This window comes from Chanodichthys erythropterus, chromosome 15 (assembly GCF_024489055.1).
Source record: "Chanodichthys erythropterus isolate Z2021 chromosome 15, ASM2448905v1, whole genome shotgun sequence".
NCBI classification, from domain to species: Eukaryota; Metazoa; Chordata; class Actinopteri; order Cypriniformes; family Xenocyprididae; genus Chanodichthys; species Chanodichthys erythropterus.
Genome location: NC_090235.1, coordinates 24296208 through 24523646, shown reverse-complemented (window position 1 = coordinate 24523646; position 227439 = coordinate 24296208). Strand labels below are relative to the sequence as shown.

General features: G+C 37.3%; 4 protein-coding genes across 10 annotated transcripts; all 4 read right to left on the bottom strand.

Annotated features, from left to right (window-relative positions):
• Nucleotides 1–1201: 1201 nt before the first annotated feature.
• Nucleotides 1202–18182, bottom strand: anln (anillin, actin binding protein). Of its 3 annotated transcripts, none has more exons than XM_067412047.1 (25): nucleotides 15971–18182; nucleotides 14633–14783; nucleotides 12872–13285; nucleotides 11576–11883; nucleotides 10992–11382; nucleotides 10705–10904; nucleotides 10513–10617; nucleotides 9854–9962; nucleotides 9585–9671; nucleotides 7900–8111; nucleotides 7655–7809; nucleotides 7409–7553; nucleotides 7008–7143; nucleotides 6729–6917; nucleotides 6513–6639; nucleotides 6379–6427; nucleotides 6015–6068; nucleotides 5580–5612; nucleotides 4960–4981; nucleotides 4758–4870; nucleotides 4462–4515; nucleotides 4108–4194; nucleotides 3020–3127; nucleotides 2774–2946; nucleotides 1202–2692 (listed from the first exon to the last, which is right to left on the bottom strand). In XM_067412047.1, the coding sequence occupies exons 1-25, from the start codon at nucleotides 15986–15988 to the stop codon at nucleotides 2578–2580; spliced, it is 3555 nt and encodes a 1184-aa protein (XP_067268148.1). In that variant the 5' UTR covers nucleotides 15989–18182; the 3' UTR covers nucleotides 1202–2577. The 3 variants fall into 3 exon arrangements, with proteins under 3 accessions (XP_067268148.1, XP_067268149.1, XP_067268150.1); XM_067412048.1 differs by having other exon boundaries at nucleotides 14654–14783; XM_067412049.1 differs by lacking the exon at nucleotides 4462–4515.
• A 147-nt stretch (nucleotides 18183–18329) lies between these two features.
• Nucleotides 18330–52485, bottom strand: ptp4a2b (protein tyrosine phosphatase 4A2b). 4 transcript variants are annotated; one of them, XM_067412050.1, is made up of 7 exons: nucleotides 52370–52485; nucleotides 28463–28739; nucleotides 28063–28171; nucleotides 27869–27961; nucleotides 24753–24883; nucleotides 22073–22147; nucleotides 18330–18892 (listed from the first exon to the last, which is right to left on the bottom strand). In XM_067412050.1, the coding sequence occupies exons 2-7, from the start codon at nucleotides 28465–28467 to the stop codon at nucleotides 18781–18783; spliced, it is 525 nt and encodes a 174-aa protein (XP_067268151.1). In that variant the 5' UTR covers nucleotides 28468–28739; nucleotides 52370–52485; the 3' UTR covers nucleotides 18330–18780. The 4 variants fall into 4 exon arrangements, with proteins under 4 accessions (XP_067268151.1, XP_067268155.1, XP_067268152.1 ...); XM_067412054.1 differs by having other exon boundaries at nucleotides 28579–28739; XM_067412051.1 differs by lacking the exon at nucleotides 52370–52485 and adding an exon at nucleotides 51163–51289.
• A 3186-nt stretch (nucleotides 52486–55671) lies between these two features.
• col8a2 (collagen, type VIII, alpha 2) lies at nucleotides 55672–131749 on the bottom strand. 2 transcript variants are annotated; one of them, XM_067411857.1, is made up of 3 exons: nucleotides 131681–131749; nucleotides 61275–61455; nucleotides 55672–58091 (listed from the first exon to the last, which is right to left on the bottom strand). In XM_067411857.1, exons 2-3 carry the CDS (start codon nucleotides 61429–61431, stop codon nucleotides 56179–56181), a joined length of 2070 nt encoding a protein of 689 aa, XP_067267958.1. In that variant the 5' UTR covers nucleotides 61432–61455; nucleotides 131681–131749; the 3' UTR covers nucleotides 55672–56178. The 2 variants fall into 2 exon arrangements, with proteins under 2 accessions (XP_067267958.1, XP_067267957.1); XM_067411856.1 differs by lacking the exon at nucleotides 131681–131749 and adding an exon at nucleotides 122388–122594.
• A 69101-nt stretch (nucleotides 131750–200850) lies between these two features.
• Nucleotides 200851–213022, bottom strand: trappc3 (trafficking protein particle complex subunit 3). The gene is made up of 5 exons (XM_067361452.1): nucleotides 212856–213022; nucleotides 211177–211274; nucleotides 207289–207388; nucleotides 204591–204773; nucleotides 200851–204504 (listed from the first exon to the last, which is right to left on the bottom strand). The coding sequence occupies exons 1-5, from the start codon at nucleotides 212895–212897 to the stop codon at nucleotides 204385–204387; spliced, it is 543 nt and encodes a 180-aa protein (XP_067217553.1). The 5' UTR covers nucleotides 212898–213022; the 3' UTR covers nucleotides 200851–204384.
• Nucleotides 213023–227439: the final 14417 nt, after the last annotated feature.

The window sequence follows — 227439 nt, the reverse complement described above, 5'->3', positions numbered from 1 at the left end:
ATGACTGAAATTATGAACTAATAGAACTTTTCTTTTAACAGGTCTTTGTTCAGTTGTATTATTTATAAACTATTTTCAATAGTTTAATAGAATTATATACATACTATTTTAGTATTATTTATGTACTGTTACTTATAGCATCTATAAATATTTTGAATTAGTTTGTATTTTTATATTTTCAGTTTGTATATTAAGTATTTTTTTAATATATATTTCTATTTAGCTTAAATCTTTATTAGTTTTAGTGATTTTTACTTAAACTTAAATTTCAGTTTGCTGACAAGGTATTTCTAATGTTTGTTCCAGTTGAAGTTCATGTAATATTTATTTTAGCTTTATTTCAAGTTACAAAAACTCTTTTAAATAGTTTGTTTTAATTCACAATAACTGCTGAATATGTCATTGTATTCATAAATAATGCAAATGCTTTTGAGTAATGACAAGCACTTAGCATGTTACTCATTCCGTATTTAACAAGATATTAATTCTAAACATTTCTAATCTAACAAAATACACTGAGATGACAATGAGGCCAACTGAAAGACAAAATAAGATGGAAAATCAGCATCAAGATTAACTTGCAAAGGTATAAAATGGGCATGTCTCTTAAAGTCCCCTGTAGTCAATTTTATCCCTTAAAACTCATTGATCACCAAAAGAACTAATGAATATGCTAATTAGCCCCGCCTCCACTCACTATTACGAGCTCCGGTATCCACTCGGTCAACTTACTGAAGTAAACGCTGCACAATGGTATTGCGCTTTACAACGTCTGACACATAACGGTAATATAATTAGCCATTTGCTTGACTATATCAAACAGCTAATAATGTATTGCTAATGTTACATGACTTCCTTGCTTCAGAGCGGTCATAGTTAATGATATGCTAAAGTCTGCCAGCACGTTGACGTGATTGGTTACAAGGTAGTTTGTGACATCAGAAACACCAGCGATTTCGGTTCCGCGTTTTTGAAACTGTCTTTAGATCACTGCAGTTTTAAAGAAAAAATACTCAGCAATGGCGTTGACTTATGAATTTGAACATGGTTTGTCTTAAAACATTAAAAACAACACAGACATATAAACATTAAAAACTTGATTTTCACCACAAGGGTACTTTAAAATAAAATATCTTTCTAGTTCAACAATAGTGACAAAAAAACAAAAAACAGTAAGAAACAGATGACATGTATGTTGTCAAAAGCTTGTTTTATTTAAACTGCAGCTCTGTGTGATACATGGAAGCCACATTTGGAGTGTTTAAGATACCATAACACACAAAACAGCCAATTTAAGCCATAACACTAAAGTGCCTTAAGATTACTACAGTAATAGGAGCTGCATTTTGATATTGTGCATCACAAGGTTAAGAAATTTGTTTTAGTCAAGGCAATGACATTTAGTGTCAATTAAAAAAGCTTTTGTAAATGTCACTTATTCAACACATTTGGATACAAGTTAATATAGTAAGTTATAACAATGTAAAAAGTTATAAAATGTTCATATAAAATTAAAACAAAAATATACATGTGGGTGTAGAGAGCTCAGAAAATAGGGGATGTGCATGATAAATATTTTAGCTCACAAATACTGTCAAGTCATCTAGCAAAGGAAAAAAAAATGTCGGGGCATTTTTTTATTTTCAATAAAGGAATATATGTATGGCAAATGCAGTCTGCATGCATTCTTTTGAAGGCTCATATAGTGATATTGCAGAAACTTAGCTGAAGAGCTTTTGTGATACAGGGAAAGGATCTAATTGTGTTTTGAATTGTCTGCAGTGTTTGAACCACAATGCCCATAAATGTAGTAAAAAAAAAAAAAAACCCTATTCCCTTTGGTTATCAAAGTGTGCTCTCCACTATGTACTTAAAGTAAACAAAAAGATATATAAATATACATTTCTCAATTCAAGCTAATTTGTAGAACTCCATAATCCTACTAAACCCTTTAGTTATTGAAATAAAATTCCCATGACTGACCAGCAAAAAATTAAAGTCATCCCTATGACATCCAATATACCTTGCTTACAAAATATAAAACAGATCATGGGTTTCTGAAGTTGAACTTAGTATAGGAATCAAATGTGTCACCACAAAGCAGTGACATGAAGTGTGTGGTTCATTCAAAAATTTAGGAATCTGCATCCTGTCTTGCTCGACTTGAATATTCGGAAAAATCTGAATACAGCAGGTATTCTCAGCAGACAGCAGTCATGCAAAAGACATTTAAATATACATATAAAAATCAACAGTCTAACAAAGCAAACAAACTTTCATTAGTCTTTAAGGAAGCCATGCTAATTTACACACATAAAATACCTAGAATATACCTGAATACCCTTGTAAGGCAAAACATTTTGTTCTTTAATTGAAACGTCTTTTCATTTATGGCTTTATTGATTCTTTTATGTATATACATTTAACTTTTGTCAAATTTATAATGAAGAACTTGTAAAATCTGTAAACGCTCTGTAACTGTGATGTCATATTGCACTTCCAAATCAGATATGTATGCAGTCAATGTAAAAGTCAGACCAGGATACGTTTGGTCCTTGGTGCCAGATGAGAGCAGGCTCACATGGGTTTGTAGCATGAATCTGGCTGCCACATGCGCAGGTCCACCAAGATCTGGTTGAGCTTCTGCATCCACAGATTCCTCTCATCCTTAGTGTCGGCACTCAGCCAGTTCCTGCACATTACAAAGGCATGTTTGATTTAGAACTTGATCTTCATCAAAGCAGATGAATTCACATTGTTAATTGGGTCTTACTTTGTAACACACAGTGTGTCCTTGCACTGGCTGACCAGGGTCTCTCTGTCATCTTCTCTCTGTGGTCTCACAGTGATGAGCTCAAAGGTATTGGGCCGAGCACAGAACTCTCTGTTTGCTGGCTCCACTTTACGGCTGGTACAGTTGGCAAGGTTAATGCGACCAATTGGATTCTGCAGGAGGAACAACCTGTTAATTATAATGCCATGTAAAAGAGAATCTTAAAAACCATTATAGTAGGCCTACCTTCCGTTTTTCATCATCAGGGTAGGTCCAATAAGAGATGCAGTATCCTGAAAGAACACACCACCTCCTGTGCCAGGCTCCAAATCCACTGACATCCTCAAACATAGTCTGCAAATAAAAGATAACGTCACTAACATCACACAAAACCATCTACTGGCTTAACTCCAGGGTCCAGTTGTTCAAAAAGTTTAATCTGGATCAAACTTATCTAGATTTGAAAAACCCATGTTTTGCCATCCAAGATTAGGTAATCCAGGTTACTTTTGTGCCAATTTTTCAAAGCAAAATAGGGCTGAATCACCCTGATCCAGACACTCACTTTTTCAGATTACTAATGTTCCAAATGGGGTAACATTTCAGAATGTAGGCTGCTAGCTATGTAAACAACAACAGTTAAAAGAGTCAATGTGGGGTCACTTTATGTGGTTTATTTGAAGAATAAACAATCAGGCCCATCTGGAGACACTCTAAGGGACATAGTGATAGGGGGGTGGGGATGAAATGGGAGAAAAACTAAATTTTGCATTCCCAAGAAATGTTGCATTTATTTGCAAAAAAAAAAAAAAAAAAAAAAAAGTTTTGATAGTGAATGCATTTTTATGGTGTCAAAATCTTTTTTTTTTTTTTTTTTTACTGTACTGAAAGGCTTAATAGGTAGCCTAATGTCTACTTCTACTTTATTACCTTAACAATTAAACTAATCAAGAGAGAAATACAAAAAAAATATATATAAAATCTATGTACAAATAGAAGTATAGATTTTTTACCCGTTTTAAAGTTATTACACTTTTGTTCCTGAAATCCACCCTTCTGCTGGGGTCATAATCCTGATTTTCTGGATCAAAAGATAGCACTACAAACGGACAATCAAAACCAAGATTGGATTTTGTGATCTAAATCGTTTTCAGAATCCTTTTTTTTCCCTTATGAACAAACCATTTAAGATTTGATCCAATCCGATCAAATGCTTTTGGACAACTGGGCTCTGGTTATCTACTGATCCAGATTATCCAGCAATGACTGGATATTTAGTGGAAAGATGAGAATTATGTTTTACTATTCTGTAGACTTTCATAATAAAGACTCACCAGGAAGCCCCTTTCCTCTATCCGTGAGCCAACTTCACAATGCATTTTCAGGTAAACATGTCCCTCCAAAGGACAAAGGAAAGGTACCTGTAGCGAGATAGGACACTAAGAACTGGAGCACATCAGCATATCCATTAAGCATAAGCATTATTTACAGCGAGAGAGAGATACATTTAGGGGCCACACATTTGCCTGAAAGAATACACCCAAATACAAAGGCATTGATGTGCACACAGAATTGTAAGTAAGCAGCTTAAAGTGACAATTAGTATTACTGAAAAGACACCAAGCCTTGTTAGCCAAATACTCGGACACATAACAACCCGTGTTACTAAACACAGCAAATATAGCAACCTTGTCATGAAACATGTCACTGAGCAGCTCTCTTTCACTCCTTTCATATTTGATCTAAAAGAGAGAAATGACTGCATGTGAAAGAGTCTGGCGTATGCAAAAGTCAGCACTGTGCAAGAAAAACAAGAGTAGTGTTAACTGTATTTGGCTGGTGTTAACATTAGTGCTGTGGTTAAACCTCTCGCTCTCTGACGCCCACAAGCATTACATTCAGAGTGTTTCACTAGTGGTGTTAGTATCATGTCATTTGTGCAAGAGTTGATGATATAGAGAAGGATGCAAAGTGAGGAAAGTACCTTCTCCAACGGGAATTTGTTTTTCCCAATGGAGGCTAGAGTTAGCTTGTGTGAGCCAACGAGTACAAAGCTACTGGTGCGCACTGCATTTGGACCACCGGGGCTAGCCATAACTGAAAATAAACAAAATAAATCATTTAATAATAACGGTTAAAAACCTTTAGTTTAATTGAACTGCCTTTAAATGCTAATTAATACTCACCAGGTGTTTGGAGGTTGCTCTTCTATAATAGATAAATGGAGAGGGCAAAAATGATATAATTGTTTAAAACAAAATGACATGGCACTGCAATATCACATGTTGAACAAAGGACAAATCATGCAAGTTGTGAAATGATTGTTTACAGATAGATGAGGAACTGCAGGCTTATACAAACAGTTACAGATTCTTCGGTTTCATTATTTATATGTTTTATATTTTGCAAAGGGAGAAGAATTTTATAAGGTAAACTTTGAGATTTGGTGCAGTCTAGGTTGCAGAGATTGAATCCCTTAAAATCCCCCCCCCCCACGGAATTTTTTTTTCCCCCAGAGTGAGAATGAATTTGGCCTTGAAAACAGATTTGATAGTTTTACAACAGTCTACCATTTTTGCTGATTATTGGCCAATGCATTTAAAACATGGTTCTCATTTTCTTTTGAGCAACATTTTCTCCTCTAAACAAAGACAGAGTTTCTTTGTATAATCACAGTGTAACTGTAGTGGTATATGGAATAATGGAGACTATATAAAGTTAACATTCATGGCATTTACTTTACACTTACACTTCCATTTAAAAAGTTTAGGGTTTGGTGTGAGGTTTAAGCAAATAGGCTACTTACAGAGATGGCGAGGAACCTCTTTGGTGTGATAGCCTGGGGAGATAAGTTTATATCAGTGTAAAATATAGTGAACAATATTTATGAGAGCTTATTATACACAAACATGGCTATAATGTAATATTGAAACTGAGACAAAAGGCCTTTTTAGTTAACGAATTAATAAAAATACCCTTCACCGTGCACTGCGTTTAGACTGACTAAGCCAGACATTAAAAATGTTTGTTTAAATCTAATCCACTGCCTGCACACCAGCAAGTGATGATTTAGAAACAGCATACCAACAAGCATGCTTCCATGTCATGGAAATGCCTCAGGAGAATCTGGACACGCTGACTGCTGCTCTTTAGAGTAGCGTTCATTAAAACTTAGTAAGCTGTTAAAGTTTTACACACTACACTTCCATGTCACTGTAATATAGTACGGCTAAGAGTCTACCTTTGACTTGTTGGGCTTTTTCCTCTTGTCAGAGTTCAGCTCCCGTTTCTGAACCTAAGAGAAAAACAAACATTTACTAAATCTTTCTGATAAAGGTTTAATTTGTATTCAAACTAGGGCTGGGCGATATATCGAATGCTTTTGTCACGTGCATTTCGTCAGTAAAGCCGGTTCCCCGATTACCGCTAAATCGCCATCACCTGCTTTCAAATGAAGCGGCATTTAATGGACAGAGCCGTAGTTCACTGATAAGCCACGCAATATCACGTTCAATATTCGAAAAACAAAAGCATCCGATATATCGCCCAGCCCTAATTCAAACACATGCATTTCACTTGAAAGTACATGAAAAAGCTGTACTTACAAAACAGTAGACCTCAATATCGATCTCAAAGTCATTAGAGACATCAGACCTGCACATTGTGGAAAATAATATGAAAAACAATACACTGAGGTGACAGGGATGTCAAAAATGGTTTGATAGGAAAGGACACTTACAAAGTGAATTTGGTGGTGAAGGTCAAAGCATCGCCACTTAGACCAGTGCGTGTGCTTGCTAGAGGAGTCGCCACTGTGTTCTCGGCTCCAGCACGAATCATCACAAAGAAGTAATGGTTTCCACAATCTTGCATCAAATTTATGACACGAATAAGTGATTGAGCATGAATATACAAAACAAAAAGTAGCTATATATAAACACAGAAACTTTCCTACCAGGCTTGTTGGCGGAAGAACAGATAAAGTCAGCCTTCAGAGGGAGTCGCAGCTCCAGTAGTGAGATAGACCCTTTAGAAGCAGGTATACCCATATCCACCTGGGCACTGCTTGTGCTTTTCTTCTGGGCAGTTGGACCCTCTGCTTTTATTCGGTCCAGCTCAGCCTTGAGGGCGACCCTCCTTTCAGCTGAGGCCAAACAAAAGAAGAGATTACTCCAAGTCTAAGAAATAATTCTGATATTCACTTGTGTAGTGCAAAAAGGAAAGTATTCCTTACTGGCAATAAGCAGCAGTCTTTCAGCCTCAGCCTCCACCTGAGATCCTTTCCCATGTTCTTCATCTGTGCAGCAGTTGAGAGCCTGGCTAGCCTGATGGATGACAGTCTGCTGCAGGTTCATCTCATTGGTCAACATCTGAGAACACAAGATGGAATCATATATTCCCTTTAAATCAAACAGCTTCTAAATGAGGCAAGTCAAACTACCAGATTCCAGCACATAATATATACATTTCAAGTCTGTTTCTACATATACAAAAGCTTTTTTTCTAGCCTTCTAATAAACCAGCCACTGCATATTACAAATATTGCTGGCTCTCTGACAAATTGCTTATGTTCTCCTATTTGCTTTGGATAAAAGGATCTGCTACATTCAGTAATAAGCGAACTACTGAACGGACCTTCATTTTCTGCTTGATGTTGATATGACTGGAGCTCCCATTCGCCTCCATCCTCTGAGAAACATCCTCTTTTCTCACGATCACCTGTTTAACATGAGGTCTCTCAGACTCAGTCTTGACCCTTGTGGATCTGTAGGCATCAATGCTGAAATCAAACAACCACTCATTAAACAACTGGTTATACAAATAATACTGAACAAATCATTTTGAATGTTGCTTGAAGAGAGACAATAAGCAGATGCGCACCTGTAGAGAAGATTCTGGTTTTGCTGCTCATCTATGACATCGATGCTGTCAGATGATCCAGCTCGTAACACGCGTGTCCTTTGGAACTTACCGAGCCTGGAACCATTCTCAGGGGTGGAACTCTTTTCAATGAATGAGCTGGCAGGAGTCGATGTCTGGACCAAAATAAATTTAAATTGTGAAATTTAACTATTTAGCAGATTATTTGTTGCCATCACTGTTTAACTAATAACTTAAGGGCACACCATAGGTTTTCTTTCTGGGCTCTTGACCACAGCTGCTACGGTCTCTGCAAGCGGAGCAAGGAGAGACATGGAGGAGATATTCAGAGCATCTTCATCCTCTTCATCACTTTGGTCCTCACTTTCCTCCAGGACTCCATCAAACAGCTCGTTTATCACCTCAGAGTTAACAGAACCATCCACGTTCATCTCAATCTCATGCACTTCCTCTACTTCTGCAATGACAACAAGAATGTACATTATCAAAAACTTGTAATGGGAATATATACAATTTTCACAATATATTTATTCACAATGATTTCAGAGGTAATAGAATTAAGAATGACAATATATATAAAACTAGATAAAGACAAATATATGAAGAGTTTGGTTCCAAAACACAATAACTCCATTTTGATTAATTTGAGTAAAAAGGTGTTTTCTTTACCAAGAAAGTGGCAAGATGAAAACCACTATTTTCTGTTTCAAACTTTCACATAGCATCTTTTGGTTATAATTCAAATCTCCATTTTGATCTTAAAAAGTTTATTATAAAAACTTATTTTTTTCCCAAAATGCAATAAATCCATGACTTTTTTTTTTTCCCCAAAATGCAATTAATCCATCAATATAAAAGTTATTTTTCAAATTGAAAATACACAAAGCAAGTTAATTCACATATATGACTGAGTCTAAACTTTGCCAACATTTATTTTATATACAGGCATTTTACTAAAAATACATTCAGCCGTTGCTCCCAAAATGAATTCAACGGATCATCTTGTTAATGTTATAAATTATTTGTCATCACCGATTAAAGAGTATCTGGCGCCACCGCACGGTTAAATAAACACATTTGCCGAGTACATTGGTATTAAAACGGCTTTTTAAAAAAGCCTTCAATGTTTACAGTGGGTGGAATGGTGCGCTGTGATTGGTTGAGCGGATATATCACGTTTTGCAGAAAAAGACTGGCGTTTGTCGCGTTTTGGAAAGAAAGGGAGAAAACATGACAGAATAACATGACGGATATCACATTTTGCGCAAAATTGATAAATGACTTTTCAATACCGACCAGATACAATACTGATTTTGGCGGAAACTAATTTTTTTTGAAAATGGCATTTATCGCGTTTTGGAACCAAACTCTTCATATACTTACTTGTGTTCATTTGAACATGAAAATATAATTAAATGGTTTGTCTTACTGACACATACATCTGGAGATATGTATATTGAATATCTTGTATATGTGTATTGAATCTCAAAATGCACATGCACACTTTTTGGTCAGTGGTAATAATGCGATTAAGGAGTTTACATGCCTTTTTATTGTGATTAAAATTGGCATACACTGCATAGTTTAATGCGATTATGAGCTTAATCACATTCCTTTGATCGAAGTATTGCGTTTACACAAGGTAAAGTTTAATCGCAATACTGCCATCCCACAAATCCCACTATAAATCGCATTATGAGGGAGCATGTAAATGCACTCTATCACCCAGTCCTACATATTTTTTCAGTGACAACTGGATGTAGAAATAATAATAATAATCATAATAATAATAATAATGTAAAATAAAAACCAAATAATTCGTTTTGTCACTAAAATGATAAAAACAAAAGTTTAAATTGTTAAAGCAAATCTCTTAATATGAAGAAAACAGCATAATCTACAATCCATTACATCTGTCTTTTAGACATACCTTTCACTTCCTCTTGCTCTTTCATTGTAGGCATCTCTTCTGTGAATTCAACTTTCTTTACAGGACTTGGAAGAGCACACTCATTTTCTAAAAGAGGACAGAATCTGTTTGACTACTCACATTCCAATAAACAGTGTTACAGCAAACCAAACCGCTTTCATCAAGCCAATGAAAACACAGCAGAGGTAATTAATTGTAAACTTAACAGTGGACTGATGCTTTAGACGAACACAGCATTAAATTATTAGATGGTTTATATGATAAAATACCTTTTCCACTAGATTTAGAAGGGCTGTTGAGTACTTCGGCCACTGGTAAAGAAGGCTCATCATCATGCAGTGGCACAGAAGTCTCACTCTGTACAGACAGTTCAATTTCCTGAGGATAAGAAATGGAAACATTAAGTTCTCTGGCCTCCCATCCATTGCTTAAAATTAAGTACTAGGTTTATAAAGTACAGAGGCTCAATGGTTTCTGGAAAAATCAATAGCTCAAACAAAGTGATCATTTATATCTCAAAAAGCCTGTTGTATTCAATATTGCTCTTCAATATCAGCGTATATTTATTTGGTTCTATGCCATGTCAGCTATATGCCTATTTTTATAGCAGGAACAGGGTAAAAATCAGTAAAAATAAATAAATTAATAAACATTAAAGAGATAGCTAACCCAAAAATGAAAATTACCCCATAATTTACTCACCCTCAAGCCATCCTAGGTGTATATGACTTTCTTCATTGTTATGGGGGTGAGTTATGGGGTAATTTTAATTTTTGGTTGAACTATCCCTTTAAATAGAGATAAGACAAGAAGACTGTGATATTAAAAACATTTCATATTTCTACAACTTTTTTTTTAACAATATATATTACACATCATTATGTACTAATCTCAGATTGTCTCAGCAGCAGCAAACATGACAGCAAACCTTGTTTTCAGGGTCATTCTTGACCTCACTGAGATCCTCTTTACTCCTGAAAATGTTGCCTTTTTGAAATCTATTACGAATTTGCGCCAGTTCTGCCTCTCGCTCCTAATAACAAAAAATAAAATAAATAAACAGTGCTAATGTTTAATACACAATTCTACAAACGTGCACTTAAAAATAATTACTGCATACCATTTTCTGCTTCTGAGTGAGGACAGCTGTGGTGGAGGTGGCCTGGGCGCCCCCCAGCCTGTCCTGGAGAAGCCTGGATTTAGAGGTGGCAGAGGGAGTAGCAGCCGGTGTGTGACCTTGACTTCCTAATGTGCAGGGAGAGTTCTGGTTACGCTCCTGGCACCTTTCTCCAAAACGCTCCAAAAATGATTTGACACCTCCTAAAGGTCAACATAAGCAAACAAAGTTCATAAGTCATTTGAGTCAGTGTAAACAACAACAACGAGTAGAAGAAGAACTTCACTGACCGGAAGCTCCAGCTGGGCCTCTGTGCTGTAAGGGTGTTGTGTCCTTGGTAAACCTCTCATGACCCTGAGGTACCACAGCAGCATCAGCAGTAGAAGTGGGTTTAGGTGTTAAAATTGGTTTTGCAGGGCTTGAATTAAGTGCTGCTCCAGAAATCAACTTAGATGGGCCCTGGTTCTTCAGGGGGCTCTGAGAGATGTAACCTCTATGGGGACTAGAAGAAGATGCTGTCAAAGATTTAAGTGGGCTCGAGGGCTGGGTGGAAGAGTAAGTCTTCACTGGGCTGGAAACAGGAGAGGGAACTGCTTGAGCCAGTCTGGGCTGAGGCAACTCAGTCTTCTGAGGACTAGGGGGAACCAATCTGGTTGACTTGACTGGAGAATAAACTGTTGGCTAAAAAAAAAAAAAAAAAAAAAAAGTCTCATTATACCTTTTTACCTATGTGAAAACACCTAAAACACCATAATACACTGATATTGATACACAGCCTTAGAATTTTTTTTTTTTAATTCAGACAATTGTCAACCAAAATAAAACCTTACACAATGAAAAGCATAAAGTAGAATCTGTTGTTGGCGTGACCCACCTGCTGGCCGCTGTCAACAGACTTGTGTGGAGCTGGCCGGGCAGACTGAAGTCGTTCACTGTTACTCGACACTGTACTGACTGGTGGGCGCACAGAGGTTGTGCTAGGCTGTGCTTGTGTATTGTCCCGGCGAGTGGGTGGGTGTGCAAGGTCATCTTCCCAGGAGCCGATTGTGGCGGCAAGGTTTGCAAGCCTACCCTTTCTTCCAACGGGGAGCTCAGACATTGTTGGAGTAGCAGGAGGGAGATCCACTTTCTGAGACTTCAAAGGAGATAAGACTACGCTCTCTGGGACTGTTTCTGAGGTCCCTGAAAGCACAATTTAAATGGTTAATATCTTATCCCGAGAGTCATTATTATATATTATGATCACATATTGTCTAGATTTACATCTTTTGGAGGAATGAACCTTATTTGTTTTTGCACATCATGCAAACATGTTTGAGCTTCCGTTGGCTTACCACAACTGATGTGTGAGAGTTGATAAATGTTTATGTGAATAAAAGACTAAATTCAGTCTGTTCATCATATGAAGCGATCGTTTCTCTTTAGAAAATTTTGGATTAAAACAGCTCAATTCATATGAATTCGTTTTACGGTCTCTACATGAAGCGTCTAAGTTTCAGTTGTCTATGGAAGGACATACATCACTCAGATTTCATCAAAAATATCTTCATTTGTGTTCTGAAGTTGAAAGAAAGTCTTACGGGTTTGGAATGACATGAGGGTGGGTAATAAATGCAATTTTCATTTTTGGGTGAACTAACCCTTTAACTGTGTACTTGCACTTTATCTAGATGTTAAAATATTATCTGTTCCAAACCTGCATACATTTCTTTGTTCTGCTGAACACAAAGGAAGATATTTGGAAGAATGTTTGTTATATTGGTTCAGGATGATTAAAGGGACAGTTCACCCAAAAATGAAAATTCGGTCGCCATTTACTACCCCTCAAGTTGTTCCAAACCTGTATACATTTTTGTTCATTTGGAAGAACCAAGCAGATCTCACCCCCAATTGACTATCAAAGTAGGAAAAAAATAAATAAAAAAATACTATGGCAGTCAATGGGGGCGAGATCTGCTTGGTTCTTCCAAATGAACAAAAATGTATACAGGTTTGGAACAACTTGAGGGGTAGTAAATGACGACCGAATTTTCATTTTTGGGTGAACTGTCCCTTTAATCATCCTGAACCAATATATTTGGCAAATCACATTTAACTCATTATTACGAATAGTGTATATAAATCTGTAACTAGGTTCTATGCATTCAGGTGGTCAGAGAGAGTTGCCTACCCTCTGAGTCCCAGTACTGCCTCTGTTCAGCCAGTCTCTGCAGACGAGATCTCATGTTGGTTGGGACTGGGGTTGGTGTATCTTTCTGAGTCTCTCTGGCTCCATCTAGAGCAGTGTGCTTCATTGCAGTATCTGTGCTTTTTGCTGGAGACTGTGGAGGGCACACCACCATCTTTTCAGTGTCTGGAGGAGGTCGAGTGGGCAGCACCTCTGGTTCTGGTGTAAAACGAGCAGACCTATGCTCCACAGGCACAGGACGAACACTGCTTGGTGCCAGGGGTGGCTTCTTGTCTGTCATAGGCTCAGAAGCTGTTGACTGCAGGGTCACCGGTTGCTTGTTTTCTTCTCCAGTAAGGAGAGTATTTTCATCTGAACAGCGACGCTTTGAGGGGGACGGCTTGGAGGAGGGAAGTACTGTCCAAAAATGAGGGAAAACACATTTAGGATATAGAGCACAAGTAATGTAACATCTGTGATCAGGGTTCCTACACATTTTCCATTTCAAAATCACACTTTTCTTTTTTTGCGTGCTTACGCATTACAATTTCATTCTCAATTTCTTTGTACTACAGTCATTTAAGAGGCAAATGCTTTAGTGCTGTGGTTTCCTACATAGATTATGCATTAGAAATCTACTTAATACAATTAGTCGCACATCTGACTCTTCATATTACAGACTCCAGTGGATTATGTCTGCAGGTGTAGAGATGGAAGTAAATAGGTCATTTCCCTACTTCCTGTGGATTTTCTACCATGTGACCGATTTAAATATTTTTAAAGTTTAGTCATCCTCCATCTGCACTATCACTCTTCACATTAGAAATGTCCTTTAGGTGCATGAGTCACAGATCAGCCAGGACCGTTCTGGACAGAAATCCTGGTGTGGAAAAGCCTCATGGAGTCAAATGAGTAACATTTAGTTTGCTTTTAATTGACTGCTGAAAGTCCTTCATACTGGGTCATTTGCTGTCTGAAGAGAAACATACATCTTTTTGTCCCTTTTTTTCCCCAGACTTTTTTTTTGCATGCTTAAGCATTACAATTTTCAGTTTTATATATATTACACTAGAACCTATTTCCTTTGTGCATCACTACCATCTTACTATGAAGAAAACAAGAGAATGGATGCACAAGAATTAAGAGATTGAAAAATTGGCTTTCCTTAAGGTAGTACCCTCTAATATCAAAGTCGAATTGTGCGTCAGCCCTTTTTGTGTCATGATTTTCAGAGGATGTGTTAAATTGGACAGTGTGAATTGCCCTATTTGCCAAGTTCATGGGTCTATAAAAAAAACTGGTACTGTAAAAAAAAAAAAAAAAAAAGTGTTCAAAATTTGGCATTTGTTAGGGTAGTACATCATATTTCAAAGTCTTTGGTTTGCTTTTAAAACTTACTCTGTGGCGACCAAGAAACTATACCGTGAAATGGCCTGTGCGAAAGTCTGTATATTTTTTATTTCTGCAAAGGAAATAGAGGCTTTGTAATACAGTGCAAAGAATATCACAAGAAGAAACCCAATACGCAAAAGTGCACCTTAAATTCATTCAGTCATGTTTGACAATAAATTCTTGATTTTCTATTATAGAAAACTAAATGTGGGCAATAGTCTGGAAATGCAAATATTTTTATATCCATAATCTGCTTTCCATACATTTCCAGACCTGGAAATTACTCAAATTCCATACTTTTCCAAACTGTGTAGGAACCCTGTGTGATGTGCATCTGTCAATACAAGGGAGCAAAGATCAACAAAATTAAACCTTTTTCAATGGTGGGCTCACTTATGACACTGTTTGTATCTGCAAGTGGCTCCCTCGTCCTTTTTGTCATTGGACGGTTGGCTGCCGTTGGTCTCTCTGCCATCTTCCTCTGCAAATTCTCTCTACGAGCACGTGTGCGCTCTAACAGTTTCTGAGAGAGCAAAATTACATATTAGCAATAAAATAAAATGATTCATATTACTATAACCCATTTGACAGTGCATATATATATATACAAAAACAAAGAAACAGACCACTTAAAACACATAAAATTGAAGTATGCATTAACAACTAATTTCATGTCAAAATGTCTACATGATACGCAGGTCATAAAGGCAAAAAAAAGCATTCAAGAATCAACAGTTTCAGATCCCTTTTTCATGCACAAGCCACATTTATCTGCACTCTTCATCCAAGTGTGAACAAACCAGTGGCTCATTCTAGCAGAACATCTCACACACATGATTAACAGCACTGCTGCAAGACCAAACACATTCCTGGAGTGTGGCTGTTGGTTGGCCGTCTCCCAGGGAATGAGTGGAAATTTCAGTTGGTGAGGATTTCATGTCCATGGAATTTTGTCATGTGACCCAGCAGATCAATCCCATTGGCTTGAGTCAAACCATTCTTCCTGTATTCAACCAAGTTATGGGCACAGCCCTGACAGCTATTCTTTATTTCCTTATTCAAAAACATGATATATTATAAAGCAAGGTATCTAAATGCATAAAGATATTAAATGCAAATATCATAAAGACTGAAAGTACAGTCCTTATTCAGAGCCTGTTTAGCATTTTGATACGAAAATGTTTAAACAATAGGTAAGTTACAGCACTGACATTTACAGTCAGTTAACATCGGATCTGTGGATACAGAAGAAACTGTACTCAAATAAATTAGACAAAACAACAAGACGTAACAGATGTTGAGAGATTTAAAGTCACACACTTGTCTCTGAATTTTACTTTTGTAATGTATGACAATACAAAAAAAGAATAAAAGATCATCACAATGCACATTTTTCAGCAAAAGTTTAAATTATTTTGCAAGCCGGTAAAAGCAATGCTGGCTTTATTAACGTTATATGCTAGGTAGATTATGACCGAGTAGTAGAGAAGCGTTAGCTTCACACAAATGTTACAACGTAAACAAAACTGCAAAACGACGTTATAGGCTACAACGTGATTTATTTAGTAAATAAAATATTAAGTAACGACAGAAGAAAGAACTTTATTGCTAAATAAAGGTAAAAATAATGGCAGTTGGTGCGGACTATTTTATATCAATACCCTCCCTTATCATCCAACGATCAAATAAGCTGTCACAAAGGGCACTCACCTCAGTGAATGGGTCCATCCTGATATACGCTACAACAAGCTTAAATTAAAGCACAATCCTCTCTGTTTTTCTTCTTTATTTGTCTGGTGAGCGAGTCTCTCCGCTCTCTCTTTCTTTCACACACGCCACGCGCTCCTCAGCTGTTTGAAAATTTTGAATTTAGCGCTTGCTCACTTCGCTGTAGCCAACGGTCGCGACACGTCACTGAACACGAGATAAACCAATGAGAGCCTAGTCCGTTAGCGCAGCCACGCCCACCCGCTCTCTAGCGCCACCAGCCTAGACTCGACACAACGGCACGCTCCCATTTATAATCAACGAAGCTAGCTCTCGTTTTAATTAAATAACTTGACGCTTTTTTGTATTAATTTTAGGTAGTGGCCTTTCTTTTGTGGCGCTGTTTGGTAACATGTAGGGTTAATTTAATTAAACGTACGTTGTAACCTACGTTAGCTGCATGCGATTTGTTTTGGTTACCACATAGATGGTATAATGTACATTATATCACGTCCATAACAATGAAGTAAAAGAGTTTATTCATTTTATTTTTCATATACATCAATTAAAACATCTCATACAAAATGCTGTGGCTTAGAACCCATACACGTTTTTAAAGCTTATCCAATTTCAGAAACGCAAGAAAGCCTAGAAAAACACGTATATATCGAATGATATATCTGATATATTTTTGCCTTCATTTTCCAGTGAAAAGCTGTTTAATAAAAGCTACAAAAAGCTTGCATTTTAACATACAATTACATACAGATTTACAATACACTTTATCAACATAAATTGACTTATGCAAGTTAGTAGATTTTATATCTAAGGATCCTGTATTTAAATTTTGTGGTCAATTTAATGTTACTCTCATTAAAATGAAAGAAGTGTACACAGGTTTGGAACAACTTGATGGCGAGTAAATGATTTTTTGGGGTTAACTATCCCTTTAAATGCAATCCTAACTTGTCTACTCCCCATCCTCAACATCTTCCCAGCACACAAGCTGATCCAGCAGATGGCACTGCAGATGAAGACAAACCAGTCCAGACTTGTGCAATCTGGAAAATCTGACTTCCATCTTTGTACTACAGTCATTTAAGAGGCAAATGCTTTAGTGCTGTGGTTTCCTACATAGATTATGCATTAGAAATCGACTTGATTAGTCGCACATCTGACTCTTCATATTACAGACTCCAGTGGATTATGTCTGCAGGTGTAGAGATGGAAGTAAATAGGTCATTTCCCAACTTCCTGTGGATTTTCGACCATGTGACTGATTTAAATATTTCAAGAGTTTAGTCATCCTCCATCTGCACTATCACTCTTCACATTAGAAATGTCCTTTACGTGCATGAGTCACAGATCAACCAGGACCGTTCTGGACAGAAATCCTGGTGTGGAAAAGTCAAATGAGTCACATTTAGTTTGCCTTTAATTGACTGCTGAAAGTCCTTCATACTGGGTCATTCGCTGTCTGAAGAGAAACATACATCTTTGGGTCCCTTTTTATAGGATAGCAATCACAAGATTGATTTATTTCTTTCAGTTGCAGGTGACCGCATGTTGTTTTCACCAAATTACTTCTCACATTATCTTTCGCCATAATTTCGGATGTTATCTTGAAGGTGGCCATAAAAATCAGTCATCGCGTAGTGACTCATCCACCAAGAACAGTAAATAGCTAACATATTACAGGAAGGAACACACAATGAAAATAGGCCAGAATCAATTTCAATTCATTTATTTGTCTTAAAACCAAGATGAAGTGGGGGTGTTTCCAAAATGGGCACAATGATTAAAAATAAAATAAAATAAACCCAGAGCTGACCAGTCTCCCGCCTCTCACTTCCTTCAGTGTGTCTGTGGGCTGAACGGTAGGGTGACAGATAAAGTGTACACATTGTGTGTGCGTGTCACAGCCAGGTCTACAGTAAAGCTTTTTACTGACCAGCCAGCGAAGAGCAGCTTTAGAAAGTGAGTACCTAAGACAAGCCAAGTGTCCTCCTGCGTTTGAATTTGGATGTAGGACGGTCCTAAGGGTGAGGGCTTTTCTAAGCTGGACTGAATATTGCACTCCCCAGAGATTACGAAAACAAGAGAAAATAACATGGCTCCATGAAAGAAAGAAAGAAAGAAAGAAAAGTGTCCTAACCCCACCCACACTCCTGACAAGACACTAATTATAGTGAATAAATACAGCTGACGTAATTAAAACCTAGGCTAACCCTAAATTAAAAGTGATTTCAAGGGGGCAATTGCTGCATTGGAAAGAAACTTCTTAATTTTGTTTTGTGCAAAAATATCTAAAGCCTACTTTAGAGTTGTTTCTGTAACAAAATTGGCTATTGTCTGTGGAAATAATAATAATAATAATAATAATAATAATAAAAGAAATGATAAAAGGAACATGCCCAACAATAAAAGTCTTAATAAAAATCAACAATGACAGCATTTTACAACTGTAAATCTTTTCATCATGGTTCAAAGTACTCGTTTCTGAAATAACACAAAATAAAAAGTCATCCCATGATTGTAAATTTGGGAAAATCAGGGGAACTTGTGTATATTCTTGCCCGTTGACTGTTAACGCTGGTTAACCAACCAGGTTACGGGCTCATCTGTGTGCTTTGACCCTTCGCATTGATACTGCTGGTGAATCCATAGATCAGCTTTCATTCATTACATCTCTGTGATCGATTAGCCATGATTCATTTGAGAAAAATCACCACAATTATAACCCACAGCTTTTGCTCCCCTCTACCCTGGTTGAAATTCCCACTGTTGTTTTGTATGACTGACAGAATGACGCACTACTGGACACAGCAGTTGTGACCGTTGGCATCCTTGAACCGCAGACGCATCTTGGGTCTGTATTTTTCAAGGTAAAGAAGCTGTTTGGAGTTGAAGGCTCCACGTCTCTTCCTAAAAAAAAAACAAAAAAATAAAAACAAAAAAGTTATGAGAGTGCAGTTTAAAATCTACTTAAAGGCTGGAATATACAACTTTAGCCCAAACTTTTTCCCTCCTAGTTTTGCTAGATGCCAAAAGTCGGAGCCAGTCCGCAGATACTGGACAGCTGGAGTTGACAGATTGTGCAGTGTATGATGGGCACAGGCTTCGATTTTTAAGCTTCAGACTAGGGCTGGGCGAATTTATTTATTCAAATGTAATGTTTTGCCTCAATATTTCTTAAATGTTGTGATTAGACAATACCGCAATGACAACCGCTGAGAAGAAAACGACCTGAACACATGATGGCGCGCCTGATTATCCGCTCTCGTGTGACGCTTTATGAACGTAGAACACAGATAGTTCTACACGAACACTGGTATTTTCAAAACCGCAGCCTTTTCTATGCGGTTTGGCCGTTTGTCCACACGTAAACGCAGTACACGAACACTAAAACTGAACTTTTTTGAAAAATCCTGCCAGGGTGAAGATTTTTAGAAACTCCGGTTGCAGTGTTGTCGTGTAGATGGTGAAACCAGAGATTTTGGCTTGTGACGACGGAACCGGAACCGGTAATAACCTTTTTTCTAGTCTTCTGATTGGCCAACATGGCTTTACGGTAAGGGTTATAACAAAGACTATAGAATAACACAAGACGTGTCACTCGTATTGTTTTGAATAGGAGAAAGTGTAATGCGCAATATGGCGGAATAAGTCCAGCCTTCTAAATAAGAGCCAATCGCCGACTGGTAAAGGCATCGTGTCACCGTTAGAATCACCGGTTTCTATAGCCTCCTGGGACCCAGGAATAGACTTCTGTCCTCTGTAGTGGACATTATATTTTAGTGGTTTTCTCTGACATCATACATGTCACAATTTTAAGTCTGGATGTCCTGTAAAGAGCACATTCAGGGCTTTGCAGAGATACCAGATTTTTAGAGGTTTCCCCATTACAACAACAACTTCTTGGTCTTTAAATATGACTAAAAAAATTAAAATTAGCACTCTTATGGAAATATAATAATATTTTGTGATTATTTAAATCGGATTAATTTTCAAATTGTTTATTATAAATCAACATCTCAGGAAAATGTTATGGGGTTTCAAATCAAAATGTGACTTTCTGTTATGAAACAAAGTAAAATGGTATATCAATTAATTCCATTATATGTTTCATAACATAGTTGAGAATCATCTTTATACAAAGTTTGGTTAAAAACAATATTGAAGCCTAAAAATTGATTGGTGATTAAAAAAAAAATCCCATTGTTTTTGCCTATACATGTCATTTCATGTCATTTTATTTTTTAAACAACTTAGTCCTGGTGTCCACTACAGAGGACATAGCATAACATATGAATAAAATATAATTTTTTAAAATGTTATTTTTTCATTTGTTTCTTATGCTCTAAACAATATAATGACGTGAAAAAATACTAAATTAAAAAACAAAAAACATTTGGGGGTCTCAGGAGGATATAAACAGTCAGACGCGCGCCTCTCGAAAGAGGCGCATTTAGGTCTACGCATGCGCATTAGCTTGATCCAGCCTGAAAAATACAGTTTTTGTGTCATGATTCGAGCGTTTAGAAACTAAATTTATGAGCCGGTTGTTGTTAGATTTCATTGGTGATTTCAAATATGAAATGTAATCGTAAGGTTGGCGAACAGTTTTGGAGAATTTGATGTTTCCCCATTCAAAGAGATAGGGCATGATGCCCAGGATGCCCAAGAGGCGTTTCAAAGATGGCCGCCGAGTGAAATGACTTGTCTTAAAGGGACTTGTTATAATCACCACCTGTTTGTTTGGCATGCTCTTGACAGCGCTTCATAGCTTGTTTTTCATTTTCATTTTTTTTTTTTTTTTTTTTTAAATGAAGGTGGAAAAACCTGTGTACATGTGAACTAGGCCTTAAGCGGCTGTTCACTCAGAAATGCGTTATTGCTTTGAGAAAAAAGAAAAGAAAAGAAAAAAAAAAACTAGTCGTGGGCAGTGGAACAGGGAAAAAAGCAAAGTTATTAAATGCAAGTTTATTTTTTTATTTTTTTTTTAACTTGAATGCTGCGTTTTTAGAAAGCCGTTTCATGGGTGAGACGCTGCAAAAGCCGCAAGACACGAGTGCAACAGCCAAACACATCCACCAAACATAAAAACAATAGAAAAAAGGGTGCAATGGAATGCAAAAAACCTGTAAAGAACTACTACTGTATGTTTGATATTTCATGTTTGCATGATGGTGTTAATTTCTGTTTTTACAAAGCATTTGCTGTTAATAATAGCCTATAACTGGTGTTATTCACTGCTATTACTTTTTGGCTAAGAAATATTTAGCATTTTTTTAAAAAAATATATATATATTTCTGAGTATATAGGATATGTTTAAGATAAGTTTAGTTCTGTTTTTAAGTTGATTGACTTTTCCGGTAATACAATGTGCTATTCACGACGCAACGCTGATGATTGAAAAAGAAGGCATGGTTTTGAGCGTGAGACGCAGCGCAATCGTCAGATGTCAATCTAGCACGTTTACAAAGAAAAATAATTAAAAGCAGCAGAGCTTTCTGTAAACACACCTGACAGGGATTTATGATAAAGCAAATTTCTTAGTTCAGCATGTCCTGCCCTCATTCTTATCATACCGGTAATCATCCTCTTTGTTCTCACATAGTATCATACCGGGAATTTACTGGTAATGTTCCAATTTCTCATTCCGGAAAATTGCCACAACTGATTTAGGGTTATTTTTGAAAAGGTCCTGTTCACACATGATCTCTAAACAGTAATTTACCAGTAAAGACTGAATGTGTGAAAGGAGTATTTGACTCCATCCAGGCAAAGGATATCAAACTTGTTTGATATTTTGGTTAGTTTTTAGAACATATTGTTTCCATCTATCATGCGTCTCCTAGCAAAGAATAGCATGTTTCTGTGTTCAGAATGACTTTGGAAAGTCTGGTAGTGTCTGATCCTCAGCTTTTTAGTGTATGATGCTCAGTATTTTTTCTGTAACCATTTACAAAGTTGTCAAGTGTATGATGCCTAGTGTTTTAAAATGGGTTCCGATGCTTAAAAAGTACTGTAGTATACAACCTTAAAGCAGAAGTTAGAATGTCAAAATGAATGATCAAAGACAAATCATCCAAACTACTTACTGTCTTATAAACTGCACCGCATCTTCATACTTCATTCCACTCTCAATTAAGGCTAAAGCCACCAGCACAGGTGCTCTATGAAAACAAGACAAAACATATGTTCAATACAATGCAAGGCTTCACTCAACTTGAAAACCTGTAGAAAAAAAAAAAAAAAACAACTCAAAAATATCAATTTTCAGGTCATGAATTTTGCACCTGCATCAACAACGACCAAATCAGAGTGTACCATCTTTGTGAGCTCAAAGACAACAAGTGTGCTTGTGTTCACAGAGAGAACTGTATTCTGAGCTGTTTGTGTACGCAAAGAGGTCAAGAGCTGAGAAGGCAGTCTGTAGTCGAGTTCTCAAAAAAAAAAAAAAAAAAAAAGATGCTGAACAAACAACAACAAAAACACTTCAACGCTGGGAGAGTAGCACAACCACAGGCTCGTTTTAAATGGTGCTGCTGTTTGTCCCTAAAAGAACTGGTGTAAACTGAGCTCAGGAAAATGAATGCGAGAGTACAGAGTGCACTGTACTGCCCACAATGTTGGTTACACCATACTAACACCAGCAGGTCACAGACGCTTACCTTCTCAAGTTGAGACTGGTTTTTAGTGTGTTTGTGTGTATGTGTCAGCGGGTTTATACGTAGGTGATAGAGGCCAAGTGTTAAATATGCAGAAGTTTCAAAGTGTTTGAAGAAAACACAAGTGGGTCTCAACTACGTATTTTTGACTAGTCATGGGTAGCTTAAGCAACCAATCAACTGAGTCATAAGCAACTTATCAACTCAGTCTTAACTGGATGTCCAGTAAAATTATGCAGGTTTCAGGTTCGCCTGATTTTTTACATAAGCCACATTCTGGTGTCAATTTAAATGATTGACTATTTGGACATTACCCATCCCTAGTATGCAAAGAGTGGATCCAGTACACCGTGTGAATGTTTGTATTTCTCGCTGCTTTCAACAATCCAAATGGTGAATTGCCATTCATCTTGTTATATTGCTATGTGTGACTTTTCTTTTCAAATGTAAAGAAACTCCATGGCTAATCTTTAGAAAAAAAAAGAATAAAAAATGCTATGCCATACACTCTGTATTTACACTACAGTTTAAAAGTTTGTGTTAAGTTATATATACATTTTAAGAAATTAGGATGTATTAAAGGATGCATTAAATTGATCAGAAGTAACAATAAAGTTTAGGGGTGTAACGGTACACAAAACTGATGGTTCGGTACGTACCTTGGTTTTGAAGTCACAGTACGGTTTGGTACAGCAGGGGGAGAAAACTAAACAATTGCTTTTTTTTTTTTTTTAATTAAACAGTAGATTACTGAATAAACTGTGTCTTTGCCTTTAAATGAATTCAATTATAATTAAAAGTTTAAGGATAAAAAATTTTTTTTATCTCTGCTAATGCAGTAAACTATATAGGGAGCACTTTCTTGAACATTACTATAATAATAAAGATTCAGAGCCCAAACTATTAGCCTAAATTCAGTTGCTATTTATTTTTATATAATAATCAACACTCAAATAACATTGTATGCAAACTTGTACATAATAAAATTAAAATAAAATTAAAGTATTAAATATTAAAGTAAAATGTTTTTACTCCAATTAGTTGTTGAAATTTAATCATTTACACAGTGGCTGTCATTCATGACAAATTTATTTAAAAATACATTAAATAAGACATCATTAACAAGTTAAGTAATAAATAATGAATATATAGGCTAATATAGAGCATATATTTAGTGAAAGAACTAATTTCTCTGGCTGTGGACTCAACACAGGTAAATGCTACATGACAAAGTATTTATAAGCTGTTTTATCGTCTTTTTGCAGTTGAAACACTGATTAAACCATTACATGATATTTCATTAAGTTGTACTGTATCTTTCTTCAGATGTTCATTCATGTTTATTCTGTAACTAGTATTAAAAGAGAAAGAGATGATCACATTCACTCACTATAGGAGCCTCTACAGTGATCTATGACACCACTTTAAAGGGCGTCAAAATGGAATTTTTTTGTTTGAATTTCAAGATAAAATGCACAGAATTTGAAAGATGACACTGTTTCTTATCAAAAGTAACAAAACGTGGTGCTTATTTTGATTATTGGTGGTTACGGATACAACGCTGTATTCGTCGTGTAGACCCAATGGACTAGGGCTGGGCGAGGCAGCAGGGGGCGGGGCGCATTTGCTACGCCATGAGAGTATCGTGGTATGTACCGTGGGTGGTTTATCACGTTTTTTCAGTTTGGTTTGAATATCGTTACACCCCTAATAAAGAAGATTTCTATTTCAAATAAATTAACTCATTATTCAAAAGAATTTTGAAAAAAAAATAAAATAAAAAATAAAATGTATTATGGTTTCCATAATCTATAGGAAAAAAATATTATCCAGCACCGTTTTCATTTATAATAATAAGAAATGTATCTTAAGCACAAAATCAGCATATCATCATGTGACACTGCAGACTGAAGTAATGGCATCAAAGAAATAAATTACATTTTAAAATGGTAAAATAGAAATAATTCACAAAATAATAATTGTGAAATAATAATATTTCACAATATTACCGTTTTTTGTTGTTGTTTTTTTTTGCATATTCAATTTCACTGTTATTTTATCAAATAAATGCAGATATTTCAAGAAGCACATTGACAACTACATGACTGACCGGCCCAACCCCGCAACACAGTGTACGGCGACGCAGCATCCTGGCTCCTCTCGGAACTTAGTCTTCAGCAGGTTCAACCAATCATCTACAATCTGGGTGGGGGGCGGAGCTCCATCATCAAAGGGCCAGTCCTGCAGCAGTGAAAAAAAACAAACAAATAAACAGCAGTTTAGATTTTGACTAAATGCTTTAATGTCTTGTGTATATTTCTAGAGCATTAGAGGGAACATTTCCGAGGTGAAACAGCTGAAGAACTTGAGATGTTTCACATTAAGCCTTGCAGAACGTGCTTGTGGAGCAGAGCACTGTGGAAGAACGTTCTCATGAATTGTTTTTTGGGCAGAAGGCCACAGAGATCTGGACTCCTCCCAGCCAAACCACACAACTAGCGAGAAAGGCCTGAGAAGAGAGAGATATGCAGAGACAAAAGAAGAGAGGAAGGACGGACCGACCTGGGAGATTGAGATATAATGTGAATCTGGAAAAATAAGATCAATAAGGAGAGCCGTCAGGAGGAGTGGAGAGGACAGAGAGGAGTTTGTGGCAAGATATCGGGTTCACCAAAATGACGCACAAGCCTAATATCATCCTAAGGGAGTATGGTGGTTTTCTGGTAGATCCATTTGCATCACTAAACACAGCTTTGGACAGCATTAATTATCAGCAGTTTTATGTAGTTATCTAGGTCTGCTTTCCATTTCCTCTTTGAATATCCCAAGATCTGAGCGTGTGAGAAGTTTTGATGCTTGGGAATGTCAAAGAGAAAGGGTGTGTGGGCGAGAATGACAGATAATGGAAACAGACTGGCTGGCAGCTCTGTGTCTGTGCAGCTGTCTGGGCCGCTGCGCTCCTGCTGACCCACAGACATGCTTCTTATACTTGTTCCCAATCAAACCTTGTTCTTTCTTTATTCAGCTATTCCTGAGTGAGCCACTTCCAAAGAAAAATGGACGAGGTGCACAGTCTTGAATATCAGGGACATAAATTAGTGCTGTCAAAATTAGCAAGTAAATGCATGATACATTTTTTTAGTTTAACACATATTTAACGCAGCATCCGTTTTTTCAACATAATTTGGATAACGTTACATTATATGATCACGCTCTTATTCACGCGAATGCTTTTAAACCATTCAAGAGCCACAACTAAAACGAGAACATGCTGTCTGTGAATGTCGTGTAAGTGTGACACACAGAAGACGTGCACCAGCATAGAGTTCTCTTTTGCACTTAAAACACAGAATTATGCCAAAATGCCTAATTTGTCGAATATCCTCATAAAAGCAGTCTTAAAAAACGTCTTAAATTAACTTAAAGAGTTGAGATAAATGAGATGCGTGTCAGATCTGCATCATGTTCAGCAGCGGCAGCTCTTCAGCAGTCACAGCAGCCTAATATAAATCTTTTCTCAGGTATTGGGTTAAAGCTGTAGTTAGACAGATGCAATGGGCCATACAGTATATCTCACACACACTGTATGCTGACTGTTGCCACCCTACCGTGACTGTAGAGTTTGAACTGCTCTTTACCTTCTCTTTAAGGAAGTAAAGATATTGTTCCCCTTCAAACTCCTTTCCTCCCTTATTATTTTCAAATAACCTTCTGTAGGAGGAAAATGATCAAATACATAAAATGGAACAAAGGCAGGGGTGGAAATTTCCTCTTTTACAGGAGTAATGTTTGGCTTGACTTAATCCTCAGATACAGCAGAGATAGAGCTGCTTTTAAAACATTTGTAGCTGTCAAAATATCTTTTGTTTACCTACCTAGCATGCAGAGTACAGGTGATCAGAGATGGTAAATAAACTGGGAGGGCTATCTAGGCTTTTCCAGCAGGGTCAGAATGAGATAATGTCAAGTATAAATAAAGACTCAATACTCCGAGTAAGATTTCTCTTTCAAAGGACACCAAGAATGTGTTTTTATTACACACACCCACATACAGCACTTGTTAGTGACATCAGTAGGGCTCTGGGTGAAACGACCTACATGATCCGGAGAGGAAAATGAGTATGTGAAGTTTCGCTTGTTCACTCACCCTTTTGAGAAGAGATCACAGAAAAGACCATTGCACACAGGACAAAGCAATCACAATCATTGCACAGTTACCACAATGCTCTGCATGCAAAGTGTTTGAGATAAAGCGACACTGAAATTGCTGTGGTTACAGTTAATTTACATTTCTTTTGCCAGTGTAATTAAGTTAATCTAGTAAATAATTCTACAATTATAAAAGCATGATAAATTAAACAATTCATTATACAGTAGAGATCAATTAACCCTCACTGCAACCTATATCCAATAGTGATCCGTGAACGTGAATATCCTGGCTATTTGATAAAGACAACTACTGCATATTTTCACTATGCAAAATAAAATAGCAAGATGTTACAGCAGAAATTGTTTGCAATTTCATGGGAAAATTTGTAAGAAGTTTAAACTTCAAGTTGAATTTGGTTTAAAATTAAGTGCTTTCTGCACACCTGAAAATTAAAAGAAGAGAGAATAGCTTTATGCAGTTCTCACTAATACTACCATTCAAAAGTTTGGGGTCGGCAAGATTTCATAATATTTTTTAAAAGAAGTTTCTTATGCTCACCAAAGCTGCATTTATTTGATAAAAAAATACAGTAACCATAATACTGTGAAAATGATTACATATTAAAATAGCAGTTTTCTATGGAAACTTGTTTCCACCATGAAATAAAAAAAAGTTGGTGAATAAAAAAACGTGGCGCGGCGCTAAGCTTTGCATCCGGTGTGCGACCCCCTTGAAACAAACAGTCAGAATTATGAGATAAAAAGTAACAAGCTTCCATAGTTTTCTGGTTTAATACATTTTAAAATGTACTTTATTAGAATGATTACATTCTTCCTGTAAATTTGCAATATACAATTTTGGACCAGTTAATGCAACAATTAATTGCCCTTTAGGGCCAGTGAATTACTACTGGGAGTCTGCAAGAGTGTAGCATAGGCATACATGTGCCTTTTTATCAACCAGAGGCAGCTGATCTTGCAGAAAAGCACTGTCATTCAGTGTGACAAAATGAGCACCTTTTCTTTTCTTCCTCCCTTTAAACACTGTTCTTCAAATCTTCAATTAGATTTACTCACCAGGACCTGGATGCCCTCCTTCTCCACTGGTGCCTTGTCATAGGTGGCTTCACATACTCTCACCAGTGTGTTCACCCCAAACTTCTTCAGCTCCTAAGGTGGGAGTGGGAGTGAAATGTGTAAGAGAAGATATTTGGGTTTTCCTGTTTGTCACAAGCTCATTCACAAAAGGAGGATCTACACATCTTCCTTACCTCAGTGAACTTGTTGAGAGTGGAGTTGGTGGGGTTGTGTGTGATGAGGAATCTCATGCAGTCATAGGAAATCTCAACAGCGGCAGGGCGGTTCATGTTGGCAAGACGTCTTTAAAACAATTACAATGAAGTACTTATAACTCCTGTTCCTTTAAAAAAAATCTTTGGCTCAGATCTCAGCAGTATGAAAAAATAAATACAGACAAAAAAAAATATATATTGGGTGCAATGGTGAGTGGACACTAGACTACTAGAAGTACAAACAAAAGCCAAAAGGAGGGTGAACTAGTCCACGATGTTCAAAGGATGTATAAAAAAAAAGGGATGAGAAACTTGAAAGGAAAACTAAAGAAAAAGGGAGACTATCCTTCAGTCATCCAATTGAGACAATTGAGATTACCCCATTCAGGAGAAGAGTTTATGATTGGCTACAGGGAGAAAAAGCTGTAGGGAGGAAGTGAGGCGGGCGTGCTCGAGGACTACACGGGATCCCAAAAGGGTATAGAAGAGACAGACTGGACCCAGTGTGCTGGCTGTCAGGGAGGCTTCTGGGTAGCGTAGTCCCTCGGGCGGCTAAGAATTCACTTGTCCACAAAGGTGAGGTGCTGAGCCTGGCAGAACTCTCCACAGACGGTCACAAACGCCATATATGTGTGATCCGAATCAACACAGAAACACTGTAGAGAGGGAGAAAGAAGACACAGTTATCTTCAGTTTCTTCTTATTAACATCTTAAGAGTAGTACTGCTCAGCTCTGACTGATGATGATGATGATGATGATTCACCCTTGCTGCTGCGTAAGCCAGTGACTCGTCTCAATGAGAAAGGCAATTTGAAGCAGACAGGTGATAACAGCAAGTCTACGACATCAAGACACCTACTTCCTTATATGGTAAAGAGCACAATGTCCTGTTTCATGCAAATGCCAGGTTTGCCTCTAAATGCAGTCTCTCTCAAATCAAAAGTAGTACACATGGGGGAAAAAAAAAAAAACAGAAGGGTAGAGAGTGAAAGAGAAAGGCTGACATGAAAAAAGGCACAAAAAGGACAATACAAGGAGGACTTGTTCCTGAGTTTCTGAAAACTCAAAGGCAGTCGCAAGGATTAAAGTCAGGCAAAGCTTCAAACAGCCTCAACTGTTCCACAGTCCCACGCTTCTCTACTCGACTCGCCACCCCCATCTACAATAAAAGGACACCCATCAAAGTAACCAAGTCATCTTGGCTCCCTGATCTGCAACAGATTGAATTACCACATTAAGAAAAAAAGAAAAAAACAGCACACACAATAAGAGTCTTCACGATGTGAGACTTGGACATGTTGAGACAGACACGATTTCAAAAAAAGGAACATCAGAAGACTTGGACTGTCAACAAGTTGCAATTCTCAGAGGGAAAGAGGCAGTCTCAAACGCTATATACAACAGATGAGGCTAAAAAGATGGCACAAAAAAGTGAAAGTAGCCTCTTTAAAAGAGAAAAAGCAGCAAGACTAGGAATGTGAGTAATCTTATCAAAAGAGGAGCAGAGCTGAAAGCTTGCTCAGGACTAGAACACCACAAATGCTTTTTATTTAAAACCTTCTCCAGGGGCCAGATAGTAAACCAATGGTTCAGACAGGATAATTGAGCTGCACAAGGAAACCACCACACAAAGGATGGCTATTGTGACACTGAGGTGCTTCATTGCCTTGTAGCAAACGAGACAATGACACCGTTTACACCTGATATTAATATCAGTCTTGCCTGATCTGATCATAACTACATGTTTCTGTGGCCACATCTGTGACTACATTAATATACCGATTTGAAGAGCAAGATTCATGAGAAACACAGCTCTTGGAGTTTGAGCTTATATAGATGGCCTGTTTCTTCATTATTGAACTGTTGGACATGATATGAATGAACAAATTAATAACAATAAACACCTATATAATATCAGGAGGAAAATTATTGCTATATAAAAGCATTGCTTTTTATTACAAATCCTTTGTTTAAGTGTTGATTGATATTTGGGTAGATTGTTATCAGGGATGCATCGGAACACATTCATGTTTACACTACAAATATGACTTGGACATATTCATTCCATCCTCTAAACCTTTGACTTTAGACCAAATATTTTGGACAATATTTACATCTATATTCAGTATATACATTTCATGACTCTTTGGGTTTATGGACATTGAATGGCTTTTCTGAGGTATAGTACCTGTCAAAAAGTTTGAAAACTACATTTAAAAAAAGTGAGTCTCTTTTGCTCACCAAGGCTGCATTTATTTAATCAACAAATATTGTAAAAACAGTAATATTGTGAAATATTATTCCTGAGATGCAAAGCAATTTTCAGCAGCCATCACTCCAGTCTTCAGTGTCACATGATCCATCAGAAATCATTCTAATATTTAGCCACGATGCTTAGGTTTGGTGCTTAGGTAACATTTCTTATTATTATTATCAATGTTGAAAACAGTTGTGGTGATACCTTTTTTTCCCCCAGGATTCTTTGATAAATAGAAAGTTTAATGAATAGCACTTATTACATTTATTTATTAAATTCATTAAAGCATATATAAAATAGAAATCTTTTGTAACATGATAAATGTCTTCATTTTTTATCAACTTTAATGCATCCTTGATGGAAAAAGTGTTAATTTCACTTTTTTTTAATCTTACCACAAATGTTTGAATACTAATAGCATCTGTTTCCACAAAAATGTCAAGCAGCAAAAACTGTTTTCAATGATTTGTTACAATTTATTGGATGTGAGACGCACAAGCACACTTTGTTCATTCATCAACTGAAAACCGCATAGACTGAAATATCGATTCTTGATATTTAAATATCGATATTGGTTCTTTAAAATAAGAATTGATTAAAATCAAGAAAGCTAAGCCCTAGCATTCAGTGCTATGCACTGCTGATAAGATCTCCCAAAATGCATACACATGCCAAAGGTAAACGACACCAATAAAACGCTCTATGAGAAGCTACACAATCAGGGATGCAGCTGTGTGAAATGGCGTTCCTATAAAGGCTCTACTTCCTCCTGCTCTACTTTTACCAGGAACTCATGCAAATCATACAACCGCATTTGCAAGCCACTCCTGTAATTGCTACTACCAGAACAGATGGGGAAGAAATGAGTGCAATGTAACAGTGAGACAGGAAGAGACAGAGAGAAAAGAAAAGGCAGATGGGTCGGGGAAAAAAAAAAGAAAAAGTTTTGAATGCAGATCACAAGGACCTTTGCGCCTTTAAGTCGCTAGGTAATCACACAGCCGGCAATAATACACTACTCACAATCTTCTCTCACAAGACAAATCTAGCGTTTAGAGGTCACACGTTTGAACTAGGCAGAACTGGAACTGTCTGGTAAGACATTCAGTTTCTCTTTAACACCGGAGGCGAGCTAGTGTGAAGCCTCTGCTGTGTCACACATACACCCTGTTCAGTTCCCCTGCCGCTTACACAAACACTCACACACATCAGCTGCCCTGTGCATGAACGAACAGAGTAGTGGAAAAAAGGAAGACTTCTCAGAAATGACAGTTTCATGTTGCCCACTGTTTTGTGAAATACTGCTGCTTGTTATCAAGAGGAGAGGTTACTGGGTACAGAGCTCTGTCTGTCTCTCTCCATTTACTCTTCCACGAGCCCTCTTTCACTCTATCTGAACCCTCCTTTCCCTAACCCTACACAGCTGGGAAAGTTTGAGAGGCCATACGTCTGCTCTTGTCATAATCTACGAGTGTAGTGTACATAGTGATAATGAAAGCTCTATCTGGGAACACAGCAGCCCAAACAGGTGATAGAGGCTGTACGGACTGTTTTACGTAGCGTGACTGAGCACATCCCATACTGTAAGAGCAGGGCGAGAATCTATGAATTATGAATGAATTCTAGGGATTTAGCAATACTACGAAATGCATTTGCAAGATTTTAACAGTTGCAGGAAAAGTAGGACTCATGTTATGATGTAAACACTAGTGTAATAGAGGTCTAATGTGTACATATAACTTTAACTATTTGTGGCTTCCAAATAGGGGCTAGGGATAACAAAAACATCTAAAAGCTGCATCTGAGAACATGCTAACCCTGCCAACATCGTCTGGATGCTCCTCAGCCAGTGAAACAGATTACAGGGATTTTGAATGGCTAATATGCCAACAGCAAAGCAATGATCCTTCTCAGATCCCTCTGATTTGAGTAACAAATCCAGCTGGGACACTGAGGCGGTGTTTTCATCCTCCATGATAAATCCAGTCAGAAACCTGCTCTAGATATGGGCCAAAGGGTCTGTGTGCGGATGCATTGCACAGCATGTCAGAACACACAGAACTAGGCCAAGATTAAAGCAACAAACTGACTCACTCATGAGAAAAGAGTCATTTAACAGAAAACAAAAATGTGAAAATGGAGTAATTCATTAATTTATTTCACTGGTCAATTATTTCTAATTATTAAACACCCCTGTTTTATCCTAGAGTTCAGTCTGAACTACTGACTCAAAGTTTGACCTGTGTCAGAGTCAGTTGCAAGGCCTTCCTCTCTCCTTCACAACTGTTGGGGAATGAGTGTGAGATCACAGGCCTTGGGTTGAGGGACGTAGAGAGTGATGCAGAGAAAACCAACGATAAGAGCTGTGCCAACTCACGCTCTGCTCAAACCTCTAGCTATAAACACACATTAGGGTTGTATTAACAAGTACCCTTAAGTTAAGTACCCTTAACAATAAGTGCCCTTATTGGGGATGTCAACTTACGATCATTCCCATGATCGATTGTCGTTTAAATTAACAATAAATTGATTAATCATTAACCTTAATACTGCAAGATGTGTATACAGTGGTGATCAGAATTATTGGCACCCTTGGTAAATATGATCAAAGATGACTATAAAAATAAATCTGCATTGTTTATTCTTTTGATCTTTAATTCATAAAATTAGCAAAAATCGAATCTTTCATTGAAGGAAAATAATTGAAAGTGGGGGGGGGGGGGGACATTTATGAAATAAATGGTTTTCTCCAAAACACGTTGGCCACAATTATTGGCACAGTTTTATTCAGTACTTTTTGCAACGTCCTTTTGCCAAGGTAACAGCTCTGAGAGATCAGAGACCATTCCTTCATACAGAATCTCTCCAGATGCTTCAGATTCCCAGCTCCATGTTGGTGCTTCTTCTCTTCAGTTCACTTCACTTCACTCATTTTCTTTATGGTTCAGGTCAGGGGACTGGGATGGCCATGGCAGAAGCTTCATTTTGTGCTCAGTGACACATTTGTGTGTTGGTTTTGGATCATTGTCCTGTTGGAAACTCCAACCATGGCCCATTATTAGATTTCTAGCAGAAGCGGCCAGGATTAGATTTTTTTTTTATCTGTTGGCATTTCATAGAATCCATGAAGCCACGTATCTAAACAAGATGTCCAGGACCTCCAGCAGAAAAATAGGCCCACAACATTAAAGATCCAACAGTATATTTAACCGTGGGCATGGGGTACTTTTTATCCATGTGTGCACCAAACCCATCTGGTGGGTTTGCTGCCAAAAAGCTCTTTTTTAGTTTCATCTGACCATAGAAGCCGGTCCCATTTGAAGTTCCAGTCTTGCCTAATAAACTGAATATGCTGGAGACTAATTCTGGATGAGAGCAGAGGATTTTTCTTGAAACCCTCCCGAGCAACTTGTGGGGATGTAGGTGCTGTTTGACCATTTTTTTTTAGGCTTTCTGAGACTCAAGACTTAACTAATCTCTGCAATTCTCCAGCTGTGATCCTTGGAGAGTCTTTGGCCACTCAAACTTTCCTTTTATTAATTAAAGATTAAAAGGATAAACAATGCAGATTTATTTTTACAGTCATCTTTGATCATATTTGCCAATAATTCTGATCACCACTGTACTGTAATGACAGTAACCAGCATAACAGAATGTGTTAATGGTCAAAAAGCCAGCTTCCTCATCTGAATGGAAAGTTTTTTTAATCTACATGTAAATATAAGGCTAGTAGTAGGATTGTAAAAAGAATCAATGTGATTATGATCATTTGATAAAATGATGCAAGAGTGCCTTAGTTATGTTGTTTGGGATGACTGAGTTTGTAATTAACATTATTGTAATTTAAAGTAAAATTTTCCCAAAAGTAACTACAGCACATAGAGCTGTGGCCATCAGTGTGACTACTGCTACCACCAGCTGTGGTATGACAAAACACATTTTTGCACATATGATTTTTTTTTTTTTTTTTATGTGAATATGTTGACATGAACAAAATTTCATTTACAAGAGAAATAATTGGTAAGCAGGCAAATGTTACATCGAGACCATAGAACATTTGGATTCAGGCTGAATGAGAGGTACGTGAGCCCATGAATTTGAATTCAGCCATAAGCGGCTTTGTGTTCTGTTTTGCGGTTTGCTCACTCAAATTTCCATGAATTTAACAATATTCTGTGAGGTATTCATGCAATCTTGTTTCTTTTTCCCAAATCCATACCATTTACCCTCTATTTTTGAATGGAAACATAGATCGTGGCCATGAAGAATACGTTCCCACAACTTATTAATTAATTCCCTCAATTTTAGTGATTTTAGTATCCTTAGTTTTAATTTGATGAGGGAACAAATAAATCAAACATGGACAAAGAAATTAATAAGTCACAGGAATGATTTTTTTTTTTTTTTTTTTTTTTTTTTAGCATGTCACCCTATAATATAGAGCATTTCACAAGAGCCAGTATTCAGTTTTGCTTTTCCCGGCAGCGCAACATCCAATTTAAATGTATTGCTCATGTGTATAATTTGCTTTTCTGTCAGTGTCAGTAGCTTTGGAATATTGGGAGACATTGTGTCCCAAACCCCTCCTCAAACTGCAGAACCCAATATATGATGAAATACTTATTTTTGTGGGAAAGTATAATTAAACTTGACTTAGTTACTACATTTCTATTGATTTCCATGTCCAAGGACTTTGTATTGTTTCTATTTTAAAGCACCTTTAAAGTTTAGAACATAATTTGTACATTGTGAATGTGAATTATTTGAGCAAAAGGATCCAGCCCCATCACTGTCACAGCCCTTAGTTTTATTGATTAAATTATTATTGAATGTAAACCTGTTGGAGACTCCCAAAACAATATTAGGAACCTTAAAAATATAATATAGGCACTTTAAAGCAATGTGATGCAATGTTTACTTATTTGAGATATACTTGAAGGCTTCAAGTATATCTCAAATAAGTAAACATTGCACCACATTTTTTTCCAGTAGTAAGAAATTACTGTCACTGGACAATTTAATGCAAGTGAAAACAATGTAATTGTACACAAAATTACATTGTAATTTAATGTAATTTAAGCACAAAATCAGCATATAGGCATAAAATCTAATTTTAAAATGATAAATTAGTAAATGTTATTTTACACTGTAAACAGATTTCACAATACAACAGCTTTTACTGTATTTATCATCAAATAAATGCAACCTTCTTTAATAATAATCATAATTAAAACTGCAAGCAGCATTTACGGGGCCAAGCACAAAGGCAGCCCAACAAGCCCGCCAACATGGCTGTGAGCATTAGACCAACTGCAACAGTGAGCAATTAAAGACATGTTCAGATCATTTTAGGCAAGAGTGTTGGGGGGAAAAAAAAAAAAAAAAAAAAAAAAAAATATCACAAATACAGTTAATAATAAAGATTTATTGGTTTATTACATTCGCAAAATTTGGTGTCATATGTCAAAGCATTGCAGAGATACAGTCATTTTGACAGCAAGCCTCAAATTCGTTGCTGTGGTATACGAAAATGGTTTCATCTATCAACACGAAATCCATAACTTTTTACCAATATGGTCTGAACATGATACGATTTTGGTGAAAATTGGACCAACGGTCTAGGAGTAGTTAGAAAAAGTATGTTTTTAAGGAAAATCAAACTGGCGGACAGGAAGTTTGGCTAACTATGGCAAAATTGGAATCAATGTTCTCAGCATGACCCACGGAATCTAATAAGACCAGTCTCATTACATATATAGGCCAAATTTATATAAAAATAATAGCATTTTTAAAAAATGTTATTACAAGGTTTGACCACAAAGTGCCGCTGTCTCGAAACCATTTGAGAACCTCCAGAGCATTGTGCCGACGACAGCGAGTTTCGTAATGGTACACCAAATCATTCATATAATATAGCATTTTATATCATAATGCTGTGTTGTAATTAATGGCAATTTCATGTTTTGTTCAATTACAGCGCCACCAAGAGGCACAATCCCACCGCTTTTTTTTAATGTGTCCTCAGAGTGAGCTCATACATCTGTCAAATTTGGTGAAAATCATTTCATTTGAGTTATAGACATATGTTTGAGAACATAAAATGACCCATGGATGACTTTGTTTAGATGTTTTTGCCACTTCCTATCAAAATTTTGACATTTGGGTATTAGCATATAGTTAACCAGCTAAGGTTCCATGTTTCCTACGGTGGTTTCGTCTCGAAATTTTGTCTCATGACCCGATGACTCACTCATAAAAACAGTGACTTGCTGCCACCTACTGGCGGTTTTAGTTTAATATTTAAAATGTTTACTATCATTGCATATTTCTCTATTGAACTTTTTTTTTATTTAAAACATTAATTTTTTTTTTAATAAAGTTATTCATAAAGCAAAAAAAATGCACTGGAAATTCAATTTAACGGGCAAATACTGTCGCTTAATGGTAAAGGTGTGACTGCAGTCTAAGTGGAAGAGAGGGGGTACGCAGAAAGATGGTAATCCCTTCAGGGGGTACTCCAAGCTAAAAAGTTTGGGAACCACTGCACTAATGCGTTCATAAAATGCAGCATTTTAGCAAAAAATTCAAAACGGCTGATATGGGAAAATTGGATATCATTCAACTCAGCATGATGCCCCGAATCCGATGAGACCAATTTTAAGATTTCTGGACAAACCCATCAGAAGTTATAAACAAAAATAGCCATTTTTTTGTATCTCCGGACCAGTAGGTGGCGTGGCACCGAAACGCAACATGTAGCCTCTGGTCATGCTTGGGATGATATATACCAAGTTTGGTCTGAATATGATAAAGTGTTGCGGAGATATAGCTTTGAGTCTGCTCTGGGGTGCTCCACAATTTTATTTGCGCGTTATTCAAGAATGGTTGAGATTATCAGAAAGCTTTTAATAACTTTTGCCTCTTATATTTTTGTTTAAAAGGGACCTGAGCTGTCAGAACTTTTTTTTTTCCTTTTTTTTTTTTAATAAAGAAAAATACAAATCAGAAAACCTAACAGGATTTGTTTGAATGGTAGAACTTCTCTACACTACACTCACTCACTCACTCACTCAATCACTCCCAAATATATTTGTCAACAATAACCGATATGGGACAAAGCACAGAATAAATACATGACAACAGATCAGTGTTAATTTTGACAGCAAATGTTTATTTAGTTTTAGTCATAGTCTTTTGACTAAAATTCCATTCAGTTTTAATCATGTTTTAGTCATTTGAATTGTTTTAGTAGATGACTAAATAATCACAAGATTTTAGCTGACTAAATCTAACAGGTTTAGTTAAATTGTAATGCATTAAGAATTTCTCTAAAATTTCCAAACCCATTATATACTCCTGGAGAAAACATATACTGTATTAACCCATTAATATGAATAATATTAAAATTTGAACATGCAATACAGACACAGATTTAACTGCTGTGACATAAAAAAATATGATCTTATAATTCAATAAAACCACTTCTCCTAAAGAAGAACACAATGTCTTCTTTTTAATGAATGATATATACATTCTTTATAACAACTTGCATACAACATTCCTTATGGATTAAATAAAATTAGTATATAATAAATCCTTATTAAAGCTAAAGAGCAGTGAGTGATTTTCTCTGTCTTTTGTTGTTTTATTAATATTAACCCTTTTGAGCGTGAGTTTAAAATAGTTTTTTTTTAAGGCGACCGTTATTTTAGAACGTTTGCCTTTAATGTTTCCATAGCGACGCGTCTTGCGTGTCACGAGGGCTGAACGCAACCACAATAACACTGTATGACAGATGGATCGCTATTATTTAGTTTTTCCTTGTTTATTTAAAATATTCACAAACTTGCTTACTCTCCGATGGTCTTTCCTCTACCTCCGCTCTGCTATTTATCTATTTATTTTTGCTCCGCTCTGCTTTGCGCTTTTTTATACTCAAACATCTCCGCGTCTTATGGAGAGGCGTAATAGTCGCGCGACAACGAATCAATAATGAAATTTGTTGCCAACTCTTTTAATCATCGAATTTTATCGATTCGTTGTTGCAGCCCTACTGTTATCACTGTTTTCCATGTTTGTGAGGTAAATAAGTTTACACGGCTTTTTAGAAATGCAGGGTGACGGTGTTTGACCAATCAACATACACTCACATCACTGATAGTTCCTATAGAGCTGGTTTAGACTCTACTCTGAAGTAGGAGCTAATTTAGCTCCCCCAAAAGGAGTTCCTAGAACTAAAATAGTAGTAGTAGTAGTAGTAGTAGTAGTAGTAGTAGTAGTAGTAGTAGTAGTAGTAGTAGTAGTAGTAGTAGTAGTAGTAGTAGTAGTAGTAGTAGTAGAAGAAGAAGAAGCATTATGAAATCTTTCCACTTTCCAAACTTGTTCTTTGCTTCAGCACAGACAGTGTCTTTTTTAACTGCAAGTATCCCATCAATACACAGTGTTAACATAATTGGCACACGCATTATGTACTCCACCCTGCTGAGAGCAAACATCCACCCATGCATTGACAATTCACAGAAAAACTCCCCCGACAGCACTGACGCATGCTATTCCCACCCCAAAAACACAGAACGGATGTATTTGAGTACAAGAAAAATGTTCCTCAGGTGACAAGGATTCTTTGGAGATTTGCCATTGATTGCTACTTCAGTCTGCTTGCCATTAGGGGCGAACAGCAGAATACTTCTCTGTGAATCCTGCATGAGAACATGAGTGTTTAAGTGTTGATACTTGCGGCACTTTACCACAAAAGTGCAAATGCTTCACTTGTCATCTCACGCTTACCAGAACTTCCGCTGCTTCAAACATGCACCACTGTTACACACTCTCTACTCCTTACAAAGTATGCGGAAGAAACCAAGCAGTGAGGGAGCGAAACGTGAGGATACACCTGTTCAGATCTGCCTGACTTCTTGTCATGACCATGCTGTACTGCCTTGGTGGAAGCCACGTGAGAAAGTGCAGCGGCAACTAAAAACAAGAGCAAACGCCTGAATGCTCCATCTAGATAAGATAAGCCCAAGTCTATCCTAAGCAGGACAGGAAAGATTTGAAGCCATTCAACAAATACCACAAGCAGTAAACGTTACACCAGCTCCAGAAAGGTTCATACGCAGTCACACAGGTTTCCACAGGTCATGCCATAAGCAATCATATAACACCTCCCAAGATGCTTGGAACATAAGAGAAAAAGCAAGCTGGATCAAGTTGGGCCACCACAAATGCATATCTGAGAAAGGAGGTATACATTCCTTTACCGATTACTGCAATAAGCAACAACTGCTTCTGCATTAAACTCCCTGAATAGAAAACACCACAAAGTTTGACAGTTTTGTTTGCTGCATTCCAGGACATTACAGATGAAAAGGTGAGTCTGTTGACAATCTTGTGAGATCAGAAAAAGAGGTTTGGCTGGGCATGTGTAACTGTATCTCCAGCACTGCCATAAAGAGTTTCACGTTGTTTAACAAGTAGTAAACGGAACATTGTTCAGCTGATAACGTACAGGTAGGGCTGAGCGATACACCGAATATTCACAATGATTTGGCCGGGGATATAAAAATGAGTGACATTTGGCCAAATAGGTAGTTAACTCGTTATCTCGTAACATTACTACATAATAAAAATGTGTGGAAAAAAGGTTTTGGTTCTCGTGTTAAACATTTTGAATCTACATGCAACAATGGTTGTTGAAGAGGATGGAGGAAAAAACAAAACAAAACAAAAAACTAGGCTACCCTTTAAACCATTTCTGAGTAAACATATTGGGAAATGGCAGAAAACCATCAAGTCATGATGTAAAAGAAGTAGCAGCAAATATTTTCTTATCTATTACGACAAACAGATTATCGAAAAAATGTAGGTCGTGGACGAGTTCTATCCATCGTTTGTCGACTGGATGGAAGCAAATCTGAATGTGAGTTTTGAAGTCAATTGTAAGAAAGATACGGGGTTTGGAAAAGACTTGTTTCTCAGGAAGAAGTTATGATAATTTCATTTAAAATTATGTGTTTTTTTTTAAATGTATACATGGATTAATTATTTAGAATAAGATAATTAACATGCCATTAGAAACATTTTAATCTCATGCCGATTTTAAGGTGTGATTTACAGGTCTATATTAACAGAGCTCTACACACAGCCAAAGAGCTGGGTTGAAATATTACTCTTTTCCTTTAAACACTGAATGGCTCCTCGGGTAAATATCTAACCAAGAACTGACAAAAACCACTAGGATTTTACACCTAATGTCACCAGAAGGTGATGAAGTCATGTTACACGTTACACTAGAAAACCAGACACGTAGAGGATGAACTTCGCTCCTTCTGCTTGCCAGAGTGGAGGCACTCCAGAGTGTGAATTCTGGGTATTAATAAACATTAAAGAGGCCACCAGTGCCATTCTCAGAAAAGGAGAGGAAATATGGGTCCTGCTATGAGACAGGATAACACAGTGTAAGAATGAATTTTCCATCTCTCCAGGTGTTGTTTTAAGTTGCTAAGAAGAAAAAGTTTAGCATAAACATGCCTGAATTACACCATGCAGACAGTAACAAAAGACAAAGGGCATCAAATAACCAATGGACCATAGGGTCATCAAGTTAAAGTAGCTATTTAGAGGTTTAAATAGGACTACCAGTTTAGAACGTGGCACACTTTATCTCATAAAGGCCAGAAATAAAAATCTGTGTAAAGCATATTTAGTGGCCTATAAATACACCTGAGGTACACACTGAATGCCACACACATTCTTGAGGCCCGTCTGTCTGCATTCCTCACCAGTCTCTCAGCAGAGTGCTGGAGAAGAACTCACTGAATCATAGATTAATTTACCAACCATGGATAAAATTTTTTGCATCTATGGCAGTGACATTCGGCCAGCCCATAGTAACAAAAAAGAAACTCCCTTTACAAAGAAATGTCTTTTATCATGCCCAGTCTTGACTACTGAGCAAAGCCTGATAAACTATGTTCAAAGTCTGCCGACAAAAAGGAAAGGATTGTACTTTGAAGTCATCTAGCCATGACAGACAAAATCAGCAGTTCTTTTTTAATAAATAAATAAACAAAACAAACAAACAATGATGATGATAATAATTGTGAAAGCCTTTAGGAACATTCTTGGCATCTGGTTAACTGACCTGCTACAAAGTTCTAATTATTGTCAGACACTCCTTATAAAACGTTATATATACATATAGCAACATATTTAAAAAAAAATTTCTGAACCAAGTTTATAAAAAAGTTAAAAAGATTTCTGATTTTGTTATTTTAGCCACTTGACAAAATAGCATTGTCTCTGAGGCATGGTACAAAACATTTCTGGTGGTAAATCAAGAAAACAAGAGATTCAAACAATAAGACTAACCGTGTTGAACTAGGGTTGTGCCGATAGACGTAGTATTGTGTATCGACGATAGTCAGAGATATCTCCGATGGTTAATGCCTTTTACAATATCAAGATGATTATTGGCTAGATGTCTAATGAATGTGTTAAATTATCATTATCATCATCATCTACATTTTAAATAATGAATTTAAGCGCACAAAAGAAAAACTATGAACTGCGAATGTTGACCTGTGAATTTTATTCCTGCATGTCATGTGTGGGTGCTCCTTATGATGAGCCTACAGGAAAGGTTGAGAAAGCACTCCAGGTACATTTTGAAATGTACCAGGTTTATAAGTTGATAAGCATTTAAATGTGTCAGCTTACACACAAAGAAAAGTTTAAGCTTTTGATAAGTATAAGAATAAAATGTTTAATTTACTTAAAATGTTAAATTTACAGATTTTTTTGTTCTGTTTAACAGTTTGAACTTGAATAAAGAGAGAAAACCTGCACTTAAAGGATTAGTTCATTTTAAAATGAAAATTACCACAAGCTTTTCTCACGCTCAAGTAGGGTTGGGCGATGTCCCCTAAATTGGCAGTTGACGATGTTTACAGTAAAACATCGCAATGGACGATGATATCGTCGTGTGGGGGTAATTTTAATTATTTTTAATTTAAATACATATAAGTACAAACAAAACAATACATTTAGAGTTTGTAAAATACACACTGATGTATATAGAAGCGGCAATAACAATTCTTTCCATTATAATTAGAGGACACGTTTTATTCTTATCAGATACACATTGTGTAGGTAACTTTAAACTCTACTCTATTCTTCCCCAGTTCACCGCTTACTTACTTTGGGAGGATTGGATGAATTCACATGTTGTAAATCCAACAGAACCTGTGGCACAAACTAACATGGCGGCGCCCATAACGTGTATAGCTCAACTAATGCAATCATTATAAAGGTGCTCATATTTGACAATCGGAATATCAGATATTTAATGTTATAGTTAACAAATTTGTGAATATTTTTAATAAAAAAGGAAATCATCAGTCATACAGCGCTGCGGTGTGTGACATGACAAGCAATGACACGTCACCATGGAAACAATAAAGTGATACGTTCTAAATAGCGGTCGCCAGAATATTTTAAACTTACGTGCGAAAGGGTCATTTTATTTCCCAACTAATGACTCATCCGGGCTTTCCAATAGGTATGCCTGACACAGTATTTTCACAGACTAACACACGTCACGTCTCCTGCAAAGATTTTAGGTTAACTATAGTCTATAGAAGAGAGTGTGTCGACTCACAAGACTCGCAGCGGAGGGGGACGGGGCGTGGCATCACGATGGGGTCTCTCCATCGTGATGTTGGTCAGCCGGCCCAACCCTACGCTCAAGCCATCCTAGGTGTATATGACTTTCTTCTCTCAGATGAAAACAGTCGGAGTTATTTTAATAAATATCCTGACGAGTATGAAGCTCAAGAAAGTGCATCCATACATCAAACGTACTCCACACAGCTCCGGGGGTTAATTAAAGTTAACAAGTTATAAAGTAAAATATCTAGCTTCTACCAGACCACCTTCTGTATTCAACTTGTGAAAAAAGCTTAACTGACGTCACGCCAAGATTCAGCTCTCATCAGGCCTGAGAGGATTTACAGTGGGGATCGAAAGTTTGGGAACCCCTTTCAGAATCTGTGAAAATGTGAACATTTTTAACAAAACAAGAGAGATCATACAAAATGCATGTTATTTTTTGTTTAGCACTGTCCTGAGTAAGATATTTTACATAAAAGTGTTTACATATAGTCCACAAGACAAAAAAATTGCTGAATTTATTAAAATAACCCCGTTCAAAAGTTTGGGAACCCTTGGATCTTAATACTGTGTGTGGTTACCTGATGATCCACGACTGTTTTTATGTTTTGTGATGGTTGTTCATGAGTCTCTTGTTTGTCCTGAGCAGTTAAACTGATTTCCGCTCTTCAGAAAAATCCTCCAGGTCCTGCAAATTCTTCAATTTTCCAGCATCTTTTGCATATTTTAACCCTTTCCAGCAGTGGCTGTATGATTTTGAGATTCAACTTTTCATGCTGAGGACAACTGAGGGGCTGAAACGCAACTATTAAAAAAGGTTTAAACATTCACTGATGCTCCAGAAGGAAACACGATGCAATAAGATCTGGGGGGCGATGCTCCTTCTTGTGCATAAAGTGAATAATCCATTTCATGACTGAAAGACTGTTTGTTTTATATTTAATACTGTAAAGCTGTTTGCTTTAAAGTAGTCTATTGTATAAAGTGCTATTTAAACTACTGAACTGCAGAGCTGGTGCAACCGTATCCACATTGCTATGATCAGATCAGATTAAATGTATTTCCCGAGTATTGGATTTTAACTTGGCCTATTTTGCAAACAAAATGACTCTTGTCTATTTTCCTTAGTGGATTCTTTATAGCTAATGTAGTTTGCTAATGCTAACACTAGCGATGCACGCACCTTCACCTTGTGCTTCTCCGGCTCTGCGTCAGTTTACATTCTGAGATAACACAGCCACCTAGCGGTTGGGTTTTATACAGTCTGTGGTTTAAATCGAACATGAATCTTGGATGTAAATAAATATATACATATCGATACAGCGTTTTTTGAGAATCAATACAGTATCGGCAAATATAATATTGCAATTTTCACATGTATCGATATTTTCTTACACCCCTACAGGTGATGCAATGACACGGGACATTACACTGGTAAAACAGCCGATTTCTCTGGATTTAAACATAGTTAGAAACTAGTGTTGTCACGGTAACAAAATTCCAGTAGTCGGTACCGATACCATGAAAATTTTACGGTTCTCGGTACCAATTTCGGTACCACAGCAAAATCTGTTGGAACTATTTTACTATTTTATATAGCCTATTTTAAAAACAATAAATATGATTTGAAGTGTGTGTGTGTGTTTGTTTGTGTGTATATATAGGCTCTCTCAATGAAATAAATTTTGAAATATAAATAAATAAATGCTCAAACATCCATTTTGTACTGTTGAAAAAAACAGCATATGCTGGTAAGGTAGGTTTTGAAGCTGTATGCTGGTCAAGTGCTGGTCCTAAACTGGTCCTGCTGGTCCATGCTAGTCCTAAGCAGGTCCTGGACCAGCATAAACCAGCTCAAACCAGCATACCAGCTTCAAAACCTACCTTACCAGCATCTGCTGGTTTTTTCAACAGGGGTAACAGACGTGCATGTTTATTTTGGCTATTTCGTCAGTGAAACAACACACTACAGCCTGTAAAACTATGAAATAAATATCGGTAAATAATGGTAACCTAAATAATAAGAAAGCTAAATATTATTTCAAAAAGCATTCGTTTTTTTATTTCCACACAAAGATGCGTCATATAGCCAAAGTCCCAATATTATAGTCTTTGATATAATCTAACGCTCTACGCTTTGAGAGGGATGTGGGACACGAGCAGGAAAGAGACCATTTCTCTTTAATAATATCTTCATGTTATCTCCTGATGTTACAAGCAACTGACACTTGTTGTAAAAGGTCTGAAGAGCGAGTTTTATCTTCAGACATTCAGACTATGTTTGATTTTGCGCTGCCAGACAAAGCGAAAGTAAAAATCACCAGCGTGTGTGAAACGCACTATACAAATAAACTTGACGCGCCTTATAAAGTCTAATAACAAGCGCAAACTGTGTTAAATAGAAATTGATGTGCAAGCAAAAAGGTTTCTGCCTTACGGTGATAATAACTTTACCACAGTAAAGAATGCGAATAGCCTATAATAGGCCTAAATGCGAACGAAAGAAAGAAACGTTTAAATCCCCTGCATGAGTGAAGATTTGGGAAAAGAAACAGAGATTCCATTTGGAATAACTAAATGAATATTGTTAAATTCTCTGCTAATCAGGTGACCAGATCGCGATTCGCAAAACAGAATACAAAGCTTAATTGTATGGACTCGCACACCTCTCTCATTCGGCATTAACCAATATGTTTCCATGGCTGCGATGTCACATTTAATTTCTAACCTATTATTTCTTCTGTAAACACAGCTTTGTGCTTCACTCGTGTCATATTCACGTAAATACTGCCACAGTCCTATCAGTGGGTACCGAATATACCCGGATTCTCGGTACTACCGTTACTACAGAAATGCTGGTATCATCACATTTTCAAAATTTCAGTACCGACTTGGTACCGAAGTACCGGTACTTTTGACAACACTATTAGGAACATTTGGGATAATATAAGTTTTAGTGGTTTTTGGATATTTTAATCCAAAATTCTTACATATTGTGCCTTTAAAAAAATCTGTGGCTATTTAAAAGTCAGTCAGGAACAGGACCTCATTTGTGAATTTACATGCTTTAACACAGGTATAACAAAACTGATGGGTCAACATGATTGCAACACCATGCAATCACTCAAATTATATTGTTACAAAACATTGTGTTGTTTCTGAGCTATTTGATAAGCCATAATATCCTGTTCCAAATCTAATCATTTTTGTGGTCAGTTCCCTGCACCAGATCCAAGGAAGAGGTCAACCAATTTTATGCCAAAAGCAATTGGTATGAAAATGTGCATCAAAAAGACAACAGCGTACTAGAATAGGAAAAATCTGCAGCCAAACTCAGGGGCTCAGCGCAGCACTAATCTCACTCTACAGACAAGGCAAAAAGGTACAGCCAAAAGCCAACATCATCCTTGTGCTGTGCTTTGCCATAATCACAATGTTCCTCAAATAAAAGGATGCCATTTTAAAAGAGAATGAATTCAATAAGGCATGCTATGTTTCATGCACCTGCTGCTTTTATCTTCCCAGTCAGATGTCAAACAATTAGATTTTTAAAAAAATGGCCAAGAGATAGGAGTGATGCTTTAGAAACCATAAAAAAGAATGAGAAGTCAAAATGCACTTTGCAAGCTGCCTGTGGTCAAGTTAGAGATGTGCTTGAAATTACTAAATTAGGTAGTATCACCACCTAAGCGCTTCTGCATTAGCCAAAACCACGCTCTTCAGTAACTTTACAAAATGTTTGTTTAAAGTTAGTCATGAAAAAATTGCTAGTGCAATTTAGCTGTAAAAACTAATGTGAAAAATAAGGTAAAACTTAGCTATCTACCACACTATTGTATTGAAATGCTGAGGGAAGACGAGACGTAGTTCACTGGAAACTCCGCTAAGAGGGTGGGGACTCTTGTAAATGCTGCCACAAACCTGCCCACTTCCTGTCAAGTTGAAGCATACAGCACAGTGACTGTAAATCTAATAGAATGACTCAAACAACGAGGCAGACAGTTCATGTTATTCAACACAGAAATCTTGAAGATTGACTGTCTTTTCAAAGGCCACATCATGCAGCTTGTATCGAAGGCATGCAGAGGGAGCAGATGTCTGTCAGGCCAGGATGAGACTCTGGTGAGCACCGCGCTCATTCATCAAGGGTTAGCAGCGCTCCTGCTGGGCTTGCAATGCTGGCTCAAAGGGTACAACAACTCCTTCAATATTTAAGCAGACAAGCTGAAAAGACAGTGGGAGGAATGAGAGTCATGCTGTTGCCAGTTGTGTAGATGTTCTAAGAGAGCCTGCTGTGAGGCACAACTCGATCCATGTTTGTTAACAAGCTGTGAACTACTGCTACCAGTGACATTTAACATGCTGCCCAGTAAGAGTGGCTACTGACAGCTCCGTTCATCCAAAATGCCAAACAAGCTATAAATATGGTCCAGACAATCCTCAAAAAAGACATGTTTGTACTTTAGAGTTTTGAAAGGTTATCAGGCCTTCATATGACACAGTCTTTATGCCAAAAGTCTCTGGAGCAAAGCAGCATCTTCTGGGAGTAGCATAAATTCTACTTAAGTACTGCAACCAACAAGTCATGATGATGCATTCAATGATAATATGGGACAGAGAGGTGTGGGAGTACAAAGCACATCAAGGTCAGAAGTCATCACAGAGAGGATCAACTGTCCTGACTGAACACAGGACAGAAACGAGGCCATAAAAGATCAGCAGTCATTAAGAAAATAGAATAAGGATGAAATTCACACACAGTTCCAGTTAATTGTGGAATGAACAAACATCTCAATTTAGGCAAATATCTTACTCACTTTTCCAAATTACTTTGGAAAACAAAGTAAAGGCAAATCTTTAGATTGCCTCAAGCTTAAGACATGAAAGTGTTACTGAAACTGAATCTACATCTGCAAATTAAACAGGTGATACAGCAAAACTGCCAGAGTCACGTGATTGCAGTAAACAAGGCTTCTTTACGTGATAAGTGTTTCGAAATTTCAATGGTTCACCACTGAAGCGGTGTTTTGAAATTGCCCATTACTAGATACTGTTGAATAAAGTCATTGTTTCATTTTTTGGTGCATAAAAAGTATTCTTGTCACTTCATAACATTAAGGTTGAACCACTGTAGTCACATGATGAACTGTTTTAAATATGTCCTTAATAGCTTTCTGGGCACTGCAAGTGTTAATAGGTTGTTTGCACATGACGTCACAGCAGCAGCGCGAATGAGTCTGGAGGGCAGGGAGTGTATTTTCTATATAGGAATTCTATCGAAAACTCAAAATTCGCATGTTTATGGTTGCTCAAATCGATAAAATCGAGAACCCAGAGGGTGTTTATATCGTTTACAATAACTTATACCGTTTTTTATAACTTATTTCGTTTTTTAACTTTAAAAGTTGTCGCCTTTTATAGCGTTTTGCGTCTGCTGATACGCAAATGAATATGGATACCTGCTTACCTTTTTGATTTGGTTAAATATTCACATTCGTCATGCTGTCGTTTGCAGGGAGGAGAAGCTATTTTATCCTATTTAATTATAATTTGGTATTTTCACTTCAGTTTTGTAGTATTCTGTTCACAATGTTGATCTGGTTACCATGAGAACAGTGTCACGCGCTGCTGCTTCAGCCATCGTATGGTAGAAAATGTCCAAATAAAAAAAAAAAGTTCAACAAGCTGACAGAAGTCAATCCATTTATTTGTTGGAAGCGTGTAAATGTAACTAGTTTTAATGTTGTTTTTGTAAATATTCACTTTCCCATATGACCACGGAGGAGAATCGGAGGGTCACGTTCAGGACACAGACACACTGTATTTCTGTATTTATTTCAACAAATGACAACCAAAATCAAACCCATAGAAGCTCGTGAACAGTTTTGAAGTGTCTGTGTGCAAGTTATACTCATTCACAAGCCGAGTGATCATATTCTAAAACATAATGTTAATTATTACAGAAACCAAATACAAAACTCAGCAAAGTAGGCCTATGTGATTATTTTGAGTGAAAGGCAGTGGGTTTATTTAGTGACATATTACATTTGCTAGTCGTCTTCCCTCACCTTCTCAACCAAGGCGAAAATTGTATTACCGTCCATTTTTTTTCCCCACGAACGATATCGTGAGTTCCTATTACAATTCTCGATTCAGCATAAATTACCTACAATGGCGACATTTTTCACGACAGAAAATCAAAATACTGCTCTAACTTCACTAGTAGAAACGCAGCGCGATATAAACAAACCCAGACTAGAACTGAACGCGGCGTGACGGCAGCTTCACATCCTCTATATCTACCTCTAATCTAATTCAGCGGAAAAGTCGCTCCTCTTCATAACATAAGGATCGCGTCCAACATATGTTGTGATTTTCTGTTTATACCTTTCTAAACCAGCAAAGAAAGGACTTTTCCCCATCTCTTCCATTCTAATTTTCACTACTTGCCCTCCACCGGAATTTTGCGCGTCACCAGAACCACGTGATTGCAAACAACCTATTGGCTTGCTGGCAATGGAGGCCTCACTGAGCCATCAGATTTCATCAAAATTATCTTTATTTGTGTTCCGAAGATGAACGAAGGTCTTACGGGTGTAGTACGACATGAGGGTGAGTAATTAATGACAGAATTTTCATTTTTGGGCGAACTAACCCTTTAATGTGTAGCCTAGTTTTAAGTTTTTTTGTTTTTTGTTTTTTGTAATGAAATGATGTGTATGCAGATAGATGGATAGACAGATAAAAATATGGTCAGAACTTCAGAACTAACTTAGTGGGCCATTAAGAAAATGCAGAATGCTCTAAATAAAATAGGCTACATGAAATCTTTCCAACATCTCATGTTTACTGAAGTTATATTTTCTCACATTTATTTAAAGGTGCAGTATGTAATAATTCTGTCCGCTAGAAGCCTATTCAAAACAAAGGCGTAGCTTGATGATACCACGTTTGAGAGCGGAATCTTGGGACATGTGGTCTCCACCTCAACGGACGGTGCAAAAGAATAGGGATTGGACTCGGGAACAAATCATGTTCATGGATGTGATTATTAACGTTACTGTAGTATGAAGCAGAGCAGGACGAGTGTTGTGGGAGCTGAACGAGGCCACTAGAGCGACTGCACAACACACGCCGCGAGCAGCGGAACTTTTATTATGACAAGTTGCGTCCCAAATGACGCACTATGCACTTATACACTATGCACTTATACACTATGCACTCGTGCACTATGCACTCATCCATGTAGAGCGTGAATTATATAAGGTTATTTTGTCATGAGTGCACGAAGTGTCCAACATTCCACACTTCGTTTTTTCCGTTAATTTAGTGCATCATCCAGGTATTTAAAGTGCACTTTTTCTTTTTGGAATTTTCTGTGTGAACACACTACTTGCACTATTTATACTTAAAAACGTCATAGAATAGTGCATAAGTACGTGAATTGGGACGCACCTACAGTCGCCGGCGCCGCTTCCGCTATTCCGGTCATGAGTATGGGGCAACGCAGCTCTGTTTATCATATTAGATACATTTGAGTGTGTTGAAAATTATGTTATAACGTTACTCTGTGAAAATCAGATTTAAACAATAAGACTAAATGTGTTGAGCTATGTAACAATAATTAGTTTTCTGTTTATAAATATATAAAGCGTATTTGGTGTTTCCATGGTTTCTACAAAATAATACCTGAAATCAAGGGTAACGCGGGTATGACGCAATTGACAGGCGACTCCTCACACGTCCTGGAGCTATGGTTAAAATTGCAATTTTCTCACGATTTACAAATAGAAACATTTGGGATATTTTAAGTACTCAAGCGAACAAAATATATAACACTGGCCTGGTGGTTTTTGGATATTTTACTGCAAAAATATTACATATTGCATCTTTAAAATTGTCCCAATGTAGCAAACACACAAATTCCACCAAACTACCAATGAAATGCCCATATAGGTATAATAACGGTGATTAAATTGTGAAAAGATTGCAGGGCTATATTCAGAGGCCTGTAAGTTACCTGTCCAATAAATCTGCAGATAATGTAAATGTAGATAAGACAAAGTCAAAGCAATAAAAAGCAACCTTGTCACAGTTTCAGGACTTCAAACGACAAACAAAAGAACCTTGTCATGTTAGTGAAATATCTCACCTTATATAATGCATACCTCAAGCTCTAAAACATGTCCTGACTTGTTCCCACTTGGCAATTTTACAACTTCCATCCGATTTTGGCAAGAATGTCTGCATGTCCCTTTCCCAAAGACAAGGCATACACCACTAACCTAGACCTGTACAGTTTCGTTGTATTAATTACACAGAAGCAGGATGAGAACAGGTGGAGCATGAAGCCAGGTGACTCATCATATACTACACATGATGGCACCTGAATACAACATCTGGGATCATGTCATCAATCAGCATAATTCCCGTAAGTGAACCGGTTTAAGTCAGATTCCCTCATACGTCATCTTACCTGCTCTACAAGCATGGCATTTAAAAACTATCGGCTTACCAGCTAGTTTACTACGCAGTTCAGATCTCATGCTGGGTCATCCGCTTACAGTTTAACCACGCTCTGTATACGGTAATGATCAAAGACACGGGTCGGCTTTAACGGGTTACCATATGTCATTTTCACATTTAAAATAAAGCAAACGTGAATACGAAAGAACACGCACGTGAATTGGCAAGGTTTGTGGTACAGTAAAAAGAATATACAATAAAGGACTCTAATCTTACACGCTTTCCATAACCATTGAGCCACTGAAATCAGGAACATTCTGGAGTTTACGATAAAGTGTTATCTGACTGAACTGACAGTTAATAACATTAGCTCGCTGGCTAACAATTCAATCTCACCCTCTCTGACCCTCACAGCCGGTCAAATAGTGATAAATGACCAAGTCATTATTATGTCTTATGTTCAGACACATAATTGACCATATATATAAATATACAATTAAAAGTGTAGCGGCAAATAAACTGTCTGAGTAACTTCTTGGTCTCTGGCTGATGATGAGACCGCTAGCAAGCGGCTAACCAGCGCAGTACAAGGCAGAACAGCCTGAGGAGAACTCCAGACCCTTCATAAATCAACGAATATAGGAATGAGCGACAAACCGTCCCTGACACGGTTAAAATAGTCCAGCCGTTAAAACAAATAAAAGACGATTATGTAGTTTCCGTTCAAACGTACGCGGGCAAATGGCTGCCACACTCGCGAGCTCCTTCACCGGCTGAACGCGAGCTTTCACAGCTACACTAGAAACAGTCAAACAAACGTCTCATGTAATCGTTTTTAACACCTTTCTGCCATATTAAGAGACAGGAGGCGAGTGGTAACAGGGAATACTTACAAAGAACGGGCCAAACATTGAAATCCCTTGGCAATCTCCGGAGAAAGTGCACGTAGAGCCGTAACCGCTTAGGGGGTGAAGTCGTATTTGTCGTCCTCAGTGAAAACTGAATTGAGATGAACTGAAGGGGAGGAGCCAGTGACTGCGTCATCTTTGCGCAAGAGCCTGTTGACGTTTTAAGGGGACTTGTGGATTTTATTTACACATTACTTTACAATAAACATCACTTTGTAAAATGTAACGGTGATATTGATTTTAATACGCATTTTTTGTGACAGCTGCCCTGGTTGATTTGTTTTGGTACTGCCCATTTGTAAGATCGTTTTTGCAAAATGTTTGTGATTTTTTACAATGAACATTGATGGTCAGTTTGTGTTGTTATGGTATATATATTTTTTGGACTCTTGGAGAACTGTACAGACAAGCCAAAGCGCGGTCAATTTTATATAATACATTTTATTATTATAATGGAACAATTTCATGTTCACAAATGTAACATTTTTCCTGTAAAAAAAAAACAAAAAAACAGTTTTTATGTATTTCAAGAACTGTAGTCTTATATTGACTCAATTCGATTTTCTATTAAGAAAAAAACAGTTTGAAAAAACTTTGAAAATTTCTAAACGCTTTAATATTTTTATATAGACATTAAGCTCCCTTTATTGTGCAATTGTTTGACATTTATGATGTCTATATGTAACATTATTTTTTAAAGGGAACTTTATTCAAATACTTTATGAAAAATTAAATATTGTTTATTTAATCCAAGAATTGTATATATATATATATATATATATATATATATATATATATATATATATATATATATATATATATATATATATATATATACATATCCAAGAATCATATATTTGTATAATTATATATATATATATATATATATATATATATATTACATAAACATTAAATAAAATAATTATGAACTCTTTATTCCAATTCTTTGTGAACATTAAATATTGCTTATATATATATATATATATATATATATATATATATATATATATATATATATATATATATATATATATATATATATATATATATATAAAGCAAAATTCTCTTGGATTAATTAAACAATATTTAATGGGGTTTATATATATATATATATATATATATATATATATATATATATATATATATATATATTTAATAAACACTGTATTAAACAAATTCATAACTGTGCTTATTGATGTATGTAATTCAGATGTTTTTGGATTTATGCTTATAGATGTGATATTTTGAGATGTCTATCACAAGTGATCCTTCTTCTTGTAAGCGACACTCAAATGGATGTAAACTCCCCCTAGTGTTAGTCACATATTTTCTTTAGGAAGGTGGATGTCTGAAGCAGAATGTTTTTGAATATAATGAATGTGCTGATTAAATTGTGATTGTGTAATAAAGCTTTGTTCATTGTAAATATGTGGGCTCAAGTATTATTGCATAAACTCTGCCTCTGGGAATGATTTTATGATGAGGTTTTAGCCTACTTGAAGGGGTTTACCCTGGCCCATCTCATGTATATGAACTATAAACATTCCATCTCTGAATACTAGCTCCTTTTGTGTTATTAGGGAGAAAAACCAAAAACATTCTTGATCAAGAAAGTCTTTATTGATGATGCATCTGTACTGTCAAGTACTTGCAGATTTTGTACGAGCTGACAAAATATGTTCAATCAAAGAGTGCATTTAATACCCAAAATGGATTGCATAAAGTGAATGCAATAAGACAAAAATGCTATAGATTGATAGATACATTATAAAAGAAAGAAAGAAAAACATTGCTAGTGTGTATTACAAACTCCTCGATGCTGTTAAATAGAAGGTTACTTGTACGTTCAGGGTTTCGGTGGTTGGACATTCCTTATTGGACTATCACAAATGTATAAATATGCCTTCATTAAGTTCATGTGCAAATGGGATTGGTTGTTTCTTTTAATTTGATTGATAATGAACAAATATCCCGTGGAACAGAATCAAGGCTTTTTTCCTAGTTTGTTTTGAATGACAAAAGGAAGACACATAGTCTAAGCAGATTTGAGATATTGCAGCACAATTTTTTTTTTAAAATATTCAATCCATTGCACACAAATAATATACACTCATCATAGAAAATAATGGTCACAGTGTTAATATACTGTACAATAAAAAGGTCATCAAATACATGCTGAAATATGAAAGATCTGGTGCCAAGAACGTCATTCCAAAATGAATAATCTCCATTTGGAGCGACAAATGTCATATAACCGTGTACGGAAAGGATAAGTTCAGTGAGCGAGTGTGTTTAAGTACTGATACTCCTTTAGTCTGATTCAGGTTTCATCATCCTACATATTGGTCGAACAAACGGAAGCAAGAGAATTTCTTTCAAGAGGGACTTCACGCCTCCTTTGCAATTTTTCAGTCACTTCAGTAAATGGAACAAGGAACAATTTCTTTGTTTGAGGATGTTCATATTGTAACCTTTCATAAACGCCACATAAGCAGTGCTATCAGTGTGATGTATCCAAATCATGTAATGTATCAACTTTTGTCAAAACGTAAAAGATTAGGACATGCATTGATTCATGTTAGTGTCAATCATACAAGTCTTGTATCGCAATGAATATGATACAAAACAATCAGTCAAATGTGTCATTGTTAAAGCAGCAATTAGAAAAGAGAATGTAAAAAGTTTAGAGTACACAACGCAGTAGTTTGGATTTGTGGTGGAAAATTGATTACAAAAAATTCAGAATTATATTTTCATACTATATACTAGATTTTTTTTAGTAGTCCCTTACTCACCAATGTACTGTAGGCTATCCTAAGGATTTGATGAGAAGCTATACATTATGTATTAGCTTTGACATGATTTTTTAAAGTATGAAATTAGTGTCACAGAAATTGCATTTGTTTTTGTTTTGTTTTGTTTTTTAATGCAGGCACTGTCATACAGCTGTCCTCTTGAGGCCTTCAGGATCGCTACCGATTCAAACCTGGCATGTCTTGAGCAATGAACTCTTTAAATCAAGTAATTTTCTTCTTAAAGACTCTTAAACACACAACGTAGTTGTCGCAGAAACAGACAGATTAGCACATAATTTTTGCTTTAACACAGTAAAATCGAACAAAACATATATACCTAATGACTAAAGCAGATAGATATTCACCTGTCTGCATTAAAAAGAAAAAAAAAACAATATGGAACTGAGGATTATTCTTTAAATTACGGATGTATTTAAACATACAAATACAATAACAATGTTGTATAGAATGTCTGCATTCTAAAATCTGCAATGTGGCACGAATCAAGTAGCCTGTGTTATATGAAGGAAAAGATATAGGTGAATTTGACTGCAACCAGGGGAACATACAACCCCAGAGTCAACGTGATGGAGCTCAATGGGAGTCAGAACATTTGGCAATGTGTGCAGTCACACGGGTAAGTCTTTAAATGGTTACCTACACATTGCAAAGTACTTAATAGTCTGATTGTGATAAACAACAACAACTACAACAACATCAATAAAATAACACCATTATATCAACATCGACAAAAATAGCATAACAGTTATAATAAAATTATCATATAGGCAGAAAATAACAACACTTAAAAGTAAAACAATGATCAAATCAGACATTTGAAAGAGAGGGTTAAAACAGAGACACAGCGTGAATTCTCCTTCCTCTGCTTCGAATTCAGCCTCTCCGTCATTCAGTAAGTCTTTCTTGTCATCTAGTTGCTGTTATTACAGATGTTTCTGCAGGGCACTTGAGCAAGCAACTCTCCGCTGAGACGGACCGTTATGTGTGGCACAGGAGGAACCCTGAGAAGGACGAATGGATGTACTCAGTGGAGTAGAGCCCGTTTGCTTGGTCAGAGGGCATTTGCACCCAAACCTGGTCATTCTCCTTCAGCTCCAGTACCGCACTACCTGATGCCTGGTCCATATAGCCCTTTTTGTATTCATCATAGGTGTATGTGGCCGGCACATTGTTTTTATACAGTGCCACCCACAGGCTGGTTCCCTTTACATGTACATGATAAGCAAAATAGTAAACTCCAGGCACTGGGCTTGTGAAGATGCCTGTGGCAGGGTTGTAAGCATTTTGCCCATTGTACAGAGTTCTGTCAAATTTGATTGGCATTCCAGATGGAGGAAATGGTGTTGTCAAAATGGCGGTAAAAGCAGGAGCCACGGAGGCAGAGAGCTCGGCCTGACCATAATTTGGCTTCTCACCATTCGGTCTTGAAATTGATTCTCCTACGATATTTGGCCCTTGAACTGCTAATTGATTAAAATCACCGTTAGAGGGGCCGGGGGGCCCAGGAGGACCAGGTGGACCCGGAGGGCCCTGAATACCATTAAGTCCAGGGGAGCCAGGTTTTCCTGGAGGTCCCTGTGGACCAGGCATCCCCTTGTCTCCAGGCTTTCCAATTCCTTGGGGCCCTGGTGGACCTTGTTCGCCTTTCAACCCTGGAACACCCTGAGGTCCCATATGACCAGTGGGGCCTGGGAGTCCAGGAATCCCTGAATTGCCACGTGGCCCAGGGGGGCCTGGAAACCCATTCTCACCTTTTGGACCTGGTCCACCAATCAAACCAGGGTTACCTGGCAGACCGATGTGACCCGGTTCACCCTTAGGTCCAGGTTTGCCTGTGGCCCCGTTGAGACCAGGAGGGCCCTTATCCCCTGGGAAGCCAGGCTTTCCTGCAAGCCCACTGGGACCCTGATCTCCTCTAAGCCCTGGCAAGCCTGGAGGTCCTTGTGGGCCATTTTCTCCCTTTACACCAGGCATCCCATGTTTTCCTGGAAGACCCATAGGACCTTGCAGACCTGGAAGGCCTGGCTGTCCAGTTGGCCCTAAATCTCCTGGAAGACCTTCCATCCCAGGTTCCCCTTTGTCACCAGGGGCTCCTTGTAATCCAGCAGGACCTCTGTCTCCTTTCTGTCCAACAAGTCCTGGTTTACCATAGCCAGGGGGTCCAGGAAACCCAGGAGTTCCTCTGGGGCCAGCATCACCTTTTTGGCCCACTGAGCCTGGAATACCTGGAACACCATCAAGTCCAGGTTTTCCCAATCCAGGTGCCCCTGGCTGCCCTTGTAGGCCAGGGGGACCAGATTCCCCTGGGAGACCGTGATCTCCTGAAGCTCCTTTATCTCCTTTTGGCCCCAATGGCCCGGGCAGCCCATCAATCCCTGGTTTACCCAACCCAGGGGCACCTGGAGTTCCTGGAGGTCCTGGAAGGCCACTGGGTCCCCTGGGACCTATTGGACCCGGCTTTCCATTGCCATTTTCCCCTTTAAGTCCTTGTTCACCAGGAATACCTCGTCCACCTTTAGGCCCTGGCTCACCTCTTGACCCTGGTGGGCCTCTTGTCCCAGGTAAACCTGGTTTACCATTCAACGACAGACCTGCTGGCCCAGGTGGTCCTGGCTGACCTGGAAGTCCCCGTAGACCTGGCTCTCCCCGAGGCCCAACCTCGCCATTGAGTCCTGGAAGTCCTTTAGGTCCTAATTTTCCTGGTAAACCTGGTAGTCCCGGTTTTCCAATCCCAGGGAATCCTGGAGGCCCTTGAGGACCTGTCTGACCATTGATACCGGGTTTTCCTAAACCTGGTTTCCCTGGTAATCCAGGAGGCCCAGGTGGTCCCCTTGGTCCTGGTTTCCCTTGAGGACCTGGCTCTCCTTTTACGTCCATCACGGGTGGAAATTCTGCAATAAAAAAAATAGGGGCCATGATTAAACTTCATACCTAAGATCCAAGAAGAAAACTTTGACAACATGAGAATTTATTGTCAATGACTCTTTACCATCATACAAATTATTGACTGGTTTCATGTAGAGGGAACCCTAAAGTACTAGCAGGACTACAAATATGCATTGTGCTTTACTCCACATCATGCTCAAGTGTCTGCTCAATAGCAGCTATGCAGGTGTGCAATGAAGGCCTACAGGAAAATGAATGTGTTTATGGACAAAACATAAACAAAGCACAAGGACAAAATACTCAACAGCATTTGACCTCACAGGAATTTCAGGAAGGGAACTGCAGTGACGATATTTGCCAGCCATGTTTGAACTAAGAACCACCAAACTATGCATGTCAGGAAAACACTAGTAAAGTTGCATTCACTTCAGTTCTCAACAAAAGTTTTGAAAAAGGAGTTCAGATTTAACAGTACATTAAATTTAGCCAGTAAAATGGTTCATTCCACTGGTCTTGCAGTGTCCTGACATATTCAAAGGTCCATGTGACTTAATTCTGAGAGAGAGAGAGAGAGAGAGAGAGAGAGAAATCTTTTATCTAATCTTTAGCCAAACTGGACAATGTGCCTTTATTATTTTAACTTCAGAAACTATAACACACAAATACAAACTGTTGGACTACTAGTATGTCATTTCTGAAGTAATTTGTGTACAGAATGTGTTTAAAATATATTTCATTTAATTTTACTAACTGTCTAACATAATTATCTCATAGATGTTATGGCTCTTGAGTTGTGTTCCATCCAAGCATCCATACACTTCCCTATTATTTTGTTTTTTACATCCTCATCTGTAAGAGTATTAGAAATGTGTACTCTAATTGTGAAGCGCCCTCAAGTGGTACAATAATTTATAGCACAGGCCTAGGCATTCAGCACAATGAGCTCAACAGGTTAGGAGGACTGATTAAGTTCATTACACTTTACATAAATATACATTATTTTGTTTATGTAAATTCTATTTACTTACTACATTTACTTACTGTAGGTCTCACTCTAACTCTGTTCCACAATTACACCCTTTTATTTCCTATTAGTTATCCATACCCAGGAGCATGTTTTATTTAGGAAGGATTTTTTTAAATACTTTATTTATTTAATGAAAATTGCTTCAGGTTTCAACTGGATAAGCACTACGTAATATGACAGACACTTCTCAAAACAAACTCCTTGTTTCATTCTTCCATTGTCCACTAGATGGTAGTGAGCACACAGCTTTTCTTTAGAGATTTCTTGAGTCCTTATTGATCATGTAGGTCTCCTAGACACATCACTTTAGTTTGTTTCAATTCTCCAAACTTTAAGTACATTAATTGCAGTTTTCATTACATGTTCCTCCTTGATGAAGTGCAAAAGCATGGAAGTTATTTAACAGAACTGTAGTACAATGATACATGTCCAAATATCATGGCAAATGTGGGTACTTTTTAAGGAAAACTGTAAAAACTGTAACTTGCACTATGTAAGTCAAATACACAGATGCAAAAAACATGACTTTTTAAACATTCAAAAAGTTACCATATGCTGAGAGAACCAATTCTTCCAAAAAGGCCAATCACAAGCAATCTTTATCAGTATACCACAGACATGCCAAGACCTCACTAACAAACAGCAGACAAATGTACAGACAACACTGTCTATATCTATAATCACATTTAGTTCACTGATTTTTATCATTTTATAGCACATTAGATTTTTTTTTTTTAAAGTTTGTCTGATAGATACTACCAGTCAGTATACTTATAAAAGTCCTTTGAAGAGTATGAAAATTGACCATGTAAATCAGACAGGTGAGTCCAGAACTATCCCACCTGACCTTAAATGGATAGTTCACCCAAGAATAAAAATTCTGTCATAATTTACTTACCCTCATGTCAATCCAAACATGTATGACTATTCTTTTTGAGAAACACAAAAGAGAATAAAGATTTTGCCCACTGGACCCCACTGACTTTCATTACCATATATGGATAAAAACACATTCTTCAAAATATCTTCTTTTGTGTTCCAAACAACATGAGGGTGAGTAAATGATGACCAAATTTTCCTCTTTGGGTAAACTCACCCAAAGAGCTGAATTAGCAGTTAGCCAAATACAACGATCTTACTTTATACTCTTTTCTTTACTGTATTTTATCCTTCTCCATTTACCTGTGAATCTTTAGCACATCAAAACAAAGAGCTTTCCATCTGACACCTACCCTGGATTTCTCATCAGCCCAAGGCTCTCTTGACCCCTCCTACTTGTTTCTGACACTGTTTTGACACTCCCTTTGATTCCCTTCAGGTTTGGACTATATGGATCTGTGATAAACTGCTCCGAAGGGAGGTGACTTCACCCCACCCTGTCCCTCTTTCTCCTCTTCTTTCACCTCCTTTGACACACTCACAATGCCCTCTGGTATATCATAGAGTGTAGAGAAGTCACTGAACGGCATACGGTTCTTGTCCTCTCTCATTGTTCATCTCCAATGCTCTCAGTCTGACAAATTTCTGGCTCAACTCCCTGACTCTTTTTATGCCTGAAGAATCTCAGTCATCCAGGACTTAAAAAAGTGAATACACTAAACTGCTATATATTTCAGCTTTTAAAAAAAATTAAATGTTATTTCAATGCAAAACAATGTCTCCTGAAAACCTCCTGAAAAACAGCTTAAACAGCCAAATTCATTCAAGAACGAAACAAGCGTCTTTATGAGTGAGTCATCTGAATAAATCACATGAATATGACTCACTCATAAAAGACAGTCACTTGTTTTGTTCATGAATAAATCAGTATTTTTTAACAAATCAGTCTTATGAATGATTGGTTGAACACTTGGCGCCACCTACTGGTGTAATGATGTAACCTGCTGAAAGAGTAACTGAAAAATTCCCACAAATGAACAGACTGACAGTCTGCCCAGAACTAACACAATTACGCCGAGTGATACAAACAGTAAAAACTCATTGGTGTCTGACCAGAACTCATCTTTCATAAAAAAAAGATTCATACACTTTAAAAGTATGGGGTCAGTATGATTATTATTATTATTTTTTTTAAACAGACATTGAATAAATTGGTGGATGGGGAATCTAGACTGATGCAATAATAGATAGATAGATGATTTTGTTAATTAACAACACTTACCAAGATATTGGCCCTTGCCTTCTCTGAAGGGTGGCCCAACAGGCCCTTTCATCATGGGCTGCACATATTTCATCTGAGGCATGGGGGCGTAACCTCCACCCAGGACATGATTCCCCAGCATTAGCAGGATGCAGAGCACTGTCAGCATTGTCATCATCCTCTTAGATCACGAGCTTCCAAACTGTAAAGAAACAAAGATCATTGATTCACTGATTTGGGATCAAACAACATATTTACATCAGTCTTCTACCTCACAATCCTTTCAAAAAACTTGTTTGAAAGGATTTATTTTTGTTTTTGCCCACAAAAAGTATTCTCATCACTTCGTAAAATTAAGGTTGAACCACTGTAGTCACGTTGACTATTTTAACAATGTCTTTAGTACATTTCTGGACCTTGAAAGTCCAGTTAAATTGCTGTCTATGGAGGAGTCATACAGCTCTTGGATTTCATCAAAAATTACGAAGACGAACAAAGGTCTTACGGCTTTGGAACAACATGAGGGTGAGTAATTAATGACAGAATTTTCATTTTTGGATGAACTAACCCTTTAAGGGTCTGATATACATCAAGCAAAATCGTAAAATGAACTGGTGTGACGTCATTTCAAACAAAATCAAGCCAAAGCGAAGTTCGTTTCAGGAGTTTGAAAGAAGCTTGTCAAAGCCAGCTGGTAAACACCTTTGAACTACTATTGACCCATGTCGATTATGTAATAGGTAGGTGTGCTTTTAGGCTCTGCCTTGTTTGAGATGGAAATCCTCTCTGGTTCATTTCTTCTGTTCAGGCCGAAAACATGAACACTGGAGAGCTGCTTTATAGTAGAAACTGAAGTTGTAATTCTAATTGAAACAGACAGTTTTTCAGGTTTAATACCATAAAGCTGTTTGCTTTTAAACAATCTATTGTATAAATTGCTATATAAATAAACATGACATGACTTTACTGGAGAGTTCATGCAAACTTATCCACATCACTATGATCAGATGCTTTCTTAATTGCTCTTTTCTCACTGCTGTCATTTTTGTTATGCGTTTATTTTGTTAGAGAAGGGAAAGGACGCACCATATATTCATTTAAATGCCACTCTCAGCAGCGTGGGCGGTGCAGGATGTTCGTTAATGCTAACAATATACTTCTTTTTACCCTTAAGCGAAGAACGGAAAAGAACTAGCCTATTCATTGCATAATGTTTTCATCTCCTCTTATAGACCGAGATCTTTACTCGATGTTCTACTTATTTTTGGACACCTGATTGAGCATTCAGTTTCTCTTCACACTCCCGTTTATGTTGGCTTTACCAATGTGCTCGATTGAATTTCAAAGTCTTACGCCAGTCAGCATTACTGCCAGTAAGTGTAATACTGAGTGACAGTGGCATACATAAACAGCTCTCCATGTGCTAGCCTGTTCAGTGATGCCTGGCAAAGGACATAGCACATGAAAGTTCTTCTCAGCTACCACATGGGCTACAAAACACTGAGAAAATAACCCCTAACACCGGTCCAAAACTGAAAAAGCAAAAGTAAAGCCCCTCATGTTAAACTTTAGAAGTGAAATGTTATTGTAGGCCTTGTTTCAGTACTTTGTGGAAAAATCACAGAATCGGTTTTGGGTTCAGTTTTTGGGTTTAGACAAGCAGCCTTGTCAGAGGTACATGGTCTCAGTCAAGGGCCTGTGGAGATGCTTACAATAAGAGCCAGGAAGATCTTCCTACATGGCTGGCTGTCGGACGGGTCACTGGATAGAGTTATTGACCCCATACAAGTTACACCTGGGCGATGAGGTACGGATGCCAAAGCCTAGGTAGGGCTCAGTGCCTCAGCATTTGTTTAACCAGTCATTCCCCAAGACAGCTGCAGCTGTTTGCTTTAATTTACTGCAGGAAGGAATGATAATTTCATCCTCATGTTACTCGCACCAAATATTTACACAGGTTTGATCAGGTGCATGGGAGAGACTGGCTGGGAGAAGAGGGTGCTGATGGCATCATGTTGGGTTTTAACAGTGGGGATATTGAGGATGTCAGATTATTTCAGTCTGTCTGCTGTCTGCTTACATTCTCTTGATACGGTCTGAGATTTGGAACAGGGGGTTGATTCATGAAACATTCTTAAAATCTGACATCAATGACATAAAAATGTCGTTCCAAACCTGTATGACTTTCTTTCTTCTGTGGAACATGAAAGAAAATGTTGCAATTTTCTGTTCTTCATACAATGAAAGTAACCCCTGACTTTCATTGCATGGACAAAACAATCTCCTTTTTTGTTCCAGAAAGAAAAAAAAAAAAAGTTATATAGGTTTAATAAACTAAATATTACATTTACTTTCTTATTTTTTTAATAGCATATGAGCAGTGTTGGTATTTCTAAATGTCTAAATACAGCTTATTTTTAATGAATCTTCTATAAATATTAAATATGTAATCTAATTAAATATATAATCTGGCACAAAAAAAATCCTGGTTACCACAGAAATACAGGTTTGGAATGACATGACAGAATTTAATTTTGGGGAAAATAAAATAAATAAATACAATTGTTAAATGATATTCATATTTTCTAACTTAAGGAAAATAAAGTTGCAACATACAAATATTTGTGTTCCAAAGAATACTGATATTGATTTTACTTTTTTAGGACAAAAAAAACAAAAAAACAAAAACAAACTTTATTGCTTGTTTAATATGAACCCAAAGTTTAATAAATGAACATTTATTAATAAGTTTAATTAATAATAATTAATTAACATATATTCAATTGCTTATTAATAAAAGTTCATCTTTTGATTATTATTGTTGCCTCTAGTAATTATGTATTTTGGGTTCATTTTAAGCAAGCAATACAGTAATTTTTAAACAATAGTTGGGTTTAATAAAACTGCCCAGCACATTGGGCAAACATTTAACCCAACTGCTGGGTTTGTCCAATTTCAACCCAACTTGGGTCGATTTAACCCAGCATTTTTTAGAGTGTATAGTTGCTTATTAGCACACATATTACTAGGATATTGACTGTATTATTTATTATTAGTACTTTGATATTATTAGTACTTATAATGCACATATTAATACCTTATTCTGCACGACCATCCATTATACCCAATACCCAAACTTAACAACTACCTTACTAACTATTAATAAGCAGTAATTAGGAGTTTATTGAGACAGAAGTCATGGTTAACAGTTAGTTGAGAATTGCACCCTAAACTAAAGTGTGACCAAACCTTTATTTGTATAATCTGGCAAGTAAATTCTCCTGTGATAGTTAATGCCCTTAGACTATTTATATAAAGAATCTGACCTCAGACATATTTATGAACAGTTGTGGTTCACTAGACTATACAACACACCTGGATGAACTGTCCTGTGCTCTGATTAAATGTGGCAGGTAGTTTATTGATTGAAATGTCTCCCAATCCTTCACTTTTGTACAGTTTGTTCTCTCAAGAGTACTTAACCTGTGAAGCTTGTGGGACAGAAGAGTTTAAAGTCTGCTGATCTTAAATTCTGTCCAAAAGCACATGGACATCCTATCCGTGGCCTTCACAGTTCACAGGTTTTGGTTTGCCGTTCTCAGTGGACCTGGCCAAGCCAAGACACATTCATAACCTACCTCACTTCCTATTTCAATGTGCTGTGACAGCTGAACTCTCTCTCGTAACCGCAGGTTTGAACACAGAAACTCACTAGTCAGCCCGACTGCATCGGCAAGCATGAGACCCACAGGTCAGCTCAACTTTCTCCATAGTGCCACAGCTCAGCAAGAACCTCTTTAAATTCTAACCAAAGGTTAATGGTGCCCCTTTCTCAAATATAAACCATTTCCACAGTTTAAACAGTAAGAGGCTCCTGTAAGGATCATGTCAAATACTGTGGACATTTGAGGCACTTTCTATGAGGGTATAAAATCATGTCTCAAAGTATTTTTTCTTTTCAACAAATGGTCAGTGAAAGAAGGTGCGCATGCTAGTTGATGAGGTGAATCAACTCCACAGCAACTACATAAATGTATCCACTAACCGTTCAGAAATGTCCAGATACATTCTAAAAGTTAGTAATTTCTTCCTGAATCTCTCCGTCAGTGTCCGACTCTGGTTTGAACAATGTAAGGCTGAACACAGTTACTGACAATCATCATTTTGGCTGTGTGAGATTCTCCATCTTTGTTGTTGTTGAGCAACCAAAGCGTGAGATGTTAAAGCTCCACCCTCTTTTGGAAAGTGGGCCGGGTGCAGCAGCTTATTTGCATTTAAAGGGACACACACAAAAACGCCGTGTTTTTTGTTCACACCCAAATAGGGGCAAATTTGACAAGCTATAATAAATGACCTGTGGAGTATTTTGAGCTGAAACTTCAAAGACACATTCTGGGGACATCAGAGACTTATATTACATCTTGTAAAAGGGGAATTATAGGTCCTCGTTAAATAGTAGTATATCTATAATATCGAGCAGTTCTAAAATCAATCATTCAATAAAGGAAGACCAAAGTTGTGTATTGTGAAAAGTGTCTTATCAAGACAGATACTCAAAATGCCTCTGATGACCTACAAAGGCAGCATTCAAATGGAAAGTTAACAACATGTAGTCTGTACCTGTGTTGCATCAGTGGAAATCAAAAAAGAAAAGTATGGCAAAGCACATGTCCATGTTAAACCACATCTGCAGGGAACCTGGTCCAACTGCAGCTCCTGTACTAGCTGGCCAGAGAGATGAGAAAAAAGCCAGACATGGTCAGACTCGCTGTGTTTTCCCAATCAGCAAGACTCCAAACGGGGCACTCTGCGCCTGTTTGCTTTGCCTAATTCACTGTGGTTCACTGGCGTTTCCCTCTTTTATCATTTTCGATTTTCGTTTTTATTGTTATTCTTACTGGAATTTCGGTTCAGGGCTCTGCTGGGCTCCGGCAAGACAATTTGGGGCTTTGCTCTGGCCTTGAAGCCCTCCTACAGTGTGCAACATAATTTGATGCTTTTTTGCCACCGTGAGCGCCATACGGAGCTGTGGTTGCCATCTTATTTTACTGCCATGTAAGGATGTGCAGTCCCAAAAACGATGAGCGAGCCTGTGTAATTAGTCACGTCTGTGTGAGCATCTGTATTTCTGCTCGCTAAAAAACTTGCTTCCTCCTAGTTCTCACATGTAGCCATTTCCCCCTCCAGGAAAAACATGATCACAAGTCAAAGTCACAAGGAAAGGAGGGAAGCCAAGTGTAAGAAAGAGAGAGTCAGACAAACAGAAATGGGCAAAAGCAGAAAGCGACTGAGAGCATTGGTGGTATAAAGCCAACTTGGTTAGTTGTTGAATAGTTGGCTGTCATTGGTGGTGGTAGGGGGGCGGACGGCTGAGCCTTTCTTGGGGGTTGTGGTATTATGGGAAGGATAATTTAGACATTCTTAACCATGTGCCTCGCTCTGAGCAGGCGTCTTAACACTCAAAACCATCACAATCAGACATTACCCCTGTTCCACAGGCCGGTACAATCTGTTTATCTAATGTTTTTCTTGAAAAGCTCAGCAGACGCAGTAAAAAAGTCTCACGCAATCTGTCTGGCCAAGCGCTCCGCCATGTATGCGCACACTCTGTGTTTACAGTGCACAGCTGAGGTCTAAAACATAGATATGCACATAACGATGGGCGACTGCCAAATGTCTACAACACAAAAAGTAAGGAGCTTCTGAATAACTAAAGCCAGTCACAACCATTGAAGGCAAAACCATACGAAAGGACAATAAAAAAGGAGAAATTTGGCAAAAGGTGGTGATGGTTTATCTAAAACAGATTTATAAAGAATCACTGAAGTCAGTTTCACATTAGAATTTACGGTAACAGCTACCAAAATTCAAAACAGAAATCGTTTTAATAGCAGAAAGAGAAATAAGGAAGCATTTGTCCCAGACATTACAAACTTTATGGCTTTCCCATAGCGAGTCGGCCTCCAAATCAGAAAATAACAGAATAATAATTCACCAAGACCAAAAATGAGCTTTAAAAGCATATCCATGTAATTCACCTCTAATCGGTCTTGTGAAACTCAATCAGAAAGTTGACTGTTCTCATACAGGTCCTTGTACGAAAACAGGAAAATAAGAAAAACACAGAACACATTACTTTTCGCTATACCACTTATTCTTACTCTTACTTATTAGGCAAAACACTGCAGGGGCCAAAACCTACTCGCAGTAATCTCTAAAAACAACATGGCAGCTCAGGTGGTAACCAAGACACCAAAACTGAGTGAGCCACAAGTAAATAGCTCACAAGAAAGCTATTCCCACTATTCATCACCTTAAACAGATGTCTCTTTCCATGATGTCTGAGAAATGTACACTTTAGTTCTGAACTAAAACCCACAAATGGTGTGTTTTGACGTAGAACCTGGAAGCGCTGCACTGCGTCTACAAAAGGAAGAGAAAAAAAATGTTGAATAAAGTCATTATTTTTGCGCACAAAAAGTATTCTCGTCATAACATTAAGGTTGAACGACTGTAGTCTCATGGGCTATTTTAACAATGTCTTTACTAACTTTCTGGGCCTTGAAAGGTACAATGATGTTGCTACCTGTGTGTGGTTCAGATACCTCTCGGATTTCATCAAAAATATCTTAATGTGTGTTCCGAAGATGAATGTCTTACTGTTTGACACAAGGCTAAGTACTTAATGACAAAAATGTGATTTTTTGGGTAAACTAACCCTTTAACATGCATTTCTCTCTATAGGTGCATCCATTACACTGCAGAGATGATGAGTCAGCGTCATCAGCTTCATCTTTGCAGCCAGTACTGACTAAGGGCCCTATTTTAACGATCTAAACGCAAAGTGTAAAGCGCACGGCGCAGGTGCACTCAGGGCGTGTCCAAATCCACTTTTGCTATTTTAACGACGGAAAAACGGTCCGTGCGCCGGGGCGCATTTTTGAAATGGGTTGTCCCTATTCTCTTAATGAGTAATGGGTGTAACGTTCAATAAACCGATCAGAGCGTCATCTCCCATTCCCTTTAAGAGCGAGATGCGCTCGCGCCATGGAGGATTGCTATTTACATGGTGGAATTTGTTGGCGGAAAAGCTGAACGCTTTTCAAGCGAAGAAACCGATCTGCTCGTGCGCGAAGTTAAACGTTTAGTTAGAAGGTAAACGAAGTTACATTTTTATATTTATGTAGCCTACACAATAATATTCTTTTACACTGTAATCCTTTTGTTTTTAATATTTAAAGTTTGCTATGGATATGCTTTACCAGAGTCAAATACCGCCTTGCTTTAGTAGGAAATACTTCTTAGCAAACGTTTAGTTATAATAGTGTCACCTTGTATTGTTCCTGGATGCAAGAATTCAAGGAGTAAATGTTTAGTGGGAGTGAATATTTTTTAGTTTCCAGTGAAGGATCCAGCATGTTATATACAGTGGCTAAAGGCTGCAAATAATCATAAATATGGAGAGAACGGTGTAACGGAAAATCTGAAAAACCTCAGTTCTTTGTAGTCAACATTTCAAACTGGATGACCACGAACACAGTGTTTTATCCTTAACGGAAAGGAAAAACTAAAAGAAACTGCCATTCTGTCAGTTCTACCTGAAGCAAAACACCATTGTGTACAGGCAAGAAAGCTGCGGCTGTTGTGTTCAATTTTTGCCGTTTAAAAAGTGATAAACCTACCTTTACATATACCATTTGCATATACTACCAACACTGCAACAATACAAAGCGGGTTGAAAACATTAGACAACATTAGACTTTTTACACTAATAAATTAAAATGTTCAGACAGTCTCCTTTCTATTTTTCTGACACATTCATAAATCTTACTTTTGTCAGTGCACTGCGGTAAACTTCATGTGTGCGTTTGAATGCTTAATTTGCATTTTAAAGGCTCATTATTATGGTTTAGTATTTCTCTGAAATGTAGCACAATATTAGCGATGTTGATATTCTTTCTCAGCCCTGAAACTCAACCACTTTCTGATACCACCTACAGCATATATTTAAGCAATTAAATTAATATCATAAACATGTAACTAGTCGACTAATAGCTTAAATGAACCACTATTAACATTAGTTTTATTGTTTTCAAATAGTAATTATAATGTACAAATACATACTTTTCAAGAGTTTTATTCATTTTATGTGCCATTATATAATGTAGAAATCAAAACAGGCTCATATAATTTGTGTAGTCAAGAATATATGAATTGCATTTTTAATGCATTCATGACACTGTCTCAAACCAACACATATAGTGTTTTAGTGTTCTATGAACTTAGAGGCGTGTGAACGTAAATTAATTTGTGTCTGTGTGTGGCATGCAAGAGAGCATGTGTGTTTTCACAGTACAGGCACATGTCTGTTTGATAGGCACCATGCTTATGGAGTCAGTGAGAAAGGCGGAAATTGGGTCGGAGAGTTTTATTCCATAAATCAACTTTTCACCACGAGTTAAATCTCAGGAGGGACCGAACGGTGCTTAAACTGTAAAGGCCTCCCCGTCTGCCAATCATACATCACTCCTTTCCTACCCCCCCCCCTTATATACACTATGTAAACGGCTACCTTAGTAACCATACAGCACTGCATAAACATTTAGGAACGCGGTGCTCATTTTCAACACATTGCACATCTCTGATTGCATGGCATATTAGCGGTCACCGTGACCTTCGCCCAGTGTGGATATTAAAATGGAGGTTTGGCTAAACTGGCTCTCAGAGAGCATTTCTCAGACACACTGACCTACAGAGCAAGTCTCAAAAGCAGACGGTTAATATGCAGCCGCTCCCCCGTCCTGACAACATTTAACAGAATCGGTCTATAAATCATCTATTTAATGCTGTCAGGGTCCTGCTGAGGTGTGACTTAAGCTGCCATTTTGTTCCTCGCCCCTATCCTTTTTTCCATCAACGGGGCCTCCAAGCCTGCCCTTGGGCCCCATAGACATTATGCAATGGCTCTAAAGTCAATGCTCCTGTCAAGTTAAGTGACAGATAAACAGTGAATTGAAGAGCCGCACTTCTACTGTTTAACAACTTTAAACGGGGTTTGTGGATACTGTGGGAACATGTTTTTCTCAGGTAGTTCAGATGAAGCTCCCTCTATCGTGCCCCTGAGGAAATGTTCTCTTAGACACAGTAAATAACAGACACTGTTCATCTTAGCTGTCTCGACTTCTTGGCTCTGTGAATGATGCACATACCTTTCGCAGCCTCGGGAATTTCTTGGGTTCCTCTGGTTTTCTTGCACATGCCTTCTCAGACACACGCAAGTAACATACACAAGAAGTGAGTGTTTAGGTTACACCAGCTGGACCATTAGCACAGGTGCTCCTATAGGTTAGTATGGAGAAATTACTTCCTGTTTGGGTTTTTAATCAGAAATTAGCCACTAGGGTGTCTGGGGTGCTGTGTCTGAGACCATACTGAACATATGTTGTACTGCTATCCCTACTTCACTGTACTCTTTATTGCTCATTCTTTTCAGATTTAAAGCTTTATTAGCATGATAAACAAGGGGCAGCATTGGTAAAGTCTTACATACACAAACACATTCACACCAAAACTTTAACTTGTAGTTAGTCTGAATTTTGTGTAAATTCTGTGCATATATACAATACTTTTTGATCTAGATTTTAATCCTGGAAAACACTAGCAGCTTGCTGCGCTACAAGCATACACTAGAAGAAGTAGGCTATTAAAGGGGTCCTTGAATATGATTTCACTTTAGTTAGCATAAACAACGTCTGCAAAGTTACGACACTCAAAGCAAAGGGAGATATTTTCTTTTACAGAAACGCTTTTTAAGGACTACAACAAGCTTCTTCCCGGGTTGGTGACATCACAAACCCCAAAATTTACATAAACCCTGCCCCTGGGAAAATGTAAAAAAGGGGGTGAGGGCATGTTGTTACCATGCCGTCATTTTGCACCGGACTGCTTCACAAACGAGGATCAATTCAACGCACAAAAGATTAACATGACAGCACATGCTAGTCAATGAGTTGAATTAACTCCACAGCAACTACATAAATTTATCCACTAAACATTCAGAAATGTCCAGATACATTCTAAAAGTAGTAAATTCTTCCTGAGTCTCTCCATCAGTGGCTCCATCCGACTCCAGTTTGAACAATGTAAGTCTGAACACCGTTACTGACAATCATCATTTTGGCTGCGTGAGATTCTCCAGCTTTGTTGTTGAGCAACCAAAGTGCGAGCTGTTAAAGTTCTGCCCTCTTTTGGAAAGCGGGCCAGGAGCAGCAGCTCATTTGCATTTAAAGACACACACACACACACAAAAAAAAAAAAAAAAAAAAAACGGCATGTTTTGCTCACACCCAAATAATTTGACAAGCTATAATAAATGATCTGTGGGGAATTTTGAGCTGAAACTTCACAGACACATTCTGGAGACACCAGAGGCTTATATTACATCTTGTAAAAAGGGCATTATAGGTCCCCTTTAAAGCTACCATCAAGCAACACTTTAATAAATTAGCTAGCTAAACTACAAGCTATTAACAAGAAATATTAAAATCTAAATACTAATAAACTTAAAAAGACAGTATATAACAATAGATAATGTGATATACAACAGCATTTGACTAAGTGGCAAATAATGGCAAAAAAAGTGATGACATGCTACTGATGAAAAAAACTGAATTGAAATATTATAAATATTTTAAATATTAAATATTTGAAATATTATAAACATAATAAATATTTTGAAAGTGACAGGCCTGTCTTCCTTTCCTAGCTAGGTGTGTCCGTTTTTGACAATGTCCAATAAGTGGTGCTAAAGAGCATTTAGTTTTATCCAAAACCAATGAATCGAAACTAATCACATTTGAAAATAATGTACCACAAAAATACGTTTTATAAGTATATACATAAAAGTAGAGGCACATTTCTCTAATAAGCCTAGGTTGCCTCTGTTAGACCCAAGTAGCCCCTGCTGGTCGATGCTCTAACTAGCATAACCTGATATTGCCAAGTTCAACATGTTCCTGGGTCAACATTTTTGTTGATGCTGGAACAACATTCAAATCAACCAATCAGATTTGAGGAACAAGTTTACAGATTATGTCAAGTTTAGGCTTAAAATCATGAATTGGTGCTTCTACATCAGTGTTATTCATCTATATCAGTGTTATTCATCTATCATTTCCCTCTGGTTTTTGGGATATCTTATGGGTAGGGTTAGGTTTAGGGGTAGGAATAGGGTTAAAGGTCCTATGACATGCTACTTTTTGGATGCTTTTATATAGGCCTAAGTGGTCCCTAGTACTGTATCTGAAGTCTCTTTCCCGAAATTCAGCCTTGGTGCAGAATTTCAGCCACTACACGCCAGTCCCACAATGAGCTTTCATCAGGACGTGCCGTTTCTGGGTCTGTAGCTTTAAATGCTAATGAGGAGGAGAGAGGAGGGGGAAGGTGGAGGGTGGGTGTGGCCTTAACCAGCTTGCGGCCACAGTACCATGCATGCGCTAATGTTGACAGTGGATGTATTGCAATGGCTCGTAGACACGCAGTTCGTTCAAGTTTTCATTTTGACCCAGAATCTGATCCGGATGAAGAAGTTGCAACTCAGCGGCTACAGCAGGACTTCTCCGAATGGTTAGTTTAAAACATTGTGTCTGGATACGGTACTTTAGTTGGTTTATGTCAGTGCCCAAGGAAGTCTACCGGAAGTTGAAGTCGGCCGCGTGCTGCCATCTTGTAGCAGAACTTCACTTGCGTTAGCATCCCATTGACTCCCATTCATTTTGGCGTCACTTTGACAGTGAATAACTTTACATCTGAGGCGTTTAAAGACTCCATTTGTCCATAATTTAATTCTAAACATACACGACAATGTATAAAGGGCTCCATTACCTTCTATGTTACATTATGGCCCCGTAGAAACAGTTTTTGTAAAAATAGGCTAACGATTGCATCATAACCACTCGACTCTCTGTCGCACAGTAGAGAAATTACCGTACAGACAGGAGGAGAAGCTCGCAGGCAATAGTATGCATTAACTTAATATGGCGTACTGGCGTTACATTTTAAAATACTATACAAAATAATTAATCAGAATACTTACTCCTGCTCACTCACGCCAAAGAACTCCCCGCTCAAGCTCGCCGTCTCTGCAAGATTAGCGATGGCAGTTTGCACGCACAGCTACTAGAAGATTTACATCTGTCAGACAGGTTGCGGACGTCATCAAGCTTAGTGTGAGTCTGCGCGTCAGAAACGGAAGTGCTAAAAATCGCTAAAAATGGGCTTCACTTGACTCAATTGAGTTTCAATGGGGTCGCTGTGTCCATTTCTTTTACTGTCTATGGTTTATGTATGCTGTTACAGTTATTATCATGAAGCTAATGCTAGCCTACATTGTTGGCTCTTCATGTTGCTCTGATTTGCTATCGTATTTATATATATATAATATATATATATAATTATCAGCTATAGACACTAACCAGTGCAACTAAATTAGTCCTCTGCCATTATTTCAAATACCTTTTCGGATAGGTGCCATTGTGGAAAATGTGCTACCATACCAACATCATTTATCTGTTTACATATTTTATATTTCATAAATCTTAAAAGTTTTTACAATCTTTTTAAAATTACATCAAACTCTGCAATCTGGAAATATAAATAACACGGTTTCAAACAACAAAGAAATGTACAACACTCGCGTTACAGTGTGCGTATTCACACACACACACACACACACACACACACACACACACACACACACACACACACACACACACACACACACACACACACACACACACACACACACACACACACACACACACACACACACACATACTTGTTTTTGTGAAATGTGGGGACATTCCATAGGCGTAATGGTTTTTATACTGTACAAACCGTATTTTCTATCCCCCTACACTACCCCTACCCCTAAACCTAACCCTCACAGGAAACTGTGCACACTTTTACTTTGTCACAAAAACTCATTCTGTATGATTTATAAGCCTTTTGAAAAGTGGGGACATGCTGAATGTCCTCATATTTCACCTCTTTTTGTAATACCTATGTCATACCCATGTCATTATACACATTTGTGTCCTGATATTTCACAAAAACAAGTACACTTGATGCTGTCTACCTTTACATTAGCGACAGTAACTGGGCTGTATTGGCCCACGTTGAGAAAACAGTGGTCGGTGAAATGTGTGGCGCAGACATACAAAACTATGGGAAGTTGTATCGGCGTATTACCAGAGAAAATAAAATTAACCCACTGTTTCTTCATAGGCTCGGATGAAGGAACTAAAAAAATACTTAGGTGTTCATTTGTACATCCAAACACTGAGCAACTGCCATGATTCGCTCATTTACAAGGCATTATGTCTCTCGAGGAAAAAAGAAAAATATTGTGCTCGAATCTCACTGTAGTAGCTCATTTTATCATGGGCGGGCAAAGCAGAGAAAGGAGAGGTAACCTTTCCCCTTATGACGATATATGGGGAAGATTCCAGATTGGGTCGTCTGAGCTTTCATTTTCTCAAACGCGTAAAAGTAAAACACCAAGTGCTCGGTTTACACCCATCGCTTTTTCTAGCCACTGGGGGACCATATGCAGGCTAGGGGAACTCATATTAATGTTAAAAAACCTCATAAAGTGAAATTTTCATGCCATGGGACCTTTAAGACTAAATTTTCAGACTAGAATGCTGTTCCAGGATCAACAAAATATGTTGACCTAGGAACGCATCTAACTCAGCAATATCAGGATTTGCCTCTAACTACACCATCTGGGACAAAAACTGAATAGTTCATTATTAGTCATGGTCAGCTTTTTTGCTTATATTCTTATTTTGTAAGAACAGCCCACTGTTTTAAGTATTTTTCATTTTGTGTCTTCATAATTTGATTTGGTCCAATTGAACTCTGATCCCAGGGCTCAATCAAATATGTTTTGGTTTGTGAACACAGCCCTAAGACTAACTGGCTGAGCGCATCTCTTCAGGGGCTTGTGGAGGGTTGATGTGTTTAGATGTGTACAGAATCTAATCCCCCTCTAATTTTCTCCGTCGCAAATGAGCCTGTTGTGTAAGATGCATTGATATATCCAGCTCATCTTCATGAATTAAACTATTCTGTAATGTAGTCCATCATGATGGAAAACAAAGGGCATCTGAGTTGAGCATATTGAACACTTTAAGAGACAGAAAAATGGCTGTGGAGAGAGAAAAAGTTAAAAGAATAAAGCCCTCCAACTGAGAGGCACTTTGTTTTGTTAATTGTGGAGAAATATCTGATTAAGACAGCTCCAAATACAATCCAGGTGTTAGCTTAAAAAAAAAAAAAAAATCAGCTTAGCTTACAGGAAAATGCTTGCATTCTTTCCTATTCCACATGAATATGAAAAAGATATTTAAAGGCGCCGTAATCAGGACTGATGCCAGGAGGGACAGTTTTCTTAGACCATGCAGTATATGAACAAATACTTGATAAATAGAATGAGGGCACTGAATGTGTATAAACAGACAACTGCGAGACAGATTATATACTAAGGATGTGTCAGAAATCACTCCCATACCCTTAAATAGGGCACAATTTGAGGGGACAGCCATTTGTAGCGGTGTCTGAAACCATAATGGACGTTATCAAGTGCACTCATTTTATCCCATAATCTGCAATAACGAGTGTACAACTGATGTACACTCAACGGCTAGAGAATACCCATAATGCACTATGAGGGTCGTGCCGAATGAACTCCTGCGTCTCGCCAGAACATGGCGCCTGCAGCTCATCCATCCATCCATCCATCCATCCATCCATCCATCCATCCCAATGTGGGTGTTACGGACACATACTCGGAGAACAGATCAAATCAAAGGATGATGTTTATTGACAACAGCAGAAGGTGAATACAACGATGCAGGTGAGTAAACTGGAGGATAGATAATGCAGATGCAATGATGAAGATACTGAAACAGTATTTGTCTTACAGATGTAGGAGACCTTGGATGGATGGATGACAGAGGGATGCACACACACTCAACAGGTGGTAAGCAGTCACATGAAGACACTGGAACACAAAGACAAGGAGAACACGCTGGAGGATCGTAGGAGATAAGTACCAGGAGCCATAGGAGAAAATGACACAGCGAATACAAGGAGTTAGTCCATTTCATGCGAACGAGACCGGACACTGCAGTGAGGTGAGGTGTGCTGCTTGTGTGATGAGGTGATGACGATCAGGTGCGGGTGATTGCTGAGTGTGAGCAGGTGAGCTGAAGGAGGGATGATGGGAAATGGAGTTCAGGGAAGGTGAGACAGATGGTGACCATGACAGTGGGTACAGCGTAATATCATACAGGTATAAATTCCTTTTTAATCGATTATTAATTAAGGTTTATACCATAGACTGTAAAAAAAGATGGACGACGCGACGGCGCTTCCTTCCATTGAATTGAACTGAAGCCAAAACGGATGCCTATGGGCGCTGACATGTTACGTAAAAAACGTAAAAAAGAGTTTGGAACCTGGGCATGCGCAGAAAGACTCATCAGTGGCTAGTGTTAGGCGTGTTATCTTAACTAATACCGTTTATTAATTGGCTTATGAAGTCCACATTTAACGTTACCGAGAAAAGCTCAGATATCCGTCAGCTCCTGTAGGTCAGTTAGTACAGTTTACTGCTGAACAGCTCATTTTGTCGGTGTGAAATAACACAGGAATTGAAAATTAATAGTTATTTATTTATCTTCAATCTCCCCTCGAAGCCCCGACAGTCCTCAGACAAGCTGTCAATCAACTGTGAATCACGATGACACGTCCCGTTTCTATAGCACCAAATTTCTAGCTAAAATCAAACTTATCACAAAAACGAACAATTAAATATAAATCAGCGTGATAACAACTACCTTAAATGACCAGAACCATCTTTCGGAAAATTTTATTTGAAGCATAATTTATTTTTATGTTTTAACTTAAGTCTCATTAGTCTGCATTGAGCGGGCAGGGTTTATGACCTGTACTGCATCCAGCCTCCAGGGGGCGATCAAAGAGCCCGCAGCTTCACTTTTCAGCACATATGAGGCACATCCGGTTTATACATGCTAGGTTCTGTGATAGAGTTCATAATAAATCTTTACATTACTAATGGAGCTGCCAGTTTGCTAAGTTTCAAATGCAGCAGTTCTTCCGGCGCACTCAGTGTCCGAATTTGCACACTCGTTTTCAATTACTCCTTCAAGTGGACTATATTAGTGAAGTAATGTAGGGAATAGTGAATGAGGGTTTAGGGGGCAATTTCGAACACAGAATAAGATTCCAGTATTTGGGAGCACACAAATAAAACATATACAAATAAATATACTAACTATATAAATAAAAATATAAACATATATTAGATAGCCTCTCCAATGAAAATAATATATTTGTAAGTAATAATACAAGTAGGAGCAGTTTGGTTGACTGGCATAACCTGTGCTCTGGCTGTATTCCTGCTGAGTGTGTCTGGGTCTGTCTGCCCTCCTCTCTCCTCAGACACAGACACAATCTGATCCCCACGTCCTTCCTCACCTGCTCTGTCAACAGTCTCTGTTTTTCCCCTTACCATTTTTTCTTTCTCACTTTCTCTCTCCCTTTCCTTTTCTCTCTCAACATATCTCTCCTCTTTCCCATTATACGTCTTTTTGAGCTGGCAGTCTCTTTCTCTCTATTGCACAGTTCTCTTTCCTTTTTTTCCTTTTTCCTTTCTTTTTCACTACAAAATTAATTTTCTTAATTAGAATTTTGTCTTTGTTTCTGTTAAAAATATCTATACACCCTTAAACAAATTAAAATTCTATGAGAGGGAAATTTGTGCACACAAGAGACTATGGAACCTTGTGTCCGCCACAGAATAAAAATAAATAAATAGCGTTTTGCGACTTTATCTCACAAAGACTTTTTTTTCTTCTCGGAATTACAAGTTTACATCTTGTAATTCTGCCTTTTTTCCCACAGAATTGTGAGATACAAACTTGCAGTTGCAAGTTATATAGTCCAAATTGCGAAATATAAACTCAATTCAGAGATATGAACTCGCACTTCCGTGAAATAGTCACAATTCTGAGAAATAAAGTCAGAGTTGCGAGATATAAACTTGCAATTGCAAATTCTAAAGTCGGAATTGTGAAATATAAACACCCAATTCGAATTGTGAACTGACTTTTGCGAGCTTATATCTCTAAATTCTGAGGAAAAAAAAGTCTGAATTGCTAGATATAACCTCGCAATCCTGACGTTTTTTTTCCCTCACAAAGGCGAGTTTATATCTCACAATTCTAACTTTTTTCTCAAAATTGGAACTTCATTTGAGTTAAGGTAAACTTGCAATTGCGAGAAAAAAGGTATGAATCATGAATTATCACAATTACCTTTTGAATTTTTTTTTTTTTATTCCGTGGCGGAAACAAGCTTCCATAAGAGATGTAAAAGTGTGAGGTTAAAAAATAATTATTTTCATACCTGTTTTACACAAATCTCACATAATATTCTTAGATTTATGCTTAAAGAAAAAAAAAAAAATAGCCAATTAAACAAGTAATTTAAGTAAACTTACTGTAAGCTATATTTTTTGAAACCCAGGATACCACAAATCCACAAATTAAAATTTCATTATCATTTACTCACGCTTATGTTGTTCCAAACCTGTATGACTTTTCTCCCATTTTTTCAATGCAATTACAATTTTTAAAGTTTTAATTAAGCATTTTTCAAACTTCAATACAGACACAACAGGACCGTAAAAGTGCCATAAAAGTAGCCCTTAGGCATCCATCTTGACATCGATCCTACATAAGAAAAATAGTCCTTTTTATGAATTAATCATCCTTTTGTAACAGATCTTTTCAATTACTTTGATGATTTTTCAACCAATCAGACTGATTTGGTTGTTGAGAACCCAATAACTTAATCCATTTGAAGCAGTTAACAATGGACTGAAGGTGATTTTCAGTAAATTACAACTAAAAACACCAGTAAAAAGGTCATACAGGTTTGAAGGTCACTGTGATTTTGCCAAATAAGACATGTTCCTGGATCGACATATTTTGTTGATTCTGGAACAACATTCCTGTGTGAAAATTTAGTCCAAACCCTATCCCTACCCCTAAACCTAACCCTATCTATAACTTATCCCTAAATACAGAGGGAAATGATAGGTGAATAACACTAATGTAGAAGCACCCAACCCTGGTTTTAAGCCTAAACTTGGCATAAACTTTAAACTTGTCCCTCAAATCTTATTGGTTGATTGGGATGTTGTTCCAGTATCAACAAAGGACACTGAAGTGTATAGTAGCAGCTGAGACAGAGCATTCAAAGAGCAGTCATCAGCTGGCTGTGTTTTGTCTCCGCAGCCTGTGCCATTTATTCGGCCTAAATGACGAATGGCCTGCCCTACTCCTCCATGTGGGTGGCACTCGTCAGTGGAGCAAGACCTACATTTGTAGGTGAACTCCTTGGATGCATAACATGTACATACCCATGTCTGATGTAAATGTGGGGCCCCAGGATTCTGTCAAGCTAAGATTACTCCAGGATTCTTACAGAACAAGGAACAGTCCGGCTTCAGTGTGCATTGAGAATGATAAATGAGTACTGTACTTAAATCTTGCCCTTCCCACAGATCATCCAAATATTTTTCATTCAGCTCATCCAGTCACAAAGGACAAGCTTTCCTCTGTACAAATAGGCACAATTAGACATTTCTGGAACCCAGGCCAATGGCTACATGGATTTAGACTTGTTTCAGCTATACAGGGTGTGAACTTATGGAGTACCAAATAATTGGCGTACACCAGGGAAATCACACTTAATCCAAAGGTTCGCTGTTCTCAAGAGCTGGAAAAATTCGGACTTGGTCGTAAGTGTGAATCGCTTCCAGAAGGAGAGCGAATGACCTGCAGGTTCATTTCTACTATGAAATTCTGATCCATTGCTGACATGCCATTAAAACGCTAGCTAAACTAACACGGCTTGTGTTGGTGCTGGCCGACGCAGTCTGCTTGCTGTCCACAGCAGAATAGAAAAGTGATTGTTGTTCTGAACACCTCCCTCACCACCCACTGCAGATATGTGACATGCTAATTAGGGATGATGTGGCATAGTCAGCAAAAAGTTTCTGGTTCAAGAGCAAGTCAAGATCAACCAATGAAAGTTGTCATTATTTACTCACTCTCAAGTCGTTCTAAACCTCTATGACTGACTTTCTTCTGTGGAACTCAAAAGTAGACACTCTGTACTTTTGCACCAAGCCACAAAAAAACAAACAACAACAAAGCCTCAGAAATGTAATCAAATATGACTCATGCGCTACATTTCACGTCTTATAATAGCTTTGTGCGAGGAAAAGACTACACTTTATGTGGTATTCAATGAAAATCTTGAAATGGTGGACATGTTTATTAACCTAATTTTGGGTGGGTGTTAATATAGTTTGCATTTTGTGATGATATATGGTCACCATTCACTTTCATGGAAAGCTTGGATAATCTGCTATACCTCAAAAGTATTTTGGAGAAACAATAACAGCTGGATAACAGTTTTAAAAGACATGAAAACATGAATAATGACAGAATTTTAGTTTTTGATTGAACTATTCCTTCAATCCCAGATTGCTCTAGGAGGATGGATAAAAGTGTCTGCTAAATGACTACTTAAAATCATTGTATCATTGTGACTTATGTGTATCTAAGACACATGGAAATCCTACTGAATTCTCACAGTCTGGATGGCAGAGAAAAATATTCAGGCGCTGTGATGATAGTGAAGGGTGAGAGAGTTTAGAGATTATGATTTAATAAGAGCCAGGAAATCTTTGTCAAACCCCCTCAAGGGGATGAAAAGCTGTGGTGTTCTGTGGCAGACAGCAGGATCTCAGACGGTGAGACACAGGGATGAAAGGCCATCTATATTAGCATCACAGGTTGCAAACCACAGCCAAAGCCACTGTCTGAGGTGGGGATACACTGTTCTGAAGCCTCTTCCATCATTCCCAGAGAGAAAAATATATGGGAAACCGCACATTGCAGGATGTTGACACATCTTACTACTCAACCAATACTTTCTGGAGTACAAAAGCACATTTTTCAATCTACTCAACTGTTTATCAACCAAGTGTGCCGCACAAGTCCTGAAACGTGAAGCCAAATGTTTTGATCGCCCCCAGGTGGCTGGATGCAGTGTAGTTAATAAATTCTGCTCTTTCTGTGTAATCTAATGGGATATGAGACAAACTAAATAAAAAATTATACTTCAAATAATTTTTTAGGTATAAGTTCGAGTGTTTGTTTTTTAAATAAGTTATCTGATGCTATAAAAACAGGACGTCATGATTGACAGCTGAGATTGACAGTTTTTCTGAGTCAAGTAGTCACTGAGGCACCTGATTGTTTGTTGGGATTTTTGGGAGGATATTGGAGCTTAAACTTTAATTTCTACTTTCCATAACTGTTTATTTCACACCAACATAAGTTGTTCTACAGAAGTAAGTGTGTGTGTGTGTGTTCTTGGTGTGGGGGGGTCCTTGATACTGCAGCTTGACTTCACACTCACTAATGCGCAGACTCGGGTTCCAAGATGTCAGCACCATATTTGGACATTGGCGGCTTCACATTTCTACAATGGAAGAGAGTGAAAGTGCGTCGTCCTCCAGGAATTTTTTTTTTTTTACAGTCTATGTTGTCAACGCACAACACTGTTTTAGAAAAAACCTTAGAGAAACACTGAAAGTATGAATTTACATTCATGCATGAATATATTTACTTCAGAAGCTCAAATGAAGTAGCAAACAGGATGCAGAATTACAATTCGGATTTGAAAGGAAGTGGAAGTAAAATGATTAGAAATTCAAATAATTTGTCAGTGCTGATGGCCTTGTGGGCAGTGCTCCGACATGTAGCGTGACTGTGCTTCGGTGATCCGAGTTTAAGTCCTGGCTTGTGGTCCCTTCCCGACCCCACCCGTCTATGCTATCCAAATTAAGGCAAAAAAGAAGAAATTTAAAAAAAAAATCATATAAATAACTAATTTTATATCGATAGACAGACAGACCAACTGACCCCTGGATATGTGGTATTTTAAGAGAAGCAGAGCTCCACAGGTTCACAATGAGCAACTCACAAGGGTTCATACATTTTTTTTTTTCCCAAACTTGACTGACACCTTCCGCCCCACCCATCTGACAGAAACTAATGTATGAAAGATTATTGCACCAGACTGTGAGCTCCATTTCTCAAAGTGTGGGTGTGTTGTGGTTTAGGGGTGGGACTCTGTGCGTGAGCATTTGGAATGAATTATAGTTTGCTCTCACCTCCATGCACACATACGCTCTTGACCAAAAAATGATCAAAAGAACTTAGGAGGTCCATGTTGGACATCTTTCATTTGAAGCGTGCCTTTTAGTGTTTCCTGCACGCAGAAGGGTTTAGTCATTCATATGTGCCAAAACTTCATTTAAACATGTTTTCACACGTGAGTGTGAATGGTCAAGATTCCATTTTGGGAATCGGATCATTGACAAATTTTTGAACGGGCGGTAAGAGGAAACTTCGAGCCACGGTGTGGGATCAACATCTCATTTCCCCAAGCTTCTGGAAAATGTGCTCTCTCCTCCATTTCCTGGAGGTGAGGTTTTCATTCCCTCTCTGCTCTTAAACCTCACCCTTTCACAGGACCTCCAGTTGAGATTAAATAGATGCAATTGAAAAAACAGTGGGTTTGTTACCAGCACAAAAGTCCAACTGCCAGTTGGACCTCGAAAGTGGAACAAATACAGATCCCGAGAGGCCGGTATCCCACACCAGACGTTACTGTTCCAGGTCTTTAATTGTTGTTCTGACTTCCATTTAGCTAACAAGAACTTGCCGTATCAATGCCAGGCTTCTTCATGGACTAACTTCTACAATTGTGCAATTTCTTCAAAAGGCTTTAGCTATTTTGACCTATCGTGACACCAGTACTACATCACATTGGTTTGCCCTAGGGACTCCCCTTGACCAGTCCTCAGATCCCCGATCCCAGTCCAGCACCACTCGGAAGATTAGGCTCTGTATTGTCCGATGCACACATTGTGTAAGGCAACACGCCTAGCCCCAGCCTCACCCTGACTCTTAAAGGCCTGTAAAAGCTCTGTGTAAACAGCTAAAGGAATGAAATCTTACCACCATCATACACACAAAGAGAGACAGACACTGTCTCAAGAGAGAGGAAAAAACATAGGATGGTGTGTGTGTGGGGGTGGGGGGCATGAGAGATGAAGAGGAGGACAGGGAATGAGAAACATTCAGGGATCACTGAAAGCACTTTGCCATTTTGGTTATTTACTGATTATTGTCACGATGACAGGCGGAACAGAGATGCAATGGGGAGATGTAAAATGTGGAAACATCTTTGCTGGAAAAGGGAATATGGTGGGATTTTAATCTTTAATTGTTCACTAGGGAGAAAGCAACAATTGTGGGCAATAACTTTGAATAATGGCAGGGTGGTCCAGCCAGCATGTGCAGCCTGGAAATTAACTGTGAAATGGTAAGAAATGTTCTTTCTAAAGGGAATCATGTAGTGTTTACACTGTTTAGGACAGTGGGAATCTCTACAGGTGTACTGATGATCAGAATGGCTTGATTTAGAGGTCCACTGCATTTAAAGAGTTCTGTATTCTGTACTGATATGAAATTAAATGTAAATTTGTAAAAATGGATAAAATAAATGTTTTTGGACAAAATCGTAGCACATTTTTTGCCATCACAGGATTAAAGGATTAGTTCACTTCAGAATTAAAATTTCCTGACAATTTACTCACCCCCATGTCATCCAAAATGTTTATGTCTTTCTTTCTTCAGTCGAAAAGAAATTAAGGTTTTTTAAGGAGAACATTCCAGGATTTTTCTCCATATAGTGGACTTCAACGGCTACCAACAGGTTGAATGTCCAAATTGCAGTTTCAGTGCAGCTTCAAAGGGCTCTACACCAATGGTCTCAAACTCAGTTCCTGGAGGGCCACAGCTATGCAAAGTTTAGCTCCAACCAGCTCCAACTCACACCTGCTTTGAAGTTTCTAGTAATCCTGAAGACCTTGATTAGCTGGATCAGTGTGTTTGATTAGGGTTGGAGCAAAACTGTGCAGAGTTGTGGCCCTCCAGGAATTGAGTTTGAGACTACTGCTCTACACGATCTCAGCCGAGGAATAAGAATCTTATCTAGCGAAACGATCTGTCATTTTCTAAAAAAAATAAAAATGTATATACTTTTTAACCACAAATGCTCATCTTGCACTGCTCTGTGATGCGCCATGCATTACATAATCACACTGGAAAGGTCACACATGATGTAGGCAGAAGAACCGAGCAAGTGTTTACAAAGTGAATGTGCAAAGACCAAGTCAAACGGCCTTTACAAAAAACAAACAAAAAAACAACAATTGGTCGGTGCCCATGGCTTCATGGGCAGAGCGCCGACATGTAGCGCCAATGCGCTTCGGGCGACCCGAGTTCGAGTACCGGCTTGTGGTTAGCCAATCCCGTCCCCCTCTCTCTCCAACTTTGCTTCCTGTCTAGTCACTGTCCTATCATAATAAAGGCAAAAACAACAACAATGGAAAAACAACGATGTCGGACAATTTTGAGGAGAAAATTAGAATGAATTTTTCAACCTACCACGGTACTTCCACTTACGTCATGCATGACCTTTCTGATGTGATTAAATAATGCATGGCGCAGTACAAGATGAGCATTTGTGGTTAAAAAGTATATACTTTTTTTTTTTCTTTTTTTTTAGAAAATGGCTGATTGATTTGCTAGATAATTCCTCATCTGGGATCGTGTAGAGCCCTTTGAAGCTGCACTGAAACTGCAATTTGGACCTTCAACCCATTGGTAGCCACTGAAGTCCACTATATGGAGAAAAATTTTGGAATGTTCCACAAGAACCATTTCTTTTTGACTGAAGAAAGAAAGACAAACATCTTGGATGCCATGGGGGTGAGTAAATTATCAGAAAATTAATTCTGAAGTGAACTAATCCTTTAAATTTTAAAATATATTAAAAAAGCTCTTTTAAATGGTATTTCACAACATTGCTGTTACAATATTTACTGTATTTTGTTTAAGTAAATGAGGCCGTGTTGAGCATAAGAGATTTATATTGTTGTGGCAATGCTCACAGAAGTTTTCTTTCAAAAACTAGGCAGATGAAAAATGCCATAAAAACAACAGAAAACCCAGAAGAAGCAACAATGGATATGAACTTTGATGAGTGCTTGTACAAGGAGGTCAGAAGATGCCTGCATTTGTACAACTTGAGTTTGAAAAAGTATTAAGATGTCTTCTTTGTCCTTCAAAGCAGAAAGACAAAACTCCGTACTGTCCTCTGCAGGTCAGGTGAAGTATCACACAGCAGTTTTAGTGCACATAAGGTGTTACAAGAGGACAAGCAATAACATTCAATGAAAATCTATTACCAGAGACATAACTCACATTTAATATAGCAGTGGAAATTAATTAAGCCATGACCAAACCAACAAGTGTTTTAACTCCAAGCACAATATTTACCCTTTTAAACAATGTCTCAAACTTCAGATAACGGCAGGACTATTGGCAGCAGACTGCTGTGTGGGTTCCTCTCATGAGCAAGACAAAGCGATTAGCCAACAGCCCTCAACAACCCCCATATGAATAATCAGACCTTACAGATTACAGAAGGAAAAACAAACATGACGAGGCAAGAAGTTGTACATTGCCACTGAACCATGAGCAGAGGCCTCATTACTGACAATCAAAGTCTCTATTGGTAAGTACAGGCAAAATAAGACCTTGTTCCTGCTCTATGGCTGGAGGAAGGAGGGAGGGAGCAGGTTTTTCCCTTCACTATCATGTGCAGAGCGCCAGATGTGCCAAAACTGCGAAGGAGGAGGAGCATAAATCTAAGCCAGGCCTGGAGTCGGACAGGAGGGTTAAGACAATACTTCTGCCCATACTTTCATCTGCATCCTGTCCTCCTATTTTCTCACAACCTTCACATCTTCGTTTCCTGTGCATTTCTTGTGGCGAGGTCCACTTCTGCCTCCGCCTAACGAGGGAATGAATGACGAAACAAGCCTGGAGACAATTTAACATTGGCAGTGAACCATTTCAGCTGTAACTCATAACAAGGAATTCGTGTCATTCGTTGTGGATGAGATATAAAGCGGGAATGTCACGACATGATATGATTCGAATCACAAGTCTGACATCCTGAACGTTGATTCCTTAAGTGAGTTACGATGTAATACGGGACCATTGTTAGGAGAGCGGATAGAGAGGGCGAAGCCTGCCAGAGAAGGTGAGAAACAGTCGTTTCTAATTGCCACAAAACTCATAAATGTGATTTAATTCGAGGAAGGCAGACATGGAATGATTTTCACATCTGTTCCAGTCGTAAACAGACCAGAATTAAAGCAAATTTACAGCTAATGAGCTGTTTAAATATCTGGGGCTCTCCCAAACACCACTGAAAAACAAAAAAAATGGATAGATGGACTAAACCCAGACAATTACACCTTCAAGAACTCATTTCCACCTGTTCTATTGCATTCCTGCAATCACGCCAAACCATATAAAAGGGCTCGTGTGTATTGTGTGGCCAGGCTAGACGTAATGACTGTCTGATTATTCATGCACTAAATATCCAAAAGTTGAGGAAAACAAAGAGGCGTCTGCTGACCGGAGGAGAACGCTTCCAATTAATCAGATTGTATCGTACTAACAAGTACAGGGAGCAAAACTCTGACCGTTGGCTCAATTAAGAATGTAAATTCATCCACATTGATTTGAACAGAAGTCTGGAAGTCTAGCAATGCACCTGGGATGTGTAGACGGCTCTCGAGAACTCATTACTTACTTCAAAGTGACAGAAAAATGTGGGCAAACACAGCTTTTATAAATCATGAAGACATTCACAAGAGGTCTTGCACTCAAAATACAACTGTTGAGATTGTTATTAGTGAAAACAAGTGGTAGAGAATGAGTACAGTGAAGAGTGTACTGGTCATATTTACCAGGTTTCTGGAAGTGTTGTTTGTGAAAAACAGTTATAATGCCACAGCAATAATATGAAGAGATAAAGAGTTATCTGAGTGACCAAATCAGCCACCCTTGTACGGTAAATCATATGGTCAAACCCTCATACCCTTCCCGTAATATGAATCACCTGTGTCAGCAACCTGGAGTGAACAGTGCTGGCCTACAAACCTGATCTTTAATGGCTTTAAATAGCACTTTGTGCCATGTTCCACTTCTGCTGACGTCCTGTGTCTCCAGTAAAAGGCGAGGTCTAGAAAAGGAGGGTGCTTTGTACTCAAAGACTGAGCAGACTGGAGAATCGACGTGACAGATACTCTGTTTTCCACAGAAATGATTCTGGCTGTTGAGATCTGAGAGCCAAATGACGCCATAAGTGACTACGTTGCTACATATCCAGCTAACAAGTGAATCTAGGTTTTTGTTTTCGAGTCTTAAGGCCCGATCACAACAAGAATGATAACTATAACGAAACTATATTTACGTCCACACCAACGAACAATAATGGTCTGTTTATTCTAAGTTCACGCTGCAGTTTCAGTGTTTACAGCATGTTTTGCTGTTCTTGTTGCATATACATGGCTTTAACCAGCAGATGTCCTCAGCATGCTATGTTTCGAGTGTATAGCTAGTGTAATCGATCTAATCTAACAGTGAATTCAGCTGACGAAGTCAATATAGTGGAATAAAAACAACAAGTCTTTTTCACTGCAACTTCAAAGGAAGCAAGACAATGTTGTCGAAACCAGAGCTGGATACCCAAGGCAATTTTATGTTACATTGTTTGCTAGTCTGGCATTATGATCTCATCATTAATACTTCTCACCATTTATTCTGAGGATATGACCGATTGTTTTCCATATATCCTTGAAAAAATATCTTTGAAAAAGGGGTTTGACTTGTCAAACAGAGGTGGCTTTTTCTGGACCACTGCGATTAACTTCTACGCAATGTCGTCTACCGTTTTAAATGCGTGAGCCCTTAAATTAGAATGGATTCTGATTGGCTGTCAGTGTTTTATTATTTTTCCAGCTGTTTCAACAGCTGGAAAAAATCATTCTGCAAGTGATCCCAACTCAAAAGCTACGCAATATTTCGTTCATTATCGCAGATGAATCGCCTTCGATAATGATCGCGATATTGCGTAGCTTGTCAGTTACCTACGGCTCTGTCTATTAAATGCCGCTCCATTTGAAAGCCGGTGATGGCGATTTAGCGGTAATCAGGGAACCGGCATTACTGACAAAATGTGTGTGACAATCTCATGCGATATATCGTCCAGCCCTAATCCCAACGATTTTTGTTTCTCTATATCGTTATTACTATAGTTGTGGTGTGGACAGTGCTATTATTTTATATTTTGGAACGATTTTTAGAACTATATCTTTATTGTTATCTTTATAGTTATTGTTCTTGGTGTGAATGGGCCTTTAGTTCATATAAGACGTTTAAAAAAAGAGAAAAGGTCAACATAAAAAAATGTCTGTTTTATTTTCAGAATAAAAATTCAATTTTTATGAGATCACAAATTGTGAAAAAAAGTTGTAACAATATAATACTTGTTAACTTTATTTTAGGTGAATAGGGTAAATAAAGACTTAGTTTTGAGAGCATCTTGCAATCAATTCAAATATGTGATACTTCTAAATAATATTTCAATTTGGACAGATGGTGGAAATAAAGTTGGAAAAAGCTGTTGTGCTATACATAGGAACAGAATGTCTGTAAAATGTATGTGCATCACATCACCACGTCAAGTGTTTCTTTCAAGACATATTCATTAATTTTAATGGGGAATAGAAAAACTCTGAAACGGAGCCTTGGTTGAGACACCCAGAATGGGTTCTGATTGGATACCAGCACCCTGGAAAAGCTGCACATGTGGTCTGTTTTAAATGTGTCCTTTGAGAGCAGCAGTAGCCAGTTATGACTAAAGGTAACTAGACAGAATACTAGACAGTATGGGTACTGTTGAAACTCAAAAAGCTTGTTGAACTAGTTCATTTGCCATCAATTTTATTTTAAAAGCATGTCTCTTTTAAACAGAGAAACAGAAGGAAGAAAAAGAGAAACTGTGGAGCATAGCTGACACTGTGCAGGCTCTGTGTGAGAAACACAAGACTGCTTTACTGACCGTGGGCAGCAACATGAAAGCCATTTTGTTTGATCTTACAGCTGAATACCTCTCACAACTTCTGCCACCCCTTGCATATACAAAATCCATATCCTTTGATATAAAGCATTTATATTTTAATACAAAGGCACATTCCTGCTTGCTTCAGAAAATAATTCTGTGGGACGGTATAGACCATGTGCATCAGCATCAATGTGATCTTGTCTCAGCAAGTATTCTGTTGAAACCATTCTGTTTTTTTTTTTTGTTTTTTTTTTTTTTGGAAAGGAAATGGTATTTTTATTCAACAGGCATGCATTAAAAGGATAATTCACCCAAAAATGAAAAATTCTGTCATCATTTACTCACAAACCTGTATGAATTTCTTTCTTCTGCAGAACACAAAAGACGTCCATGGGGCACATTAACTTTTTGGCTACCCATATTCTTCAAAATATCTTCTTTTGTGTTCTGCAGAAGAAAGAAATTCATACAGGTTTGGAACAACTTGAGGGTGAGTAAATGATGACAGAATTTTTTTGGGTGAACAATCAATTTAAATTGATCAAAAGTCATGTGACATTCAGGATCACGTGACACACGTGACATTGTAAAATATATTAAAATAGAAAGTTCATTTACATTGTAATAATTTAAATATTTTGCTGTATTTTACAGCCACGGTGAACATTTAAGAAACTTTCAAAAACAAAAAAATCTTACAGCATCAATCTTTTAAATGGGCCAAGTTCTTGTAATCGTAATGTACTCATTTTTTGTGTTCATGCTTGTATATATAACAAAGTTCATATTATTTTCAAAAACATGTTCAAGTTGATTCAAGTCATTGTATTTTTAAAGCATGTTTGCAATAAAAAAAAGTGGTGTGTATCACTGCACCTTAATAAAATAAATTCCCTTATATATGAAGATATGAAAAATTCTTTACAGAGATGTTCATCATTGAATTACAGTTTACATTCCATAATGGCAGAAAAAAATATATTACATATGTGGCCTATTTATGCAAGTGTATTTTCCCCCATACTGTATTCTCTGGAAACATTTCTGAGAACTGTGAGTTTTATGAGCTTGTGTCGGTCAGAGGAATGTGACCTATAACATCTTGAGAGCTGGAGAGGAGCTCATTTTTTGCACATTATTGGGCCTAGCCTCCACTGTAGACATATTTCACTTCCCAGCCCTCAGTGAATAAAACACCTGTCAGCATCAGACCATCACGACACCACACCACCCACTGGATGCACTTGTTGACATAAGGTGACCTGGGAAATGGGACTAATTACAAAGCACTTGCAGAGGTCAGCAGGTCAGCGAGCACTGAGGAGGTTCTTCTCCTTAGAAACACTGTTAAAAATCAAGATGTTAGCTGAGAGCAAGTATGATGGGCGACCACACACAGGGCGCATGCACAAACACTAACATAAATCTTTAAATAACAAATCTTTAAATTTAACAGGATAATTTGTTAACCTCCCATGAAGCCAGTTGGAGGTAGTTCTTTATAAATTAAAAAGATAAAAAAATATTAATTAAATAAAGATTTGTTGCTCATTTTTTCTTGTCTATAAATATTACATTTTAAAAACAAATATATATTAGAATGTAATTCAAACAATATTACTTGAATACTCCTTTTCTATAATGACCATATTGTTTTTATTATTTTTTTATATTTAAATTTATTTGGATAGTTTTTAGATTTTTGAAAGGCATATTATATCAGGATGATACAACTGTGTGTATGTATAAATATATCATTTGGATGAGACGTTAAACCGAGGTCCTGACTCTCTGTGGTTGTTAAAAATCCCATTTTGGGGATGGACAGAGGCCATGATGGACAGAGGCCAATGGGCAAATTTGGCCAGGATGTCGGGGTTACACCCCTACTCTTTTCGAAGGACATCCTGGCCAAATTTGCCCATTGGCCTCTGTCCATCATGGCCTTCTAATCATCCCCATACACTGATTGGCTTCATCACTCTCCACCAATAAGCTGGTGTGTGGTGGGCGTTCTGGCACAATATGGCTGCCGTCGCATCATCCAAGTGGATGCTGCACATTGGTGGTGGTTGAGGAGATTCCCCCTTCAATATGTAAAGCGCTTTGAGTGCCCAGAAAAGCGATATATAAATGGAATTGGATGAATTAAAAGGAATGATGATGATATAAATATATATAAATCATTTCTCTCAAACTTCCAAACTCATTATATACTCCTAAAGAAAACATTTATTAACCTGTTAATGTGAATGATATTAAGGTTTGAACATGCAATACAGACACAGATTTAACTGCTATGACATATAACATGTTTATCTTAAAGGTGCCGAAGAACATGTTTTCAAAAGATGTAATATAAGTCTTAAGTGTCCCCTGAATGTGTCTGTGAAGTTTCAGCTCAAAATACCCCATAGTTTTTTTTTTTTTTAATTCATTTTTTTAACTGCCTATCATTATAAATGCGCCGATTCAAGGTACGCGGCCCCTTTAAATCTCGTGCCCCACACCCCAAGAGCTTGCGCTTGCCTTAAACACCATAAACACAGTTCACACAGCTAACATAACCCTCAAAATGGATCTTTACAAAGTGTTCGTCATGCAACATGTCTAATCGCCTAAGTACAGTGTTTATTTGGATGTTTACATTTGATTCTGAATGAGTTTGATAGTGCTCCGTGGCTAAAGCTAACATTACACACCATTGGAGAGATTTATAAAGAATGAAGTTGTGTTTATGCATTATACAGACTGCAAGTGTTTAAAAAATGAAAATAACGACAGTCTTGTCTCCATGAATACAGTAATTAATGATGGTAAATTTAACCACATTTAACAGTACATTATCACTAAAATCATGATATCATGGATCATATCAGTTATTATTGCTCCATCTGCCATTTTTCACTATTGTTCTTGCTTGCTTACCTAGTCTGTTGATTCAGCTGTGCACAGATCCAGACGTTCTGCCCTTGTGTAATGCCTCGATCATTGGCTGGCATATGCAAATATTGGGGTCATACATATTAATGATCCCTACTGTTACGTAACAGTCGGTGTTATGTTGAGTCTTTTAAACAAATGAGATTTATATAAGGAGGAGGAAACAATGGAGTTTGAGACTCACTGTATGTCATTTCCATCTACTGAACTTTTGTTATTTAACTATGCCGAGGTAAATTCAATTTTTTAATCTAGGGCAAATTAAAGGTCACCTATTATGCTAAATCCACTTTTACAAGGTGTTTGGATATAAAAGTGTTTTGGCAGTGTGTGAACACAGCCACCCTAAAATGATAAAAATCCACCCATTTTTTTAAAAATCCCCATTAAACCAAAGCCTTTATTTAAGCCTTTCATTAGACAAGCCGTTTTGATTCTCTGAGTAATGTGACATCACATTGCTAATGCCCCGCCCACGGCCGCTGACTGACAGTCCTGTATTACCAGAGTTTCCACACTCAGCGAGCTGTATGCCATCCACCATTTTCTCTGCGCTCAAGCAGCTGTAGCAACAACAATGTCTGTTAAGTAATTGAGATGTTTTGTTGTTGGATGTAAGAGTGAACATAACAGTCTTCATTTACTGACATCTGAGCCACTGAATGCAGTGGATTAGTTTTATTTTTGAAGGGAATGCACCACAGATCTAATATACACATACGATTTATGTAATGTTGCCTGCTATTTACGTTCACAGACATAACTGACTGTTTATGTGAACTGTGTGTATTTTTGACAGAACCTGTATTTGACAGTTAAAAAAAAAAACTAAAAATGTGAAAGAGAAGTTACTCACGAGACTTGACGTCTGACTACCAGCTGTCCGTGTGCGTGTGCTTCAGGTTAGTGTGCTCAGAAAATTATCCATTAGAAGTTTAAACTGATATAGCTTTAAAATGCATGGAAATTATAAACATTTATGATAAAAGAAAAACTATGCTGTCCATGAGAGTGATATAGATGACAATCAAAACCAAGTAGATGTCTTGTTAGTATTTGGCAGAGATATTTGGCACATGCACAAAAACAGCCTGTTCTTGACTGTAGTCAGAAATGGGTGTTTACAACATGGATTTATAAATGATCTGTGAAGTATTTTAAGCTAAAACTTCCCAGACACATTCTGGGACACCTACATCTTGTGAAAATAGGCATAATAGGTGACCTTTAAATAAAGCCACTTCTCATAAAGAAACAAGAACATGGTCTTCTTCTTAATTAATGATGTATGCATTCTTTATGACAACTTGCATACAACATTCTTCATTCTTTCAAGCAGACATATTTATTTGTATAAATTAAATATAAATTACCCCTAATTAAAGTTGCACGGATGCACGGATCCAGTACACTGATACACATCCAGTATTCTCCCAACTGTTTACATTCACTTAAGACATAACCGACAGAGTTTAAATGAATACTCGCCATAACGGACATTTTGACAATTTTGTGTGTATTTGCGAAAAAGAGCTCAATTTAGTACTCGTGTGCTGATGTCTGAGATGCTGCTTTCTGTGTGCACACAGAAAACCGGACTGAATTGAGCTATCTTTCGCTTTGTCATGCTTTTTCAGATTTATCCATGTATCTGCTCTTCTCCTTCTCCCAAACGTTTACATTTTTTAACGTTTTATGAGACATGCTGCAAGTATATGCCAACTTATGTCCCTCCGGGTAGACCAGCATGTTACAATTCAAATATGTGCATCTACCATGCAGGACATCATTCTGACTGGATCTCTTCCCAAATTGTCCCTCCCAAACATTTCCGTCTAATTTTTATTCATTGACGAAAATGTCAATAGATTTTAGTCATAGTTTTTGTCATTTAAAACTGTTTTTATTTAGTTATCATCTTGTTTTCAACAGTGAAATAATGTCGTTGATGAAAATTATGGTGAAAATTATTCATCAACGAAATTAACACTGGTGTCAAGGTCAATAAGTCACTATACGTATATGTACACACTTTTCTTAACATTTCAAAATATTATTTTTATTATTTGAAAAGAATGAATATGTTTACACGCACATGTATTCAAGGGTTTAAGGATAATATGTCATTATTTTACTTTATCGAGTGCACCCTCATTTGTCACTGTGCCATGTTCAGTACCACAATGTCTTTAAAAAATGTGCATTCAAGACATCTGTTCCAAATACAAGAATCCTCTTGGCTGTTCTCCGACAGTAATGGCTTAATGACACCTTTCCTTAGCACTTGTGGTGTCAGCCACTGTTTTATACCCAGTAAAGTGGTCTGGATCCCTCCTCTCGCACGGAACAGCTCCATTTGGTTTTCACTTCATCTAGACAGGAGCTTTAAAATAATGAGGTCATAAACGTACCGCCGTTACTCAATGCCGACACCACACAGCCAATTAAAAACAAATCAAGCCTTCACTCCTCATGTCAAAAACCACTCTGTCTTACACAGCTCAGCTCCTCTTAAACTCCCTTGAACAGCCTCCTTCCTCTTCCTTACATCTCCCTCCCTTCACTCAGTCTGAGAATCCAGGTCTAACAATAATTTGAGCTCCTATCACTGCAGAGCAACAATTGATAAGCCAGAAGATAAAATGCCAAACACACGTTTCCACCCAAATAAAAGCTCTAGCCAAAGCGCGCCTCTCAGGGGAGGGATGAATGATGGCTGTTGTGCAACCTCGGATGGAGGCAGACTGCCCTAGAATGTGCAGGCCAGTCACTATTAATGAGATTATGATCAGCCTTATTGACTTCAAAAGGTCCTGGGAAGACTGCGTATCAATGGCTTAATGATTTCCGAGGCATGGCCTGTTTTCATCATAGATGACAAGATCCATTCCAATGTAAGATAAAGAAAGGCCTCTGCAATTGGAACCCAGTAATAGCATGTTCAGGTAAAGAGGAGAATTTGGCACAACATCTTGATTAAACTACTTTAGATGAATGCAAATTGCAATGTTTATGCTTGTTAGGGCGAGTTAGCAGGGCTACAGATTAAAGGGCTCTTATTCGCAGTTGTCAAATTACACCAAATTGGTTTCTCATGCAGTCTTTTCTACCTTTTCCCCCACCAATTAGACCTCATTATGCTAAACAATGACCAAGAATATCATTTTTTAATTTTTTTATTTGTTTAATAATATATTAACACTATTGTGCCATTTTATTAGCCTATTGTTAACATAATGTTGCTGCTGCTGTTAAAATAGAAAAATAAAAAATAGAAAATATGCTGTTTTTACTGTTGCAATACTATATAAAGCTTTTATTTTATATTACTGTATTTCTTAATATAAATGAACAGATGTAAAACATTAAATAAAAAGACCTTCTGCATATTGGTTGTCGCTTAGCCTTCCTCTGTAGTGTCTGATTGCTTTTAGAGGGAATCCTGATTGCATTTCTTTGTAACAGCATAATGGAGAAACAGATTTGGCAAGCGATTCAGTGTGTATCTGTGTTTGCGCTTTCGAAGAGCATTAAAGGTTTCTATTTACAACACTTTTTTTTTGCAGTGTTGAGCAATTTAGCCAATCCCAAACATATCTGTTGATTTATTGAACGCAGTGGCCAATCAGAGGTGTTTAAGTTAGAATCCAGTGGAGTTTTTGTTCAGTGGCGAGTTCGAGATTCATTGTGCAGTCAGCTTCACTGATTATAATGGAACTTTGTGAGATTGTGATGAACTAAAATGAGTGACAGATTTTTAGTGATTATAAAAGGAGTGCTCTTTGCACGCTTTCTGCCATGCCAAATTATGCCTATATAAGCTTTTCTGTTCAAATTAACAGTGTTTTGTTAATGTAGATGCTTTTATAAATAATTTATCGGGAGCATTTACGCTGGGATGTGTAGGTTGTTGCTAGGTGGTTGGCTAACATGTTGAAATGTCATGGACATACTGAAAAAATATATGTATACTTTAACCTATAAACTTTTGTGGGTGGGAGCATGACAAAACATACATGTGGGAGCAGGAGAAGGTAACATTTTTGTTGGAGCAGGGCAGAAAAATCTATCCATCTAGTTCCCAATTCAATTAGAATCAGAATTGGAAAAAATGACTCAATTGACGGTTCAGTGAAAGAGTCTGTTGTGAACGGCTCTGATTTAAACTCATCAGCAAGTTTGGAGATGTATCGTGAATCTTTTTGACTGATTCATTAAAAAATAAGAATCATTTGTTCACAAATGGTTGACTAAATGGTTGGCAACACACCAATATTCCATTTCAAACACAAAATTATTTTCCGTACTTTGTTTCAGACTCCTGTAGATGCAAGACAAACTGACCCAAATATGTTTCCACATGTTCATAATAAACACAAAATCTATGTTTTAACATGTAAATTAACATCAATAGCATGCATTTCAGGACTTTTTAAACACAGTGAATGTTGCTATGCAATGTCTGTTGTATTTGTTCATTAAGGTGTGAAAATGACCTGTGGACTCTCTCCTCCAGCTCTCTGGTTTGGAAGAAGAGAGATAGACCACATATGGGCTGGGAAAGAGAGTAGAGTGAAAGAGTTGAGGAGAAAGAGGGAATGAGGAATAGGTGAGAGGGGGTCAGTTCTGCTAGAGCAATTATCTTGTTCCTGAAACCTGCTATTTAATGGAAATCCTTGGTCCCTGCCAAACTACACGCCTGCATCCTGGTATGAGCCGTGATGCAGACCTTCTCTAACTCCCTTTCTTGCTTTTCATATTTGATTGGACACTTTACTCAGATGGTTGCTTTGTAAGGAGTGGCCATTAGTTTCAGAGATGCAACAAAGGGGGAACTCCATTAAAATTCCTTGCACACATTCCCTCTTTCTCTCTCTTTTCATTCAGTGTATTTGCCCTATCTGTGGACCAGCACTGAGGTCACCCTTCATGTTCACTCAAACAGCAGGTGCCTATTGAGGGGAATACGGCTGGTAAAATCAGTTGTCGACACCATATCAGGGGCTTTACTTTGTGCCTTTGATTAGTGAGCCATAAACGGTTAGAAATGTTGTGGCTACATTTCTGGACAATCACTGGATGATCACTTTTCCAAACTATTCATTTGGATTCTTGAATTCTAGGTTTGTAATATTGAATACTGTGCCACTTGGGTCTTTGGCATCTGTTACGAACAGTGGCACATTCCTTTAGAAGATTGGGTGGGCACTGCTGGAGCTCCATTAAATAGACAACCCATTGTTTATCAATAGAGCCCAACAGCTATAGAAAAGCCCTTGATGTGGACTGAAAAACGGTGAGGAAAAAGACCACACATAACCCTCCCAAACAGCCTCTGAGATTGAATTCAGTCTGCTCTGACTCATCGGTCAAAATTATATGCAAGGGAATATGTACTTATTGTACTTAAATGTTCTTAAATTCTTTAAGAATTGTATATTTCTATTTCAAGGCATTCTCTTTAACGGGAAAATGTCATAAATCAAAAAAATAAATAAATAAAAATAATTTTAAGAGGTTTTAAGATTTTAAGAGGTCCTTGTTACAGAGTAATTATACATTTAGGGTTAGCTGCATGTAATTATGCATAATTTACTGTGATTGCTACAGTAAATACATGTAACATATGTAACAAGGATGCTGTAAAATAAAGTGTTTCCAATTTTATATGCTTTTGAAAGAATTCTCTTATGCTCACCAAGGCTGATATTTGATTAAAAATAAAGTAAAAACAGTAATACTGTGAAATATTATTACAGAATAAAATTATTTAGTTTTCTTTAATATATTTAAAAATGTAGTTTATTCCTGTGATGGTAAACCACATGTTTGTATCTTCCATCCTTAACAGTTGGTGTCACTATAAACTATCATTGTATGTAAAAGATCTGTGACAGGTTAAGGGCTGTCAAACGATTAATCACGATTAATCGCATACAAAATAAAAGTTTGAGTTTGCCTAATATATGTGGGTTTACTGTGTGTAATTACACATCCATGTATATATTTGAGAAGTATATGTATTTATTTATATTTATATATAATTTATATTATATATAAATACATTTTTTGTACATAAATAACATATTTCTCTTAAATATATACATTAATTTGTGTGTATTTATATATACATATTATTTACACACATTACTCACACATATATTACGCAAACTCAAACTTTTATTTTGTATGCGATTGATCGTGATTAATCGTTTGACAGCCCTAGACAGGTTCTTCAAAATATCTCATTTTACATTTCACAGAAAAAAAAAAGTCAAAAAGAAAAAATAATATAATAACAGAATTTCCATTTACTAGTAAACTGTTCCTTTAAGATTCACATCTGTAGGCAAAAACCTGAAATCACTACAAACACAGAAAGCACATAAGAATGTCTGGCAATGAAATTAATGCAAGTACAAAGCAGAAACAGACAGTGCTATGGATTCAAAGATATGAAACAAAGCAGAAGGTGAGAACGTGCCACTCCATTGAGTCCAAGGATAATTAATTGGTCGAAGTCAATGCCACAGCCTGTAAACGAGCTCTTTGTAACACAAAGTAAAGTACATGCAAATTACCCAAACAGCCCTTTCTCTAATCATTCACGAGTTGCTGACCAAGAGCTCGACTCTTTAGTATGGTTTGGAAAAGAGTGTGTTTACTTAGGTTTAGGGAAAGGGGGCTAAAAATCAATGGACCACGGCCACAGAGGGAAAAAGCTATGAGAAAACCACTCCTTGCCACTAAATATGGTGCAATACGTTTTTTCATGCAGATGGGAGAACATTTAATGAAAAGAAACTGCATCTGACAAATTAGCAGTTTTACAGCAAATCGGCCATTTACTTCAAATGAACATCATGGCAGAAAATGGTATTTTACACCACAAGGAACTACTTTCAAATGGCACAAGGGTGAAAAGGGTTGTCAGTAGGCAAATAAATTATAAATCTAAGCGTAGCCGTCTAATATTCCTCTTCCTGTTTTAACAATCTGCGGACTGGAGATAAAAATATCACATTCAATAACACCATTCCCTGCTCTAAAACTCATGAAAGATCATATGAACTGAAATGGCTCCAATCACAGAGCTTAATGGTTATAGGCAATTTTTTAGTGACTGCCATGTTCGGTCTTTAAAGCAAAGCCAATAGTCAAGTCATGGACGAGGCATTCCAATTCACTCCATGCAACCACCATTTTGTGGCTTCTGTGGGGTGGCAGAGGAATGCCGTTTTAATCCTTGTTGGACTCATGCCCCTTTTCTGGACAAGACAAGGGTTCTTTGGTCCTCTCGTCTGGCTTTGTAGATCTTTTCAGACTGGGCATGTATCCATAGACACCCTGGAGCTCGACAAACCTACTATTGAGACGCACACTAAGGAACCTCCATGCTTAGACATAATATATCAAAGTAAAGCAGACTGTGTGTGTGTGCTAATCTATGGGGCAGATGTTGAGGTGACACCTCACCAAGGACAATGACTCCAACATAACATTCTGAAGCAAAGCAATGGATATTCATGGAAAAGTGTTTGATTTCTACTACACATATTGTGTTTTGAATGCTAGTGTCCATCATGGAATGCTAGTGTGGTAGTGTCTCCACTAGATTTATCATCTTAAAAAGATAGTTTATCAAAAAATTAAAATTCTGTCATAATTTACATTCTAAACCAGCATTACTTACTTTCTTCTATGAAAAGCAACATTTTTTCTTTAGAATAAAAATCAATGGGGTCCAAAACAACACTAGATACCACTGACTTTCACTGTACAAGACATTGTTTTTCTTTTTATCAGAAGAAATTAAGTCATACAGGTATAAAATGACATGAGGGTGGGTAAATGACAGAATTTTCTATCCTTTTAACATCATATACTTAAACGCTGTCACTGGGGTGATACCATACACTGTAAAAAATATGGACGTAGTGTCTGTGACGTCACCCATAGAGTTCTGAAGAGCAGTTTTGAAGCGAAAATGAGGCCGCTGCCATCTTAGCAGCACGTGACCACACTTCACTCCCAGATAACTGAAAATGGGCAAAGAAGCGGGACGTGGCTGGAGCCCATGTGACTGGTTGCTGAAACCACGCACGCCTAGCTCGACGTGACCATGTTAGTGGGAGCTATCTATTTTACTATCTAAAATATTAATAAAGATAACAAGCTATATTAGAATGTTCTAAAGGTTTACTGTCAATCTACGGTGTTTTTATTTTATTTTTTATTTTATAAGATATAGATGCTCCAACACCAGTAATTAATTAGTGTCGGGCGTGCAAATAACAACAAAAAATCAAACGGGACTTCATACCTTTATAATGAAATAGAGATCGCGAGATGAATCCAATCTGTGGCACTTGGGTAAAATGTCCATTGCAAAACAAAACAGTACTTTTTTGTCCACAAAAGCATTAAATCCACGAAATATTGATATATTACCCATTGTTTGCATCACATTTCTTCTGAATGATCTGATCTCCATCATTGTTCTTCAAGAAATAATGCAATCTGAGCAGCGTTTATGTTGTAAAACTGTATATGATCGTATCTAACAAACAAATGAGCTCGTGTCCAAAGTATAGTTTTTCAAAATAGTGCAGCAGTTTTAGTTATAATATCCAAGCAGTGCTGTCAGAGTTTTATATCCTCCTGATATTATCATTGTAGTAAATCTCAGGAACTTTTAGCCAACGCCAAGAAGATCCAACAAAGTGTGTTCTGTTTATCTTCCGCATGCGTGCACATCTACACAGACACACATCAGTCTCGACTATTAATGCAGCATGCCATATTTTATAATTGTATTAAAAAAAGAGAGAGAGAAAAAGCACAAACACAGCAGAGATTCAAATTCAGCGGCTGGAATTAGTTGAGGTAACATGACGGCTCACAGACAGCAGGCAATCTACCTGTCACTCAAGTGACCACGCCCTTAATTATGCAGAACTTTAAGGCTTAGTATAATTTAAATGGTTGAGTTATAAAAAAATTCACCCCCCTCAGAGTTGTCATGAAGGGCAAAATTAGCTATACAGACCAAAACCACAATTTGATCCAGACTGTAAACATGTTTTTTTTCTGCTGTAAACTTCTGCTGTAGACTCTATGAGATTCTGCTCTCTTCTGCAGCCTGTCCCTAGCGGCCAGTCGATGAATCGCAGTTTAAGTCACTTCCGTATTGGCTTCACGAGAAACTGGGGGAGGTTGCCGCTTGGGTAATACGATTTCAAAAGGAACTAATATGAACCATAATATATACATTTAAAATACTAATATGCACCTTTTAGGGACAAAAAAGTTACAAATGTGTAACTTTTGAAAGGGTACCACCCCAGTGATATCTTTTGCACTTTTTTTTCTGACAGCGTAAAGTTAACGTTTTGAAGGTTGTTCCTGTACTGTTGATATACATAAAATTTTTTCGATATAATGTAAAGTATTTGCTCAGGCTCTTTTAAATTATTTTGTTCCGTTATTATGTTTGTTGTTGTCATCATCTGTTGACGTTGTAGAAGCATAATGTAGCAGTTGGTCAGTGTTGTATTTGACCTGCCCCTCCTCCACTGTAATTTGATGGCTGGGTACAAAGTGACAGTGATGAGCGTCGCATTTTACCCAAAGTTGAACATTATTCAACTCGAGGCAACCGGTAAAACGCGTGAAATAGGCGCTCAGCGCCTCATTACACTCTTGGCATTTTAAAAACGTGGCGCTCCTATTGAAAACAATTGGAAATATACGCTAGCCTTGAAGAAATGCTATGGTGGAAACACAGCCTAAGGGCTCATTCACACAGAACGCGTATTTGCTTTGACATGTTTTTTAAAAGTTGAACTGTTTTAACTAGAGCGCCATGTTTTTAGAACACCGTGTCATGCTAGACGCTGCAAAAGACAAAAAGCGAGTGCAACGGTCATACACATATGTGTAGCGCGTTTACATAGAAAAACAATGGAAAAGTAGCCCACTGGAATGCAATGCGAACAGCCCCTAACAGTATAAGGCCAATTCACACCGCACCGACAAACGCCAACAAACACCAACAAACGCCAACGAACAAGTTGGCCGTTGGATTTAGAATTCTACGAGAAACAACTGTCATGTTCACACCGCCCCAACAAACACCGACCAACGAGTGACGTCTGACTGGGAAAATTCCACAACTACATATGCAACCATGTTAACAATATTGTCAGGCAAGTTTAGTATATTAATAATATAGTATCATATATATTTTCATTGTATTAAAGTATTGAGGCAAAACAAAAATGTGAACCTGAAATCTGAAATTTTTTTTTTTTTTTTAACGCGACCCTTTTTATTAACGAGACCCATAAGCATATACAACCAATTAGCTAAACAAGCCAAAACGAATTATTAAAAACGAAACTGAAGGTAAACCTGCGTTGCTCTGGTTAACGTTACCTCTTTCGGTAAAGTGGAGCAGCTGCTCTTGCTGAATGGCACGGATTGCACTATGGACTATTGTACCTTTTGTATATTTTTATTTTTTTAACTGTATTTTATTTTTTATAAGGAACAAGCTGCGATGTCACGTTTCCAGTACTTTGTTGTGTGTGAGGCGCGGGCGCGATTAAAAGGCTGTCTTTGCAGGGGACTTCCCTCATCGTCATGACAACGGTTCGTTAACAGGTCAAATTACGTCAGAGTTTGTTGCCGTTTGTTGGAAAACTGTTCACACCGCGCAGACATTCCACGACCCGACAAACGCCGATTAAACATGTTCAGTCGGGTGAAAACCGACTCCGACCAACGCCAACAGGGGTTTCACACCCATCCAACAAACTCCAACAGACGAGTTTGTTGGCGTTTGTTGGCGCGGTGTGAATTGGCCTATAGTTACACTGCTAGACCAGCATACTGAAGGATATGAAATGTGTTATCAATAGAAATTTAGTTAGCTTCTAATGCATAAATAATGCAAAATGTGATAATCTCAGGGAGGACAGAAGGCTGATTTGAATGGCGTGTGGAGCAAATGGTGCAGATAAGCGCCTATGTCTTTCAAGCAATAGGAATATAATGCAAAAATAATAGTGCTGGAATGTTCGGCTCTACAAGTGTGTGTTGTTACTGGGTTTGGAGGAGACTTTGAGGCTATGAATCAAGCAGATGAACCCCACTTGAAAAACTTGCCTGGTCTAGACAAGACTCCTCCATAGAGTTTTATTGTCTTTGCTTTAAAAAAAAAAGAAGGAAAAAAAAATGATGTTGGTGATACAGCATATTAGTGTTCCCTGAGGGGAAAAAAGGCAATAAAGATTGCTCTTTTAAGAATGGGGAAAGCATGAACTTTTCACACCCTCCTACGCAGACTAAATCTCTAAATCTGGACAATGACAATCCAACGCCTTCACAAAACCGACAGGAAATAGACACAAAGGACAGACAAGAAAACAAACACCGTCTAACTCTTTCTTTGCTTTTCCAAAATGTTTTTCTCGTGCCGGGTGCCGTTTGCTGAATCGCAGGCTGCCTAATAAGGAGACTGTGGTTTTTGCTGGAATGACTTAACTAGTGCTTAAAATGCTATTTTAATGATTTGTGTGAGAGTCCGTGATGGGAAAGTGAGAGAGAGTCAGGCGAGAGATGATTGTACTAGTGTCTGTGGGCACCATGGTTCAAGATCTATTTCCATGCTAAATGCCAAAATCACTCTCATCCCCCATATCTCCCCCAAAGATGAATAATTCACTATAAACGTACTCTAAAGGCCTCATCGAGCGACTTAGTTCAATAGCACAAAGGTTTGCAAACTTGTTAATGCCAAGGACCCCCCAATATGATAATCCCCTTGTTAGGAAGCCCCTTCCTAAAATATGATGGCAGCTATATATTTTCATGTACTGTATAAAGACCCATTCATACTGAGTGAAAAAAAAAAAAAAATAGTATGAAATATGGACATGTCTACAAAATTAAATGTCACTAAATCTAAAACTAATCATTAAAATGCTATCTCGGAAAAATATGTACTTTCTATTAAGTTTAGTTACTTTATGTAACCCTTTTTTTATCCAACATTTGAACATAAGGAAAATAATTCCAAATTCAATTGAATATATACTGTATATAATGCTGGTAAAATACATGTAACAATTTTTTTTTTTATCTTACATTTTTCATGGCTCCCCTTGCAGACTGCTACAGGTCCCACAAATTAAAATGTCCTATAAAAAAAAAACTAAAAAACACTCACCCTCAGCTTCCTGTGTATGTGAATAAAATTTTGTCTCAACGACTGTAGTTATGTGCACTTTGTGGGTGGGTGACTTAAATTCCAGCATTTTTCAGAAACACATGGCTTTGTTTGGGTTACTGAACTTCATCAATATTGCCCTAAGAGGACACAAGATAGTCATTAAAACTGCAGAAGAACATTTGCAGTCCAGCTGATGACCATTTCTAAGCAGCAGTATTTCAGTCGAAGGACAGCAGAGGTACTGTTATGTCTGATGGGATTCAAAACAGTTTGGTCAGCAGTAAGGCATGTAACCATTTTTTGCTCTGTTTCAATGAATAATCAGATTGAATCTTTGGATGAGAAAAGGGGAAGTGGATTTTATGAAGAGCATTTCATCCCTGTCAGATGACCTTCACATGCCTGCAAACCTCTTTCCCATGGATGATAATATTATACAGCTGCAAAAATAATATTTATCATCATACAGTGGACAGAGGAAAAATATATATGTATTTTTTTATACATTTCATACCAACTATGTGTATTTAAATCATATATTGTATATTAAAAAGTGGGGTACCTGACATTTGGAGTTATCATTTAATTGATCATTAATTTTAAAAAGAATTGATTACAAAAAGTTAGAAAAATTCCTTAATCCACAACTAAAAGCACTCCCTATTACAATATTAATAAAGTTTTCTCTACTTTCTCACATTTATTCTTCTGCTTTTGTACCGTTTTACTCATGAAGGTTTGTAATGCAGTACTGCTAATATTGCTTATCCTATATGATCACTTGCTTTTTCTTATTTGAAAGTCACTTTGGTTAAAAAAGCCTTTGCTAAATGGTATATAAACATAAGTTATTCAACATCACTGCAATAATGTAATGAGGCTAAATGAAAACATACCCCTGCAGACTCATCTGGATTCCATAAATACCTAATAGAGAGATTTATACGATGACGCTGTGGGCCGGTGTGACCAATGCAGCCATTTGCAAACAGAAACATTCCTAATTCAGTTACTGTTACCCCACACACTCATATGAGCTGCCAAACGCATTGCCCAAGCATATGGTGGCATTTCTAGTCATGCTCACAGCCTCTATTCTGCATGACGGGCACCAGGAAGTGTGTTTGGTTGCATAAGAACTGCCACACAATACCCTTCGATTTAATTTCTTCTTACCGAGTCTCGGCTGAATGTAAACGGATTAAAAGTTGCTACTTGGACCCAGACACATGTCCATGACCAACAGTGCACTGGGCGACCTCAAATTCTGCAGGCCTTCTTTTGCATGGATTCACCTACATTTGGTAAAAGCAGGTGGGTTACTCCTGCAGGGGTCATGCTTTGTATTGTTTCGACTGGGAGATCAGTGTAAAGACCCCCATAGGGAGTCTTTGCAACGTTATGAGTCTATGAAGGCAGGATCATGTTCACAGAAACTTGAGTTCCACTCGAACAAGGTTAATGGTTTGATTCTTTCTAGCTATGCCAGGAAAATAAACCTGTGACAGGGATAACTATGTTTGGACCAAAGGAAATCATGCATTGTCTTTAGAGTTGGGTCTTCTTCAAAAAGGTCAGTATTCGAGTGAGAGGACAGGACTGTAAGCGCCTAGTTTAGAAGATCCGTATTTCAGTGCAGGATAACAGGAACAACTCAGTCTTTGTCTCATCATGGGTTTGTGTTACAGGCCGCTTTGAACTCAAGACTCCCAAGGTTTAATTTCTCATGAATTCAACAAGGTTATGATGATGACATCTGGATGTCAGGATATGTTATCCAATCTAATTACCAGGTAAGGAGACACACAATGTACAAAATGAAAAGGACTTATTCTTGTACTTTTAAAATTGATGATGACTATTCTGGAAAGAACAAAGGTGTTTTATTAACATACACTCACTTCATGGCATCATTTAGGTTTATGTGAAGAAAAGCTTACTCAAATATATTCACATATGTAAAAATAAATAAAAAAATGTAAAAACCCTTGGCATCACATGAGTAGATAAGCTGAGGATGGCCTTCATCTTAGCAGGCATAAGTTAGCAACTTTTCCAGACATGTGCTCAGACAGAAAGTCCTGAAGTAATCCTCCTATTGTAACTATTTGGAAAAGGTGGCCTTTCACTTCTCACAAACACTTGAAATGAAAAATGTATATTTAACAGTTGTGATCTTATTTTTCATAATAGCAGCTTTGTTTCTCACACTTACACTACCATTCAAGTTTTGAATGAAGTCTCTTATGCTCACTAAAGCTGAATTTATTTGATCAAAAATACAGTAAGACATTATTGTAATGGAATATTATTATTATTATTATGTGGCATTTTTGTAAAATTATTATGAGAAGACAGGAAGTTAACAGGAAGAGAAGTTGGAGAGAGGGAGGGAGAGAGAGAGAGACAGAGACAGGATCAGGAAAGGTCCGTGAGCCGGGATTCGATCTCAGGACACCGGAAGCACAACCACGTGCGCCACCCATGAGGTTATTTGCGCCAATGTAACAAAATATTATTACAATTTAAAACTCCAGTCATTACTTCAGTCTTCAGTGTCACATGATCCTTTATGTAAATGTCTTTACTGACACTTCTTATCAGTTTAATGCACCATTCATTTCTTCCAAAATAAACCCAAACTTATGTATGACTGCAATTACAGTTTTGTTTCTTACACTGTGGGCCCTATTTTAATGATCTAAGCGCATGGCGCAGGTACACCAAATCCACTTTTGCTAGTTTTATGATGGATAAAATGGTCGGCGCGCTAGGCGCATGGTCCAAGAGGGTTGTACCTAGTCTCTTAAAGAGTCATGGCTGTGTTTTGGGCATGACGTTCAATAAACCAATCAGAGTCTCATCTCCCATTCCCTTAAAAAGCCAGGTACAATTGCACCATGGCAGATTCACTATTTACATGGCAGAATTTGCAAGCGGAAAGACTGAACGCTTCTCCAGAGAGTACAGGGATCTGCTCGTGCACAAGGTTAAAGCATTGTAATTGATTTATTTGTAATATTTGCCATGTTTGTGTGCTGTTGCAAAATAAAATAAAATGAGAAAGGATGTGAATGAGGATGGAGTGTCCCAGAGAGAGACAAACCCAAATCAGATCTCTACATTTTCAACAACTTTAGCCAGGGTAATGTGAGATACAGTGTACCTTTTACATGAAGGGAAGAAAGTGGGCCTTTGAGACTTAGACAAATAGCACATCTTGATTGCACAACCAGTGCAAGGCATGGGACATTCTGAGACGAGACAAACAAATTGCAGGAAACAAAGTTTGCAGGTGGGACGGTCTTCTTAATCAGGCAAAAATCTCCAGCTAGAGGCGAAATTAGTGAGACTGTATGTTTCTGTATAAACCTTACGCTGATCAAAGCACTACAGCCACTCCAGCAAAATTATTGCACAGGCATCAAGCCACTTGAAGATGAATATCATGCAGTCTCATAACACATGGGAAGTTTGTTCCTTACATTTCTGTAAAGAATAAAAAAAAAAAACTGACCATGGGGCAGGAAGTGCTGGTGATCTGCACTTGGATCAGGTACAACAGTGTCGCTTATTGGCATGCCAGATTTCACAAATGCTCTGGTTTGCATTAGTGAAGCGGCAAAAAACAGGGGTTTGATGACTAAAACTTAATGAAAGGAAAGAGAGAACCAGGACAGAGTGTGTAATCAGTTGTAAGTCGTATTAAATGAAGAAACTGAAAATACTGATTGAAGCAATATAAGCAATATATAGGAAACCTTTTAAAGGCAACACTGGATGAACATAGTGACCAACTTATTTATAATCAACATGTTCCATCTTTCTTCAACAAGTGCTAGCATATGTGAAAGGTCAACCTCGCTGCATCAGGAGCCAGTTCTCCATGCTAACATGAATCTCTTCCTTGCTGTGGTTAGGGGAGAACACAAACGTTCTGTTGTGCTTGGGAGTTGGATGGTGCACGGCCCATTTGAGCGCTCTCATCTATGGCCAGCTTGTCAGGCTCCTCCTTCATTCTGTCACATCAAACTGCCTGGAGATGCAGAGGCTTACTGGGCAATGTTAAAGCATGCGAAGGAGGGAAGGGGAAATTTAAAATGGTAATTGTCAGTGTTTTGGATGTGCATGAAAGTGGGACTTCAACAACAGGATGCGATAGGATAACATGAAATGAGACTTCACAGCAACTGAGTGGTGACGAAACCAAATAAGTCTGTGATAATTATGTCCAATTTTAATTACTAAAGGTTTGGGATCAGTAAGATCTATTAATGTTTTTTAAAGAATTATGTAATTCTCAGCAATGATGCATTCATTTGATCATATATACAGTAAAAACAGTAATATTATGAAATATTACAAATAGAAAGCTCTGCGATCCGCCACGCATTACATAATCACGTTGGAAAGATCATGTGTGACATAGGCGCAAGTACTGCGCTAGGGCAAAAAACTCTTACTTAGTCTTTGCACGCTTGCTTTGTAGACACTGGATTGGTACTTGCCCCTACGTCACGGGTGACCTTTTCAATGTGATTATGAAATACGTTGTGCATCGCAGAGTTAGTGCAAGACGAGCATTTGTGGTTAAAAAGTATATAAATTTGTATTTTTTTTTAGAAAATGACCAATCGTTTCGCTAGAAAGGAACCCTATTCCTCGGCTGGGATTGTGTTTGGACAGTTTGGACCCCAGTGAAGTCCACTATATGGCGAAAAATCCTGGAATGTTTTTCTCAAAAACCTTAATTTCTTTTCGACTGAAGAAACAAACACAAACATCTTGGATGACTTGGGGTGAGTAAATTATCAGGAAATTTGAATTCTGAAGTGAACCAATCTTTTAATTTCTTTCACATCATGTCAACAGATGGCAACAGACACTTCGTCGGCTTTTGTCGGATCAGTGCGTTACCCCGGTTGAAGTCTGTTTGCCGTCTGTCGGTGCTTGTTTTGGCCGATTGAACATGATTAATCGGATTTAGAATGTCTGAGAAGTGATGCGCTGTGATCTTGGAGACTTGTCTGCATCTGTCAGTGCAGTGTGAATTGGCCTTAAGAGATTTATGCAACCAGACAGTCTAAGTTATTCAATTTAAAAGATGACAAAATAAGCTTTGTCAACATTCTTTTCTGAACTACCTGCACTGGAAGGCACAACCTCAACAATCACCATGACAGAACTACAAATCATTCCTAGAATCATGAGGATCCCATGGAAGTGGGATGATGATGAGTATGGGTAATGTTACTAAGATATTTCTGGAATAAACTTAGTGAAGAGTGCAAGGGTAACAACTGGAGCTGTTGTCGGTAGTGCTCTCAATTCCCTTAAGAAGTCGTCAGAGGAAAAACTGGGAACACATGTAAAGAAATATTATCCAAGACTTAAGCTGGAGTAAATAACCTCTAAAGCCCTATTCCCATCTCTGCTCTTGCAGACCATTCATCAACCCGTCCCATAATGTGAGAAAAGAGGGTAGAAAATCTTGGCCTGGGAGGACAAAGACAAAGTTATAACTGGAGTTTTATTTTAAGGATCTGACCCAGAGAGGAACTGGCCCTGTTCTGCTTCTTTCCTGCAGTCTTGGAGTCCCTCATCAGTTTGGCTCCCAGAGACTGAACAAGAGACTAATGAGAAAGCCGGTCAAATCAACCAGCATCCAATTAAAAGAAATCAACTCCTTTTGAACCTCAAAGCCCATCATCTGACGTCCCATTACGATTCAGTTGGGATCAGTTGTGCAGGTAGGTCTAAACCAAACAAGGCTTTAAGTGCCTCCAGCTGGATTCAGCTCTTATTTTGATATTCTGTCAATGGCTTCAATGTTTTCTACAGTTTCCTTGGAAAAGCACTGCGAGATTTAGAAACATCTTGCATGAAAATAAAGATTTTATTCTGCAAAACACAAAACAAAGATATGCTATTCTGGCTGCTGAATTAAAACACATAAATCCAAGAAATACGCAAAAAAATTCTGGCCTCTGGGATTTTTTCTTCATTCTTTGTGTACAAATAATATTTTGAGTCACAGAATTTGACCAAAGACATTGTTGTTCTCACTGTGCCAAACCATGCACCACTAGTTTCCATCCAAAGTTGCAAATTTAACTTATGAGCTAACAAAATTGGAATATTGCATTAAATATTTTTGTGAATAAAATAGCGTTTCCATCCCACCTGTTCAAGAGAACAAAATCGCCACTTCCTAGGAAATTGGTGCAAAATATCTGTAATAAAAATGGAAGTTGCTGCAATTAGGGAAGCCACTGTGGCTCTATTTTCCTTGAGGACATGCATCTCAGAACACACATTCAAAATGCAATAAACGCTGTCATGTTACCTTGTGTTTGTATGCTGGTGTTTGGGAACGCAATCGTGTGATTGTCACACTTCTGGGAGGGAATTGAACCAAATAATTATGATGACAGACTTTGGCTCGGGCATTTTTAGAAGGATCAAACCAATATTTGAGATGCTGTGCAATGAAATTGTTCTGCTAGTTAGTCCAGTTATTGAATCACATCCACTGTTGTGCATCTTGGCATTTCCATTAAGCGTTTTTTAGTGTGATATCCCAAAATGTGCATAAAAACAGGTGGATGGAAATATAGCTACTGTCTCATCACAGATATCTAATATACTGTAGATAAAGAGTAATGATTCATACAAAAAAAGGGTTAAGAGTGAAGATCAGACATAAAACTACAGAAAAAAAGACAGAAAGAGACAAAGAATAGTGCTCAGATCTTCCTTCTTTAGACTCTTTCATCTTTTGTCATCAGTGTTTGATTCGAATACATCCGGGGTCCATGCCAAGCTTGCGACCTATGCACGAACACTGAAAAATTATGTGCTGTTTTATAAACAAAAATGTGAAACAAGTCTATTTTTAATTTCTGCATATTTGCATACAGTGTTTGCATTTCCCATGCATTTCCCATTGCTCTGTTGCAAATTAAGAAATATATTTAGATTTTTCTTTTGTGCAAAATAACGAAATATATATATATATATATATATATATATATATATATATATATATATATATATATATATATATATTTTTTTTTTTTTTTGTTTGAAGAGCATTGTTTAAAAAGCCGCATTAATTTCAAATATATTTTTTGTAACATAAAAAATTTTAACTGTGAACCTTGATCAATTTAGCGCATCCTTGCTGGATAAAAGTATGAATTCCTTAAAAAAAAAAAAAAAAAAAAAAAATCTTTCCGACACCAAACTTTTGAACGGTAGTGTATGTTGGCTGACTAATGTTGTGAGAATAGGCCCATAAAAAATATTGCTTTGATTCACAATGTTGTTTGCAAGTAAATTTGCAACTAATATTCAGTATTGGTGTGAAAAGGCCGTTCTGTCTCTCTCTCAGTGGGATCAGTCTCTGTCTGAAAGCATGATGCTGATAAGGCAGCTTGAGATTGTGATCATGGAGACGATTGCTGGGTCTGAATGACAGAGAGGCTGCTGAAAGAGCTGATACTGTGCAAAAGGAAAAATAATAACAGTCGCTTGCCAAGCTTCCCCATTTCCATCTACTGCCAACGGAACGGAAAAACTTGTCCACGTCCAGTGCATTTTCGAGAGCCAGGGGAGAGCAAATGAGGGAATGCCGTGAAGAGGGGAATGTGAAAATGAAAGACTAGGAAGACAAGATAGACAGATAGAAAGATAGATAAGAACTTTATTGATCCCTGAGGGGAAATTTAGTAAAACAGCAAGATTACTAAAAAGCCAAAAGTATGACTTAAGCAACAAAGGTTGAGGAAAGAGATGTTTTGTAAGGTTTTGGTCACTGTGTTAAGACTAAACAAATAACTCATGCACTTCAAAACACTTTCTTAATCAGTATATTTATCATGCCTAATAAAAATACTTGAACCTCAAGTTGTTTTTACTTGAGCATAAATCTGTTTAAAAAGTTAGTTCACCCAAAAATGAAAATTCTGTCATCAATTACTCACCCTCATGTTGTTCCAAACCTGTAAGACTTTTGTTCATCTTCGGAAGACAAATGAAGATCTTTAATGAGATTTCTGTCCCTCCACTGACACTTTGATGCTTCAAGAAGTTCATAAAGAGATTGTAAAACTAATATAAATTAAGTAGTTTAGTACAAATTTTCTGAAAAGACACAATTGTTTTATATGATGAACAGATTTAATTTTAAGCTTTTATTCACATATAAACATCTGTCCACGCATACATCAGTTGAGGTAAATGGAAGCTCAAGCATGTTGCTTGACGTGCGAGAACCAATGAGGTTCATTCTCGTGCATCAAGCAAGTATGGTTGGTTTTGTGAATAAGAGCCTAAATTAAATCTAATCATCAAATATAGTGACCGAGTCTCTTATTGGACTAAACTACCCAATTCATATGGATTAGTTTTACGATCTCTTTATGAACTTTTTGAAGCAACAAAGTGGTAGTTGAGTAGACTGTCAATGGAGGGAAAGAAATCTCTCAGATTTCATTAAAAATATCTTCATTTGTGTTCTGAGGATGAAAGAAAGACTTGAAGTGAGTAAATGATCACAAAATTTTCACTTTTGGGCGAGGTTTATGCTTAAAATGAGGAAAAAGTAAGTAAATAACGCCAACCAAATATGTATGTATCTATATAGGTGTGTGTGTATAATAATACATACACATAAACATATATAAAAAAAAATATATATATATATTAAAATATATATATAAATATATATTTGTATATATATATATGTATATGTGTATGTATTATTATACATACACACACACACACACACACACACATATATACAAACCTGACAATGTACAAATTGTGAATAAAAAAGGAATGCAATAATTTACAAATCTCATAAACTTATATTTTATTCACAATAGAATATAGATAACATTTCAAATGTTGAAAGTGAGACATTTTAAAATGTAATGCCAAATATTGGCTCATTTTGGATTTCATGAGAACTACACATTCCAAAAAAGTTGGGAAAGGTAGAAATAAGAGGCCGGAAAAGTTAAATGTACATATAAAGAACAGATGGAGGACCAATTTGTCAATTGGCAACATGATTGGGTATAAAAAGAGCCTCTCAGAGTGGCAGTGTCTCTCAGAAGTCAAGATGGGCGGAGGATCACCAATTCCCCCAATGCTGCGGCAAAAAATAGTGGAGCAATATCAGAAAGGAGTTTCTCAGAGAAAAATTGCAAAGAGTTTGAAGTTATCATCATCTACAGTGCGTAATATCATCCAAAGATTCAGAGAATCTGGAACAATCTCTGTGCGTAAGGGTCAAGGCCGGAAAACCATACTGGATCCCCGTGATCTTCGGGTCCTTAGACGGCACTGCATCACATACAGGAATGCTACTGTAATGGAAATCACAACATGGGCTCAGGAATGCTTCCAGAAAATATTGTCGGTGAACACAATCCACCGTGCCATTCGCCGTTGCCGGCTAAAACTCTAGAGGTCAAAAAAGAAGCCATATCTACACATGATCCTGAAGCGCAGGCGTTTTCTCTGGGCCAAGGCTCATTTAAAATGGACTGTGGCAAAGTGGAAAACTGTTCTGCGGTCAGACGAATCAAAATTTGAAGTTCTTTTTGGAAAACTGGGACGCCATGTCATCTGGACTAAAGAGGACAAGGACAACCCAAGTTGTTATCAGCGCTCAGTTCAGAAGCCTGCATCTCTGATGGTATGAGGTTGCATGAGTGCGTGTGGCATGGGCAGCTTACACATCTGGAAAGGCACCATCAATGCTGAAAGGTATATCCAAGTTTTAGAACAACATATGCTCCCATCCAGACGTCGTCTCTTTCAGGGAAGACCTTGCATTTTCCAACATGACAATGCCAGACCACATACCGCATCAATTACAACATCATGGCTGCGTAGAAGAAGGATCCGGGTACTGAAATGGCCAGCCTGCAGTCCAGATCTTTCAGCCATAGAAAACATTTGGCACATCATAAAGAGGAAGATGCGACAAAGAAGACCTAAGACAGTTGAGCAACTAGAAGCCTGTATTAGACAAGAATGGGAAACATTCCTATTACTAAACTTGAGCAACTTGTCTCCTCAGTCCCCAGACGTTTGCAGACTGTTATAAAAAGAAGAGGGGATGCCACACAGTGGTAAACACGGCCTTGTCCCAACTTTTTTGAGGTGTGCTGATGCCATGAAATTTAAAATCAACTTATTTTTCCCTTAAAATGACACATTTTCTCAGTTTAAATATTTGATATGTCATCTATGTTGTATTCTGAATAAAATATTGAAATTTGAAACATCCACATCATTGCATTCTGTTTTTAATCACAATTTGTACAGTGTCCCAACTTTTTGGAATCGGGTTTGTATATATATATATATATATATATATATATATATATATATATATATATATATATATATAGATATACAAAATTGTCAAAATTGAGTTATTCACATTCTTATTCTGTGACAACTTATTTATATTGTGATTTTTGTTTTTTTGTTTTGTAATTTTGTGTACATTTTGAGACTTTTTATTAAGAAAACAAAAAGCTTCCATCTACAAAGTCGAATGGAAAGCAAAAATTTTGAAGCTCAATATCTCAAAACAGCTCAGAATGCAGATAGAACCTTATAATTCCAAGGGGATGATATATACAGAGAGAGAGAAAAAAAAAAAATACTGATTAAGAAAATGAGTGTATTCACATAGTTGGAAGTGATTTGTGATATTACACATCAGCCCACAGTCTAAGCCCAGATCTGTGCCGCATTCATCAGACTTAAAGTAAAGCTGTTCATTTCCGCAAGCATGTGTTCATTTGTGTCCTATTGAGAATAACAAAATAGACACATCTGTTCAGGGCAGTACACCTTTCCACTCACTCAATCAAACAAACAGTTGACATATTTAAACCCTAGCGCCCACAGAATAAACCCATTGGCCTACACAGATAACCTCCCCTTTCCTGGATGTGTTTGCACCTCTTATCCTGTCCAGACCAATTCATGCACAACCCACTGGAATAAAGCCTTATGCAACAGGATGTTTGATTGAGCCACCGGCGGCCTTTTTTGCTAAGGTCTAAGATGTTAACACACTCCCTCACAAACGCACGCACCCTCATCTAATCGGAGATGCAGGCTAAGCACGTTGCTGATTGCAGAGGAGGCTTATGCCAAAGCGCTGTTTCCGACAGCTTTGAGCGTAATTCCTCATTCGTTGTTTTTCTTTTGTCCGTTATAACTTAAGTGGAGGAAGGAACGAAGCCTGCAGCGCCCCATCACCCAGACTTGAGGAAAAGCACAGTTCCTCAAAGGAATGTACCGCTTGCCTTGTAGCACCATTGAACAGGACTGTTTTTCTTCTCTCTTAGTGAGCGAAAAACATCTAGAATCAAATGGTAATGGTGAGAGATGGGGGCGTGAGTTCCTGGAACGTAACACAGTCAGGCATATGCTTTTCCCGGAGCATGAGTGGTATTCTCCTTCATTTCCTGTTTAAAGTGAACACCAAATAAAAGAGGTATGAAGGTTACCACACAGCTGATGAGGAGCACCTTTCTGCCTGATGTGTTCAAAATAGATAATGCCAAACAAAGCGGGGATGATTTGGTAACACTTTTCCATATGGTTCAATTCATTAACAGTAGTTAACACATTAGTTAATGCAAGATTCCTGATCGTGAACTAACAATGCGCAACCGAATTTATTAATCTTGGTTAACGTTAAAGGGTTAGTTCATCCAAAAATAAAATTTCTGTCATTTATTACTCACCCTCATGTCGTTCCACACCCGTAAGACCTTTGTTCATCTTCAGAACATAAATTAAGATATTTATGATGAAATCTGAGAGGTTTTTTATCTCCCATAGAAAGCAACGAAATGACCACATTCAAAGTCCAGAGTAATAAAGACATCGTTAAAATAGTCCATGTGACTGCAGTAGTTCAACCTTAATGAAGCGACGAGAAAAAACAAAACAAAAACAAAAATAACAACTTTATTCAACAATTTCTTCTCTCCCATCTTCTGACGTATAACATGGAAGCACTGTAATGTGTCTTCAATGTAAAATATATAAATAATAGCTAAATAAATAATAATAATAATTATTATTTTGGACCAACTTTTTTGGACCTTGAATGTGGTAATTTTGTTGCTTTCTATGGGGGATATAAAAACCTCTTGGATTTCATCAAAAATATCTTAATTTGTGTTTTGAAGATGAACAAAGGTCTTACAGGTTTGGAACGACATGAGGGTGAGTAATTAATGACAGAAATGTCATTTTTGGGTGAACTAACCATTTAATTATAAATATACTATTGTTCATTGTTACATTAATATTAATCTATTCAGTGCAAAACAAAAAAAATCACATCTTTTTAAATCCAAGTTTTTTTTCACAAACATAGCAAAACCACAAAGTACACAAAAACACACATTCACACATAATCACCCAAATAACAACTTTCACAACATCCAACAATAACTCAAATTGCAAGAGTGCATACATTTCTATTCTTATGGAGTATTTTTGTATTATTATCCAGGAAAAATACCAACTACTTGAACCAAGATCAACTTAAGATATATATTTAGAGAATATATCTGCAATTCAGGTGTATTTAGTTTGTATTTAGTTTTACTTCACTTACCATATTTTTCTCACTTCTTTTAAGTGTACTGAAGGTATTCAAGATAAAAAGTATGGAAACTGAAAGGGATAAAAATGCTGTCATCATTTACTCATCCTCATGTCATTCCAAACCAGTGTGACTTAACACAAAATATGATTTTTTAAAAAAAAGTGTTGGTACAGTTTTGGTTGCACTGACTGCCTTTGTGCGCTGTAAAAAACTATATGATCAGTAAGTCATAACAACATGTGCTTTTACATTACTTTAACTCGTCAAAATAATTAAAGTAATTTCAACTTTTTTTATACAAGTTATATGAGATTCAGCTCAACTTTTTAAGTCAATTTAATATAATTTATGTTGAAATGATTTGTACAGCTAATTTTATTATACTTAAATTTAAGGTAGCAACTGAACTTCAGTTTTTAAGATGAAATACATGAACTTTTTTTTTTTTTTTTTTTTACAGTGTTTGCACATTCATGAAAATGTGTTCTACAGAATAAAGAAAGGCATACACCGTGAATAAATGAGAATTTTAATTTTTGGTTGAACTATTCCTTTAACTAATTCCTTTCCTTTCAGGTCAGGTATATTTACAGTAGCTTGTTTCAAGGCTTGAAAACAAGTCAAACTGACTAATTAAGCTCATTAAGAAATCTTTTTTTTTTTTTTTGCAGTGTACAACTTGCAGTGTTAAAAATGTATTAATAAAATGTAAAAATTAACATTAACCAAGATTAATAAATGCTTTGAAAAATTATTGTACATTGTTATTTCACGTTAGCTATCATACTTTTAACATACAAAACCTTATTGTAAAGTGTTACCAATGAACTTGAATTTTGAAGGTAGCCTACAATAATCTACAAACAAATAAAAAACAACCAATAATCATAATCTTTTAAATGCTTCAGTATTTACATAGAAAGAAAAGAGGCCTTTGTCATCTAAAAATGGATCACATGTAGACAAAGCACCAGTGGCACAGGCTCACATTCTCATGTAACAGGGATTGTGGTTGCACAGTCAAGGTCAGCAACTCTGCCCTCTAGTGGCACTGTATAAAAAAAAAAAAACCCAATGTGGATCACTGGTCCTCTCACCAGTCCAGAACAGAGCAGGAATGCACACCTCATTTGGCCTCAGGCAAACATCTGCGGGACTATGAATAATATAACAAAAAAGAAGAATCTCCATGTGACAATACATGACAATTCAAACACTTTATAAATGTAACACTCAATCCTTAAAAACAGATTTGTTTATTCCTTCACCTTTGGTGAGGGTTCGCTGGCCCCAAATACAAGACATCGCCTCTCATAAACCCGAAGTAAAAGTTCAACCTACTGGTGTGTCCAACATTTCCCATATGCTTCTCAGCCTGCATTGGGCCAGGTCCTCTGTCTAGTCTCTCCCACTGATTGAGCATGTGTAATGGATTCCGTATCATTTTCCTCTGTTGCACGGTAAAAAAAAATAAAAACTCAAATGGGAATTGAATCTGCAGTAAGCCATTACATGCTGAATGAAAAGAGACATCCATAATGGTTTGGATACAAGCTTTGCTTCTTTTATTTCTCAGATATGGCTTCTCCAGGGCACACATTTACATCCACTTTGAGCTATAGGGATCTAAAGCACAGGGAAATATATTCTTCAACATCTACGATGGACGTTTAATAGCTTATAAACGAGACTGAGTGAATGAAATTGCCCCAGAATTAACAAGGCAGATGGTTGGACAGGGACAAAGGCTTACTGATCAGCACAACCAAATGAGTGTGCACCGATTATGAATGGTCCATATATAAAAGCCTCCGTCAGGTCGGTTGGAGTCATGTAATGTAATAAAGAAAGAAATGCATTTCATCAGGCCCAACCTGGCAAAGCCAACTGACATAATAAAATGCAGTCAGCAGAGTTATTGGGGCATCCCAAAGGTGGGCATCCATGGTTACAACACTGCCTCGCCATTACGATTTCACGCTGCCAAAGTATTTGCCTTTGTGTACTTTGCCAAAGAGGTCAAAATTTGGCTGCTTAGCATGACCCCATTAGCCCCTGCCGGTAGATGCTATAACTACACCATCTGGACCAAAAAAAATAATAATTATATATATATAAATATGTGTGTGCGTGTGTGTGAGAAAAAACAAGAACAATTTTAAAAGTTCTTTTTTGTCAATACAATGAAAGTCAAAGCTGTCCAGTACTGTTACTGTTAATTAAAACTATTAAAAAATTATTTTAATTAACTGAAACACAGCTAAAATAAATAAATATAAATATTACACGAAAAACTTACACTTAAACAAAAATTAGAAATGTTGCCTTGGCAACTAACTGAAAAAGTTGAAGTACTAAAATGACTAAAACTAAAACCGAAATAAAACATAAATTAAATCTAAATAGAAGTATTAAAAAACAAAAACTAAAAAAAGCAAAAGCACATAAAAAATGAATTAAAAAGTTAAATTAAAATGAAAAAAATATATATATTAAAACAAACTATAAATATTAATAAACACTATAATAGTATATAAATAATACTAAAATAACACTGGCCTAATGTTGTTTTGGGCCCCACTGACTTTCATTGTACAGACAAAAACAGCTGAAACATTCTTCTAAGTATATTCTTTTGCGCTCCACAGAGGAAAGTCAATCATACACGTTTGGAATGACAAGAAGGTGATTAAGTGACAGAATTCTTTTATTTTTGGGAGAACTATCCCTTTAAAACCATGAAATGGACTATTCATGATGTCATTTTCAGCTCAGGTGATTGGCTGAAAAAGTTCTGTGGTCCCATGAGCAAAAATGGCGCATTTAAAATTGAAAGATAAACTGCTAATGCAAAATGGATAGCTTTCTGCAGGTATAATAGATCTCCTTGGCTTTACCAAACTGAAATGCACATGTGGAGAGAAGGGTCAAAGTGTGTGTGCGAGGGAGTGAGGTGTTTGGTAGATTGAAGCTATCGCTGTAATTGCAGTCAGAAAGGTGGGACACTGTCTGCTGCATCTCCTGATAACAGGACCAGATGAGACACATCCATCATAAAATCACATCATACTTCACAGCTGACTTTCCTGTCCTCTAAACTAACCACAGACTGCATCCCATCTAGAACTTTGGATCATCTCCAGCCTCAGGACTCAGAAGTGTGTGAGGATGATGGGCTCTCACTCTGTGGAGTTTCTCAGACACTTTTTCTCTAACCTCTTTTTTCCACTCATGGGTTCAGGTCACTTCGGAGGATTGTGTAATGTGGTAGCGCTAACGGCACTGATGCACAGGTTCGCAGTCAGACCTAAACCGCTTCTCCTCCTGAAAGCCATCATGCTGAGGCGCCAAATGTTTTTAGAAGAGAGCATGTCGTCTTTTCCAGACTGGGTCTGTTTCAGTTCTGTAGAAGCTGGGCCCTGCTACTCAGACGAGAAAAAAGTATTATTGAATACTATTCCCCAGTGCTCTTGGTGAAGAATGTATTATGAAAGCACATTCCCTTCTCTCTCACAGTCCTCTCTCGCTCTCCGTCTGAAATTAAGACTGCAGCATGGAGCTCATGCCATGTGCAGTAGTTGATTATGTGCGGAAAAGCTTAAACATTACAAAGAACCTCTTTTAGACCTTTTTTGACATATTATGACATAACATCATGTACAAAACTTGCTGATATTAGAACATAGCTACTGCTGATGAAGCTGCATTTAAGTTTGGAAAATACAAGATTTTTCCATTTAGGTCAACATGAAATGCTGTTTGCAACTCATTTTACTTCCATAACCTAAACAGTCGTATTTTATATTGTTTATGTTATTTAAAGAAAGATATGGTGTAAGGCGGGGCTAATTTTATCCATAAAAAACTGATTGGACTGTAAAAAGTGGACGTTATATATGAAAACAAAGGCAGGTGGTTGGCGAGGAGTGGCTGAAAGAATGTGTATTTTTGACATCAGCAGTGTAGGCGGAGCAAGTCATTACATTTTGCGGATTGATTATGAAGAATAATTCAGAATAATGTCCACCAAGGAATCATTCAAAATAGGACAAAGAATGTTTGTTAAGTAATAATAATTATTATTATGAACAACAATAGATCATCATCATCATCATCATCATCATCATCATAATCATAATCATTATTATTAATTATAAATAGTGTCCATTTTGGTTTTGGTTTTAAAAAAGCAAATTTAAATGTGTGATTTTAACCTCTGAGGTGGACTATGTCTGTCAGATCAAAACATGCAATAATAATAACTTTAATAATAATAATAATAATAATAATAATAAATGACTTCCAATTTGGTTTCATGTTGACTTCAAACGAGCTGATTTAATGTGACATTTTAACCCCTGAAGTGGATTGTCTAAAAGGTCAAAATGCATCAATTTCTGAAGCTGAAAAGTAGGCAGGGACTTTGGAACACTGTGGGTGGAGCTAAAATTTAAGTGAGTGGCATTGGTGCGCAACAGAGCGCAGACCAAACAGTCCCAGGTGTCAGTTAGAGCGAGGCTGCTGCAGTTATATAACTCTCTCCCTCTCCAACTCCAAAACAGCTGTGTGACCTACCACACTACCTGAACCACACAGCCTATACAGCCGCAAGCACGCACAAACACAAACACACACACACACACACACACACACACACACACACACACACACACACACACACACACACACACACACACACACACACACACACACACACACACACACACACACACACACACACACAACCAGCATCAGCATAAATGCAATGGCAGCCACATGGCTCTGTTTAGAAAAATACGCCACATATTTCGCAGAGATTAATGGGGTAGAGCACTAAAACATTCTGTTAATCTGCCTTGTGTGTAGCAGTGCGCTGAGAATTATGTTGGTCTCATGATTGAGATGTAAACCCGACTGTTTTTCTCTCTCTCTCTCTCTCTCTCTCTCTTTCTCTCTCTCTGTGTCTTGCATTTGGATTCAATTGCTGTGAAGCAATGGGATATGAAAAACATTTTCAGAGATGACATATGCCTGCACCCAGAGGGAAGGAAAATGAAAGATTCAGATATGAACTTACCTCACCCTTCTGTTTCACCTCAAATTCTCAGGCAGGTAACTTCTGCAGGTCAGGTGGTTTCTTTTCAGCGTTCCTTCTTCAGACAGTCATCTCTGGAGAAATAACTTGAGAAGATGTGATGGGAACCCAGCAGATAGGGAAGTCTCGGGAATGTCTTGGCACTTGGTCGCAGTCAAATAGTGTTTACATACGAGCAGAAAGGACTAATACAACTCTAGAGAAAGTTCTGGTTCTCAATGGCAGGTGCCAATCTGGTTCTTGTTCTTACTTCTGTCTCTGGAGAAAATTAAGTCCATGTGTTTGTCGCAGTGAAGGGAAAAAAGTCCTTGTGGTGTTGTCTCCAGACTGGATACAAGTAGATTTCAGACGCACCTTCTGAATCTCTGTGCACTCTCACAGGGTGGAAAGTAGGAGGGAGAGAGAAAGAAAAAGAGAGAGGGAGAGGGAGAATGTGAGAGGCAGGGTGCTCGACTTCACTAGGCAGTGGCTCTCCTGACTCCAGGCAAGAAGAGGACCTCCTTACAGGGCTTTTAACTGAGGGCAGAGCACCTGGAAGCTCCCAGTCTCTTTTCTTGCAAGTACTTTTTTCCAAACAGAGAGAGTGGATTGTTTCTCTGGCACCCTCCATACAAAAAGCAAGTGTCTGCGACTGGGTAGAATAAGGAAGCAGTATAGAGAATGGGGTGGGGTAGGTGGAGTAAAGGGATGGATTTGCACCCCTCCTCTTTTCCCGGTAACCATTTAAGCCCTTGTTTTCCCACCTCCAACATAAACATCTGCAAACAAATGCTTGCACTCATACAAACAGACAAATCTTTCCCAGAAAGCACCTTTTGGAAAATTCAGGCTGTGCTGGCGGAGCTCACACTGCATCGATTTCACCTCAGCGAAAGCATTCTTTCACAAAACGGCTCAATTTTGCTGTCCTAAACGTTCCGGCACAAGATTATAAGCACGTATGCAGCAATAAGTACAGTGGAAGTCTGTTTTTGTGTAATCTTGCCAGACTCTCAGCCAATTAAACCAATCAGTTTTATGAGATGAGATTAAATTTCTTGGCTGACTGATCTAGACTGTGAACTACTTAGCAACAGTTCCCAAGTGGAACCTTTCCAGGATGAATTGCTACGATAATATGTACAAATGCTTAATTCAGAATGTGTACAGCAGCATTTTGAGGCTACAATCGGAGATACGCATTAGTACAGTTAATGGCACCTATTACCCAATTTGAATTCTCCTGGAATAAAAATAGTTTCATTACCTCGGATAATGATGTGAAGAGTGTGTAAGAACATGCAGTGTTAAAATATGTTATCTAGACCTAAATTAACCATCATCGCGGTGCTCTCCTCCTCATCTGATCCCAGTAACAATGAGCTCATTCAGTTCCAATTAGCCACTGTGCAACATATACGAACTCTAGATAATTTGCAACACCAACTTTATCATAATATCCAATCATAAAACCCAAGATTAGATTGAGCGCACATTGAAAAATGGGGGATTTGAAGCCTCGGGTAGGGCCTGATATAGCTTTGGATAATGCCAGAGGAGACGGAGCAACAAGTGGGGCATTGTGCTCGGAGGGAGCTACGGCTAAGACTAGCCACTGGATACCTTCCATCCATGCAGCCCCTGACATGGTTGGATATTAAGTGCGTTATCAGATGCTAATCTGAGTTTGTGTGGCTCGTAAGTAATGGAACAGACAATAAAGAGGCACGCGGCTAATTACTGACCTGTTTACATGCACTACGTTCACATGGTGGGCTTTGAAAACTGGACCTAAAGATCAAGAAAACACATTTGCACTCAGCAGTTCATGGGTTTGAACTAGCATGACAAAATCGGATAGTGATGAAGCAAAATTATGGGCTAATTCACACTGCATCAACAAATGCCAATCAACTCGGACAATCACCAGATTACAGTATGTCACTTCTCAGACAATCGTTTGTTGCGTCGTGGGATGTCTGAGAAGTGACATACTGTAAATTGGCAACTCGAAAACAAGTGTCTACCAATGGCAAAAGACCGAAAGGGGTAACATAGTTAGTTATTTAGGTCTTTATTGTCGTTGCATATGTTTGCAACATGTCTATCGCCACTGGTCGATGCAGTGTGAATTAGACTTAAAATTATAGTTAAGCACATATTGTACATGCCATTTCTCTTTTAAAGGGACATTTAATGTTTAATACAAGTTAGACTCAATCGACAGCACTAAAAATAGAAATAAAAAATATAAAATAATAAGCTTCACATTTCTGCTTTTAAATCCTCCAGAAAGTGGCCCCATTCACTTCCATTGTAAGCACCTCGCCATAACCTCGACTTTTGTTTTTTAATAAAACTTTTTTTTTTGTGGCAATCAACATTATGGCAAAAATGCTGTCAACTGAACCTAAATATTCCATTAAGAGTAGGTTTAGTGCTTTCATGTGAATTCAAACCTTTACTAGTGCTGGATAAACATAACCTATTGTGTTCTTGAACTGTGCTGTTGGCTACCTCTGAGTATGCGTGATTAAAAGGAGTGGGGCGAGACTAAGCTCTTAGTTTTCATGACCAGGTGAACTGTTTCCTATGAGGACAAGCATATTTTTGTAATGACCGCTCTCCTCAGTGGGTTGGGGGCTTTGAAGACCATCATTAGCCACAAACTTTAATAGCAATGGCTTTTCGTGTTCCTTGCCGGTTTGTTTGATCTATCCAAGCAATTTTCTCAATGAGAGTCACTCAAAGATTATCAGATATTGAAATGAGTATGAATAGTGCTTAGCAAAGGAAAAACAGACCCCGGTTTTTCTCCTAAACTTATTAATCTTACTAATCTTAGCTGCTGATCATGCCATTAACCAATGTAAATAGTCAAAGATCCTTCAATGAACCACTTCAGGTCTTGATTTCAATCACTTTAATGTCTTTAGAAATGTCTGGACATGGTCTGTCCTTGCTGATGGAGGATCTATGAAACTACTCAATGTCATTGTTAAAGGGACAGTTAACCTAAAAAAAATGAGATAAAAATAAGATATTTTGAATGTTTCTTTTTTCCATACATTGAAAGACATTGGAGTCCAAAACATCACTGGACCCCTCTGATCTTCATTGGTATGGAGTATTGATGTAGAAAGTCCTGGTACTTTGGTACCAAGTTGACACTAAATTAAAATGAATTTAAAGACCACCTTTCTGCAGTATTTTCTTGTTAAGTTGTGACATAAGGAATTCTTTTTTTGGGTCCAAGCCATTTCAAGTGAGATGGCTTTTTATGAGCACTATTCATTTATAGCACAGATTTAAGCTAAGCTTAAGTAATGTTGTCTCCAGGCTCATGGTGTCCCAGACACCATTATTTTAATGATTCATAAAAGAACAGCTACTGTCTGGCCAGCTGAGATTTTGGTATGGATATAAATGTTAGGATCATGTTTCAGTAGTATTACATCACACGTGAGTATTAGCACCAATTGTTGTTTGCTTTGGGATCTGATAAGCCCGGAACACACCAAACTAGTGGCAATGAAAGACTGCGGGATTGGCTCACGTCAGCAGCATCTGGGTCCAAAGTTGCCTTGACACACCAAACCGATGATTGACACCAAGTAGCACGTCCATTCTGCGTCTGCGTAAGAAGAAATGCCTTTCCGTACCAGCAGGTGGCAGTAGCTGAACAGTTAATCAGAATGATAAGCTCAGACGCCAATTCAACATGTCGAATAGGCCGGAAAAAAAAAGCCAACGAGGACCAACTTCAGCCGACGGTGCGGAACACAACTTAGTCGGTCGATGAACAAAAACTGCCCGACAGCCGATTGTCGGCTTGGTGTGTTCCGTGCTATAGAGCCTTTGGACCCAGGTTCGGTGATGCATGGCAGACTTAAAAAAGAATATAGTTCATTTATGGGTGTACTATTCCTTTAAAACAGTAGTTCTCAACCAAAGGGCTGGTGTCCACTAAAAAGCCTCAAAAAACATCCAAAGACTTAAGACAAACCACGCATTACAATAAGCAAAAACAACGAAAATCTTAATATGTCTTATATTAATTCACCCCTCAAAATAATTTATTTTCTTTTCTTTGAAGAACCAAAATTCCCACCGTCTTGGAAAACCCTCCATATGTTTGGCTATAATTATATTGATAATAATAATTCTGATTACAAAAGTGTAATTTCTAGACCTGGAAAGGTCATATAAATGAATAAAATTTTATAGCTCCATTGGTATTTTTATATTGAATATAATTTTTTCTAGTTATGCCAAGCTCTAAAATATTTTAAACAAACAAATCAAAAAACAACAACAACCCTAGTAATGCACAAAGAAATGGAAAGAAATCATGGGGTCTCGAAAATTGTTAGCCATGGAGTCAAAATCATTGACTTAAAATCAGCTTTAAAAGAATGACACATTTGTGTAAGAAAGAAACTTTTGACAACTTTAAAGGAAAAAAGCTTATCCTATTTTGAGGATCCTAAATCAACAACTGTCATAATATGGGCTAATTAATTATATGACTTCATCAATGTCAACAAATGCGGAATCGGAAATTCTTACTTGCATTAAAGAGCCCCTTATAGTCTTCACAGACTTTACAGAGGAAGGGATGAGTTTTCCGTGCGTCTTCTTGTGATGTCATCAATAGTATCCTGTGTATGCGGTTTTGAGTTGCAGGCTGCCATTCACACCCAGGTGTCAGGGTATTTTTTTTAGTCTTAGTGAAGTGACTTAGGGAGAAGGAGAAGGGAAGGCCTGCCACTGGAGCTCATTCACAAACCAGCTGACCTCACCACCTCCACCCTGCCTTTACAAGGTGAAATTGACCCATGGAAACACTCCTGGTAATAAGAGTTTCCCCACACTTTCACCCTGTTATGTTCCGTGAGCGAAGTATATAAAAATAAACAGCCATCACAAATCTGAATGCCACAGCATTCCATTAGAAAAGCTGTTTTGCTTTACACGACTGCCAGGAGCTAAAAGTAAGCTGTGACACCTGCGACGGTTGACACCCCACCCAAGGCTCCAGTTTTCTGAGTCAGAGCTCATGTGTGGGCTTGTGTGTGTTTTACTGAAGGACCCACTGTCTCCTTGTATGTTAATATGTTTTGGGTGGAACTTAAGCACTTTCACAGCCCATTACCTCTCAGCAGAGCTATTAGGAATGAGGAACCAGAGGAAAAGGCACCACCACACCACTAGAGGCACTAGTCAACCACTGAACCACAAACAGTCATTTGAATTTAAACAAGATAGAATAAGATAGGATATACAAGATCACTTATCAAAATGACAACTTAACATCAAGAAGGATGGAAAACCACAATTAACCCCCGGTTTCACCGCAAGGCTTAGCTAGTCCCAGACTAAAATGTATGTTTGAGCTGTTTTAACTGAAAGCAACTTGCACTATTTTATTTTTAAATATGTCAGTGGCATTGATTTTTCAGTGTAAAAAATAATTGTTGGTTTAACTTAAAAAAGTAAGTTACCTGGTTGCCTTGAGTTCAATGAAATTAAAAACTTGAGTTAAAGCATTAATTCACTTTCAAATGAAAATTACCGCAGGCTTTACTCACCCTCAAGCCATATAGGTGTATTTGACACAATCTGAGATATATTAATAAATATCCTGACGCATCCGAGCTTTATAATGGCAGTGAGCGAGACCAGCAAGTATGAAGCTGAAGAAAGTGCCTCCATCCACATCCATCCATCATAAATATATTCCACATGGCTCCGGGCGGTTAATAAAGGCCTTCTGAAGCGAAGCGATGCGTTTGTGTAAAAAATATCCATATTAAACAAGTTATGAAGTAAAATATCTAGCTTCTGCCAGACCGCCTTCCGTATTCAACTTATGAAAAACGGAATTGGTGTCACGTCAGTTAAGCTGGTCCCACTTTATATTAAGTGGCCTTAACTACTATGTACTTACATCAAAAAAATAAGTACAATGTACTTATTGGGTTCATATTGAATTGCAAAACACATTTGCTGCTATTGAGGAGGATACGTGTAAGGTCAGGGAAAGCTTTGGTGGTATGGGTAGGTTTAAGGGTGGGGTAAGGTGTAAGGGATGGGTCAACAGTGTTATTATAAATGTAATAACAGAAATTAATTACAGATGTAATTACATGCAGGTGTTTTTAAAATATAAGTACAATGTAAAAACATGTATGTACACAATAAGTGCATTGTATCAAATTATTAATTTTTAATCATGTAAGTGCATAGTAATTAAGGCCACTTAATGTAAAATGGGACCGTTAAGCTTTTAGGGAAGGCGTAGGACATAGCGTAAGCATTTTGAACTGCGAGAGGCATTACGCTTTCTTCGTAAGTTGAATACGGTCTGGTGGAAGCTAGATATTTTACTTCATAACTTGTTAAATACATAATTTTTTTTATTTTTTTTTTACACACAAACTCATCGCTTCTCTTTAGAAGGCCTTTATTAACCCCACGGAGCCGCGTGGAGTACGTTTATGATGAATGGATGTGGAGGGAGGCTCTTTCTTCAGCTTCATACTTGTTGGTCTCGCTCACTACCATTATAAAGCTTGGATGCATCAGGATATTTATTAATATATCTCAGATTGTGTTCATCAGAAATAAGAAAGACATATATACCTTTACAATATTAGTTTTTAATGTTTTGATCAAATAAATGCAGCCTTGGTGAGCATAAAAAATTATTATTTTTTTTTTTTAAACAGTAAATAATGATAGTATTGGCATTTTTTGTAAATGAACCCTGAATCTCTTTTCCTCTCTATCGCTATATCACAACAAGGCCCTGGCACTTGGCTTAGTTTCAACGTGACATATTATTCGGGTGATGGAGCCTAACCTTTGTCTCCTGTAACCTTAAAGTGGAATGCCTGGCATCTGGTAGCTGGTAGTGCTGGTAGATGTGGATGAAGGGGGGGATAAAAACTGAAACTGATATAAAGTTCTCTGAGAAATTCCTTTATGTATGGTTAGTGAGGCTGCCAAGGCTCAGGCTGGCACAGGAGAAGAGAAGAGTGATGCTCTGCCTGACCCATCTTGTACCTCAGTCATGTTTCTTCAGGATAATTATTTTACATTGATAAAAGGAGCACTAAAGAGGTTGAGAGATATGGAGGACAGAAGGGATACTGTCCTTTCTCTCTGGGTTAGAAGTGCACAATATAGATTAGAAGAGCGGGCAGGTAAACTTCACTTCTGGCTGGATGAGAAAGAGGAAACAAGCACTATGGCTAGATGACAGGAACCATTAGGGAATTCCTAACAAGGGAGGAGAAAAAGGAGGGAGTTTACATCACTACCGATCGCACTAAAAGCCTACTTTTAGCAAGTCTGATATACTCAAAGGACAAATAGTACTTTGTTGCCATTTTTAAGGCCAGCTATTTTGTAGTTGATCTTCAACAGTAAACATCCAAATGAGCATTCAGACAACAAAAGAGACAATCAACCTAACCATAAGTTGGAGCCATAAGTTTTGGGGCCATAAACACTTGCTATTTACACTTTTTGCATTTTTACAGTTTAGATAGCTGATCACATGTAAAGTCCTCCAAGACGCAACAAATACCATACTAGTGCCACATCACTTAAAGGGATAGTTCACCAAAAAATGAAAATGCTGTTATTAATTTCTCACCCTCATGTCGTTCCAAACCCGTAAGACTTTCATTCATCTTCGGAACACAAATTAAGATATTTCAATGTAATCTCTGTCCCTCCATTGACAGCTACGCAACTACCAATTGACGCTTCAAAAAGTTCATAAAGAGATCGTAAAACTAATCCATATGAATTGAGAGGTTTAGTCCAAGTTTTCTGAGAGACACGGTCGCTTTATATGATAAAGTAATTCAGTAATTTAAAGTAATTCGGCAATTAGGTTGCTAATTATTAAATACTCTGCATGACTGTATATTTTTATTTTTATCTTACAAAAAGGCAAAAGGTTGTTTGCATGCAAGGTCTGATCTAGACTAGTAGTCCTTCGCCTAAATGTTAGTAACCATATAGTTTTGGTTACCATTGACTTTCATTGCATTTACTCACCCTCATGTCATTCCAAACCTGTATAAATCTCGTACTCTCAAAAACAAAAGAAGATATTTTGAAGAATGTGAGTAACCAGATGGTTTTGGTTACCACTGACTTTCACTGTATGGACAAAAAATAAAAACACCAAGACATTTCTCAAAATATCTTCTTTTATGTTCCACAGAAGAAGGAATTTTTCATGTAAATTTTTTCAGGAACATTTTTGGGTGAGTGAACGATCCCTTTAAGAACAATATCAGTAATTATTATGTGGTCCATGGGTAATTGAACATAGTAAAATGTTAATTAGTGGAGAATGACTAGACTTTTTATAATCTCAAAAATAAAATAACAATAACAACAATAATTGCCTACAACACAGAAAATGACTGACAGGCAGAGGCAGACATGCATGCATGCACTCACATGCAGACACGCACACAAACAGTAAATGTCTGGACGCTGCCGATAAGAGCTCCAATTTCACTGATTGTGATCTCAGAGCATTGAATGTTTCGCCTCTCTTACCCCTCAAATGTTTATTTACGTGCGACACAGGATGAGAACCATAGACTTAAGAGATAATTGAGATTGAAAGGGTTCAACAACTAAAGAAAAGAAAAAAAAAATCATAGTTTTACTTTGTTTTTCTTTTAAAAAATTATTTTCTATTTTCAAACCAGCAGGCGAGAGAGCAATTTCCTCCACAGCAGGGGCAACGAAATCCAAAAACCCAAACAATCATGTTAGAATAAATAACGTAAACTCCCTGAGTTAAAAATCCCAGGCATAATTCCAAATTCCTTACATGGATGGATTTTAAGGACCAAAGCTTTTATTTTACTGCTTGCGATCAAACTTCCAAGTGTGGAAAAGACAGAAGAAAAGCACATTGCAGGCACCAGCAGTGTGGTTTGAACTATGCACACAAGGGGGCAACATTTTTGAGAACAGTCAACAATAATGCAAGCCATTCTGATGCCCAGACAAACCTCCATGACTAGACAACAAAAATGCAAAAAAAAAAAAAAAAAAATGCAAAAACAAAATGGAAAATTATCTACAGAGCAAATCAGTGCAACAAAACTAACAACAGATGTTAAGAAAAAACAGTCTATTCTTCGCATCATCAGTGTACACTGAGATGCTTTGTTTGACAATAAATAAAAGCATGCCATGAATCTTTATCATACACTCAATACAATTCACTCAACTGATTCTCTGGGACAAACACTGACCTCTGTGAATTTCTGTCCTTGTTTGAAATCGTACAAGACCCTGGTTGACAGTATAATCATGTCGTAACGACCCTTCAACATGCATACAAGTGCCCCGTCTCACCTAGTTTCCTGAGAAACCATGTCAACATGGCCTGGCCTCAATGACAACAGGAATCCCTCCCTAAACAGCTGCTTCCACTAACGTCATTTTACCAAAATTAGATATTTTTTTTATCCTCAGATTGTCTGGGATAGAGAATCTGTAAAATCATTCCTGTGTCATTTATGAAACTGTTTCCAAACACAGAGTTTCGAATGCTAATAAAGCGGTTCCACAATGAGAAATATTAGTTTAAAAAGAATATAATATGCAAAGGATAATAAGAAAGGCAAAAAAAAAAAATCGGTTTGAAACACATCCTAAAAAAACTGCTTGAATTCTTTAAAGGTGCAATAGGACATTTTCGGAGAAGCCAACAATAGCGAGCTAGCCTTCAAAGCTTAAGATCCCACCCTGCCTTCAGAGCGTCTCCAAAGCCACTCCTCCTCCAAAACGCATGAAGGCACACACACACAGCTGCTCTAGGCAAAGCGTCACAAGGGATGGCATTAAACTACTTCATGTCTCAAAGCACATAACATTACAATAATAATGAACATAAACAACTTAGAGGGCTAGTACCTGACTGCTGCAGATTCATTTCAGTGTTGATACTGTTGACATAGAAACGCATATTTCAGAGTCTGAGGACATGAACTGCTCTGGGTAGAGCGTCATGGATTGCCATCTCTTAATTACGGTATTTATGATGTGAACGCAGCATAAGCTCGTTCTTTTGAATCGGTAGGAACTGTAAAAGATGGCTGCGGTTTGTTTGCGGTGCTTCGTGACTGACATCTGTCTACTCAAACTCGGCATAGCATGAAACGCACTGATGAAGTATGATGTCTGCACGAACAGAGTAAAAACATACACTGATAGGCAGATAGGACATCGTATTATTTCCTTCGGACCAAATATAATGATTGGATGAACATTTTTATGGTCCTACGCTTCCACAGACGATATATATTCATAAAAATTCATTTAGGCCACATCCATACGAAGCCAGAGCTTTCCCCATCCGATCTTTTTTTCCCCTCATTTTAAAAAAAGGCCGTAAACATGGTGTCGTCTCAAGAAATATCTGTGTACACATGAAACCACTGAAACAGACTCAAAACGATGTAGTACACATGCCGCACCAATATGTGGCACTGTAATTATGGCACAGAGATACACAAAAAACTTGGAGCATGCGAATAAACCTTGTGCTATGAACCTATAGTAAAGTTTAGTAATAAAGCTTTACTTTGGTAAAGCTAATAGGCTTAGTAGCTTCTGTAGCACGAGCACAAGCATGTAGTAGGGATGGGCGATACAACTTATTTTGTTTTCGATACGATACCGATACGTTCAAGGCCAATATTGCTGATATCGATACCGATACGATACCTCTAATATGAACTTATAGATTTTAACATTTATTAAATTATTGAATTACTAAGAGTACAATGGGTTATGATACCCACTTAACATTATATTTGAAAGGTATTTTAACATTCAATATGCCTTAATTGCAGTTTATTAGATTATATTTTTGTTTACACATGGTGAAAATGTTTACTTGGTAAACCATGGAAAATCTACAAATAAGCCTAAAATGCCCAGCTGAACTATGTTCACTGTAGTAATGGTTCATTTTCATAAGCTGCCAGTGACAGACATTGCACCCATAAAATGAAACATTTGTATTCTGACAGAACATCAATATGAACTTTTAGCGTCCAATTAAAATAAATGTAATTGCACAAACTATAGGCAACTATTTCATTTTAGTCTTCTGTTCAGCATTGTTCTAGGCTGCGTTTCCCAAAAGCATCAATGGTTTCTTACGATACTAAAAGCAGCCCTGTTTGAATGTAGTGTCGGCAGTGAGCGAACGCTCTCTGTGATTGATTGGTTCTGACTTGCAGCATTTGCGTGTTCAGATGAGCAGGAAAATACTTTTACAACAATTTATTTGCTAACATCGCTAACATTTGTCCAATTCAATGCATATTATATGCATTAAATTTATTGTTAAACAAAATGACTGGTAAAAAAAACAAAAAAAACCTTAGTATCGATATTTTAATTTGAGTATCGATACTTTCAATACTCAACGTCAGTATCGATATATCGATACTTCATATCGATCTGCCCACCCCTAGCATGTAGTCTGCCATTGTTGTTGTTGTTGCTGTTACGTGACATAGCAGTGTCTGACCATTTTGTTTTACAAAATATACGGATTGGCTGTACACACGAAAACACAAGGGTGTCATTTTCAGATTTGTCCACTCTGGAACCCGGTTTAAAAAATAAAAAATAAATAGCGGTTTCAGGCTCCCAAAACTTCGGATCCGTCTGGACGAAACGCCGACAGGATGCAATTTTTTTTACGTATACAGCCAAACGCATCTCCATGTATACGGGATCTTAGACCGTTTAACAGTGAATACCATAAGGATATGAGGAAACTTTCAACCAGTATAACAAAAAAATGTTTCTGTAGAGAATCACCTATTGCACCTTTAACTGAACTTAGGGGCCGCTTACATGAGACCGTTTTCAACTTACGTGTTCAGTCTATAGGTACGTTGTGTTTCTTTACAAGGCAACGTTGCCAACTACAGTCTTGGCATTTTCATATGGATGATTTTGACAAAGTTGTTGTCTGTACAAAGGAAAAACTTTTCCGTTTTTAGTACATTGTTGTTGTGTAAACGTACCCTTATATTACAGACAAAAACACAAGCAATTTAGACAGAAATATCTGTGCACTACTTGAAACAGGCTGTCAAAAAGTTAAATAAATTCTGTGCTGTCAACATATGTGTAAAGGCTATGCCAACAGACTGCATTTTATGTGGGGAGAATGAGGCTGACATTATAAAGGAACATTTTTGAAAACAGACATTTGTTACTCAGAAAAATAGCTGTGCAAAAGAAAACACTACCAGTCTACTCGTTTTTGAGAGCAGCGAAAGACATGCCAGAAAAACAAAGTGCTCTAACACTGCGCAAACACCAAACATAAAAAATGAACTTTAGACCACCCATGGAGGTGACAAACTTACAAATGAGCCCTAACAGACTTTCTGTGACCAGTACATGGCTCAGAAGCTGGGTGAAATATCTGGAAATTTGCTGTGGTTTTCCAAACGAGCACATCATTTGCAGTGTACAGCAGTGTTATCAATCTCAATTTGAGGGTTTGAGTTCATGATTGAATTAGGAGTGCCTGACTCATGGTACTTAGCGAATTAGTGCCCACTGGAATCAGAACAATAGCTTTAACCCTTGTTGAATGTGTTTTTGTAGAGAAATAAAAGATACCAAGAAAAAGCAGGTACTTCATAATGTGATTTTAGGGGGGTAAATGAGTCCATCATATGTGCCCCCTTCAGTATTCTGCTATGAAAGACAGAGATCATTACAGTTAATATCAACTTTTTTGTCAAACAGAATTGATTTATGTTGAAGCTACACTGTGTGAAATAAATTGTACCTTTAGGGGTATAACAGCTTGTCACTTGGCAATGCTCTTAAAGGAAGAACTCTGGCAGTTTCCAGTTTCCCAAGTTTTGAGTTGTACGCATGATTGAGAGCATCTTCAAAAACTGTAAAGGAATTCCATAAAAAAGAACTAAATTTTTATGTCTATAAATGAAATTAAAACGTAGTCACAACTCCTATAATTCAACCACAGTACATGTTATGAAATCTGTGACGCACAGAAATCACCAGATTTCTGTTAAATTCTTGTCTAGCCACAAACACAGTCATTTGTAGACCATGTTTGTTTGTTTCAGGGTGGTTTTCTCTCCAAAAGTATTTGGCAGTGTTTCACTACAGCCACCACAAACGTAACAGGTTTCAGGTTTGAAGAGTCCCTAAATACTGTAGTATAAAGAATGCTAACTTTTAATCTGAAAGCTGTTTATTTATCCTCACCCTTCTAGTAATTAGCAAGAAAATTAAGAAGCAAGTAGTCAAAACAGTGCTACTAAAAAAGTCTAACATTTTGACAATAGGCAGGAAGATTAGAATGGTTAAGATTCTGATTGATGGTTTCAGGATATCCTCGACTGTTAACCCGATCTTATCTGTGGCCTGTACCTCTACTAATTAACAGGCAGTATGCAGAACATCTGACATTCTTGGCGCCAGGAACCCAGAAGTGTTCTGACCAAGTAACCATGTACAGAACAGAGGACTCTACCAAGACTCAAAAACAATTTCCAGGACATTTCAAATTTCATTATGACGGGAATAAAAGACTAGGATCATAGATTACAGGCCTTAAGTATTATAATCCTCTCTCCGAAAGTCTTAAAGGATTAGTTCACCCAAAAATGAAAATTCTGTCGTTCCACACCCGTAAGTCCTTCGTTCATCTTCGTAACACAAATTAAGATCTTTTTGATAAAATCCGATGGCTCAGTGAGGCCTGCAGTGCCTCAAAAAACAAAATAACAACTTTGTTTAACAATATCAATATTCAAAACACTGCTTCATGAAGCAAAGAAGCTCTATGAATCTTTTGTTTCGAATCAGTGTTTCGGAGCGCGTATCAAACTGCCAAAGTTTGAAATTTCAAAATACTTATAACGTAACGAATCCTTGTTTACTGAAATCCAGTGATTTTGGCACTCCGAACGACTGATTCGAATCAAAAGATTCATAAAGCTTCAAAGCTTCCTGAAGCAGTGTTTTGAAATCACCCATCACTAGATATTGTTGAATAAAATCGTTATTTTTTTTTTTTGGCACACAAAAAATATTTTCGTCACTTTATAATATTAAGGTTGAACCACTGTACTCACATGAACTGTTTAAAATATGTCTTTAGTAGCTTTCTGGTTATTGAAAAAGGAAATTATCTTGCTGGCAATGCAGGCCTCACTGAGCCATCAGACTTTATCAAAAATATCTTATTTTGTGTTCTGAAGATGAACGAAGGTCTTATGGGTTTGGAACGACATGAGTGTGAGTCATTAATGACAGAATTTTCATTTTTGGGTGAACTAACCCTTTAAAAACGGTAATTTGTTTTAATTCACTATATGACAGGATTCAGTCGTAATGTAGTGTAATTCAAAATACTTCTCTCACGAGTCAAAACTCAGCATGCATGAACATTGTGCTTTCTGTTACTAACATTAAAGGGATAGCTCATCCTAAAATGAAAATGATTCATTTACTCACCTTGGTGTTGTTCTAATACAGTATAAATTCTTCTTTTTGTGTTGATTTCTCACAACTTTTGTGCTTTTTTCTGGGCGAGTCGGAGTGAACTAAGTCTCACAAACATGCACGTCACAAATTTTTGTTCAATATACATTAAATACTCCTTAGACGTCCTAGTGAAGAGACAAAAATTACTCTAGATCTGAAGTTTAGTAATTAAGAAAAGAAACGTTTTATTTGTGTGTGGATTGTCACACCCAGATCTTCACATTGTGGGCATTAGTGGCATTTCAACTCAATGAAAGCTAATAAAAACTCACATTCATGCCTTCAAATTAGAAATACATAAGAGATTTTATGCAAATTATGTGTTTTTAAAGAAACTCATACAATTTGCACATGTATTTTTTGTTTATTTTGAGAAAACTGTGATATTTGGATGCAGTTTGCATGTTATTGCCCCCACACCTAGCTATTGAACACACTGGATTATATAGGTATGATTGAATTATTATTTAAAATATTATTTTAAAATATCAAGATGACAGGGTGGACCAGCACATAAAGCAGAACACACAAAGCATGACAAAATATGACAATGAAACATTTATTCAACTTCTATTTATTCAACTCCCTGCCGCTTATTAATTTTTTGTTTACTTTAATTTAATTCATATCGATTCAATACATCTTAAAGATGCAGTCCGTAACTTTTTTTTGTTTAAGAATTATCCAAAATCAATTTTGAGCAGGTACATAACCAGCCAGTGTTCAAAACGATCTCCTTACCATAGCCCAATTCACAATGGTAATCTTGTAATAATGTTTTATAATTTGAGTGGTACTGGTAGGTTTACCCGGGAAATTCATTGCATCCTTACGTCACGTCTGTATACGTACAGGAGTTACGGCTAGCAGGCTATATTGCGTGTGCGTGGATGCAGCGGGCGGTAGATTATGTTTAGCCTCTTCTTACAGCAGCTGGAATGTAATTAAACTCATAATTTTGATGCCGGTTTGTAATCCAACAAGTTCAAAACGACAATCATCGTTGACAACTGGTGCATTGATAGACAACCCACATATAGGCTACACCTCAAAACATTAGATTCTTCCTCGCTGAGGAGCCGTGCCGATGCACAACCCACGTAAGGTGGTAATTCCACAAATAACAGCATTTTCAGAGTTCAAACAGAGATGATGACGAGGCAAAACTTACGGACTGCAGCTTTAACTTAAAACCTCATGTAAACACCACATCATGAACAGAGAGAAACACTTCTGAAGAGAAATCTAGATATACATTCACAAACAATAAAAACCCAAACAATAAATCATTTATAAATTGCTAAATATTATCTACAGCAAATGGTTCTATAAATAACAATATAACATTTCTATAAATTGCAATATTAACTACAAATGAATGCTATGTCCACCCTGTCATGTGTACGTCCACCCTATCGAGTCTTAAGTGGCTGACAGGGTGGACATTTTGAGCTTCAATTAGCATATTAGCTTAGCTAAATAGCTAGTCTGGTTGTTGAAGAGAATTTGGTATATTTAAACGTACATATTTGGAAAACATTGTATTCTAATCACTTCCAGCATATTTTATGCTGACAGGGTGGACATGTTAAAGTGTTAGTTCACCCAAAAATGAAAATTATGTCATTATTGTATTCTCTTCTGTGTCTGTCCGGGTTCACGACTCCGCAGTGACGCTGCTGATGTAAGACGCTGCTGACGTGTTATCCGGTGCGCCTGAGCTTCGTTTACAGTCTGAGGGAGACGCACGCTGTATTCAAGCTATTCTACATTGTTTGTATTTTGGTATATTTTTTAAAATGGTGCCTTTTATTACCTTTCTGGACATGGACAGTCTACCATACATACATTTTCAATGGAGGGACAGAAAGCTTTTGGACTAAATCTAAAATATCTTAAACCGTTTTCCAAAGATGAACAGAGGTCTTATGGGTTTGGAACGACATGAGGGTGAGTCATTAATGACATAATTTTCATTTTTGGGTGAACTAACCCTTTAAGCTTTGGCAAAACAAGTATGCAAACTCAAACAAAGAAAATTTGTCAATTGGAAAGTCACCAACTTACTCACTTCAGCCGTTGAAATTCCCGCCACTGAAGAGACAAAAAAATCTGTAGTCCTGATGTCACTAAAGGGTATGGCCTTTTCTTAAAGGGTCAGATTCCCAATACGACAGGGTAAACAACCATTCAAGGGACATGAAAAAACAACTCTTCTTTTTTTATTAAATAAAAATATTGTTTTTATTACCAAATGATCAGTTCACTCAAATTGAGTAATCTCTTGTTTAAAAAAATATTAATAGGAAAACAAAATATTTTAAAATGTATGATTTGACTATATTTCACTCTCGTTCAAATTTAAAGAGCAGTGCATAGCAAAATAGCAAGCAAAACTAAAAAAATCTAAAGAGCCAAGTAATGCTTTTGTTATGAATATAAAAACTTACCCTTATATCACACACCCATTTGATAGTCATTTTTATGTTAATTTATCATGGCAAATTAGTTATTTATGTACATATTGACCCATGTATACATTATCTCTCAGAAAACCACATTAAGGCTTGGAAGATGAAGGGGAGGAGACAATAGTCAATCCATATGGTATATTCAAATATTTACACTGTGTGCAAATTGTTATGAAGGTAATTTTAAACTTGTCCACCACCGATTGACATTAGAAGTGCCAAGTCAAAATTGTTGATCATTTAAGAAGTTTACAGTATGTGCACTAGAGACTATGAAAGTTCTTGTAATTCTGAATGAGTAAGAGCAATAACAAATACAGGTATCTTATCCTGAACATTGTCTACCAGGAAAACATAAGGTTTCCCAGAGGCATTTTGATTGAAGGTTGAGCTTGGGTCAACTAAATAGGTGGCACAATGATGACCAGGCTGACAACAGTGCAAGCACTCTTATCATATTCTTTTTGTTCATTGACAGAGCGTCAAAGTTAACCGAGCAGACCTGAATGGATTATGACAAACCTGAAAGGACCTCAGTTAGGAAATTAGATAAAGTGAATTCCTTTTTGCTCAAATTAGATTACCATTTTGAAATTGATGAGCTGAATGTACTAAGAGAACACAAGGAACACTTTTTTTACAGGCTGTCTTGTTTAAGTATGAATTTCCCTATGAATTGTCCAGTGACTGAATATACAAGAACCAACTTTTTTTATATGGATGTTTAAAGTCATAACTAGGATAGTAACTAGGATGTCTCAGCATTTTTATCAACTGTTTGGTTACCAAAATACTTAAAAACATCTTATTTTGTGTTCCAGAGAAGAAAGACGTCATGCAGGTTTGAAGTGGCATGAGAATGAGTAAATTATGACAGAATTTTCATTTTTGGGTGAAATATTCCTTTATTTTTCTTTTCTTGTTGATCTTGATCCTACTTCTGGATGGCCACCATTCTGCTGAGTTTCTAGTAACAACAGAAAGCAGATGGCAAAAGCCTTTAAACAGCAGAATGTTTTTGGCTTTGCTTTGAAGTCCAACACTGTTTCAACCGTACAATGGACATTAGCTTACAGGATTTTTTTTTTTTTTGGTTTTGTCTGATTGATGACAGGGTTGTGTACCATTTAGAATTCAATTGAGAATGGAACTTTACACAAAAATGGCAGCGGATACATTGCAAGAGATGCAAAGAATGCAAGCTGCTCTCAAAAGGCATTTATTCAGAGACAAGCAGCTATGGGAACCGCTTTTTACAAGAATTAGTGTGATTGGGAGCATTTAAAGGCCTGTTTACACCTGGTATTAAGATGCGTTTTGGTCGATCGGATCACAAGTAGATGAGGCTGTTTACACCTGGTATTTTAATGGTTGGGTAAATGTATGGGTTTTTTCAGATCTTTCAATCTAATGGTCATGCAATTTACACATGAACATGCCTGGAGATGACGGAAAAACATACGGAGAGTATCAGCTTTTGTTTCTGCTCTGATAGCTGCAAGATAGCAGTTAGAAATGGTGAGAGAACGTTGTGCTTGGTACGTTTTTCTTCTTCAACCCAAACTTGGGTCTCCAGCCGAGAAAATTTAAATCCCGTCTGGCTAGCGTGCTTCCCATAAATTTTAAGCATTAAGTCAGTAGGCAGAGGGTAGTCTGTCTTGTGGATGTTCTAACTTCGAACACATTCAACCACATGAGTGTCAGTACTACGAAAGCAATCTGGTCGAATGCGTTTCCTACCTCTGGAAGTGGTCGAAAGTGGACAAGCTCAAAACGTTTTAGACCCCATTTACACCTGTATTTAGCATCGTCCACTTGTGATCCGATCAACCGAAACCCATCTTAATACCAGGTAAACAGGGCCAAAGATGCAAATTATACAGTATGACACAGTATGTCATGAATGGTGGTTCAATACTGTGAATTAGGATGGATTGTTTTCGTATCAAATGCAAACCATACTTAAGTTCATAAGAACTATATCAAGGTTTCAGTGGCTGGTTCTCTGGTGCACACTTGAGATTTGAAACAGCTTTGATACCATCCAACTGAACCGAATGCTGGCATCAAAAGTCCCCACTGAAATCTCTAGCATCAAAGCAAATTTTTCTTTTTGAGATTCAAATAGTATCCATTTTGCTATCCCAAGTAAATTTAAAATCAGTGATTAAACTTGAATTTAAAAGCCATTCTCAACTGAATTCTGAATGGTACACATCCCTGTCAGCTGGTCTAAAAAGGTAAAAGTTCCTGTAAGATAATGTCCATTGTACTGTTTGTACTGTTGGACTTAAAAGCGAAGCCAAAAACATTCAGCTGTTTAAAGGTTTTTGCCATGACTTCTTTCTTATTTGGCAAAATTTCTGTTTTGCCCTGTCCAAAGGGTTGGCAGTCCTACTTCTTTGTCCGTATTTAAAAACATCATTAATTCTTTGCCCAATTGACAGACTTTAGCTATTATCATGCCTCCTGTGCAAGGCATGCAGTAGAGATACAGGAGATTGTGTTGTCTTTTTGATGTCAAGAGCCATAAAAACCAGGAACAGGGATTTAACACAGCCAAATGCCAGCACAAACAAACACTTTCATCTGCATCTATCTGTACTCTGCTCATCTGGCTGAGTCTGTGTAAATAACTTGTAAAGTAAGCAATATCCTTCCTTGACTTGAAAGAATTTTCATAAACCATTTTGAAAGACATTTCATTGGCACTTATTAAGTACACATATTAAATAAATACCAATATATGGATAAAATTTGACCTCAGATAAGGCAACAAAACAGGATACCTGGCCGTATTCTTTCACTGCTGACATTTCGATACAATATTTATAATTCATTTAAACTTAAACAAATCTAAACAACACAAAAAGCCATAATGTTTTCCCTCATTCTACATACCTCTTTCCCAGTCATTTTAAAACCTAATCCATGGCCCAACCATTGGACTGCATTCCCCTCCAGACCATTCACATGGAACTGGTTAGAACAACATTCCTTCCATGGAGAAAATATTTGGCACTCTTTTAATACAAAATCATAAACGGGAGATCTTTTCTAATCACATCCTGTGTCATTTTCTGTCTCCTTAATCTCTTCCTAGAGTTTTCACATTCTGTAAGAAAAACAAGGAAGAGACTTTTTTTTTTTTTTTCAGGAAAAAAGGACAGATGATTTTGCTTTTCAGCTGACACCGGGAGGATGGGAGTGTTCTAAAGGGTGGAAAATGTTCAACCTCTTGCTTTCTGTGTATACAGCTAAAAGAGACTGAACGCAGCGTAATTGTCTTGTGTACTTTGGCCTGCTAATGTTCAGTTGAAAAATGTTCATGCGCTCATAGCCGCAGCACAGCGATATGTTACATGAGTTAGTTGGCTTTGTGAAAATATACAGGGCTGCTAAAAATTACCCTTCACATTCAGAGGGCATTTCTTTCTCTGTTCACATTTTCTTGTTCTGTTCTACAACCGCAATTACATATTTTCCAGCAATAGGAGCTCCCTAGAAGTGAAAGGACTGGGACAGGCCTACCACGTTCTTAATATGGCAGCAACAACTCTATAAAATTGTTAATTGACAATGAAAATAATGGACAACGAATTTCATTACACCTCTGTCAGTCATGTCACTTTAGCAACCCAGGCTCATCTGAAACGCGTGCCATTGTCAACATTTCTGCAAAATGAATTTTCTCTACTTCTTGCACGTTGCATGACACTTTTAAAGTGAAATGTCCAGTGAGTGATTTATTTGAAAAAAGTTAATGTGAATCTGGCAACGTTTTATTACAATATCAAGGTAATTTGAAATTTAAATGGTGAGTGGTGTTTGAAAATAATGTACTGTACCACCTACACTAAACCCGACCCTAAATCTAATCAATATTGTTAAAAAAAGAAAACGCGAGATAAAACACATTTGCTGAAGCAAAAATTCAGTTATAGGATTGCTTCTACAAGTCTTTGAGCTCTTTTATCATTTCACACACTGTAATACCGAACAGTGAAATTAATTAAATTAAATGAGTTTGTTTCACTCTAATAATAATGAAAGTTCATTGTACTTAATAGAAAGTTGCATGAACTCAAAATTTCACTGTAGTAAGCTGAACTTAATATGATTAAGTTGAGCTACAGCAGATTTCTAATTCCCAGCATGCTTTGCGTCAGACCATATAAATAACTGTTGAAATTAAGTGTTATTTTGTGTGTTTTTGCACAAGATTAACATATGGAGATATAAGTTAATGTTTAATGTTGTGTAATGTTGGGATTCAGGGGGGTTCTGTTTTGTTAGTTTTGTAGGGTTACCACTGTGGTAAGAGTAGAGCCTGTGGTTAAGTTGAAGATGAGCTGCAAAACATTTAAGACCACATATGTTGTTTGATTACATATATGCAAGCATGTAATGACTCTCTGATAATGTCTCTCTGATAGTTATAATAGCATGTGTTATTTGCTATGTAACATTTAACCAAGATCTGAATGTGATGTTTATGTAAATTAACTGTATGTAATTAACATTATGATGAGTTGGGAAAGGGATGCTGGTGACGGGATTGTTAGTGAGAGACACCTGTGCACCACACTGGCCTTGATCCGCTTCCACGGCTCTCAGCCCCGCCCCACTTGTCACAAAAATTTTAAGTTCTACCAACTTTAAAAAATGAGTTAGTTTACTTAAATGTTTTGAGGTAATAAGTTTCCTCAAATGTTTTGAGCATTCTGAACTTATTGGGTTTTACAGTGCAGGACTCACACCCGAGAGCTCCACATCGCAAGTGGTGAGCTAGGTGGACTAAAAAAAAAAATCATACATATGGAGCAGGTTATATGATGCAAATTGTTAGTTTACAAATCATGCACTATACGGTAAAAGTGAATAGTTCTTAGCGTAGTATTGTGCAAAATACCACAAGAAAATAAGTCTATTAATCAATAATCTGCTCCTATAATCATAATTTGTGTAAAAAAGAATAAAAGTTTTTGGTGTTGCTACACTTTACTGAACAAGTGCCACTGCACACAATGCACATCAAAGAGACAGAGACCAATGGAAAGGGAATTTAAAGACTAGATTATTATAATATGCTATTGGCTAGATGCACTACACTTTCCATAAACAAACTTCAGTTGTTTTAAAATACAGAAGCATCGTTCTTACCAAATTTGGAAAAATCTGAGTATGTCAAGCCCATTTCATCACCTGGCCACCTGTTGGGTTTCAAATCTATTATAAAACACCATTCCTCAAAAATAAAGTTCTAAATTGTCTTCTATAACCCTAGTATCTTTTACACTTCATACATCTGACAAACATCCAGTTGTTCAGGGTGGGCTCTATACCAGCAAATATTATCAATCATTTTCTATTATGTAAATATTCTATAGTAAGTTTGTATCTTGCCTTTAAACAATTGGTTAAATATGTGCAAGCTCATTTGAAATTTGGTTCCTCTCAGTTTCTTCCTGATCCTAGTAAACCTAGTAAAAGATATTTTTCGCTTGTAACTGTTGCCTTTGGCTTGACTTAAGGCTGCTGTTGAGCAATATGTGTTGTGAAAAGTGCTATATAAACTCAGTTGAACAGAATTGGATATATGAAAACTGCCAAGAACTGGTTGATAAAAATAAATAAATAAATAAAATAAACAGAGAAACTGTACAATAACCAAGCTTTTATATTAACAGCCTTGTCTTGATTGACAGACCCATTAGCTGTAATTACTGAGGTAGGCATGCATGCAAGCAAAAGCTAAGCCAACTCTAATCTTCCTCAAGAGCAATTTCTTATCCTCTTAAACAAGAAGAGAGAGAGAATGCATATGTCCATTCCAGCATATCTTCTGTAAAAACCTCAATCCATTTAACACAGGGCTAACTAATAAATCTTCTCTAATCAATATATTGTTCAAAATAATCAATAATAATCTTGACATTCGTCATTTCATCTTTTAATGTATGTGAAATTACTGTTAAATATAATCCATAGTTACCCATTAGTATCCTAAGTGAATTTCACAGATTTCACAACATGAGAGTTTAAAAACCTTCAAAAAGTAGCCTGCTATGCCGTATCATGGTACAGTAATGGTATCAGATGGTAGTACCACGGTACTTTGATATAATACCTTGATATTTAATTATATACTTCGTATTTATCTGGTACTCAAATCAAAGAATGATGGTACTACCATAGTAGCTTACATTTAATGTCAAGTCATACTGCCATGCTACTTTAAGTGTTTGTGTACTACTATGATGCTTTGGTTTGGAAAATGCTTTATGGCCTTCAGAAAATGCATGTGCAGGTGATCATCTTCATCGCTGCCAAATTATAGGATGCATTTACAGGTTGGGTTTCATTTGACTGCACCTAAATATCCATTCAGTGCTGTTTTGTTCTCTGAGTTATGAAGAATCCTGTTGTTTTACTGAAAGAAACTGCTACAAACAATTCTGTGCCTGAGTGAGTAAACGGCCCGAATGATCAAACTGCGGCTCAAACGCAGACTCAACGCCATTCATGAATCATCGATATGAGTGTTCTGTCCTAATAATTCTGAATAGTGAACCGATTATACCATTTTGTTGGCCCGTTATAATTAAGCCTAACACAGCTTAACACAGATTGATGGAGCTGCTTGCAAAAGAAATAATTCACCGCTTGACAAAAGTACAAATTAAAACCAAACGGCCGTTAAATCGATAGTTCACTAAAAAAATTATTCATTTACTCACCCGCATGTCGGTCCAAACCTGTATGACTTCCTTGCTTCTGTGGAACACAAAAAAGGTGATATTTTATTTTGAAGTATGTTGGTATCCAGTCAACTGTAGATTGACTTCCATTGTATGGACCAAAAAAAAAAAAAAGAAAAAAAAAAGACTTGTCTTAAAATCCTATTTTATGATTCACTGAAGAAAGAATGCTATACAGTTTTGGAACAACATGAGAGTGAGTAAATGATGACAAAATTTTCCTATTTTTTGTTGAACTATCCTACATTTCTATCCTAAATGTGCTTTTTTTGCAAGCTAATTTTACCTCTGTAGCCTATAAATAAATAGAAAGTATTTAACTCAACATGTGCTTATTTGCATTTACTGACACATAAAGTGAGTGAGACAGCAATGATGTGTGATTCCTCATTGTGAAGCTGTAAATTAAGGAATGTAAGCACACGGAAAATAAGGATGGATGATTTTCCAGAAGAACTGCAAACATTAGCAGACATTCAAGCTGTATATTTCTGTTGCAAAATGAAAATAACTATAAACGTGGAACCAAGGCCTTTTGGCAGACAAAGCTGCCTGACTTTCTATCTGCCTGTCTTTCAAAACCGTCTAAATATGTACAACATTGTCAAATATGGGGTGAAACATGTCCTTCACTTGTTCATTCATAGGTGAAAACCACATCTCAATTTTGAGAACCAATGAGTGAATTAAAACACTGATGTAGCCAATTACACTCCCTAGTCATTATTCTTTACTATGTGTCATGGATATTCTCTGACAAATTATTCTCTAACAAAAACCAACACGAATGGTTAAACATTAAATCTCAAAGCAGAAACCTCTTTATCTTGTATGATGACTCATCTTACATTTTAGCATGCACAAATTCAGATTTTTCCTCACATAGCCAATGCAAATAGACATTTAATTTAGGATTATCCTTTATCAATCTTATTAAAATGAAAATAGATCACATTTAAAATCCAAAGAAATGAGCAAAACCCATGATGATTACTTAAATGTGCTTCCAACGGTAGACCTCAGAATCAACAAGCAGAAAAATGAAAATTTGAGGCAGAGGCAGATCCCAGCAAAGTCAAACAAATGTTAATGAAAACACTGCAGAAGCAGCAAGATATCTTATTTGTCTCTGATTCTCAGCTGATAAGAGCTATTTGACATGCTCTCAATCTCATGGTACAGTTGCTAAGACGCCAGACTGTGTGTGAACGCTCTGGAGGGGGTGTGAAATCCAGCACTAGGGTCACAGACTCCATTCGGAGCTGCTACGCCCTCTGCAACAATGGCCATATTGATACACCCCTTTAGTTTGTACCAACTTTGGTTTGATCCATTGCTATAGGCCTCTAATGAAACATCCCTTATCCGGTTTTCCAATGGCTAAACCTGAACCCCCACCTGGTAGAAATGACTCACCAATTAAAATGTAGAGGGACGCTTGGTATTCACAGTAAGAAATTTAATTAACCTCATTCAAAATAAGGATCTGAGAGAATAATGTTAGTAATGAGAATCTGTACTTTGCCTTGCTCAGACCGCATTTGCACGTGAGCCAAATATCAGAGCGCATTAGGAAGAGGAAAAAATGGTTTAATCATAAAATCTTCACATAACTTGTGAACCACTGTGAGGTCCGTTTTCACTTCTCTCAGTAAGAATTGCTTATAATGTAATTTTATTACTAAATTACCAAGATACTCATGCCTAATGGTGCACATTCAAAGCTGAACACCCCCCTGATACTAGCAGAGATAGACTGTTAGAATAACAGCTGAAAGCCAACCAGATCAGACCTCTGATAATAAATGGTTTTAGCAACATAAAGGAGGATGCTACTCCAACAGCCCACCACTATTAATTTACAGTAGAATCAAATGGTGAAAATGTATCCTTTTTTCTTTTTTAAACACAAATAATACATCAAGTCTTCAATGGCCCATTTATCCAGAGAAGGAAATTCTCCCAAGCTTTATTTTCTTAGTGAGAGCAGGTGGGTTGAGCTAAATACTTCAGAATGTAACATATCTATCTCCATTAATGGTGGCAGAAGCTTCCATGTCAAAGCATTCTGGGTGGGCCTCGCTTGCTTGGAGAAAAGGTAGCATCTCCACATGCCACGGACTCTGCTGTTGTGTTTTTCTAAAAGAAAAAGTTCGTTACTGCAAGAGAGAGAAAAAAGAAGAAAGATGGAGCATGAAACAATAGAGCCTTTGAATTTCTCCTGCTCATTTTGCATGTTAATATTGGCAAAAGGCAGGCAGTCAGTGTTCCTATTTGTATTGGAGGTGTACTTCTCATGGAAAAATTTGTTTGAAACATCCCTAGAAAATTAAACTTCCTTAGAAAATTAAGGAAAATTAATTAAGGTAATAGTTGCTCCACAATGAAAATTCTATCATTATTTACCCTCATGACGCTTCACATGACATCGTAATTTTTATGCTCTGTTCAAACTACATGATGTCAGCCCGATATTTGACGTAGGGTGTCTTCTTAAACAACAATAGGTGTCAGGAAGCAAGAATCGATCATTTTATCTCATATAGTGTGTCATAGTGGACGACAACCGACCCCGTGTCTGTGACCCTTCACAATGTCCCGACAGAAAGACTAGCATGTTTCATTTTTTGCTGTCCTCCACAATGAGTTCCGCAACATTGATCAACAGGAAGACAGAAGCTCTTCCGTACACAGCTTTCAAACATGGCGAAACTAAAGCGAGACAATGGTATTGGTGCTGCTGGTGGAATTATACAATGGAGGAAAGGTTCAAGGAGTGATGGCAAAAAAACTTCTGCCTTTATGATGTTTCCTCGAGGGAGGGAAAAAAGCAAAAAATGCTAACGAATGATAGCGGAGTTGCTTCAGTACCCCAGTGAGTACTGGAATTAGCATTAAGCAAGCAAATCATTCATTATATTATCCTTCACCACTTTAGTAGCCATTGTTTGTTTAAGCTCTTGTTTCCGGAAGTCTGTCGCTAGTTCCGCTTAATCAATGGCATCATGCATGTCTTTAAAGATGGCAAACACTGATTGGTCAGGAAACAACGCATAGTCTAACAATTTTCTTGTCCATGAGAATTTAGGAGTCAAAAGCACATAATATGATACAGTGATTATCGTAACAGACAAAAATATTGTGTAGTCTGAACCCCGAATTAATCAAAATAACTTCCCCGCGACATCTCTTTTCTTCTCTGATGACGTTTACTGGCGCGAGAGCGGGAAACCCTGTGACAACCTCACATGAGATTGCAGCAACAGCAAACCATAACGGTACAACAATCCAATCAATTCCTGATGGCAAAAAGTCCTGCCCTACATTTTTTCTTGCTCAAGAAGCCGTTTCACTTTGATATATGTCACAATAGGCAAGAAAAGACTATCACAACTTCTGTTTCATGCCGAATTTAAATGAATGAAAATGCTCCAAATTGACTAAAAAAGCACTATAAAAGTTAATCAAAGAAGTAATAATGTTTGATTTATGACTGATTTGTTCTGTTGAGACAAATCTTTGCAATTACTCGTGGTTCACAAAACCACCGTCACATATGGCACAGAGACAAGAAGGTTAGATCCAAACGCAGCTTTAATTGGGTAATCCAAAATCGTAATCCAAACAGGCAAGGGTCAAAATCCAGAGAACAGTCCATACAAAACAAAGAAAATAAACAGTGAAGCCGGTGACCGTAAATGAAACCACAATAACAAAAGCAGAAACAAACTAGGTATAAATAGACAGACACTAATGAACAAACACAAAAGAGCTGAGTGCAATGACGGGATAATGAGTCCAGGAAGTGGGTTATGGGAATTGAAGTCCAAGTGTGGTGAGAAATAGTCCGTGCTGGAGTGCCCTCTAATGGCTAACTAGGGCACTCCAACTGGTGATCATGACAACCACAGCCTACCGATCACCTACTGGTTTCACCATCTACACGACAACACTGCAACCGGAGTTTCTAAAAATGTTCACCCTGGCGGGAGTTTTCAAAAAAGTTTGTTTTTGTGACCAGATACTGCGTTTGTGTGTGGACAAATGTCCAAAGCGCACAGAAAAAGCTCCCATCTCATTTGTGTAAAGATTTGATCAACGAAGGGATGTCAAATTCAAGGGTGAACTTTTGCTACCCTTGGGCATAAAGCATATGCCTCACTCTACATTTGCCCTTTTCTTATTTGCAAACCGTGCCCTCAAAATAACAGAAGCATAGAAGCACATAATCTGTTCTAGCCTCTGTGCATCTGATCATGTCGAGGCCATCTAATCGCATTTAAGATCTACAGAGGGAACAGAGAAGCTGGCCCTTTCATCCTACACCAAAGTCAACAATATGGGATTCTTGGGAAGCATTGCTGACATTCTTGAAGGCAGAAAAAAAGATGAACCCCTTTTTCTCAAACTTTACAGGGAATGGATAAAAAGGCGCAAGCTCTTGTTTGACAGTATGTTGATGAAATAATAAATTGTAACCACATTGGCCCTCTCTTTCTCTTCGCAGACACGGGCGGGGGCGGCTGGTGGTTGTGGCGAGAAGTCTGCGCTGTAAGTGGGCGTCAGAGAGATTTATGGTCAACTTGGTCTAGGGCCCTCTGCAGACAGGGCATCCGTCCATGCGGTTTTTACCACACTGAATGCCTCCAGTCAGCTGGAGTCAGATGGAGGGAGGAGGATCAGATAAATCCGTGGCAAATGACTGAGGTTAATTAATAACTGCCCTCAACGAGGTGTTGTTTACACAGATGGATACCCTTCTTTTGAACTGGACACCCTTTCATGTTGCTATGTCCTTTTCTCAGCGCTGGTTATCATCCCGGCAATGGCTGCATCCCATCCAGTGTCTATCTGGTCAACGAAATCAATAATGAAAATTTCAGCAAAGGATCTTTTTTGACCTTGTCAGCAATAACAATAAAAAAAATACTGTTGAGGAAAAATAACACTGCAAGATATTAACAATACACTAATAATGTTTTATAATAAGAACAATCTATAAAGAATATGATTTTTTCAAATCTAAAAGAGTAGAAGCTGAAGAGTGAACGAACACCACTGTAGTCCAAATAAAATTCACTAAACATGACAAGACAAAAAAAAAAAAAAATCCCTGCATTACTATGGAGCTCCACACATGACACGTGGAAGAAAAAAATAGATATATTGGAAATGAATTAAGTAATCATTTGCACAACTTATTAATTTGTGACCATGTTGTACTAATTTGTTACCTTGTTTTAATTAGTTAAATTGTGGCCACAATTTGACTAGAATAAAACGAGGGAACAATTAGTACAATGTGGCCATGATCTTGTTTTGTTTTTTTCCCAACCACGTCATGTGCAGGGCTCTGTACATTATGACCATAAAATAAAATACTGCAAATACTGAAGAGTATCTGATCCTTCAGAACCTAATGGATCTACCCTCCACAAACACGCGATTCTACACTGTGTCTCAGGGCATAGCAAACACTTTAGGTCTCTGGGGTCACGTTAGTAAAACAAGAAGAGGAACACCGAAATCAATAGAAAGAGACTATGGGAGAAGAAGGGAAAATTTCGGTATCAGGACTGCCAAAAATGAATCACAGAATTACTTGGCTCAGGCTTTGTGGTGAGAATGGCAAGAGTTCAAACTCAAATTCAGAGCCCACAATGGCTGGCCTTAAAGGTTCTCTCATTAGCGTTCTCTGAACGGGAGCAGCAGGGTCATAGTAATGTTCCAAAGTGGGCGCATGAGAAGCCCTTAAAACAATATGGTTCCCTTCTGATGTTGCTGTATCATAAACCTGGTAAGATACACACGTAGAGACATGAGGTGATCCTCCAAATTTTTTGGTTTAGAAAAAGTGTTAAAAAAAAGGTTTTGTCAGAAAAAACTGTGCTTCATATGGTATCATCTAATTTAATTTTAGGTTACATTTGTGCTTTCAGCAGATGCTTTTATCAAAAGCAACCTACATTGCATTCAAGATATACATCTTGTCAGTTCGTTCATTCCCTGGGACTCAAACCCATAACCTTTGTGTTGTTAGCACCATGCTCTAGGAATTTTTAGTTTCCCTTTCGAAAGGGAACTCGCACTGCATCTTAATACGCTATGGTAAACGACTCTGCGGGAACTGTGTCTGAAACGCTATCAAATCACGGCAATCGTTTTTGCGGGGGCGACAGCCTATGACATCACTACTCGTGCGACCCGAACGCACATAAGTGTGTTTTGTACCACTTTTAGAGGCCAGACTAGGTTAGACAGAATTGCTGAACCAATGGTGTGATTTTGGGGCAGGGCTGACTGTTTGACTGACCAATGGCAGATGGGGAGATTGCTAGTCTATTATGTGCATCTAATGGAAAAGAAATGACACATTTCAAATGTATGGTAACAACAACTGCACATACTTCTTACAGTGCATGTGGTCACATTAGCAAAATGTGTTCCTAAATGGGAAAACAATGCATGAATCCATTTCTCTAAAATACTACAAAAAGTTATGTCTGCTCAATTGTGCTACTTAAAAAATGAACATTTTCAGGCAGGATTCAGATTCAGGTCCTGCACAGAAACTGTGCTCAATAAAATTACAAATGACTTACTTCTAGCATCTGACCAAGGCAGCATCTCAATGCTAGTTTTACTTTATCTTAGAGTGCTATGTTTGATACTATAGATCATGACATAGATCGATCATCCTCTTAGATCGATTATGAAAGTACACTGTTATTCAGGGACAGGTATTAAGGTGGCTTAGATCATACCTATCTGACCATTACCATTTTGTTTATTTAAAAGAGGAATTATCCAAGTAAACGTTAGTAAATTATGGAGTGCTGCAAGGGTCTGTTTTAGACCCTCTGCTATTTTCAATATACATGCTGTCCATTAGTAATAATATTATTAGAAAACATGGAATTAGTTTTCAATGTTATGCTGATGATACTCAGTTATTTCATCACATCCAGATGAAATCTCTAAATTATCAAAGTTGATAAGTGTGATAAAGCGTTTTGTCTTGTTTTGAAAATTTTGTCATTAATTACTCCCCCTCATGTCATTCCAAACCCGTAAGACTTTTGTTCATCTTTGGAACACAAATGAAGATTTTTTTGATGAAATCTGAAAGCATTCTGTCCCTCCATAGGCTTCCCTCACAACTGGAACTTTGACGCTTCATAAAGTTCATAAATTCAGATTTAATTTAGGCTTTTACTCACATATAAACTTTGATCAGTGAACATACACAGAAGCTTAACCGAACCTGAATGACAAACAAGACCAAACCTTTTCCAGAAGCTCAAATGTGCTGCGTAACCAATGAGGTTCATTCTCGTGTGTTATGCAGCAGAAACTGGCAAAACAGGCTTCAATAGAGAACAAAAGAAAAATCAATTGAAAATATTACATTTAGAGTCTTAATTTCAGTCATTGTAGCTGTTGCAAATTGTTTTTTTGACAAAGCACACATAATACATCAGATGAATAAAAAAATTGTAAGAAAAGGAAAAACTGGCTGTGTGTTCTTGGACACAGGTTTGTAGTTGAAATTGAGTTGGCTCTAAGAATTCAATGGAAGCTTGAACTGGAGAGGAAACCATGAGGGAATTAATGCTAAAACAAGAACAAAATAAAGCCTTTAAACAACAGCAAGTACTTCTGAAGGGATGAAAGAGGCTTCCAGCAACAATGTATACTACATTTTCTCTGGTGTACCGCAGAAGAACACAGGAAAGTTTAACAGTAACACAATGCTAATGTTAAACAGAGCATTTAGCGCTTAAGGGTAATATATTAACCTCTGTGACATGGGGCACGTGCTTCAGCCTGTCCAAACCCCAGAGGGATCAACTTTGCTGAATCAAGGCTAAGGAGAGCTCCAGACCCCCACTCCCCACACGTTTCATCAAAGGGGGCTGCCTCTGCTGCTTCTCCCACCCCCCTGATGATACAGAAAGTACATCCCAATAAATCACATCCTCTGATCTCCCTGCCAGGAATTCCAGTGAAGATTGCGTTTGTCACACCATTGAGATCCGTGAAATACGGAAACACAGGCCCCGCTTCCCAAAAATCCAGGGAATGCCATTAGAATCCATTTGCGTCTGAAGAGGGTGGTGAGCTACATTCTGAGATATTTTTGATCATTCAACAATTGAAAATAATCTACCTCTAACTGTGTCCACATGTTTTGGACCACACACACACACACGTGGAAAGACACAGACAGACAGAGGTGTGCTTTGCCAGAGACGTTCGCATATGCATGGAAATGGAACGTTGTTGTGTTAGTGGGAAATTCTTATGAGGACAATATTTAAAAAATAACTTTAAGACTATTATTAACTTAAAGCTATAGTTCACCCAAAAAAAGTTCACCCAAATCTCATTTTCTAATTTTGGACCTCATTGACTTTCATTGGACAAAAACCTACTGAAAGATTCTTCAAAATATCTTTTCATACAGATTTGGAATGACATAAGGGTGAGTAAATGATGAGAATTTTTTTCTTTTTGGGTGAACTATTCCTTTATGCATTATGAAGATGATTGACAAATTGGTCATTGTCAAAAATGTCACATTTTTTGTAACAGTTTTTACTCTTTAGACTTGTTCCATGTGCATAAAAGGAGTAGGAGAGGGAGATGTGATGAGATCTTTCTAGTCATGAGAAAAACTGAAGAACTAAAATCCAAATGTGTGTTGTTATGCCTGTAGACATGTGCCAATATTCGGTAATACAATATATTAAGATAACGAATATGCACAATATTGTTATCGTGGGTACTTCAGAATACCGTAAATAAAAATTTATTACGAATTATTCAAATTTTTATAATGTATTTTAAGAATACTTTACCCATCAACCGTATAAAATGCACAACACAGCTGTATGCTGCGTCAAAGGCACATGCGCACTCAGATGTAAACAAACCCAACATGCATGAGAACCACATGGCGGAACGAGTGAAGAAGACACGCTGAATGAAAGTGCACGTTCACTCTCTGACAGCAGAGGGCGCTGATGCAACAGCAGAAATGCAGAGGTTACCCCGGAAACCCAGTAACTGAACAGTTTTTAAAGTGCTTCAAACAGCCATTCAATTTTTTGTATTTGCAATGTTGTTCATCACAGCATAAAATACTTAAATACTTAATAGGCTATTAATAGGCTATTATAAAAAAAGAGTTCTTAAACCTGTTATACTATGACAACACTTTTTTGCAATATCGTTTTCAATATCGTGATAATACCGTATACTGTGATAAAAGCTTCAGCAATTATCGCAACATGAAAATTTGATACAGTCACATGCCTATGTGCCTGTGTGCTACTGGGATAAAAGTCGGTGTTCTCTGTAATATTAAAGGAGACACTGATGGCACTCAAACAACAGGAATTTGTGAGGTAAAGGGGTGGAAAACAATCAAAATGGCTGATCAAAGGAACACTAAATGACATTTGGCATCTTAATTTATACTAAAAGGTTTGGTTTCAGACTCAAACCTTTAATGTGGTATGGCAGTGTATTAGTCTTTTACACCATGGAAGAAATCACAGCCAACTTGCCAGAGAACAAACCACATATGGAGCATATGGGAGTCATATCAGAGAATCTTGCACTGTGGCTGAAATCACCAGGTCGTATTAGGTCAAAATGTATAATCTATACATGTTATGTATAATATAATATGTTATATCATGTATAATCTATACCAACTTTGAATTTGTCTTCAAAAAATTTTCATATTCCCTCCAAGGTCTTCTAATTGTTTCCTTTCTACACCATCATGTTAATAATAAAGGAAAAAAGGTCAAACTCAAACATGAAGTTACTATAAACATGAAATACTATTTATGACATATATTGTACTATGCATTGTTATATAATAATGTTACTAGACATAGTGTACAGTACTAGTGGTGTAAATACAGAGGCCCTAAGGGGACATGCCATGGTGATGGGGGAAAAAAATAGTTTGTGATAGTTTGTGTGATAGTTTGACTGATAAAAAAAAACTTTTATTAAACACCTTTTAGACACCAGCTAAAAAACTAATTTCAAGTTCAGCCCAGTCACAGCAGAGAGAATGTGGAATTCTATAACCACAGTTAAAATTCCAGAATGTTTTCAGGGTTCTGTAAGTAGAGATTAATGCTAAAATAAACAGTATATTACATGTAATTATAAAGCATCGTTGTGCTTGTCAGTGTGATGCAGAGCCAAATGCAGAGTCAAGATAGTTTATAATATTGTTTGCTGCTGTTTCAAAACACTGCCGAAGTACTGAATGACAGTTCATTAGAAAAGGTTTTAGGAAACAATGCAATTACTGCATGCACAAACAAACCAGTTGTCATGAACGTCATGAATAGCAATATTAAAAATTAAGGTGGTGACAGGACAATAGTCCTAATAGTTCTAACTAAGAAAAAGATTCTTGGCGCTCGGTTGATTTGAACTCTCCATGACCTTTGCCTTAAGGATGAGCTCTGGTTTGTTTTCTAAGAATGAGCAGGAATGAGGGTCTCATAAAACACATATACCTATCAGTATCATCTGTTAAAATACACACACAAAGCTACTGTTTGTTTTTTAAGAAGTGTTGACTATAGTTTGTGTTACCATGCATGCCATCAGTTTAAAATAGTTCAATATGTCTCATATAGAGGTCACTCAAACCACAGTATGGGGTGATTAAAAAAGTAAGTGGTTTTATTGGATTTTACAAGTTTCTATATGGGAAAAGGTAAGGAGATATAGGGTTAACTGGGGTAATATAATGTGGGATTTCTAAGCACTTATGTGTGTACATTTCTTGCTAATATCACAAGCATGTCTAATGTTGCATTCAAGTCCTCCTAAAAAGTCCATTCTTATGCGTTTGGAAATCATAATAAGTGATTGACCATTTTTTTGATGGCCGATGCCAATATCAGAGAGCAGGGTGGCCGAAGGCTGATATAAAGCAGATATAATTCATTTTACTTAATATTTAATAAATTAGAAATAAATAATGTAAAAATTAATTTAAAAATAAATAAATTTGTAAAACAGACACTTTAGATGGCAACTTAATTATGTAATCCTATTACAGTACTTTCACAAATAAACAAATAGGAAGGAAGTAAACACTGTAACAGGGTACTCAGTAATCTGGTAAATATGTGAACACTATTTTTTCAAATAAAGACAAGGAAATGCCAATTTTACATACAGCACACAGTGAAAATGACATGAATATGACAGTGGGCAATCGGATAAAGCCCAGCATAGTTTGGAATCAAGAGTTTAAAGTTTGTCGATTGTGCATCTTAAGTGAAGCTGAACTCTTGTCCTCATTCAATTCGCATGGACTGACCATCATGCACAGAATACATGTTTTTATGCAGGCTACAAATGCACGCTTCAGGAAAAACTCACCGCTGGATTCAACAAAGTCTGCAAGGATTGTGAAATTAAATGTTTATTAGATAATAAAATAAAAGTACCACTTCCGACAAATCGGTCGATCATTAATCATAATTACAAAATGATGTGTCTTCAAGTGAATAAAATGGAGACTAATAAAAATATATTTGTCTTTAAAAAAAGCACCGGAAGCATTTTAGCACTAATGCAGAGCAAAGGATGCATAAGGCGTGTAATTGATGCTTTTATGGATATTTTATCATTCTCAGACTGCCACAGAGAATGATGGGAATGTTGTGTCATGCAGACCTGTCGGCTCATAAACCAGTTAAATAAGTAGTGTTTGCTAGCAAGCTTTATCACTGATCTTCATCAACAGTACACAAAAATGCATTCTAACTAAACTGCACCATCAACATTCACAATTACTACTACTTATGATCAATATCTCAATTAATATTTGCATTTGGCAGACTCATTTATCCAAAGCGACTTACAATGCATTCAAGATATACATTTCATCAGTTCATGCATTCCCTTGGGAATCGAACCCATGACCTTGGTATTGTTAGTGCCACTCTCTACTATTTGAGCTACAGAAATTCAATTTTCTTCCACCATAATTCTAAGAAAAAAAGGCAGAGCTTAAAAAAGGCAACAAGTTTCCCACTATATAACAGTTTGGCATGGCTTCCAAATAGTATAATTTAGAACAAAGCAACTTCTAATAAATGATCTTACTATAGAAATTAAAAGGTCTTCTCCTGTATTTCAACCTACCACCCTTAAGTTTAGAGAAAGGAGCATGGACTGCACAGCAGTCAATACATCATGAGGGTCTGCAGAGGGGGAACATGAGGTGTTTGCAAAGGGAAATATGCCAGACTGGGAATCTGGAACCTTATTTTATTGTGCGTATAGACTCTGGGGGTCTCCACTCTCGACAATGCCAACTATTACAAACTTGTCATAGGCCCTCTTAACAGTCGGTGTAGCATGGTGTATCCCAACCTGATTTATTTGACTTTTTTATGTACAGGAGTTCAGACATGTGCCCTAGTGCCCACTGCATTAGTGAAGAATGAAAAAGACAGAAAGGGATTATGTCTCACAAGTCCTAAAAAGGAAACAGACAGACACATTTTTGCAATAGTTTCAAGTCATATAAACTCCAGAGAGAGGGATAAATGTTTTTGAAAATGGGAAAGGGGAAAGTATTATGGCATGGTTGAGGTAGCATGGTTTTGGGATTGTTCAGGCCTGCTAAAAAATAAAACGGTGAAAGGCAGCTGGTGTTTTAGTATATGGGTTTTTCCTGAATGTCCTGAATAAACATAAGGTTCAGCTTAGCCTCATCACTTGCATAGACAAGAGAAGCCCTTTTGAGAGAAATTTACAGCATTACTTGTAATATTGGGGATAGATTTCCTCTACACCAGATGTTGTGAGGATGACTGCACTGGAACACATCTAGATGAGGATGCTTTAATGTGGCTGAATGAAAGCTCTGGAGAACTGAGAGCAATTTCACAAAATACAGATTTAGTGTTCAAACACTTTCATTTTCAACATAGGCTCATTGGAAAAATGTGCCTCTACCTGCGAATTTGCAAAATTACAAAAACAAACCTATACATGATACAATTCACTACAGTTTGCAACCGAAATGAACACGTGCAAGTAAAACTCAAATAACTTTTCCTTTTCATACAAATTATGATTACAGAGGCAGATTTTTGCAGATGTGTAATTAGTGCATGATGTGTAAATGTAAACATTTTGATGTTTGCATTACATAACCAGCTCCAGCTATTGTATGTATGTAGTAAACTTGATAGCTCACTTGGTACAGAGAGTTGGGTGAGTCATGATAAAAGACCTCAAATACTTGTACAAGGAATTTCTGCATTTAGGGTTTTTCTTCAACTTTGGACACTATTATGTCCCAGGGGTGGAATATCAATTTGAAACTTTGGAAACTCTACCGTTCAAGTAGTTTTCAAGTTTAGATTCTACACAAAATCCAACCCACAAAAATCCACACATCCATTTTAACATATTTAGATCCATTTTAAAATGTTTAAATTGGCCTAAAAAAAAAAAGTGAAATAAAACGTTTCACTAATTATTGTGTGAAAATGACAATTTAGAGCATTTTTTTTTTCAAAAGTGATGGTTGTTCCATAGGCATTTTTTAAAACAATTTTGCCTATAATTATTTATTTATTTTTTCCCCCAAAAGGGGTGGAACAGTTCTCGGTAAAAAAAAAAAAAAAAAAAAAAAAAAAAGAGACTTCCGCTCAATTTCATTTCGCTTCTGTACTCAGTCTGAGACAGCGTCAGAGCTTTCTGTTTACCACCGGTCTGGAAACAGCCAGGCCAATCAACGAACAGAGGGCGGGCTGAGAGCCGTGACGTAGATGCTAAGCGCCGAGTTTTACATTGTAGGTTAGAGAAATCGAAAACCGAAACGACCGCGGAAATGGGAAACGAGACACGGGATGCAATTCGCTCTGTTATGGAGAACATTCAACTCTTTTTCAAACTGAAGCCAGAACAAGAAGAGTGTTTGATAAACATTTGTTTTATCATGTGTTTACAACAGGTTTACAGTGGAAGTTCAATCATAGATTTGAGTTCGATGCATGATGTCTGTGCTTCGATGCGGCTGTACAGGCACATAACATACGTCATAACTAAACGTATCTGATTGGCTTACGGGTAACCAATGATTTTAAACTTCAGACAAGCGCCCCCTGGCGAGAGAGAAAACCCTTCTCTATTATGCCATTCCAGACTCTGTCTACGAAGCAAAGTGAAGTAGCAGAGTCTGGTATTACCAGGCTAATACGTTACAGCGATGATCAAAAGAACATGGACAAAACAGTCACTCCTCGTAAACAAATGTTCAGTGACGTTCCGAATACTCTATGACCAGTCATTTAAGCCGTCATCACCCGGGTGTTGATAGCGCAAGAGCGCAGGTGAGACCTGAACATCTCACGTTGCCATCTGTGTTTGAACTAAACTCATTTAAACCATGCCAATTTAAACATTCATCCGTAAGATGCGAAAGATAACTTGCACACGTTGTGAGGAGATTTGTGTGTGTATACTCATCCGAAACGCGTACATGGAGAGCCGCGTCACAGCGCGCAAATACTCTGGTGCAAATTCTCTTTCAAGTCCTGCACCTAAACGGACAAATTCACACAAAAATTGTCAACATGCCCATCTTAGCGAGTATCCTACCAAACAGAGAACAAACATTGTCTTAAGAGAAAAACGAGACAGACAGCGCATGTGTATCAGTGTGCTGGATCTTTTAATTATGTCTTAAAGGGACAGCAGTCTAATATTCCTGCTCTCTGTGTTTTTAATTTTAATCAAAATGACATAAGACGTAGAAATCACTCACTACTCTTGACTAAATAGCTTTTGTAACTTCAATAATGTTTTATATTTATTTAATTATTCAAAGAAGTTTTAATGCAGTGTTATTTTATATTTGATTACTTTATTCAGTTTCTGTACCTGAAAGATGTTAGATACCTGAAAACCTGTAAAGCATTGTTTTCTTTATTTGTATCTTAGCTCTCATGTATTTATTTGTACTGTTTCTTGTAGTTAGATTATTTGTTTTTAATTTCTTTATCTTTATTTGACAGTTGTCCTATTTTTTACTGAACATAGCACTTACGAACCGTACCGTAACCGTGACCCTAAAACCGTGATAAAAACCGAACCGTGAGTAATCTGAACCTTTCCACCCCTAGTGTACATGTTCATAAACACTGTAATGTCAGTGAAAAGCAAATATCACTTGCAAATAAAAAAAATGTATTGTGATTTTTAATCAAGATTCATTTTAATTTGCCAAAAAAGTATACCATTTAATTGTTTGTATTTAATAGTTTGTATTTAGTATATAAAATGCTAATGGAGCTGATGTATTCCAAAAAGTCTAAAATGTAATTTCCATCACAGAATGAAAAAGCACAATATATCATTTGAGATATGGTGGAAATGTTCAAGACTTTCGGGGGGAAAAACCCCCCAGAATTCTTCTGTGATGCATGTATATTCACGGTTGTTAGTAGTCAAACTAAGCATGTGAGAGTAAAAAAATCTAGCAAAATGAGCTCAGTTTTCTGCTATACTAGTTTGTTCATTTTATTTTCTTGTAGCAGATTTCCTCAACAGAAAAATACCATTTGATGTAGACCGATCTATTCTCATTGCTGTGATCAAAAGGAAAAAGAAGATCAGTTTACCCTGAAACTGTACGCAGCCATTTCTGATGGCCAAATTCAGAATGGTTCCCTGCCCATGGCTACAGTCCATTCTGCTTCCTGGCCTATCGATCAACCTCACAAAACAAAACATTTCCTAAGCTGTGAACTTGGACCAGCACCTGTGAACATTCTCAAAAAAGCTTTTGATAGGACACAAGTTTGGACTGGGCACACGCTAAATATTTATCTAGCCGCTCCTGGGAAAAGAATAGAGAAAGCCGTCTAAATACTCTGAGAAGTTGAAAACTGAAGGAAAAGGGAAGAATGTAAGCTTGTCCTTGGACGACTGAAGGAGAATATGTTTCATATAGAATATTATTGAACACCATGAAACAAAAACATGGTCTTTTTCTCTCTCGCCCAAATAAGCCAAAATACCATGTGAAGGAGAGAAGTGTGATATATAATATAATACACTCTTAAAAATAAAGGTTCTTTATTGGCATTGATATTTCCAAGAATAAACTTTAACATGCATGGAGCCTTTCCATTTTGCAAAAGGTTCGTTATTGTGGAAAAAGCTTCTTTAGATTAATAACATTTTCTTCACATTAAGAAAAAAAAATGTCCTTTAACCCTTTAATTGGCGGCATATCCTGGGGGATAGAAACATTTAGGAGGCTTGAGATATACTTTAATGATTCTTCTATGGTGATTTTTGTCCTTTTATAAAGCGTGATCTATCCTGGTGCCAATCTACTTTCTTTTTTAATGGAAGAGCACAGCTCGGACATTTTGCTAAAGTGTTCCACAGTCATACGGTGATAGTCATATGAGAAAGTCATAGAGTGTTGAGTGTGAGAGTAATGCGCCTGTTACGCTAAATGCACTAGAATCCAAAACTCAATTCACGGGCAGTTTAGAGGACCTGTAAGCCAGCCAGCCATTTTTGGAATGCAGCATGGATATAAGATAGGCCCAGGTTGGAAATTCAAATATCCAAAGGAATGCTAATTACAGTGGAAATCAAACACCATCAATTATAGAGTTTCAGCATTACTGTTGGTCTTTTCCCCCCTCCTTCAAAAAGCCGTTCCTCATCCAGCCATCTCTTCCGGCCATTCTTTTATGATGGGAACAGGCCTGAGGAACAGGATAAAATTCATGAATTACACTGAAAGCTGTGCTTCCTTCACTTTATCATCATATACTTTATCAACATTTACAAATATTAGAAAGTGTGGGGGAAGAAATGCCTTGGAATGTCCCAGATAATAACCACGGCTTTAGAAATAATAAACGGATTATTATTGATGAAACGAGACACAATAATTCTTCAACTCAAATGCTCTTTGGACACATATTTTGAATATTTAAGTCATCTGTTGGGTCTGTTTGAAAATACTGTTCTACCACAGTTTCAGAGACCAAACACCGAATCACTGACCTCTGCGGCAGAGAATTCCTAAGTTTTACATGGATGAGACACACTCTGGCATCCCTCTCTTATACACAGCTATTTGGCTAACTAATGATGGCTACAAAGCTAGTTTATTTTCTCAGTACGTGTCTTTGTGCTTGTCCAGAGAACATTGACTCCAGCTCTCAATAGTAAAAGCCACTGTTTTAACCTAATATAATGCAAATTGTAAAAAGGACAAGAGTTAAAGGGGTGATGAGCTGCATTTTTTTGTTTCCGGAGGTGCATTTATAATGTTAATATGATTTTTACATCAAAAAATTGTCATAATTTAGATATAAATGGCCATTTTCTACCCTGATTTTGTCTCTCTTATTTGAGCGCTCTTGTTTTAAGGGGAGTGTCTGCTGTGAGACTTCCCACTGCTGTGACTGGCTAACATCTTTGCATATGAAATAAGTATTACATGTGGAACCCTCTTGAATAATTTTACTATGTTTTTACTATTACAGCTGTCGAGATTAAGGAATCATTATACAAACCCGATTCCAAAAAAGTTGTTACACTGTACAAATTGTGAATAAAAAAGGAATGCAATAATTTACAAATCTCATAAACTTATATTTTATTCACAATAGAATATAGATAGCATACCAAATGTTGAAAGTGAGACATTTTGAAATGTCATGCCAAATATTGGCTCATTTTGGATTTCATGAGAGCTACACATTCCAAAAAAGTTGGGACAGGTAGCAATAAGAGGCCAGAAAAGTAAAATGTACATAAAAGGAACAGCTGGAAGACCAATTTGCAACTTATTAGGTCAATTGGCAACATGAGTGGGTATAAAAAGAGCCTCTCAGAGTGGCAGTGTCTCTCAGAAGTCAAGATGTGCAGAGGATCACCAATTCCCCAAATGCTGCGGCGAAATATAGTGGAGCAATATCAGAAAGGAGTTTCTCAGAGAAAAATTGCAAAGAGTTGGAAGTTATCATCATCTACAGTGCATAATATCATCCAAAGATTCAGAGAATCTGGAACAATTGTGCGTAAGGATCAAGCCCGGAAAACCATACTGGATGCCCGTGATCTTTGGGCCCTTAGACGGCACTGCGTCACATACAGGAATGCTACTGTAATGGAAATCACAACATGGGCTCAGGAATATTTCCAGAAAACATTGTCGGTGAACACAATCCACCGTGCCATTCGCCGTTGCCGGCTGAAACTCTATAGGTCAAAAAAGAAGCCATATCTAAACATGATCCAGAAGTGCAGGCGTTTTCTCTGGGCCAAGGCTCATTTAAAATGGACTGTGGCAAAGTGGAAAACTGTTCTGTGGTCAGACGAATCAAAATTTTAAGTTCTTTTTGGAAAACTGGGACGCCATGTCATCCGGACTAAAGAGGACAAGGACAACCCAAGTTGTTATCAGCGCTCAGTTCAGAAGCCTGCAGCTCTGATGGTATGAGGTTGCATGAGTGCGTGTGGCATGGGAAGCTTACACATATGGAAAGGCACCATCAATGCTGAAAGGTATATCCAAGTTCTAGAACAACATATGCTCCCATCCAGACATCGTCTCTTTCAGGGAAGACCTTGCATTTTCCAACATGACAATGCCAGACCACATACTGCATCAATTACAACATCATGGCTGCGTAGAAGAAGGATCCGGGTACTGAAATGGCCAGCCTGCAGTCCAGATCTTTCACCCATAGAAAACATTTGGCACATCATAAAGAGGAAGATGCGACAAAGAAGACTTAAGACAGTTGAGCAACTAGAAGCCTGTATTAGACAAGAGCATTGATGAGCATTGAGCAGTCTGTTCGTGTGAATGCAGTGATCATTGCAATGTGATTTCTGCACTCTCATGAAATGCTTTCACCATAACTAACAATGCAAACATGATGTTTATACAGTAAGAGATTCCTTGTGCAGTGTAACAGCGTCACTGATTATAACAGGAGTTTTGGCAAGTGTCCAGTTTTAAATTCAGTGATCCTGTATCGGTCATCTCTCCTTCTCATGTCACCATTCAATAACACGCCAGTGGGCGGAGCCAAAGACATGGTGATGTAGAAGTAGGCATTATCTTCTTCAGCAGAGGCGGTCTTTCGCATTACTGACGTCACAAACACGTTTCCAATCGAGTCATTTTCTGACTTGGTTTAAAAAAAAATTGTTTTTGGATTAACAAGAAAGTTTTCAGTTCTGCAACTTACAGGATATTCCCTTAGTATGATGACCTCTTATATGTCAAAATCTCAAGGAAAATTTAATTTCTCAATTTATGATTCCTCAATTCATAAACAATACATGCAGGCTGAAACATGCCCATTCATGCATGCCAATTTCATATATTTGAGTGGATTTTAAATGCAAAGATATGATAGGTAATTTTCTAAAAAAAAAAACTAAAAATGCATATACTTTTTAACCACAAATGCTCCTCTTGCACTAGCTCTGTGATGTGCCACGCATGACGTAATCACGTTGGAAAGGTTACGCGTGACATAGGTAAAACAGCGATGTCGGACGATTTTGAAGTTGGAGAAAATGAGATGGAGTTTTTGGCCTACCGCGGTACTTCCACCTAGATCACACATTACCTTTCCAACGTGATTACGTAATGCATGGCGCATCGCAGAGCTAGTGCAAGACGAGCATTTGTGGATAAGAAAAAAAAAAGTATAAAAATTTGTATTTTTTTTTTTTAGAAAATGACCGATCGTTTAGCTAGATAAGACCCTTATTCCTCAGCTGGGATTGTGTAGAGCCCTTTAAAGCTGCATTGAAACTGCAATTTAGACCTTCAACCCGCTGTACCCCAGTGAAGTCCACTATATGGAGAAAAATCCTGGAATGTTTTCCTCAAAAACCTTAATTTCTTTTCGACTGAAGAAAGAAAGACATAAACATTTTGGATGACATGGAGGTGAATAAATTATCAGGAAATTTTAATTCTGAAGTGAACTAATCCTTTAAGTAGTTTTGAATAATATAGGATAACTAATATCATTTTATCATCTTTTAGGAAATAATGAAGTAATTGAGTCAGTGGTTCTTGGGGCAAAATACAGGAAAATAAGCTTAATGGTGTTTGGCTAGCTGAGAAATATTTGGGAGTTTGGGATACTTTGTTCTACTTAGTTCTTAGCAGTACAAGTGCATGTGAGACTGGTGTACATTTCAGGGTGCGCAGAGGTTGAGCAAACGTCTAGGCCAGTCTGTGATGGGAGAATACTTTATGAGTCCTCTCTGCCCAGCTCTTATCGGTCATCATCTCTGTGCGCTAAATCAACCATCTGTCTATGAGAAGACAAATACTGTGCGGAAAAGACGCATTAACGGCTGCACTCAGAGCCCTGCCAAGTGTCACTAAGTGTTATTGTCAGAGCCATGCTTTAACACCATACTGCCGACCTCCATTTCCTGTTTCCTGCCCCTAGAGGGCCTAAACACAATCTGAGGAAATCATTCTTCGTCGGCCCTGCAGAGGAAGGTGTTCATTTAAACAAGAGGCCCGGGCACATGTGAATACTTTGGGGTTTGAGAAAAAGCCCCCCCCCCGACAAAGTGCTAAAAACAAAGCAAATAATGCATCCTACCCATAATGCACATGTGGAAGACAGCAGGAAAAGCTGATAATCATTCATGAGGTTGTATAACTAAGCTCTGATTGATTCTCTTGATTTGTAGCTGTTCTCAACATGATGAGATGACGGCCCATTCCATGAATCTTGCATAAATTTATCAAGGAAGGGAGAAAATTGAAGAACTTCAAAGTAAAGCAAAGATCTGCAACTCATATACAGCAATAGAGTGGAAATGTTACTATTTGTCTGACTCTAAACAATCCACAATGAAAATAAATGACCGTTCAACAGGCTTACGTGACTTTCCTACTTAGAAACAGGGTCAGCTGATTTTTATTAAAAATGTTCTCCCATATCCTGAGGCTATATGACAATCATCAACACATCAAAACCATTGCCTGTACTCTTTTCCTTCTTAAAGTCTGTCTTTTTTTTAAATTTTTTTTATAGAAACATTCGATTGAGCTTGAAGCCAGAGGCTGTGGTCCCAGCTAACAATGCTCTCACCTGTCACTCATCTTTTATAGGTGCAGCTGACCTCTAAATAAATCATCGCGCATATATGCGCCATGAAGCATGGGACTAGTACAGGAAATCAAAGCAGAGGCCATCACTTGATGATGACAGACTCAAAGAGGCCTCAGACTAAACATACATGTTTAATGTCTGCTCCCATGGTTACCCTTCAATAAGCTGCCATAAAAACTGAGAATGATCCCTTTGAATAAAATACACAACATCTAAAGTGGCCTTTGATTTATATCACAGACTTTTTAGTTTGATTTGAATGGTTCTTTCTGTTTTATTCCAATGTTTAGGAGCCTGCTTGTCTATAGAATGCATGGCACAAGCATGACGTGAGGCATTTAAACTGGTATGCAGGCTTGTTTGAAGTCCCATATATGGCAGGGCTGGGTAGAATGGGCCCCTCTCTTAGATGCATAAACATGTTTTTATGTTCCCCTGTCTCACGGGTCAATTTGGTGTCATTGACCTATAATGGTCACCAGTATGTATATTTACTTCCATTGTAAATCAATGAATTATGTTGGTCACATTCAGCTGGAGTGAAATGATCCAACAACTGCCATTGAAATGATAAAGCAACAATCTTGAAAAATGATAAGAGAATATAAAAAGATTGCAGGGGCTGAGTGAAGTCTAAAGTCAGCATTTTTGTACAAAACTATTTTAATAATGTGGAAAAAGTCACCATGATTCCAACACGCAACATTTAAAACCATTTAATCATGTAGACTTCACTGTAAGTACATTTCCGGGAATCTGCGCCATTCCAAGGACTGTTTTGTATTTCTGACCAAAGAGCACGCATTTTCAGCAATTTGTTTAACTGTTATGTTGTGGCAAATTAGATTAGAGAATCGGAGATAATGATGTCACATAAATCTGGAAATTACAACACATGCTCGCAATCAAAATGTATATGTTCTACAGAAAAAGACTAAATAAATAATTGAATAAATAAACAAATCTTGAGATTTATGTCTGGGAATAGCAATGTGAGGGAAAAAAGATTCTTAGATCAAATAAATAATACTGAAAACAATAACCAAAGACTTGTTTATTATTATTATAACTTCCATTACTTAACATTATGCATCTCATCATAATCTGATTACATCAAACCAACAGGACTTGCAGTTGAGTTCAATGAATGCATGGTTTAGTTCAAATAAGCCTAAACTGAAACAACAACAATGACAACAAACGTCTGTGTAGTGTTCTCATCCATTACGGTTCAAAAGATTGGGGTCAATAAGACTTCTTTTAAAAAATTGATCGAAAGTGACAATAAAATGCATTATACTTTTAAAAACTATTTTGATTTCCAATTTCAATGTTGTTTATATGTATGTGGTGTATTTAGTATGCTTCAAGACAAACCATGTGCAAATTCATAAGTCAACACCATTGCAGTATTTTCTCCATAAAACAGCACTGTACCAAAAATGTGAGACAGTTAAGAAACATGGCTTGCTTGACATTACATTAGCAATAGCAACACATTATTAACTGTTTGATATAGTCAAGCCCAGGCTAATCATATCAATTACCGTTACATGTCAACTTTTATTCAGATTCTGAATAGATTACATATAGCCTAGAAAGCACGCAAAGTAATGGTCTCATATCTCAGTTCGCATTCTCACAAAGTTCTGTTATAATCAATGAAGTTGTCTACACTTCACAATGAATCTCTTATTTACATTGTGTCTACACTTTATGAGAGGATTCGTGTGCATGCAGAACACCCTCAAGCTAAGCACCCTCAAGCACTCCCGTAGAACCGGCCCTGCCAGAATAATTCTCTCTTCATCTTCTGAATCGGTCTCTGGTAAAAACAAATATGGCTGAAGTAAACCAATATTTCCATTTGCCACTGCGTAGCATTTACTACAGTTAACCAAGTGTATTAGGTAGTCCAATGTGAGTGGGTGGAGGCTGGGACTAATTTGCCATTAAATTAACCAATCAAAAGCCTCTGGAGGTTTATACAGACCACTTGGAGCTCAAGTCCAACCCATTTGGAGCTGGTGTGATTGAGTGGAGGTGGGACTAATTAGCAAATTCACAAATCTGCGTATACTAAATGAAGCAAGGGTGTAGAGTAACATTTAAGCTATTTTAAAGCATGAAGAAATTATTTTCACAGGAAAAAGCGTTTAAAAATGTAATTTTGATTATCAAAGATGAGTTTTAAGGGATAAAATGATTGACTGCAGAGTCTTAAGCAGCAACATTGATAAGATTTTTTTTCTTGAGCATCAAATCAGCATATTAGAATAATTTCTGTAGGATCATGTGACATTGAAGGAGTAATGAGTGCTAAAAAATCAGCTTTGCCATCACAGGAATAAATTAGATTAAAGGTGCCATCGAATTTAAAATTGAATTTACCTCGGCATAGCTGAATAACAAGAGTTCAGTACATGGAAATGACATAAAATGAGTCTCAAACTCCATTGTTTCCTCCTTCTTATATAAATCTCATTTGTTTAAAAGACCTCAGAAGAACAGGCGAATCTCAACATAACACCGACTGTTACGTAACAGTCAGGGTGTACGCCCCTAATATTTGCATATGCCAGCCCATGATTGAGGCATTACACAAGGGCAGCCAGTATTAACGTCTGGAGCAGCACAGCTGAATAATTAGACTAGGTAAGCAAGCAAGGACAACAGCGAAAAATTGCAGATGGAGTGATAATAACTGACATGATCCATGATAACATGATATTTCTAGTGATATTTGTAAATTGTCTTTTTTAAATGTTTCGATAGCATGTGATTAAAGTTACCATCATTTTATTACTGTATTCACGGAGACAAGAGTCGTTGCTATTTTCATTATTAAACACTTGCAGTCTGTATAATGCATAAAAACAAGAATGAAGATTCTTTATAAATCTCTCCAACAGTGTAGCATTAGCCGTTAGCCACGGAGCATAGCCTCAAACTCATTCAGAATCAAATGTAAACATCCAAAAAAATACCATACTTGTGCGATTAGACATGCTGCATGATGAACACATTGTAAATATCCATTTTGAGGGTTATATTAGCTGTGTGAACCTTGTTTATGCAATGATAAGAGTCGAGAGCTCGGGAGGGGGCGGAGAGCGCGAGCACTTAAAGGGGCCGCAGCCTGAATCGGCGCATTTCTAATTATGCCTCAAAATAGGCAGTTAAAAAAATGTATTAAAAAAAATCTATGGGGTATTTTGAGCTGAAACTTCACAGACACATTCAGGGGACACCTTAGACTTATATTACATCTTGTAAAAAAACATTCGATGGCAAAAAAATGAAATTAGAAAAAATTAAATTAGAAAATTATTTTAAATTGTAAAAATATTTCACAGTATGTTTTTAAAATGACTGTATTTTTGATCAAAAATTGGTGACCATTCTTTTCTTGAGACTTTCTTTATAAAACATTTAAAAAATCTTAAAGACCCTAAACTTTTGAAAGGAAGTGTATGTATAGGATCATAATATTCAACAACTCAAAACCATGTTAATAAAGAGAGAAATGTGCATACAACTCTTCTTAAGTTGATACAACTTTCAATTCAGCCAAACTTTCGCCAAGAAGTGTTCTTAAAATAAGATTAATTCAACTCCACAAAGTCTTGCCAACTGTTTCCTTCATTTTTAAGTTCAGTGTACACCTCATTTTTTACAGCGTGACCTTTGGATATCAAGAAGAGCATCTCACATTGCATCATCTCAGTCTTCTTGTTCCCCTTCATGACATACTGGGCGTCCACAGAGCTCTCCACAGCAGCGCTGGGAGTCCTACATTTCACTGAATGATCATCTGTGTCTTTCAGCCCTGCTAAAAATAAGAGGGAGCTGTCTGCAAAGTTGTCTGGCCTGGCTGGCTTGGTTGTGTTTGGTTACCTGATAAAATATTAGCTCAAGGAACTGTGGGGGTTATGATGCAGGGAGAGGATATCAGCTTCTTTTTTTTTTTTATAATGGTACAGAGATGCACACATACATATAATCTGTCTTTCTAGTGGGTTCTGCAGCAGCAGACGCTGAACAATGTTCAGCTGTTGTCCAGATGTGCAGAATGAACAAAAAGGGGAAAATGGTTTTACTGGCACGTACCTCAATGATAAAACAGAGGTGTAGAACAGATTGTCAACTATCGGGCCTCTCATGAAGCAATATAGTGGCATAAATTTTGTTTCGATGTTCAGATTTGATCTATACTACAGAAAACCCTCAATATGCATCTGGGGTGTTGATATCACTGTAACAAATGTTTTGCACAAGTTTGATTTACAAATGGTCCTCACAGACCATTGTGTCAGTGTATCAGTGTGTCAGAAGACCTGATATATTAATACTTCATACTCAGATATTCAAGGCGCTTGCCACTATTTATCACAATAGCAAGAATCAGTTCCAAGACACTACTCAATAAGCCCTGAAAAATCCTTTATTTTAAAAGGATATTTCCCCCAAAAATTAATAATATTAGGTTATAATTTACTTACCCCTCATGTCATTCCAAATCTGTTTATGACTTTCTTCTGTAGAACATAAAGATATTTTGAGAAATGTCTCCTTTTTTGTCCATAATGTAAGTAAATTTTCACCAAAACTGTTTGGTTACCAACATTCTTCCAAAGAATATGTTTTTAAGTAAAGGCCCATTCACACCAAGGACAATAAATATAATGGCAATTAGGAATGCACTGAAATATCGGCCGCCAAACATTATCGGCCAAAAATGGCACTCCAATCACGCTCATGCTCATCGGAAAAGCAAAGTCTGCTCAAATAACGCACCAAAATGAAATTTCTTTGTAGTAGTACACTTGTTTCTGTTTGCAATAGCCCTACTGTGCTGTAAGATGGTGTGGTATTGCCGTGTTGGGCAACGCAGAAAAAAATTACACTACCCTCTCATTCACTGATCCGCTCCCCGCTATACGCTCTGCTCACATGCTCTGATAATAATTAATTTGGATTATTGGTCAAAAAATAAATCTGTTAAATATGAGTCACCATTCTGACATAGAACCTGGAAGCGCTGAATGTAAACAGCGTAAGAGAATGACACAGACATTGTTGAAAAAGATAAAGTAGTAGTTATTCTTGTTGCTTCATAAAATTAAGGTTAAACCACTGCAGTCACTTTGACTATTTTAACAATGTCTTTAGTATCTTACTGGACCTTGAAAGAGGCGGTTAAATTGCTGTCTATAGACGAGTCAGACACATCTCGGATTTCATCAAAAATATCTTAATTTGTGTTCCGAAGTGTGTTCCGAAGGGTGTGGAACGACATGATTATTTTTCATTTCAGTGCATACCTAATGATAATTATATTTATAACTATAACATTTTAAGATATTGTCGTGGAAATTATCAATAAAAATCTGACTTCACCACTGACAATTCAAACAACCTCCAGTTGTCAATATAATATATATAATACTCAGTACCAATACAGTACTACAGTACCTTCGAGGTAATTCCCATCCCGAATATAATACAATACAATACTACAATACCATAGTACCTTCGAGGTAATTCCCGTCTCGAATATAATGCAACATAATACTACAGTATCTCGAGGTAATTCCCTTCTCGAATACTTCTAATACATTTCCAATACTTCGAGGTAATTCCCTTCCCAAAGTAAGGTGGCGGCGTCCCGTCAAGAAGCTACTATCACTACCTCAATCACACATGAGCACACAGGTCTTTAGCATCTATACACTCTCACCGTCCTTCTCAGGTGTACGCTGGTCCGACACAGGATCATTAATACTAACTCAGAGTATTACAGCCTCACCCCGAGGGCGACTCTATAGTCTTCCAACACTATCACTGTCTCTGCTGTGGTCTTTTGAGCATAGAATCTTTAGTACTTCTATTCCTCAGCTGCGCAGCATATACCTGACACGACTTCCAAGTTGCTCTTTGTAGAAATGAAGTTTTATTTACGGCCGGGAGATCACTGGTCACAACAACCAAGTGAGTCTCAATGAATAGAAAGATACATGCACATTTAAGTCTTACAGTTGAGTAAAAATCAATGTCTTCATCACTGTGATTTGTTCTGGTGATTGGTTTGTAATGATCTAAGATAATCATGTGACTGGTCTTTGACCTGAGCATTCTTAGTCTGCATTTTCTGTACATTTCATGTTGACATAAAATATTTCCATCACAATATGAAAACACTATTTTGACACTCTGGACAGCTTAGAGAATTGTCAATGGCCTGATCAGAGCCAGTCGTTCATTCGTTTGTACGTTTGTTTGTTCGTTCGTTTGTTCTCTTGCTCACTCGCTCATTTATTTATTTATTTTTGAGGGGGGGGGCAACTATAACAATAACAACAACACAGAGGAATGATATCATTGGAATCACTTTCAGAATTTTTTTTTTATAGCTGATGAACAATAAAAACACTGACAGCTAATCAGAATCCAGACAACTTTAAAAAGCTTGAGTGTTTAAAGCGACACTGCGACAGAAGACATAACTGCAGTGTGCGCTTATAATAAACAAAAAGTTATCATCCGCTGGTGTCGATACTAACATAGTTATCATTGTAGTTCTCATTCTTGGTGTGAACAGCCCTTAAATGATGACAGAATTGTCATATAAATAATAATCATTATCAGTAATAATAATAATTATAATATTATTATTATTAATTAACATTATTAGTTCATGTAAATTAAATACAATTTTCCATGACCCATGATTCTAAGGCTTAAAATGAATCAATCAAAGATATATTTTGGCACCCTAACAAATTTCTAAATATTAGGAAAGCAGCTTTAATATGAAACTAATTATTTTCTCAGAATGAATAATGTTTCTGCAGAAAATAAATGATTTCTTTTTACCATATGTAACCCTGATGAAAGGATGATAAACAGACTCGATTTAATCAAATAATCTAGCGCTTATAGTTAATTATCCAAAAACCCAGCCCTGCTAAAGTCTACAAAATTTTTCTGCTGGCTGCAGTTCCTCCACAATCATTATCTAGCAAATTATAGAAGGTTATTTACAATCCCATCCTTAGCAGTTGCCCAGTGGATCATTTAGACAAATGCGATTTCCCCTAAAAACCCCAAAACTAGAGGAAGCTCTTTTGCGTTCTGATTTCCGATCTTACTGAATTTCATAGCTTCCAGTTGAGAAGGAAGCAGACACATAAGTCTAAACTCTCTCCTAAAATAACAGCTGTCGTTTTCTCATGGGCCAGGCACACCATAGGCTGAGTGAATGAATTCAGTTGGGGAAGGTATTTTAGCACAGCCGGCCAGACACATGCCTTATCGTGAATAAAAGCATCAATGGGAGTCCACCAATTACAGTCATCAATCCAACAGCAGCGACCTGATGTCATCCTACAGTTACTGTTCATGCTTATGCTGCCTAAGTAAGCTACTGAATCCATTTTTCCCCACAAATTAATAGTCTGTTGCTTATAATTATTGTGCTCCTTTCCATATACAGAAATACAAATCAAAAGGGGAAAAAAGAAAACATGAAAACAAAGAATTTGGCTTGTTTTCCAAGTGCGTAATTGGGAAAGGGTAATATATCACCAGAAAGGGAGATTGAATAAGAAGAAAACTCTACCCTTAATATGTTTTTGCTGTTTGTACGAGCCCACCGCGACTTCACTGTCAAAGCGTCATGTCATTACATTACATTCAGTTCTTTCTTACACAGCAGACGTCGTAATGTTATTCATTACATCAATGTTTATTAAATCCACATGCTTAATCCTGAGGCAACAGTCCTCTGCGAAATCAAAATAATGTTTATAGTGAATGTTCAACAATAGCCAAACTATACTCATAGGCCACCAAGTAATAAATGGACGATATATCAACAATATGCTCTCTCTGGTGGACACATTCACTGACAATTTGATGTATTGAGCTTTAAATCATGGAAGTTTAAACTGTGCCTTTATAGTACACTTTATGTGCATTTCAGACGGGGAGACCACTGGTATATCTAAATTAATGGCGTAAGGTCTAATACTCGATATATATCTAGATGTACACATTAGGATTTACATGAAATACCTGCATTACCAAAGACTGAAGGAATGCAACTTTTCCACTGTCTTGCTTTACAGCTCACACAACGCGTAATGAATTGTGAAATAAAACTAAGACATGTTAAGTATGAAGCTGGCCCCAGAGCATGGTAAAAAATCCACTAGTGCCTTGGTGACTGCATGGCTTGATTTTAATTACAGTGCAGGGAGCTGCTTTTGAAAACACTCCAATATTTTGTTATATGGTCTGTGGTCAAATAGATTTTTTCTTCCCATATTCTAATGAGGTTTAAATGAAAAGAGAAGACATTAATGACATTTCCACCCAGCTCTCATTTCAGTTACAGCTTGGCTAAATTTCACAATCTAAATTTGACAGTAACAGACATTGTTCAAAAGTGACACAATCTACTCAGAAGTTGCAATGAGCCATTTGTGTAGAATAGTGATAATTTAAAAAAATCGGACTGTTGTGTGTTTTATGTTGTTTTTAAGAAACATTTCAGCTTTCAAATTCTGTCAATTTTATGATGAAATTCAAACAATTAATGCTCTTTAAAGTCGACATGAAACGAAAGTTGTGGTAGTCTTTTCTTCCCTATTGTGACGTATATCCGAGTGAAACGGCTGAAACGGAACAAAAAGAAAATAAAGGACGGAACTTGATCTTGTCCATTGGGAATTGATTGGATAATTGTGGTTTGCTATTGGTCAATCTCATGTGAGTGACAGGTTGTCTCGCCCTCACGCCAGTAAACACGTCATCAGAGAAGAGAAGAGATGTCACTTAACGAGAGAGGGGAAGCTATTTTTAGTAAAAATTATGAGGGAACAATTTTTTTTAAAGTTGTCCTTGATTATGATTTCACTTTTTAAACTTTAGTTAGAGTGTAATGTTGCTGTTTGAGCATTATCAACATCTGCAAAGTTATCAGGCTCAAAGTTCAAAGCAAAGGGAGATATTTTCTTTTACAGGACTACAACAAAAGGCTGGTAGGGACTACAACAAGCTTCTTCCTGGGTTGGTGACATCACAAACCCCATAATTTACATAAACTTCTCCAGCTTTGTTGTTGTTGAGCAACCAAAGTGAGAGCTGTTAAAGCTCCGCTCTCTTCTGGAAAGGGGGCCGGGAGTAGCAGTGTCTGTCCTCTCCATCTCACAGTTAATAATTATATTTTTAAAACAACATAGCATAATTGTCTGAATTACAAATCTTTGAAGTCATGAATGCTTAGAGTTGCCAGTATTTTACACTTTAGTGGCTTTTATGTCCTGATTTTGAGGGCTAACATGTGTTTATTCATTAGAGAAGGGCTGTACAGCACATGTAATTCCTACAGTATGTGCATTTTAAAGAAGATCAGCCTGGAATTTAGGCAAGATCAGCCAAATCACAGGATTAAAGGGTTTTGAAAATTCTGTCATTTATTACTCACCCTCATGCCGTTCCACACCTGTAAGACCTTCGTTAATCTTCGGAACACAAATTAAGATATTTTAGTTGAAATCCGATGGCTCCGTGAGGTCTCCATAGGGAGCAATGGACACTTCCTCTCTCAAGATCCATAAAGGTACTAAAAACATATTTAAATCGGTTAATGTGAGTACAGTGGTTCAATATTAATATTAATTAATTCATATTTAAAATTAATATTTTTGGTGTGCCAAAAAAAAAACAAAATAACAACTTATTTAGTGATGGCCGATTTCAAAACACTGCTTCAGGAAGATTCGGAGCACAAATGAATCAGTGTGTCGAATCATGATTCAGATCGCGTGTCAAACTGCCAACGGCTGAAATCACGTGACTTTGGCGCTCCGAACAGCAGATTCGACACACTGATTCATCTGTGCTCCGATGCTTCCTGAAGCAGTGTTTTGAAATCGGCCATCATTAAATAAGTCGTTATTTAGTTTTTTTGGCGCACCAAAAATATTCTGGTTGCTTTATAATATTAATATTGAACCACTGTACTCACATGAACCGATTTAAATATGTTTTTAGTACATTTATGGATCTTGAGAGAGGATGTGTCCATTGCTCCCTATGGAGGCCTCACGGAGCTATCGGATTTCAACTAAAATATGTTAATTTGTGTTCTGAAGATTAACAAAGGTCTTACGGGTGTGGAACAGCATGAGGGTGAGTAATACATGAAAGAATTTTCATTTTTGGGTGAACTAACCCTTTAAGCCCTGGGACACACTAGACGATTTTCAAATCTCAACCAACATGTTTGATATTTGTGATTTGGGATCATGCATGCTGCGACATGATCAGGAGCAGTAAAATAATTGAAATGTCACCCCAAAATTGAGGACTTTTTGGACCAAAAGTCAGTTGTGACAAGCCTGGAATTGGAAACCGAACAGTATTTATATAATTTTTTACCTCTAATACACCACTATGTCCAACTTCGTTCAGCTTCCGGCTAGTGAGGTCTGATCGCGCTCTGACAACGGAAGTGATGTCTCGCGCTCATTGAAGTATATGGGCGAGACATCACTTCCGTCATCACAACGCGTTTTTTGACCTCACTAACAGGAAGCTGAACGAAGTTGGACATAGTGGTGTATTAGAGGTAAAAATTATATAAATAATGTTCGGTTTCTCGCACAAACCGATCGTTTTGTGTCTTAGGACATTAATGTGTCGTCACGAGCTGCAGGTTTTAATTTTGATTTGTCTAAGCAAGTTTTATTTACTGTTATAGTTGAAGTTCCCATCTACTGCTATTATTTGACTGACAGACGGCAGCGGTTGCAGTTAAAAATCATAATTTGTGTTCGACTGAAGAAAAAAAGTCACCTACATCTTGGATTTTCATTTTTGGGTGAACTATCCCTTTAAAATCTTCAAGTGTGTGGCCAGCCTAAGATGAACATCGGTCAATTTAGATCGGTGCACCCCTAATTAATGTAATACATCCTTGCTGAATAAAAGTAAAGATTATGAGGGAATGTCTTTTTTTAAAGGGGTCCTTGATTATGATTTCACTTTTTTAACTTTCGTTAGTGTGTAATGTTGCTGTTTGAGCATAAACAGCATCTGCAAAGTTATGATTCTCAAAGTTCAATGCAAAGGGAGATATTTTCTTTTACAGGGCTACAACTTCACATTTTAAGGACCATAACAAGCATCTTCCCAGGTTGGTGACATCACAAACGCCAAAATGTTCATAAAACATGTTCCCAGGAACAAGCAACAAAGGGGGCGAGGCCATGATGAACTCTGTTAGAGAAGAGGAAGAGTTGTTGTAGTAGAGTGTTGTTGCCATGCTGTCATTTTATGCCAGACTGCTTCACAAATGAGGGTCAATTCAATGCTGGATTTGCTGAATAAAAGTATTAATTTAGTAAAAATCTTACTGACTCCAGACTGTTGAACAGTGTATTTGTAGTATAATATAAATGCATTCTTTTTTACATAACCTTCAAACAAAAAGTGGCATTTCCTATAATCAAAAAATCAGTGAAGTGCAGAGATTCTGCAGCTAATGAAAGGAGAGGCCTGTCTTACAAGCTGCAGCATTCATGTTTCAGTAAAATCAGCCCATACTCTCTGGAGTGAACATCTGGAAGAGTGTCTCCATGTATGCGTTCCAGCAAGTGTGTCCATTTTTGATTTCCACGTCACACTGAAGATATTTTCATTCATAAGAGCAATACTGTTTATACAGACGCAGCGGTAATTGCGTTCATATGCGACTCGTGGGAGACGTGTACAGTGCGTTTCCACATGTTTGACATCTAATACCGCACGCTAATTAATTGGATGATCCCTTTCACAGATCCTGCTTTCAACATTTGAATGTACAGGCATGCCTGAGAAATTCTTTTTCATTGTTTTTTTTTCTTCCCCCAAATTGTTTACATCTGCGAACAGCGGCTTTGTGCAATCCATTCCTTTATCCCCTCATTTTCACAATAATTTGCTTTTATATGACATTTTATACATCAACTGTTAGTTAGAGACTCATGTGTTTAAGCTTATAGGTCTTCTCTAAAATGCTAAATAACAGTGTATTTATGAAACTGTGTGCAGTTCGTCAAGTACAGGATGAAATTGTGGCTCTCTCAGCAAATACCTGACATGAAAGAATTCACAATTTGAATTCCGGGTTGAAATTGCACTAGAAATATTTGTATAAAAGGCTACAATCACTGAGAATTATCTCTGACATGTTTGCACACTTGCAAACATGAGCTTTATGAAGCCAAAACAACAATGCATTATTTCTGTGTGAGAGAGAAATAAAGGGATAGAATGAGACTAAAATGAAGTCGAAAAGGGCAGGATGGGCTAGGGGGGCTTTTGTTGGTGGAAGGCATGCAGAAAGTATGTGGTTTTCTCAAGGACAAGTTAGACAAGGCAGGCCACCTCACAGAGGGAAGCTGGAGTCTCCATGGTACCATGTGGAAAAAGGGAGGGAAAAAATCCGGGCCAGAATGAAAAGAGGTAACCCTAGCCGCTGAGGTGGCCTGATAGAAGTCAGGGGCCAGGGTATGGCTCCCCCTTTTCCTCATCCACACCCATTTGTGTTGTGTTGAGTGCAAGGAAGAAACTCCTCTGCTTAGAGCCAAGATAAGCAAATATAATGGTGCCACACATTAGGTTACTGTAAGGAAGGAGAATAAGAGAGGGAGTAAGCGAGAAAGTGAAAGAGAGAGTGTGTCTTAGTTCTATCAGTAGTCCAATCGGCTCCTCCTTTTCTTGACATTTAAGAATAGGGAGCCATGTGATAAGGAGATCTTTCTCAAGCTGAACTAGCACCAGAAAGTGGCAGCTGAAACCACACAGTCAAGGCCTTCCCATGCTAAAGAACTGCCAACAAATAAATCAGCTTATACATTTTAATATTGAACCTGCGGCCTTCCATTTCATCTAATTGTTATTATTAAATAATTATATAAATAATTTTTAAATATTGACATTGTTAAAATAATTTTTCTTTTCTTTTTTTTTTTTTTATATATACTAAAGATTTATATATATTATATACATATATATTGTTTTTCCGAAATATATTTTAAAATTATGATAAAATTATTAATAACAATATTAAAGTTATATATATATATATAAAATTATAATTTTTTTTTACAAACTCATGTTCGATATGATTAATCGATTTTGTATATATATATACAAAATCGATTAATCATATCGAACATGAGTTTGTAAAAATATATATATATATATATATATATATATATATATATATATATATGCAAACTTTTATGTTATATGGGATTAATCACGATTAATTGATTTGACAGCACTAACATATTGTATATAATTATATAATATATCATTGGAATACTAAATCAAAGTCTGGAGGTAAATTCAGTGGCTATCACATCTAATCTTCACATGTGTGCATTTTGATAAAGTCTAAAGAACTCAGATTCACTGCCTATCTGTGTTACACAGACTAGCTACTTTTGTGTTTACATACCTGTGGATTGTAAAACTATTTTGGAAATACATATATCTGTGTCAGCCAAATGTTAAGAGTGACAAAGGGCCATAAAGACAAACTAGGTTGAAATAACAGATGTAAATAATAGGATGTAGACTGCATCCTGTTGAGGAAATGCATCCTCAAACTGGCATCATTATCTGAACCGAGGTCAGAGAGTGAGAGGCGACAATGCTCATCCTGGCCAAGGAGTGCTGCTAATATTTACTCTGAGCACAAATGGGTTTTCCTGCACACTTCCTTTCTCATGACGTAAACATAAATATACATGAACACAAAAAGACTACTGCTTTATCTGTTTTTACTCATCTTTTAATTAATAGAGTTCTAAAATAAAATCTGAGCGGTTTAGAAAGATGGTTTGTTATCCTGTCCAACATAAAGAAATCCAAAGCCAAACAAAGCCACAAAGACATGTAAGTCCAAAAAAAGGTAAAAATCACTTTAGCAAGTAAATCAGGCTGGCTGACCAGTGAAATAATGCATAATCATGACTGAATAAAAAAATAAATAAATAAATACATTTCTAAAGCATCTAGGGAGCCAATGATAAAAATCTAATATATTTATGACCAATACATTTCCTAAACTTATCACCTCTAGAAGGTGTAGCCAGTTCATTGTAGACCCTGCATGTATGTGTTCTATCAAATAATCTCTGTCTACAAAATGGTATGAATGAGCATGTGTCAACTGAACCCATATATCCAGTCAACATAAAAAGAAAAGAAGAACGACAACAGATTCACAGATGGAGTAACTTACATAAATTTTACAATGCCAGACAACCTTGCATTTTGACATACAGCTGCAGCCTGATATGTACAAAGAGAATATTTAAAGGATTAGTTCACTTCAGAATGAAAATTTCCTGATAATTTACTCACCCCCATGTCATCCAAAGATGTTTATGTCTTTCTTTCTTCAGTCAAAAAGAAATTAAGGTTTTTGAGGAAAAGATTAAAGGATTTTTCTTTTTCTCCATATAGTAGACTTTACTGGGGTTGAAGGATCAACATCCTTTTCTGAAAAAAATAAAATAAAAAATTTATATACTTTTTAACCACAAATGCTCATCTTGCACTGCTCTGCATTGTGTCACGCATTACATAATCACGTTGAAAAAAATCACTTGTGACGTAGGTGGAAGTACCGAGCAAGTGTTTACATAGCAAACATACAAAGACTAAGTCAAACGGCCTTTACAAAAAAAGGTAAAACAACGATGTTGGATGATTTTGACGCTGGAGGAGAAAATAAGATGGAGTTTTCTACTGTGACATTTCTAACGTGATTATGTAATGTGTAGCCCATCGCAGAGCAGTGGATGATGAGGTAAAAAGTATATATATATATATATATATATATATATATATATATATATATATATATATATATATATATATATATATATTTATTTATTTATTTTATTTTTTTTATTTTTTTTTACCAATCGTTTCGCTAGATAAGACCCTTATTCCTCATCTGGGATCATGTAAAGCCCTTTGAAGCTGCACTGACACTGCAATTTGGACCTTCAACCCGTTGTACCCCAGTGAAGTCCACTATATGGAGAAAAATCTTGGAATGTTTTCCTCAAAAACCTTAATTTCTTTTTGACTGAAGAAAGAAAGGCATGAATATCTTGGATGACATGCGGGTGAGTAAATTATAAGGAAATTTGAATTCTGAAGTGAACTAATTAATACTTTAAGAAAAATACATTCCAGGCCAATTGACCCTTCGCCGGGAGTTTGATTGACATGCGATCTAACCAATCATAATGCCGAATCCGGCATTTTGTCCGACAAAACAGTCAGGAGTTAGACTTGCAGTCAAGTCGGTGGACTTGAACTTGAAAAATGGTGTGTACTGACATCTTTCCGCATTTGAAACAACATTCCTTCTAATGTTCATTCATGTTTATTTGATGCTATAAATGAACTAGTAGGAAGAGATGATCGATTCACAAGCCGCTTGAGCTGAGGCGCTACAACAATCGGTCACGACAAATTAAAGAGCCACAAAACGGTTTTCATTGTTCAAATATCTTAAAAAAATACACAATTTGAATTAGTTTAATATCATAAGTAACCTTCTCTGTCTTGTCTGTCAACGCGTTGTCAGTGTCCTCTTTGCTCTGCGATGTATTTTTCACTCTGTGTGGCGTGACAGTGGCGTGGCTTGTCGGACAAAGCAACAGTAACTAAGGGGGGCTGCTCTTTGCGAAGGGTCAATTAAGCCTTTTGATAAAAGTTTGGACTTTAGATAAAAGCGCCTGCTAAATGCTTACATTTAAATGTAAATTATGTTAAACAATCAATTCTGACTACTAAAGGCAATGTCTGGCCTAAAACAAGAGGAGGAAAACATCTCTGCTTCATTACTTCTTAAAAATAAAAAAGCCCCTTTCGGTTAGTAGACGAACCAAAACACTTCATCAATCAATCAACAAATTCTCTGGCTTATATTTCAAAACAGGAAATGAGTTAATCCTCCCCCTATTTACCATCAAAAATATCATCTTTCTTGGGATACACAGTTGTATTCCTAAAATGATCTGATGTAGAAATTTAAGAACTGTTTGTACATTTGACTGATATTACATCTGACCATTTTTTATTCCAACTGTTACTGCAGCAATATGGTGCCTGGTAGGGCTGTCTGGGGAAAAGCAGTTGGAGTACATTTATCAAAACCTTGTTTCCAACATGGTTATGTAACTTCACACATTCTGCCCAGCATCGCTACAAAGGCTCCCTCGGGCCTCCGTAACATGTGCAACTACACTATACACAGACATAAAATACTAAAAGGAAACGAATACTAAGTTTCAGCCCCATGTTTAGTGGAGAAAGATGGTCGCCACTGCCAATATATTTCCTTTTCCATCACCCTATTCAAATCAAAATATGCAAGTGTAATAGTCAACAAAATGAGAACAAGAGGAAAATGGTCTCAGAAAGGTTAGCCTAATTCACAGGTTTTTTTTTTTTTTTTTTTTTTTTTTTGAGGGATGGAATCTCCTGCTATATTGGCTGAGTATCTGCCAAATGCGCCCCTGGAATGAGAGAATGCATCTACGGCTTTCCTGTGGTTTCTCTTCATCTGCAAGTCATAATTAGACCCCGATAGGGTCTCGGCTCCTTGCCCTGTCTTTCTACTGCCAAGCAAACGGCAAGGCAAAACATTCGCTCTCTTATTTCGCCATGTCCATCTTGTTCTTACCGGTGCAGTTAATATTTACTGAGCATAGCAGCAGAAATCACACTCAAAATTTCCAAAATGGAAACAAGTGTGGTAACTTTTCACAGACATACTGTCTTTGAGCAGTGAAGTCATTCTAGCCTAGATCAACTTCGCATTCAGATTCAAATAAAAAAAAAAAAAAAAAAATCACATAATCCATGTGGTTCAGTAATCAAGAATTAGGTCTGGTCGGGTTAAAGAGGCATTTGTTGCTGTTTCATCAACGGAAATAAACAAGAAGAAAAAAGAAGGAAACATCTTTTCCATGATTGCTTACAAAAGGGGGATCCAATATATAAAATATGCTTAAAAACCATGTTTCAGAGCTAGACATCTGGGAATAACACATGAACTCAAAGCAGCATGTTCCATTTCTGTACAAAGGACAAAGTGAAGTTCGGAAGTCTTTCCGTTTTCCCTAAAAAATCTTAACAGCGACCATGTGGACAACTCAAGTGTAACATATGCCTGCGTTTCTGCCAAAGACATTGATAACCATTGTTCACCGCTTCTGTTTGACAGCTTTGTTTGCCCTCACTCATCTAAATTAGGATAATAGAAGGCAATTATTGCAGACCAGTGACCGTTAAATGTCTGTCTCTTAGTCCAAAAACAATTACCCATCAAATTACCCGGGCTGATATTTGCTAAGTACACAAGGTCAAGGCAGTCTGTCACAAGTGAAACAGTCCCTAACAGGCTCTTTTCAGGTAACACGGCCCATGGAAGACTTTGTGATTTTCTAAAACACTGTAATAATACACAATCTGGTGTTTTAAAGATACAAAGGTCAATTCAGGCACAGAAAGACATGCATCAAAGGAATGACAGGAAAAGGAAGCTAGCTTACTTCCTAAGTTCAGGAAAGACTTCAGTGAACTCCACCCATCCTTTCCTGTGTGTCATGGGGCTGTTAGTGCAGCTGCCAGTAGCAGTCAAGATCCCAGAGGAAAGAAGCATCCCTCTGTCCTGGAAATGGGTGGGTTGCGTCCATATTTCAAGCAATACCTATAAGTTATACCAATGCCATATTGAAGTTTCAACACACACACACACACACACAATAAAAAAAAAAAAAAAAAAAAAAAAGTAATACAGCTGAGACAACAAATATTTTTTTCCTGATTGTTTCACAAAAGCATTGTAATATATTAGCACCAATGGTGCTAATGGTAGATTGCAGTTTTACGAGCAATTAAGGATTACAATGTTTCTGGGAAAAGCAGCCCAGTCTGGACAAGCAATGTTGATTTTGACAACAGTAAAGCATTAAACAGTAAAACTACAGTCACAAAGGAGCTACAGTGATGAAACTTAAGGTCAAGTAGTTGTTTTACGGGTGATATGCAGTCATTTTCTGCCGTGAGGGCCAAAAGATTCCCCGTGCAGATTTCGTTTGAATTCAAGTTTGTCACGCAAATTTGCTGCGTTGAACATTTGCTTGGTTTGAAAATGACACAGTATTGCCAGTTATATGCTGTCTGTTTTTACTATTTTCCCAGAAAAACACTTATCAATCTGAACCATTTGAGTAGCCTAAATGATTCAGTGAATCACTCATATTATTCACATGTTTCGTTTCTGAATGAATCAGCGCTTTTGAATGAATCTATTGAGTATATGATTCAGTTGTTCAATTCGGAACCGCATAACTCTTACTATTTCTGCCATAGAAACATATGGTAAAAGTAGTAAGAGAAAAATTCTAGTGTGCGGTTTTGAATTGAGCAAGTTACTTGTTCGTATTCACTTGTTCGTTCTAGAACGAATCAGCATTTTTGATTGAATCATTTAAATGAATGGTTCACTGACTCACTTATAAACACAGTCACTTGTCGCCATCTATTGGACGTAAAGACCTAACATTTAATTCAATGAAAATCCCCACTGACAGTCTGTCTGGAACACATGTAAAGCGGGGTGTCACACTCTTCATAACTCCAAAACTAGAGGCTCTATCTCAAAAATCAAAGAGCCACTTTGTGTGACTTCTTCTTCTTCCATAGTCAACTTCCTGGTCACATGTGGTCAAGATCGCTCTAATCTCAGGTTAGCACAGTTTTCTTATTTTTTGGCTTAAAAAGTAAAAGATTTGCACTTTACATTTTATGCAATACAACTTTGTTAGGTATGAATGTTTAAAATTATTATTTTGCGCAACATAGAGGAGACAATGACGTGTCTTTTGATACTTTAGCTGACGTGTTGAGCGAACCTCAACCTTGAGATTTAGCCAACATTAGCACCCTAGCACACATGTCAGTTTGGGGCAAGCTGTCTCAATGACTTTGGGGAAAGTCGTCACATGTGACAACTTGCCCCAGTACCAATAAACACATAGAACATGCTCAAAAAATAGGTTCAAAATGTTAAAGATGTAAAAATTCTGTCATTTATTACTTACCCTCATGCCGTTCCACACCCGTAAGACCTTCGTTAATCTCCAGAACACAAATTAACATATTTTAGTTGAAATCCGATAGCTCCGTGAGGCCTCCATAGGGAGCAATGGACACTTCTCTCTCAAGATCCATAAAGGTACTAAAACATATTTAAATCGGTTCATGTGAGTACAGTGGTTCAATATTAATATTATAAAGCGACGAGAATATTTTTGGAGCGCCAAAAAAGCAAAATAACGACTTATTTAGTGATGGCCGATTTCAAAACAATGCTTCAGGAAGCTTCGGAGCACAGATGAATCGTGCGTCAAATCTGCTGTTCGGAGCGCCAAAGTCACGTGAATGAGAGAGCCGTTGGCAGTTTGACACGCGATCCGAATCATGATTCGACACACTTGATTCATTTCTGCTCCGAATCTTCCTGAAGCAGTGTTTTGATATCGGCCATCACTAAATAAGTCGTTATTTTTTTTTTTTTTTTGGCGCTCCAAAAATATTTTCGTCACTTTTTAATATTAATATTGAACCACTGGACTCACATGAACCGATTTAAATATGTTTTTAGTACCTTTATGGATCTTGAGAGAGAAGTGTCCATTGCTCCCTATGGAGGCCTCGCGATTCACGAAGCTATCGGATTTCAGCTAAAATATCTTAATTAGTGTTCTGAAGATTAACGAAGGTCTTACGGGTGTGGAACGACATGAGGGTAAGTAATAAATGACAGACTTTTCATTTTTGGGTGAACTAACCCTTTAAGTCAGTTATGTTCAGAGATTAAACATGTTAAGTTAAGTGAGTTATCTGCAGTATTCCATTCAGTTATCATGGATCTATGTGCAATCCAGAGAAAGTTTGAGTTTAACGTTCAAAGTAGAGTGGTCTTGCCACTTAATGTGTTTTGATTGAAATGTGTATTGTTTGGATTGAAATAATTATTTTTCCAGATTCTCTGGGCATGATTGTTTATATTTCCAGTTCTGATTTGAATTTAAAAATTGTTCTTATTTTTAGATAATCTAGTGTGACAACCCGCCGATGGGGCAAATTGTCACAATTGCACATTCTCTATTCAACAGTCTACAACTCCGTAATGAGATAAGATATGAAAATGTAATGAATACAACATATGTGCCCAAGACTTCCTTCTTTCATTTGGTATGACATTTATACCATTGTGATGTAGGGTGCTCAGTAAATGTTAGACAGTGTGAAAAGTGTGACAACTTACCTCGCTCTCCCCTACTTTTTACAGTCATACATTCTGTACCTATTTATTGGCCCACTTTACCTGAATTCGCCCAATACGCCAGAGGCTTCATACTATTATGGTGATAATGAATTTCTTAATGTTTTACACTACACAAATAGGTTTCATATAGCCAAACTTTAGGCAAGTACCTATAAATGAAAGCTTTCCAGACAATTCAGGAAATGAATTCATACTGTATGAAAGGTGATCTGGGGATAATGCCAAAATAAGCTCTCAGGGGCATCCAATCCTAGACTGCACTTCTAATGGGAAAACTCTGCAGGTTGGTCTGTTTCAAAAATTAAGTGGGCTCCCTTCACCCTGTCTCAGTAGATAGAGCGGATAGAATATCAGCAAAATACTTTACAATGGTTTCTCTCATGAACTCTTCCATGAATGACATAAACTGACGTCTTTCTCCCTATTGTGAGAAGGGTAGCGTATCAACTAAACTGCATTCTCTTCCTCACATAATGTAGGCCTAGAAAAGGCTCATTTGAAGCTAAAACTAACACCCTTGATGGAAAAAAAAAAAAGAAATGTACACAGCACATAGATTAACCTAAATAATATATAGGCTGTTGTTTTTAATACTATTAAGATGGTAACATTTTACAATAAGGTTCATTAGTTAATATATTAACTAACATGAAATAACCATGAACAATACATTTGTTACTGTACTAATCTGCTTTAGCGTTAGTTAATGAAAATTCAGTTGTTCATTGTTTGTTCATGTTAGTTCACAGTGCATTAACTAATGTTTTTAGGATTTTAATAATGTTTTAGTAAATGTTGAAATTAACATTAACAAAGATGAATAAATACTGTATAAGTGCACTTCATTATTAGTTCATGTTAACTAATGAACATTAGTGTAAAGTGTTACCATTAAAATTCTATTTGTTAACATTAGTTAACAATATTAGTTAACACGAACCAACAATGAAAATACTTCTAAAGCATTTATTAATCTTATTTAATGTCAATTGCAACATTTAAATTAAAATCAAAAGTTGTATCTGTTAATATTATTTAATGGACCTGAGCTATAATATCTGTTAACTGTTCATAAAATAAAACTAGAAATTTCAATGATTTTAGAATGTTTTCAATAGAGTTTATTTTTTCTTGGTTGTGAGAGATTTGAACCAGCAGACAATGCTTTACAAGCATCGCGAGTTATGTAATCAGATTACTTTTTTAAAGTAACTAGTAAAGTAATGCATTACTTTTAAATTTACAACAAAATATATGTTACTCTTTCAAATAAGTAACGCAAGTACTTATTTCGCACATGCGCATTTATTTTTTTTTTGCATTAATTAGTTTACCCACAAGGTGGCAACCATGCCCTGGGGACGTCAATTCACAAGGTAGTCGAAGAAAACCTGCATAAACAGAACAGACTGGAGCGCATACAAGCTGTAGCGACAATGGAGGCCTACATAAGCGACAGATTGTGCGAAGAAAAGTACCCTCATTTGTACAACTCTAGCATGAAAGAATAAAATATTGGCTTGTAACTTGTGGCGAGAGATTGCTCAACTGCGCATGCGTCAAATGCCTGTGTACGTGTACGAGTCTAATGAAATAAACTTTGCAAGAAGCGTAAAAAAACAAAGTACCCAGGGCTTATAAAAACAGACAACCAGCCCAGCCCATATGAGAAAAAGTAATGCAAAAGTAACATAATGCATTACTTTCCATAAAAAGGAAATAAGTCATGCATTTAGTTACTTTTTAGGGAGTATCACATGTAATGCATTACTTTTAAAAGTAACTTTCCCCGACACCGCGGATGCTTTTTGGACACTGAGCGAGTTTGGTTTCCAAAGGAAGTTTTGTTGATGTGCTTTTTTGATTATGATCTTTTCCTTAGCCTTGAAGATGTTCTAACTCCAGATGAGCACCGTTATCTACTTGATGAACTCATAGAGGGCAGGGCCATGATCGCGCTCAGAGTAGTGACAGGAGGACAGTATCATCTTATGTGTCAGATGGGAAGGGTACTCTGATTGGGAGGACAAGACACAGCCTTGTGGATTCGCCTGTTTTGGTGAACACAATCGGACGTCATCCTTCAAGACTCTCCTCTTCTCCAGGTGAAAATGAGTGGAATCAAGCGTGAAGAGTTAGGAATTGACAAGATGGCACCAGTTGTAGACTTCATGACCTTAATGATTTATTATTATTATTATTGTAAATTATTATACATTCAACAAATATCTGTTTTTTTGTTTTGTACAATTTTTGAGAAGTGACTAGGTTTAGGGTAGCGGTGGCATTAGGGGATCAAACATATATACAGTATGTATAGTAAAAAGTAATATATTTTTAATAATATTCTCGCAAATATAATTTTATATTTAAATATACTTGAAAATTCAATACATTTTATCATCTGAGCACCGATGCCACATATTCTCCAATAAATTATGAGAATTTAAGTGGAATATTTTATTCTTTATATTAAAATAGACAAATAATCTCTTTGTTTTAATTGAACAGCAATGTATTCAGTCTTGTCTGACAAGTTTATAAATATGTTTTCAATAACATATAGGATACATAATAATTAAAGTAAAATTTAATAATCTATAATCATTTTGGAAATTACAGATTTCTTTACAAAACCCTTTTATCTTATTGAATTTTTATGCATTTTTAATACACGTGAAGCTACTGAACCATTTGCACTGATTCTTTGAGACCTAATCTCTTCTAATTGACTTCTGGTGGACAACATAAGAATTACAGCCTTCATCTGTCATTCCTGTTGTGGCTGAGTGGCTGTTACATAGAACCATTTGATTTATTCAATCTTCACGTCTCCTCTCAGACTTAATGTTTTGGCTCATGCACCCTACATTACCTTCTGCTCAACCTTGTTTTTGTACTGTTGCTTTGCTTGTTGGATGGCTCATTTCACGTTTTTGTTGAACAGTTTTTGTTTCCGCAGCAGATCCTGTTTAAACACTCTTTATTTTTCATTGTGGATGCTCTGGGCTGCTTTGGGTTAGTTGTTGGCAATGAGTCTACTCAGAATGTTATGTTATTGTCGATGGTGGGAACCTGATCATCCAGGTTGGAGCTTGTCTTGAGGAACAGCTCCTAGGTGGTACAGTCAAATCAGTAATTGTCAAGTGCTTACATCACCACCTTTATGCGAAAACACAAACATTTATACATCAACAGTGAATATTACACCTGCATTATTCAGCTCAATATTTACCATCAGAGGAGGCTACATGTGTTCTGTTCATGTTCAAACTCAAAGAGAGAAAATATATACACACTGACTGCAACTTGAGCATGTTGACAGATGAACATGACCAGAGGGAATTAAAAATTACTTTTAAATCTCACAGCTTCAGCATTTCAAGTAGAGAAAAAGCTTTATTTTGGTGAAATACAAAATGCTGTGTGTCAAACTAAGAGTTTGTTACTGGTGGGACTGTAAAAGAACTAAAGTAAAAGAAAAGTTCACAAATGAAACTAAAAAAACACGTAAAAAAAAAATCATCTAGACTCATCGAAAAGGAATGGCTTGGAAGAATATCCCAAACAAACAAGTTTCTGAACACTGAAAAATGGTTAAGAAAGAACAAAATGTGCAAATCAAATCAAATCAAATCAAATCAAATCAAATCAAATCAAATCATGGCAGAACAACTTGAACTTCATGACAAGGACTTCGGTTTACTTATGCAAAAGTACATTTGCAAAATAGATGATCACCTGAAAAAGATTCTGAGAGAATGAACGCTAAGCTGGGGAGCACATAAATTCACTCTTGCTTTGAGTTATGGAGCCTCTGGTGACTAATAACTAAAATGTTAGCCTGAGCAATCACAAAGAGCATATGATTCATTTGGTATATGCTGGGAGCTTTAAAAAGGATATAAAGTGTTTATTTATGTTATAAATCATGACAAGTGTTTATATTTTTCTCAAGTATAAAGAAAAATTGTCACAGTTAAAATCACAGTTTAGAGCTTGTTCTAATTAGCTCCTGGTTAGCTACTCGATATTTAAGTCTTCCATTGTCAAACATAAGCCCTTTTCGCATGCTTAATGTCATGTGACTCGAACAAAACAAAACGAAAAACTTATCAAAACAAAACAAGAAACAAAAAATAATCAAAACAAAACAAGAAACTAATCAAAAACCTAAAGCAAAAAAAAAAAAAAAAAAAAAAATCAAAACAAACTAAACAAAACATCTTAACTATGGGCAACAAATTTCTATCTGGATACTTCAGATCACAATTTGTTGCCCATTCTCAGTGGGAAAGTGCCCAAGCAACATCGCTCGGGAACTTTGCCCGGCAACATTGCTCAAAAATTTGAGTTGCTGTAAGGGTTAAATTTAATCTATGTTACAAATTGCAGCCGAAGAACTCAAGAGTTAAGTTGCAGTAAATCTATGTTAAAATCTGAAACAGACAGATTCAATGACCCACAACAGCAAATAACACAGTCTGGAGGATTTCTTATTTATTTGTCTGAAGAATTAGATAAATGTTGTTTATTTGTACATGAAATATTCATACAGCAATGAGGAACACGTCAAAAATCTGGAACCAAATATCTAGTGGCATTACAATACAGCTGAAAAAACACATCATTTGAACATTCATTCTGTCTGAAAGCTATCAGGCAGTAAGTAGCTATTAATGTGATTAGGGAGCAATTATAACTGTACAAGTGTTCGTAAACACAGAACCAGCACACTTTGCTGTTGACACATGCCTTGCTGAACTGCAGTTTGTATAGCTGTTTCTGTCTAAGGTGTGGGAAGACTAATGAAGCCCAAGAAAACATTTCCAGAATCATAGTATTAGGTATAAAGTGTTATAAAAACAATAGCTGTCGACACTTCATTATCACCAGGGTCAAAATAAGAAGTTTCAGACTCGCACACCCGAGGTTCAACCACCAGTGTGAAAGGGCCTGGAGTATTCACCATGCCAGGCCTAACATGTGTCGAGTTCCACCCACAAGATGGAAGTTTTCATTTTTCCAGCTTCCTCCTCTTTGCACGTAACACCAACGGCTGTTTGTACACTCCATCTTTGAATGGACAGGCTCATGAGTCCAGATGTTTCCAGATCTTGCATGCAGGTGCACTTTTTTAGCCAATAATTCTTTGTGCTTTTCCACATTGGAATAAAAAATGTAGCTGGCTCTTTAAAAACAAGCAGAAGGATCTTTGATTGATTGAACAAACATGCAACCCTTATTGTAAGCTACAGAAAATAAGTGTACATTCATTTTTATTAAGTAAAGTTCAAGTATATTTTTAAGTATGCTTTAAGTTGTAAGTATACAAATATCAATGTACTAGTAGTATAAGGTGTACTATTTTAGTACTCCTTGGGACCAAATTTACACACTTTTTAGTGTATAAAAGTATACTTTTAAGAATATTTTAAGCGTAACAGTAGTAAACTTTGAGTACCCAACTAGTTTCGTTTGAACTGCAACTATACTACAAGTGAACTTATAGGTTTTTTATAGGTTTAAAAGTTTTTGTTTACGGACCAAAGGAAGCATGTCCTGCTAAACTATTTTAAGCCAAATAATTGTTGTGAATCAGTGAATAAATATTTTTTTTTTTTAAAAACACAGATTCTTTTGAATTCATTGTTATTTGGTGCTGAAGAAATGTAAAATCTGGGTACCCCGTGAAATATTAAATACAAATTTAATCTTATTTAGTAAGATGGTTGATGTGCTCAGATTATTTTTATTAATTAAACAATAAATAAAACAAGATATGTTTTGTATAATACTGATTATAGGCCTCCATACATCCATTTTGCATAACACTTATACTGGATGTGCTGGATGATTACTGACGTACAGCAGGGTAATGATATCGGAGTAAAGAGTTTAGGGGAACGTTCTGGGAATGTTAAAATAACGTAAGGGGAACGTTAGAATAACGTTGGGAGAACTTTACAATAATGTTACAGGAATGGTAAAACAGCATTAAGGGAACGTTAAAATAACGTTAGGGGAATGTTAGAATAACGTTATAGTCCAACATTAGGGGAATGTTAGAATAACGTCGGGAGAATGTTACAATAATGTTACAGGAATGTTAAAAAAAAAACAGAATAACATTAGGAGAAAGTTAGAATAATGTTATAGGAATGTTAAAATAACGTTGGAGAACTTTAGAATAACGTTCTACAAACCAAAAACTAACATTCTATTTCTATTTATAAGAAAATTTTGTAAATGGCGGGGAAGCGTGTCATAAATGACAGAAAATCTTATCAATGGAATACAAAAATCCACAAACTCAGAATTGGGAACATGTCTGAACAAAGTTTGCAAGTGGGGGTATTGGGGAAAGACATTTGTTTTGACGTTTGCGCGTGCAGCAGCATGTGAAGAGTTCCGCTAATGAAAAACAAGTCAAGTCACCTCTATTTATAGCGCTTTTTACAATGCAGATTGTACAAAACATTGCAGGAAACTGCTGGAATCTATAATGCGTCCAACACAATCTCATGGCAAATCATAACTATTTTACGTTTTAAGGAATTGGTAGCTAATTTGCATGAATTTGTACGTTTTTGTACAATCTGCTAACGCCCCAGTGACAGGTATGTTTAGGGGTGGACTTTATGCTTCCTTTTCTTTCTAATAATCATACAAATTGATACAAAATCCCTACCTTGTAACATAGTTAAGATTTCATGTGAGATCAGATTGGATGTATCATATTATGCCCACCAATGAACTTCTCATTTCTGGTAAGGCAACATTCTTACACTTTGTGTGTTCCATTTGTTTCTTCTCGTGACCCACAGCTTGAAATCCGCTGCTCTCCATCACCTAATGAACATTAATCCAAAAATGAAAATTCTGTCATTAATTACTCACCCTCATGCCATTCCAAACCTGTAAGACTTTTGTTCATTTTCAGAACACTTTCAGAGAGCTTTCTGTCCCTCCATTGACAATACCACTTTGACGCTTCAAAAAGTTCATAAAGAGATCGTAAAACTAATCCATATGAATTGAGCAGTGTAGTCAAAATTTTCTGAAGAGACTTGAATGCTTAATATGATGAACAGATTGAACTTAGGCTTTTATTCACATATAAACACTGATCAGCGAACATAAACAGAAGCATGACGCGCGAGAACAAACCTCTTGCGGGAGCTCAAACGTTCTGCGTAACACGAGAATGAACCTCACTGGTTCTCGCACATCAAGCGAACATCCTTGAGCTTCTGTTTACCACAACTGATGTGTGAGTTGAATGTTTATATGTGAATATAAGCCTAAATTCAATCTGTTTAGAAAATTTGGACTAAATCACTCAATTCATATGTATTAGTTTTACGATCTCTTTATGAACTTTTTGAATTGTTAAAGTGGTAGTTGCATAGCTGTCTATGGAGGGACAGAAAGCTCTCAGATTTCATCAAAAATATCTTATTTTGTGTTCCAAAGATGAATGAAAGTCTTACGGGTTTGGAACGACATGAGAAGAATGATGAATTTTCATTTTTTGGTGAACTATCCCTTTAGGGTTGTGGTTGTGGGTTGCCATCTCCACATTTGTGTTTCTGCTCATAATATGTGCAATGTAGCTGAATAAGAACTTAATGGCTTGGTTCTTCAGAGACATGCAGAAAGCACCATTTCTTAGCCATTTATGTGGTTATATTGATGTCTGCGCGAGTATGTGCTCTCATGAGCGAGTGTTACATATCAGCAAGGTGGTGAAAGGAACCCTGTGCTAGTTCATAGCACAGGTACCTTTTTTCAATTAGAAATAGGATTGGCCCAAGAGTCATGAGATTAAAATCTGCCCCAGACATAACACCCGGCTTTCAGATTTACCTCAGAGAGATTCTGTGCCATTGACGCCCGCCTATTGTCGTATTCTTGGACCATCGCCGGCAATCTGTACCAAAGGTCAGAGCGTCTGTTCTTCGCGCTGTCATCGCCCACACAAATACGTCTCCTTGCAATTATGCAGCAATAGCACACTCATATGGTTCTATTAAACAACAGTAATACTCGACGGATCTGAACTCTTGAGAACTCTTCTTGCTTTTAAGCACAGCTGAGGAATCGCTTTGTTCATGACTGGTTTATATAATCAGACGCTAATCAATGTTTCTTGGTGGCCCAAGCATTCGCTCCTGGAGGGCTTTCCGTAAGGCCCAAAGAATGAAAAAGATCTTTCAGACTATGCAGCGCTCCATGACACCCTTATGCAAGGGGTAGTTTATCACGTACACGCCAAAAGAATTAGCGACGCTTACACAAAGGGTTCATCTGCTCGTGTTACGAACCATTAAACTTAATGGGGCAAAAAATGTATTTCAATAAACACATCTATAGGTTGTGTTTTTTAGCACAAAAAGAAAGAAACAAAGATCAAACCACCAAGAATCCAAACATCTCATTATATGGCAATTTCTATACACACCAGAACTCTCCCCTTCCAAGGAAAACATTCAAAGGGTGCCTATATTTGTGTAAAGAGCATGCCCATGTAAAACACGGCCTCTCGTAAGAATTGTACTTCTCTTCTCAGTTCGCTGGGCACACATGGCGCAATGTGTACACAAGTTACTTTGGAACCTTTCGACTGTTTCCATAGTGACTCATTCATGTGGGTCTGCTTGAGCATTCCATCTCCTCATGACAGAAACCACTCTGGTCTCCACAGCCCATCCTCTGTTCCAGAACATTCTCTCTTTCAGATCGACTCGGGACACACGAAATCACAAGCAAATTAGAGTTGAGCGAGAGAGGGAAAACAGGCAGCTAAATGGCACTTCCTGCAATTTCGAGATTTGGGCAATTTGACTCTGTCGGGTGGTTTGTAATTGTTTTCTACATGTATAAAAATGTGTAAAATGCAGAAATGGCTCCGTCTGTTTGGAAAAGAAATAAATAAACGAAAAAGCTTTATTGTGATTCTTCAAGTGAACACACCGAAATATGACTAGGCCTCCACCCAGACTTCCACCGCTGAGAGTATGTGCCTTTATTGCAGTGAAAGACTGGGCTGTTAAGAGGCATGTAACCTCATTGGCTTTCAAAATGGGTTGAAAGGGTGGGTCTGGTCCTGGACCTGCTTTATTACACAATAAAGAACTCAAACCATACTTGACTGCTCGATTGGAACAGCTAGCTTTGACGTGGGGGAGTATTCATGTCAAGCAGACTAGTTATGACATCACCAGTGGGCTACATTCAGGTGATGGAGTGCTGTGTCATGCTTTGTTTGGTTTTCCAACAGAAGCCATATTAATTAAAACAGAGACTTTGAGAAAAACATGTCAGGAGGACAATTATGTATTCACGAAATGTCATTCGTTGGAAAACTCGGCAAGTGGTAATTAGTTGGAACATGCTCGGTTTGATTTTATAGAACTGTCCAGTCCGCAATGTCAATACACAAATGAACAGCATGCATTTTCATTCATTAATGCAGCTTTGTGAGGACCTGAGTGAGGTAAGTGCGTCCTGTCACTCCAATGGTAAAAATAGCCACACTTAAGCACACGCATTGTATTATGGTTACCAAATGTACTTTTGTTTATCTCCAGGCATATTTAAGGTTTTTATTTGTAAAATGCTGTTGTGTGGAGAATTACCAAAGACTATAGAATAATCGTATCGTTTCGTTTTGAATGGGAGAAATTGCAACGTGCGATATGGCGGGATAAGTCCCGCCTTCTAAATAAGAGCCGATCGCCGATTGGTAAAGTCATCGTGTCACTGCAAGGCCGTTAGAAGCTCCGGTTCCTATAGAAACAGACGTGCGCTTCCTAGAGATGCGCAGTTAGGACTGCGCATGCGCATTAGCTTGATCCAGCCTGAAAAATACAATTTTTTGTCATGATTTGAACGTTTAGAAACAAAATTTGAGACAGTTGTTGGCAGATTTCATTGCCGTTTTCAAATATGAAATTTAATCGAAACCCTGGCAAACAGCTTTGGAGAATTTGATGTTTCCCCATTCAAAGAGATAGAAGCTGCACTTGCATGCTCGAGATGCATTTCAAAGATGGCCGACCGAGTGAAATGACTTGTCCAAAGGGACTTTGGAATTACTTCCACATCTATAGGCTAGAAACAGTTGAAATCGAACATGACGCAGTGATATGCCTCTTCAAACGTTTTTGGACACTTAATTTTGACAGAGATGTCTTAGCAGAGTAACCCAAGGTGTATCACATAAAAAAAAAAATAAAAAAAAAACACAGTAAAAATTTAAACAACTTTACAAAAGACTGTAAATTGTTGTTTAAAAAAAAAAATGTATATATAATTTTTTTTTTTTTTACTTTAAAAGTATTTTACTGTAAGATTAAATAAAATATCCCATTAGATCTATTACAGTGTTTCCCTGTATATTAAGGGAGCTTACTTCTAACCAATTAACAGGTTTTTACTGTAGCATTTTACAGTTAAAATTACAGAATTTTTTACAGTAATGAACATTGTTCACTAAAGCTAGAAAGTTTCCAAATACGTCTTCATTTTGAACACTCCTTACAATGTCTAGCTTGAAATGTATGTTTGCTACACTAAAAAATGCTGGGTTAAAAACAAACCAAGTTGGGTTGAAAATGGACAACCCCAGCGGTTGGGTTAAGTGTTTGTCCAGCGTGCTGGGCAGTTTTATTTAACTGAACTATTGTTTACAAATTACTATATGGTTGGCTTAAAATAAACTCAAAATAGGTTGGAAATTAAAAATCAGACACATAATTACTAGAGGCAGCAATAGTAATCAAAAGGTGGACATTTATTATTAAGCAATTTAATAAATGTTTATTGTTTAAATATTATTCATTAAACATATTAATAAATGTTAATTTATTTACCAACATACTTTGGGTGCATTTTAAGCAATCAGTACAGTATTTTTTAAACAATAGTTGAGTTAAATAAAACTGCCCTGCAGATTGGGCAAACATTTAACCCATCCGCTGGCTTTAGTCCATTTTTTTTTAACTCAACTTGAGTTGTTTTAACCCAGCATTATTAGAGTGTATATTTCTTTAAAATAAATGCTACTTGGTTTTATATTTTGTAATATAATGCAATGACATTCATTCATTTTTAAGTGTCCAAATACTTTTTTGGGCCACTGTACAAGTACACAATCACATGACTTTAAGTAAATAATGGCATATTTCTGAAATTAAGCAATTAAATAAATTATTGTAATAATCCCCATCAATCCTCTCCAAAAATTGAAAATCAATGTGAAATAATCGATCTATTCTAGGGATACGATGGAAAAAGAGGAGCTTTCAAGTACCATTTAAGGCATTGGCAACAGGTCGAGGTTGCTGAGTGAGACTGAGGAGTTCTGCTCTCTTATTTTTCCCAGATGTGTTTGATTCAGATCAGCATATAGTAGCAGTCATGGGAAAGTGGAAGTAGCACATTTTACATGTTATAAATATGGTGACCTATTCAAGGTAATCCTCTAAAAAGTGATGTTTAAAGAAAGCAAAGAAGATTTTACGAATTAAATAAGAAACAAACAAATGTTTGAGAACTAATAGGAAAAGTCTTTGACATGTGGTGTTCCTCAAGGATCTAATTACATCTTTTCTTGACATCTGCATGAGAATTACCTCAGACAAGAGGGTTTGTTGCATTTCCATCTCGGATCCTTTGATTTACTGTCTTGTGACCTTTACTGGAAACCGTATGCATGCTGCTGTTCCTGCGAGCCAGGGAAGATCATCCATTCGTGTGTCATCTCCTTTGTGCTCCAGAAGAGCTGTGGGAGACTTGGACACCATGCCACGGGCTGTGATGGCTCTCCAGCATCGGGTCAGTTCTCCGTGCTCCAGGGCATGTTGATATTCCCACAAGGTGTGTTTTTGAAACGCACTCGGTCTTGCCCTGCTCCGTTTCCCTCCTTTGACCTTCATCATCTTGCTGCCAATCCCCTCACCCTGGCAAGGCTTGAAAGTGGGGGATACAGTGGAAGAAAGTGAGAAGAAAAAAAGACGGAAGAATGGATGAGGGGGATTCAATAACGGTGAGCCAGCAGCAGGCCATCCGCAGGATTTTATTGTTTCAGCGTGCCATTCAGCATTTGTTTCTGATATAGGGCACATGGTTGCATTTAGAGGGTTTAAATGAGATTGGTGTGTACTGTCACGTTTCCAGCATACGTAACTTTTGCTACTTGTATGCAAGAACTGTCCTAATAAAATTCTTAAAGTGACAGTTCACCCCAAAATAAAAAAAAAGTCTGTCATGAGCTACTACTCGTACTCATGCTGTATCAAACCTCCATGACTTTCTTCTGTAAAACACAAAAGAGATGTTTTGAAGAATGTTCACTCTGCTCTATTTCGTATAGTAAAAGTGCATGTAGATCAAGGACTTTCAAAGAAAAAGGGGCATAAATGCATCATAAAATACATACATACAAATAATGCACTATATTTCAAGTATTCTAACACCAATATGACTAAATGTAAGCCAATATTTAGTACAAATCTTGTCAGCCTTGGTCACCATTGACTTTCATTGTAGGCAAAAGAGCATCTTGGACATTCTGCTAGATATCCATTTTTATTTTATTTTATTTCTACAGATAAATGAAAGTCATACAGGCTTTAGAACACATTAAAGAAAGTAAAATATACAAAATGACATTTTTGAGTGTGTTATTCTAGCTTTATAGGGTTAGTTCACTCAAATGAAAATTCTGTTTAATTACTCACCCTCACATTGTTTCAATCATGTAAGACTTTTATTCATCTTCAGAACACAAATGAAGATCTTTTTGATGAAATCTGAGAGTTTTCTATCAGTCCATAGACATCTACTCAACTACCACTTTGACGGTTCAAAGAAAAAAAAAAAGTTCATTAATAGATTGTAAAACTAATCCATATGAATTGAGTGGTTTAGTTCAAATTTTCTGAAGAGACAATCACTTTATATGATGAACAGATTGAATTTAGGCTTTTATTCACATATAAACATTGATCAGCGAACATAAAATCTCAACCAAACCTGCTTGACCTGTGAGAACAAACCTCTTGCGGAAGCTGCGCATTACACAAGAATGAACCTCATTGTTCTCGCCTGTCAAGCAAACATGCTTGAGCTTCCATTTAACATATCTGATATGTGCATTGATGAATGTTTATATGTGAATAAAAGCCTAAATTCAAACTGTTCATCATATAAACGATCGCTTCTCTTCAGAAAATTTGGACTAAACCTCTTAGTTTTACGATCTTGCGTCAAAATGGTAGTTGCATAGCTGTCAACCGAGAGAAAAAAATCTCTCAGATTTCATCAAAAAGATCTTCATTTGTGTTCCGAACATGAATCAAAGTCTTAGTTTTCACGCAGTACACAATCCCAGCTGTATATCCCCATGATACAGGGGTCTAATTCTGCCAAATGATTTAAATCGAATGTCTGAGCGAAACCATTTACTCTTCCCTCGCTTTCCAATATACACATTATACAGAATACATACATTGTATGCATAATCTAGCGAGAAGGGTGTGGAAAGACATGACGGTGAGTAATTTTCATTTTTGGTTAAATTAACCGTTTAAAGTCATAACGAAAGGAAAATTCCCCCCTCTATTTTTTAAATACAAGTTAGAAATCTTATTGTGAACAATCTGTGCATATCTTTCATTTCTTTGTGTTTTGGCTTCGTAATGCTTAATAAAATGTTATGACTGGACCATCTGGTGAAAATGACAAACTTGACTCATATGCAGTACTTATCCAATCATTTAGTTGGCTTAAACTCTGCCCCTGTAAGCTCACGTTCATCTGCCTCAACAGCCCCATCTCAAAACCCAATCAACAACTGATGCATAGAGCCAATATCCACTCTATATTTTTTTTTCTTTTTCTATAATATGTTATGCCACGTTCCAGGCAACCCGTGTTTTTCCAACCTTCTACCCGTGAAAGTGCACTGGAACGGCAGTCAAACCCGTAAACTTCCCACCCGTGAACTCGTACTAGATCGATGTACTCCCAGTTCCGCACTCTAACGTCACATAGCCCGCGAAAAACAACAATGGCTGCCCCTACGGATGCAGCGTTTATGCAAGTGGTACACGGTGAGAAATAGACTTAAGGACAATATAATGTTGCAATAAAATTAATAATAATATAATAATGATAAATAATACACACACACACACAATTATGTATTACAATGTTATATATATATACAATGTACAACTGCTCAGGCAGTTTGGCGTGACTTGCCTGGAACGCAACAAAGTCGTGAGTCGTGGTTTGAAGTCGTGACTTATGGGCTCAAAAACCTGCCTGGAACGCAGCATTAGTCTTGGATATACGTCACAATATGGAAGAAAATGTCTGCTTCCGTTGCGTCGCTACTTTAAAAATATAGGCATGGAATAAAGTGGGCCGGATGCAGACTTTAAACAAATTGCATATGAATGGATGAAAGAACAAGTTTCCTTTCTTTCGTTTGTTGCCACTGACCTGCCTTTAGACATGGGGGAAGAGAAGGAATAAAAATAGCTTGTAAAAATCAATCCCTTATGGTGGAAAATAGCTTCTTGGAATTCTTTTGTGCCTTCTCCAGTGTCGGCCTGGTATGGTGGCCATGCCGACATGAGCAGCTCATACAGATGAGGATGAACATATAAAGGGGATGACGAGGAGGTCATCTTTTGTCTGGAGATATTGGTTAAAGACGACCGTGATGGTTAATGAATACTGGCACATCACTTTGTTTTGGATGCTTGGCCAAGGAGACATCCTGCATTGTTAAGAAGAGAGAAAGAAGGAGCTAGAGAAATTCCTGAGAGCATATGGAAGAGTGATACAAGTTTTCACGCAGTACACAATCCCAGCTGTATATCCCCATGATACAGGGGTCTAATTCTGCCAAATGATTTAAATCGAATGTCTGAGCGAAACCATTTCCTCTTCCCTCGCTTTCCAATATACACATTATACAGAATACATACATTGTATGCATAATCTAGCGAGAGGGGATGAGGGATTCAGCCTGACAGGGCTCTGCGTACGTTTTCCACTGTTTTTCTTGTAAATGTCCCTGAATCAAGATAAAGAATTTATTCAGAAAATAATTTCCCAGCCCCAGAGATTCAAAAACAAGCAGTTGGTGGACCCCGTGAGCAATCAAATACCAAATTAAAGAGAAACACTGAAAAATCCATGAGAATGGAAAGAGAAAAAAGGTCACAGACCACAATGCTCACAGCTACCTCTAGTGGCTTGATGTAATAAAACAATACACTTCCACAATGGACGCATTATTCGACACACCAATGTGAATAAAATCACATGGAAACTAAAAAGGGCTAAAGTTTATAAATCTGAATCCATATGCTAGCCGATGGGAAGTAGTAAGTAAACTTCTTTCCATTTGTGATTGACGAGGTGTGGAATTCTGGAAAAAGAAGCCTGGATCATGACGTAAGGTGATTAACAGGTGTCAGGAACGGACTTTGAGCTGCGCTGGAGAAATGAATGCCTTTCAGCGGACAACCTTCCCCTTCCCACCAGTCCGCACGACCGTGAACCCCTCGGCTGCACCATTAAAACGCACTGGCTCCCAAAACAGCCCTGTCCTGCACACGCACCAGTGAACCTCCAGGCCCTGATTGCTTCCATGTTGCTTGAGTAAACATCTGAGACGAATTAGGCCCTTGTTATTGTTGTTTAACTCTAACCACATCGTGCTGCTGCGCTGTAGGAAAAACAGTCCCACAATGCAAGGGCCAGTACACGACAAGTCCAGGACGGCGATGGGGGCCACCGTGACACTTCATTACATACGTGTGGAGGGACCTGCCACAGGCTCAGCACACACAGGTCCCATTATCTATGTACCTAGACCCCTACCAGACTCCCCTTAACACCATTGGCCCTTTCTACAAAGCATGCGTCTCCCAAGACTACGGCTCTGTTCTTGTCGAACATGGGGCCCTTTCTTCAAATGTTGGTTTTAGATTAGCCATCTAAAGTTGTTTGCGACACAAGACGTAAAAACAGAACTGCGATTTGGTTTGAACAAATGAGCGCTTTATTAGAACTTAGAGTAAATATTAGTTTATGTCAAAGGCCCATTGAGTTGAAGAATGCAAAATGAGGGGCTGAACCACGGTTGTTCGTAGTCGATGATTTATTCAATCGGATTATGATACACTGCTGAATAAATTAAACCTTCTCTGGCTTATGTCCGAGTTAAACGCAATAAGAAAAACAAAAAAATACACTAGAGACAAATACAAAAAGAGAGTATTGTCCTGAAATACAAAACATGGACCAGGTGGAAAGAACATGCCATCCTTATTGACACATCGAGAGAATCTTCTCGACGGTGAACTCTCATTGCAATACTTACAATGTTTTATTGTATTATAAGAAGGATTGGTTGGTCTTCCCTTGACCAAAATGGAAGTTTTTGGTTCCCAACCCAACATAAAAAAAGTCTCACAGGTCAAAGGTTAGTGTCTCTCAGCCTCATTCATCCCCAGCTGGCATGTTCTCCTCGATCCTTTTGATGAACTTCATGCGAATTTCTGTCACATTGTCACCTCTTAGCGTGTCCTGAGCAAATCGCACATCCACCGCCATTTGAACCTGCAGGAGTAGGAAAATGACCGTGAATGGCAATTGAGGGTTATCAGAAGATACATCAATTCATCTCACGCAAACATGCTCCTCACCATTTCAAGAGCTCCCCTCAGCACTCCACAGAGCAGGTTGGAGTAGACCAGATTACTGTGGTTGTCAGGAAGCTCTACAAAGTCCACCAGGGGGTTGCTTTCGAGGATAAGAGAGAACTCGTCTCCAGCAGGACTCCAGTTGGTCACGTTGGGGGTGATACCCAAGTACATCTTGAAGGCTACCTGTTAATGTGAAGACAAAAAGGCCCTTCAGTCTTCATGTTAACTCGCTTGCCTACACCTATGATGTCAAGGCCACATTTAAGTGACTTTGCAGAGCTGCCACATTCTTTTTAGGTGCTGTATTCACACTCTGAAATGACTTACTTACTGCACAGTATGGGTTTAAGGAGACATTTTTAACCCTTTGAATATAATTAAAGAGAAGAAATTGTCAGGGCAGGCCATAAGAAAACCAGAATATCTGTAATTTTACATCACAGTAACAGTATATATCACGATGTAGGACATTTTGCAGGACATTCAATAAAATGGTTTATATGTTACATATAAAAAAACATGTTTATTTTAGATAATCAATAATTCAAAATGAATGTTACTTATTTTAAAATGTTCCATTTTTACTTGGAATCTGGACATACACACACAGACACACACACACACACACACACACACACACACACACACACACACACACACACACACACACACACACACACACACACACACACACACACACACACACACACACACACGTATATGTGGTTTACAGGGACTCTCCATACATGTAATGGTTTTTATTCTATCCCCCTACACCACCCCTACCCTTAAACCTACCCATCACATAAAACATTTTTTGAATTTAAGAAAAACACTATTTAGTATGTATTTTAAGCCATTTGGTTTACAAAAGTATCCTCATAAACCGTGTTTACGTTGTAATACCCATGTCATTATACACATTTGTGTCCTCATAAACCATGTATACAAGAACACACACACACACACAAAGTAACACTTTATTTTAGGGTATTTTATCTAGTTGCTTATTAGCTTGCATATTTCTAGAATATTGCCTGTTTATTAGTACTTATTAAGCACATATTAATGCCTAATGTATTCTACATGACCTTATTCTACTTTTCTTAATCCTACCGAATACCTAAACTTAACAACTACTTTACTAACTATTAATAAGCAGTAAATTAAGAGCTTATTGAGGGAAAAGTCATAGTTAACAGGGAATATGCGTTCCCCATACTAAAGTATTACAAAAAACAAAACAAAAAAGGTTGAATTAAATATTCTAGTGATCCATGGTGTAAATTTTGTTTGGCCAATACAACAGATTTAAAAAAAAAAAAAAAAAAAAAAATGTATCTGCTAGTATTGATTATTTAATTATGCAAGCTCATATCCCCATTTTTTTCTCAAAATGAATATTCATTTAATTCTGTACATTTTAATGTTGTGAAGCCAAAAATCCCTTGGAGCCAGTGCTATTTTTGTGAATTATTAAAAACTTTAAACTTTATTAAAAAAAAAAAAAATCAGAAATGTTCCCTTAGCAACTAACATAAATAAATAAGGTTTACTTGAAGTACTAAAATCACTAAAACGAAAATAAAAATTAATTAAAAGGTGTATGTAAATATTAATAAAACCCAAAAAACGACAAATGCACAATGCACATAACTCACTTTCTTGAACTTAAACTAAAATTAAAATGAAAACTGAAAATATAAAAATAAAAGCTAATACAAAATATTAATAATAACTATAATAGTACATAATTAATACTAAATTAACTGCTTGGAGCACTTAAAACAATTCCTTTTAAATTTGAATTTTTAATGAATTAATAGACAATTATATAGATAGAACTTTAATACCGGCCATAAATTGACAATTATCAGCTTATTATATTGAACAAATGTTTAATATCCCTTGATTACATCTCTAGAACAAAAAGCTTCACATTATGCAACACTGAAGTACAAAACATAATAAAATAGCTCGGATTTAAAATTCTGTTTGGAGAGCAACATTTGAAGCTGTAAAACAACCGAAATACACACACATCTGTGAGTGCACATCATTTGAATTGTATATTAATGCTCCCAGTCAATTAGACTTAATGCTTCACATTCTAACCCTCATTAAAGTTATATTAAAAAGTGTTTTAAGACCCATAGTTTCAGGATTCAGATCAGGGTCCCAGCAAACCGATGCGTTCTGGATTAACATTTGACGACGTGGCACACGTAGAGGAAAGAGAGGAGAGAAAGACAGAGAAAACAGAAGAATAGAGAACAGACAGACAGAGACCAAGCAAGCATGGACAGGTGACGGACAGCGGGAAGAACGCTCTGTCAATCCTGTCAGTGTGAACCCTATACGCTTAGGGTGAGGTGCAGTGTTTCGTAAAAAAGCACAGTCTGTGGCTCTCCCAGACCAAAGAAAACAAGCCGAGAGGAACATGAGTGTCTCGGTTCTCGCCAGTTGGCTTTGCGGTAGCATAGCGCGGATGTTTCTCAAGCTGTGTGACTCTGAAAAATTAAAAACGGTAGAAAGATGTGATGAAAGCTAAGAAAGTATGTGGGCTACTGCAGGTTGAAGTTCAAATTCCAGTCACTTGCTTGCGCATTAACATGCTTGCTTGCTTCCTGATTCTCTCTCGTCTGGCCTAAGGGAGGGCTCAGCATGCGTTCTGATTGGTTCAAAGTACTCACGTTACCTTTGCAATGATATCGGCTGTTTCTCGGAAATCGTGACACCTCCCCACGCTGGACCGAGCCAAGAAGTCCTCAATCAGACGCACTCCGATATTGTATCCCCTTGAAAGGATGGAAGAGAAGGGGAAGCTGTGAAACTGTGTCATTGTCAGAGCAACTTCACTTTCATTCGCCCCCATTTCACCCACCGACGCAATCATAAGAGAGCTGTAGTCTCTTTTTACTTTGAAGGTTTTAGTAAAGCCCTTCAGCTTCAAGGACTCGAAAAGAAAGATACAAACTTGTTTGGTCAGAGAGAAAGTCAAATCTTGCTCTTGCTTATATCATATTTGATGCTTTAAAGAAGCAGGAGGAAAAAAGATTGTATTACAGACATGTTGCCAAACCCAATATCAGTGGGACTACTGGATTAGTTCAAGGCACGGTTTAAATGAAAAGACCACTCAGCCAAAGAATACACGCTGCCCACTGATTCTCTAAATCACAGCGGTTGGACTCCACGCATCCTCATTGCTTTTCCCACAATCTTTAAAACAGGGGTTCTCAACTGGTTTTGATTCAGGGCTCAGATTTTACATTGGACATCAAGTACAAAAATTGTTCATTAAAAAAAAGTAACAAAAATGTACGATTGCACATTATATTAGGTGGCCTTAACCTCTATGTACTTACATTTAGATTAATCATTTGATGCAATGCACTTATTGTGTACATATATGTTTTTACATTGTACTTTTATTAAAAAAAAAAAAAATTGCATCTATAATTACACGGTTGACCCTTACGCCTTAACCCACCCTTAAACCTGCCCATACCTCCAAACTGGTCCTAAACGTACCCATATCCCACCTTAATAGCAGCAAAAGTGTTTTTCAATACAATTTGAACACTAAACGTACACTGCACTTATTTTTTGATTTAAGTACATAGTAGTTAAGGACATCTAATATAAAGTGGGACCAAATGTACTTAAATTCTTGTGTGTTTCACAGCACGTTTGAGCTTCCGGAAGAGATTTGTTTTTGTGCATCAAGCAAGTACGGTTGAGCTTCTGTTTATGTTCGCTGATCAATGTTTGTATGTGAATAAAAGCCTAAATTCAGTTTGTTCATATAAATCGGCCAAGTCTCTTCAGAAAATTTGGACTAAACCGCCCAATTCATATAGATTAGTTTTACAATCTCTTTATGAACTTTTTTTTTGAAGCGTCAAAGTGGCAGTCACGTAGCTGTCTATGGAGGGAAAGAAAGCTCTCAGATTTCATCAAAAATATCTTCATTGTGTTACGAAGATGAATGAAAGTCTTGCGGGTTTGGAGCAACAGGAGAGAATTTTTTTTATCCCTTTAAGCAGCAAATCAGCATATTAGAATGATTTCTGAAGGATCACATGACACTAAAGACTTAAGTAATTATGCTGATCTAATCTGAAGTAGGGCTGTCAAACGATTAATTGCATCCAAAATAAAAGTTTGTGTTTACATAATATATGTGTGTATACTATGTTTATTATTATGTGCATGTAAATACACACACATACACGTATATATTTAAGAAGTATTTGCTTGTATATACTGTATTTATATAATTTATATTATATATAAATACAAATATTACATGTATAAATATAACAAATTTTCTGTAAATATATACATGCATGTGTGTGTATTTATTTATACATAATAATTATACATAGTATTCACACATATATTATGTAAACACAAACTTTTATTATGGATGCAAATAATCGCGATTAATCGTTTGACAGCCCTAATCTGAAGTAAATACAATTACTGAAGTAAATACAGCTTTTCCAACACAGTAATACATGTTTTAAAATTGTACACTGTAAAAAGTAATACACTATCAATAAAATTGTGGCAACAGATTACAAGCAATTTTGTTAATTAAATTCAGCATATAAGAATTGAGTTAGAATTAATCAAATTAATTCCTTAAAAGTCAACCATTTAAAATGTGTAAAATTAACAAACACCATTACAAAAACCACAAACTGACATAAAAAGCAAAGAGTCAATCTGCCCAACTAAAAGAAATACCGATCACCATAACGGTGATCAAACATTTTAAATAAAATCAACACCAACATCTAAACCTCTGTTAATTCTTGTGTTTCTCTTTCCTTCAATGATTCTGCTTGTTATCATCAGGTGTCATCAATGTTGGCAATAAAAAATAAAAATAATTTTACTCGTTTTAAATGGTTGACATTTAAGGAATTAATTCTAACTCAATTCTAATTGTTGAATTTAATTAATAATATTGCTTGTAATCTGTTGCCAAAATTGTATTGAGTAGATATAGTGTATTACTTTTTACAGTGAATTCAGAATATTGCTTATTTTTTTTTTTTTTTTTTTACTTTTGATCAAAAAATGCAGCCTAAGCATAAGAGATTTCTTCTAAAAACATTGGAAAGTCTTTCCGACCTCAAACTTTTGAACGGTAGTGTACATGCATTTTATTATGTCTATCGATTTTCTCTGCTGCACAACCCACCAGCTGAGAGAACCACTGCACTACAACATGAGATGTAAACTTGCCAACACACATAGAGACACACACAAAAACAAAAACATCAAGACTCTTATCCAGTCTTTCATCTGGATCCACTCTAATGGTGGAATAAAATTTGAGGGGAGCAGAATCATGCATTTGAAAAACCAGGGGTGTAACCTACAGCTGCACGATTCATTTAGCAGGGTGGGGAGAGAGACCGCTCTCGAAAAACCTGGAGTGGCACATTTTATACTCTCAATACCACCCAACCCAACTTCAGCAGACTGGATGGCACGGTGGGACGGGGCAAACACCACACCTAATACACTAACAGCCTACACCCAGCACAAACATTGACCATCTAGCATCCACACTAAGCCTATCAGAACTCTGCTCCACTTAAATAATGGAAAACTGACTGGACAAATGTAACAGAAATGGAGACAGACCAGTTACAGTATCTGACAATCTAACCATGTTCCTTACACTTTAATTCAATATTTAAAATAAAATCTTGTTGTTTAAAAGAAAATAGAAAACATTAAAGGTGCCCTAGAACTTTTTTTAAAAAGATGTAATATAAGTCTAAGGTGTCCCCTGAATGTGTCTGTGAAGTTTCAGCTCAAAATACCCCATAGATTTTTTTAAATTCATTTTTTTAACTGCCTTTTTTTGGGGCATAATTAGAAATGAGCCGATTCAGGGTGCGTGGCCCTTTAAATCTGGTGCTCCACGCCCCAAGAGCTCGCGCTTGCCTTGAACAACATAAAAAAAGTTCAAACAGCTAATATAACCCTCAAAATGGATCGTTACAAAGTGTTCGTCATGCAGCATGTCTAATCGCGTAAATACAGTGTTTATTTTGATGTTTACATTGATTCTAACGGCTAATGCTACACTGTTGGAGAGATTTATAAAGAATGAAGTTGTGTTTATGAATTATACAGACTGCAAGTGTTTAAAAATGAAAATAGCGACGTTCTTGTTCTTGCTTGCTTACCTAGTCTGTTGATTCAGCTGTGAACAAATCCAGATGTTAATAATAATTAATAGCTGCCCTTGTGTAATGCCTCGATCATGGGCTGGCATATGCAAATATTGGGTGTGTACATATTAATGATCCCGACTGTTACGTAACAGTCGTGTTATGTTGAGATTCGCCTGTTCTTTGGAGGTCTTTTAAACAAATGAGATTTATATAAGAAGGAGGAAACAATGGAGTTTGAGACTCACTGTATGTCTTTTCCATGTACTGAACTATTGTTATTTAACTATGCCGAGGTAAATTCAATTTTTGAATCTAGGGCACCTTTAATGTAAGTCTGTAAGCACATTGAATGGATAGGCAGGGAAGGGAAAAGGCAGACTCACATTTTATCCAGTTGTTTGTTGACCTCCTCATCATTTTCATAGTCTTTACACAGCTGAGTGACCAGGGCTCCATAAGTGAGAGTGAATAATTCTGAATTCTGTTCAAGAGAAAGACCAACACAAAAGTAATGTTCAAATTTGTCTAGAAAAACAAAAACAGTTAAATTATTTTGAACCATGCATTCATTTGTTTTTACCATGCAAAGAATGTGTATTTCCAACCAGCCAGTTTTAATTTACTTTACTATTTGGCGAGTGTTACTTTTGCACCCAGTTTATATGCTTACATTAGCATAAAGTAAATAATAATTTAAAATAAATTGTATCTTGCGCCAATGTTGTTTTCAAATTCCCATGGGAATTTCATAAAAAGTCTGAGATCATTAGAGAAATGTGTCTATTTTGCTTTTTTTTTTTTAATTATTACAAATTCTATTGTGTGCATAATTCAATATGGTTTCAGATTTCTGAACCCCACTATATAAGTTTTTTTTATTTTTTTTTATAATTATTGATGCTCAAAACAGTACACGGGTAATAACAAAATACAAAAGGAAGAAACAAAAACAACTGGGGGACAATATGAATTGAACACATTGACAAATTATGAGAATTACATGATACTTAAAAAAGGAAAAGAATTACAAATGTTTTTAAGGCTTTTTTGTTTTCAGACAAATTAATTGAAGTGAGGCATTATAAAATTATTTTATAAAAACAATAAAAAGAGGTTTAGTATTTAGATTTATGAATGTGTAATTTAGCTAGTAACAAGATCAAATTAATAACATAAAACTGACTTTTTTTTAGATTGCTCATAGTCAACAAAACATAGTACAACATCCTTCCAATACAACGCAATCAAGTCCTGTGACATCTTGCCAAAACATTTTAATAAAGGGACAATACCTTAAAAAATGAATTACAGATTCAGTTGTCAGAGAAAGAGCAACTGGAGGAAATATAATTTTTGATTTTTTTTAAGTAGTGGTTTGAAGGGTAGCACTTATTAATTATTTTAAAAGAACCCCACTATATATGTAGTAGTATAACAAATAACTCAGTCCTGTGTCGTCATCATCTTCATGGGTAATCTTCAGGTCTGAATGAATGAGATCACACAGTGGTCTTGAGCGCCCCCTCACGGCACAACATGGAGTTGTTAAAGACACATGCACATATCAAAATGTAACCCAAACAAAATAACAAATCGAAAAACGCATGCATTACACGGCTGTGCGTTTCTCTGTTTTCACTACTTTATTGTTTAGTCAGCACTAAGAGTACAGCAATGCCAACAACTCCCTTATGCAATAACATTTGTGCTAAAACAAAATGAATGACACATAATGCATAATGCAATGAAAGCATATATCATTCTAACGAATATATGATTCAAAAATGTCCCCAAACGATTACTTGAAAAACTTGCATTTCACAAGATTTTTTAATTCAAAAGCCAGCCATGACTAATGGAAAGACTAAACTCATGTCTCATCTCAATAACCCATAGGAATAAGCTAACACACGTCTAAGTAACAAGTACACTACACTATATTTTATACAAATAAGCAAAGACTGCTCCAATAAACGCTATTTATCCGATAATGATTATAGTAGCATGTTAGCTGGCTGCCCTGCGTTTGACTGAGATCTGCGGAAACACAACACACACTCACCATCTTCTTGCTGTCCGTGGCTCTGTTCGACTGCCTAGACATGTTGTCTAATATTACAGGTGTGTACACAGATCGCTTACAGGTAATATTTTATTAATCTGCTCAGTGCAAAGACAGTCCCGTGATGTTGTTCCTGTCACTGCGATGGATTTATTTCCTGAATCGCCGCTGACTCGCCGGAAATGTTGCTTCGCTTTGGATTGTGGGTATTGTAGTCAAACTGTAGTTCTGACCAGTTAAAGTGTTTGTTGGCTGTGTGTTTATGTTATATTCTTCCCATTTAATCAACACCCCACAACATTATAGCAGTATGGACAGAGTTGGAGTCATGACAAGAGCATAAGTTGCTACTTCAATCTTTGTGCATTGTAAGTATACCTCACTGCAATACTTACAGATATTCAACAGCCTACTCTTTGTCTGCACCTGCACTACAGTATCTCTCTACCTTAATTGTTGATGTTGTAAATATATTTTATATGGTAAATGTTTTGCACTGTAGCTCAAGAGACACTGTGTTTGGTTTCTTTTGGTTAGAATTTTCGTTTGGTTAGAATTTGACAATTAAAAATTTCACTACACCTGCTCAAAAGCATTTTTTAAATTCATGATTAATATTGCATTGTATAATGTGTTCTTATACAAACTGACAACCACAAGTGAATCACATTCACATATTTAATATGGACTAAAAAAATTTGTTTGCAATTTCAAGTAGGCTATATTTACATACAATTAACCTGACAGTCGAGTCATTTATACGGGTTTTGTAATGAAAACTAGTCTACAATTAAGAAACCCTTAGAAAACAGTAAACATTGAGTTTACATGTGATTCATTTAAAATACTTAATTTATTACTCCAATATCCAAATTGGAATGGCAATTTTCATTTTACCTCTCTGTGTGCGCGCGTTTGTGTTTATGAGAGCTCGCGCAGCTTTGAGACAAGTTCAGACAATGGTAATTTTAAAGGTGCCCTAGATTGTTTTTTACAAGATGTAATATAAGTCCTAGGTGTCCCATGAATGTGTCTGTGAAGTTTCAGCTCAACATACCCCATAGATTTTTTTTATAAATTTTTTTTAACTGCCTATTTTGGGGCCTCATTAACTATACACTGATTTTTTTCAGCACGGCCCCTTTAAGAGATGCGCTTCCTCTGCCACACGAGCTCTCAACTATATATACATCGCATAAACACAGTTCACACAGCTAATATAACCCTTAAATGGATCTTGTTCGTCATGCATGCTTCGAATTATGTGAGTAAAGTATTTATTTAGATGGTTACGTTTGATTCTGTGTTAGTTTGAGGCTGTGCTCTGTGGCTAAAGCTAACATCACACACTGTTGTAGAGATTTATAAAGAATGAAGCTGTGTTTATGAATTATACAGACTGCAAGTGTTTAAAAATGAAAATAGTGACGGCTCTCGTCTCCGTGAATACAGTAAGAAACGATGGTAACTTTAACCAAATTTAACAGTATATTAGCAATATGCTAATGAAACATTTAGAAAGACAATTTACAAATATCATTAAAAATATCATGTAATCATGGATCATGTCAGTTATTATCGCTCCATCTGCCATTTTTCACTGTTGTTCTTGCTGGCTTACCTTGTCTGTGCACAGATCCAGCCGTTAATACTGCCTTTCCTTGTCTAATGCGTCGAATGGGCTGGCATTATGCAAATATTGGGGTCATACATATTAATGATCCCGACTGTTACGTAACAGTCGGTGTTATGTTGAGATCCGAGTGTTTTCTGGAGGTCTTTTAAACAAATGAGATTTACATAAGAAGGAGGAAACAATGGTGTTTGAAACTCAATGTATGTCTTTCCCATGTACTGAACTTGGTGTGGTTATTCAACCATGCCAAGGAGAATTCAAATTCTGATTCTAGGGCACCTTTAAATGCATAAGTAACTAATGTCTCAACAATGAGAATAAATAAATAAACGCCTGTTCCTCCAGACTCGCGCTTGTCAGTCAGTCACACATCACAGCTTTTTCATAATCACTAAGCCATATAGCGATTTAATTTTTATTTAGATTTGTTGTTCAACATTATTTGATCATTTTATACCCGTTTAACTTAATTAGGAGTCAGAAGTACAGTGACTGCTGTACTGTTCTCGTTTGAGAATTCAGTCACTGTCAGACGGCGGGACTCAGAAGTGGAAGGAAGGAGGGAGAGCGAGCGGTATTTTGTGTTGCTGTCGATTTGCAGTATCTTTTTATTGATAGGCCATACGCATTTGTCAATCATCGCCGCTTGCTATTTGGGGAAAATAACCCAGTGCTATGATTGGTCGAGCTCTTTTGCTGGATTTGAGTAGTACACGTGCACAGAGGAGTCACCGGGTTTTTGCGTGGTGACAAATCGTACCAGTGTACTTTGAGGTCAAAATGCGTACCCGCTACGCAAAATGCGTACATGTTGGCAGGTCTGCATCTTAAATGCATTTCAGGTGGACAAGAAAACCATTTGAGATGTTCATATGTTGAACTCCATGACCATGATGTGTTTTCTACTGTTTGCTCTGTACAGTATATCATGATACTTACTGGATCAGTGGCTACGGAAATGTTTTGTCCGATGTGGGAGTTTGGATCTCCACAGTTTTTTTTCTATGGGAATGCAAGAAATGATTCTGTTAATTGACTGGTTCACATTCTGTCATCCTTGTTAACATCCAGTGATCAATGTAATTAGTAAACAAAGTCCCACACAACATACCTGTGAATGTCTTATAGTGGGATTTCATGAAATGGTCAGTGCTGCCAAAGTCCATCATCTAAACCTTCTATGGGAAAACTATGAGGGAAAAGGACAAGACTGGGTAAAGAAATTGCTAGAAATATGAAGCTCACAATTTAAATAAAATGCTCCAAAAACAGCTTGATTTGTGTGCATTTACCCAAATAGAAGCAAGTAATGCTCTCACAGTCAGGATGTTGCTATTTTTTTCTACTCAACTTTCTGATCTATAGTGGGAAAATAATTCAACAAAGTGATGTTGGTATGTGCAGAACAAACTCCAGTAAACAAAATTATTTTTGTGCATCTTAATTTGCTCACACCTTTGGATCAGAGGTCAAATGATTAAGAGTCATTCCCATCATCCTCAGTGTCGCTCCCAGAGTCCTCGTTGTTGCACACTGATGCACACTTTTGCTGATTCTCTATGATACTTACTTACCTTTATAATCAGTGTGGATCAGTGGCAACGGAAATGTTTTGTCTGATGTGGGAGTTTGGATCTCTACAGCTTTTTTTTCTATGGGAATGCAAAAATTAATATGTGATTTGACTGGTTGGCATTCTGTCATCCTTGTTAACATCCAGTTATCAATGTAATTAGTAAACAAAATCCCACACAACATACCTGTGAATGTCTTAAAGTGGGATTTCATGAAATGGTCAGTGCAGCCAAAGTCCATCATCTAAACCTATGAAGGAAGAGAACACAACTGGCTAAAGAAATTGTTCGACTGAATAACATCCTTCAAAAATGACCTCAAATTCACTTTACCAGAATAGTAGCATGTAGGCTAATGAGTCTGATTTGCTCCATCTCTCTGCAGCTTTCTCATCTAAGGAAAAAAATAACCAAAAGTTTGTTTAAAATAAACATTTGTATTGGTACAGAACAGTTACACTAGCAGTAGATTAATATTTGTATATAAACAGCAAACTTATAAAGAGCTGTATTCACAACACATCATGGTTATGTCCACTTTGTCCACCTATATCCTATGAGAAGCTTATTAAGTCATCCAATAAGTTAATCTGATCTCTCAGCTCACTTTGCATTTACAAATGTTAGTGATCATCATTAACACTGAACAAGATTTTTTGCGTTTATGCAGGAGACACTGCAAAAAGATGCAAACGCAACGTTCAAACACATACTGTATGTTTAGCAATATTTTCCATAGAATGCAAAAAAAAAATAAATAAATAAACGCGAGACGCAGGGCAGTGAAAAAACGTTAATGTTTTTAAAAGTTCTTTTAACTTCAACGCAGCGTTTTGCCCGAGACACTACAAAAGAGACGGTCAAACACGTCAGTTTAGCGCATGTTAACATAAAAAACAAAAACAAAGGAATGTGGAACGGCTGCTGATAACAACGTTGTTCCGTTAAAAAATCAAACATTGATAGTATATTCTGCGTAAACTTCTGTCTGACAAGCAATGATTCCCACCATTTTATATACAGTATATTCTTTTTGTGACGTCAAAAGGTTCTTACATTATGCACTGTCAAACAGTTCTGAAAAAATGCTGCCCGTATCCAGGCAACCGATCTGTTACAAGCCGGTGCTACTTTCATGTATCTCGGATCACTCCGCGGTCTTTCTATCGCCCGCTCAATCTTTATTCGCTCAATCTTTATTCAATAGCAAGCCAGAATAGCTAATTGTGCGTCAGATTAATTAGCAAATAAATAAAAAGTATGTTCAGATGTACAACGAGCCGATAAGAGAGAAATGCTGGATGTGAGGGCTAAGCCGCATTATTTTTAACGTAAAAGCGGGCGCGGACATTTTTTTAATTTAATTTGTCTGACCTGCCGCGATATTTTTTTAGCTGCACAAAACAGTTCATTATGGTGCTTGTTATTGCAAACTGTTATTTGTTACCAAACATATTATTAAATATTGTCGTAATTATAAACACAGGTTTGTAGAGCAAGTTTTACTGCACTTTGAAACGTAAGTCATAATAAGGTGGATAAAGGAAGACGACTAGCCTGCTAACATTACATTGATATTTTAATTGATGTATAGTGTTCGTTTTGTTGCTAAGCTTATGTTTACTACTTTGCTATTGACTGTTTTTTTCTTCGCAGAGGCTTTAAGACCATCTGTAAGTAAGATAATAAAATATGTTCAACTCAAATCGATATTTCATGTCCATGTAACTGTTATTTATTTATTTTGTAAGTAACCAGTGATGATACAGTGAGCTGGTCATTTAATTATCACAATATAATTCTCTTTAGGAGAAGTATAGGCCTATTTACTGTTAACGACCAGCTCACTTTACATACAGTAATCTTATACAAGACAATTTTTTCTTCATATCTTAACTTAGACCTTAAACTACACCATAACTTTCTCATAAACTGAAAACAGCACTTCTAAAAACACACTAGTAATTCTCAAGCGAACACGTCTTTATTCTCTTCTTGGTAAAACTCCAATCGAAACAGCTGTATTTGTATTCACAGATGCAAAACTACTGCATTTCTTTCTTCTTCCACTAGATGGCTGTGCAACGACATGTAAGTTTACAATATGTGCAGGTGAGTTAGCCTATAAATTAAACTTTTTTTAATTTGCTGAAAATGGTGTTATCATAATTTCAGGAGACAATTACACATATATGTAAGTTCCAATAAAAATGCAGCAGACTTTAATATCTGTTCATACCAATTTGCCATTACAGTTTTATCTTAAAGACCATATAGATCTCCTTGGCCTATATTAAAAACATTAAATTGTCCTTACATGACCATTTTCACTTTTAAAAAGTTTTAGGGTTTAATTTAGCCCAAAGACTAGGTTTTAATTCAGTGTCATGTCTATATGTGGTTTTGGATTTTCAAGGAAGGTCATGTTGTGACCACTGAGATACTCAGAAGTGCAAAGATATTTTGGCTATAAATTAATCAAATTTTTGTTTTGTCCTTTTGGATTTTATAAATGCCAATATTGGTCATTAATATTACAGGCAGCAGCCATTGTACATTTTCCATCATCTTAGAATATTATCTTGGAGCGCATTAGAATTGTGCACAGCAGTAATTCATATCCTACGGGAAGAGATGTGTGATATTTCCTTAAAACGATTATTTGCAGAGCTCCAAAAACTGAGATTTGGACAACAACACTTAATGTCATGCTGCGCTGAGTCAGTTGATCTCGCTTGAGGAGAAAAATTCTGTTTCTGCCTGTTCAATAGCAGCTGTCTCATTTTCTCTCCCAATGTTTTCTTTCTCACGCTGTTCAGACTGAAAATGATGGATAAGCTCCTCAGAACAGACTCGGAATAACTTAATGCACTCAGAGCAAATACCAATGAAACCTCAGAGTAAATACTAACAAACCCAGCAAATTGATATTAGTAGTGTGGGCGACCACTCGTGTGATCGTACAGTAAGTTGCAGACGTCATATCACAATATATAAATATTCTGATGTTTTTTTTTTTTGTCCTAAGCTTTTTGGCATATCATTACTAAAATACCCAGGGAATTCTGTGCAGGTTTGGAAAAGGCTGGTTTACATTTTAAAGTGGTATTTGTTTGGGTTCCTGTTTCTTTTTAAATCATATACACACAGTTTATGTTTCTTTTATGCATTTAGATGACAACAATCATGATATACAAAGCCAAGTTATTAGTCTGTGTGGAATTTTTTATTTATTTTTTTTATAATTTCTAAAAGCTTATAGGAATCATTTCTCAGAGAAGCGATTAACTTAATGCACTCAGAGCAAGTACCAGCGAAACCTCAGAGTAAATACCAGGAAACGCAGCTAAATTATGTTAGTAGTGTGTGCACCCACTTGTGTGATCATAAGTTGCAGACGTCATATCACAATATATGAAAATTCTGATGTTTTTTGGGTTTTTTTTTTGGCCTAAGCTATTTGGCATGTTGGAAATTCTGTTTGGGTTTGGAAAAGGCTGCTAAATTTAAAGGGGACCTATAATTCCCCTTTTTCAAGATGTAATACAAGTCTCTGGTGTCCCCCACAGATCAAAATACCCCACAGATAATTTATTATAGCTTGTCAAATTTGCCCCTATTTGGGTCTGAGCAAAAACTCACAATTTTTGTGTGTGTCCCTTTAAATGCAAATGAGCTGCTGTTCATGCCTGCTTTCCAGAAGAGGCTGGAGCTTTAACAGCTCGCACTTGGGTTGCTCAACAACAACAAAGCTGGAGAATCTCACGCAGCCAAAATGACGATTGTCACAAACAGTGTACAGCTTTACATTGTTCAAACCGAAGTCGGACACTGATGGAGAGACTCAGGAAGAAGTTACTACTTTTAGAAAGCATCTGGACATTTCTGAATGGTTAGTGGATAAATTTATGTAGTTGCTGTGGAGTTGATTCAACTCATCGACAAGCATTTGCCAGCATGTTAATCATTTGTGCAAATCCAGCGTTAAATTGACCCTCGTTTGTGAAGCAGTCCGGCGTAAAATCACGGTATGGCAACAACACTCTATTACAACAACTCTTTCTCTTCTCTAAAGCAGCCCAACATGGCCTCACCCCCTTTGTTGCTTGTTCCCGGGGGCTGGGTTTATGTAAATTGTAGGGTTAGTGATGTCACTAACCCGGGAAAGCAGCTGTTTGTTGTAGTCTTTAAACAGAGAATTCTTTAAAAGAACATTGTTTTCTCTAACAGCAACATTACTCACTAACTAAAGTAAAAAAAAAAAGAAAGTGAAATCATAATCATCCACCCCTTTAAAGGTGCTGTAGAACGTCTTTTTAAAAGATGTAATATAAGTCTAAGGTGTCCCCCGAATGTGTCTGAAGTTTCAGCTCAAAATACCCCAAAGATTTTTTTTAATTCATTTTTTTAATTGCCTATTTTGGGGCATCATTAAATATGCGCCGATTCAGGCTGTGCGGCCCCTTTAAATCTCGTGCTCCCCTCCCCCGGAGCTCGCGCTTGCCTTAAACAGCATAAACAAACTTCGCACAGCTAATATAACCCTCAAAATGGATCTTTCCAAAGTGTTCGTCATGCAGCATGTCTAATCACATAAGTATGGTATTTATTTGGATGTTTACATTTGATTCTGAATGACTTTGATAGTGCTCTGTGGCTAAAGCTAACATAACACACTGTTGGAGAGATTTATAAAGAATGAAGTTGTGTTTATGCATTATACAGACTGCAAGTGTGAAAGTGAAATGAAAATAACGACAGTCTTGTCTCCGTGAACACAGTAAGAAACGATGGTAACTTTAACCACATTTAATAGTACATTAGTAACATACTAACGAAACATTTAGAAAGGCAATTTACAAATATCACTAAAAATATCATGATATCATGGATCATGTCAGTTATTATTGCTCCATCTGCCATTTTTCGCTATTGTTCTTGCTTGCTTACCTAGTCTGATGATTCTGCTGTGCACAGATCCAGACGTTAATACTGGCTGCCCTTGTGTAATGCCTCAATCATGAGCTGGCATATGCAAATATTGGGGGCGTACATATTAATGATCCCAACTGTTATGTAACAGTCGGTGTTATGTTGAGATTCACCTGTTCTTCGGAGGTCTTTTAAACAAATGAGATTTACATAAGAAGGAGGAAACAATGGTGTTTGAGACTCACTGTATGTCATTTCCATGTACTGAACTCTTGTTATTCAACTATGCCAAGATAAATTCAATTTTTAATTCTAGGGCACCTTTAAAGTGGTATTTTGAGTTTCTTTTTTCTTTTCAAATCATACACACACTGTTTAAGTTTCTTATGTTGGTTTAGATGACAACATCATGATATACAAAGTCAAGCTATTAGTCTGTGTGGAATTTTTTTGTGATTTCTAAAGGCTTGAAGGAATCAATTCTCAAAGTAGTGATTAGTCATTCTACTATAATATTGTTTGGTCCACCCATCACAGCTTGCACCTATATGTCAGTGATCTCTGGCTGAACTTCTTGGAATGTTGCTTAGCAAAGAAGCAACACAGAAACAGTACAATCTGGCCCAAAGCTCTGCACAAAAGCCGTGGGGAAAGGTATTACCCTTATTTCACAGGATATATTCTCACAACAATCTCTAAAACTGCAGCTTTGAAGGAAAACAGTTGCTACAGGCTAAAGTTTGATCTGGAATAGTTGCGGGGCAGCCAGTGGCAGTCTGAAAATCAATGAATTTCCTGACAGGTTTCGTTTTAAGTTATATAATATGTGATGATAATTGCAAAACGCAGAAGAGCACTCACAAGCTCCAATGCAAGTTTTAAAAAAATGTATTATTTCACTCTAATACAGCTTACAGAAGCAAGTTCTGTTGCCATTTTGCATGGAGAAATAATCAAATTTTAGGCATAATATTGTAAGGAAAGGGTTTGTGACCCTTATGTTAATACCACACTTGCCACAGACATTTAATCTTGAACATTATGCTGTGAATGCAAAATATCTTTGAGACATCTGTTCCACTTTTCACAAAGATTGAAGGATATATAAACCTTTGCATTGCACATTTCTTCTCTCCTTCACACTACATTATAAGGGGACCAAGGAAAAAACATAAAATCTGCTTCAGTTGGCCTCAATGTACTTTTTAGCTTATAACGGGACACTCAATAATGTTAGTTGCTCTGTCCTCACCTATTACATTAGCTACAGTGAGGGTGAGCCAGGATCAAAGCCCCCTCTCATGTGTTATCATTTGGCATCCTTCTGGCAGTGTAATAAATCCAGTCTCTTAACTGCAAACATCAGCAGAAAACAGAACAAGTTCTCACTCTAGTTCTAGGAGGTTTGTCCCTTGTCAGATTGAATCTATAGTATGCAAAAGTACAAGATGTAAAGATTTAGACTGAATTAATGCTTTGGCATGAATGCATATAGTAATGCTTCCAAAACTTCACTTTTTAAATTCAAAACATTATGAAAGAGCACTATAATCAACTTTATTTATTCAAGCTTTTTTGAAATGATACTTTTTTTGATGTCACTTGCGTCACCTGTCAGAAATTAAAATTCACCCTCATTTGGTCAGCCTAAACCAATGTCTAGCTCACATTCAGATCTGCCTCTATCCAGTCAATAACAGATGGATAGAACCAAGTCTCCACCTTAAATTTTGTTTCTTTTTCAATAATTAGTTTCACTCAGATGTACCTCTCAAAGTAGATGAAAAAAACTTGCTGCTTCCGTTTCATCGCAAGTGTTCCCAAAAATGTCTGCCATTGGCCAAACTATGCTACTGCTTGAGCCAATGTTCCTGTGTTAAACTGGTTGCGATGCACAAACAAACTAAACAGTGTTGCATAGCACAGTGTTTACACTTTTGGGGGGAATCAATCTTTGGATGGCTTTTTTTTTTGTAGTTTCTGCAAATTGAGCTGAGCAGGAGAAAGAATGTTAACATCAAAAATTACGGTTACACTTTATTTCAATGGTCAACTTTAGACATTCTACAATAAGTAACTTTGCATCTACATGTCAACTAACTCATTAATTTGCAACTACATTACTCTCATTAGAGTATTAGTAGACTGTTAGGTTAGGGTTAGTAGAATAAGTTGATGTACTTGCAAAGATATTTATAGTCAGTAGAATGTCTGTTGGGGGAGAATCAAAATAAAGTGTTAGCAGATATTAAACAGTTACTAATACTCTAATGACTGGTAGTTGACATATAGTTGCAAAATTACAAAGTTACAAAATGTCTAAAGTGGACTATCAAAATAAAGTTTTACCAAAATTACACATCACTTTTAAAGGAATAGTTAATCAGATTCAGAAATAAAAACTGTCATCATTTACTCACCCCATGTCGTTCCAACCTGTGTGACCTTTACTTTCTTCTGCAGAACACAAAATAAGGTAAATTTTGAAGATAATGGGCCCTATTTTAACGTCTAAGCACATGGTCTAAGGCGTGTCCGAATCCACTTTTGTTAGTTTAAGGATGAGAAAAATGTTCACTGCGCCTGGCACATGGTCTAAAAGGGTTATCCCTATCTCTTCATGAGTAATGGGTGTGTTTTGGGCATAACATGCAATAAACCAATCAGAGTCTCATCACCCATTCCCTTTAAAAGCCAGTTGCTCTCGCACCATGGCGGATTCCACCAAAGCATTTTTATCTTTATGCACACAGTAATAATCTTTTACATTGTAATCCTTTATTTTTAATATTTGGCATGTTTGTGTGCTGCTGTGCAGAATGTAGAATGTACACACAATGTGCACCCGCATATAGGTGCATATAACTAATGCGCTCTTTAAATAACAAAAAAATATTGCGCCATTGACCTTAGACTAGGTTTCAGTTGGTCAGTGGCGCAGTCTATTTCAGTTGCCTCAAAATAGTAAAGTGCCAACAATGCCCATAACAACCAGCATGCCCATGGGCGCATAAATGGGCACAAATGCCTTTGCTGTTTAAACAACGTGGCACATGGCATGAAAATGATAACTGCATCGGGCTGAGACTAGCAAAAAATGAGTGTATTATAGGGCCCAATGATTCATCTGTTTTAAAATCATGGGGTTTAAAACAATATTGAACCCCACTGACTTTCAAAAAACACTGATACATTTTTTCAAAATATCTCCCTTTTTGTGTTCTACAGAAGTTATACATATTTGGAATGACAGTTTTTGCTTTTGGTGAGCTATTCCTTTAAACTACATTTAGTTCTCTTAAGGCTCTTATGATAGAGATTCAAAGAGCTTGCAGAGCTCTAATCACAGAGCAGCATCTCTAATCTTTGGTCCAGGAACAGTGCCTTTCCTAAAAATGAGACCATCTGTTTGGAAGAGGACTGTGATGTCTGTATTACGCTGGCTGATTTTAGAGTAACAGAGAGAGTGCTGAAAAGGGAATATCACACTACAAAATCGCAGCCTCCAGCAGGGGAGGGTGACCGGTGCCATGAGGAAATTAGAAAGCACAGAAGGAGAGAGAGTAAAAGAAAGCAAAGGATGGGGTAGACACCACAGCTGAGGCTCCATGGCAACTAGTGTTTTGAGTAGGAGGACTGAACACCATGCAGACCTTAGTCAGGCTTGCGAGGGAAAACTCTGACGGGCACTGCCTAAACAAGTAAATCTTTCTTACAGGCTGTTGGTAGATGTATTTTTGGTAACACTTTAGTATGAGGAACAATTCTCACTTTACCTAGTTGTGTTACGGTAGCTGGTGTACAGACGAGGCAAATACGGATCTCCACAATAACAATGGGTCTCTTTAACGAACAACGGAAGGGAACACCAAACATACGCAATATAACATTTAGGACAGACGAGGAGTGAAGGGAGTGAGTCCATTATATAGGGAGTGATGATGATCAGGAACAGGTGCAGGTGATCCGTGAAGCTGAGGAGCTGACGAGGGAAGTGAGTGCAGGTGAGGAGACAAGAGGATCATGGGAAATGGAGTTCTGGAGACGAGGGAACTGTGACAGTACCGCCCCCTCCCGGTAGGCACGACCTCGCGCCGTAGGTGTAACACCGGGGAGGGGGGGTGGGCGCCCTGTAGACCTCATGCCGGTGCAGGGAGAGGCATGGGTAGGAGAGGAGGTCTCCAGGGCGGGTCCATGAGCCATGGCGGGTCAGGCGCAGTGGGTAGCCATGGCGGGTCCGGAGCCTTGGGCGGCCATGGCAAAGCCCCACCCACCTGTGTGTCCCCCACCCACGGGTACTTCCCCCCCCCCCCCCCCCCCCCCAGGAGGAGGGACTTCAGGAGTCTGAGGAATGCCGTGGGTTTGTGGGCTCGTGGGCGGCTGAGACTAAAGCGGCTGGCTCGGCGGCTGAGACTGGAGCGGAGGGCTCGGCGGCTGAGACTGAGGCGGCTGGCTCGGCGGCTGAGACTGGAGCGGAGGGCTTGGCGGCTGAGACTGGAGCGGAGGGCTCGGCGGCTGAGACTGAGGCGGCTGGCTCGGCGGCTGAGACTGGAGCGGAGGGCTTGGCCGCTATTGGAGCTGAGGGCTCGTTGAGGGCTGGAGCGACGGGCTCTGTGACAAAGTCTATCAACCAGCCAGCATCCTCTGGCGGCTCGTGAAAGGCTGGAGTGGATTGTTCGGCGGCGGCTGGAGCGGGTTGCTCGGCGGCGGCTGGAGCTGAGGGCTTGGCGGCGGCGGCCAGGAGTGGGCAGGACCGTTGAAGCGGTATGTGCAGGGTTTTGGGGTAAGGTGAGCTGGCGATGCCCGATACGTTGCTGATAGGGCTGGGCCGGGACTCTGGATACTTTGAATTTCACTGACTTCAAAGTTAGAACCATTTAAGGAGAGGATCAAATTTAGAGAATCGACTAAGGAGAAATTACAGGCTGGTTCGTTATAACAAACTACGTCCCGGTCCAGTCCCATCAGAAACACAACAGTAATACAGGCATCGGTCCAGCTCACCAAATAGGAAACCTCCAAAAACTCCTCCACATACCTCTCCAACGGCCTGCCACCCTGCCGCAAATGGCAAAGTCTTTCATCGGCCTTGAGAGGCTTCGGGGGTACAGGATTCAGAACAATACCCATCTAGCCTGACTTCGTCATACTCATATTCTAGGCAGAATGTGAGTCTGATACTGCTCCATTGCACTTGAATTATGGGGCGTGTCTTAACCGAACCAGTAAAAAACAACAACTCTGCACTCAATTGGATAGACCTACACCCAATCAGAGCAACGCAGTAAGTGACGTATGTTGAACTTGTACTTAAACTTTTGCCGAATCCCGTTGGAAGGACGGCAAACACATCTTTCCCATCGACAAATGCCTTGATTGCGGTTCTTTGTTCGTCTTTTAAAATTAATGCGCTGTCGATTTCTTTTATTACAGACGTGATAGCGGAATCTAAACATCTTACTTCTCCAGCTGCAGTCATCGTTGGTGAAAACCAATTCAACCCAGCAAGCGCTCTTTGATGACGTGGGTGGTTACGTAACCGCAGATAGCCTGTCCATCATCGATTAAAGCCCGCCCTGGCAATTTGATTGGCTCGGCCTTCTGGGAGCCAAGCATAATTACTCCACAATGGATCGAGTCCAGACCGAACTTCCCGTCCAAAAAATGTTGTGCTAATACCCATCCTTTTAATTGTGGAAATCCTGCGGAAAAGGTCTGTCCTTCTGTTACGGTAGCTGGTGTACAGACGAGGCAAATACGGATCTCCACACTAAAAATGGGTCTCTTTAATGAACAATGGAAGGGAACACCAAACATACGCAATATAACATTTAGGACAGACGAGGAGTGAAGGGAGTGAGTCCATTATATAGGGAGTGATGATGATCAGGAACAGGTGCAGGTGATCTGTGAAGCTGAGGAGCTGACGAGGGAAGTGAGTGCAGGTGAGGAGACAAGAGGATCATGGGAAATGGAGTTCTGGAGACGAGGGAATTGTGACAAGTTGCTTATTAGCTTGCATATCAGCTGTTTATTAAGCGCACATAAAAGGCACAACATATAAGGTTTTTGGATTAAAATGTCCAACAGTGTAATATATTTGTTGACTTGTGTACTTACATGATCTCAAATGTTTCCAAGAATGTTTAAATCAAGACAAATAAGCAATTTTAACCAGGACTGTGTCCGTGCATTGCCTATCAATGACATAATACCCGTGTTACCCTCGGTTTTATTTTGTAAAAAAAACATGGAAACACCAAAGACGCTTTAATATATTATGTTTTTTATTAGACAGGTGAGCATCTGTTTGGATAGATACATTCATCGACAGAAAACTAATCATGTTATATAGCTCAACACAGTAAGTCTTATTGTTTAAATCTCGTTTTTTTTTAATTTGCAGCGACCACTGTGTTTTACCATGACTAATATCTAGTTT

What these genes read in the sequence shown, in the direction of transcription:
- anln (XM_067412047.1), bottom strand. An exon ending in AACCAGAATCTTCTCTACAG is followed by an intron (nt 7,554 to 7,654) that starts GTGCGCATCTGC and finishes GTTTGATTTCAG; the next exon opens with CATTGATGCCTACAGATCCA. An exon ending in AAAAGCCCAACAAGTCAAAG is followed by an intron (nt 5,613 to 6,014) that starts GTAGACTCTTAG and finishes TTATCTCCCCAG; the next exon opens with GCTATCACACCAAAGAGGTT.
- ptp4a2b (XM_067412050.1), bottom strand. An exon ending in TGTGTTGCGGGGTTGGGCCG is followed by an intron (nt 22,148 to 24,752) that starts GTCAGTCATGTA and finishes TTGTTTTCATAG; the next exon opens with AGCACCTGTGCTGGTGGCTT. An exon ending in GCGGTGCAGTTTATAAGACA is followed by an intron (nt 18,893 to 22,072) that starts GTAAGTAGTTTG and finishes TTTTTTTTTTAG; the next exon opens with GAAGAGACGTGGAGCCTTCA.
- col8a2 (XM_067411857.1), bottom strand. Translation starts at nt 61,431, where the DNA reads ATGATGACAATGCTGACAGTGCTCTGCATCCTGCTAATGCTGGGGAAT. An exon ending in AGGCAAGGGCCAATATCTTG is followed by an intron (nt 58,092 to 61,274) that starts GTAAGTGTTGTT and finishes TTTTTATTGCAG; the next exon opens with AATTTCCACCCGTGATGGAC.
- trappc3 (XM_067361452.1), bottom strand. Translation starts at nt 212,897, where the DNA reads ATGTCTAGGCAGTCGAACAGAGCCACGGACAGCAAGAAGATG. An exon ending in CCACGGACAGCAAGAAGATG is followed by an intron (nt 211,275 to 212,855) that starts GTGAGTGTGTGT and finishes TCTCTTGAACAG; the next exon opens with AATTCAGAATTATTCACTCT. An exon ending in AACAAACAACTGGATAAAAT is followed by an intron (nt 207,389 to 211,176) that starts GTGAGTCTGCCT and finishes CATCCTTTCAAG; the next exon opens with GGGATACAATATCGGAGTGC.